A 263,168-nucleotide genomic window follows, 5' to 3' on the forward strand; every position below is an offset into this window, starting at 1 on the left:
CTTCTTCAGAAATTAAGTGACCTATGTGTTTGACAGAAGGATGGGACAGTTGTAGTTTTTCTTTAGAAATTTTTTTATCCTCTGGCATCTAAATGTTTTAACAAGATTACATTATCTTGCCAACTTTTTTGGTTAGTGGCTGAACCCTTAACCACTGTGCCACCAGGGCTCCATCTTTCAGGAAGACTGCTAGGATGCAGAGCATACTAGTAAATCAATTATATATTGTAGTAATGTGGACTTACTGTTAAATCATAAGGCCTGCAAATCTTCATTCAAAATCCGAAAAGAATACGTTGGCGATTCAGTGAACCCCTGGCACATTACAGTCTAGGCAAATTGTTGGTTCTTCCAGGTAAAGGCAAATGAATATTGACTTTCAGGATGCACAGGAATGCTAAAGAAAGAACTACAAAGATCCAGGACCATAAAATCAGTTGCATCGGAGGAGACACTGGAAAGAAACAAACGAGGATTAGGAACTACAAGGAATTTAGGAACAATGCAGTTGACTGACCACAAATCTTGAACAAATCTCCAGATTCTATAAATAAGTTTCTTAACTGGGAGGACAGGGGTGTTGCAAGGACTGGTGCAAGGAACAATGAGGTTTTTAGAAAGAAAATCTTCTATTATTGGAGTAAGCCCTCCCTTAGCTTCTCATTTGATAGGATCCTGGGTGAATTGTCAGTAGTTTTAGAGAAATCTATTTGGATTTTAATTGGTTCTGCAGATAAGACTCAACTTACATCAGTAGAGGTAAGTGACCCACAAAGTCTCAGGAACTGAGGAAAAGGCCTCTGGGGAAAAGGTCTGGGCTGGGCTGAGCATTGAAGAGGCAGAACAAGTATACGCATCTAACAAATGAGTTCCTCTTTTTCTTCAAAGTAATCTAATTCAGGGACTGTTTCTTATAAATGTCAGGCAGGCTCATTGAAATTTCCTTTTTTGATTGAATTACAAATGGAAATTCCATTTAGATAAAAGATGTCTTCTTAACAGATTAACTAGAATATCAGGGCTAAGCAAAAAAGGTAGGTTCTAAATAAGATCTAAGGATATAGAAATGGGCTGAGAATAAGTCAGAATTTTTGCTTGGTTTATAAACCCTACTGTCTTAGAGGTTTTTGTACTCCAGGGCAGGGACTTTTGTAAACAAGTGGGGTTAATTGCTGACAGGGTAACTCCAGAATCAATTAAAAATTTGCAAGTTTCCCATTAACATATTCCCCTTAAGTTAAAGCCTAACATAGGAAAAGTACCCGTTGCTTCCTTTGCTTTCATTACATATCAAGTTGAGGGGCATTCATCTTTAACTGGAAAATCTTTCTCTTATTCCTTAACTTGTAACATTCATTTCTCCGGTGAATAGGTGTTTTACAATAGTGACATATGCCTGGTTTTGTGCCATTGAAGGTTGTAGTAAATTTCTTCTGGCTAGGATATTGTAAATGCTGTAACTGAATAGCCATCAGAATATTAGCTTTTCCAGTTTGTTTGGTTTCTAAGGTCTGAGAGAGCTCATGAGCTAGATTAGTCAGCTCAGCTCAGTTGACTAATAGGGCCTGTTTCCAAATGTAATCAGTGCCTTTTAACTAAAACAGAAATTTCTAGATCAAGTCCAGAAAGAATAATGAGTTAAAGGCTCCAGAAGCACTTGTTCTAACAAAACAAGCCTGGAATGTTCAGAGAACCTTCAGAATAAACAAATTTGATAATCATAAATGCTCTCATCTTTGTTTTGTATACAATCACGAATTTTTGTTCAATCTATTATTGGGGGAAATATTTTTCCTATTATCTGAGTTTCTTCAGACAGTGTGGTGGTTGTTTTATCCATGTTTAAAGCTAAAGTACTTTCAAGATCTTTCCAATCAATATTTTCTAGCCATAATCGGGCTTCTCTGGGTCCTGTTATAATATGGACTAACTGGTATAGGTCTTGAATCCCAGGTTGGTAAGATTCAATAAGAATTTTAAATTCCTTGGCAAATTTGTAGAGATTCTCACATAATTTTTGGAAATTTTTTTACAATATCATGTAGTTCCATGCAAGTCCAAGAGACAAAAATCATAAGGAAACTCCATAGCATCCCTGGGCTGATTTTTTATTATTATTATCATTTTTAATATACTTTAGATGAAGGTTTACAGAGCAAACTAGCTTGTCATTAAACAATTAATACACATATTGTTTTGTGACATTGGTTGCCAGCCCCACAACGTGTCAACAGTCTCCCCTTCTCAACCTCAGTTTCCCCATTACCAGCTTTCCTGTCTCCTCCTGCCTTCTGACCCTTGCCTCTGGGCTGCTGTGCCCATTTAGTCTCGTTTTGTTTTATGCGTCTGTCTAATCTTTGGCTGAAGGGTGAAGTTCAGGAGTGTCTTCATTACTGAGCTAAAAGTGTGTCTGGGAACCACATTCTTGGGGTTTCTCCAGTCTCTGTCAGACCAGTAAATCTGATCTTTTTGTGTGTGTGAGTAAGAATTTTGTTCTACATTTTTCTACAGCTCTGTCCAGGACTCTCTATTGTGATCCCTGTCAGTCAGTGGTAGTAGCTGGGCACCATCTAGTTGTGGTGAACTCAGTCTGGTGGAGGCTGTGGTAGTTGTGGTCCATTAGCCCTTTCGACTAATCCTTCCCTTGTGTCTGGTTTTCTTCCTGGGCCAATTTTTTTTTTTTTCCCAACAAAGAGAAATTAATTTTCTCACAGTCGTGATAGGCTAGAAGTCCGAATTCAGGCGTCAGCTCCAAGGGAAGGCTTTTCTCTCTGTCGGCTCTTGAGGATGGTCCTTGTCATCAATCTTCCCCTGGTCTAGAAGCTTCTCTGCACAGGAATCTTGAATCCAAAGACCTCTCTGCTCCCGGCACTACTTTCTTGGTGGTATGAAGTCCCCAACTCTGCTTGCTTCCCTTTCCTTTTACCTCTTGTAAGATAAAAGGATGAAAACTCTGGTGGCATAGTGGTTAAGTGCTATGGCTGCCAACCAAAAGGTCGGCAGTTCAGATCCACCAGGCGCTCCTTGGAAACTCTGTGGAGCAGTTCTATTCTGTCCTATAGGGTCCCTATGAGTCGGAATTGACTCGATGGCAGTGGGTTTGGTTTTCTTAGTTTAAGATAAAAAGTGGTGCAGGCCACACCCCAGGGAAACTTCCTTTACATTGGATTAGGGAAGTGACCTTAGTAAGGGTGTTAGACCCCACCCTAATCCTCTTTAAAATAATCTAACCTTACCTTATTAACCACAGGCAGAGATTAGGATTTACAACACATAATGAAAATTACAATCACAAAATGGAGGACAACCACACAATACTGGAATCATGGGGTAACCAAGTTGACATATATTTTGGGGGACACAGTTCAATCCATGACAACTTTTTAGGATATGTCTAGCTAATAGCTAATATCAGAGTTGATTTTAGTTATAATCCAGGCCATTTGTGAAGTCTTTGTGACTTCTGTTTCTTTTCAGATGCGTATTTACAAAATCTTTTTTAAATTGGGTAATTTTTTACTGTATGTTTGATTATATTCTAAAAATATGGCAATTCAAGAGGAAGTGGAACGTGGGCTGCCATGGATTTCAGCAACTTTGTATATTTAAAACATTAATAATGCCTAAAACCCTATTATACCATAACCACAATCTGTAAATCAGGTTGTTGTTAAATGGCCTCTCACTTTGAAATTCGTAAATTCCAGTTTTAGGTGTGTTCTTTTAGATTTTCTTTGAAATTTGACAAATGTTCTCCAGGATTGTGTTTTTCTTCAAACAAAGCAAGAGTAAGACTTGAAAACAAATCATTCTCTTACGTCAGCAGTGTGCTAGGTCATGTTGCAAGAAAAGAAGACTGCAGATTCAGAATTTTAAAATAAAGCTTTTGCTATTATAAGACCTGCATTGCAGGAAGGAAGGAGGGGTGTACTCACTAGTTAGAGAGTGAGTTTACCAATGAAGTTCCTTAATATGTCACGATTTTTAGCTTTGTTTTTTATAGGAGGTGGTCTTTGTGGAGAGAGGAGGGATTCTCATGATCCCAAGGTAGAGAAGAATGGACACCAGGTAGTGCAGACAGACCTTACGGTACTCAGCCTTGGAGAAGGGGTGGAGATGGAGTCAGTAATCTTAGGTTGGCAAACTTCAAAAAGGCTGTTTGTCAGGCTTGCTGATAACAAACATTTAAAAGAGATCGTTGTGTTTGGTAAAACATGACTGTTTTTATCATGTGATTATTCTTTCTCATCACTGAAATATAGTGTTGTCTTTTAATGGAGGCCCTGATTTCTTCATATAAATCAGGGAACCTTGAAGTTTGTCCCACAGAATATCTGTCCTTCAAGATACTTTTTTTTTTTTATTTCTATTTTTTAAAAATAATTTTTATTGTGCTTTAAGTGAAAGTTTACAGGTCAAGTCAGTCTGTCCCATATAAGCTTATATACACCTTACTCCATACTCCCACTTACTCTCCCCCTAATGAGTAAGCCCACTCCCTCCTTCCAGTCTCTCCTTTCATGACGGCTTTGCCAGTTTCTAACCCTCTCTACCCTCCCATCTCCACTCCAGAGAGGAGATGCCAACACAGTCTCAAGTGTCCACCTGATACAAGTAGCTCACTCTTCATCAGCATCTCTCTCCAATCCATTGTCCAGTCCCTTCCATGTCTTATGACTTATCTTCGGGAATGGTTCCTGTCCTGGGCCAACAGAAGGTTTGGGGACCATGACCACTGGAATTCCTCTAGTCTCAGTTAGACCATTAAGTCTGGTCTTATTATGAGAATTTGGGGTCTACATCCCACTGATCTCCTGCTCCCTCAGGGGTTCTCTGTTGTGCTCCCTGTCAGGGTAGTCATCAGTTGTGGCGGGGCACCATCTAGTTCTTCTGGTCTCAGGATGATGTAAGTCTCTGGTTCATGTGGCCCTTTCTGTCTCTTGGGCTCATAGTTATCGTGTGACCTTGGTGTTCTTCATTTTCCTTTGATCCAGGTGGGTTGAGACCGATTGAAGCATCTTAGATGGCTGCGCCAAATTTTTAAAGGCATTTCAGTAATAGCTTGCCAGCTGCATGAGTTAGATAGAAAGGAAGTCCAGCTAGAGTATTTTTGGAAGAATAAGAAAGCAAAGATTGATATGGGGTTGGCTGAGTAACCAATTTTTTGAGATACCTACATATACATTCTTCCTGGGGCATGCTGCACAAGCAGTCTCTGAGACTATCCTGATAGACATTTCTTGACAAACATTTGCTGAGGGTAGTTAAAGTTTTACAAGAAGTTACATGTCACTAGACTCTGAATCACAGGCTCTTAGGAAGGCAGAAAGAAGGGCTTACAACAAGCTAAAATTTAATTCAAAATGGAGTTGGGACCAAAGTAGCCATCAGTCATCTTTGTCAGGTTAAGAACCTCAGTTTAAAATTTTGAGTACTCCTCAATAATAATACCTTCTTTTTTTATTTCTCTTCCTTCCTGTTTTCCCTTTTTTTTTTCCTTCAACGCTTCCTTATGTAAAAAAAAAAAAAAAAAAAAATCCCATTATGAAATAAAATAGATCATGTTATGGATTGAATTGTGTCTTCTCAAAATATGTGTTGGAATCCTCATCTCTATACTTGTGAATGTAATTCCACTTGGGGGTAAGGAATTTTTTGTTATGTTAAGTATGCCATGAAAGCATAAGCCCTGTCCTAAAGCTAATCATATGCGAGTTATAAAAAGAGCAGATTAGACACAGCACAAAGCACAAATGGGGGAAGACAGATGCCACAGAAAGAAACGAGGAACATTGGTGCTACAGAAGCTGAAAGAGACCAGGCTCTCCCCCCAGAGCTGACAGAGAGAGCCTTCCCTTATAATCCATGCCCTCAATTCAGACTTCTAGCCAACTGAACTGTGAAAAAATAAATTTCTGTTCTTTAAAGCCACCCACTAGTGGTACTTTTGTTACAGCAACACTAGGAAACTGAGAAAGATAATCATCAAAGAAAGTTTGGAAAACACAGAAATGTAGAAAGATAAATAATACAAATTTTTCTACTACTTACAAATAACTACAGGTATACTTTGGAGATATTGTGGGTTTGGTTCCAGACCACCACAATAAAGCAAATATTACAGTAAAGCAAGTCATATGAGTTTTTTTGGTTTCTCAGTGCATATAAAAGCTATGTTAAAACTATTCTGTAGTCTATTAACTGTCCAATAGCATTATGTCTTAAAAAATGTACATATCTTAATTTAGAAATACTTTATTGCTAAAAAATGCTGACCATCATCTGAGCCTTCAGTGAGTTGTAATCTTTTTGCTTGTGGAGGGTCCTGCCTTGACATTGATGGCTGCTGACTGATCACGGTGGTGGGTGCTGAAGGTTGGAGTGGCTGTGGCAATTTCTTAAAATAAGGCAACAATGAAGTTTGTCACATGGATTGGCTCTTTCTTTCATGAAAGATTTCTCTGTACCATGTGATTGCTGTTTGATAGCATTTTACTCACAGTAAAACTTCTTTCAAAATTGGAGTCAATCCTCTCAAACCCTGCTGCTACTTTATCAACTAAGTTTATGTATTATTCTAAATCCTTGATTGTCATTTCAACAATGTTCCCAGCCTCTTCCCCAGGAGTAGATCCTATCTCAAGAAACTACTTTGTTTTCTCATCCATAAAAAGCAACTCCTCATCCATTAAAGTTTTATCATGATATTGCAGCAATTCAGTCACATCTTCAAGTTCCACTTCTAATTCTAGTTTTCTTGCTATTTCCACAACATATGCAGTTACTTCCTCCACTGAAGTCTTGAACCTCTCTAAGTCATCCATGAGTGTTGGAATCAACTTCTTCCAATCTCCTGTAAATATTGATATTTTGACCTCCTCCATGAATCACAAGTGTTCCCAACGGCATCTAGAATAATGAATCATTTCCAGAAGTTTTTCAATTTTCTTTGCCCAGATCCATCAGAGGAGTCACTGTCAATGGCACCTATAAAAAAAAAAAAAAAAAAATAGCCTTACAAAATGTACTTCTTAAATAATAAGACCTTAAAGTTGAAATTACTCCTTGATCCATGGGCTACAGAATGGATATTGTGTTAGCAGGCATGAAAACAACATTAATCTACTTATACTTCTCCATCAGAGCTCTTGAGTGACCAGGTCAATGGGCAGTAATATTTTGAAAGGATTTTTTTTGAGCAGTAGGTCTCAATATTGGGCTTAGAATATTCAGTAAACCATGTTGTGAACAGATGTGCTGTCATCCAGGCTTTGTTGTTCCATTTATAGAGCACAAGCAGAGTAGGTTCAGCATAACTCTTAAGGGCCCTGGGATTTTCAGACTGGTAAATGAGCATTGGCTTCAACTTAAACTTATCAGCTGCATTAGCCCCTAACAAGAGAGTCAGCCTGTCCTTTGAAGCTTTGAAGCCAGGCATTGACTTCTCTTCTGTACCTATGAAAGTCATAATGGCATCTTCTTCCAATATAAGGCTGTTTTCATCTACATTGAAAATCTGTTGTCTAGTATAGCCACCTTCACCACTTACCTGAGCTAGACCTTCTGGACACCTTGCTGCAGCTTCTGCATCAGCACTTGCTGGTTCACCTTGCACTTTTATATTATGCAGATAGCTCCTTTGCTTAAACCTCATGAAACAACCTCTGCTAACTTCAAACTTGTCTTCTGCAGTTTCCTCACCTCTCTCAGCCTTCACAGAATTGAAGACAGTTAGGGCCTTACTATGGATTAGGCTTTGGCTTAAGGGGGTGTTGTGGCTGTTTTGATCTTCTATTCAGACCACTAAAACTTTCTCCATATCAGCAATAAGACTGTTTTGCTTTCTTATCACTGGTGTGTTCACTGAACGAGCACTTCTAATTTCCTTCAAGAACTTTTCCTTTGCATTCACAATTTGGGTAACTGTTTGGCGCAAGAGGCCTACCTTTCTGCCCCTCTCAGCTTCCGACATGACCTCTATTTCTAGCTCTTGATTTAAAGTGAGAGACATGCAACTCTTCCTTTCACTTGAACACTTAGAGGCCATTGTAGAGCTATTAGTTGGCCTAATTTCAATATTGTTGTGTCTCGGGGAATAAAGAGGCCTGAGGAGAGGGAGCGAGATAGGGGAATGGCTGGTTAGTGGAGCAGTCAGAACACATACAATATTTATTGGTTAAGTTCTTCACCGTATGTGGGCAGGGTTTGTGGTGCCCCAATACAATTACAATAGTAACATCAAAGATCACTGATTACAGGTCACCATAACAGATATAATAATAATGAAAAAGTCTGAAATATTGTGAGAATTACTAAAATACGACACAGAGACATGAAGTGAGCACATGCTGTTGGAAAAATGGCACCGATATACTTACTCGATGCAGGGTTGCCACAAATCTTCAATTTGTAAAAAACACATTATCTGTAAAGCACAATAAAGTGAAGTGCAATAAAACAAAGAATGCCTGTACTTTAATCATGCAATGTTTCTTGCCTTCATTTACTTTTTTTTATATACATACTGTCTTAGTCATCTAGTGCTGCTATAACAGAAATACCACAAGTGGATGGCTTTAAAAAAGAGAAATTTATTCTCTCACTGTCTAGTAGGCTACAAGCCCAAATTCAGGTTGTCAGCTCCAGGGGAAGGCTTTCTCTCTCTGTCAGCTCTGGAGGAAGGTCCTTGTCATCAATCTTCCCTTGGTCTGGAGCATCTCAGCACGGGAACCTCAAGTCCAAAGGATGAGCTTTGCTCCCAGTGCTGCTTTCTTGGTGGTGTGATGTCCCCATGTCTTTCTGCTTGCCTCTTTTATATCTCAAAAGAGATTGGCCTAAGATACTACCTAATTGTGATGGTTAAAATTGTGTGTCAGCTTGGCTGGGCCATGATTCTCAGTGTTTTGGCAGTTGTGTAATGTTGCGGTCACTTTCCTGTTGAAATGTGATATGTGGTCACCCCCATGATGGAATCTGCTGAGTGGTACCAGCGGGAGTGGGGCCTGTGGGGGCTCACCACCCCTTCAGCCTTCATCTCTCTGCCTTCTGCCACCTACTCCTTCCTGCTTGCCTTGCAAAGGTTGTTGGCTTGTTCTGGATCTAGAAGCTGTCTCTTATCAGACTTCTGGTTCTTGGGACATGAGCTAGCAGTCCATCTTGGGATTCACCAGTCTTCACAGCCTGCGAGCAATAGTCCTGCTCCCTGACCTGCCTATCTTGGGTTCGCCAGTCCCTGCAGCTAAGTGACTCAGGAGAAACCTTGCGGTTTTGCCTGCCGACCTTGGGGATTCGTTGACCGTCACAACCTGTGAGTAGGATCCCTGCTCTCCAACCTGGTCATTTTGGGTTCACCAGCTTCTGAGGCTCCGTGAATTTGGAAAGGACTCCATCCTGATCCAAGGACTTGGGACGTTCCAACCCCTACAATCGGGCATGAGCTATTTCCTTAATATAAATCTCTCTATATGTATTTATACACATTACTGGTTTTACTTCTCTAGAGAACCCAGCCTTAGACACTAATCTTGTAGACCTCATCAATATAACTGCCACAAATCCATCTTATTACATCATAGTGATAGGATTTACAACATATAGGAAAATCACATAGAATGGCAGATAATCACATAAAATGGTAGATAGTCACACAATACTGAAATCATGGCCCAGCTAAGTTGACAGATATTTTTGGGGGACACAATGCAATACATGACACATACATAACATAAACTTTGTTTGTTTTAAAGAAAAACATCATAGTAGAAACCTTTTGCAGATTTTTATCTATTTCACAGTCTCCTTTTCCTAAAAGAAGTGAGTTTAGAAAAGATGAGGAGGAGGCAGGTGAGATAACAGACAAGAGTGGTCAGGAGGTAATAGGATCCACACAAGAGCAAAGGGATGTGGACTCTAACCCAAAGGCCATGGGAGTGGATCAGAGTGGGGTAGTAACATGATTAGAATTCTAGGACAATACCTGACATATAGGAGAAGCTGAATAAATATTTACTCAATGAATAAATGAAAGAATAAACAGCAGCTATGTAGAAGTTGGAAGAAATAAATTCAGCTAGTAGCAGGAAGACCACTTAGGAAACTCTGGTTTCCTAAGTTACTCAGGGTATCATGAGATAACAAAGCTGCAATGAATTGTAGAGAAATTAACAAAGTTTTTGTCTCACCTGCTTTCCTCATTGCAAAACCGGTAGTAAACCTTTTTTTGGTATCCTCATACTACTACATATAAACCTCTACTACCCTGCTTCTCAGAATGAATTGAAACTTTTGGCTTTCTTGACTATTACACAAATTAGTGATTAAATTAATGCGCAGAGAGTATTGGTGGCTTTAAACACATAAATAAACCAAAAAGCAAACCCGTTGCTATCAAGTTGATTCTGACTCATGGCAACCCCATGTGCTACAGAGTAGAATTGTGTTCCATGAGATTTTCTTGGCTGTAATCTTTTTATGGAAGCAGATGGCCTGGGCTTTCTTCTGCAGTGGCTCTAGGTGGGTTTGAACTTTCAACCTTTAAGCTAGTAGTCAAGCACAAATTTTTACATCACTAGGAACCTTGAATACATATATAAGTAAGACAAATCTCTATCCTCTATTGCATTTAGTCTACTAAAATTCTTAGAGATCTGAGTTATCTGCCAGGTCTTTGCTTGAATGAGAAACACTCCTCAACAGTACAACTCTGAAATTCTAAGCAAGCAAAAACTTACACTTTGTGTACTACGAACTTTAAAACTGGTTTTTTAACATTTCAAACTGTAGGGTAATATCATGCTGTGTGTCTATTTTAAATCCAATTAATGAGAGAATTGTGAGTAACACCTAAAGGCATAAGCATAATGAAGGAGCAGCTTGCAATGCAGAATTCTCTATTTAGTGGTGCACACTCCCAGCGCCCCCCCCATAATTCTGTATTATTCCTAGTGTGTTTTAGACAAAATAATTATTCTAATAGGTATTGGATATGGCAAAGACTATGGATGAAGTACATAAAGATTCAGAAACAATCACTGTTCTCAAACGTGGGATATAGCATTGACCCTTCCCACATGTAGTAATTAATTCCAGTTAATTTTCTGTTAAGAGTCTAAGTTATTGTGTTATTTTTTTACTTCAGGCAATTGGAAGAGAGTACTGAGCCCTGAGGAGCCCTGATGGCACATTGGTTAAAGCACTCGGCTGCTAACGAACCCACCAGTTGCTCCACGGGAGAAAGATGTGCCAAGTTGCTTCCATAAAGATTTACAGCTTTGGAAACCCTATGGGGCAGTTCTACTCTGTCCTATTGGGTCACTGAGTTGGAATCGACTTGTCAGCAACAGGTTTTGTTTTGTTTTGTTTTGGTACTGAGCCCTGAGGAAAGAATAAAAGAATAAGCAGCTGATGGGGAGAGGGAATATAATGTAAGGAAGACTCTGTGGTGGAGGTAAAACCTGAAGTATAAGTATTCTGAATGAAGAAGTGGAGGAAATGCTTTTCAAAGAAGAGGTTTTACAGAGTTACTGAACATCCTCATACGTTAAGGAAAATGCATGTGTTTCCATATTATTAGAGTGTAAAGTTTGAGGAAAAAAGTTTAGGATGAGGGACAGAAACAGGCCACGGTCAGACCAGATATAGCAAGAAGGAATCCAAGAAGAAGGAAGCCAATTTCAGAGATGCAAAGTTCAGTTTGAATGTGCATTATCTAATTCAAAGTAGGAAATGTGGCTTTGTGTGTGTGTGTGTGTGTGTAATATCAGGGATATAAAATACTGAGACTGGTAGGTCCGTTTGTCATACTGTGATGGCTCGTGTGTTGCTGTGATGCTAGAAGCTATGTCGCCAGCATTTCAAATACCAGCAGGGTCACCAAGGGCAGACAGGTTTCAGCGGAGCTTCCAGACTAAGGCAGACTAGGAAGAAGGGCCTGGTGGCCTAATTCAGAAAAAATTATACAGTGAAAACCTTATGAATAGCAGCAGAACATTGCTTGATATAATGCCAGAAGATTAGCCCCTCAGGCTGGAAGCCACTCAAAATACGACTGAGGAAGAGCTGCCTTCTCAAAGTACAGCCGATCTTAATGACATGGACAGAGTAAAGCTCTTGGGACCTTCATTTGCTTATGTGGTGCCTTAGTCATCTAGCGCTGCTATAACAGAAATACTGCAAGTGGATGGCTTTAACAAAGAGAAATTTATTTCCTCATAGTAAAGTAGGCTAAAAGTCCAAATTAAGGTGTCAGCTCCAGGGGAAATCTTTCTCTCTCTGTCCGCCTTCTCATCAGTCGTCCCCCAGACTAGGAGCTTCTCTGCACAGGGACCCCTAGTCCAAAGGATATGTCCTGCTCCTGGCACTGCTTTTTTGGTAGTATGAGGTCCTCCCTCTCTGCTCACTTCCCTTTCATTTTTATCTCTTAAGAAATACATTGGATCAGGGACGTGACCTGGGTAAGGTGGTGTTACAATCCCACCCTAATCCCCTTTAACATAGAATTATACTCACAAAATGAGGGACAACCACACAATACATGGCCTAGCCAACTCCACACATATTTTGGGGGGACACAATTCAACCCATGTCGTGTGGCATGACTCAAAATGAGAAGAAACATCCATTAATAATTGGAATGTGGAAAGTGAGAAGTATGAATCTAGGAAAATTGGAAGTAGTCAAAAATGAAATGAACACATAATGATCAATATCCTAGGCATTAACAAGTTGAAATGGACTGGTATTGCTCCTTAGAAGCAAGGATGGCGAGACTTCTTCTCAGGTACCTCGGATATGTTATCAGGAGGGACCAGTCCCAAGAGAAGGACATCATCATGCCTGGTTAAGTAGAGGGTCAGTTAAAGAGTGGAAGGCCCTCAGTGAGATGATTGACAAAGTGGCTTTAACAATGGGCTCAAAAAAAGTAATGATTGTGAGGAGGGCATAGGACTGGGCAGTGTTTCATTCTGTCGTACATAAGGTCACTACAAGTCAGAACTGGCATGAAGGCAGCTAACAACAACAGGAGAGATATTGAGAATGGAAAAGGAAAACAAACAAATCAGAAAGGTTCTCAGACCCATAAGGAATTGTAAAGAGAAGTTGTGCTATTTCAAGGTTTTTAGATCCTTTTACATGAACTTCTCTCCAGTCTCTATTTTTCTTCAATATATAGTTTTATTTATTTTGTTGTTGTTGTGAAGAATATACACAGCAACAGTTTCCACACATACTATTTAGTAACATCTGTTATATCCTTCGAGTTGTGTAACCAATCTCATCTTCCTTTTCTGAGTTGTTCCTATCTTATTAACATCAGTTCACTTCCCCTGAGGTTCCTATCTAATATTTTGAGTTGCTGTTATCGGTTTGATCCCATATAGATAATTCTTAAAACAGCATAATGCTCCAGTCATTTGAATGCTCTTCTTTAAAAAAAAAATTTTAAAGTGATGTACCTACATATGGAAAACTACACATAAAACTTAAGAGAAAAAAAACTGAGAAAAAAACACATACCACCTGTGATCCTATTTCTCTAAAATACTCACTGTTACGGTGACAAAATGGCTTATTTTTTGCCTGTCTTGTTTTTATATCCTTTGCTAGAAGGATTAAAGGTGAGAGAAAGGAGTCTTCCATAATCCACCATTATGGACAATTTTCTCTCTTGGTTCTTAAAAAATTAAAAGAGAGAAAGAGATTGCCCAGAGGAACCACAAGAAATCTGTGGCATCAATCACTCATATCTCTGTTCTTCTACTCTCTGGTTCAGTGCAAGATCCCCTCAAGGCCCTGGTATGACTCCACGGGATGGATATGCCTGGTAGTGGGTGTAATGTTAGAAATAATTCTTGGTCAATGACCGCACCATTACAGAACTCCCTTCTTCACTTAATGTTCTTAAAGGAGAAGCTCAAGGGCCATGTTTCAATGCAGGGTGTTTACTGCAGTAGTCCTGCCTCTGATCTCCCACCTTGTCACCACAGAGATAGGAATGGCCCTCTCCTCTCAAGCCTGTGAGCCCCAGGTAGGGACATTAGAAACTGAGGCTTTCTTCTCACTGACTTCATTACTCCTCATCAGATGCCACTAACCAGAAGCAGGGACAAATGCCTGACCTTTCTAGGTGAGACAAAGCTTAGTAACACTGAGAACTTTAGCTTTCTTTTAAATGTAAGTATATCTGGGAGGAACGAGACAGCATAGAAGTAGCTACCATGTTTTTGAACACTGCTGTGTATATACCAGAGGCTGTGCCAGGCACCTGACACATCTTATTTTTAATATCACAGTTATGCCTACCTGTAGTATTATCTCCATTTCTTAGATGACTGTATATAATTGTGTTTTACTTGCCATATTGCCTTCTAGGACAGAGTAAACTGAAGGGCAGGAGAAGCTCTTAATGATAACTTACCGCACGCGGTTTTGTCCTGCAATTGTTTTATCTCCAAATCCTCATATCTCCTTGCCCTAGTGGCACCCTTTTACTCATGGGCAGTGGGCAGGAAACTTGCATCTGAGAAGCATCCAATTTCTTGTTGGGAAAGCTACAGACAGCCCTCTCCTCTAGTATTCCTAACTGTTTCCTATAGTTGAAGCCAACCTGAGATATAAGGTCCCTTTGGTCATCCAATAAGAGGAAACCTAGAAGCCTTTATTCTAATGTACACCATTGCAGGCACTGACATTGAAATGTACTTCCTCTAGTGAGAGTATGCATGATTTCAGAATAGAAGCTAATTAATGTTCTGGCAATACGCTCTCTCTCCATACAGTGGTTGATAAGGCATTTCTCCTATCTTATTTAGTTTACACACCTTTCCAGGAGGGGCGAGACCCAGAAGAAGGACATCATGCTTGGTAAAGAAGAGGGTCAGTGAAAAACAGGAAGACCCCCAATGAAACAGACTGACACAGTGGCTACAACAACGGGCTCAAACATAGCAATGATTGTGAGGATGGCACAGGACTGGGCAGTGTTTCGTTCTGTTGTACACAGGGTCTCTATGAGTCAGAACTGATGCGCAGCACCCAATAACAACGACACACCTTCCCATTTCACAACCTCGGTGGCAAAACAATTACTATGTCAAGTGAAAAGATCTAGGGCAACATAAATTCTAGGTGCTGATTTTGCGCGTCCTCGTTTAAGGAACCCTGGTGGCTCAACAGTTAAGCCTTGGCTGCTACCTGAAAGGTCAGCAGTTCAAACCTGCCAGTGGCTCTGCAGAGAAAGATGTGGCAGTCTGCTCCCATGAAGATTATAGCCTAGGAAACTCTACGGATCAGTTCTACTCTGTGCTGTAGTGTCACTATGAGTCAGAATTGACTTGATGGCAATGGGTTTGGTAATTCAGTGTGTGACCCAGGCCAGTGCCTTCCTTGGCTTGCCTTCAGATTTCTCCTTTGTAGAAATGAAGGGGTTCATTGATTTCCTTGGTCCTTTCCAGCGTTAGCATTCTATGGGCTGATGTGATTAATACTGGGCCCAAGACAACCACAGATTTTATGGGGTTTCACCTGGTGGCTTTGTCCCATATTGCAGCAAGTTCTACAGGATTTTCTTAGGCCTTCAGTGAGGTGCCCTGGATAGCTTCCTTTGTTTGTCCATCACATGGCACATTTATAATAAACAGAATAGGGGAGGGTGGTGAGGGGTAGCGATACAAAAGTCGGAAAGACAACCATTTGTTTTGAGTTATATTTAGTAAAAGCCTCAAAATTATATCAGATTTAGATGTTGATGTTATGTCATTGAGGTAATAAAGACAACTTTTAGGTCTGTGGACGTGCGTGCACGTGTGTGTGTTAGCATTAACTTCTTAATTGCAAACATTTAAAATGTACTTCAATTTTAATATCCACCGTTAACATTTCTTTATTCGAAAATTTATAGTTGGAGCCTTAAGTGATGAAAGTAGTTCAGGTTTCTCTTCCTTCTGAGAAATTCCATATGTAAAGAACATTTAGTGAACGCCAATCAAAGTGCTGGGTGCTGTGGTAAATTCTTTAAGAGAAAAGTTCTTAGGAGAGGTGAGAAAAGCATGCAAAAATAATTCAGCCATATAAAGTGATGATAATACATTCACTGGGTACCTCCTTTGATATTAACTTGAGCACTGGGGATAGAAAGATGCAGGAGACATGGTTCCTATTATCCTCAAGAGATTTGCAATTCAGTAGGAGAGGCAGATGTTTATAAACATATTCACAACGCTGTATGTAAATATATGAGCAATAATAGAGATTTTTATAGCTACGATACAACAGAGAATCTATTTTGTTGGGAGAGTTAAGGAATCCATCACAGAACAGAAGATGCAGGCTGGTACTTAAGGAATAATTCAGTTTCCTAATAGGATGAAGAGGGGCTCTTCAGAAAAAATTGAACAGCGTATAAAAGCACGTGTTAAGTAGAAAATTATTCAAATATTTTTGGTAACAAATGCATGAGTGTTTAGAGACTGAAAAAATGACATTTCTTTTTTTTCTACTCCATTTTTTTTTTTTTTTTCTTGAACAAAGCCTCTTCCGATATATGAATTTTTTCCTGAAAGGGCTACATTCAGGATAGCCATGAATACGTTGTATGTTTGAAGCTAGTACAACATATTGGGAAAATATGGGCTTTGAGGCTAATGGCTCGAGTTTGAGTCCTGGCTCTGTGCTTACTAACTAAATATCCTTAGGCAGTATCTTAGTCCTTTGAGCTTCATTTCCTCTTCTGTAAAAGTGGGAAAAGAGTACCTACTACATAGGGTTGTTCATGGAAAACACTTAGAATATTATAAGAATTCCATATGTAGTAGATATTATTTTACACTTTGGGAAGTTGGAACAGGGAATATACTCTTTGGTGACATATGTTAGTATGGAATAGACATCTATTTAAGGAATAATTTAGAATGTAAGCCAATGTAAAACTGTGGTCCATCAAGTTCAGCATTCTGATTCTAAAGGACCATGCTATTACCACTTTTCATTGTTAGGCAAACTGAAAAGTTTTAAGGATGAGCTATCCTTTGGACTTACTCAATATCTCTTTAATCCTTCCTTATCATTTTATTTTCTATGAATTTGCCCAAATTGTTATCAAATCGGGTGATATTACCGTCTATTAAAAGGGGTTAGTTTTGGGGATTTCACTTCTGGATAGAGCAAACTAACTAGTTTCAGACAAGCCCTTCCACTGAGAAAAAACTATATATATAATCTGTTTGAAGCATGCAAGAATTTGAGTGGCCAGGTTCTCTGAGAGAAGGGAAATGCAGAATGGTGGGTCTGAGCCTGGACATTTCATTTTCCCTGAAGATACTTACTTGATGATTTGAAAGTACTAAATGACAGAGGGACAACCTAAGCAGAGCTTTTAGCACTGCCATGCAGCTATAGGGACAAAAATTGAAGTTCAAAATCTGCTCATGATGAGAGGAACAGGTAAACACCCTAGGCTTTCAGCTGGGATCTCCAAAGGGATAGGAATTAATATGAACCAAAAAATAGATACATCCTCACAAAGACTAAGTCTAGCTTTGAATCAACACAGACTCTAATTGAATTAAGGTGATCTCCCATAGCCTCATTATCTACCGGAAGCAAATCAGCACTGGAGGCAGATAATGTAATCCAAAGCCTAATATCTGCACTTTTTCATGCACAAGTGTGTAAAAAGAGAAAAGGTTATTAAAAAAAAAAAAAACACACAAGAGAGAAAAGCAGATAACAGAAACAAACTCACAGGAAGTCCATATGTTGGAGTCATGCGGCAGAAACTTTCAAATAACTGTAATCAGTACAATATAAAAGATGAGCAATTTCAGCAAAGAAATAAAACCTTTAAAAAAATAATCAAAAGAAAATTCTACAATGTACTTCCATATAAGCCACTGATAAAAAAAATTCACAAATGTTTTGAACCAAATAATGATGAAAATATAATCTAGTAAAACTTATTAGTTGCAGCTAATGTCATTTGTACAAGGAAATTTATATAGTTGAATGCATATATTAGAAAAGAAGAAAGGCTGAAAAGCAATTCGAGAACTGAGAAAATGAAAGGCAAAAGAAAATAAAAGAAAGGAACAAAGATAGGAGAGAAAATAAAATTCAGGAACAACCGAGAAGATCAGCAAAGCCAAAAAAATTGTATTTAGTATTGCTTAACACTCATTCCTATTATAAACGCTTAGCATGGTAGACCTAGAAATTATTTGAATCTGACAAACAGTATCTACAAAACCCTTACTGTACACGTCATAATTAAGGGCAAAATCTCAGAAGTTTACACCGTAATGTCAGGAACCAGATTAGGAAGCTAGCTATCACTTCAGGGAAAAAAAAAAAAATGGGAAGAGCATTGGAAAGGAAGAAGTAACTGTCATTATTTGTAGATAAAATGATTATGTATGTGGAAAATCCAAAAGATTCTCCAGACAAACTACAAAAATTAGCGAATTTAGTAAATTCAGCATGCAAAAATCAATTTGCATTTCATATACCAGAAAAAGCTAATTAGAAAAAAATTAACAAGTAAGTATCTATAATGGCATAAAAAATCACATATTAAAGAAAAATCTAATGAGGGATGTACAAGATCGATCTCCCTCTGTACAGAACACTATGAAACATTATTTAGAGCTTTTAAACGTATCCAGATAAAACCCAGATCAAAAGCAAAACTGTTTAGGGATACTCATAAAAACGTTAGCACTAATTGCATGCAAGCTTCAATAAGGAGACGGCCTATAAACTGCTCATCACAAGACAGCTGTCTGAAAACTTGTATTAAAAACTTCCATTGACTTCAAAGCTTTGATTGCATGTGGCAGCAAAGGTTGTGGTATGTCTTATGAATGCCTGGAACATCAGAGGAGCTATGAAGATAGTGTTAATAGTGGTCTTCCAATTACAGATGAGGGAGGGTCAGGAAAAGAGGAAGGATTAGTGGAAAAACTTAATTTATAGGTATAGAACCACCAAAGGCACTCAGCAGGTCATCTGACTTGGTTTTTCAGCTGTAACAAGGCATTGCATTGTAAGTAATTTCTGATTTTAATTTCAACAACCAGGCATACCCAAATTAGCTTTTTGTATACTGAAAGTCATTTATAGTCAGTCCTCAGCCTAAGTGGTTTAACTAATTGTGAAACCAAGGTCATATGGGGAGAAACCTCAGAGCAATGTTATTCAACAGCGCACGATACTGTCGCTGTTGTTAACTGCCCTAGAGTCGGCTTCTGACTCATGACCACCCCCTGAGCATTGGAACAAAAGGCTGCCAAGTCTTATGCCATCCTCCTGATCGGTTGTGTAGCAGACTGTTGTGATCCATAGGGTTTTCATTGCAAGAAGCTTGCCAGGTTTTTCTTCCTAGTCTTAGTCTAGAAGCTCCACTGAAACCTGTTAAGAATCAGAGCAACACACAAGCTTCCACTGACAGACAGGTGGTGGCAACACATGACGTTCAGTGGCCAGGAATTAAACTAATCTCCCACACTGTCATCATTAAAAAAAAAAAAAAAAGGTGCCATTAAGTCAGTTCTGACTCATAGCAATTCTATGTACAACAGAACAAAACACTGCCCAGTCCTGCATCATCCTCACAATCATTGTGCTTGAGCCCATTGTTGCAGCCAGTGTCAATCCATCTTCTTGAAGCTCTTCCTATTTTTCACTGACCTTCTACTTTACCAAGTATGTTGGTCCTTTTCCAGAAACTGGTACCTCCTGATAATATATGTCCAAAGTATATGAGACGTTTTGTCATCCTTGCTTCTAAGGAGCATTGTGGCTGTACTTCTTCCAAGACAGATTTGTTCATTCTTCTGGCAGTCCATGATATATTCAGTATTCTTCACCAGCATCCTAATGCATTTCTTAGTTCTTCCTTATTCATTGCTCACCTTTCACATGCATATGAGGCGACCGAAAATATCATGGCTTTGGTCAGGTGCACCTTAGTCCTTAAAGTGACATGTTTGCTTTTTAACATTTTAGAGAAGTCTTTGGGAGCAGATTTGCCCAATGCAATACATCGTTCGATTTATTGACTGCTGTTTCCATGGGTGTTGATTATAGATCGAAATAAAATGATATTCTTGACAACTTCAACATTTTCTTCATTTATCATGATGTTGCTTATTGGTCCAGTTGTGCGGTGTTTTGATTTCCTTATGTTGAGGTAGAATACATACTGAAGGCTACAGTCTTTGATTTTCATCAATAAGTGCTAAAAGTCCTCTACACTTTCAGCAAGCAAGGATGTGTCATCTGCATATCCCAGATTGTTAATGAGTCTTCCTCCAATACTGATGCTCTGCTCTCCTTCATATAGTCCACCTTCTAGGATTATTAGTTTAGCATACAGATTGAATAAGTATGGTGAAATGATACAACCCTGACACATAGCTTTCCTGACTTTAAACCCCTTATTCTGTTCAAACAGCTGCCTCTTGGTCTACGTACAGGTTCCTCATGAGCATAATTAAGTGTTCTGGAATTCCCATTCTTCTCAATGTTATCCATAAATTGTCATGATTCACACAGTCGAATGCCTTTGCATAGTCAATAAAACACAGGTAAACATTTTTCTGATATTCTCTGCTTTCAGTCAAGATCCATCAGACATCAGCAATGATATCCTGCATTCCAGGTCCTCTTCTGAATCTGGCTTGAATTTCTGGCAGTTCCCTGTTGATGTACTGCTGCAACTGCTTTTAGATGATCTTTAGCAAAATTATATTTAAGTACAACATTAATGAAATTGTTAGATGATTTCCGTAATTCTGTTGGATCACCTTTCTTTGGAATGGGCACAATATGGATCTCTTTCAGTTGGTTGGCCAGGTAACTGTCTTCCAAAATTCTCGACATAGACAAGTGAGCACCTCCAGTGCTGCACCCATTTGTTGAAATATCTTGATTGGTATTCCATCAATTCCTGGAGCCTTGTTTTTCCCCCATTTCCTTTTACTTCATCATTTCATCTTCTATTTGCTTTAGCTACTTGATGTTGAAGAGCAAGTTTCAGAGTCTCTTCTGACAACCATTTTGGTCTTTTCTTTCTTTCCTGTCCTTTAAATGACCTTGTGCTTTCTTCATGTATGATGTCCTTGATGGCATTCCACAACTTGTCTGGTCTTCAGACATTCAAGTTCAGTGTGCCAAATCTATTCTTGAGACAGTTTCTAAATTCAGGTGGGATATACTCAAAGTCATATTTTGACTCTCGTGGACTTGCTGTAATTTTCTTCAGCTTCAACTTATCTTAGATATGAGCAATTGAAGGCCTGTTCCACAGCTGGTCCCTGACCTTATCCTGATTGATGACATTGAGCTTCTCCATCGTCTCTTTTCACACATGTAGTTGATATGACTCCTGCATATTCCATCTGGTGAAGTCTACGTGTATAGTTGTCATTTATGTTGTTGAAAAAAGTATTTGCAATGAAAAAATTGTTAGTCTTGCAAAATTCTATCATAAGACCTCCAGTGTCATTTCTATCACTGAGGCCATGTTTTCCAACTACTGATCCTTCTTTGTTTCCAACTTTCAGCATTCCAATCACTGGTAATTATCAATGCATCTTGATTGCCTGTTTGATCAATTTCAGACTGCAGAAGTTGGTAAAAATCTTCAATTTCCTCATCTTTGGCATTACTGATTGATGTGTAAATTTGAATAATAGTCAAATTAACTGGTCTTCCTTGTAGGTATATGGATATTATCCTATCACTTGCAGCATTGTACTTCAGCATAGATCTTGAAATGTCCTTTTTGACAATGGATGCCACAACATTCCTCTTAAATTTCTCATTCCCAGCATAGTGGACCATATGATTGTCTGATTCAAAATGGCCAATACCAGTCCATTTCAACTCACTAATACCTAGGATATTGATCTTTATGGTGTCCATTTCATTTCTGACGAGTTCCAATTTTCCTAGATTCATACTTCATACATTCCATGTTCTGATTATTAATGAATGTTTGCAGCTATTTCTTTTCACTTTCAGTCCTGTCACATCAGCAAATGAAGCTTCTAAAATCTTTACTCCATCCGCTTCATCAAGGTCGACTCTACTTTGAGGAGGCAGCTCTTTCCCAGTCGTATGTTGATTGCCTTCCAATCTGAGGGGCTCGTCTTCTGGCACCATACCAGACAATGTTCCACAGCTATTCATAAAGTTTTCACTGGCCATTTTTTTCAGAAGTAGACCACCAGGTCCTTCTTCTGCTGAAATCAGTCCACCATGGGTGACCCTGCCGGAATATGAAATGCCAGTGGCATTGCTTCTAGCATCACAGCTATATGCAAGCCACCACAGTAGGACAAACTGACAGACATACAGGGTCTCCCAAATGGTAGGCGAGAATTCTACTACTGAACTATCATTGCCCTCAAGGATACTATTTTGCTCATGAATTTGAGGACCTGCTATGTGTCATGTGCTGCAGATGAGGCTTTACATACGTTGTTTCATTTATTCTATTAGATATTATTATCCATAACTTAAAGACAAGTGAAAGAGACTCAGGCTATGTAACTTATTCAAGATACCCAGATAGTTAAGAATCAAGTTTTGAACTCTAACCTGTCTGACTCTAAGACATATGCTTTTTCATTCAACCATGATGACTGTAAACCTGAGGTATGTGATAAATGGTTCATCTCAGTATCTGATACATTATTAGTATTCAGTAAATATCAAATATTATTATCATTATCTAAATAAGTCTCATGAGAAGGTCCTTTTTTTTTTTTTAATGAAGTAGAACCAGAATCTCTTGCCCCATAGAGAATTGCTGTTTCTTGACAACATATATTATGAACAATTGTTGTTGTTACTGTTAGTTGCTGTAGAGTTAATAACCAACTCGTGGCAGCCCCATGTGTCACAGAGTAGAACTGATCCATAGTGTTGTCAAATATGTGACCTTTCAGAAGCAGATTGCCAGGGCTGTCTCTGAGTGGCACTTCAGGGTGGGTTGGAACCACAAACCTTTTGGTTAGTTGTTGTGTACTGTTGAGTTGACTCTCACAGCAACTCTACAGGAGAGAGTAGAACTGCTCCACAGGGTTTCTTAGGCTGTAATCTTTATGCAAGCAGATCACGAGGTCTTTTCTCCTGTGAGCTGCTGATGGGTTCGGACCAACGAAAAGTTAGCAGCTGAGCACTTAACCACTGTGCCACCAGGGCTCCATTTTTGGTGCAATGGTTAACCAGTCACCTGCTAACCAAAAGGATGAAGGTTCAAATCCACCAGCGGCTACACAGGAGAAAAGACCTGGTGATTTGCTCCCATAAATACTACAGCCTAGGAAAACCTATGGCATATTTCTACAATATCATAGGGTCGCTCTGAGTCAGAATCAACATTACAGCATACAATGACAACAGTCAAGAACTTAATCATTCATGCCACCCAGGGATGCCTATGAAAAATTATAGATGATTTATACGAGAAATGAAAGTACAGAAAATGGCAGAGAGAGATATCTCTAATTTTTTTTTTTTCTCAAGAAGTAGCAATTATGTTAGTAAGCTGATATGCCACAAAGGAACTTCAATTAGGATTTAGCAAATTCTGAACACTGGACTATTTTTCTTCCACTATAGTCCCTTGGTAACAAACCCTAGAAAAATCCATGACATTCTTTAAAGAGAAGGAATTTTTGCTGTAAAACTCTGAGGACTGGCTTATCCCTGCAGTGTATTCATCATGGGATAAAACCTTAATTTATTTAACGGGTAGTAACCATTGTTACAAATCCTGAAGGCACCATAAATAAACTGCTAGCAACTAAATTAGTCCTTCCATTTTGACTGGGTTGGATTCATGTGGTCAATGGATTTGCACTAAAGGGATTTTTTCCTGCACTGAGTAGGTGACAGATTAATTGGATCAAAGATAATTTCCTTTCCATTTTTGCATAAACACCTGAGTAGGTATAGTTCAAACAGTAGGATGCTTATGAAAAACTTACAGCTAGTTATTTTAAAAGTTTTCTATAATCTAGAGTATTCAATAAGGTTAAATAAAAACATGTTTTACTGTTATTCAAAATAAAGAGGATAAATATAAGCCCTTTGATATTTGTTAATGTAATACATCAATATTTTACATTAGTTTTGTACAAATAAGAAAAATAAAATTCTAAATTTTAATTATTCATAATTACTTAGTTTGTCAGAGAAACATTCCTTCTCCCTCACTTCTCATTCCTATTTGTCTAGATCCTACATATCTTCACTATTCAACTCAGTGTCCTTAGTCCCGCTGAAGAATTTTCGTATGGCATGAATAATAATCATTGTTTTGTGGTGATTTGTACACATTGTTTCTGTATAAATATCTTTATTCTTCACTGGAATATAAGACCCTTAAAGAATTTGATTACTTTACAATTTATATTTATAATCCCTAACACAGTGCCTTCCATCTAGTAGGTACTCAGCAAATGTTTGTTTTTCAATAAATATGAACAGTAACTTCACTTTGAGAAGAAAATTGCAATAGAAATTAGAAATTGAAAAGACAAGGTAGTCTTAAACTCTCTGTGGAAAAGGACTATTATTCTTTTCGCTATTCTAAGAAAGAGAGTTCAGTGAAAATGGAAAAAAGCCATTTAGGATATATACTTGATAACAAGTAGAAATGAATAACAATATTTCTAACTTATCAGTTATTTTCAGAGAAAGAAGGCAACTGCTTACTGAAAAATATGATTAAAACAATAGCATTCGCATGTGAATCCACAGTGTGGATTGTCTGTGATAAATATTTAATATTTAGTAATCTTTTTTTAATCTTTTTTCCCTAACACTAGATATTCCAGATAATAAGCATATATACGTATATATATATATGTTTGTGTGTGGAAAAAAACCAACTCAGTATATACATATGTATGTATACATATTACATACATATGGGTGTATATATACATATATATATATTCCATCTTAGTCATCTAGTGCTGCTATAACAGAAATACCACAAGTGGATGGCTTTAACAAAGAGGAATTTATGTTCTCACAGTCTAGTAGCCTGCAAGTCCAAATCCAGGGCATTAGCTCCAGGGGAAGGCTTTCTCTGTTTGTCAGCTCTGGAAGAAGGTCCTTGTCCTCAAACTTCCCCTGGTTGAGAAGCTTCTCAGGAGAAGGGATCCTGTGTCCAAAGGACACGCTCCGCTCCTGGTACTGCTTTCTTGGTGGTATGAGGTCCCCAAACCTCTGCTTGCTTCCCTTTTCTTTTGTCTCTTGAGAGATAAAAGATGGTGCAGGCCCCACCCCAGGGAAACTCCCTTTACACTCAGGGAGGTGACCTGAGTTAGGGTGGTGTTACAATCCCACCATAATCCTCTTTAGCATAAACTTACAATCACAAAATGGAGGACAACCACACAATACTGGGAATCATGGCCTAACCAAGTTGACACATTTTTGGGGGGGACATAATTCAACCCATGACATACACATATGTATATATAAATTCAAATATATATATATATGGACAGAGAGAGAGATTTATCTCAAGAAAATGGCTCATGTGGTTGTAGAGGCTGGCAAGTGTCAAATTTGTGGGTCAGGCACCAGGCTGATGGCTTCTCCTGACTCATGTAGCTGCAGGGGCTGATGAATCCAAGATTGGCAGGTAAGATGGTAGGTTGCTGGCTCATAAGCTGTGGAGGCTGATGAATCCCAAGACTGGTAAGCAATATGACAGGCTGCTGGCTCACATCCCATGAACTGGAGGTAAGATGATCATGAGTTGGATGCAGAATTCAGAGCAACCAAAAGCCAGTGAGCTTTGCCAGAACATCCATATATGTTGATGCATGCCACACCCCCAAGGAAACTCCCCATACAACTGATTGACTGATCACATCAGATGACATCATGACAGTGATTATGTTATATCACAAAATGGAGGATAACTACATCATTAAATAACTGCCAAATTATATTATTATATAACTGCCAAGCCACCAAGAATCATGGCCTAGCCAAGTTGACACAACTTTAACCATCACAGTCCATCCCTTGTCAACTTGACACCTCTATTCATCTCCTTAAACCATACACAATCTCTAAATAAAGACAATGACAAAGTCCTACTTAAACCTAACATGATAAAACTAACATGCATACAGCTGAAAATGCACTAGCCCTGTTTACATCTTATATTGCATAAGTAAAGAAAACAAAAATATTTGATGCACACATACAAGGAAGGAATGTTCATAATTACAGTCCTCATTTCTGTAACTGTTCACATGGCCATAATTGGTATTTAAAACTACCTTCATCCACCACCCATTCCATATTACCTTTGCCCTCAGCAAGCACCTTAGCTGGTTCTTTGCCTAGTGGGGTGACCAAAACCTTCATTCCTGAAGGGTCTGGGGATTAGTAGTTATGTCAGAATTGGGTTACTATAGTTTTCCATTGACTTTAATCACAGGGTGTGGTAATACTAAGAGACATCCCAAGGAATTGCCTATATTCCAGATATACTTTTCTTTACCTCCATTATGTAATAAGAATCTGATTTTCATTTGGTAACCAGGATCAATCAGACCAGCCAATATAGTAACTCTCTCCTTTGCCTGTCGATACAGATGCATAAGGAGCCCAAAGTGGCCGGGTAGCATTCTTAACTTCCAATTCAATGGAATCAATGTCATGTCTCCTGGTGAGAGAATTCCTCCCTTCGGAACTAAGACCTCTAGACCCACAGAGCAAAGGGTCGCAGGGACAGGAAGCAAAAATTTTGAGAGCGGACCAGTAGGGGTAATAGTGAGTGGTGCCACTCTCATTTCCACCCCTTGATTCCTAGACCCGTGAATCCTGGCTATGAGAGAAACAGCATCATATACCGGATGCTGGTTTAGACATATACAGCCTCCTGGAGAATACTGACCCAATTCTGCAAGGTATTGCCACCTAGCTGGTGCCATAATCATTCTATCAAGCCAGCTGCTTCAGGGTAAGACCTGTGAATTCTATGAGCATGGGCCCATTGTCACACTTCATTTTCTGTGAATTGAGCCTCTTGATCTGAGGCGATGCTGTGGATAAGGCATTCTATAAGTCCACGGATGGTAGTTTTAGCAGAAGCATTGCGTGTAGGGAAGACAGATTCTTACCCAGGGTACGTGTCTATTCCAGTAAGAACAAAACACTGCCCACTCCATGATGGAAGTGGCACAACGTAATCAACCTGCCACCAAGTTGCTGGCTGATCACTGAGACGGATGATGCCCTATTGGGGACTCAGTGTTGGTCTCTGCTGCTGGCCGATTGGGCACTCAGCAGTAGCTGTGGTCAGATTGGCCTCAGTGAGTGGAAGTCAATGTTGCTGAGCAATGCATAACCTCCACCCCTGCTACCATAGCCACTTTGTTTATGAGCCCATTGGGCAATGATGGGAGTGGCTGGGGAAAGAGGGTGACTGGTTTCCACAGAATGCATCATTCTATCCACTTGATTATTAAAATCCTCCTCTGCTAAGCTCACCCTTTGGTGACCATTTACATGAGACACAGATATCTTTACTTTTTTGGCCCATTCAGAGAGGTCTATCCATATACCTTTTCCCCATACCTCCTTGTTTCCAATTTTCCAATCGTGTTCCTTCCAAGTCCCTGACCATCCAACTAAACCATTTGCCACAGCCCATGAATCAGTATATAATCACACATCTGGTCATTTCCCCTTCCAATAAAAGTGAAAAACTAGGTGCACTGCTCAAAGTTTGGCCCATTTGGAGGATTTCCCTTCAACACTTCCTTCTAGGGTGGTCCCAAGAAGGGGCAGTAATGCTGCTGCTGTCCACTTTTGAGTGGTGCCTGCATATCATGCAGAACCATCTGTAAATCAGGTACGAGTTTTTTCTTCCTCAGTCAACTGTTCATAAGGAACTCCCCATGATGCCATAGGTACAGACTGGGAGATGGAAGGTAATGTGACAGGAGTGGAAACCACGGGCATTTAGGCCACTTCCTCATGAAACTGATTTGTGCCTTCAGGTCCTGCTGGAGCCCAATCTCGTCTATACCACTTCCATTTAATGATGGAATGTTGCTGTGCATGTGCAGCTTTATGGCTCTGGGGGTCAGACAACACCCAGTTCATGATGGGCAGCTCAGGCTGCATGGTTACTTGGTGGCCCATGGTTAAGTGTTCAGTCTCCACTAAGGCCCAATAACAAGCCAAAAGCTGTTTCTCAAAAGGAGAAGAGTTATCTGCAGATGATAGCAGGGCTTTGCTCAAAATTTCAAGGGTCTGCACTGGGATTCACCAATAGAAGCTGCCAAAGGTTCCAAACAGCATCTTTTCTGCCCCTGACAATTCAAGCACCATTGGATCAATGGCCCAAGTGGCAGAGCAGCTTACCCAGCAGCCTGAATTTGTTGCAGAGCCTTCTCTTGGTCTGGGCCTCACTCAAAACTAGCAGCTTTTCAAGTTACTTGATAAATAAGCCAGAGTAGCACAACCAAGTGAGGGATATGTTGCCTCCAAAACCCAAAGAGGCACACCAGGCTTTGTACCTCCTTTTTTGTTGTAAGAGAGGCCAGAAGCAATAATTTATCCTTCACTTTAGAAGGAGTATATAGACATGACCCACACCACTGAACCCCTAGAAATTTCACTGAGGTGAAGGTGCCTGAATTTTTGTCAGATAAATTTCCCACCTTCTAGCTTTCAAATATCTTACTGATAAGTCTAGAGTCATTAACACTTCTTCCTTACTAGGTCCAGTCAGCAAAATATCATCAATGTAATGCGCTAGTGTGATGATCTTATAGAAGGGAAAGGTGATCAAAGTCTCCACAGAATAAATTATGAAGTAGGGCTAGGGAGTTGATAAAACTGTGAGGTAGAACAGTGAAGGTGATTTGCTGGCCTTGCCAGCTGAAGGCAAATTGCTTCTGGTGGTCCTACAAAACCAGAATTAAGAAAAAGGTGTTAGCCAGATCAATAGCTGCATACCAGGTACCAGGAGATGTATTCATTTGCTCAAGCAATGAAACCACATCTGGAACTACAACTCCAATTGGAGTCACAACCTAGTTAAGTTTACTATAATTGATTGTCATTCTCTACAATCCTTCATTTTTTGTATAGGCCAAGTGGGTGAGTTGAATGTGAATGTGGTGAGAATCACCAACCTCTGCACCTTCAAGTCCTTAGTGGTGGCAGTAATTTCTGCAATCCCTCCAGGAATGTAGTATTGCTTTGGGTTTACCATTTTCCTAGGTAGGGGCAGTTTCTAATGATTTCTGCAGGGTTTTCCTACTCCAGTAGCCCTTATTCCACTTGTTAGGGATCCAACGTGGGGGTCCTATGAGTTACTGAGTATATCTATTCCAGTTATGCATTCTGGCACTGGGGAAATCACTACAGGATGAGTTCAGGGTCAGGGAGCCACTGGCCCCACTATGAGATGAACCTGAGCTAAAAAAAAAAAATTTTTTTTTTTTTTGCTAAGACTCCATTAATAACCTGACCTTCATATGCCCCCACTCTAACTAGTGGGCTACTGTGATGTTTTGGGTCTCCTAAAATTTGTCAGTTTAGAGTTAGTACCTAGTAATCCCAGAATTGTCTTCTTTTCTTTTCTTTTCCCCTGTGAGCAGTCACTCTCGTGAAAGGCAGTGTACTGAGGTCCTTTCTCAAGGGAACCTGGCTGCCCCTTCATTCAAGGGGTCGTGGGTCTGTAAATTGGCTGGAGTCTGAGAATTGACTGAGGAGCCATGACTCTACCCCAGTAATTCAAGTTAGATGGCCATTCACTTGACCTAGAACTCTTCCTTGTACAGGTCAAGTAAATATTTAGTAGATTTCCTACCTATTTCACTCCTAGGGACACCATGACTAAGTAGTCAGTGCCGTAAGTCCGTATGAGTCAGTCTATTCTGATTGCTGCTTTCACTTCACTGTCCATTACAGTAATTACACCCACACGGTCTTTGCTGTTTGAGTGCCACCACTTAGTCCTACTACCATGGGGTCCAATCAACCCCGTTGTGATTAGGTGTATTAATTTAGCTACGGCAGTTCCCACTGTCGAATCTGATTTACAGAAAATAGCAATCACAGCAGTCTTCAAGGATGCTGGAACTCCCTTCACAAATTTGTTCCTCATTGTTGTGGTAAAAGGTGTGTCCTCTGGACACTCCATGTGTACATTTGTGGGTCTAACCTGATAAATCGACTCTAACATGCCAATTTAATAATCCTTTGGACACGTTCTTCTACAGAATACCAAGGCAGGCCTGGTATTTCAACTTGATTTAGTGGAGGCCACTGCGTAATCCATGTTTTAGTGAGCCAACCAAATAAACTATTAGATTCTTTCCTAATCTCTCAAGCTGAAACATTGGGTGAAAAATTTGTGCTTAATGGATGCATTTCAATAAACTCAGACTGATCCAACTTTATGTTCCTTGGACCATTATCCCACACACTTAATAGCCATTCCCAAACATAGTCCCCAGGTTTTGATTTGTACATATTAGAGAAGTCAAGTAGTTCTTTTGGAGCGTAGCATACCTTCTCCTGGGTCACACTTTGTACTTCACCTTTTGGAGTTCACTGGGACTTAAGTCTAGTTGTAAGCCTACAAGCAAAAATGTGCGCAGGGATGTGTTCTGAGAACATTCAGCAATGTCTTGTAATGCAACTGCCTCAGGCAATGCCCCGGGCAATGACTCAGATGCCTCCCCAGGCAATGACTCAGATGTTGCCACAGGTGATATCTCAGACAAAGGCTCTTCAAACACAGCTGATTAATATCATCAGATGGGGGTGGAAGGGCTGATTTTACTGGGGAGGGTGACTTAGCAGACAAAGATGGAGTAATCTCTTCAGATGGGCATGAGAGGGTTGTTTCCGTTGGCAGGAGTGATTCAATGGAATTTAAGGGCTCGGTGTCACCAGATTCTTGATTATCTGCCCATATTTGCCCATCCCAAGTTTCAGGATCCCATTTCTTCTCAATCAGTGCCCTCACGTTAACATCAGAGACCATTCGAGGTTGAGAATTCAATTGGCATTGTAATTCTCCCACTCTTATGGTAAGACTCTGGGCTTGGTTTTTGGCACTATCAGCTCTGCTATGGCAAGAAATAAGGCTTTGTTCAGGGCACAAGTGGCAACTAAGAGGTCTTTTATGCAGTGCTTGAGCTGTGACTCAGAAGCCCTGAACTCATCTCTTTCTTTCACCACTTTTTCTAGCAAAAGTAGGACCAACTAATAGCTTCCTTATACTTCTCATTCTGACAAAATCGTAGAAAAGTATTAACATGTGATCACCCAGAGCCTTGCCTCTCACCAATATCTGAGCTATTGGTGGTGATATTTTGCGCATTTCTATTGGCAACTCAGGCCATGGATTAGCAGTGCTTTCTTTACTACTGGAAGCAGAGTCAGCAACATCTTGAAGACTAACCAGACTTGAGAACCAGTTTAGAAAACTCACCTTTACAATTTTCTTTCTCTAGGACCACTCTCGGTGCCAAATGTCTTAGTCTGGGTTCTCTAGAGAAGCAAAACCAGTGAAGCATGTATATATATGTTTATGTTTATGTATGTGAATATACATAAATAGAGATTTAGCTCAAGGAAATGGCTCACACAGTTGTAGAGGCTGGCAGGTCTCAAGTCCATGGGTCACCCATCAGGCTGGAGGCTTTTCCTGACTCACATAACTGCAGGGGCTGATGAACCCAAGATCCGCAGGTCAGACTGCATGCTGCTAGCTTACGGGCTGTGTAGGCTAATGAATCCAAGATCAGCAGATAAAATAGCAGGCTGCTGGCTCACATGCTGCAGAGGCCAATGAATCCCAATATCAGGGTATCTTTTGAAACAATCTCCAGGCTGTTTCCCTACTACACAATTCATATTGGGTCCTTAAGTAATATGCATCTTCCTTTTGTCATCAGTAGAGACTGAGCTGGCTCCCAATGTAGACACTTTCCTTTACTCTGGCCCCAGGACAATAGTCACGCCCTTTCTCTTTTAGATTTCTCTGGCATTAGTTGAAAGCAGTTTACTGTGTAGTCTCCAAATCCCAAGGTATGCATATCAAATTATCTAAGTTGTCTTTTCGAAACCATTCTCAATAGACCTGAAGCAAAAAGCACCTTGAAAGTGGTGGGAGAAAAATACCACAATATCGTCAAATACATTCCTTCAAAAAATTCTCTCTGGCCATACAATCTCAACACTTGGAGTGGCTTTTTAGTTATATTATTTGAAAACTCTGCATTGGTGGTCTAGCACCTTACTTTGGAAATGTTGGGTAGAGGGTGTTGCCACATATTGCACTGTTTCAGCTATGGGTCTCTTCTCAACTAATACTATATCTGGTCATCACACATGTTCATGTTGGATATTTGGTACGTAATGTGAAAACTTTTTGGCCAAGTAAAAAAATGAAAGTGTCCTACCATACTGTCAAAATATAAGAGAAAGGGATTGAAAGGGAGATGCTTACTTTTCTACTTTCTTACATAAAGCTAATCAAAAGAGCTGGTGTGACGATATTAATCAGATGAAGTAAACTTCAGAACATGGAATATTACCATGGATAAAGAGGGTCATCATACAATAATAACAATGAGAACAATTCACCAAAAACACATAACAATCCTTAAAATTTATGTACCTGAAAGCTTCAAAATATACAAGACAAAATTGATAGAACTAAAAGGAGAAAAAATCAACAATTATGGTTGGAGGTTTCAAACTCTTTTTTAGTAATCGATAAAATAAGTAAACATGAAATCAAGAAGAGTATAGAATACATGAACAATATTATCAAAGAACTTGACTTAGCTAGCATTTATAAAATATTTCACCAAAAACCATAGAATACACATTTTTTAAAAAAATTTTATTGCGCTTTAAGTGGAAGTTTACGAATTAAGTCAGTCTCTCACACAAAAACTTATATATACCTTGCTACATACTCCCAATTGCCCTCTCCCTAATAAGACAGCCTCCCTCCACTCTCTCTTTTCGTGTCTACTTTGCAGAATACACATTCTTTTCAAGTACACACAAACATTGGCAAAGATAGACCATATTTTGGGGCATAAATTAAAAAAAAAATTTAAGGCTTAAAATTATACAAAGTATGTTCTTTGACCAAAACAATGAAATTAGAAATCAATGACAAAAATATATCTGGAAAGTTCCTGAATATTTGGAAATTCAACAGTGTATCTCCAAGTAACTCATGGGAATTGAAAAGGGAAATTAGAAAATGCTTTGAATTTAATGAAAATCAAAACACAGCATATTAAAATTTTGAGATATAGCAAAAGTACAGCTTAAGAGGAAGTTTAGAGTAGTAAATGCTTATATTAGAATAGAGGAAAGGTCTCCAATCATGAGCTAAGCTTTCACTTTAAGAAACTAGAAATAAAGAAATAAGAAAGGCAAATTCAATTCAGATAAAGAATAGGGAGGTGTATAATAAAGATAAGAACAGAAATCAATGCAATTAAAAAGAGGAAATAAAACCAAAAGCTGGTTCTTTGAAAAGATCAACAAAATAGAAGAGAATAAGAATCCAGAAACAGACTCACATATACAGGGTCAATTGATTTTACAAGGGTGCAAAGGCATTTCAATGAATACCAGACAGTCTTTTCAACAAATTATGCTGGCAATAGAACAGCGAAACACAATAAATAAACTTCAAACCATACCTCATTCCATGTATAAAAATTAACACAAAATGAATCATAGATCAAATGTTAAAAAAAAAAAAAAAACTACAAAATTTCAAGAAGAAAATATAGAAGAATTTCTTTCTGATCTTGGGTTAGGCAAAAATTCCTTAGATGACAACAAAAGTATAATCCATAAGAAAAAAATATATAGATAAAATTAAAAACATGTGCACTGTGAAGTTAAGATCAAGGTTAAGAAAAAAGAGAAAGAAGACAAGCAACAGGTTGGGAGAATATATTTGCGAAATACCATATAGGGATGGGATGTACTTTGCACTCTAGATAATCAGATCTTCTACCAGTCTGTTCTTTCCTACTAAGCAGACAGGATGAGACTGCTCACTTTAACTCAATCAGAGATTGATCTGGATTGTAGAAGGGTTGCAGCAAGACTCAGCCTACCTCTAGTTTGCCCCTATTCCTTAGGGCATCTCCATCCTGGGGCTTCAATTGAGTGATTGAGGGTTTTGTCTTTTCAGGACTGAAAAAATGGGAGATTCAACTCTGTCCTTCAGAGTTTCACAATATAATTTTCAGCCTCTGCCTCATACAAGATGCTTTCATCTAAATGATCTCATTGAATTTTCACAAGAGTCTCAAAGATATTACTTTTAAAAATAAGGCAATTCAGCCTTCAAATGATTAATAGTCTTGCACAAATTCACACACTTAGTAGGCTAAAGAGCCAGGATTCAAGTCTCTGTAGCTGCAAACCTAAGCTCCTTGAACCACTATACCAAAAAACCAAACCTGTTGCCCTTGAGTCAATTTCGACTCATAGCCACCCCACTGGAAACCCTGGTGGTGTAGTGGTTAAGAGCTACAGCTGCTAACCAAAAGGTGGCAGTTCGAAACTACCAGGCGCTCCTTGGAAACTCTATAGGGCAGTTCTCCTCTGTCCTAAAAGGTGGTTATGAGTCACTCTGAGATGAACCACTATAGGAAGGGCTTTTTCTTGATCACAGTCTTACTGGAGGAGAAATGAAGTTATAACTCAAGGAGTCTGTGTAGTCTGCCCTGTTACAGTTGTAGCATAAAGAGCCAAAAGAAATGGCAGGATAGTTTCCTATTGTAATTGCATGGCCACAAAAGCTCATTTTGCCTGGAGGTTAAAAGAAACCATTCTGGAAGTCTCCCTCTGAAATGACCTTTTCTCTCAACTAGTAGTAAGTTAGTGTTGGATTAGTTAATGCTGAAACCTTTAGGTTTAGATTAGCTACGAACATTTTGAAATAAGGACAAATCTATTTAAAAAGTATGCAGGTTCATGAAATGATGTGCCATTTTATAGAGTACTTGTACACAGACCGTGACATTTTTCATTAAAAATCATAAGCTTATTTACTGCAAATTCTGAAGAATTTTCTTTCACCAATTTTATAAACTCATGAACCCTTACAGGGCACCTCAGTTTGTGCATTTGGTATGCTTATAGAAATCTCTATGTAAACTGAGCTTTACAAATTGAATTTGTTCTTGTATGCTCAGGGGAGATAATTAAAGAAATATTTTGGAACTTTTATAAAAACAAATTGTCCTTGACAATATTTAGAGAAATTTAAATTAAGACTTTCATATATTTAACTTGATTAAGTAAAGAAATCCATATCAGAGACTTATAGGGTTCAAAAGGGCGTAACATTCCAATAAGTAGTTCACTGCTCTGAGTCTTTCTGCCTGTGAGGCAGCAGAAAGGGAATTCATTGCCTCAGGAAGAGGTGCAATAGCAGAATAGGAGCTAACCGTTAGCTTTTGAGGTTCAAAATAGAATTTTGAAAGCCATGGCTGAGAAAAGAGTTTGAGAGAAAAGGGCACTGAATTTTGGTAAGCCAAGCTTTTAAGGAATTGGAACGTAACATTAATACCATTAAAGATAGATTTGGAAGAACACATGATAATGGACTTTTATGCCCCTTTTGGGCTAGAAGGAAAAGAATGGAAAGTCATAGTCAAATTCAAGTGTGTGTCACCAAGAAGAGGCTTCACACCCCCGTATAATTTGGAGGGCCTGAGAGCAGAAGCGATATGTGCCTTATTTTTGGTGGGGCACCAAGTAGTGTCAGGAGCACGGAGCTCCGCTCTACCCCAAGATGGTGTGAAAGTGATGTAGCAGAAATACTTCCTGGGGTATCTATGCCACTGGGCCCAAGTCTGCTTCATTCAGATTTTGTATGGCTTACTATGGCCCAGGGCACCGTAAAGTGCTTTCCCACATCACCTATAGTTGCACAGCCCCAGTAATGAGAGTTAGCAATAAATGTGTTATTGGGACAAGCCTCCAATGTGTTATGGCACAGACAGTTGTTGGAGTAGGGACATTAGAGGAAATGAGATGTCTTGACATGTAGTGGTGTTCACAATGTGGAATGCCTGAAATTAAGTTTTATGGTGGCAAGGTTGTAGTTGAGCAATGACCAATAGATTGTCTAAGGTGGGGATGAAGATACGATTATTAGAGGAAAGGAGGTCAAGGAGGTGAGAAGCCAGGGTATTGGAAGGATCATCTTTGCGGATATTGAAATTACTAAGAATTTTGACAGGAGTAGTGTTAAGAGAGTGATAGTAAGCCAGCATCAAAAGTATTCAAGGAAAAAGAGTGGACTAGTAGATGACTGCAACAAGGAATGATAGCGAATGGTATTGCCTAATGACACAAACTGCAAAGCTGGAGAGTTTTAAGGAAGAGAGAAGAACGATGATCAGGAAGTAGCACTGAGACATGTGGCCCACCTCTACACTCAGTGGAAAGAGTTGTGTGTGGGAGAGAAAGCAGGCAGCATTTGAGAGAGCCATGGGGGAAGCAAGATCTTCAGGGATAGTCAGTTTCCAGAAGATGTAGACTGCCCGGAGACAACGTTAAGGAAGTAGAGGATTTTGCTGATGACAGGCTGAAGGGTTTCAAAATTTGAAAACTTGATGAGAGAAGGGATCAGATTAGAGGATGTAGAGTTACAAGCTGATGAGATTCCAGGAGAGGGAGAATGATCTGGAAGCCCTGAGCTTAGTGAGGTGAAGGATATGAACAGGAATAAAGGCACAATGGGAGTTGTTCTAACAGCTTCAAGGCAGAAGGTGGTAGCGGGACTGTGAATGTTGGGCAGAAGGATAAATGGGTGGTAGCAGAGAACTGGAATTAATTAAAAAACAGAGTGGGTCCCAGTGTGAGGGGTATTTAGTGATGCAACAAGGGGGAAAAATGATGAGTCATCAAAGAAGCCTGAATGGGCAGTGCCTCAATTCTTCAGCCAACTTTTCTTTTGACAATCTCAAGTTCATAAATTTGGTAAAATCGTAGAATTTTTAAGCTTCAGATTTCCAAATATTAGAGCTATAGAATATCACTGACTGTCATATAATTAATAAAATATAGTACTTCTGAGGCATTATTTTTTTAATTGGCCTACTTTTTCTTTGCTAGATGTCTGTTAAAATGCATTCAATCTGTTTCAATGCAGCCAATTTAAAACTTTGCTCACTAATGTCAAAGGCACTAAATCAAGGATTCAATTATTGGAAAGTTAGCTCAACTATCTTCATTAATAGTGTGTTTTAAGGTTTTAAGATCCATATCTCTGGCATTATTTGCAGTGAGCCTATTTTATCACTCTAACTTATTGCAAGACATAAAAATAAATATGAACAAAGTATGTACCAATGAGTAAATGACAAAGTACAAGAACTTAATTTGAATGGCCACAGCTCACATGAGAAAGTTCTGTAATACATTTCTCCCTTTTTTTGGTTTCAGTAAGAAGCAGAATTGAGCTAAATAAGTTGAATGCATTGGACTAAAAAAAACCCAGTGCCATTAAAAAAAAAATTTTTTTTTTTTTTAATTCAAATATGGTACTTAGTCCTAGTGAACATATTATTTTTACAGGTAGTTTAATCTGTCACAAAATTTAGAACCCAGCCCAGTTAATTTTTTTCTTGTTCTCCTGTCCCTTATTTTCCTAGAGAACATGTACTATTCCTTCTGCCTAGAATGATATCCCTACCCCATACAGTTAGGAAAGCCATTTCAGTATTTAAAACTGAACCTGATCATCTCCTCTGTAAAAGTTTCCTTGGACTTTCGAACTGTGATACCTCCAAATCCTTTGAACAATTTCTGTGTGTGTGGGTATTTGTACCCATATGTGTGTGTGGGTATGTATGTATGTATATATATATATAAAAACACATATGCAAAAACAAAAACCAAATCTGTTGTAGTGTAGTCAATTCTGACTCATAGCAACACTACATATAACAGAAAGAAACCCTTCCCGGTCCTGTGTCATCCTCACAATCATTGTTACGTTTGAGCCCATTGCTGCAGCCACTGTGTCAACCTATCTCATCGTGGGTCTTCCTCGTTTTCACTGACTCTCTACCAAGCATGATGTCCTTCTCCAGGGACTGGTCCCTTCTGATAACATATCCAAGGTACCTGAGATGATGTCTCGCCATCCTTACTTCTAAGGAGCATTCTGGCTATAATCTTTCTAAAACAGATTTGTTCGTTCTTCTGGCAGTCCATGGTATATTCAGTATTCTTCTCCAACACCATAATTCAAAGGTGTCAATTCTTCTTCCGTCTTCCTTATTCATTGTCCAGCTTTTGTATTCATATGAGACAATTGAAAATACCATGGCTAGGGTCAGGCTTACCTTAGTCCTGAAAGTGACATCTTTGCCTTTTAACACTTAAAGTGTTAAAGAGGCCTTTTGCAGCAGATTTGCCCAATGCAATACATCATTTAATTTCTTGACTGCTGTTTCCATATACGTGTGTGTGTGTACAGTTTATTTTACCATGGTGTTTTACAATTTAGTTACATGTTGGTCCTTCTTGGTAGATTATTTGATCATTCATTGGGATATATGATATGATTTTCATGTGTATATTCATAGCAGCTAGCATAGTAACTTTTCTCAATATATAGTTAATCAGTTTTACTGAATTAAAATATATGTAGCTTATGGACTGTAAAAACATCTTCAGGGCAAGTGTCTGACTTCCTCCAACCCCACAAGGGGGAAAGACAACCAAGATCAAATCAAGCACAAGGCTGACTCCCATAAGATGGGGGCCAGACAAGGCTCCTCTCTCCACCATCTTAATAATTCTGACACCAACCGCCCCTTGCACAGCATTCTCTGCTTTTCTGCTGGGTTCAATAATTCATTGCAATGGCCACACAGAACTCATAAACCATACTCACAGTTATGGGGTTTATCAGGGAGGTAACAGTTACAATTCAGGCTCAGGAACGTTCAGGATACAATTGTTCCATCAGGACAGCCTTTTTCCAACCTTGCTCCCAGGCCCACCTCTTCCTGGCCCTAGTCTTCTCTCCAAAGGTACTCTGCTTTCTCTCTCCATGGGCCAGAAAGCCCACAGAACCAACTCCTGCTGCTTGGATTCTGCCGCTGGTCTCTTTTTCCTTGGTGGTGATGGGCTCTTCTCTCTGCTCTGGAATTGACTCTCTTTTAAGGCAAAACTGACCAATCTCCTTGGTGGGTCACAATTACCCTATCACATGTTGTTGTTAGGTGCTGTCGAGTCAGTCCCAACTCATAGCGACCCTATGCACTACAGAACGAAACACTGCCTGGTCCACCGCCATCCTTATAATCATTATGCTTGAGCTAACTGTTGCAGCCACTGTGTCAATCCACCTCGTTGAGGGTCTTCCTCTTTTCCGCTGACCCTGTACTTTGCCAAGCATGATGTCCTTCTCCAGGGACTGATCTCTCCTGACAACATGTCCAAAGTATGTAAGATGCAGTCTCGCCATCCTTGCTTCTAAGGAGCATTCTGGTTGTACTTCTTCTAAGACAGATTTGTTCATTCTTTTGGCAGTCCATGGTATATTCAATATTCTTTGCCAATACCACAATTCAAAGGCGTCAATTCTTCTTTGATCTTCTTTATTCATTGTCCAGCTTTCACATGCATATGATGGGACTGAAAATACCATGGCTTGGGTCAGGCCTGCCTTAGTCTTCAAGGTGACATCTTTGTTCTTCAACACTTTAAAGACGTCCTTTGGAGCAGATTTACCCAATGCAATGCGTCTTTTGATTTCTTGACTGCTGCTTCCATGGCTGTTGATAGTGGATCCAAGTAAAATGAAATCCTTGACAACCAATGATGTTGCTCATTGGTCCAGTTGTGAGGATTTCTGTTTTCTTTATGTTGAGGCGCAATCCATACGGAAGGCTGTGGTCTTTGATCTTCATCAGTAAGTGCTTCAAGTCCTTTTCACTTTCAGCAAGCAAGGTTGTGTCATCTGCATAACGCAGGTTGTTAATGAGTTTTCCTTCAATCCTGATGCCCTGTTCTTCTTCATATAATCCAGCTTCTTGGATTATTTGCTAAGCATACAAATCGAATAGGTATGGTGAAAGAATACAACCCTGACACACACTTTTCCTGACTTTAAACCATGAGGTACCCCCTTGTTCTGTCCAAACAACTGCCTTTTATGTAAAGGTTCCTCATGAGCACAATTAAGTGTTCCGGAATTCCCATTCTTCTCAATGTTATCCATAATTTGTTATGACCCACAGAGTCGAAAGCCTTTGCATAGTCAATAAAACACAGGCAAACATCCTTCTGGTATCCTCTGCTTTCAGCCAGGATCCATCTGACATCAGCAGTGATATCCCTGGTTCCACGTCCTCTTCTGAAACTGGCCTGAATTTATGGCAGTTCCCCATCGATATACTGCTGCGGCCATTTTTGAATGATCTTCAGCAAAATTTTGCTTGCATGTGGTATTAATCATATCACATAGTCCAACCCTATAACTATCATAGTCCCACCCAAAAACCTGGGTGGGAGTTACAAAGCCATGGCTAGAAAGGTCACATGCAAAAGTAATTAATTGCATGGACTAATTTTCCACTTCCTTATTTTTGACCAACTTTAAAATTACATTGATAAATAAGGTAGAGGGCATGATATTGATGAAACAGATATGAATCTTTTCTTAAGAAACTTAGACCCTAGAACAGAAGAAAAGGCACATGCCACATCTGAGGCATCCCCGTCCATCAAGGATTTTTCATTCATTCCTCAAGGTGTGAGGTATTTCTGGGTAGTGTATTTCCCTCCCTCTACGAAAAAATTTTTTTTTTTTACCCTTTTCTACCTCTCTCTCCTGGATCCCATTTCTTCCATACTTTTCCCAACAGGCTTGGGAATTTCAGAAACGTTAAGCAAGCCCTCTTACTCTAAATTTAATTAAGAAACTGTTCTATATAACATTGTTTCTTAAACTTGAATAAAATATAGACTTCTCTTAAAATGAGAGTTTTGTGGATTTCTAGTGTTGACTTTATTTTTAATACAATGTTACTAAAATATGCAAAAGGTAAGACTGAATATAAACTTGTTAGCTCTTTTAGAACTAAAAAGCACAAAACACACTTGTAGATTAAGTGCATAAATATAAAACTTATTTAGTTAAAATTAAAATATTAAATTAATATGATTTTTACTGTTGTTGTTAGGTGCCATCAAGTCACCTCTGACTCATAGTGACCCTATGTACAACAGAATGAAACCCTGCCCAGTCCTGTGCCCTCCTCACAATCGTTGCTATGTCTGAGCCCACTGTGGCAGCCACTGTGTCAATACATCTCATTGACGGTCTTCCTCTTTTTCACTGACACTCTACCAAGCATCATGTCCTTCCCCAAAGACTGCTATTACTATTTGAAATTTAAATGCAAATATTGAATTGAATAGTACAGATATACATTTATTTGTTTTATGTTTTACTTTTTATATCCTTAATTTTGTTGTTTTCAATTGCTTGGGTTATCCTTTGAGTATTTTTCATTATCACTGTCATTTTTATGTTATTTTTACTAGAAACATTTTTGTTAACTACTAAAACATTGTTTTAGTGGCTCAGTTAATTTAACGGTGCATTATAAAATATAATACTGAAAAATTTTAAGTATCATTTAATAAAAATCCCTTCATTTTATATTTATTACTATACATGCTGCCAGTGAACTTTTGCAAACTTGTAGATACAAACAAATGCTCTATCCAATATCTTTGTTTGCAAGTCGAATTGATACTCCTGGCACAGGTTCTTGTGAGTTCAATTTACCTCTACTAAAATGGCGCTAATACAAATTTAGGCCATCACATAGCACAAAACTGATTATAAGCACGAACACAAACAGGGCCATAGAAATCAGTGGCAGAATTGGGTTTTAATTTATTTTTCCTGGTGACACGTTTACTGCTATGTTTGGTCGCCTACAGTGAATGAAATTTTATTACTGAGTCTTATAACCTTCTTGGGTACACCTCCTTCAAGACATCTTTTTCTTTTGGACATTGGTGGACATAACACGCTATATGTAAAAGATATCACTTCATTTCCTGTCTGAGGAAAGAATAGGTAGCACAGTGGCAGAAAAGAATGGGGTTACACTTCAGTCAATGGTCCATAACAATGGTGAAAACCCAGCCAGAGAGACCCTGTGAGGTCTGCTTGCCTGAACAATCTGGAAAAATACCTTGATGAGACTTTTATTTTGCTTTTCGAGGAGAACGTTTTCGTCTTCTCTTTTCTGAAGCATCTGACTACTCCCTCTGATGTATTTCTATTAATTACCCTTCATTGTCTTTCATAGTGACAACTGCTGACAGCTGAGTTAGTTTTGGGAAGTAGTCCTTTTCTGGGGCTGCACAAACTTCATAGCTCTCTTCTGCTCATGAACTTTGGGGACTACAGGTATTTTTTGTCAAATGCATTTATATATATATATATATGTATATGTATCACTTCATGGCTTCTTTCGCAATTCAATATCCTCAAAACTTTAGAGATTTATCTGCTTCCGGGTTTCATAGTTTCATCTGCCTATAAACACTAAAGTTCTTTTCTAAAGGCAATTCTAAAGGCTGATTCATTTTTATTTTTTCTTTCTCATTCACATATCCCTCATTCTCAACTTAATGATAATTACCTAGAAGCCATCTGAAGCAATCTCTAGGAAGGCCACACACTCGAGCTATTGTTGCCCAAAGCCTTTTTTCACCATATCTTTCACTGCCTAAGATCTGGAAATGGCCCATCTTTGCCTATTGTTCGATGCCCCAAATTCTGGGATCTTATCATTACCTTTTATTTCTGTTTGAAGACTGGCTAATTGATACATAAGCTGATACCTTCTTTGTAGTAACTTGTCAAAAACAAAACATAGTCGCAACGCATACTAGCATTCTGCCTCTTTTCAACCACTTTCCCCTGTGCTGTACGCTGAACCTATCTTCCAAATCACTGAAGCATTCAAATGTTTTTTCTTTTGCATGACATGGATCACCAGTATTCTAGCTCGAAACAACTAAACTAATGCTATATAATTTAAGTTGTTCTTGGGGCATAATTCACTTCTGATATCATTTTTTTTTAATTAGCTAAAGTAATGTAGTGGCTCAAATATTATAATTTATGTCTGTTGCACATAAAGTCCAAAGAGGTGTTCTTTATGGGCAGACGATTCTCCTTCAACTAATGATTCAAGAACCCAAGCTTGCCATCTTCTATATACGGCTTCTAAAATTGCTTTTTTCCATCAGCTTGTGGAAGGAGACAGCAGGGAGAATCATGCATAAGAGGGGCTTATGGGTTGGTCCTGGAAGTTGGCATTAATTCTGCCCACCTCTTCTTGTCAAGAACTCAGTAACATGGTAAAACCTAACTGTAAGGAAGGCTAGGAAATATAGTCAAGTTGTGTCATTGAGAAAACCAAAACCCACTGCTGTCAAGTCATCTGGTAAGTAGTAGCTGGTATGCACACAAAAGCCAATTCTGTGGAAGACAGTAACAACACTGAAAAAATGAGATCCTCCTTAACATCTTTGAGCTACTAAATCAAGTTTCCCATAACCTCACCATACCTCTAGACTTCTAAACTATGATAACATTCCTTTTACTGTTTAAGGTTGTTTTAATCAGGTTAGAGCTGAACAAAAGATTTCTAAGGGCAGCTTGAAAAGACAGAGTATTCTAATGACATGTGCAAAGACGTGGAGTTAGAAAACTAAAAGGGAAGAACATGCTTGGCATTTCTCAAGCTGAAAGTTGCAATACTGAAAGATTCTATGGGGGAAAATATTAGAAAACACAGGAAGTATCAAAAGACGATGGAAGGAATACACACAGAGACGCTACACCAAAAAGAACTGGTCGATGTTCAAACATTTCAGGAGGTAGCATATGATCAGGAACCGATGGTACTGAAGGAAGAGGTCCAAGCTGCGCTGAAGAGTTTGGCAAAAAACAAGGCTGCAGGAATTGATGGAATACCAAGTTAAATGTGTCAACAAATGGATGCAGCAAAGGAGGTGCTCCCTTATCTATGCCAAGAAATTTGGAAGACAGCTACCTAGCCAACAGACTGGAAGAGATCCATATTTGTACTTATTCCAAAGAAAGGTGATCCCACCAAATACAGAAATTATCACATGCAAGTAAAATTTTGCTGGTGATCATTCAAAAGTGGCTGCAGCAGTACATTGACAGGGAACTTCCAGAAATTCAAGATGGAGTCAGAAGAAGACATGGAATGAGGGATATTATTGCTGAAGTCAGATCAATCTTGGGCGAAAGCAGAGAATACAAGAAAGATGTTTACCTGTGTTTTACTGACTATGCAAAGGCATTCAACTGTGTGGATCATAACAGATTACGGATAACATTGTGAAGAATGGGAATTCCAGAACACTTAATTGTGCTCATGAGGAATCTGTACATGGATCAAGAGGCAGTTGCTCGGACAGAACAAGGGGATACTTTATGGTTTAAAGTCAGGAAAGGTGTGCGTCTGGGTTGTATCCTTTCACCACACCTATTCAATCTGTATGCTGAGCTGGAATATGTGAAGAAGAATGGGGCATTAGGATTGGTGGAAGACTCTATAACAATCTGCAATGACACAACCTTGATTGCTGAAAGTGAAGAGGACTTGAAGCACTTAACTGATGAAGATCTAAGACTATAGCTTTCAGTATAGATTACGTCTCAACATAAAGAAAACAAAAATCTTCACAACTGGACCAATAAGCAACACCATGATAAACGGAGAAAAGTTTGAAGTTGTCAAGGATTTCATTTTACTTGAATCCACAGCCAACACTAATGGAAGCAACAGTCAAGAAATCAAAGGACATACTGCATTGGGCAAATCTGCTGCAAAAGACATTTTTAAAGTGTTAAGCAGCAAAGGTATCACCTTAAAGACTAAGGTGCTCCTTACGCAAGCCACGGTATTTTCAATTGTCGCATATGCATGCAAAAGCTGGACAATGAATAAAGAAGACCAAAGAAGAATTGATGCCTTTTAATTATGGTGTTGGTGAAGAATATTGAATACACCATGCACTGCCAAAAGAATGAACAAATTTGTCTTGGAAGAAGTACAGCTAGAATGCTCCTTAGAAGCAAGGATGGTGATACTTCATCTCACATACTTTGGACATGTTATCAGGAGGGATCAGTCCCTGGAGAAGGACATTATGCTTGGTGAAATAGAGGGTCAGCGAAAAAGAGGAAGACCCTCAACGAGGTGGATAGACACAGTAGCTGCAACAATGGGCTTAAGCATAACCATGTGAGGATAACACAATGTTTTGTTCTATTGTGCACAGTGTTGTTACGAGTCAGAACCGACTTGATGGCATCTAACAACAACATGTAAAACATGGTAATTAATACCACCGCGAGATGGATCTTCCATTAACATCAGCTAAGTAACTGAACACCCCCTGCTGCCTTCCTGTTAGCTGTTGTTTAAAGCATGGTCTTAATGTTTAGCACTTGTGTTTCCAATAAAGACTCTGATGTATCAGGCCTGCATCCTGAGAGATTCAGCTCAGTTCAAAGGATGAACTTCAAAATGCGTAAGACAGGAATTTGTGAGCAAGTTAATTCCCATTTGAATACAGGGCTGAAAGAACCCTTGGAATTCATGCTCATGTTTATTGGAGAGCTAATAATATTAAAAAAAAAAAAATTTTTTTTTTTTAATATTATAATAGGAATGTAGTCTGTTACAGGCCACAAAGCCATCAGAACCTATGGCCACATCTTTGAGTTTTCTCAGAGCAAAAGAAAATCTATATATCAGTCCCTGGTTCAAATTTGACTCCTGTTTGTTTTTTATGTTATTTTATTTTTTGCTTGTTTAGCCCACCAAGGCTAGAGACCATCTGAACCCCATGATTCTTGATAATACCCAATCTGAACTCATGTCTTTAAATTAACCAACTTGGCCTTCTAACACAGTAGCCCAAAATAGTGCTGACCATAGTTCTCACCTTCTGGTGTCTACCTCTGTTTGTTTTTTTACAAGAATAGAAGCTTCTTTCTCCATTTCTTTCTTCTGCTTTTGGAATGGTTTATTCATTGCTTCAGTCAACAAGTGTTTCTTGAATGCTTACTATATGTCAGATGCTCTGCAATGTACTAGAAAACAACCAGATTGAGCTACTGTTATAATTGAGGTAGAAGGAATATTCATAGAGCCTTTAGCCAATTTCAGGAACAGTAGTGTAATATGGGTAAAAAATATGGGCTTTGAAGGCAGATTCATCTCAGTTTAAACCTCAGTTTGATTATTTATAAACTATGCTACCTTGTAAAACTAAATTTCACCTCTCCAATCTTCAATTTTTTTATCTGTAAAACGGAGATAATACCTATATTTCAAGATTAAGGTAATAGCTAAATTACACAATGCCTGGCGCAGAGTAGGAGTGAAAGGAAGGCTCTCTTTTCCCTATCCTTTCTTTATTCCATCTCTTTCATCTTTCCTCTTCTTTCTTTCACTTTCCCTTTCCTCCCCTCTATCTTTACCTGTTTTCCCTCCTTCTTTTCCAATTTTTTAACTTCTTTTTCCAGGTAGGCATGCTATTGGCTGAATTTTGTTCAATACTAAATTGAAATCACAACAGATTCTCCTTAGCACAAATTATATAACCTTTGAATAATCTAACCAAGAATATAAATAGAGTGTTCACTTTGGCAGCACATATACTAAAGTTGGAACAATGCAGAGATTAGCATAGCTCCTTCGCAAGGATGACATGCAAATTCATGGAGCATTCTATATTTTTTTTCTTTCCCATATCTGTCTTAGCTCCACACATCACAACCTCCAGCTCCTTCTTGTCTACCTGCACCATGCACTGAATATAGCCCCCTGAGCAGCACAGGCACAGCCTACCAGAACCTGCCCTGCACTGACTCCCAGCCTGCACTGTGGCCCTAGTACATGCCACAAACAACCCACCCCAGTCCCCTTCCCTTCAGCTGGACCAGTCCTGCTGTACCATAGCTGAGCTACTGGCCCTGCCCATTGGACAAGGAGGTGAAAAGTATCATGCCCACAGATGAGCAAACAACAAAGAATGCACAGCCTGCCTGCTCAGACATAACCAAATAAAACAAAAAAAAGGAGGATGAAACAAACATATCTATAATCAATAAATGAAGAAAATAACTACTGAAAGTCCTGAAGACAGCAGACAATATCAAAACATACAAAAAAGAAAAGAAAAAAAGGACACGATGCTTCCTATAAGCATCCAAAATAAAACACCAGATGACTTTCCAGTAGAAGAAGAGGCACTAGAACCACTATAGGGAATTCAAATATTCAGATTTATCCAAGAGTTGAAGCAAAAAGCAGACAATATGAGGAAAACAAACAAATTCATGGAAAAAGAAGAAAAATTCATGGAAAATACAGACCAAAAAAATGGAATAATTCAGGAAAATAATACAGGAACAAAATACCAAGATAAATGCACAACTAGAAAGCAAAAACAATTAAAAATCCAAAAGATAAACAACAAGATGTCAAAAATGGACAGTGTCATAGAGTGGCTGAGGAGCAGGTTTGAAATGATGGGATCAGCGAAACTGAAGACAAACACTTGGATACAACTCTGAGGAAAAATCAGACAAAAGAATGAAGAAAAATGAAGAAACACTGAGAATTATGTCAGATACAAAAGAAATAAAAAATTTGCAAGTGATTGGAGTTCCAGAACAGGGAGAGAAAATGGAAAACACAGAGAATCGTTGAAGAATTATTGACAGAAAACTTCCCTAATATCATGAAAGATGAAAAACCGACCCTCCAAGCTCAACAAACCCCATATAGGATAGAACCCAAAAGAAAATCACCAAGGCATATTGTAATCACACTCGGTAAAACCAAAGACAAAGAAAGAACTTTGAGAGCAGCTAGTGAAAAATGAAAAGTCATATACAGGGGAGAAAAAATAAGACTAAGCTCTGATTATGTAGCAGAAACCATGCAGGTAAGAAGGCAATGGGATGACATATATGAAACCTTGAAAGAAATAAATCGCCAACCAAGAATAACATATCCTGAAAAACTTGTTCAAATATGATGATGAAATTAGTACACTTCCAGATAAACGGAAATTAAGGAAATATGGAAAAACCAAACCAAAGTTATGAAAATTATTAAAGGAAGTCCTTCAGTCTTAGAACAAACATCAGACCACAGCCTGAATCTAGGACACAAGATTGTACTACTCAGATACCAACCTAGGAAAGGAATTCTCAAGGACTATCCAAAAACAGAAGATTTACAACAGGGAACCACAGAGGTTAATCTGTAAATGACAACAACGTCAGAAAAATAAAAGAGGGAATAAACGGTGTAGGTATAGAACTTTCTAATGGAGAGAAAGGCAAGGCAATAACAAGTAATAATAGACTGGTTCAAACATAGGAAGATATGGGTAAATTTCAAGGTAACCACAAAAAAAAGTTAACAAACTTACTCATCAAAATAAAGAAGAAAGACATAAAATCTCAGTAATCACAAAAACAAAAGAAATGAAAAAAAAAAAAATTCCACAGACAACAGGAATTCAGCACAGGTGACTAAGAAGAACAAAGAAAACGTCAGCATCACAAAAAAAGCACTGCAAAATGATAGCAATAAACTCATGCCTATCAATAATTATGCTGAATGTAAATGGCCTAAATGCACCCACAAAGAGACACAGAGTGAGTGACAGAATGGATAAAAAACAGGACCCATCAATATGCTGTCTAAAAAAGAAACATCTAAGAAAAAAAAGATGTAAATTTACTAAAAATCAAAGGATGGAAAAAAATATATCAAGCAAACAGCTACCTAAAAAGCAGAGGGGTGGCAATACTAATCTCATAACATAGAATTTAAAATAAAATCCACCATAAAAGACAGAAAGGCACTATATAATGATTAAAAGGATGATCCATCATGAAGACATAATCATAATAAACATCTACGCACCCAAAGACATGGCTCCAAAATACATAAAACAAACTCTAAGAGCACTGAAAACAGAAATTGACAGCTCCACAATAATAGTAGGAGACTTCAACACACCACTCTTGGTAAAGGACAGAACATCCAGAAAGAAATTCAACAAAGATACAGAAGAGCTAAAGGGCACAATCAGCCAACCTGAGCTCATAGACATATAAAGAACACTCCACCCAACAGCTGCAAAGTACACATTCTTTCCCAGTGCACATGGAATGTTCTCCACATCTTAGGCCACAGAGCAACCCTCAACACCACCAAAGTAGAAATTAAAATCAGGAAGAGCAAGGAAAAAAAAATGGATTACATGGAAACTGAATAACACTCTGCTTAAAAACTACTGGGTAATAGAAGGAATCAGAGATAGAATTTAAAAATTCCTAGAATCAAATGAGAATGAAAACACATCATACCAAAACCTTTGGGACACAGCAAAGGCAGTCACCAGAGGCCAATTTATACCAAGAGAGGCACACATCAAAAGAGAAGAAAGTAACTAAATCAAAACATTAGCTGCACAACTCGAACAAATAGAAAACAGCAAAAAACAAAAAACAAAAAGAACCCACAGACACAAAAAGAAAGGAAATAATAAAGATCGGAGCAGAAATAAATGAAATAAAGAATAGAAAAACAATAGAAAGAATCAACAAAACCAAAAGTTTATTTTTGAAAGGATCAACAAACCACTGGCCAAACTGACAAAAGAAAAACGGGAAAGAAAGCAAATAACCCAAATAAGAAATGAAATGGGGGACGTTACAAGAGAACCAAATGAAATAAAAAGGATCATAACAGAGTATTATGAAAAACTATACTCCAACAAATTTGAAAACCTAGAGGAAATGGACAAATTTCTAGAGACGCACTACCTACCTAAACAAACACAAAATGGTGTTGAAAATCTGAACAGACCCACAACAAGAAAAGAGATTGAAAAGATAATAAAAAAAAAACTTCCCCCCCAAAAAAGCCCTGGCCTAGATGGCTTCACTGGAGAATTCTACCAAACATTCAGAGAAGAGCTTACACCAACACTGCTCAAATTATATCAAAACACAAAAAAGGAAGTGACACTTCCGAATTCATTCTATAAGCCAGCATAGCCCTGATACGAAAACCAGGCAAAGACACCACAAAAAAAGAAAATTACAGATCAATATCTCTCATGAATATAGATGCAAAAATTCTCAACAAAATTCTAGCCAATAGAATGCAGCATCATATCAAAAAAAAATAATACACCACGATCAAGTAGGATTCATATCAGGTATGCAAGGATGGTTCAACATTAGAAAATCAATCGACATAATCCACCACATAATATAAAGCACAGAAGAGAGTCATATCATCATCTCAGTTGATGCAGGAAAGGCATTTGACAGTCTAACACCTATTCCTGATTAAAAAAAAACTCTCAATAAAATAGATGTAGAAGGAAAATTTCTCAACATAATAAAGTGCACATATGCAAAACCAACAGCCAACATCTTTCTTAATGAGACAGGCTGAAAATATTCCCCCTGAGAACAGGAAAAAGACAAGGATGCCCTTTATCATCACTCATATTTAACAGTGTGTTGGAAGTCCTAGCTAAAGCAATAAGGCAAGAAACAGAAATAAAGAGTATCCAAACTGGTAATGAAGATGTTAAACTGTCCCTATTTGCTGATGATATGATACGATACATAGAAAACCCAAAAGACTCCACAAGAAAACTACTGGAACTAATAGAAAGATTCAGCAGATTAGCAGGATACAAGATAAACATACAAAAATTAGTTGGATTCCTATAAACCAATAAAGAGAATGATGAAAAGGAAATCAGGAAAACAATACCATTTATAATAGCCCCTAAAAAAATACAATACTTGGGGATAAATCTAACCAGGGATGTAAAAGACCTATACAAAGAAAACTACAAAATACTACTGCAAGAAACCAAAAGAGATCTACATAAATAGAAAAATATACCATGCTTATGGATAGGTAGACTCAACATTATGAAAATGACAATTCAACCCAAAGCGATTTACAAATAAAATGCAATCCTGATCCAAATACCAACAACATTCTTTAAAGAGATGGAAAAACTTATCATTAACTTTATATGGAAAGGGAAGAAGCCCCAGATAATTAAACCACTATTGAAGACGAATAAAATAGGAGGACTCACACTACCTGACCTCAGAACCTACTATACAGCTATGGTACTCAAAATAGTCTGGTACTAGTACAACAACAGATACATTGACCAATGGAACAGAATTGAGAACCCAGATGTAAATCCATCCACCTATAAAAAATGGTCACATGATATTCAACAAGGGTCCCAAAGTCTATCAAATAAGGGTAAAGACAGTCTCTTCAACAAATGGTGCTGGCAAAACTGGATGTTCACCTTCAAAAAAAATGAAACAGGACCCATACCTCACACCATACACAAAAAGTAACTCAAAATGGATCAAAGACCTAAATATAAACCCCAAAACCATGAAGTTCATAGAAGAAAAAATAGGATCGATGCTAGAGGACCAAGTTCACAGCATTAACAGGTTACAGAGGATAAGCTAGATAACTGGGATCTTCTAAAAATTAAACACTTATGCTCATCAAAAGACTTCACCAAAAGAGTAAAAAGAGAACCTACAGACTGGGAACAAATTTTTGGCCACTACAAATCAGACAAAGGTCTAATCTCTAAAATCTACAAGAAAATTCAACACCTCTACGACAAAAAAAAAACACAAATAATCCAATTTAAAAAATGGGCAAAGGAACTATTATAAGAACCTAGATGAAGTTTAAGCACAGAAGAAAACATTCTTTGATGATTACAAGGGTGGGGAGGGAGGGAGAGGGATATTCACTATACTATCTAGTGTTTTTTTTTTTTAAAAACACTAGATAGTAGACATAAATTTTTTAGGTAAAGGGAAGGGCAACACATAACACAGGGATAGTCAGTACAACTGGATAAACCAAAAGCAAAGAAGTTCCCTGAATACAACCAAACACTTTGAAGGCCAGAGTAGCAGGGACAGGGGTCTGGGGACCATGGTTCCAGGGGACATCTAGGTTAACTGGCATAACAAAATGTATTAAGACAACAATCTGCATCCCACTTTGGTGAGAGGCGTCTGGGGTCTTAAACACTAGCAAGCGGCCATCTAAGATGCAAAAATTGGTCTCGCCCTACCTGGAGCAAAGGAAAATGAAGACTACCAAAGACATATGGTAAAGATGTGCCCAAGAGACAGGAAAGTCCACATAAACCAGAGACTCCATCAGCCTGAGACCAGAAGAACTAAATGGTGCCCGGCTACCACCTATCACTGCCCTGACAGGGAACACAACAGAGAATCCCTGATGGAGCAGGAGAATAGTAGGATGCAGATCTCAAATTCTCATTAAAAGACCAGGCTTAATGGTCTGACTGAGACCAGGGGGACCCTGATGGTCATGGTCCCCAGATCCTTTGATAATCCAAGATTGGAACCATTCCCCAAAACCAACTCTACAGACAGGGATTGGCCTTGACTATAAGATAGACAATGATGCTGGTGAGGAGTGAGCTTCCTGGCTCAAGTAGACACTTGAGAATATGTGGGCAACTCCTGCCCAGTGGCGAGATGAGAAGGAAGAAGGGGACAGGAGGTGGTTGAATGGGCATAGGGAATACAGGGTGGAAAGGAGGAATGTGTTGTCTCATTAAGAGGAGAGCAGCTAGAGGTACACAGCAAGGTGTGTATAACTTTTTGTATGAGAGACTGACTTGATTTGTAAACTTTCACCTAAAGCGCAAAAAATAAATTTATAAACAAATAAAAAATGGGCAAAGGAAATGAACAGAAACTTCACTGAAGAAGACATTCAAGCGGCCAACAGACACATGAGGAAACGCTCACCATCACTAGCCATTAAAGAAATGCAAAACAAAACCATGATGAGGTACCATCTCACCCCGGCATTACTGGCACGAATCAATAAAAGAGGAAATAACAAATGTTGAAGAGGCTGTGGGCAGAGCAGAACTCTTATGCACTGCTGGTGGGAATGTAAAATGATACGACCATTTTGGGAAATGATATGGTTCTTCCTTAGAAAGCTAGAAGTGGAAATACCATATGATTTAGCAATCCCACTCCTAGTAGTATATCCTAGAGAAACTAAAGCTGTCACACGAATAGACTTATGCACATCCATGTTCACTGCAGCATTGTTCACAACAGCAAAAAGAGGGAAACAACCTAGGTGTCCATCAACAGACGAATGGATAAACAAACTGTGATACATGCACACAATGGAGTATTATGCAACAACAAAGGACAATGATGAATCTGTGAAGCATCTCATAACATGGATGAATCTGGAGGGCATTATGCTGAGTGAAATAAGTCAATCGCAAAAGGACAAATATTGTATGAGACCACTACTGTAAAAACTCATGAAAAGGTTTACATACAAAAAGAAACAATCTTTTATGGATATGAAGGAGGGGTGGGGTGGAGATGGAAAAATACTTAACAGACAAGAGATACGTGCAAACGTTGGTGAAGGGTAAGAGTACACAATACTAGGAAGCCAGCACAACCTGTACAAGGCAAGGTCATGATAGCGCCATAAAAAAAGCCATAGACACATCCAAACTCCCTGAGGGACTGAATTGCTGGGCTGAGGGCTTGTGGGGACCATGGTCTCAGGGAACATCTATGTCAATTGGCATATCATAGTTTATAAATACTATGTTCTACATTATACTTTGGTGAGTAGCATCTGGAGTCTTAAAAGCCTGTGAGCGGCCATCTAGGATACTCCACTGGTCTCACCCCTTTGGGAACAAGGAAGAATGAAGAAAACTAAAGATACAAAGGAAAGATTAGTCCAAAGGACTAATGGACCACATCTACCATAGCCTCTAACAGACTGAGTCCAGTACAACTAAATGGTGCCTGGCTACCACCACTGACTACTCTGACAGGGATCACAATAGTGTCTTGGACAGACTAGAGAAAATTTAGAACAAAATCCTAACTCAAAAAGGAAGACCAGACTTGCTGGCCTGACAGAGACTGGTGAAACCCTGAGAGTATGGCCCCGAGACACACTTTCAGCTCAGTAATGAGTTCGCTCCTGAGGTTGACCCTTCAGCCAAAGATTGAACAGGCCCATGGTACAAAACAAGACTAAAGGGGCACACCAGCCCTGGCTCAGGGACTGGAAGGCAGGAGGGAACAGGAAAGCTGGTAATAGGGAACCCAGGGTAGAGAAGGGAAAGTGTTGACATGTCGTGGGGCTGTTAACAATGGGTATACTAACTGATGAGAAACTAGTTTGTTCTGTAAACCTTCATCCAAAGTACAATTAAAAAAAAAAAAAAAGAAAAGCTCATGAAAAGGTTTGAACACAAGAAGAAACAATCTTTGATGGTTATGAGGGAGGGGAGGGGAGGGTTGGGGGTGGAAAAACACTAAATAGACAGTGGATAACTGTTAACTTTGGTGAAGGGTAAGACGGTACACAGTGCTGGGGATGCCAGCACAACTTGTACAAGACAAGGTCATGAAAGCTCCACAGACACATCCAAACTCCCTGAGGGACTGAATTGCTGGGCTGAGAGCTGTGGTGACCATGGTCTCAGGGAACATCTAGCTCAATTGGCATAACATAGCTTATTAAAAAAAAAAAAGTTCTACATTCTATTTTGGTGAGTAGTGTCTGGGGTCTTAAAGGCTGTGAACGGCCATCTAAGATACTCCACTGATCTCACTCCTTCGTGAGCAAGGAACAATGAAGAAAACCAAAGATACAAGGGGAAGATTAGTTCAAAGGACTAACGGACCACATCTACCATGGCCTCCACCAGACTGTCCCATAAAACTAGATGATGCAGGGCTCTGACAGGGATCACAATAGCATCCCAGACAGAGCTGGAGTAAAATGTAGAACAAAATTTGAACTCACAAAAAAAGACCAGACTTACTGGCCTGACAGACACTGCAGGAACCCCGAGAGTATGCCCCCTGGACACCCTTTTAGCTCAGTAATGAAGTCACTTCCGAGATTTACTCTTCAGCCAAAGATTAGACATGTACATGAAACAAAATGAGACCAAGGGGGCTCAACAGCCGAGGGGCAAGGACTAGAAGGCAGGTGGGGACAGGAAAGCTGGTAATAGAGATCCCAAGGTCAAGAAGGGAGAGTGTTGCTATGTTGTGGGTTTGTTAACCAATGTCAGCAAATAATATGTGTACTAAATGTTTAATGAGAGATTAGTTTGTTCTGTAAACCTTTATCTAAGTACAATTTTAAAAATATGTATATAAATAGAAATATTCTCTGTGAGATCTGTATTTTCTTCCTCTCCTAGGCTACTGCACTCTTAGACTCCAGACTCTAAAATTAGCATAAAATTTGTTACCATGGAGTCAATTTCAATTCACAGATAAGAAAATTAACATAGCAACATCCAGTTGGGATGTCCATTCCCACTTCCCAGGCATACCCTAGAGGTGTTACTGAGAATAAGAAATAGGTATTCAAATGCTGACAGAAGGATGAAAACTAAAAAAAAAAAAGGGGGCAAGGGGAAATACTTTAAATGGAAGGAAGAAGAACACAAGGATTTAGTAAAATCCTTAAAGCTACTTATCCAATTGACCACACTCAAAAAAAATTTATCATTTGGATATATTTCACTTTAACACGTAATTATGACAGATAAAAAATGGAAATAGATGTATCTCTTTGGTTCCATTTGATGTATATTCATTTAGAAATAGACTATTCATTTTAGAGCCTTAGAATCGAGTCCGTAGCAATATATGTTACATCTTTAAATTTTTTTTTTGGTTGAATTTCTTTGTCGAATATTACCCCAAATTAATTCTTTTATTAAAAAAACTTCAAACCTTATTATGATGTGTGAAATGCTTTGATACACGCCAGATAAAAGTGCTAAGTGCTAGGCATAATTAGATGTAGAAAATATGCATGTGCTAAAAATTATGTTCAAAGACCATGTTGATTTTTTGTGAACATTAGCATTTTGGAGGAACTTCCAAAATATATGAAAGATAATTTCTATGGCTAAAGAAGACTATTTTTATTACTTCCTATTTCAGTCTGGGGGGAAAAAAAACAGATGCTTTCATTATCGTTTGAAAAAGAAAATGATATTTTCTTAAAATGCCATTTCCTGTGATGTATCACTTCCCATGCAATGTGTTAAAAAAAGGAAAAAAAATTTTTGAGACTCTAGTGATGTTATACTTAAAAGGTTCAATTTAGGTTCAAAAGTGTTAATTTGCTGAGTTTTATTGTAAATATGCTTTTAAGGGACAATGGACTGTGACCTTCAGAAAATATATCTCATAATGTTTGAAACCAAAGAAATCCCCCCAAAAACAACCAAACTCATTGCCATCGAGTTGATTCTGACTCATAGCAACCCTATAGGACAGAGTGGAACTGCCCCACAGAGTTTCCGAGGAGTGCCTGGCGGATTCGAACTGCCAACCTTTAGGTTAGCAGCCGTAGCATGTAACCACTATGCCACCAGGGTTATAGCCGTGGAACTTTGTCCGATATAGTGCTGGAAGATGAGCCCCTCAATTTGAACCAAAAACCAAACCCACTGGCATTAAGTCGATTTTGATTCATAGCAACCCTATAGGACAGAGTAGAACTGCCCCATAGAGTTTCCAAGGAGTGCCTGGCGGATTCCAACTGCCAACTTCTTGGTTAGCAGCCGTAGCATTTAACCGCTACGCCACCTCAATTTGGAAGGCACTCAAAATATGACTGGAGGAAGAGCTGCGTCCTCAAAAAAGAGTTGATCTTAATGATGTGAATGAAGTCAAGCTTTTGGGACCTTCATTTGCTGATGTGACACAACTCAAAATGAGAAGAAACAGCTGCAAACATCCATTAAAATCAGAATATGGAACATACGAAGTAAGAATCTAGGAAAATTGGAAGCTGTCAAAATGAAATGCAACACTTGAAAATACGCATCCTAGGCATTAGTGAGATGAAATGGACTGGTATTGGCCATTCTGAATCAGACAATTACGTGGCCTACTATGCCAGGAATAAAAAATTGAACAGGAACGGTGTCACAATCATTGTCAAAAAGAACATTTCAAGATCTATTTTGAAGTACAACTCTGTCAGTGATAGGATAATATACATACACCTACAAGGAAGACCAGTTAATACAACTATTATTTTGAATTTATGCACCAACCACTAATACCAAAAATGAAGATTTTTACCAACTTCTGCAGTCTGAAATTGATCAAACATGCAATCAAGATACATTGATAATTGCTGCTGATTGGAATGTGAAAGTAGGAAACAGAGAAGGGTCCAAAAAAAAAAAAAAAAAAACCAAACCCATTGCCGTCAAGTTGATTCCGACTCATTGCAACCCTATTGGACAGAGCAGAACTGCCCCATAGTTTCCAAGGAGTGCCTGGTGGATTCGAACTGTCAACCTTCTTTTGGTTAGCACCTGTAGCTCTTAACCACTACACCACCAGGGCTTCCGAAGAAGGATCAGTAGTTGGAAAATATGGCCACAGTGGTAGAAATGACTTCGGAGACCACACAATAGAATTTTGCAAGACAAACAACTTCTTCATTGAAATAACTTTTTTCAACAATATAAATGGCTGTTATACATGTGGAGCTCTCCAGATGGAATACATAGGAATAAAATGGACTACATCTATGGAGACAATGGAGAAGCTCAAAATCATCAGTCAGAATAAGGCCAGGGGCCAAGTGCAGAACAGAGCATCAATTACTCATACGCAAATTCAAGTCGAAGCTGAAGAAAATTTTTAAAAGTCCGTGAGAGCCAAATTACAATCTTGAATATATCCCACCTGAATTTAGAGACCATCTCAAGAATTGATTTGACACATTGAATGACCAAAAGCCAGACAAGTTGTGAGATGACGTAGAGAACATCATACATGAAAAAACCAAAAGGTCATTAAAAAGAAAGAAAAGACCGAAATGGATGTCAGGAGAGATTCTAAAACTTGCTCTTGAACACAGAGTAGCTAAAGCAAATGGAAGAAATGATGAACTAAAAGAACTGATCAGAAGATTTCAAAGGGTGGCTTGACAAGACAAAGTATTATAATGAAATGTGAAAAGACCTTAAGTTAGAAAACCAAAAGGGAAGAATACATTTGGCAGTTCTAAAGTTGAAAGAACTGTAGAAAAAAATTAAGTCTCGAGTTGCTATACTGAAGTGTTCTTTGGGCAAAATATTGAATGATGCAGGAAGCATCAAAAGAAAATGGAAGGAATACACAGATTCACTGTACCAAAAAGAATTAGTTGACATTCAACCATTTCAGGAGGTAGCATATGATCAAGAATCAGTGGTATTGAAGGAAAAAGTCCAAGGTGTAGTGAAGGTATTGGTGAAAAAAATCTTCAGGAATTGACAGAATACCAATTGAGATGTTTCAACAAACAGACGCAAAGCTGGAAGCACTCAGGTGTCTATGCCAAGAAATTTGGAAGAGAGCTACCTGGCCAGCCGACTGGAAGAGATTTATTTGTACCCATTCCAAAGGAAGGTGATCCAACCAAATGTGGAACCAAATCAAACAATATCATTAATCTCACATTTGAGTAAAATTTTACTGAAGATCATTCAAAAGTGTTTGCAGCAGCACATCAACAGAGAACTGCTAGAAATTCAAGCTGGATTCAGAAGAGGACATGGAACAAGGGATATCATTGCTGATGTCAGATGAATGTTGGGTGAAAGCAGAGAATACCAGAGATGTTTCTCTGTGTTTTATTGACTATGCAAAAGCATTCGACTGTGTGGACCATAACAAATTATGGATAATATTGCAAAAAATGGGAATTCCAAAACACTTAATTGTGCTCATGAGGAACCCAGGCATAGATCAAGGGGCAGTCATTCAAACAAAACAAGGGGATACTGAGTGGTTTAAAAATCCAAAAAAGTGCATGTCAACATTGTATCTTTTCATCATACTTATTCAGTCTGTATACTGAGCAAATAATCTGAGAAGCTGGACTATATGAAGACAAATGTGGCATTAGGATTGGAGGAAGGCTCATTAACAACCTGCAATATGCAGATGATACAACCTTGCTTGCTGAAAGTGAAGAGGACTTGAAGTACTCACTGATGAACATCAAAGATTACACCTCAAGATAAAGAAAACAAAAATTCTTGCAACTGGACCAATAACCAACTTAATGATAAATGGAGAAAAGACTGATGTTATCAAGGATTTCATCTTACTTGGATCCATAATCATTGTCCATGGATGCAGTCAAGAAATCAAACAAGGTATTGCATTGAACAAATCTGCTACAAAAGACCTCTTTAAAGTGTTAAAAAGCGAAGATGTCACTTTGAAGACTAAGGGGGGCCTGACCCAGGGTATGGTATTTTCAATCACCTTATTTGCATGTGAAAGCTGGACAGTGAATAAGGAAGATGGAAGAAGAATTGAAGCCTTAGAATTGTGGTGTTGGCAAAGAATATTGAATTTTCCATTGCCTCCAGAAGAAAGAACAAATCTGTCTTGGAAGAAGTATAGCCAGAATGCTCCTTAGAAGTGACGAAGGTGAAGCTTTTGTCTCCCATGCCTTGGATGTGTTATCAGGTGGAACGAGTCCTGAATGAGATGGAATGACACGGTGGCTGCAACAACGGGCTCAAATATAGCAAGATTTGGATGGTGCAGGAGTGGGCAGTGTTTTCTTCTCTTGTTCATAGGGTCACTATGAGTGGGAACTGACTCAGTGGCACCTAAGAACAACAACAATGTAAACGTGGAATTTAAAAAATCAAGCTAAATATACAGTATAGTTATAACTGTATTTAAATATCTATGTACACATATACACTCCAAAGAAATAAATACAGAAATAATGAAATAAAATGCAATAAGATGCTGGGAGTGATTATACTGGATGATGAAATTATAACATTTATTTTTTCTACTTTCCATATTTGCTAAACCTCTTAAAAATAAGCCTGTATAAATGTATAATAATAAAAAAAAATTGCTCCCATCCTGTCTCAGAATGCTAAATGAAAATTCAGCATTTAATAATATGTATTAAAAATTTTTTTTTTTTTTTAAGTTGGTGTAAGCATTTATGAATCTTTTTTTTAGGAGCTTAGTCACACAATGGGTAAGTGCTCAGCTGCTAACTGAAAGGTTAGCATTTCTAACTCACTAGGGGCTCCATGGGAGAAAAGACTTGGCCACCTGTTCCTGTAAAGTTTACAGCTCAGGAAACATTACCGGGCAGTTCTACTCTGTCATATACTTTTGCTATGAGTTGGAAGTGACTTAACAGCACTCAACAATAACAGGTAACTAAAAATAAATTACTTTCTCTTCAGTGACTATATTTTGTTTCTTCATAACATGGACAGCAATATACTTACATATTGTTGAAGTGAAGTTCAGGAAATAATTTTATCATATTTATCAGTACAAAATCTAAGTACTTTATATGCATTAATTCAATCCTCAGAATAACCCTATGGGGTAGCATGATTTTATTTCCATTACACAAAGGAAGAAATTGAGGCACAGAGAGGTTATGTATCTTGCTCAGGGTCACACAGCTAGTAAATAAGAGAGATAGAATGTACCCAGGCAATTTAGCTCCAGAGCCCACTCTTAACCAGCACATGATGTTTACACATCCTAAATATCTATTATGTGCTATGCACTTTTGATTATGCATCACAACTTAATAGGAAGAATTAAGGCTTCAGATATAGATGTTTCCGGGTATAAATCTCAGTTCAAGTTATTTACATGAAGTGTGTTTTTGGAAAAGGAGCCTAACCTCTTGGCCTGATTGTCTTCATAAATAAGTAAGAATAATGGTACTATAACCATAAAAAAAAGGTGAAGGGCTTGCACTACAAATGATTACAGACATGAAAAAACCTCCAAGACACATTGTTCAATGACTTCTCCAAGATCAGATAATGAGTGGTAGTACCAAAATTCAAACTCAGGTCTGCTTGATACAAAACTAGTAGGTATTACTGAAATCCAGAGGGGCTAGGGAAGTTTTCTTCTAGTTGACAGTGTTCAGTAATGCTTCCCTAAAGGAGGTTGAACTTCAGTCCTTCTAGGATGGGCAATAGAAGTTGTGAGAAATCACAGCTTACATTTGTATAGTGATCTCCAATTTCCAAAACAATAGTAAAGTCACTTATTTCATTTGATTTTGACCAGCAGGGAGGGTAGATAATATTAATCACTAATTTTACTGTTAGTGAAACTAAGGGTCAGAGAGGTCCAATGAGTGCCCAAGGTCACATTGCAAGTGAGTTGTAGAGCTGGGACTGGATGTAATGATTTGTCTAGCTCACTGGAATTTGAAGAACCATGAATGCAAAGTTAAGCATTATTGTTGGCCTCCCAGCTTAGCGGGTACTAGGGATCTGCTATAAGTATTTCCTTCTCCCAGCCATAATGACCACCACCTCCCTTGCTGGAACCCATAATTAAGCCTGCTCAGGAATGCTTGTTAGCTCAGTGTTCCAAATCTTGTTTTTCCTAGTTCTGCTAACTTCTGTTTATAATAAATGCCAGGCAGCATCTAGCTAATTAGCAACCAGCAGACAATGCACGTTGATACATAACTCTTACTCTTCCAAGGCCCCTATTTACTGCTAGTGACTTGTGACCTCACTGTGAACCCACGTGGCAATAAAGCTACCACTGTGATTAGAGTTAGAATACATGTAATCTTCTTAGCCTTCCTTGAAACTGTGAAAATCCCTTTCATCTTCAATTATTATTTATTTGGCCCATTTCTCTGGAGGGCAAGGGCTATCTAATCCCCCAGGCTGAGCTTCAGGAGTCTGTACCAGCAGGAAAAAAATGCCAGCCTTGCATACCAAGAGCTGGGAGACTGTGCCGTAAGCCTGAGAGGCCACGACCCTGATGAGTATGGAGTCGGGGAAGTTTTAGGACCTTGCTTGTCTGATGGTTATTCTTTAAGGAAATTGTTATAAAAATGGCTCAAGAAAGTTCCATGCATTGTGAAATTTTTCCTAAGTGGAGGAGATAACACACTTTAAAATCCTTTATATACATACATATTAAAAAAAAAAAAAAACCATTGCTATTGAGCCGATTCTCATAGCGACCCTGTAAGACAGAGTAGAACTGTCCCATAGAGTTTCCAAGGAGTGTCTGGTGGATTTGAACTGCCAGCCTTTTGGTTAGCAGCCGTAGCTCTTAACCACTATGTCACTAGGGTTTTCATTTATATACATGTACATACCTTTTTTTTTTTTTTACATACATATATATAATCACATAATATAGAGTAAACTGAGGTGCTACAGAGTGACTCCCAAGTGACCAAACCAAAATCATTCCCCTGAAGATGGTTCCGGCTCATGGTGACCCCATGTGTTACAGAGTCAAATTGCTCCATAGGGTTTTCTTGGCCATAATCTTAACAGAAGTGGATCACCAGGTTTTTCTTCCGCGGTACCACTGGGTGCATTCAAACTGCCAACGTTTAGGTTAGTAGTTGAGAACAAACCATTTGTGCCACCTGGGACCTCCGGGAATGACCCAGTTGATTGAATTATTGCACTCTCAAAGGCTCTCACATCGGCAGAGCCAAAGTGTGCTCATCAAAGATGCACAAACTTTATTTCAGAACAGCCGAGAGTGTTGGAAGATGTGTTCTGCAAGGTCATGCACCCAGATTAGATTGCCTTAGAGGTACTCCACCTTGATGAGTCAGTAATAAAGCTTTGGCTGAAGAACTATTGTGCCAAACGGAGAAGGCAGCAGCAAAAAACTGAGCAATTGTTGTCACCAGGAGAACCAGACCAGACTGTTTCAGTGCAGGAGAAGAAGGCCTCTGATTACTTCTTCAGGAATGATTCTTGAAAAAGTAACAACTGATTAAAAGGCCCTTGCTACTTGTTGAATAATTACTTATGTTTATATTTAAGACTCAAAGTGTAAGGCCAGGCTATTTTTGAAAATGGAAACCCTGGTAGCATAGTGGTTAAGAGTTTGGCTGCTAGCCAAAAGGTCAGCAGTTCGAATCCACCAGGCGCTCCTTAGAAACCCCATGGGGCAGTTCTACTCTGTCCTACAGGGTTTCTATAAGTTGGAGTTGACTTAACGACAGTGGGTTTTTTTTGGCTATTGAAAGGGTGATGGGAGAAGTGGAAGGTGAAGGGACGAGGCTAACTTGGAAGTTAGTGGCAGAGCCAGAGAAGGAAGTCAGCCCTTATAATTTCCAGTCTGTGGGCTTCCACCTTCCCATTGCTTTCTGTGGATGCCAGCAGCAAAGGTCAAGTTCCTTGTGATGGAAAAAAACAAAACAAAATAGGCACCTTACTCCATCCAGGGTTCAGAGTGATTGGTAGTAATCAAAGACATGGTTTCACATGGTTCACATATTTAACTGTCATTAAAGATATTTACCGAGTGTCTGTGCAAGTCAGGGCACCAAATGCAGCCAGGCCTGAACCTGGCCCAAACAAGAGCGGAACATGTCTTGAGCATACAGGTATGACATGGCAGGTACTGTGCCAGGTGGTAGTAGGGCATATAACTCAGATTGGGCTTCTGGTCTAATAAAAACCAAAAAAACCAAACCCGTTGCTGTCAAGTCGAATCCGACTCATAGCGACCCTACAGGACAGAGTAGAACTGCCCCACAGAGTTTCCAAGGAGCACCTGGTGGATCTGAACTGCCGACCTTTTGGTTAGCAGCTGTACCACTTAACCACTGTGCCGCCAGGGTTTCCTCTGGTCTAACAGGCAGAGTCAAAAAGGAGCGAGAGGAAATCTACAGAAAGAATGCCGGTAGGAGATGGAACAGTGAAGTGCATGCATATAAACATAAACATATAGGAGTGCTAGAGAGTGAAATGATGTCTTCCTGTTGGACTCAAGAAAGGTTTGTCATTTAGGATTTGGTTGACTGCATACAACAGAAAACCCAACTCAATGATGGGTTAAATAAGATTAGAATTTATTTCTCTCAAACATCAAATAAATTCAGAGGTGGTCAGTAGAGAAGTGCCCTGTTGGGGTAATTTATTTTTGATGAAGACTGATCTGCGGGTCGTGACAGATAAGTCAAAGCAGGGGAAACAGAATCAAGATCTCCTTGGGAAGGTGCTCCTTGGAGAGGTATCAAGAGGAACTGAAATGAAAAGGATGGGATGAATGTGAAAGTCAAACAAAGTGGTCAGAGTGAAAAAATAAGGCACAAGCAGGAAGGAGTCAAAGATGATATCAAGACTTGAATATGGGGCACCCTGGTGGGAACTTGGCTGCTAACCTAAAGGTCAGCAGTTCGAATCCACCACCTTGGAAATCCTATGGGGCAGTTCTACTTCGTCCTATAGGATTGCCCTGAGTCAGTATCAACTCCATGGCAACCAACGGGTTTGGCTTGTTTGTTTTTTGGTGGGAATTTTGATCTAAAGAGGAGGCTCTTTGAGGAAAGGCAGTCAGTTTCCTTTCAGGCACATGGTGCTTGTGGTGACAGCTCCAGTCAGTGCCTCATGAGCTCAGCCTGGGCTGCTGTGGCAGAGTCACTCCAGGGCAGTGTGGGGACCTTGTCTGACTGGTTTGGAGTGTCAGACTAATTATGCCACCCATTAAATAGTGTGTTGTTTCCCTTGGGAGGGCAAGCTTTTCAGCACTGTTAAGGTCCATGGGATCAGGATGAGAAAGGTTGGCTGGAAAAGTACTGAAACCTGAAATATTGATACTGAGCACCCGGTGGAGAGGCCTAGGAAAAGTGATTACAGGATGCACGCTGAGGCCTGGAACTGGAAGGGCTAGGAATCTTCACCCACTACCCATTCAGTGAATATTTATTTAAAAATCAAAACAACAATAGAAGCAAAGCTTTGTTTTCTTCTTTTGAAATCAATAATGTTCACTGTAGAAAAATTAGAAAATATAGACTATCAGAAAAAATAAAATAAATTAATGAAAAAATAATAGTAATATCACCATCCAGTGATAATCTGATAACATTGGTATATAATATTTTATATAAAAAATATATATGTATACACCAAAAACTAAACCTGTTGCCAGTGAGTCAACTTCAATTCACGGTGACCCTATAGAACACAGTAGAATTGCCCTGTAGGGTTTCTAAGGAGTGGCTGGAGGATTTGAACTGCAGGCCTTTTGCTTAGTAGCCGAACTCTTAGCCACTGTGCCACCAGGGCTCCATACATATGTATAAAACCATAAAAAAAACCGAAAAACTCATTGCCATCCAATTGATTCTGACTCATATATATGGTATAAAATATATACATATGTGTATGCATTTAAATGTATGCATGTATATATATTTCATACAAAATTTGCTATTACAATTTTTTGTTTTTTATTTTTATCTTCCAGTTTTAAAATATTGTGAACATCTCCCCAGGGCATTCAATATTTTTCTTTAACATAATTTTTAAAGGTAAAATGTGATGTACCATCACATAGTTATATCATTATATTATTTGTTGTTATTGTTGAGTGCCCTGGAGTCAATTCCGACTCATGGTGACCCTGTATGATACAGCAGAACTGCCTCAGAGTTTTCTGGGCCATGGAAGCACCAGTCAAGAAATCAGACGGTGCATTGCATTGGGTAAATCTGCTGCAAAAGACCTCTTTAAAGTGTTCAAAAGCAAAGATGTCACTTTAAGAACTCAGGTGCACCTGACCCAAGCCAGAGTTTTTTCAATCGCCTCACATGCATTCGGAATCGACAATGAATAAGGAAGACCAAAGAAGAGTTGATGCATTTGAACTATGGTGTTGGTGAAGAATATTGAATATGCCATGGACTTCAGAAAAAAAAAAAACATGGTGTTGGTGAAGAATATTGAATATGCCATGGACTTCAGAAGAACGAACAAATCTGTCTTGGAAAAAGTACAGCCAGAATGCTCCCTTAGAAGCCAGGATGACAAAACTATGTCTCACATGCTTTGGACATGTTACCAGGTGGGACCAGTTCCTGGAGAAGGACATCATGCTTGGTAAACTAGAAGGTGACTGACAAAGAGGAAAACCCTCAAGGAGATGGACTGACACAGTGACTGCAAAAGTGGGCTCAAGCATAACAACGATCATGAGGATGGCGCAGGACCAGGCAGTGTTTCATTCTGTTGTATATAGGGTTGCTATGAGTCGGAACTGATTAGAGGGCACCTAACAACAATCTTTACAGAACCAGTTTTCCAGGTGTTTCTCCATTAGCACAGCTGGTTGCTTATACCATTGCACTACCAGGGCTTCTTTATATTATTTAACTTGATATATATTTAGGAAGTTCCAATTGTTTTGCTATTTTAAGCAGCACTGCAATTCGCATCTTTGAAGCTAAAAATTTACATACATCTTTAATGATTTCTTTATCATAAATTTCTTCAAATGGAATTATTGGGTCAGAGTACATATATTTTTAAGGTTTTTGGTACATATATCCAAATTTTCCTCTAACAAGTTTTAAATAAGTTATAGTCTCACCAGGATCACATAATAATATCCACTACTTTTCATCCTCATGAATATTGGTCATTTTTACTTTAAAATTATCTTTGCTAATTTGAAAAGAAAAAAAGACATAATTATTTAATTTTCATATTTTTCTTACTAAAGTTAGCTAAGTATTTCTTCATGTTATTATTGGCCTTTTGTTATTCTCGTGTTGTCAATTGTTCATATTCTTTCCCTCTACCTATCTGAGTGTTCTAAAATAATTTATAGAGCGTTTTATAGGTAAAATATATTGTCTTTTTGCCCATTTAAAAGGTTGCAAAATCCTCCCCCCCATTTTGCTTTTATTGGTATTTCATATATAGACTTTAAATTTTTTTTTTCCCTTTTACTTATCTATGGTCTGCCTTTGGCATAATGCTTAAAAACTCCTTCTGCACAATAATATAGAATAGATATTCACCTCTATGTTCTAACAGCATTTTTATGGAGTAGAGTAAAGGCATTCTGGAATTTGTCTGAGATAAAATCAGAGGCTCTGGCTGATCAGACATGTCAGGTAATAAGGAGGGAGGAGACAGTGTGACTGAGTTTTCAAGACGAGTAGACTGTGGAGAGGGTGGAACTACTGACCCAAAACCAGGAGTACAGGAAAAGGAACAAGTCTGTTAAGGAAGATAATGAGGTCGGTTTTGCATATGTTGTATTTGAAATGGCTGCCAAAAAGCCTAGCAGAAATGCCCAATAGGCAGCTGGAACAAGGATATGAACTGCAGGAGTAAGGTAAGAGTTTAAAATACAGACAGAGAAATTATCAGCAGACTTTTGATACTTTGACCATGCTTTTTTTTTTTTTTTTTTCAGTGCATATCCTGTGCCAAGCACTGTGGAAAGCCCTTTAATGAATTATTTCATTTAGTCTTCCCAACAACTTTATGAGGTAGAAAGTATTATCCTCATTTTAGAGATGAGGGAGTAAGCTAACAAAAGTTAAATTACTTTACTAAGGTCTTACAACTCTTAGTGGTGGAACTTGTATGTGAAATCAGAAAAACCTGCCCAATTCCAGAGTTTTAATCACTAGCCCAGTTTGTTATTCTGTCACAGGAGTGGATAAGCTCAAGAAGGGGAAGTCAGAAGCCCAAAGATAGAGAATAGCAAACTTAAGTGATGGGCTGAAATGGAAGGAAAGAGCCAGCGAAGGGGTGTGAGAAGGAGGTCAATGAGGTAGGCAGAGAGCCATGTGTGTTCATGCTTTTGAACCAGTATGGAAGCATTTTATGTTAGGGGCTTATACCTTAGACACTTTTTTAGATAAATGTTAAGACTGCTTCTCTGCCCCCTGCCCCTCAAAAGATTCTCTCACAGTACTTTGCACAAAAATATTTCTTGATTGATGTTTTGATGGTCCGTCAATAATTTCTTCCTTCCTTCCTCCCTTGCTCTTTCCCTCCCTCCCTCCTACCTTTCCTTCCTTCCTTCTTCCCTTCCTCCTTTCCTTCCTTCCTTCCTTCTTCCCTCACTCCTTTCCTTCCTTCCTTCCTTCTTCCCTTCCTTTCTTTTTTTTTGATCAATAATAATCTTGAGTTATCCTTTTGAGCTGGATCATATCAGTCCCTGTGGCCTCACCTGTTATGGACTAGGGGCTGTTACACTGGAGATCCTCAATATTATTAAACTATTACCTCCTCTGAAAGTAATACAGACAGACCCCTTGGTTCTCCACATATGCTGGGTAAGATCACTCCTACAAAGGTGTAGTATGTATTTTTTGCTTGTGTTACCTATTTTGCAGAAACCCTGGTGGCATAGTGGTTAAGTGCTAGGGCTTATAACCAAAGGGTCGGCAGTTCGAATCCACCAGGCGTTCCTTGGAAACTCTATGGGGCAGTTCTACTCTGTCCTATAGGGTCACTATGAGCCGGGATCAACTCGACAGCACTGGGTTTTGGTTTTTGGTACCTATTTTGCCTCAGTTGTTGCATGAGAGTGGGATATATCCTTTTACTTTGGAATCATAGATTTCTCTTTTTATTGAGTATTTTCCTAGATACTTAGGATTCTGTAGGATGATAAAAGAAATAATCCCTTTTCTTTGCAGCCTAAATGTCTAAATAGCATAGCAGAAACAAAGCTTGGGTAGAAGCCTAGACTTGGGTTTTATCAACATGCTGAAGGCATGTGGATGGTAGAAAAAGCATGAGTTTAGAAACTGGAAGTTAGAAGTCTCATTCAGTCACTTCCCATCTGTGATCCTGGGCAAATTGTTTAAACTATTTGAGCCCAATTCCCTTCACATAAAGTGGTTGTGAGGATTAAATAAACTAAGGTAAAGCGTTTGGCCCACTGTAGGTGCCCAGTACAAAGAAGCTGAAACTCTGAGCTCCTATAGAATTATCTTGCTCCATGTTCTCCTCAGAAGCTTGCCTTTTGGCCAGTCCATCGCTGTGAGGGAAACAAGCCCAACTCTGCCATGTGAGCCTAATACATGCAGCTATGACACACAGTTTTAGTAGGTAATAAATTTACTGCTAAAATGGTTTAGGGTATAATCTGGTTTTCTTAGCCCATACTAATGTTGAGTTCAACAACTCACCTCTCATCAGTTTCTGATGATAATCACAGAATTTCCTATTACAGTCTTTTTTTTCTGGAGAAAAAGTTCAACATTAGAATCCTCATAGGTTGAAATTTATTCATCTAAAGTGCTTTCTAAACAGAAACCATTTTGCCTTCTCTCCAAATTATCTAAAAGTTGTTGCCCACTTCCAGCAAACTGCTGCAATACTAGATGTAACTTCTATTGCAAGTTAGCACAGGCTGCAGACAAGCCTGGTAGATAAAAGGGGAGCTTTTGAAGACAACAGAGAAATGAGCTGCAGACTTAACTTGGCAGAACTATTTATTGAAATAGTGACTTAGGAGATTTTTCAAATGCCACTGTTATTTGTAGATCCCATTTGAGAACTCAAGCAATCTGTTTCAGGAATGAACATTCTTTAGGACAGCCCTGGCTTGTGTCTGTTATTTGGTGTAATTATTAATTGTAGCCCTTTCACTCTCAGGGGTCCCAGTTTGGATGACAAATTGTATGACATCTCTTGTGTTCTGCAGAGTAAAGCCCATTTCTTTTTAGACATAGTCATTTATTTATCTAAGGGAAATTAGCTCATCTTTCCTATAACAATTCCTTTGGCACTGTCTCTTGCAGTCACTTAAGTATTTCTTTGGAGTAATAATTAAGAGCTCGTATAAGCTAATGAATAACTCCCTATGGCTCTCTTATTGGCAAAAGCAGATAAGGTGACTACACAGGGACTCACCTAATATAGCAGCCCTAGGAGAGAAGCGTGAGGGTTTGTCCTTTCAAGTTTATGTTTTCAAAGCAATTTTCAATCATTTTAATTACTTTTTCAATTTAATAAGTGCAAGCAAGTATACCAACACTGGACAGCAAGGGAATGGAGCAAAGAAATCTGACTCCGTGCCTTCTGAAATTGCATCCTAGGCTTGAACCCTGAGCACTCTATATCTTTACAGACTTGAGTCACCTGCCTTCCTGTTCTTTAGGAGAGGGTGTGCTGTGGTTTAGCAATTTGAGGGTAGGAAGATTGTCAAAACATCACCAGAAATGCTTTGAGAGTTTCTGTGGAAAACAGGTTTCCATGGTGCTGAGACGAGGGGCCACATGATACAACCCCAGCTATTCTCTCGGGAGGGAGGGAGAGCCAGCTCCTTTGGGGGTCCTGTCGGGATGAAGCTGAGCATGCTATCCTGATGGGCAGTCCAGAGGCATCTGGGATAGATGGGTTGTCAGATTGGGGCAGATGGATTCTTATGAAGCATCATATTTGGGGCAGGAGATGGGGAATAGTCTACCTGCTTCCTAATGCCTTCTCCATCTGTGATTTTTTCATCTTAAGGCTCTCTGGACTGAATCTAGTTTATAGCCTGTCCCCAGCTATATAGCTTCCTGTCTACAGCCAAGTTCTGAGAGAAGGAAATAAGTTCAAAGCAAGGCAGGGGAGCACATAAAGTTTTGCCCTCCAAAATGATGTGCTTGGAAAGCCCTTATCTTGAAAGAAAATGTGTAGCAGTTGAGGAAAGAACAGAGTCGTGAAACTAGAATTACAGCATAATGTTTGTTTTGAAATGACCCTTCCACACCCTTTCTCCCACATCTCTCTGTCCTCATCAGTAACATTTCTAAAGAGAGGACAACTGGGATGCAGTACAGCAGACTCCATGTCTTGGGTAATAGTGTCACTGTGGGGTGACTAGAATCAACTGAGGTGTCACTCCAACCAGAGGATGTCTAGAAAACCCAGAATTCTGATATTTTACAATCAAAATGACTCTCCAGAAATCTGGCAACCAGCTCCCTCATTTTACACAGGGAACTTTCAGGTTTAGAGACCTAGAGTGATTTTTATAAAGATATTACTGAACTGCTAGCCTGGACTGTTCCACCAAGCAACTTTAGTAGAAGAGACTTAAAAATTCAAACCACAAATAATTTCTTCCCACTGTGAAGAACTGTCATGAGACCTAAATGAATGCCTCTGGAAATAAACTGCACATACTTCCTGCCTTGTCAGGGAGCTTACTCACCATGGTTGGCCACTGTCCCTGACAAAAGAATCTCCTGCCCCTATGGGTAAATTAGCTGAGAGCCAATGAAGCTGAAGCTTCAGGACCCCTTCCAAGACCCTGGACCTAATTTTGTATCCTTTTGCTTAAAGAGGGCCCTTCAAATATCACGTGCTTCATATCCCAGAAAACTCAGATCTTGCCCTATTTATTCCTTATAAATCCTGTCATCTGATGTTCCAGTATGCTCCTGATCAGAAGGGGGGACCAGGTGAAAGTGAGGGTGACTCAGCTGGATCTGGGTAGGAAAACAAGCTGTGGCCTGTGAAGAAGGTGGTTCAGATATAATACTGAGCACCGGCCCACATTATGTCACAAATGTCTACTCCCCCTCCTCCCTCTTCTTCTTTCTACCACCATCATCTCTTTGCCCAGACCAAACTTGTCTTTCAGATATACATAAATGGCATTTTAGATCTGGCAAGAGTCTTATTTGGTCATCATGCCTAATTTTGTAGGCACTACAAATGGCTTAAGAACCCCAGGTTCCTAAACTCCACTCCCTGTAAAGTGAAGTCACAGTGTTGGCCAACAATTTAAACAGGCAGATGGCTTGTCTCGCTTGTTAGATATAATCTGCCTGGTATGTTCCTATGTGGGACGAAACCAATGAATGAGGCCTATTTATCTGAGAACGTCAATAAAACTCAAATCAATGCAATTCTACACACCTTCACTTAATGACCATTATGAAGAAAGTGCCTGAGTTCCCCTCTGAGGGAAGATGGAGCCTAATAAGACATAATGCCTATCAATAGTGTTTCCATCAAAGAATGTGGCGTGGAGAGCTTATGCTTGGTTTCATTCCATATTAATACCAACACTAAACCAAACCCATTGCTCTGGAGTCAATTCCAACTCTTGGTGACTCCATGTGTTTAATATCTACAACGGGCTCAGAGTTTTCTTATACACAATAACTATCATCTTCTCAACAACTCCGTAAAATAAATATTATTCTCATTTTGCTGAGAGGTCATGTGAGTTGTACAGGTCACACATCTGGGGAATCCTTCTGCTTGTTAGGAGCTGGTGGAGGCTGAAGAATAATATTTGTAATGTAGGAGGAGGAAGGCAGAAAGACAGTGGACATCCCAAACATTGCATTCTGTTTTACACAGCCCTGTATTTAAATCCCAGTTCTAACACTTACTAACTGTACAGCCTTGGGAACGCCACTGTCAACCTTGACTTTCTCATCTAAAAATTGAACAAAATACCCCACTCATAAGGCAACAGGAATGAAAAAATGAGATTGTGTGCATGGAACTCCATTCCCAGCAAACCCAAGCAAAAAATAACTCATTTTCGTAAGGAGTGCTCATCCCCTAGATTTCTGCATGCTCACCTTCTCACCTCCTTCAGTGTGGTGTTGGGGAGTGGGGGAGGTGTGGGTGGCCCCAAAAGCCTGTCTTCAGCTATGCCTGTCCATGACTGACATAGCCTGTGAATCACTTAACTTTTGACACTCAGTTTTCTCACACGCTGAACATGGAAAATAAAATCAACACCTCACAGCTCTGTGGCCAGGATCACAGGCGAGGAAAGTCCTTTGGAAGGAAACTGTAAAGGGTCGTGCAAATAAGTGTTGCACCAGGCATTAACACAGGAGCCCCCTAGTTTCCAGTTCTGAGAGTTGCTCCTGTCTCGACCCCTCTCCAAGACCGTGCGGCACAGGGCAGGAAGGAGGATTAACTCCCGGGCGCCTCTCTGGGCGTCTCTTCGGGCATTCTGGGAGGAGTTCCGTCCCTGGGAGCCCGCCCCGCCGCCTCCTTTCCCTCGCGCCTCAGTAGCGCTCTCTGAACCGGGTCTTTCCCCCGAGCCTCGGCTGCGCTTCCCCCGCCCGGCAAGGCACAGCGGGCCGGCCGCCAGGATGCAGGCCCCGAACAAGGAGCACCTGTACAAGCTTCTGGTGATCGGAGACCTGGGCGTGGGCAAGACCAGCATCATCAAGCGCTACGTGCATCAGAACTTCTCCTCGCACTACCGGGCCACCATCGGCGTGGACTTCGCGCTCAAGGTGCTCCACTGGGACCCGGAGACCGTGGTGCGCCTGCAGCTCTGGGACATCGCAGGTGAGCGCCCGGGGAGGGGTGCGGGAGTGGCTTGTCTCCCTTCTCCAGTCCGGAGACTGGGTTGCAGCCAGGCGTGCGACCCAGATCTCCGGGACGCTGTGTCTTAAGAGACTTTTCCTGGTGCGTTGGAAACTTAAATTCAAAGTAAAGAAAAAGTTTCTCCCTCTAGCTGAAACTTCTTCAGGCGCATTCCCTGGCGCTTTGGGGGTATTGCTTTAGCAACCTCCGGCATCCTACCCTGCGTTCTGTCTGCCCGGAGTCGGCCTCCCTAGGGGCCCAGAGGGAGCGGGTCTGCAGTTGCATTCGTTCTTGGGCTCCTCGTTTTCTAAGCGGCAATCCTGCAGTGACACCACGCAGAGTGTCAGGCCCGCCCTTCTGTGCACTGGCCAGTAGAGGGGAAGCCCCTATCCGGGTTAACAGCTGGAACGGGGGTAGTCGTGGCTACAGTTTGCCAATTCCTGTTTTCAGTAGCACTTTTTTCCCCCGTCCCCATTTGCCAACCTTCATTTCTGCCTTGAGTCAAGCGAGTTTTGAGTTCTCTGCTGTGAGGAAGCCAAGGACTTGCCTGTGTCTATATTATGGGCAAAGTATTATTTCTCTTTCGGTCTCTCTGGCTTTCTGTAGCCTATCAGAAGTAGGTTGTTTATGTATCTTAAGGCCACTTTTTCTTGATTTGTCTTTGAAGTTTACATTGCACGATCTGGAAAACGAGAAGCTTCTTGACATTCACTGAACTCAGAAGTGGATTCCAGGGGTTTGTACCAGAAATGTTGAGTGTAAAGTGTGTGGTCTAAACTTAGAACTGCTGTTTGAAACCTGGCGTATTCAAGCCCTCATGACAGATCCTGACTCAGTGGTCAGTAACCTGCTCAGCGGCTGAGAACAAGTCCCTTCAGCTCAGTTTCCTCCCTGTAAATGGAAGCAGGTTGGATGATGACGATCCAACAACCTTCCTGTTTAGAAGTTTTAGGGTCATCTGGGATTCTTCATGGGACAATTCAAACAGTTCAACTTTGCCTCTATTTTATGGTCTGTCGCACCAGAAATCTTTGTAAATGCTGAGCCCAAACTAGCTTCTATGTCTCTTAGAAAATAGGTTCATTTGAGCTGGTGCATTTGACTGGAAACACTCAGTCATGGCTTGAAGCAAGACAAATGTGGAAATTTTTGAAAGGGCGTTCTGGTTCTGGGGACTCCGGTGCCTCTTGAATCCTGAGCTGCCAGGTCTTATGATAAAGCTTTTGGCTTGTGGACAGATTCATACAGCTGGCATCATCTTCAGCAGTTCCAGTAGCACGGGGGTTGTCAGAGACTGGAAGAAGTGATAAGGCACTATCTGATTGCGGTTTTCATCTAGCTAATCCACCTTGAGTCTGGGTGCTTTGTTGCTCCATATTTTAGTGTATAAAACTATGCTTACTGGCTGCCTAAAAATCTCCAGGACTCTGGTTTAGAATTAGCTTACTGTTGAAAAGTGGATGTAGCTATGATGTGAATTTCTGTGTCAAATCTAAGTGACAATGTGACCTCAAGCATTTTACATAATGTCTTATGTCTTGGTTTTCTCACCTAACAGAGGAGATAGAAGGGTGTAGTGATTAGGAACCTAAGTTCCAGAGTTGAACTGCCACCATCTAAGTCCCCGTTCTACCCCATAGGAACTGGGCAAGTTCCCTAACTTCCTCGTCTCAGTTTTCTTATCTATAAACCAAGGTGATGCTTTCTCCCAGCAAATGAGAGGGCTAGCTAAAGGTCATGGTACCTATGGTACCTACTGCTTTGGAGAGCTGCAAGGATTACTACTGCACTAGCTACTATTTCTTTTTTTTTTCAGTGAATGTAATACTAGGCAAGAAGGGCTTGATACACATATTCCAATTAAATCCTAATAAATGATGATCCCAATATTACATTTATTTTCTATCCCAAACAACCAGCACCATTTTTAAGCCTTACTCATAATATAATGTAGAGTTATGAACAGTTTAACTCCCAAGCTTAGAAATGCCTCCTGAGCCATGGTTCTGGGCCGAGGTTTCTGCTCCCTGCTCATAGGGGCTGTAGTCACAAAAGTTTATGTAAATAAGAAATCTGAGCAGGCTTGGGAGTCAGTTCTATAGACACAGTGGTGTGCAGAAATCCTAATCAGGGAGCTGCTTTTTTCCACAGTTCTGATGCTAGTGGTTACTTGTCTTTAACAGCCTTAAGCCCAAAGGCCCTGCGGCCTGGGTGAGAGATTGGGCAGCAGGCAAAGCTGATTGGGGGGAAGCAGGGCCATTGTGGGAAAGAATGGCTGGAACACAGCACTGGCATGTTTCAAACTGCATAGGTGGTATTGTGGGGAGTGAGTTCATATGAAACTCAACCCGAACTGCTCACCTAAACTCCAGTGAGCTAAGTGTACCTTAGAACACCTTCAAACCACAGCCTGTCCGCCCAAGGATAAGAATACAGCTCTCCCTCCTTTGTGCTCTGCTCTGGTGCATGCCTGGAAGAACACGCAGTGACGGCTAGTGAGCCTAGCTTTGAGAGGGCTGGTGTGGATGAGGTAGAGGGGATTTTTCAGTCACTTGCCCTGTCATGATAGGATATAACTATGCCTGCTATGGAGGGAATCTTTGCTCAGCTTGGCTTTTTCGTTTTTTACATTGTGGTAAATGTATATGTAACAAAATATTTGCCATTTTAACAGTCTTCACATGTACAGTTTGGTAACATCAATTGTGCTCATCATATTGTGCAACCATCACCATTAACCGTTTCTAAATTTTTCCATCTCCCTTAATAGAAGCTCAGTGTCCTCTAAGCAATGAATCGCCATTTTCCCCTTCCTCCTGCCCAATCCTGGTAATGACTGATAAACTTAGGTCTGTATAAACCAAAAAAAACAAACTCGTTGCCGTTGAGTCAATTCTGATTCATAGCGACCCTATAGGACAGAGTAGAACTGCCCCATAGGATTTCCAAAGAGCTGCTGGTGGATTTAACCGCGGACCTTTTGGTTAGCAGCTGAGCTCTTTAGCGCTTCGCCACCAGGGCTCCTGGGTCTGTATACACTTGCCTATTCTAGATATTTCAGACAAGTAGAGTCCTTTTATGTCTGACTTATTTCACTCAGCATAATGTTTTCAAGGTTCATCTATGTCAAAGCATGCATCAGAACTTCATTTCTCTTTATGGCTAAGAAATATTCCACTGGATGCATGTACCACATTTTGTTTACTCATTCACGTCTTGATGGGCATTACGTTGTTTCTATCTTTTGTGTGTTGTAAATAGTACTGCAATAAACTCTAGACATTCATTTGGTTCAATACCAAGTTGGGTCTTACTTTTCCAATGAATTCCCATAATATATCTCTTGTAGCTACTCAGGTTGGCCAGTCTGATCCTGAAATACTCCAAAAAGTACCTTTTAGAGGCCTGTGGAGCAGGTGGTGAATCTCACAAATTCCATAGGGGACAGCAGTTGCCTTCGATCCCAAGAATGCCACCATTAAGGAGTAGCTGAGTCAGCTCTGTATTCAGAAGCCCTTGATAGAGTCAGAGATATTAAGCAATTTTGCTCAAGGCCACCTAGTTCATAAGAAGAAGAGCTGGATTTGACCCAGTTCTGTCTGACTTGAAATCAAGCCCTGCTCTTTACAACCACAGGCCTGTGGGTACATTGCACACAGTCAGCCCACAGGTCTATACCCTCTTAACTTTTAAAGGTGTTGCTTCTTTAATAAGTGGGGTATTCTTTTCCTTCCTATTTCTAACTGGGTTTTGGATGTTAGACAGTACCACTGTGCAGAGACAGTGGAAGGAAGTGGCATGAAAATCTATTTCTGAAAATTTTGTTCTAGGGAATATGAATATATAATTTTTTTTTGTCTTCATAGATTTATCAGGAAAAAGTAACCAGTAAGTTTATACTTGAGACTCTTCTTCCCTCATACCCTCCAAAGTAATACAATTACTTTGTTAGCATTTTCAAAGAGAATTATACAAGTTTGAGCCTCTGGATTCTGCTGCAAGAGTAGGGATAGTCATAGTAATAGTAGCTTCCATTTCTTGAGCATTTATTCTTACAATTGTCCAGCACATTTAATCTTTAATTTCCAAGTAAAATAGTTAAGTGGAAGTGCTGGAATTTAAAAATTGGAATCTATTGCCCAGGTTGCTAGAGCCCAGGAGGCTCTCCTGCCTCCTTTAATTTAAAAATGGAATACTTCAGGTGCTGATTGACATTGGACAAGCCTGGAGACTTTGCTGGGCCTCATTTGTTCCATCTGTAAAATGGTGATTATTTTATTTTTTTCTGATGTCACACATTTGGACTGTGTTGTAGCTATCAGCTCTAATATCTGTTGTTCTCACAGTGTTTTTGGTGTTGCTAGTACGTGACGTTTATCCCAACTTTTTTGCTTAGTAGCTTTGTGACTGGCACAAATTACTTAACTTCTATGCCTTACTTTCCTGTCTGTAAAGTGGAGAATGAAAACAGAACCTGCATCTTAGAGTTGTTACAAGAATTAAATGAGTTAATTCATATAAAATTATACATAATAAAGTTGCATATAATTAATGCCGAATAAATGTTAGCTATTACTTTTTTGTGGTAATTGTGATTATTATAAACTATTTGCTTGACCTTCTTGGCATTGCTGAAGGTGTAGACAGAGCAGATGGTGTTACACCCATTTTATATTAGAGAAAATGGAGAATTAGTGAGGCAAAGAATTTGCCCAAGGCCACAAAAGCTAGCAAGTGGCAGAGAAGAACAGGAGCAGCAGGTCTGTTTAACTCCAGCTTTTATGTGTGTGTACTATTTATGTATGCATATGTGTGTATATGTATGTGTGTGCATGTGTATTTGAGGTACATGGGAAAGAGATGATCGAGTCTGTTGGTCACCAGAAAATCCAACTCTAGGTTTAATGAGTAGAATAGAAAAAAAATCAATTTGGCAGACACTTTACAGAGTGCTTCTTTACCATGTAAAAGATTCACTGCAGGGTTCTCCTAAATAACAAATGCATCTAAACATGTAAAACAAGATCCAGTTGACAAGAAAAACATTTCCATGCAGGGCACATCTATTTTACAAGGTAAGCCAAGTGACTACGATGCAGAAGAGTACATTAGCTATCCAACAGGCAAAGAAGGTGCAGGTATCCCCAGCTCAGTCAGGAGCCCTAAGATGGTGGACTCCTCCCATCACGAACTGCGAGACCTACCTGGGTCACACAGGTGTGGTGATTTTGAGTTTGTAGCAGTCCTAGTGGTGCAGTGGTTAAGAGCTTGGCTGCTAACCAAAAGGTTGGCAGTTTGCATCCACCAGCTGCTCCTTGGAAACTCTACGGGGCAGTTCTACTCTGTCCTATAGGGTGCCTATGAGTTGGAATCAACTGGACGGCAGTGGGTTTAGTTTTTGGGTTTAGAGTGCTTTTGCATCAGCTGTAAAATTCCACTGAATGAAGGGGTTGGACTCGACCATTTCCTTAGTACCTAACTATGGAAGACTGATACTCTGTGGAGTTTTATAAGAATCAGGGGTCTTAAATATTACGGCTAATAGATCCAGGAACGTAGAAAGCTAACTTAGCAACGAGTATGTCTCGACGGCACTGGGTTTTTTTATGTCGAGCAAAAAAAAAAGCATGTTACATCTAAGTCACTCTCTGCTTGGCAGTTTACTGCCTCATTTCTGGCCTGGCTAATTACAGATTTTCTAAACACCATGTGGAATAACATGCTGTGCTTACGGTAAATAATATGTACAATGAGCAAAAGTGGTGAACTTTCAAAGTCCGATGTGGGGTATGTGGGGAAAGCACCTCAGGGATTCTTGCGGAGCTATTGATGATGGAGTTTGCACCTGTCAAAGATAGGTGAGCAGTAGGTACGTAGGGCTTTATAGGACTGGTTCTGATAAGAAAGCAGGTAGCAGCTTGACTAAGGGAAGCCAAGTCGCTTGAGAGAACATGGGGGTGGGGAGGATCAGCTCTTTTACATGTTGTTGGTTTATTGAGCAAGTACATATTAAATGCTTTGTATGTGCCAGCCTGCCATTGTGCTAGCTGAGGGGAAAACAAAGAGGGATATAGAATTGAATAAGACTTGATCCTTGGTTTCAAGAAGGTCACAGTTTAGTATACATGATAATGTAAGCAAATCACTGTTTAATATTAGTGTGTACTGATTAGGTAATTTCAAAGAGCTCCTGTCCATACCACATTTTTCTACTCTCAAATTAAATCTGAGTAAGCAGGACAAAGCCTCTGAGCTAGCGTGATGTCTCGTGTGCTTTTACCTATTGTCGTGTGCCGTCGAGTTGATTCAGACTCATAGTGACCCTATAGGACAGAGTAGAACTGCCCTATAGATTTCCAAGGAGCAACTGGTGGATTCAAACTGCTGACCCTTTTGATTGGCAGTCTGAGCTCTTAACTGTTTTGCCACCAGTGCTCTTACCTAGCAGTCTACACTACACATCTTTCACCGTGCACTGGACTTCTTAGTTTGTGTTCACTACACTACCTTTCTCCCAGGCACATAGATTTATCATCTCTGCCATCTTTTCTTCTCCTTTGACCCTCATATGCCATCAATCTCCAAGTCTAATGGTAATTATGCCTCTCTTTGCCACTCCCCTAGACCAGGTATAGCACTATATTATTACCTGTTTTGCTGTCATAGCCACCTAGCTAAGCTCTAGTTTCTTTTCCCTCCAGTTCTCATTGTGTACCAAAGCCAGGTTTATCTTCCCAGAAAATCACTGCAGTGCCTCCCTATGGCCTGTGTAGTATATATGTCATGATGAAAACAATGAAATAGGTGGGGACAAGGTGATGGGAAGGCTGATAGGTAGAGAAAAGGCTAGACCAGATCCTAGAGCTATTGAAAGAGGAGCCTGTGGTGTCCGTGTGAGTAAGAAGTGACTGGAGTCCTTGAGGCCTGGCCAGGTTAAAGGGAAAGCCAAGATCTTATTGTAGCTTTATTATCAGAAACACAGCAACTCTCATTGGGGTCTGAAGTGATACTTGATTTTGTTTTGTTTTACTTGTTCAAAATGTAGTTCTGAAACTTGGGGGATTTGAGAGGTATACAATCTGCTTGGGAAAATGTGTTCATTCAGCTGACAGGCAGAGGGCTTTAGGGGTGAATAAGATGTGTTGTTGTTTGCTCTTATGGAATCTCCTGGTCTTGAGGGGTCATAAAGATATTTAAAAAATAATCATGAATATGATTATTTAATACTGTTTTGGTAAGTATTTTTGCAATATCATGTGATATTATTACTGCAGTATCATTTACTGAGTACTTTCTCTGTCAGGCATGGTGCTAAACATTTCTATGTGTTGTTTCGCTTACTGCTCACAGTGAGTTTATCTGGTAGGAGTTACTATTAGTCCCCTTATAGAGGTGAGAGACATGCTCAGGCAAAATAGAAAGCAGACAAGCAAACGAACACAGAGGAACTTTCCAAAAGTCACACAGATAGTAAGTAGTCATGGTGGCACATGATCCAAGGTTTGTCTAGCTATAAATCCCATTTTCTAACAACCCCATTCCACTGCCTTCTTTTGTTGTTGTTGCATGCTGTCGAGTCAATTTCAACTCCTCGTGACCCCATGTGACAAAGTAGAACTGCCCCATAGGTTTTCTAGGCTGTGATCTTTATGGGTACAGATCACCAGGTCTTCCTCCTGCTCAGCCGCTGAGCAGGTTTGAACTGCCAGTCTTTCAGTTAGCAGCCAAGCACTTAACCATTGAAATACTAGGGCATCTTTCACTACCTCCTAATGCATGTTAAACAGTGTGAGAGTTTTCACAGCTCATGGATTGTTTAAGTTGCATTTAAAGGATATACATTATATATTTTAAAGCAGTCAATTATTATTGTTTGAATCTTTACTCTTTAGCATAGTGCTAAGAATCAAATGAGCCAAAGTCTTTGTCCACATCATCGCTGAGACCATATAGTTGGTTTGGCTTATTAGCTCTTATCATCATAATTACTTTTAGCCAGGAAAGCTCCAGTGCCTTAGGGACACACATCTGAAGTTTGAGAATTAATGATATGAGAGGGAAAATTAAGTCCTATATGGTGATAGAAGTGCGCGTGTGTGTGTGCATGTGCATGTCTGTGTGTTAAACTTAAAGAAAACACTATTCTAGACTAGACTCTAAAGACTACAGCAGAGATTCCCAAACGCCCTCAGTTCACAGAATTTTTAGCACCAAAGTGATTTGTTCACAGTGTCACCAGGCCAAAAGAAATATCTAACAGTGTTTACTAAGTAGTCAGGACCAAACAGCTTAAAAAGTATTTATGTTCTAACAACTTAAGACTCATTAAAAAAAAAAAAAGAACACATAAATTGAAAGAAAAACATTTGTATTCTGGTTTTTAAAACTACAGTTACTTACTAATGCCATGTGTGTGCCTTTGGGGCACTGAGCATCTCAAACCTTTGAATCAGAGTGGACACCGCCACCCTCATTTCCCGTTTCATATTGATTTTCAGGTGATTATTTCTTTTTATCACAGAAACTGCCAAAACCCCAGTTTCACAAAGATATGATGACATCAAAAGGAAGGTAGTATGATCTAATGCTGCAACTGTGAGTTACCAAACTGTGGTTCCCACGAAGTCCAATTGATGCTGAGTAATGCTGGGTTTGCCCTGAAAAGGTCAAATATCCTGCTGTACCCCTATGAGTTCACTAGGTACCCCAGAGCACCCTGGCACACATTTAGGGACTGTAACTCTAGAGGAATCTGGAAATTCCTTAAAAGTGAAACCCTTGGAGTTCAGGATCTCTTTTGAGTCTTTCATAAAAATATTTTTAGAGGTTACTTAGAGGTGTTGTGTCAAATGTTAAATAATTCAAAGATAGCTTTTTACTGAATACATTTGAGCCTACACAGACTTTAATTCAGTGGGATATTTTTGGTTAGTTTGTTTAATTAAAAGCATGAGATGCTGGTCCTTCTATCTTGATTCATACCAGTCTCTTGCCTGTGACTTTGTTTCATTTATCCCTTCCACCCACCATTGAGTATTACATTGCATCATCTCCTTTTTCCATCCAAATGAGTTACTTCATTTAAGCTGAGTCTAAACGACTCAGTCTTAAAAAATCTGACAAAAACACATGCTGGGATACTGTACTACCATTCTTTTCGTACACATACCACCACCACCTCCGTCAATTGCCACATCGAGTTCAGCTCCAACTCATGGCAACCTCACGTGTGTCAGTGTAGAACAGTGCTCCGTAGGGTTTTCAATGATTGGTTTTGTTTTTTGGAAGTAAACTGTCAGGCCTTTCTTTCTTCAAGGCACCTCTGGGTAGACTAGGACTTCCAACTTTTCAGTTAGCAGCTAAGAATATTAACAGTTTGTACCAACCAAGGATTCCCATACACACACACACATACACACTGCTTTCAATTTAAATATAAATTCAAAGACTATCTTTTAAATTTGGAGTCCTTGAAGTGATGGCCAGCCATGAGATGAAATAAGAGGCATTGCTTATAGGGGAACTAAGAAAATTAGGCAAAGAGCTTGAGTGGTTCCGAATTGAGGATAATTTTTTTCGGAATGGATCATGCAAGACAGAAAAAGTGAGTTGGATAAGAGATCTTGCTTTATTCTGTCCACTCCTTTCCCTACTGGGATTCTCTCTTGCAAATAAGAAATCAATATTATTTGTTACTTCATTATGTAAAGAGCACTTATGTTACCAGTTCCATTATATTTCACAAGTCCATGGAGAGCACAGGCTAAGAGCTTCTCTCTCAGAGTACTGTGTGCTATGGAGACACAAGGGAACAGTGTATTCAAGGAGTTTACGGTGTAATGGGGGATATAGGCTTCAGAGGTTTGTAGCACGTAAAAAGTAGTACAAGGCAAGGTCTGATTAAATGGGTGAGTGATACAGTCAGTGACATGGGAACATAGAGGAGGCAAGAGATGACTGTGGGGCCAAGTATTCAGAAAAGGCTCCAAGATGGTGGGGTTTGGGAAGGACCTTGAACAATAGACAGGATTTCGTTAGGTAGAGAAGGGAGAGGATATGTTCCAGTAGGTGTGGGAGCACCTTGGAGTAAGAATAAGTGAAAGGAAGAAGCAGAACTTGGCATAGTGTTGGGAAGTGTTAGCACAGCCTAGCTTGGCATAGTGTTGGGAAGGAGCCTGAACTCAGTCTGAGGATTTGGCCTCTAACTTGTAGCCCAAGATGTGCAACCTCAAAAATCCCATTAGAGCCCAGAGGGTAAGACATATGATCTCTTTTCTCCATCTGCCAACACTTGGTCATCTTTCAAGATGGTCTCTAAATCCTTCAAGATGTTCCTAATTCTGGACATCCAAACTACTGCTCCATACTTTCCTAGGAAATGGGAACAAAGCTTATTCACAACTTGGACTCCCATTTTGTTTCACCACAAAGCTCCTTATAAACCTAGATGGATGTACTGAGACAAGCCAAAGTATTAACTGTTACTTTATTATGTAAAGATTGGAGAAAGGAATCATGAGATCCTAGGTAACCATTATCAAGATGATGAATAGCATTGACTTCTTTTAAAATGAAATTTTATAAGTTTCACTGATTTCTCAATTCTGGGTTAGATTTGTTCTTACAAAATTGATATCAGTATATAAGTTTTAATTTAAGACAGTTTGTAATACATGACAATGTGAAAGAAATACTACCTCAGCACTTTTTTTTAAGATAGGGAGTTTGATACTGGTCAGCTCAAATGAACTAACTCCTAGACAGTATTCCTAAAATGTGGACACAGGATTTATGACTGTTTGAGCTTTCAAGATATTCCAATATCTGTATATTTATAAGAAATATTCCAATTTATGACTGTTGAGAAATAGTTCAAATTGTTTTTTAAATCCTCTGGCAGCCACAAAACACGTTAGCAGACCAACTAAGGGCCTTAATTTTTGGTGTCTGCTACAGGCAGTAAGGAGTCCCTGGGTGGTGCAAATGGTTAACATGCTTGGCTGCTAACTGAAGGGTTGGAAGTTTGAGTTTACGCAGAGACTCCTTGGAAGGAAGGTTTGGTGATCTACTTCCAAAACATCAGCCATTGAAAACTCTATGGAGCACAGTTCTATTCTGACGCACATAGGGCCCCCCATGGGTTGAAATCGACTTGGCAGCAACAACTTTTTGGTTATAGGCAGTAGTGGACTTTCTGATGGTGTTTAATTAGTGAGGTAATAGGGTGAAACAGTGCTTTGAGAAGGTGAATCTGGCAGAGATGTGCAGAAATTAAGGTACAACTTGTATCTCCAGCCCTGACCTCCCCTTGGAACTCATGGAACGAACTGCTTACTCAACGTGTCTTCCTAACAGACATCTCAAACTTAAAATATTAGAACTCCCAATAACCCAACAAAAACTGAACCTCCCAAAGTTATCTCAATCTTAGCTAGCAGCAAATTCAGAATTAGGCTTTACAGACTAAAACCCTGCAGTCACATTTGAATAATTTCATCCTCTATGTCATGAACTGAAATGTGTCCCCCAAAAATGTGTGTCACTGTGGCTAGGCCATGGGTGTGTGATTGTCCACCATTTTGTCATCTGATTTGATTTTTCTATGTGTTGTAAATCCTACTTCTATGATGTTAATGAGGGAAGACTCAATCTATAAGATTAGGCTGTGTCTTAAGCCAGTGTCTTTTGAGATATAAAAGAAAGAAGTGAGCAGAGAGACACGGGGACCTCATACCACCAAGAAACAAGAGCCAGAAGAATAGAGCATCCTTTGGAACCGGAGTCCCTGCATGGAGAAGCTCCTAGACCAGGGGAAGATTGATGACAAGGACCTTCCTCCAGAGCTGACGGAGAGAGAAAGACTTCCCCTGGAGCTGGCACCCTGAATATGGACTTCTAGACTACTAGACTGTGAGAGAATAAACTCCTATTTGTTGAAGCCATCCACTTGTGGTATTTCTGTTATAGCAGCACTAGATAACTTAGATACTCTATATCCCATCTGTTAGCTCTACCCCCAAAATATATCCAGAAACCATCCAAACTTTGCCATTTTCATTACTACCACTCTGGTCCAAATCCTCATTTTTTCTGTATTATTGTACTGTGTTATTGCACTACCTCCTAAATGGTCTCCCTGATTCTGATCTTGACTCCCAGAAGTCATTTCTCATTGAAGCACCCATAATTATTCTTTTACTGCTGTCGATTTGTTTCTTATCCACTCAAAATCCTTCCGTGCTTTCCTCTCACAACCAAAATAAAAGACAACATTTACATACTGGCCCAAGACCAGGTGATCTTTCTGCTTCATCCTATATTATTCTCCCCTTGCTAGTCCTCTCCAGCAACCCCCCAGTCTCCTGGTTATTCTCCAAACATCTGCCAGACACATTTGTGTCTCAAGATCTTTTCACTTGCTGTGCCGTCTGTCTGAAGCCCTCTTCCCCTAAATATCCATATACCATACTGCTTTAAGTCTTTTTGGTCTTTGCTCAGATGGTACTTTCTCAATGAGGCCCTCACTATACCCTCTTTGTGTGTGTGTGTGTGTGTGTGGACATATGTTTCTTTCTTTTTTTTTTTTTAATTTGTATTGTGCTTTAAGTGAAAGTTTACAAATCAAGTCAGTCTCTCATACAAAAATTCATATACACTTTGCTATATACTTCTAGTTGCTCTCCCCCTAATGAGACAGAACGCTCCATCTCTCCACTCTCTATTTTTGTGACCATTCGGCTAGCCTCTGACCCCCTCTGCCCTCTCATGTCCCCTCCAGGCAGGAGCTGCCCACATAGTCTCCTTTGTCTACTTGATCCAAGAAGCTCACTCCTCACCAGTATCATTTTCTATTCCATAAGCCAGTCCAATCCCTGTCTGAAGAGTTGGCTTTGGGAATGGTTCCTGTCTTGGGCTAAAAAGGCCTGGGGACCATGACCTCCAGGATCCTTCCAGTCTCAGTCAGACCGTTAAGTCTGGTCTTTTTATGAGAATTTCAGGTCTGCATCCCACTGCCACTATACCCTCTTTAATTTTGCTCCCACCTCCAAAAAAAGAAAAAACCAAACCTGTTGCCATTGAGTTGATTCTGACGCATAGTGACCTATAGGACAGGGTAGAACTGCCCCATAGGATTTCCAGGGAGTGGCTGGCAGATTCAAACTGCTGACCTTTTAGTTAGTAGCCGAGCTCTTCACCACCACCACAGCCACCTCCAACATGTTCTGTTCCCCTTTCCTGCTTTATTTTTATCCATAGCACTTTCTAGCAGTTAATGTAGTACAACGTATATTTTTTAACTTATTTTATTATTTATCTCTCTCAACTAAAATATAAGCTTCATGAGGGCACAGATTTTTAATCATTAATTTTTTTCTTTCTTAGTGGCTAGAATAGTGCCTGAACAATAACCATTCAAAAAATTTTTTGTTGAATGAATGAGATGAGTTGCAAAAATTCTAACTAGAGTGATTTCAGTGGGAGTGGAAAAAAGGGATAAACGCAACAGACATGACAGAGGAAAAGTCTAAAGGATTTGGTAAGCCTGCATGGGTCTGCTGGGTTGTTGTTAGGTGCTGTTGAGTCAGTTCCAACTCATAGCAACCCTGTGTAAAAAAGAATGAAACATTGTCTCATACTGCTCTATCCTCACAATTGTGGCAATGCTCACAATTGGGGCTGTGTTTGAGCTCATCATTGCAGTCACTGTGTCAATCTTTCTCGTTGAGGGTCTTCCTCTTTTTCACTAACCCTCTACTTTACTGAGCATGATGTCCTTCTGGGACTGGTCTCTCCTGATAAGAAATCCAAAGTCTTGCCATCCTTACTTCTAAGGAGCATTCCGGCTGTACTTCTTCCAAGACAGATTTGATCATTCTTCTGGTAGTCCATGGTATATTCAGTATTGTTCGCCAACACCATTAATTTAAAGGCATCAATGTGTCTGTTCGTCTTCCTTATTCGTTGTCCAGCTTTTGCATGCACGTGAGGTGACTGAAAACACCATGGCTTGGGTCAGGTGTACCTTATTCCTCAGAGTGACACCTTTGCTTTTTAACAATTTTAAGAAGTCTTTTGCAGAAGATTTGCCCAATGCGATAGGTCGTTTGATTTCCTGACTGCTGCTTCCATGGCCGTCAATTGTAGATCCAAGGAAAATGAAATACTTGACAACTTCATTATTTCCTTTGTTTATCATGACGTTGCTTATTGGTCCAATTGTGAGGATTTTTGTTTTCTTTATGTTGAGGCGTGATTTATACTGAAGGCTGTAGTCTTTCATCTTCATCAGTAAGTGCTTGAAGTCTTCTTGTTTTAGCACACAAGGTTGTGTCATCTGCATGTTGCTGGTTGTTAATGAGTCTTCCTCCATCAGCAAACGAAGGTCCCAAAAGTTTTACTCTGTCCACATCATTAAGGTCAACCCCACTTTGAGGGGTTGTATTTTGAGTGTCTTTCCACCTGAGGGGCTATCTTCTGGCACTATATCAAGCTATGTTCCACTGCTATTCATAAGGTTTTCACTGGCCAGTTTTTTTTTTTTTTTTAAGAAATAGAAAGCCAGGTCCTTTTTCCTGGTCTGTCTTAGTCTGGAAGCTTCGCTGCAACCTGTCCAACATGGATGACCCTGCTGATATTTGAAATACTGGTGGCATAGCTTTTAGCATCACAGCAACATGCAAGCCACCTCAGTACAATACACAGACAAGTGGTGGTCTGCTGGGGGGAAGGGTAAGAAATTAGGGGTTATTCCTTCATCAGCAAGGAGACCTCACTGAACACTCACTGTGTACAGAGTGCAGTGCTTATCAATGGTTCTACAGAAATTTGGTTCTGGTCATAGGGCAGCTTGTAATTTTTTGGAGAAGACATAGAGATAGCTGACATTAAATCAACTCCTACTCATGGAAACCTTATGTAAAACAATGAAATATCCAGTCCTGTGTCAATGTTATAATTTCTGGCATGTTCAAGTCCATTGCTTTGGCTGCTGTGTCAGTCCATTTCACCAAAGGTCTCCCTTCCCTTCACAGGCCCTCTGCTTCACAAAGTATGATGTCCTCCTCTAGTGACTGCTTTCTCCTGATGATATGTCCAAAGAAAATGAGTCAGACAATATTCTGTTGTGATTTATGAAGTTTTCACGGGCTTATTTTTGGCAGTAGATTGTCAGGCCTTTCTTCCTAGCCTGTGTTAGTCTGGATATTCCACTGACACCTGTGTACCATGGGTGATCTTGCTGGTATTTGAAATACTGATGGCATAGTTTCCAGCATCACAGCAACATGCAAACCACCACAGTATGATAAACTGACAAACAGGTGGTGGCGGAGGAGATAAAATAAGGTTATTTCCAATACATAATTCTAGATGACTTGCAAATATGGTGATAAATTGATACCTTTTGTCACTGGTTTTGGGGGTGGGCAAAGTAGTGAAGAGAGAAGATGAAACAATTTCAGAACCACTGCCATAGAGTCACGAGAGCTCTAAAAACTGGAGGAAACCTTACTTGCCAGGATATTGTACTGCAGAAGAAGGAACCTTAATTTGAGTTTATTTCTGTCATAGTTTCTTGATCTCTTACTATGTTCAAAAGGTGGAGAGCTAGGCATTTACGATGCCGTGATGGAGACCAATGCATGAATACATAGCATGAGAAGTGTCAATGGTGTAGAATAAAGACAATGTGCAGGGTTGTGAAGAAGGGAGTCACAGATTCCAGCTGGAAGGCCGGGAAGGCTGTGTAAATGTGGCACAACTGAAGGATGCATAGGATTCACTGAACAGAATGGGAGGAGAGATGTGGACAGCATTCCAGATGAGGGAACAGAGATGTGAACGCGTGAGAAAATCCAAAGTACAGACATCATGTGTTGTTTTAATTAAGCTGCCTTTCTTTTTAAGCATGTAAGAGCCGTTGAAGTGCCAAAGCAGCAGAGTGTAATGCCAAGATTTACATTTTTAAAAGGGGACTCTGATAGGAATAGAAATTTCAGGACTAGGCTGTACATCCATTTCACCCAGCAGTGCTTAGAAATACATATTCCTGGACTCCACACACAACCAACAGAATCTGGATTTCCGAAGAGTGTGTCCCATGAAGGGGTATTTTACAAATTCCTCAGGTGACTTCTTATGCTGCCAGAATGACAACTGTCTGAAGTCCTGTGTTTTAAAACAATTTATATTAAGGGAGAATGGAATTGGCAAGAGCCTAGATGCTGAGAGTTCGGGAGCTGTCAGGGGTCCAGGTGTGGACCATTGGGGGCCTGAACTGGATGGAGGCAGGGACAGAGTCAATAGCCATTTCTGAAGTATAAGTGTTGGTAGGATGTTAGAGACCCCTGGATGTATGAGTGAGGAAGCAGTTAGAAGATCACTTGAAGGTGTCACACCGGGTGGCACTGTAGATGGTGACACTGTGAGTCAGGGTGGGGAATATAGGAGCAGGAGGTGGAAAATCAGATGCCTGCATATGGAGGGTGTGGGGTATGTGATTGATTAGAGGGGTTGCCCAAGGCACTAATGAATTTATTTTAGAGTATCTAATCCAATTTCCTTATTTTGCCAATGAGAAAAGTGAGGCTCAGAGTGGCAGAATGACTGCTCTGAGGTCACAGAGGTAGCTGTTAGGGACAGAATGGTAAAAGAGTGCACCCAGTTTAACAGAAAACTTGACACTGTCACTGTTTTTACACCTGACCAGAAGATTCACTGCTTTGCTAGGCCCACTGAGAGCATCTGTATAGTACAAATTACCAAGTGAAAATATCATTAAATGAACATTATGGCTGTATTGCCTGTGTGTATTTTTAGCTGGAAATCCATGGTACCAAGTGTACATTTCAGGCTGTTGGGACAAAGGGCCAAGTATTGATTTAATGGTGCTTTATAGAGCCAGTAGGGTGATATGATAGCGGGGAGACACCTTAGAGATCAGCCAGACCAACTGCATTTTACAGAGGAGAAAATTGAGTCTCAGGGAGAAAATCATATTTGTTTAAGGGTGCTCTGGGAACCATGGCTAAAGACTCATGTCTTTCAGCCCTTTAATTCAGTGCCTTCTGCCACGAGGTTGTTTGATCATTACTGAAGCCATCATGTTAATTTTTGCAGTTCAGTTGATTGCTTTGTCATTTAGCGCCCTTCAAAGGTAAATCATGAGCCACAATTACACGGCTGTGGAGTATAACTTTGGAGGCTAAGTGGAACCTACATTGTGAATTTGATCATTTTCAGTGCAGGCGTCCAATATGGTCCTTAGGTTAGAAGTTCCTCAAGGGTACAACAGAGCACAACACCTGGACCATATTAGTTACTCAGTAGATGTGTTAAAAGAATGATCTAAGCTGAAAGGCTGTTTTTGAATGTAGTCTTTTTTTTTTTTTTTTAAGTAAATCACATACAATAAATACTTCAACTCTCTGCTTCGCCTGTATGTAGACACACACTAAGAGTTACATGATTCACTTTTTTTTTTGTTTAATAAGACACAGCAGAGAAGGCTGTCAGCTGACAAAAGAAGGATAAAATGTGAGTACTGGCAATGCCTTGATCTGAGTGTGACCCTGGGCTGGAATGCCAAAAATACAAGCTTTCAAAGTCTGCTGGCCCAGTAACCTCAATATACAAAGGTGTTTTCTTTCTAGAAATAAGTTTTTTTCTCCTTGTTTCTGATTGGACACACATACACTCACAAGCTCAAACACATACACACACACACTTTACTTCGTGAACCCCTGTGAAGGTGTAAAGGAGCACTGGTGGCACAGTGGTTGAGAGCTCAGCTGCTAGCCAGAATGTCAGTGGTTCAAAGCTACCTGCAGCTCTGTGGGCGAAAGATGTAGCAGTCTGTTTGTGTAAAGGTTGAATCCTTGCAAACCCTATGGGACAGTTCTTCTGTGTCGTACAGGGTCGCGATGAGTCAGAATTGACTCAATGGCAATAGGTTCAGTTTTCTTGGTTATGAAGATGTATGCCTGTACATTGCTTTTTGAATAGTCTTAAAAATGATCCTATGCCATGTATTTGAAATGGAAAAATCTTTCTTCCCAAGGGCCACCTTACTCTACCACGAAACTTTCTGCACAGATTATTGAATAACCCATGACTTTGCCCTTTATCTGATTAGTCCCTGAAAGGGATCATGAGACATCCCTGAAAAGCCTAGAGGCCTTCAGAGTCCTGAATGATCACAAAGGCCTTTTTTTCCCCTATTTACCTGAGATGTCATGGCCACCCTGAGCATTATCAAAAGAGATCACTGTTTGCATCAAATATGAAAAAAAGGGCGGAGGGGGGGAGAAATTTAAAGCTCATTTAGGAAAAATGGAAGTTCATCTGTGGGTTTTATGTCATGTGAAGAGTATTTTGCAACTTTCTTTCATTGACTGGATGACTGGGGGGAAAAAATGCTTCTGTGATATGACCCATGTAAGGAATGTTTTTAGGATTGTCCCATGCTAGTCCTGACAAAATGCTCTTCTTTTCAGCGCACACCAGACACATGGGAGTACAGTGCTCATGTGAGCATCCAGGTTGTCAGTTCCCCAGGATGGGGAACCCTTGACCTCTACCTGTTTTCACTAAATGCTTAGGGATCATTCTCCCCTCACAACCTGCAGTGTCACTGTGTATAGAGCAACCTAGAAAATAATCTTGAGCTCAAAATTAAATGTAAAGTTCAAAGTGTTCTTTGAGGTATGTTGACCTGTATTTTCTTAAATACACCCTATTTTCAGCATTTTATTCCTTCCAAGAAAAGGTGACTTGTTAAATATGCACCTAACATTGTTTTAATTTATATAACTTTATAAGAATCTTAAATAAATTCCCAAATTAGAATAAAAATTCTTTCGCTGGTTACATATTTAAAGGGTTTTTGTCTAAAAAATTATGAACCCTGTCTTCATTAGCAACTGCTTTCAGCAGCCACTAGTAGACAGGGCTAAAAGTAATACAATTTTGTTCACTTTTTTTAGTCATCTGAAATACCTATAATTTTTCATCAAACTCTTTTCTGGGATTCTGATTTCAGAACACAGGTCATAATGTCTTCCATATTTTTGAACATGCTAGGGAAAGGGAAGAAAAAACTCAAGTACCAAATAGCTCTAAGGTACTGTGCTGAGTGCTTTACATGTGTTAATTCATTTCATCCTTATGACCACTCTGTGATGTACATATAATTATTGCCATTTTGCAGGTAAGGATGGCAAAGCTTAGAGTACTTAAGAAACCAAACCCAACCTATTGCTGTCGAGTTGATTCCTACGCATAGCGACCCTATAGGACAGAGTACAGCTGCCCCATAGGATTTCCAAAGCAGTAAATCTTTACAGAAGCAGACTGCCACATTTTTCTCCCACAGAGAGGCTGGTGGGGTTCAAACCGCTGATCTTTTTTTAGTAGCCGTGCGCTTAACCACTATACCACCAGGGCTCCTTGCGTTTAAGAAACTCCACCAATATTGTTAATATTCAATTAGAAAATTAAGCATCAGAGAAAAAATGATTTTAGCTGATTCCAACGGTTTCCAAAACTCTAAACTTTATCCTTTTTTCTTTTTTTATAACAGAGGGCCTTCATTGTCCAATAGATTATAGACTACTTAAGGGTAGAGGTTTAGTTCATTGTATTCCTGGCATCTAGATCAGTGACTGGCACTGATACAGCAGATGTCCAGTAAATATCTGTTGAAGTGAATGAGACACTCCTGGTATATAAGCCTGAAGGAGAGTGAGTATAAGTCTGGTTTAGTAGTTGAAAGCATGTAATGGTGGAAAATGGGCTTTGACTATGGATTCAGACAGGTCAAGTTTGAATCCCGGCTTCCAAAGTTTACCATCTGTATAATATGAACAAGTTACTTAGCCTCTCTAAGCCACAATTTTCTCCTTTGAAACATGGGGATAATAATTGTACCTTCCTGATCATTTATGTAAATCACATCTCCGATAGTAAATATACAATAGATGTTAATTATTATTGCCCTCTCTAGTTGGAGTAGATTGTGGATACTCTTTTAACATACTAAATAATTTAGTAATTTATTATATTTATTATTTATCATCTGTCTTCCCACTAACTAAAATGTGGGCTTCATGAGGGCAGAGTGTCACATGTTTTAATCACTATATTCCAAGTGTCTAGGACAACACTGTCAAATAGAACTTTCTGTGATGATGGAAATGTTTTATATTGGCACTGTCCAATACAGTAGCCAGTAGCCATGTATGGTTTTTGAGCATTTGAAATGTAATTAGCTAGTGTGCTGTGGAACTTAATTTGAAACTTTATTTACTTTTACTTAATTTAAAATTAAATTTAAATAACTGAATGTGGCTGAATGATGATATGTATTAGACAGCACAGATCTGGAATATTCTATGGTACCCAGAAGTTTCTCAATACATGTTTGTTGAATTAATAAATTCCCTCCTGCACACAAAAATTAAGAACTATGCTGCATGATGATGTGTTTAGCTCACTCTTTAAAGATTGCCAATAGAGCACTTTACTGACTGAGCTGTTCATCCTGGAGGCCTCATGAGGTTACAGTCTGTGATTCAGTTTACAGTTGTATTAAGTTGTTGATTTCTATTTCTTTTTGGTGATAGGTCAAGAAAGATTTGGAAACATGACAAGAGTCTATTACCGAGAAGCTATGGGTGCATTTATCGTCTTCGACGTCACCAGGCCAGCCACATTTGAAGCAGTGGCAAAGTGGAAAAGTGATTTGGACTCAAAGTTAACCCTCCCTAATGGCAAACCAGTTTCAGCAGTTCTGTTGGCCAACAAATGTGATCAGGGGAAGGACATGCTCGTGAACAATGGCCTTAAGATGGACCAGTTCTGCAAGGAGCATGGTTTCGTGGGATGGTTTGAAACATCAGCAAAGGTAATGTGACCTTAAAAGATAAACTTACTTTAGGTAAGAGTCACAAAGAAAATGGTGCATAATCATCATCATCATCATCATAATGATGTGTTTGTCTAGTGATTTATAGTTTTCAAACTGCTTGAAAATCTTACTATCTCAATCGTTCCTATGATCAAGCTGATGAAATAGACAGGGCAGGAATTATCATCCACAATTTAAGATGATTGTTGGCCCAGTGGTTAAGATCTTGGCTGCCATCCAAAAGGTCAACAGTTCAAACCCATCAGCCGCTCCACAGAAACCCTACAGGGCAGCCTACTCTATCCTATAGTGTCGCTATGAGTCAGAATCAACCCAACAGCAACGTGTTTTGGTTTGGTAACTAATGGAGTCAAGCAACTTATACATGGTCACACTGATAATAATAACTTATTTTGTTTATTGAGTGTTATGTGCCAGGCATGTTTTACATGTATTTTCTCTTTCAATCCTCATAATGGCTCTATGAGGTAAGTATGATTGTTGTTAGCTGCTTTCAAGTTGGCCCCCGACTCATGGCAACCCTGTGCACAACAGAACTAAACACTGCCTGGTCCTGTGCCATCCCCATGATCAGTTGCAGATCAAACTGTTCTGACCCATACAGTTTTCACTGACTGATTATCAGAAGTAGATATCCAGGCCTTTCTTCCTCCTCCATCTTAGTCTGGAAGCTGTGCTGAAGCCTGTTCATAAGCCTTTGCTGACAGACGGGTAGTGGCTGTGCGTCAGCTACATTGGCTGGTAATCAAATATGGATCTCCTGTAAGGAAGGCAGGAATTCTACCACTGAACCACCAATGTCCTCATAAGTATGATTAGTGTCTCCATTTTATAGTAAATGAAAGAGATGGGTCTCAAATTCAGTGATGTAAAATTGTTAATTTACTCCATCAACATTTAATAAGTGCCTCTCTGTGCCAGGAATTGTACTTTGCCCTAGAAGTGAAAAGACAGCAAGAACCCAGAACTACCACATAGGGAATACTGAGATGGTGGGGTGACAGAGAGTAGACAGCAAATACAAAAAGTGAGAACATAGCACAGCTTGGCACTGCTGCCTTTACTGGGTAGCAGGAGGTGGGGTAGAAGTTGGGGCAGAAGATGAAGGATCTGGGTACCATGAGGAAGATTTCGTACTTCCCATTTGGCCTCACACTACTGTCTGATTTGTCAGGTGTACAGTTTTTGCTTTACTCTCTTTTGTTTTGTTTATGTTTTTATTTCTCTGTATCTGGAAAAAATTCTTGTGGGGTACCTTGAAAATCTCACCAAAAAAAAGAAAAGACGGGTATAAAAGAAATAAAGACAACTTGAAATACTATAAACAGGGTAGGCATAAATGTTTTTATGTAATTTTCTGATATTTTGTCTATACATTATCGGACTGTGTTTTGCAGGCAGTTTTATATCACGATTTTTCCACCTTTTTTTTTATTTGTGGAGAACAAATATTAAATCTTTATGGAGCAGAGGCACTGTGGTATTTGTTTGGGATTTAGCCATGAATGAGATAGACATTATGGAACTTACATGCAGGCCTTATTGTGAACATCTGTGCACATCATTAGAGAATGATGTGAAAATAAAATGAGAATGGACAGCATTCAAGTAGGCAGGAGAGGTGCCTCTGAAAGGTTTTACACTGAAGAACAGAATGGTCCAATTTGCCTGGGAACTACAGGTTGATGAACCGGAGGGAGTGATTCCAGAAACAGAGTGAAATGATTAATGTGTTTCTGTGGGTGGTGTAGTGGTTAAGTGCTACGTCTGCTAACCAAAGGGTTGGCAGTTCGAATCCGCCAGGAGTTCCTTGGAAACTCTGTGGGGCAGTTCTACTCTGTTCTATAGGGTCTCTATGAGTCAGAATCAACTCGACAGTACTGGTTTGGGTGGGAAACATTGAGGACTTGAACTAGGGTAGTGGCTATGAGGATTGGAAAGAAAACATTGAACTTGAGAATATCTGTAAAGTACAAAATAGCAGAATTAAGCAACTGTTTGGCCTGAGAGGAGAGGGGGGTGATGCTGCTTTTTTGGTCACAGTTGGAATATTCATGTTTCAGCCATTCCACTGAGAGTCTCAATGCCTTCCTTTTCTCTCGCCTGTCACTTTGTGCACCTATGTTTGAAAAGGTGTTACTCTTCATTTCCAGGGTTCATGTCCTCCTTTGTGAGGCCCCAGTCACCCAGCATGCTTCATTTCCTTCTTTCCTTTTAAAATTCTTTATTTCCTCTATTTCTTAGGGTTCTTCCTTTGGTTCAGGATACAGTATCCATCATTTTCTACTTCTTAGCTTTTGTTGAACCATTTTGGTTTGTATGTTCGAAAGTTGCATAGGAAGGTAGATAGGTGGAACAAAATTCATAGTTGTGATTAAGTTACAGAAATTTAAGAAATATCACATGTTTTATAGTCTGGTTCTCTTTCTTGGATGTTAGACTTACTTTTTTTTTTTAATTTCAAAATGTGGGTGGATTCACTTATTCTCTTTTTTTATTAGCTCCACACTAATTTCATTCCACAGCTTTTGCATATTCCTTCAAATTCTTTCAAAAAGAGTCATTCTCTAACTCAGAGGCCTCTGGGGACAGAGGTAAAAGAGTAGGATTTTGGAGAGATCCTTGCCTCAATTGGTTACTTTATGTCTCAAGGGGAAACTAGACTAAATGACCCACATATATATGAGGAGTGGAGTCTTCCATAATTCATTCATTTATTCGTTCAACAATTTTTAAACAACTGTTATGTGCCAGGCAGGTGTCCTAGATATTGGAAATATATCAGTTTACAAAATGGACAGAATTCTACAACTACAATTCGGCAACTACAAAACATAAATGAAATACATAGTGTGTTGGATAGTGATAAGTGCTAAATTACAAAAAAAAATAAAATAAAAAAAAAGAGGCCTATGAATTTGTGGAGAGGATTGAAATTTTTTGTGGGTAAAAGCACCTTTTTGACATATTCTTTCACTTCACTTTGACTTTTCCTTCATCAACTCTTGCAGGACCAGCTCAAGTCTGCTTAAGTGCATGTCATTCGACTCACAGTGACCCCATTGACAGGGTAGAACTGCCCTATAGGGGTTGCTAAGCTGTGATCTTTTCAAGAGCAGATTACTAAATCTTTCTCCCATGGAGCCATTGGCTGCCTTACACCACCAGGGTTCCTTGCTTAAGGGCATAATGTTCATTAATGTAAGGCCTGACAAATCCAAGGTTGATATGAGTTGGAATCAATACAATGGCGATGGATTTTTGGTTTTTAATCCATGGTACTTGGATACTGAATTTCCGGTCCTCCAAATCCCTGCAAGTATAAACTTTGAGGAGAAGCTTTGTACAGGGGTGAGACATTTCACAAGCCTGAAGTGCACTGAAATTCTAATGTAATCAAGAGGGTACAAGGTTTCATTATGATAAGTAAAATCCACATTCAGCATTTCTCTTGCCTCCAAATATACTACTATTGAGGTTGTCCTTCTAAATTTCTTAATAATAAAAATGGCTTCATTGTTCCAGGTTAGTATTCAAAGTCAGCATCTAGAAGTTCAGAGTCAATAATACAGCACTGACAAGCTGGAGTGTCAAACTGTTTAGAAAGTCTTCTTAAAGATCTCTGGCAAAGCTTTGCTTACTTTCCACGTATAGTATTACAACATTTACAAAACTGAATCCCAGATCAAACTGTCTGCCTAAAGCTAACATGGCAGCATTTGGGGCCAGCTTCCAGTTTACTCTTTGACTACTTTGGGGATCAGGGAACAAGTCCCATAGAGACCTTTCTCCTGGATGTGAATCTACTAACAATTAGAGTCCTCTTGAGCTACGTCATAACCAGTCTGGTGATAAACATCTGATTTCCTTTTTTTACGTCTCTGAAATTTCTGGTAAGTCAAAGGCTATGACCTCTGCATTTGTTTTTATGGCCACATCCTGCAGAAATCCAGCGGGTATCACCATCGTCTTAGCCATCTCTGAAGCTGAAACTGGCAGGATTTAGAAAAGTCTGTCACTGAGACTAGCTCCCCTTTTGCCGCTGACCCCACTGCAAAGGGAAGTATCCCTTCTTGCTCTTCAGTCTCTTGTGTAGCTTTCCATGAGACTTTTGGCATGAAAACTCTCATGGAAAGTGCTGCTGCTAGGACAGTCCTGGTAGCCCCTGGCTGACTAGTGAATTAAAAGTTAAAAAATTAAAAATGAAATGTATGCTGGAATCTCTGATTTTTCATACCATCTCTTCCAATATTAAAAGCAAAAAAAGCAGTCTTTCCTGAGTCAGGTCTTCTTTGGTTCTCCACCTTTTCATTCTTCTCCTTTCTGAGTTGTGTTTACTTAAATTCTTTTTCTTCTTGTTGCTGTTACTTGTTGAGCTGATTCTGACTCATGGCCAGGCAATATATAGTTAGAGTGGTCATAGGTCCCATTTTGTCCAGAATTTTCCAGGCTTATACCTGCTTTCCCAGCATAATTATTGATAACACCCCCTTTTCTTGTTTGGAATTTAAATTTACATTGGTTGCCCTGAAAATCAGGAGCTTGAGTCCATCTTTCTATTTCATAACTTAACTCTAATAATAGCTGTTTTATGTATTCCTGTGCTTAAGCCCAATATGAATTTGTACACTTGTCCCTTTAGCATGAAGGCCCTACCCTGCTCTTGTTAGTGTAACCCCAAAGTTTGGACTTCTATCTTCCGGGCACATTTCAGTGGTGAGGCCTTGCTCCTTGCTTAAACCAGTGTACCTGCTGCATTCTTGGTGCCCACTGCCTCAATCTCCACGTGGCACTGCTTTGGGGGTTCACTTTCTAGGTATTTTGACCACACCTACTACTTCCCAAGATTGTTGTGACCATTAAGTGAGATAATGTATGTGGGTTCCCCAGATGCATTACGTCTTCTGATCCCATCACACACACACACACACACACACACACACACAATGCACACATCCCATCCTTATTATCTGTTTCCACGCCCCACAGCGTTCGTCTGGGTTTTGATGCTATACACAGTTACTCTCCCATGGAAGGGCCTGTTTGTATATCTCAGCCCTTCCTAGGCTGCTCCATCCTGCCCTGATAGCACAATGGTTCAGGTATGGCTGTTCAGAAATAGGGTGCCTGGAAAACAGTAGGTGGGAAATAATGGAGGAAATTGTCCCTATTCCACAGTGGTGACAAGAATCAAATTCACACAAAGAGCTTGCGATGCTCCTTGCTCTCACTCCCTTCCGCCTCATGTTGTACACCTGGCAAATTTTCTAGTATGTTTTTATTCTACATGTAGTGATTTTTTTCTGGGGAGCATGGTCTGCCTTTTCCCCGATAGGAACCCTGGTGGTGCAATAGCTGTGTTCTTCCGCTAACCTAAAGTTTGGTGATTTGAACCCACCAACTGCTGGGGGGAAAGATGTGTCAGTCTGCTTCCTTGCAGCCTGCTTCTATAAGCCTTGGAAACCCTATGGGGCAGTTCTACTCTGTCATATAGGGTCACTATGAGTCGGGATCTACTTGATGTCAACAGGTTTGGTTTTGGTATTTTTTTTCTCACCTATAACATTACAAAATCAATGAGTGCCACCAGGAAGAAGCTTTCTTGTGTTAACTTCTACTCAATTTTGGTCTCTCCCCTGAAGGTAAAAAGAAAATGATGTGTGTCCTTATGTTAGGAAAAGGACTATACCCTATTGGGTTCTCTTTAAGAAATTATTGGCTATTTAGTCAGAAGAGTGGATGTTTCACAGTATAGTGGACACTTTTCATGTTTTATGGTTGTTCAGCAACTATTAAACACATTTACTATCTTTGGGAAAGTTCCAGAGATGGGAGCCTTACTTTCCTGGGAAGAACCTTAAAACTTTCTTACTTTACTGCCTTTGCAGCTAGGGATAGGCATACGGCCTAGATTCCATCAATCAGACAGTTGTGGGAGCGAGCAACTTGAGAAAGAAGGCACAGTGCAGAATCCATTTTTTTCTGAGGAGGGTGGGGCAGAGCAGCCCCAGGTTTGGGAGACAGCAAAGTTTGCGGAGTCCTCTACACAGAAGCAGCATCAGTGCTTTTTCCAGGTACAGCTGCATTCAAGTTGAGCTCCTAGGAGCTTCACAGATTGTGGGGCAGAGCAGCTCCAGCTTTGGGAGACAGCAAGGTTTGCAGAGTCCTTGATACGGACGCAGCATCAGTGCTCGTTCTAGGTACAGCTGCATTCAAGTTGAGATCTTGGGAGCTTCACAGATTATAGGACCTAGTTCTCAGTGGTGGGAGACAGCAGTTTTATCATTGAGCCTTTTCTTTCTGGAAGCTTAGGCTCAAGCCTGATTCTCTAGCTTCCTAATACTTCTGCAAACTACCTAATATTCCTTGAACAAATTTTTCATCATATTTAACCAGGCAGCATCAGCTTCTTTACCTTGCAACTGAGCATGCACATTGATCTACACAGTCCCATCCATTTGAGAAAACTGAGTTAAACAACTGCTTTCCTTTCTGCAGGACTTCTCAGGACCTTTGCTATTCTAATATGCATTTTGACTCTCCAGACATAATAATGGCTATGTTTCTTGCTGCTTGCTGTGTGTTAGCTTTGTGCTAAAATTTTTATGTGCATAACTCATTCAGTCCTTAGCATGACCCTATAGGGTAGGTATAATAATAATAATTATTATTATTATATTAAAGAAGAAAAGATTGAGGTTTAGATGACTCTCCCAAAGCTATATAGCTATTACTTAAATTCTTTGATTCTAAAATGCATTTTATTATTGTTTTATTGGGATAAAAATATACATAGCAAAACATTTGCCAATTCAACCTTTTTATCGTTCATATGTTAGCATTTCAGAATCGTGATATGACCTATCGTATTTTCTAAACTGATGGTGTGTTTTTCAAATAATGGCTTTTTTATTGCCTTTTCCAAAAGGAGACTACAGTATGCAGCAGTTCCTAAATGTGCTTGGCCATGTTGAACACATAACAAAATAGTGAAGCACATTTAGGAAATGCTGGCCTAAAATTCTCTTATAAGGGGAAAGTTTTTTGTGTCTTATTGGGTTTAGTGAGCTCTTTTTATTTTATTATGTTCGGTTGTTCTGCAGGCAGAAATATACAGCAGTTAAGCGGCTGGTTTTCTGGAGGCTGTTTGAGGAGTAGTAACACACATCATTCCTTTTTATAGGCTTCTAGAAAAAATTCAGTTAAAAATTATAATGTATTTATACAAACTGGGAATACATAGTTAATTGCATTGGGTATGTGTAGATAGTTATTCTAATTCATTTTTTAATGGATTGAGTATAGGACATCATTAAAAAAAAAAAAAAAAAAACCTTTTTAAATTAGGGAGTAGGCCATCTCTGATTATTTCTATTTTTCAAATGTCAAATCATGAAAACATGCTTCACAGTCACTCGTGCACTCATTCATAGACATGATTTGTATCAAGTGATTATTGTTTCTAGCCCCACACTGTGAGTGGTATGCGTTAAGTGCTTTCTGTGTTCAGAGCATGCTAGTTGATGCTTATTATTCTTAAAATGTCAAGATTCACTCTGGAAAACAAATACTCTAGTTTTTAGGCACACGTCTCCAAAGAATTTAGATGGGGTTGTAGGATGTGTCTCCATGGATTTAATTGGCCACAGCATATTTAGTGTTGGGTGGCTAGACTTATCGGCAATGGGTTTTTTTTTTTTTTTAATTAGAGTTGGTTTTAGTTAGGGACATGGAAGGAAGGGCCCAATCTGAAATCTGAAATAAGAGCAAAGTTAGAAGGCATCACTTAAAGAAAATGATGGCTGTGATTAATAGTCACGATCATTTCACAGAATGACCACCAGTCTGTAGTTCAACAATTTGAATCACCACTTCTGAAAGATTCTTAATGCCATCTTTGAAAAATGGAAACCATTTCCTGAAATTAAAACCAAAAACCAAACCCAGTGCCATCAAGTTGATTCCAATTGTTGAAGATTCTTTGGCAGAAAACTTCCCTGATATCATGAAAGATGAGAAGATATCTATCTAAGTTGCTCATCGAACTCCACATAAGGTAACTGTTAAAAGAAAGTCACCAAGACATATCATAATCAAACTTGCCAAAACCAAAGATAGAGAATTTTAACGGCAGCTAGGGATAAATGAAAAGTTACCTACAAAGGAGAGTCAATAAGAATAAGCTTGGACTATTCGGCAGAAGCCACACAGGCAAGAAAGCAGTGGGATGACTTATATAAAAAAAATTAAAGGAAAAAAATTGCCAGCCAAGAATCTTATATCCAGCAAAACTGTTCCTCAGATATGAAGGTGAAATTAGGACATTTCCAGATAAACAGAAGTTTAGGGAATTCGTAAAAACCAAACCAGAACTATAAGAAATACTAAAGGGAGTTCTTTGGTTAGAAAATCAATAATATCAGGCATCAACCCAAGACTAGAACACTGGGCAGAGCAATTAGAAGTCAACCCAGACAGGGAAATCACAAAGATAAATCAAGGTGGAAAAAAAAAAAAAAAAACTTAAAACACGGAAACAACTATGATATTATGTAGAAGAAGACAACATTAAAATAATAGAGAGGGACTAAGAAATATAGTCATAGACCTTCCATATGGAGAAGAAGATACAGCGATACAAAGAAATAAAATTTAGGTTTAAATTTAGAAAAATAGGGGTAAATAATAAGGTAACCACAAAGGAGACAAACTATCCTACACATCAAAATAAAAGAAAAGAAAAAAAATAGAGACTCAGCAGAAACAAAATTAACAATGAATATGAGGAAAGGACAATATATAATCTGCTCAGCACATAAATTTAAGTGGGAAAAAGAAACTGTCAACAACACACAAAAAAAGACATCAAAACGATAGCACTAAATTCATGCCTATCCATAATTTTGCTGAATGTAAATAGACTAAATGCACCAATAAGGAGACAGAGAGTGGCAGAATGGATTAAAAAACACAGTCCATCTATATGCTGCCTACAAGAGACACACCTCAGACTTAGAGACAAAAACAAGCGAAAACTCAAAGGATGGAAAAAAATATATCAAGCAAACAACAATCAAAAAAGAGGAGTAGTAGCAATATTAATTTCTGACAAAACAGATTTTAAAGTTAAATCCGTCATAAAGGATAAGGAAGGACACTATATAATGATTAAAGGGACAATATACCAAGAAGATGTAACCATACTAAATATTTATGCACCCAATGACAGGGCTGCAAGATACATAAAACAAATGCTACCACCATTGAAAAGTGAGACAGACAGCTCCACAATAATAGTAGGGGACTTCAACATACGACTTTCGGTGAAGGACAGGACATCCAGAAAGAAGCTCAATAAAGACATGGAAGATCTAAATGCCACAATCAACCAACTTGACCTCATAGACATATACAGAACAGTCCACCTAACAGCAGCCAAGTATACTTTCTTTTCTATTACACATGGAACATTCTCTAGAATAGACCACATATTAGGTCATAAAGCAAGCCTTAGCAGAATCCAAAACATTGAAATATTATAAAGCATCTTCTCTGACCGTAAGGCCATAAAAGTGGAAATCAATAACAGAAAAAGCAGGGAAAAAATATCAAACACTTAGAAACTGAACAATACCCTGCTCAAAAAAGACTGGATTGTAGGAGACATTAAGAATGGAATAAAGAAATTCATAGAATCCAATAAGAATGAAAATGCTTCCTATTAGAACCTATGGGACACAGTGAAAGCAGTCAGTGCTCAGAGGTCAATTTATATCAATAAATGCACACATACAAAAAGAAATTATCTCTACAGATATCTCAAAGAATTATCTCTACAGCTTGAACAAATAGAGAGCAACAAACCCTCAGGCACCAGAAGAAAACAAATAAGAAAAATTAGAGCTGAACTAAATGAAATAAAAAACAGAAAAACCATTGAAAGAATTAATAGGACCAAAAGCTGGTTCTTTGAAAAAAAATCAACAAAATTGATAAACCATTGGCCAGTTGACAAAAGAAAAACAGGAGAGGAAGCAAATAACCCGAATAAGAAATGAGAGGGGCGATATTACAGCAGACCCAACTGGAATTAAAAGAATCATATCAGATTACTATGAAAAATGGTATTCTAACAAATTTGAAAACCTAGAAGAAATGGATGAATTCCTAGAAACACACTACCTGCCTAAACTAACACAAACAGAGGTAGAACAACTAAATAGACCCATAAAAAAAGAAGAGGTTGAAAAGGTAATGAAAAAACTCTTAACCAAAAAAAGCCCTGACCTGGACAGCTTCACTGCAGAGCTCTACCAAATTTTCAGAGAAGAGTTAACACCACTACTACTGAAGGTATTTTAGAGCATAGAAAAGGCTGGAATACTCCCAAACTCATTCTATAAAGCCAGCATATCTCTGATACCAAAACCAGGTAAAGACACCGGAAAAAAAGAAAATTACAGACCTATATCCCTCATAAAGTTAGATGCAAAAATCCACAACAAAATTCTAGCCAGTGGAATTCAACAACATATCAAAAGAATAATTCACCAAGACCAACTGAGATTCATACTTGGTATACAGGGATGGTTCAACATTAGAAAAACAATTAATGTAATCCATCATATAAATAAAACAAAAGACAAGAATCACATGATTTTATCAATTGATGCAGAAAAGGCATTTGACAAAGTTCAATACCCACTCATGTCAAAAACTCTCAGCAGAATAGGAATAGAAGGAAAATTCTTCCACATAATAAACGGCATTTATACAAAGCCAATAGCCAACATCATCCTAAATGGAGAGAGCTGAAAAGCATCCCCCTTGAGGTCACGAACCAGAAAAGGACACCCTTTATTACCAGTCTTATTCAACATTGTGCTGGAGGTCCTAGCCAGAGCAATTAGACTAGATAAAGAAATAAAGGGCACCCAGATTGGTAACAAAGAAGTAAAAGTATCTCTATTTGCAGATGATATGATCTTATACATAGAAAACCCTAAGGAATCCTCAAGAAAACTACTGAAACTAATAGAAGAGTTTATCAGAGTATCGGAATACAAGATAAACATACAAAAATCAGCTGTACTCCTCTATACCAACAAAAAGAACATCGAAGAGGAAACCACCAAATTAATACCATTTACAGCAGCCCCCAAGAAGATAAAATACTTAGGAATAAATCTTAGCAGAGATGTAAAAGACTTATACAAAGAAATCTACAAAACACTTCTGCAAGAAACCAAAGGAGACTTACAAAAGTTGAAAAACATACCTTGCTCATGAAGACTTAACATTATAAAAATGTCTATTCTACCAAAAGCAATCTATACATTTAATGCAATTTCGATCCAAATTCCAACGACTGTTTTTAATGAGATGGAGAAACAAGTCACCAACTTCATATGGAAGGGAAAGAAGCCCCGGATAAGTAAAGCATTACTGAAAAAGAAGAGCAAAGTGAGATACCTTACTCTATCAGATTTTAGAACCTATTATACTGCCACAGTAGTCGGAACAGCCTGGTATTGGTACAACAACAGATACATAAACCAATGGAACAGAATTGAGAATCCAGACATACATCCATCCACACAGGAGCAGTTGATATTCGACAAAGGCCCCAGAACAGTTAAATGGGGAAATGACAATGTTTTTAACAAATGGTGCTGGCATAACTGGATATCCATCTGCAAAAAAATGAATGAAGACCCATACCTCACTCCTGCACGAAAACGAGCTCAAAATGGATCAAAGACCTAAATATAAAATCTAAAATGATAAAGATCATGGAATAAAAAATAAGGACAATGTTAGGAGCCCTACTACATGGCATAAACAGTATACAAAACATTACTAACAATGCAGAAGAAAAACTAGATAACTGGGAGCTCCTAAAAATCAAACACCTACGCTCATCCAAAGACTTCACCAAAAGAGCAAAAAGATTACCTATAGACTGGGAAAAAGTGTTTAGCTATGACATATCTGATCAATGCCTGATCTCTAAAATCTACATGATACTGCAAAAACTCAACTACAAAAAGACTAATATCCCAATTAAAACATGGGCAAAAGATATGACCAGACACTTCACTAAAGAAGACATTCAGGTAGCTAACAGATACATGAGGAAATGCTCATGATCAGTAGCCATTAGAGAAATGCAAATCAGAACTACAATGAGATTCCATCTCACTCCAACAAGGCTGGCATTAATTCAAAAAACACAAAATAATAAATGTTGGAGAGGCTAGGGAGAGACTGGAACATTTATACACTGCTGGTGGGAGTGTAAAATGATACAACCACTTTGGAAATCAATTTGGCGCTTCCTTAAAAAGCTAGAAATAGAACTACCATATGATCCAGAAATCCTACTCCTTGGAATATATCCTAGAGAAATAAGAGCCTTTACACGAACAGATATATGCATACCCATGTTTACTGCAGCACTGTTTACAATAGGAAAAAGATGGAAGCAACCAAGGGGTCCATCAACGGATGAATGGGTAAATAAATTATGGTATATTCACACAATGGAATACTACGAATTGATAAAGAACAGTGATGAATCTGTGAAACATTTCATAACATGGAGGAATCTGGAAGGCATCATGCTGAGTGAAATTAGTCAGTTGCAAAAGGACAAATATTGTATAAGACCACTATTATAAGAACTCAAGAAATAGTTTAAGCAGAGAAGAAAATATTCTTTGATGGTTACTAGACGAGGGATGGAGGAATGGTGGGAAAGGGGTATTCACTAATTAGATAGTAGGTAAGAACTACTTTAGGTGCCAGGAAAGACAACACGCAATACAGGGGAGGTCAGCACAACTGGACTAAACCAAAAGCAAAGAAGATCCTGAATAAACTGAATCCTTCGAGGCCAGCCTAGCAGGGGCAGGGGTTTGGCGACCATGGTTTCAGGGGACATCTAAGTCAATTGGCTTAATAAAATCTATTAAGAATACACTTTGCATCCCACTTTGGAGAGTGGCATTTGGGGTCTCAAACGCTAGCATGCAGCCATCTAAGATGCATCAATTGTTCTCAACCCACCTGGACCAAAGGAGAATGAAGAACACAAAGGACACAAAGTAATTACGAGCCCAAGAGACAGAAAGGACCACATAAACCAGAGACTACATCAGCCTGAGACGAGAAGAACTAGATGGTACCAGGCTACAGCCGATAATTACCCTGACAGGGAACACAACAGAGAACCCCTGAGGTAGCAGGAGAGCAGTGGGATGCAGACCCCAAATTCTTGTAAAAAGACCAGACTTAATGGCCTGACTAAGAGTAGAAGGACCCTCGTGGTCATGGCCCCCAGACCTTCTGTTGGCCCAGGACAGGAACCATTCCCGAAGCCAACTCTTCAGACATGGATTGGACTGGACAGTGTGATGGAGAGGGATGCTGGTGAGGAGTGAGCTTCTTGGATCAGGTGGACACTTGAGACTACGTTGGCATCTCCTCCCTGGAGGGGAGATGAGAGAGTACAGGGAGTTAGATGCTGGCGAAATAGACACAAAAAGAGAGAGTGGAGGGAGGGAGCGGACTGTCTCATTAGGGGGAGAGCAATTGGGAGTATGTAGCAAGGTGTATTTAAGTTTTTGTGTGAGAGACTGACTTGATGTGTAAACTTTCACTTAAGCACAATAAAAATTTTTTTAAAAAGTACTCTCAGAGGACATAACCCTTAGCTTGGTGTACAGGAAGCAAGATATCATATGTGTCATTCTATCCGTCATGATTCCCATTGTCACTACTTAGAGCTCAGGACCTTACTGTTTCATGCTTGGACAACTGTAATATCGCATCTCTAGACTCATCTTGTGGTGGTCTAAACTGCAGGCTACTACTAAAAACTCAGCCACCCAAGAGAACCATTTGATTTTGTCACCACCTAGTTCAAGAAACTTCTGTATGTTCCACTTCTTACTGATTTGGTGCAAAGGAATTCAACAAAAATTGAGGCATCTGATATTTTCTGAAATGACCAGATTGAGGATTGGGTGCAACTCTCTGTTTGTGGTTCCATTTTCACCCTTGTGGCCCCCATCTTCCATACTAAGAGAGGAATGTCGGGTGATTGTGAAGTAACTAGCTGTGAGCCCTTCCTGTCACATATCCGTGAAATTTCCATACTATAACCAATCTAAGAAAAACAGTATACCCTTCTAAGCCAATCGCCTTACAGAGCTTGGCACAGGAAGCCCTCCTTACAAGTTCCAATACGGAAGTTCTTGCGTCATGGGTTCCTCCCACCAAAACCGTTGTTTTAACATATTCCCTCCACAGGAAGCCCTGCCCTAAAATGATCTAGTACCAATTGAGTAATCCCATTTGATAATCTAAGTTTGTAAGTACCAATCAAGTAATGTGTTTCCGATCCATTGTTCTCCTATAAAACGTCACAGCTGAGTTACCATTTTGAACTTTCTGGATTCCACCACATGGAGTTGTTTATTCCCAGTTGAAACTTTTTTTCCAGGAAATCAGTTTTACACTAATCAGAGTATGGATGGTTACTCTATGACAATTCAAATCCAAATGACGTATAACAGGGCTTGGTAAACTACAGCCCACAAGCTAAATATGGCCTGCCGCTTGTCTTGTAATTAACGTTTTATCACAACACACCCACGCTCATTGGTTTATGTATTGTCTATGACTGCTTTTCTGCTGTAACTGCAGAGTTAAGTGGTTGCGACAGAGACCTTAGAGCTTTCAAGGGCTGTGATTTACCATCTGGTTACTTTGAGTCAGAATCAACTGGACAGCAAAGGGGTTTTTAATGAACCCCTTACAGAAAAAGTTTGCTGACCTCTGCCTTACAGTAACAATAGCTTCTATTTAGCCAGGCATTTTGCTAATGACTTTACCTTCATTCCCAGCCGCCCAGTGGGCTGGTTTAGCTCATCCTTAAAACAAGCTTGTAGGGTAGTTAGTATTTTTATTCCTGTTTTGCAGATGAGGGTATTAAAGTTTAGACTAGAGAGATTAAGTGACTAGCTGAGGATTTCATAGTTGGTTGGAGCCCTGGTGGGGCAGTGGTTAAGAGCTCAGCTGCTAACCAGAAGGTCGGCTGCTACCAGCTGCTCCTTGGAAACCCTATGGGGCAGTTCTACTCTGTCCTATAGGGTCACTATGAGTGAAATCGACTCAAAGGCAATGGGTTTTGTTTTCTTTTTCTTTAATGCTGTAGAGTTGAGATATTAAGCCACATGTGCTAATAGCACAGTTTAGCTCCCCACCCACCACATTCTTCTACCTTATATAGCCTTTTCCAATTTGACTCCATTATATTTTGATATAGTAACTGTTTATTGAGTGGCTGATATAAAGTATGGACTGGGTAAGATGTAGCCCCTATACCCTAAAAGCTTCAAGTCTAATGCACAGACATATAAATAGATCTAGGATATGTGACAAAGTGGAGTGATTCACCTGGAAATGTTGAGAGGACTGGTGAGGAGGGGTCCTTTCTCACATGTGCTTTCCCTCAAGCTATTGCCATCCTTTCTCCCCTCTCCCCTTCTCCTCCTCTGTTGCCCATGGAGGTTCCTCTGTATGAATGCATGTTCTTTCTTTGCATTCTATTTTATACAAGGAAGTCTAGCTCTGAGTGTAAGAGGGAAAAAAGTAAAAAAGCCCCTGGCTTTAGGTGTAGGGAGTCTTTAGAAATCAAATGTCAATAGGCTCAAAGATAAACTACCTCACTTTCCAGATGTTTCTTGTCTTCCGGAAACCCATGAAAAAATGCCTACAAGGATTCTTTGTTCTCAGAGAGGATCAAGACAGACCTCAGACCCTATCAAACGAAGCCGGGCCCAACAACACACAAGACATATTTTTTTATGCTTCTTTTCAGTATCATTTAAATATGTCCTCTCCTTCCCCAGGGGACATTTGGAAATGTCTGGAGAAATCTTTGTTGTCACAATTGAGGGTAGAGTGTGAGGGGTGCTACTGACTGTTCGTGGGTAGAGACCAGGGATGCTGACAAACACCCAACAATTAACGGCACACACCTTACCCCCTCGGCTTCCAACAAAGAATTATTTGGCCCAAAATGTCAGTAACGCAAGGTTGAGAAACCCTGGACATCATGTTTTATATTAGAGTTTTCCAAATTTAAGGAAAAGGCACTAATTCTGTAAAAGTTGCTGTTATTTAAGTAACATTTTTCCTTTAAGAAAAATTAAGTAGGGATATGAGATGTCCTTTGATTTCTGTATGATTACCAAAAAAAAATGTTGAGTCTTTGGGTTCAGGCTTCTATTGCCTATTAAGGATTCTGTCCCTGAAAAGTTCATCCTAAAGGCTATGCATTGACCCATGGAAGAGCTTTTCCCTCTCTGCTCCCCATTGAACTTGTACTTCAGCCTCACTCAAGCATTTCCAGGACTCCCTGTTCTTTCTCACCTCCACAGTTATAGGCATGCTTTTGCCTAGAATGCCTTTCCCCTCCCATCTTTTCCTCTGGAAATTCTCCAGACTTTCCGAGCCCTGTTCTATTCCTACCCAACACCATATGACATCCACAGACTCTTTAAAGGGGCTTCATCCATCCCTCTCATGTACCTGTCACCAGCTAGGAGGTATATATATGGCCAGCCAGCCCACATGGTGCAGCTCAGCCCTTACTTTTAATGGATGGTCAGTGCCTGGACAGATGAGGCCAAACTGTGGTACCTCTGAGGGACCATGTTCTTCCATGCCCAGGAAAACAACCTTTTCCTAAGCTGAACCTGGGCTCTGTTATCACCATGCACTTGTGAACCTGAGAAAGGGCAGTAGAAGCACATAGAGGCAGAGATGCACTTTGGCAGTGTATAGAGAGAGGGGGTTTTGATGCCAGACAGATCTGGGTATGGACCTTCCTTTGACACAGGTTATGTGGCTTTGAGCAAGCTCCTTAATCATTCTGAGCCTCCTTTTCTCATATGAAAAATGGGGATAGTACTTACTTCAGAGAGTTGTTGTGAGAATCAGTGAGGATAAGCATGAAATGCCTGGAACATTGTTAGTATGCAACAAGTGGTTGCTATCTCTAAAAAAACACGCATGCACACAAAATTGCACACATGATTTCAGGACATTTCTCCCCACTGAAGAATTGACCTTGGTCAATAGCCAGCCCACCATACCTTGAAGCAGTCTTCCTCTTGGAACTCTATCTCTAGCCGTGGCTTCTCTCCTGAACTTCAAACTTCCCTATCCCTCTGGATCTCAGCCTGGATATCACACAGATGACTCCTCAAAGCCAATATGGCTGAAACTGTATTCAGTAGCTTTTCTACCAAAATAATACTCTGGATGTTTCTCGTCTGATTTGGAGACCTCGCATCCACTAACACACCCAAGCTTTACACATATGACCATGATCCTCGTCCTTCAGAAACCCTGTTACACGTGAAGTGTAAGTTTCTGACCATAGAAAAGCCCCATAATGAGGCTTTCTCTGCCTCTCCAGACCTATTTCTGGCCACTCTGTCCCTCCTTTTATCCTCTAGCGATGCTAAACTCTGTCAAGTCCCCTTTTAGCACCTTGGTGTTCCTCCTGAGTGGAACACACTTCCTACCTTGATTTAACTGTCTCTCACTCTTCCTTCAGAACTCAGCTCGTGCGTCATCTGTTGCTGACTTTCATGTAGCCTCTCCTATCCTGCACCACATTATGTTGAAATTATGTCTATATGGGCCTGACCCCTGCACTGCTCCGTGAAGCCCTCCTGGTTATCAACCAGTACAGTGACTTGCACCCAGAGGGTGATCCTTCGGTTTGTTTATCAGATGGAACAGAATTGTTTACTGCACTGTCTTCCAAAGACTCTTTCAGATCCTTTTACTGTATTACTCTTCTTCCTGGCCTTTGTGTGTGTTTCTGTCCTTAGAGAACCATGCAGAAGCAGAGAAAATTAATTTACTTCTGTATTTCCCAGAAGGACTCCACATTATGTAACTCCTTTCATCCAGAAAGCTCTCTAGACACTTTTCACAGCAGAGAGATTATAGCGCCCCACTCTGTAGATGGGGAAATAGAAAAGAAAAAGGAAGATAAGAGAAGCAGCCCCCATGAATGCCTTGGACCCAAACCTGACTGGAAGCTGTGGTGTCCTTCATTTGTAATGCCACCTAGCATCCTGCAAGGATCTAACATGAGCCTATGGATGTGATTATCCAGCTCATCCCTTCTTCACACCCCATGGCCAGAATACAGCAGTTTTTCCCTCATTGAATTTCTCGTAATCTTGTTTTACATGTATCTCTCCTTGTTTCAGCTGCTGTCATTTGAGCCACAAACGGTAAGTATGATATTTGTCTTTTGTGCTAATAAAGAAATGGGGTTCCAGAGAAGCCTTTTTTTTTTTTAATTGTGCTTTAAGTCAAAGTTTACAGCTTAATTTCTCATTCAAAAATTTATATAGATTTTTTTGTGACATTGGTTGCAATCCCCACAATGCAACAGCACACTCCTCCTTTCCACCCCAGGTTCACTGTGTCCATTCATCCAGTTCCGGTCCCTTTCTGCCTTCTCATCTTTGTTTTGGGCAGGAGTTGCCCATTTGATCTCGTATATTTGATTGAACTAAGAAGCATGTTCCTCACACGGTTATTTTTTGTTTTATAGGCCTAATTGTTGTCTGAAAAGTGGGCATCAGGAATGGTTTCATGTCCGAGTTAGCAGAGTTTTCGGGGGCCATAGTCTTGGAGGTTCCTTCAATCTCTGTCACACCAGTAGATCTGGTCTTTTTTCGTGAATTTGAATTCTGTACTACATTTTTCTCCCATTCTGTCCCAGACTCTCTTGTAATCCCTGTCAGAACAGTCAGTGGTGGTAGCTGGGCACCATCTAATTCTTCTGGTTCATGTGGTCTTTTAGTCCTTTGGTCTAATATTTTCCTTGTGTCTTCAGTTTTTTTCATTCTCCTTTGCTCTGGACAGAATGGGACCAATATATGTATCTGAGATGGCTGCGTACAAGCTTTTAAGGCTCCAGATACTACTTACCAAAGCAGGATGCAGAACATTTTCTCTATGAACTATGTTATGCCAATCGACCTAGATATCTCCCAAGACTATGGTCCCCAGAGCCCAGCCCCAGCTACCCAGTCCCTCAAAGTGTTTGGAGGTGTCTAGGAAACTTCTGTGCTTTTGCTTTTGTCCAGTTGTGCTGATGATTGAAGAATCCAGGCCTAGACTTCAGATTTCCTCACTTTTAGTCTAGTGCTCTATCTAATGACAAGGATTCCTAAACAGGACTGTGCATCAGGATCTCCTGAGAAGCTTGATAAAATTGCAGATGTCTCTGCCCTACTCTGAGAGAGGCCTGGAGGGGGGCTTAGAATGTGTGTTTTTGGAAAACACTTCTAAGGTAACTTTGACGTGCAACCTGGTTAAGGTGCATTGTGTTAGATTCTGTTTGTTCATTCATTGACTTATTAATTCATGAAATTTTCATTACATACAACAAATACGCATACTCAAATACGCATACACCTACTGCGTATTTGGGTAGGTATTTTGGTAGGTGCTGCAGCACTGAATTCCCAATCTCCTGGAAGAAAACTGATCAAAATAAATAATTACAGCACAGTATGAAGTTCTATAAAAATCAGTGGCTTCTACAGACAGCTGTGAGAGTACTTGAAGGCAAAACTGCCATCTCTACCTGGGAGTGAGGCAGATTTCTTGACATTTGAGCTGGATCACCAAGGATAAAATGGTTCCCAAAGAAAGACTCAAAAATCAGGAACTTCTTTTTAAAGAATGTTGCTCAGAGAGCCCTGGTTGTGCAATGGTTAAAGCACTAGGTTGCTAACCAGAAGGTTGGCAGTTTGAACCCAACAGCCGCTTCACAGGGAAAAGAGGTGGCAGTCTGCTTCCATAAAGATTACAGCCTTGGAAACCTCATGGGGCAGTTGTACTCTGTTCTATATGGTCACTCGGAGTTGGAATCAACTTAATGGCAATGAGTTTTTGTCCAGAGGGACATTGAGAACTCAATTTTGGGAGCCCTTCAGTACTTTAAAAAGCAAAAACAAGCCTCTCAACTTTTTAATAAGGTATGTAAGAGCATGTCACTGTAACAGAGTTAGCTAGTTTTATCAGTCATCAGAAAATTGTCAGTATAAGACCACAGAGAACCTTGATAATAAGAGCAATAGTATCTGTGAAACATTTCATAACATGGAGGAATCTGGAGGGCATTATGTTGAGTGAAATTACTCAGTCGCAAAAGGACAAATATTGTGTAAGACCACTATTACAAGAACGCAAGGAATAGTTTAAACAGAGGAGAAAATATTCTTTGATGGCTATGAGATGGGGGAGGGAGGGAGGGTGGGAGAGAGGTATTCACTAATTAGATAGTAGATAAGAACTACTTGAGGTGATGGGAAAGACAACACATAATACAGGCGAGGTCAGCACAACTGGACTAAACCAAAAGCAAAGAAGTTTCCTGAATTAACTGAATGCTTCGAAGGCCAGCGTAGCAGGGGTGGGGGTTTGGGGACCATGGTTTCAGGGACATCTAAGTCAACTGGCATAATAAAATCTATTAAGAAAACATTCTGTATCCCACTTTGGAGAGTGGCATCTGGGGTCTTAAATGCTAGCAAGCAGCTATCTAAGATGCGTCAGTTGGTCTCAACCCACCTGGATCAAAGGAGAATGAAGAACACCAAAGACACAGGGTAATTACAAGCCCAAGAAACAGAAAGGGCCACATAAACCATAGACTACATCAGCCTGAGACCAGAAGAACTAGATGGTGCCTGGCTACAACCGATGACAGCCCTGACAGGCAACACAACAGAGAACCCCTGAGGGAGCAGGAGAGTAGTGGGATGCAGACCCCAAATTCTCATAAAAAGACAAGACTTAATGGTCTGACTGAGACTAGAAGGACCCCGGTGGTCACGGCCCCCAGACCTTCTGTTGGCCCAGGACAGGAACCATTCCCAAAGCCAACTCTTCAGACAGGGATTGGACTGGACAGTGTGATGGAGAGGGATGCTGGTGAGGAGTGAGCTTCTTGGATCAGGTGGACACTTGAGACCATGTTGGCATCTCCTCCCTGGAGGGGAGATGAGAAGATAGAGGTTGTTAGAAGCTGGCGAAATGGACGCGAAAAGAGAGAGTGGAGGGAGGGAGCGGACTGTCTCATTAGGGGGAGAGCAATTGGGAGTATGTAGCAAGGTGTATTTAAGTTTTTGTGTGAGAGACTGACTTCATTTGTAAACTTTCACTTAAAGCAAAAAAAAATAAAAAAAAAGAATAATAGTAAAACTTGTATCTGTTGAATACTTATTCTCTACCAGGCCTTGCCCTAAGTGCTTTAATTATTTTATTTACTTCTCATAAACCCTTATGAAGTAGGTGGTATTATTATTTCCACTTTCCATATTAAGAAACTGAGTCTTAGAGACGTTAAATGATTTACTCAAGATCACATGGGTAGAAAGTGGCAGAGCTAGAATTAGGACTCAGATCTCTGTACTCAAATCCTTTGTTCTCTAATTTTTTTTAACCTCTATGTATCTAAATAATAATCTTATGTTGCTGTTTCTTGATTTAGTAGGTTTAGATGTACCCACTGATATCTGCTATGCTAGATTAGAATTTAACATTACCAGACTACCGCTCCTCCATCCTCCTAGTAGAGTTTTATCACTGATTTCAGTTATAACAAAAACCATGATTTATACCATTAACTATGAAAACCTCGTTCACTCACATAATTTGCTGTCTCTGATTCTCCAATGTTTTGAAAGCGCCCCTCCAGGCCTCTCTGAGAGTAGGTCTGAGACATCTGCAATTTTAATAAGCTCCTCAGGTGACCTCAATGCACCAACCTGTTTGACCTTTAATATTTTGAAAACCCCCCCACGTGTCTGTCAGTTCGTCGTACTGTGGAGGCTTGTGTGTTGCTCTGATGCTGGAAGCTATGCCACCGGTATTCAGATACCAGCAGGGTCACCCATCGAGGACAGGTTTCAGCTGAGCTTCCAGACTAAGACAGACAAGGAAGAAGGACCTGACAGTCTACTTCTGAAAAGCATTAGGCAGTGAAAACCGTATGAATAGCAGCAGAACATTGTCTGATATAGTGCGAGAAGATGAGCCCCCCAGGTTGGAAGGCACTCAAAAGATGACTACGGAAGAGCTGCCTCCTCAAAGTAGAGTCGACCTTAATGATGTGGATGGAGTCAAGCTTTCGGGATCTTCATTTGCTGATGTGGCACGACTCAAAGTGAGAAGAAACAGCTGCAAACATCCATTAATAATCAGAACCTGGAATGTACGAAGTATGAATCTAGGAATATTGGAAATTGTCAAAAGTGAAATGGAACACATAAACATTGATATCGTAGGCATTAGTGGGCTAAAATGGCCTGGTATTGGCCATTTTGAATCAGACAATCATGTAGTCTACTATGCTGGGAATGACAACTCGAACAGGAATGGTGTTGCATTCATCGTCAAAAAAAAATTTCAAGATCTCTCCTGAAATACAACGCTGTCAGTGATAGGATAATATCCATATGCCTACAAGGAAGACCAGTTAATATGACTATTATTCAAATTTACCCACCAACTGCTAGGGCCAAAGATGAAGAAATAGAAGATTTTTATCAGGTGCTGCAGTCTGAAATTGATCAAACATGCAATGAAGATGCATTGATAATTACTGGCGATTGGAATGCAAAAGTTGGAAACAAAGAAGAAGGATCAGTAGTTGGAAAATCTGGTCTTGGTGATAGAAACAATGCCGGAGATCAAATGATAGAATTTTGCAAGACCGACAACTTCTTCATTGCAAATACATTCTTTCACCAACATAAACGGCGACTATACACATGACCGTTGCCAGATGAAACACACAGAAATCAAATTGACTACATCTGTGGAAAGAGACAATGGAAAAGCTCAATATCATCAGTCAGAACAAGGCCAGGGGCCGACTGTGGGACAGACCATCAATTGCTCATATGCAAGTTCAAGCTGAAACTGAAGAATATCAGAGGAAGTCCATGAGAGCCAAAATATGACCTTGAGTATATCCCACCTGAATTTAGAGACCATGTGAAGAATAGATTTGACGCACTGAAGACTAGTGAGTGAAGACCAGACGAGTTGTGGAATGACATCAAGGACATCATCCGTGAAAAAAGCAAGAGGTCACTAAAAAGACAGAAAAGAAAGAAAAGACCAAGACAGATGTCAGAGGAGACTCTGAAACTTGCTCTTGAGCGTCGAGCAGCTAAAGCAAAAGGAAGAATTGATGAAGTAAAAGAACTGAACAGAAGATTTCAAAGGGCCTCTTGAGAAGACAAAGTAAAGTATTATAATGACATGTGCAAAGAGCTGGAGATGGAAAACCAAAAGGGAAGAACACAGTTGGCATTTCTCAAGCTGAAAGAACTGAAGAAAAAATTGAAGGCTCGAGTTGCAATAGTGAAGGATTCCATGGGGAAAATATTAAACAACACAGGAAGCATCAAAAGAAGATGGAAGGAACACACAGAGTCATTATACCAAAAAGAATTCGTCGATATTCAACCATTTCAAGAGGTGGCATGTGATCAGGAACTGATGGTACTGAAGGAAGAAGTCCAAGCTGCTCTGAAGGCATTGGTGAAAAACAAGGCTCCAGGAACTGATGAAATATCAATTGAGATGTTTCAACAAACAGATGCAGCGCTGGAGGTGCTCACTCGTCTATGCCAAGAAATATGGGAGACAGGTTCCTGGCCAAGTGACTGGAAGAGATCCATATTTATGCCTATTCCCAAGAAAGGTGATCCAACTGAATGTGGAAATTATAGAACAATATCATTAATATCACTTACAAGCAAAATTTTGCTGAAGATCATTCAAAAACTGTGGCAGCAGTATATCGACAGGGAACTGCCAGAAATTCAGGCTGGATTCAGAAGAGGACATAGAACCAGAGATGTCATTGCTGATGTCTGATGTATCCTGGCTGAAAGCAGAGAATACCAGAAGGATGTTTACCTGTGTTTTATTGACTATACAAAGGTATTCGACCGTGTGGATCATAACAAACTATGGATAACACTACGAAGAATGGGAATTCCAGAACACTTAATTGTGCTCATGAGGAACCTTTACATAGATCAAGAGGCAGTTGTTCGGACAGAACTAGGGGATACTGATTGGTTGAAAGTCAGGAAAGGTGTGCATCAGGGTTGTGTTCTTTCACCATAACTATTTAATCTGTATGCAGAGCAAATAAAACGAGAAACTGGACTATATGAAGAAGAATGGGGCATCAGGCTTGGAGGAAGACTCATTAACAACCTGCGTTATGCAGATGACACAACCTTGCTTGCTGAAAGTGAAGAGGACTTGAAGCTCTTACTAATGAAGATCAAAAACTACAGCCTTCAGTTTAGATTACACCTGAACATAAAGAAAACAAAAATGCTCACAACTGGACCAATGAGCAACATCATGATTAACGGAGAAAAGATTGAAGTTGTCAAGGATTTCATTTTACTTGGATCCACAATCAACAGCCATGGAAGCAGCAGTCAAGAAATCAAAAGACACATTGCATTGGGCAAATCTGCTGCAAAGGACCTCTTCAAAGTGTTGAAGAGCAAAGATGTCACCCTGAAGACTAAGGTGCACCTGTCCCAAGCCATGGTATTTTCAATCACATCATATGCATGTGAAAGGTGTACAATGAATAAGGAAGACCGAAGAAGAGTTCACGCCTTTGAATTGTGATGTTGGCAAAGAATATTAAGAACGAACAAATCTGTCTTGGAAGAAGTGCGGCCAGAATGCTCCTTAGAGGCAAGGATGGTAAGACTGTGTCTTACATACTTTGGACATGTTGTCAGGAGGGATCAGTCCCTGGAGAAGGACATCACGTTTGGCAGAATACAGGGTCAGCGGAAAAGACGAAGACCCTCAACGAGGTGGATTGACACAGTGGCTGCAACAATGAGCTCAAGCATAACAATGATTGTAAGGATGGCGCAGGACCGGGCAGTGTTTCGTTCTGTTGTGCATCTTGTCTCTATGATTCAGAACCGACTCGAAGCAACTTAGCAACAACAACAACAACATTTTGAAAAATTTTCTACCATGTCATTTATTCTACTGAGATTCCCAGAGTCCTCTATTGCCTTCACCAATTTGTTTTGACTGCCCTGTAGACCCATCCAAAAAAAAAAAACAAAAAAAACCCCACAAATCCATTGTGGTCCAGTTGATCCCAACTCAGAGTGACCCTACAGGACAGAGTAGAAGTTCCCCATAGGGTTTCCAAGGCTGTAAGTCTTTATGGAACTAGACTGCCACATCTTTTTCCCACAGAGCTGCTGGTCGGTTTAAACTGCTGGTCGGTTTGAACTGCTGACTTTTCAGTTAACCACTGTGTCAAAAAGGCTCCTTGTAGGCCATCACACAGGGTCTACAAGGGTCTTCCCTTCACCATTCTTCTGTGTGGGGTTCCTTGTTGCCTGGATCCCAGGTATCTGTTCTTGTTTTTCTGAAACACAGTCTCCTGTAACTTCTTTGGAAAAGCTACATGGACAAGTATGAGTCTTTGTTATCTTAAAATATATGTGTTCTACCCTCACACATCCTTAATTGTCTAGATGGATCTAGAATTCTAGGTTGAAATTTTTTACCCTTATAACTAGAAGACATTGCTCCATTGTATTCCAGCATTTAACATTGCTGTTTAGAAATCTTATGCCATTCTGATTCTTAAATGGTTTGGGTATAAGCTGTTTTCCTCTGACTTTTGGGGGGATTATCTCTTAAATCCTGATAATCTGAAATTCCACAGCCTTGTGCTCTACATGAACCTTGGTTTATTTATTGTGGCCTTCGTGAGCCTTTTCAATCTGGGAACTTGTGTTCTGAGAAATATTCTTATTTATTCGGTATTTTTTCCTCCTTCATTTTCTTTGTTTTCTCTTATGGAACTCCTATAGGTTTAGTGTAACCTCCTGAACTAAGTATGTAAGCCTACTGTGCTTTTTTATCATGTTTTCCGCACTTTGTGATTTTTATTGTATTCTGCAAGCAGATTTCTTTAATTTAACTTTCCATTCTTTTGTTGTAATTTTTAACCTCGAGTCATATTTTTAATTTTGAAGAGCTCTTTTCTATTCTCTGATTGCTGTTTTTCATAGCATCCTGTTCTTAGATAAGAATGTAATTGTTTCTTCTGTCAGTGAGGATATTAACTTTATAATTTTTTTTTTCTGTTTCTCACATTGGCTGTTTCATTAGAGTTATTTTATTCAGTCCATTTTTGGTCTTCTCTTTTATGATTTATCTTAAACATCTGCCGATCCTTGGTAGAACACTTATATTTTGTAGTGAGATATTAAAAGCTTATACTAAGCTCTGTGTGTGTAGGCAGGCTTGTTGATTAGTGGTTTTGTCGATTATTGATTAGTGGGTTTCATTTTGGGTTGATCCAAAGCAAACCATAACCCACTGCCATCGAGTCAATTCTTACTCATAGCGACCCTATAGGACAGACTAGAACTGCCCCATATAGAGTTTCTAAGGAGCACCTGGTGGATTCTAACTGCCAACCTTTTGGTTAGCAGCTGTAATTCTTAACCACTATGTCACCAGGGTTTCCTTAGGTTGGTAGACATTTAAAAAAAAAACCTCATTGCCGTTCAGTCGATTCCAACTCATAGCAACCCTATAGGACAGAATAGAACTATCCGCTGTGGTTTCCAAGGAACAGCTGGATTCGAACTGCCAGCCTCTGAGTTAGCAGACAAGCTCTTAACCACTAGACCACCAGGGCTCCTGAAAGACATTGAGTACTACCAAATGTCAATTGTTCAACTCCAAAATGTCAGTTGTTGGAGTGTTTCCTCTAAAGAAGAACTCTCTTCTCTCATGCTAGGGGCTAAGATGACTGAGTTCCACGTGTGGGGAAAGAGGAGCTCAGCTGCTGTATTTGCAGTCTTTTAGTTGACTCCTTTTTTCAGCCCCCACTACCTAATATATACATACTAGTTATTGTCTCTTGAGTCTCAAGTCTCTTTTCTTTAGTATATTTGGAGAATAAACCAGTATTTTAATTGACATATACGTGACTAGCTGCTGGTATTCTATGTGGAGGAATGGGGAAGGAATGGGGTTGATGTTCCCCATTATGACTTTCAACCAGCCCCCCTGATCTCAGCCACTCTCAACATGTGAGTCCTGAGACTCTTTGGGATCTGTGGAAATGAACTGGCTCCCTTATGGTCCATACCTCCCTCTACAAATAACCATTTAGGCTGTGGCTGTCTCTAGTAAATCTGTTACTACTCCTCCATTTAACTTCAGAATTCTAAAAACTTGTTGAAACCTCTTTAATGTTGGTGCATGCTTACTGACTCTCCTAATTCTTGAGATTCTATTTGAAATATTTTGTTTATTTTAAATTGCTTTTGCAGAGTCTTGATTGGGAAAGGATATAAACACATTCCATTAGTCTGCCATTTTTAATTGAAAGATGCCCATGCTTTTGAGCCATTGTTGATTGTCTACCTTATCAATCACTCATTCCCATTTATGATATAATTTAATTCATCACAGCTCCTTCTTAAATTATATATTACTGTGCCTTCATTTTATAACATGGAGAGTGAAGTGCAGCAGCATTTAAGTAACTTGGTCAAAATCCCAAAGCTAGTGAATATCAGAGGTAGGATTCAAACTCAGGTTTGATTGATTCTGGATTCACCGTGGTGCTTCCCATCCCAACATTTTACTTTCAACAGCAAAGCAATAGGCAAAGGCCTTGTCTCCTCTGTCAGAACTAATGTCTACTTCCCTTCACTCCTGGGACAGGTTGCTTCCTTTTTTCAGGAGGGGTTTCATTACTAAGACATGTTTGCCTTCTGCCTCCCTGTATTTCTTCATTTCTTTTTCTTTCAGTATTGATTTTACTTGCTCCTGTTTTGTGGTTCTCTGCTTTCCTTGATGTGTCTTGTTTGCCAGCTTTGAAGCACTCTTAGATGTGTGGTCACAGCCCTGCCCTCCGATGGCCTTCCTTTTCATCTCTGTCTGCTTCACTGCCTAGTGAGGTATTGATTTCTTGGGAGAGCCTGCTGGGATTGGAGGAGAAATCAATATCCCATTAGACATAACTGAGGAGCAGTGGCAACAGCTACTCAGCAGCCTGTCCACTGACGGAGCATACCCGGACACTGTTCAAAGACTGAGTTAGCCTGCCATGTCCAGGGATACGCTGAAGTAATTAGACTGTCCTAAAAATAATGTCCAAAAGCCAATGACAGAAAAGTCAGAGCTATAAATCCTTTCTTTGAACTACATGAAATGGAGTCATCCTTTGAGAATAATTTTGCCTGTCAAAGATTATTCCAGGAGACAGGAACTCCAGTGAAAACTTTTGTAATTCTTGACCACTTTGAATTTTCGTTTGTAGGCACAGTCTCTGGTGAAACATAAGGCAAGTCGTTTCTCTTTCATGTTCCCTGGAGTTCCCAAAGTGAAAGGGGGGGTGTCAGCTTTGGGGTGCCTGGCATTGCTCATACACTATGTTTCAGAAACATCATGTTTAAATACCATTTTTGAACAGTCCCCCAAAAGGCTTATTATGACAGCTCCCCCTGATTAAGTCCCTTTGAAAAGTAAGACTTCCTTTGGAAAGACAATTCTCACCTTCTGGTTCATCAGGTTATAAGTTTAGTTTCCATGTTTCTGTTTGGAAAAAGGGTCAGACTTGAGCAGTAAAATCAAATTATCAAAGTCTAAAAGGGTCCAGAATTACCATAGTAATAGAAACCTACCCTTAACCCTAAATTGTTAAGTCATTATGTCTTTCTCTTCCATTTTCATGGAAACATAGACTCTTAGAATTGGGAGAGTACTTGTAATCGAACTCCTTTTTTTAAAGATTCATTCAGTCAGTCAGTCATTCTTCAAATAATTATTGAGCACCTCTATGTGACAAGAAATTTTAGGCACTAAGGTTATAGCAGTGGGAAAAAAACAGGTAAAAACCTCTGTCCTCTTGCAGCTGTATTTTAGTGTGTGGAGATGCGTAACAGCTAGATGGTAGTAGGAAAGGGTAAAAGCAGGAGATCAGTTAGGAGGCTTCTACAAGTATCCAAGAAAGAGAAGTGGTGAAAAGCAGTCAAATTTTGCATCTGTTTTTAAAGGTAAAGCAGACAGGATTTCCTGACAATTTGGATGAAGGCAGTGAGACATTCATGGATTCAGGGATGGCTCCACAGTTTTGACCAAGGAACTAGAAGAATTTAGTTGCCGTTTCCTAAGATGGAGAGTTCTGTTGAGGGATCAGTGGGAGGAGAGATCAAGACTCAGTTTTGTGTATGTGAAAATTTAGAAGACTGCTAGACATCTAAGAATGATTGTCAGGAAGGTAGTCAAGTGGTGCAAATGATTAATGCACTTGGCTGCTAACCGAGATGTTGAAAGTTCACGCCCACCCAGAGGTACATCGGAATAAAGGCCTGGTGATCTATGTCTGAAAAATCAGCCGTTGAAAATTCTATGGAATGCAGTTCTACCCTGACAAACCTGGGGTCACCATGAGTAGGAGTCAGCTTGATGGTAACTGGCTTTAACTCTCTCTCTCAATGCTGTCAACATTTCTTTTAAATCACTAGAGTTCTAACACCTGTCAGAGGTGTCTAAGGTGTGATGGAAAGAAGACTTTGACCAGGGTATATTATGGTTGAAGACATTTAAATCAACTCTAAGAGCATATTATGCAATGTTAAATTTCAGGTCTACAAAATGGCCAAAATATTTAAAAACTTTGTAAATAAGTTTCTATTACATAGCTTGAAAACTTTTGTTATTTGCCCAGAACATTGAAAATAATAATAATATATAACATTTTCATAGTACTTTCAAGTCTAGAAAGTTTCTAATATCTATTGTTTGGCATTTACATTCCCCGCATAGAATGATTCTTTGCCCTTCTGTAAAAACTCTATTAAGAATACCTGCCTGTTGTTCACATGACATGGCTTTAAGAACTCTCACCATTCAGGTAGCCTTATTAGATGTTCTGTAATCTGTCCATGTGCCATTGTAAGGGTAGTGTCCAGATCTGTTGACAATATACCAGGTATAAACTGAACAGATTTTAATCTACCTCACCTGGCTCACGGTATTTCTACTTTATGTAGTATTGTACTATATTAATTTCTTTTTAGCAGTTGGATCAAACTTTTGCCATATACTATACTTCTGTTCAGAAACCCTGGAGGCATAGTGGTTAAGTGCTACGGCTGCTAACCAAAGGGTCAGCAGTTTGAATCCACCAGGCTCTCCTTGGAAACTCTATGGGGCAGCTCTACTCTGTCCTGTAGGGTCGCTATGAGTCGGAATCAACTCGACAGCACAGGGTTTGGTTTTTTTTTTAATACTTATGTTCAGCTAAAAGCCTCATTATTTTTTTCTTGCAAATAATATACTGTAAAATAGGTTTTTATGCATTTAAGCTACTGATATTTTGAACCCAAGTAAAGTATTTCATATTAATCTCTATTGAATGTTAACTCTGATGTTTTAATCTATTATTCCAGTTTTATTTTTAATCTATTATTTCTGCTTATAAAGTAAAAGCTGTCAACTTCAGTTAGGATTGTGTTCATCTATATTTGAAAGACCTCAAAATAGCGACCTAACCAAATTGGAGTTAACATGGACCAAGTCCAGAGGCATACAGGGCTAGGGCATCAACTCAAGGGCATCATGAAGGGCCCATCAGCCTCCTACCATCCTGCTTCACCAACGTAAGCATATGGGTTTACTCCTCATGGTTACAAGATTCCTGCTTATGTTAGTTTTCTGTTGCTTTGTAACGAGTTTCTACAAATGTAATCATGAATTAGTTATCTCACAGTTTTCGTGGGAGGAGTCCAGGCATTGGTTAGCTGAGTCCTCTGTCCAGGGTCTTGCCAAGTTGAAATTGAAGTGTCAGCTGGGGCTGCAGTTCTCATCTGAGGCATGGGGTCCTTCTTCAAGCTCATTCAGGTTGTTGGCAGAGTTCCATTCCCTGCAGTTGTAGGACTGAGGTCCCAGTTTTCTTGCTGGCTGTTGGCTAGGGAGTGAGGTGGAGTGGGCAGGTAGGGGTTGCTCTCAGCTCCTAGAGACTCCCCTCAAGTCCTAGCCACTTCCCCTTCTCACAGTATGGCAGCTTATCTCTTCAATTTCAGAAGAGAATCTCTCCTTAGTCTGTTACAATGGAGTCTTACATAAGTAAGCTAATCAAGGGAATGACTATCCCACATCCCACCCATGCTCTGCCGGAGGGCATTATACAAAGCTTGTACCCAGGGGTGGGAAACTTGGGAACATCTTAGAATTCTGCCTGCCATACTGTTCCAGTTCCGATCCTCATAACACATTCTGGGCAGGAAGAAGTATTCTGGAAAGGGAAAAAGGCATGTAACAACCAAATCTGCCCTCCCTCTCATTTTTAAAGTTCAGGAAACGATAGTTTTACTAGAAGCCTCACCCAGTAAACTTTTGCTTACATATCCTTAATCAGAACTACCCTTAGTTCACCACAGGATTGGGTGGTGTTTCATTCTCTTGTACATAGGGTCGCTATTTGTCAGAATCAGCTCAACGGCACCTAACAACAACAGCTACCCTTAGAAAAGGGGAGGCAGGGGAGTCAAATTTTTGCTACCCATATAGAATCAGGATTCTGTTGGAAAGGAAGAGGAGACATTGCCTGTTGAGTAGATAACCAGGGCAAGAACAGAAATGCCAATGTGGAGAAAATAAATCTTTTCTAGTTTAGGCAAATGGAAATTGATAATGAAAATATAATCACATATAATTTTCTACCCAGGATTAATCACTGCTAAGCTTGCCATGTTTCTTAATCACTTCATATTATATGTAATTAAAAATGTGTCATAAATATTTTTCACGGTGAACTCTTTGTAAATAAAATTGTTAATAAATGGATAATATTCTGTCATAAATATACACATAATTTTCCTTATCATTAGCCCTCCTTTTCTTATTGCACATTTAGGTGGATTTCCATTTGCACTATTATAATATCATGATGGGTATGATTTGTACATAAATTAGAAAGATAAGATGCTCAAGGCGTCCTGATTGCTCTGTCTGAAATCTTTATTGTGAAAGAAAAGGAAGTCAGCCTGTTGTGTTTAGACTGACCTTCCCTGTGTCATTTGTAAACCCTGCACTATCTTGTCTTCTTCAAGCACTGGTTTATCCCTTGACTGATTATACCTTCGCTCTGAATAAACCCAATACTGTCTTTTTCTGCCATTAGCATTTCCTCCAGGCTTGTCCTTGAACTTGGTTTGAGTCTCCTGGCCCTACTTGGATGGGTTCAAACCACCCTTAAATCTGTTCTAATTTTACTTCCCTTCTCCTATATTTTGCACATGTTCTTTGTAACAGCCGATCTTTCCTGATAGGTCCCTCAGTAGCCGCACTAGTTTCTTTTAAATCTCTTTCCTCTTTTTTCTTCATTGGATTACTCATGATTGTATAGTTAGAATTTCTGCTTCTCAGCTTCCTGACCTTATTATTCTCCTGACTCAATCTAATGGAATATTTTTCATCTGTGAAAAAAACCTAGATATTTTTTCCATTCATTCTTATATATTCCTGTTTTCCAGCTCATGAAATATTTATAAATGGGCTGCTTTCTTCCTCTTATGTAGACTTCAGGGGTAAAATAAAGGTGTTAGGACACTATTTCCTACACTATCCTTGGTTCAAAACTAATTGCTCTTTTTTTCTTTTTTCACAACCTTTGAATCCTAGTATTAAACTAGTATATTTTCCTTATAGAGAAAATAACTTGAATTATAATATAAAAGATTAAAATAATCTCTAATCTAGCCACCAATTGATTTCTATTAGTATTTTGGTCTATTTCCATCTAATCAGAAATATGTTTATATCCCTTTTGGCTATACATATGCTGTTTTTTAAATATATAAACATATATATGTATATATTTATATATACATTTATACATATATATATTTGATGTTGCTCAACTTAATGCAAAAGATTTTTTTTACTTCTTTTTTGAATCATACATTGCTTAGGTCTGTCTAAGCTACAGATATGTACATCAGCATTGGTGTAGATGAGGCAAATGCCCATAAAGCTGTTATAGTAAATACAACCTGGAAGGTTCTCAGTTCTCAACTACTTCCCCATGGCCAGGTTTGTGGCACTCCCCCATTATCCACCGTATGTGTATATACATCTCTTGGTAAAAACTATTTCTTCTCTTCCTCTCCCCTGCACGGGTTTTCCAAACGGGGGGATGACATCTCCTGCATACTCCTTCTCTCAAGTCACAGTAATTGGTCGAGAGTATCCACATAACCTCAATGTGGCCACTCATGACATCACTTTCTCCTGGGCCCCAAGTTGTTCTAGTCTTGACTGTGAACACATGATTGAAACAAAATTCATCAGAGTTCTTCCTCCCAACTTTCCCATCTGAGGTTGGGAACAGGATCTCTATTTGCTTATGTAGCAAAGCAACCAGGATATGAGCCCAGAGGCTACTGGCAGCCATGATCCTGCTGGGCAGATAGAGAAAATGAAGCTGACCTGTCAGTGTTTGAGTCTAATTTTATTTCTTAAGGTTTCCTGAGTAGCCTGAGTCACTCAGCGGTTCTGTCATCATTCCTGGGAGCTACCCTCCAGATGGCTTAGGCAATTCAATGGGTTTTTTAACTTTTGCAACCAAAAACTTATGGCTAATCATGTTGATAAAGTGCACTTGCTCTGGTAAATGACTGCTTAAACAAATGCTTTATACTTAAACTCCCAAATTGAGAAATCTTTCCCATTAAGTGAGCATTATTCTCAGGCCTCCCGCAAGTTTCACTATATCGGTCAAGGGCTAGAGATAGTCTCAAGGGTCACCTTCAGTCCTGTTTAGAAAAAGGTACACTATAAATTCTCTCCTTTCACATTTGATGAAACTGATGCCAGAGAGAGAACTTAATCTACCCATAGTGACCAATTTAGTTTGCAGCAACATCGGGGACAGAACCCAGGTCTCCTAATCCCTTAACCTAAGCTGTCCTGAGGTCCTGTATAATTAATATATATCAACATAGAGAAGTCCACAATATCTTTGTGATTATTAATTGGTATTAGTCCATTTTCCTTTTCTCTTCACAGGACCATTCATTCATAAATTACCTGTTGAGTACGTATGTGCCAATAAGCCCTATGTTAATGGCTAGTAACACTCCCATACATAGTGCCATTTCTGCCCCAAATAAGCTTACGATCTAGTGGAATAGTAAATTTCTAAAAGTAATTGCAATTGTGGGTGATAATAGCTACTTTAGGGGACAACTGTGAAAGCCCCTGGAAGAGGGACCCAACCTGCCCTTGCTAGGGGTGGCGGACATTGATCAAATAAGGCTCACCAGAGTGGATAATATTAGAACCACGTTGTAACCAGCCAGGCCCAGTGTTACAAACTTTGCTACTAGCATTATCTCACCCTACTCTGTTAAAGTCATATTTAAAAAATATATATGTACTTCATTTTGAACCAGGCTTAAAAAAATGGAGAAAGGTAAAAATGAGAGTTGCACTACCTAGGTAAGGGTAAGAAACCACAAGGGTAATACAAAATCAGTTAGTAAATTCTCTATCCACTCATCCCCCATCCACGACCACTCCCCTCCCATTCGGGGTCAAGAGTTCTCAAATTGTGCCAAGAGGAACACTAGCCCCGTGAGATACTGCATGACATAAGCATTTTCTGATTAGATAAGTTTTTGAATACTGCACACTCATTTCCTATTTGGAGATTCACAATGACTATTCACATTTTAAATGTATTGAGGGGAAGAAAGGGAACTTCTTGCTTCTTCCTGACCCTGGTACCCCAAACTCAACTGGCCCGTTCTCAATTTATACCTGATTGTTGCGAATCTTTCCCCTCTGCTCCTACTCCTGCCATGTTGCTTGGGTTCCCCTCATGTCCTCCGACCCAAGATGCTAAACCTATTTCTGTTTAATGCAAGAAGGTTAGTCACATATGCTAACTGCTGTGAGCTTCTAAGGCTCTGAGTAATCTTGTGATAAATAAATCTTTTTGAATTATCTTTAACATAACATTTCCCAAACTTATTTAACCATGTTTCTGTTGTTGTTCGTTGCCATTGAATCTATTCCGACTCTCAGGGACCCCATGTGTGCAGAGTAGAACTGCTCCATAGGGTTTTCAGGGCTATGACCTTTCAGAAGCAGATCATGAGGCCTGTCTTCTGAGGTACTTGTGGGTGGGTTTGAATCTCCAACCTTTGTAGTCAAGCACTTATGCATTTGTGCCACCCAGGGACCTTATTTAACCATAAGATGCCTTTTTTCTTTTGTGCCATCCTATAAAACTTTAGAACCCACTTTGGGAAATTTTATCCTAGCAAAGAGAAAGTTTGTCCCTCCTAGATTTCTCATACACAGCTTAACGTATTTATATAATGTATCATTTCCTAAGTATTTTATTTAGTACACATTTTATTTCCAGGGCCGGTTGTATGTCGACAGTCTTACAGAGTTCTTTCACATACCTCGTAATAATTTTATATACATCCTCAACAACCTTGTGAAATGGGTACTATCACAGACTGTAGATAAAGATACAGACTTTAGGGAGAGGTTATGGTGACTTCCCTGAAGTTACACAGCTGGCCGTTGGCAGAGTGGGATAGTTTTGAGTCTTCCTACTATACCTTTCCCCTTAAATAAATAAATTAACACACAAATAGTGAAAACTCAGTAGGACCAGAGGGATCCTGAAGCTGGGAAGTGTACTTGGATTTTATCCCAAAATTCAAGGGAGGATAAAACGAAATCCTGGTAAATCAGTTAGATATGTCAGCAGCTAAATACTTCCAAATGAGATATGTTTGTACTGGATGGGCAGTGGATCTATAAATAGAGATGAGTGTTAAGAATAACCCAAGCAAAGGCTTGTAGTGGAGAGAAAATGCAGGGCACATCTAGGGAATGGCCTATGGTCTAGTTCAAGGAGAACCTAGCTACGTAAGGGGAGTCAGGGGAAATGAGACAGTGAGACAGGAGAGTTAAGTGGCAGCCCTGTTGGCTGGTAGGGAGGGACAGACTTAAGTTCTAGGGTTGAGACCAGAGTGCTGGTAGTTAGTTAATATCATTAATGCTCCATATACCAAAAAAAAAAAAAAGTTTAAAAGATGAATTTCTTTTGATTTATCAATACATCAAGTTTTACACAGAGTTCTTGTTCTAATATATTTTTACCCAAGCTAAAATTATTCTAACAAGAGTGGCAAAAGTAGTTTGATTTATGCTATCTGGAAAAGCAAGAACTTCAGACTCTCTCCTAAAGAGTTAGCTGAGGACTGGACAAAACTAGGAGTCTGAAAGGAAATTGTTAAGCTAGAATTGGCCGTTCAGTCAATTCCATACATTCTTAATATTATATTAAAATAATCATATATGATATATAATCATAAAATAATATATAATGTTAACAACTTTGACTTTGTCCTAAATATTTCTAATCCCCCTAATTCTGCCAAATGGGTACTATTATCTCTGTCTTATAGGTGAGACCCCCCAAAATTTAAGTACCTTGCCTAAGTACAAATAGCTATTACAAAACAGAAGTCACCTGAAATAGTTTCTGGAACAACAGGTTGTAAACAATTTTTTTAAGAGCAAAATTAGATCTCCAACTTAGGTCTGCTTGACTGCAAAGCCTTTAGTAATTCAGTTCAGTTTTTATAAATAGGTTTGGTCAGACTTCCTTTCACTTCACCTAGAAAGAATGGTGTCAAATAGTAACTGGAGAACAAGATAAGAGCAGGCAGCTTCGCCTGTGAAGTAAATTCTGTTGTAAACATGTTTCCCTTTTCACTCTTCACAGAAATCACTCACATCGAAAAGTGTTTTCAAGCTGAAGCCTGAACTTGTCACTCTTCTGCAGACTTTGTTCATTTGTTTATCCATTCATTCACTGAACAAATATCTTCTGAGCACCTACTGTCTGCCAGACACTGTGGTGGATACAAGTATAGAGCAGTGAAGCTCCCAGGAATCCCCAGTCTAGTGGAGGATACAGACAAACAGGCCATTACATATTGACAAGTGATAGGTACCAATAGAGTAATGTCTGCTCCAACTTGGAGGAGTCAGAAGTAACTTCCTATGAGAGGTGATCATTAAACAATGACCTGAAGGGAGAAGATGAAGAGAAGAAAACACTAGAAAGAAGCATGTTTTCACTTGAGGATCTGCTATGCAATGTCTAGGTGTTCTGTCTGTGTGTACCATTTAATCCTAACAAGAACTCTTTGAAGTGTAGGTACCGTTGGCCTTGTTTTACAAATTAAACAATGGAGTCTTAGGCTTTGGACTTGTCATTGATCCCACAGTAAGTGGCAGAACCAGGTTTTAAGCTTGACTCCAAAGCCTATTCTCATTCCATTACACTCTGCAGTGGTACAATGATCTTCCACTCTGAATTCTTAGACTTGGCACATAGAGGTGTCAAAATAAAAACATTTAATAGTGACAGAAATAAGTTGTAAAACAGACTGTTTTTGCCCATAGTTGGCATTCAATAAACATCCTTTTAAATTGAATTCAGTGCATGCAGAAAACATCATGGCTAAATAGCTTATCCTGTATTTGTTTTGGTCTCCTGATCTATAGTACAGGGTTAATAGCATATCTATTTCCTAGGGTGTGCAAAGGATTACATGAAATAGTATACATGATGTACATGGCAGAGTGCCTGAGTAAATATTCAGTAGTAAGTGTTCAATAAATGTTAGCAATTATTACTGTATCAATATTATGAATTTAGTGGGGCATTTTTGTTCTCAAGCTCATGGATGAGAAAGTATTTTAACTGAAGGCTGCTATATCTTCACTAATGGGCTTTATTAAGTCTAGCTAAATGCTAATTTTTTTGTTTGTGTTTATTTTTTTTCTTCTCTTTCAAGACCAATTATTGGATGCTGTAGCACAGTTTCAATATAAGACTCACAGTGAGGGCAAAGAAAATAACAGTAAATTGAGAAAAAAAGATGTTAATAGAGGCAAAATCTTTAAGTGTTTGCATTTTTTAATGATCATTAGTGGTAAGTCATACATTACATATTGGGTTTGGCAAATGTATCTAAGGAATGATAGACTTTAAAAAAGATCTTGGGAAGTGTGTCTGCCCATATTGCAGTTGCAGGCTATGGTTTAGGAGAAAAGGCAGGGATAATGAACTCAAATTCTTCCAGGGGCCAGGAACTTAACAGACATGAGTAAGTTGGTGGCAAATTAGGGAGTATGTATCCACAATTTAAAGGTATTTAAAATTAAAATAAGTAAATAAGTAACTTTGTGGTCCAAACATAACATACTGTGGAGCGCTTGCTCATAGTTTTGAGATTTAGAAAAAAAGCGCTGGCCAAAAAGTTAGGAGACTTGACTCTTTATTCTTCCAGCCAACATTCATAGAGAAGAGTAGAGACAATAGCTAAGAGTGGGAGTTCTGGGAATGAGCCAGGCTCTGCCATTTGATGATGTTGTAACTTTCAGAGACAGTATCGGTAGAGGCTGAGAGCATGGGTGGGAAAACCAGGTGGAGAAAATTTGACTTATTGGCTATGTGACCCTGAGCAAGTTATTTAACCTGTCTATACTTCAGTTTCCTCTCTGGGTTTTTATGATGATTACCTTAGTTAATATAAGTAATGGACTTAAATGGTCTACCACCTGTCTGTCAATGGTCTTACTATAGTAGCTTATATGTTCCTATGGTGCTGGAAGCTATGCCAGCAGGGTTACCCATGGTGGACAGTTTTCAGTGGAGCTTTCAGACTAAGACAGACTAGGAAGAAAACCCAGGCAATCTACTTCAGAAAATTAGTCAATGAAAATCCTATGGATCACAACAGAATATCGTCCCATACAGAGCAGAAAGATGAGTCCCATAGGTCGGAAGGTGCTATACAATGGCTGCAGCAAAAACCTCAAGCATACTAACAATCGTGGGGATAGTGCCAGACTGAGCGATGTTTTCTTGTGATTTACATGGGGTTGCCATGAATCTGAGCTGACTCGGAGGCAACGAACAACAATAAATATTAGCTAATTTTGGTTACTTACTGATGAAGATCAAAGACTACAGCCTTCAGTATGGATTACACCTGAACAAAAGGAAAACAAAAATCCTCACAACTGGACCAATCAGCAACATCATGGCAAATGGAGATAAGATTGAAGTTGTCAAGGATTTCATTTTACTTGGATTCAAAATCAACACCTGTGGAAGCAGCAGTCAAAAAATCAAACAACATTTTGCACTGGGCAAATCTGCTGCAAAAGACCTCTTTACAGTGTTAAAAAGCAAAGGTGTCACTTTGAGGACTAAGGTGTGCCTGACCCAAGCCATGGTATTTTCAGTCGCCTCATATGCATGTGAAAGCTGGATAATGAATAAGGAAGACCAAAGAAGAGTTGATGCCTTTGAATTACGGTGTTGCCAAAGAATATTGAATATACCACGGACTTCCAGAAGAACAACAAGTCTGTCTTGGAAGAAATACAGCCAGAATGCTCCTTAGAAGCAAGGATGGTGAGACTTCATCTCGTGTACTTTGGACATGTTATCTGGAGGGACCAGTCCCTGGAGAAGGGCCTCATGCTTGGTAATGCAGAGAGCGAAATGAGAGGAACTGACACAGTGGCTACAACAATGGGCTCAAACATAGTAACAACTGTGAGGATGGCACAGGACCAGGCAGTGTTTCATTCTCTTGTACATAGGGTTGCTATGAGTCAGAACTGACTCGATGGCACCTAACAACAACAATTTTGGTTACGTTATTGTTTCGACGGCACTGGGTACTGGGTTATTGTTTAGAGACCTCTTATGCACTAGGCACTGTGCTGGGAGCCAGGAACACAAATATAATCATATATAATTCCTGTCTTCAAGGAGACAGATAAGAGGCAGTAATGATACAGTGGTTAAGTGCCAATGGGGATCAAGTGCTGGGAGCTTTGAAGACAGGTTTCACAGCGCTGAGAGAAGAGCATATTTCCAGAAACAAGGGGGTGTGCAGGCAGCAGAGCTAAGTGCATTTGAGGACAAAGGAGGTGAGAAGCATGCTAGCATGTTCCCTGTGAGGTTCAGTAGCCTGTATGATGCCAGGCAAGTCACTTCCCCTCTCTGCCTTAATTTCCTGATGTGCCAAAGAGAGCCAGTTGAATTAGCAATGTCTAATTTCCCTCTAAGGAGTCCTAGTGGGGATGGGGGACACAAAGATTGTCGGGGGGACACAAAGATTGTCAGAGGGACACAATCTTTGGGGCTCACTTTATTTTTGAAGCTATTCCAAACCTCCAGTCAGACAACATGATTATGACCTGTGTTGATATCAATGACAATGCGACTTTTCTTGCACCTCCCAGTGCCTGTGAGACTAAAGTCTGATAACTTTCAGACAATAGGGCATCATTCAGACCTTGTTTCTCTGCCACCACAGCCTCCACTTATGTCTTTGCTTCATGGAGAAAATGTGTAAAAGTGAAAAACCATGGACTTTGAGTTCAAGTAGACCTTGAATTGGGCACTAACTCTTAGTCATAGGCCCTAAGAAGGCAGCAAGGTGAAGAAAAAGAGAAAATGTAGGAGCTTAAAGAATAGGAGTTTAGAAGCATGTTCTGACCCTTACTATCATTGAGACATTGCATATGCCATTTAGCTTCTATAAACTTCACTTTCCTCATCTGTACAATGAAGGTACTAACTCTCACCTCAGTGTTAACTGTGAATATTAAGTGGAATGCAGAGTTTGGGGAACAGTGTCTGAGACAAAGGACACAGTACTGGGGAGCCCTAATAGAAGCTCATGCTTGCAAAGAGAAGGGAGGAGGTGGTGTAGGGAAGAGTAAGGGCAGAAATACTAAGCAGACCATAATACAAGTGGCCACTGTGCTAGCTCCCATGTTAGGTATTAGCTAAGGTGAATGAAAGCTAGTAAAATGTTTGACACTTATGCGCTCAATGAACGAGTACTGAATCTTCATAGAGAAAGAATTTGAAAATCCCTGTTCTGTGTAAGACTTCTTAGTGTGATGTTATTATCCAGTGAGCCATCTGCTCTAATTAAAATTTCACAGGGCTGAGGAATTTCGTGCCCTAACCTCAGAGGCTCGGGTCCACTTGGTGTTTTGTTTGAGGTTCATGTATTTGGAAAGATTACGGAGGATGAATTCTTTGCCAGCTTCTGACCAGGCAGATGTAAAGGTTTTCTGCTAGGATTTTTTGCCCTCTGGCACTGGGGGTTAGAGATTAAATAATTTGCCACCGGACAGATGTTCTGAAGAGCTAATTAAAGAACTGCCAAGTACCCAGGACCTCAGATCATTAGACTTATATGTCTTCCTCTATACGAAGATCAGAGTCAGCTTGAACTGCAGTATTAAATGATATTTCCAGAAAGCCTGCAATTGAAATAAAGGCACTGATTTTAAAGACATTCTTAATTTATAAGAATGTGTCTCAAACCTCGCTGCATATTTGAAGGAAGTGGAGATCCTTTAAAAAATACCCACGCTGGGCCCCACCACAGACCAATTAGATCAATGTTTGAGAGTAGACCTCTGGTAACAGATTTTTTTTTTTTTTTAACTCTTCAAATGATCTGAATATGCAGCTAGGATTGACAGCTACTGATTTAGAATTAAATCTGTTTTAACTTGGAGAGACCAAAATGTAATGTATCGGAGCAGGATGGGAACTGGAATTAGGCCAGTCTTGGCTAGAATGACAGATTGGCCAAGGTCTTGTTCTGCTCTGGGTAAGTTTCCTAACTGTGTTGTCTCTCAGCTTCATTATCTTTAAAATATCAATAATAGCTCCTTAATAATTATTGTGGAAACCCTGGTGGTATAGTGGTTAATTGCTATGGCTGCTAACCAGAAGGTTGGCAGTTTGAATCGACCAGGTGCTCCTTGGAAAGTCTATGGGGCAGTTCTACTCCATCCAATAGGATTGCTATGAGTAGGAATTGACTCGACAGCAACAGGTTTGGTTTTTGGTTTTTAATAATTATTGTGAGGATTGAATGTGAAGATGATTTCATAAAGTACATGCTATATGCCCAGCATTTAGTAGGCCCTCAAAAATAACTTTAGTAGTTACTACCATTTGGTTTTTGGTAAAATGCTTTCTTAGGAATTGTAAGACTGTTAATCACGCTTGCTTGTTGATATAAATGGAAAGATTCTGAGCATAGTCACAAAGATTAGCATGCATCAACCTAAAGTAGTCAGCACAATAGACCATCTTATCATATTGCAAATATGTAAATAGATTGCAGCTATATTCAGTTCAAGGGTATATGTGTTGGAAGTTACAGAATATTTAAATTTCCTTTAGAGCAAAAAATGCTACTGGGGATGTTGTCACTACTCCCTAAAACAGATGCAAACAAAACTTCTCAGGTAGTATTTTACACTTGAGCCAGCAGATCCGTTGCTACACAATCACCTAGAAAATGCGGGCTGCGCTGCGTCTCCATGGATGCCAAGGAGTGCATTCAATTATATTGCAATCTATTTGGCTAAAGGTCTGAACCTGCAATTCTATCAGCCAGAGTTTGATTAGCAAGGGTGGCCTTGGACAGAAGGCAGAGGGAAATTTGCTCTGTGTTTTTATCCTTTCTTCTCATTTGGCCCTTTGGCTGTGACTCCAGTGGTGTTTAAAAAGAGAAAAGGAAAGAAAAAAAAAAAAGAGAGAAATCTGCCAACATCACAAACCAGTCTTTCTTTGAGACTCTGGTTTATGTTCCTACTCTTTGTATCCCCCATGTGTCTGTCAGTTTGTTATACTGTGGGCTTGCATGTTGCTTTTTTTTTTTTTTATAGTCAGGAAAGATGTGCGTCAGGATTGTATCCTTTCACCATACCTATTCAATCTGTATGCTGAGCAAATAATCTGAGAAGCTAGACTATATGAAGAAAAACGGGGCATCAGGATTGGAGGAAGACTCATTAACGACCTGTGATATGCAGATGACACAACCTTGCTTACTGAAAGCGAAGAGGAGTTGAAACATTTACTGATGAAGATCAAAGACCACAGCCTTCAGTATGGACTGCACCTCAACATAAAGAAGACAAAAATCCTCACAATGGACCAGTAAGCAACATCATGTTAAATGGAGAAAAGATTGAAGTTGTCAAGGATTTCATTTTACTTGGATCCACAGTCGACATCCATGGAAGCAGCAGTCAAGAAATCAAAAGACACTGCATTGGGCAAATCTGCTGCAAAGGAGTTCTTTAAAGTGTTGAAAAGTAAAGACGTCACCTTGAAGACTAAGGTGCGCCTGACCCAAGCCATGGTGTTTTCAATCGTATCATATGCATGCAAAAGGTGGACAGTGAATAAGGGAGATGGAAGAATTGGCTCCTTTGAATTGTGGTGCTGGCGAAGAATATTGAATGTGTCATGGACTGCCAAAAGAATGAACAAATCTGTCTTAGATAAAATACAACCATAATGCTCCTTAGAAACAAGGGTGGTAAGACTATGTCTTACATACTTTGGACATGTTGTCAGGAGGGATCAGTCCCTGGAGAAGGACATCATGTTTGGTAAAGTATAGGGTCAGTGGAAAAGAGGAAGACCCTCAATGAGATGGACTGACACAGCGGCTGCAACAATGGGCCCAAGCGTAACAACGATTGTGAGGATGGCGCAGGTCTGGGTAGTGTTTCGTTCTGTGGTACATAGGGTCGCTATGAGCCGGAGCCAACTTGATGGCACCTAGCAACAACATTAACAACTCTTTTCATGCTGGCCAACTGTCTGCCCATTCTGTTTCTTTCTTTATTTTGGAAAATAATATATGCAGTGGAAAGAGAACAGGCTATGGGATCATTCAGCTCTGGGCTTACACCTGGCCCATCACTTACTAGTGTATGACTTAGGACCAGCCCCTTAACCTTTCTCAATCTGCACTCTCCTCAGCTGCAAAATGAAGGAACTGAATATACAGATTGTTGTGTTCTTCTGATAATTAAATGATGTATTATATGATAACATTTATTGAATGTGTATTTTATGCCCCACCTCGTCCTAAGTATTTCACATGTTCAAAATATTAACATATATTAATTTACAATCACTTGTGAGGTAGTGTTTTTTTAATCCTACTTTACCACTCAGTTAAATGCTTGGCATAGTGTGTAGTGGATTAATTACTCTTGTGTGTGGCCCTTCTAGCCATGGTCTTATAACTCCCACCCAGGTGACTAGGTGGGACTGTGTGATAGCGTAATTGTGGCCTACCAAGGAGATTGATCAGTTTTCCCTTAAATGAGAATTCCAGACCAGAGAGGAGGATCCTACCACCACCAAGGAAGAACAGCTGGGAGCATAAGGTGTGTCCTTTGGACCTGGGATCCTTGTACTGAGGAGCTCCTGGAAGCAGGAGAGAGAGAAAGCAAGCTGTAACCCTGAAGACAGTGAGAAGCAGTGGCAGGAGAGACCCAGCAGCAGAGACCTGGCAGCAGGAGACTTCACAGTGGGCTTCCTGGCCCATGGAGAAAGAAAGCTGAGTGCTTTTGGGCAGAGTCTGAGGGCCAGGGAGGGGCATGTCTGTGAACATGGCTTGGAAAAGGCTGTCTTGATGGAAGAACTGTATCCTGAGTGTCTCTGAGCCTGAATTGTAACTGTCGCTTCCCTAATAAACCCCAAAATTGTGAGTATGGTCTGTAAGTTCTGTGTGGCCATTGCAATAAATTATCCAACCCAATAGAGAGTGCTGTGAGAGGGACAGCTGATACCAGAATCGGTAAAGATGGCAGAGAAAGGAGGCTTGTCTGGCCTCTGCCTCATGGGATTCAGCCTTGTGCTATTGATCTTGGTTCTCCTTCCCCGCCGTGGGGATGGAGGAGGTCAGACACAGCCCCCAAGCCGTTTTCACAGAGTGGTAGAGTATCCCAAGGCCACACAACCAGAAAGTGTAGGAGCTGTGATATGGGTTTGGCTTCAAGTCAGTGCTCTAACCACTGCATACCTTGCCTTTTTGTAGTAAGATTGTGTTACATATTGTGGCAAATACAGGTGTTTTCTCTTCTCCTTGGCTTCCTCTTAAAATTTCTAATCTGAAATATGTATGCCATGATGACCAGCACCATGCATTATAGGTAGTCACTAAATCCTTACAACAGATTAATTGATAAAACAGACTAAGGGGTCTGTATAATCCTGTCTAGTAACAGATTCGTATAGTGTTGGATTTATTCAGATTTCCGTGCAAAAAACCTCTGTGATTCTACCTGGCCAACTGAGCATTAGAGGCTCTATAGTGATCCAGCCCCAGATGCTCTTTCCAGCCTTATCATTTACAAAAGCTCTTCTAGTATATAAGCGTAGTTAGGGATGGGCCTTATTCTATCATGTCTATTTTTGTACTTCTGGTAGTTAGTGGGGACTGAAATAATATTGATTGAATAAATGAATGTGGCCCAATCACAATGAAGTGATACTTTCTTCATATATGCAGTCTAAAAGCAGGTACTGGTACCACCATTCTTTTGTTTTGCCCATTTCCTTGGTCTAGAATCCTTTTCCTCATCGCTAGCCAAATGGTTGGCCGTTCAAATCCACCCAGAGGTGCCTCCAAAGACTGACTTGGCAATCTGCTCCCAAAAGATCAGAGCCATGAAAACCTTATGGATTAATTCTGCTCTGCACATATTGGATCTCTATGAGTCAGAATGGACTTGATGGCAAGTAACAAATGTTCCTTTGTTCTGCCCATTTCCGTGGTCTAGAATCTCTTCCCCCATGGTCTCATATCCTAGCACTTACACCAGTTAGGTGTAAAATTTTGTTTAATGTGTTAAACTTCACAAGTAATCTTTCACCAGCATCATATTATGTTTTACCAAAATAATGCTATTAGGCTGACACCAGTTGGGCTTAAGTTTTAGTTGTTTGTCACATCATGATGACGGATTTTCATTGATTTGTCTGCACTAGCATTTAAGTCTCCTTACTAGTAGATTTTGCCAATTTGCACATTATTAAAAGAAAATCCTTCTTAACTTGAACATTAGCATATGAGTGGAGGTTTAAAAATACTGTTGGCAAATCTAAGTTACACTGGGTGTGAAGAAGGGAACTTTTAAATGTTTAGAACTTACTTTGCCTGTCATATAAGCATATTTTTATTATAATATGTGAAAAATAAAGGAACTAAGAAGGGGCCCTGGTGGTACAGTGATTAAGCACTCGGATGCTAAACATAAGGTCAGCACTTCAAACCCACCAGCCACTCCGTGGGAGGAAGATGTGGCAGCCTACTCCTGTGAAGATTTTGTTGTTCTCATGTACCTTTGAGTCGGCTCTGACTCATAATGACCCTATGTACAACAGAACGAAAGATTACAGTCTTGGAAACCCTGTGGGGCAGGTCTGCTCTGTCCTACAAGGTCGCTATGAATTGGAATCAGCTAGGCAGTGGGATTTGGAAAGGAACTAAGATTTATTTAGTACCTACTGGGCCTGCATTGTTGTGTGCCATCAGGTTGGTTCTGACTCATAGTGGCCCTACAGGACAGAGTAGAACTGCCTCCTAGGGCAAATTGCCAGGTCTTTTCTCCCACAGAGTGACTGGTGAGTTCGAACCACCGATCTTTTGCCTAGCAGTTGAGTATTTAACCGTTGCACTAACAGGGCTAAAAACTTTTACGTGTTATTGTACTTGGTCTTTAAAACAGTCTTGAAAATGAATATAGTTTAGTAAGCCCGGCTTTGGAATCAAAAAAACCTGCATGTGAGATCTGGCCCTCCAACTCACCCACCATGTGATCCTGCGGAAATTTCTTAATCTTTCTAAACCTGCATTTTCAAATCTGTAAATAGATATGATAATATCCCATGTTTGTTATTTGAAGTACAATTTTGTTGCTTCTTCTCCAGTGAAAAAGCAATAGCCAAATGGGTATCAAAGTATTGGTTTATTAATGGCTGGGCAATTTTCTTAAAACTACCCAAATGCAGGGCTTCTTTAGTGAAATGTGCTAGTTCATGAGGCCAAGGTCTGGAAGGCTAAGTGAGGCTACCCATCCTTACTTTCCCTGAATCTGAAAGAGTACCCTTGCCCTTTGCCATCAAGTCGATTCTGACTCATAGCAACCCTATAGGACAGAGTAGAACTGCCCCATAGAGTTTCCAAGGAGCACCTGGTGGATTCTAACTGCCGACCTTTTGGTTAGCAGCCATAGCACTTAACCACTACGCCATCAGGGTTTCCTGAGAGAGCACAGCCCTATGGATTAGGCTTCTAGTCAGTCATATAAACAAGAGGTTGGACTCAAGAGTTAAACTGAGCTGGGTCTGTCCCAAAGATCCAGGCCCTGTCTAGTTCAGATTACTGCCTGGGACCTGGTAGCTCAAGTGTGGCCCCTGAGCATGATGCCAGGAAGAGGAAGAGTGGGGGAAGGCATACCAATCTGAGTAATGACTTTAAGGTACAATAACCCTGCCCAGCAGGGGAGAGGGCCAGAAGCACTGCTGTTCTCTATGAACTGGCTTCCGTGGACTGAGGCAGACACTTGAGCGGAAAGTAGAAATGCCATCCTCCTCCCCCAGCAACTACAACAAAAATTGGTAAGAATTAAAAACTAACCTTACCTTAGTTTAGATTAAGTAAGATTATGTATACGACTGGACGGCACTGGGTTTTTGGGTATAAAGTACCTAGCCCTCGCACTTTTACATTGTGAGGGCACCAAAGACTGCTACACCATATAAAGAGAATCAATTTTTTATTAGGAAAGTACAGTGAAACCTGTGAGAGCTGGAACTGGATGGGGCTGCCTTATTTTTTCAGGTCTTGCAAGTTTTCCACCTTTGGCAGGGTGCAGCTTTGCCACTTTTCTATTGCCCCCTATTAATGGAAAATATTAGAGTTTTCCTTCTCTGACAGGTTTCTGCCTTACGCAGGTTCCAGCTTTCACAGCTTTATCTTAACACCATTTTATAGATGAGGAAAGGGAGGCTCAGAGACATGGAGTCTTCTGGTATAAAAACCAGTAACAACAGCGTAACAAAAAAGCAAGCAAGTGAAGGAACAACTTCAGAACTTCAATTCATGTTTTAGGTTTAGAAATTCTAAAAAGCATTTTTATTAAGGCTGTATACCACTACCTAAGGAACCATGGTGGCTCGGTGGTTAAAGTGCTTGGCTGTTAACTGAAGGGTTGGAGATTCAAATCTACCAGCCCCTCCTCAGGAGAGCGGCCTGGCAGTCTGCTTCTGTTAAAGATTACAGCCTTGGAAACCCTTTGGGGCAGTTCTACTCTGTCCTGTATGGCCGCTATGAGTCAGAATCGTCTCAAAGGCAGGTTTACACCACCGCCACCACCAGCGTGTCACAATAGAACTGTGCTCCATAGGGTTTTCAGTGACTGATTTTTTGGAAGTAGATTGCCAGGCGAAGCTCTAGAGAGGGGAGATAAATACGTGGGCTTGTTGTCTGGAACTCCAAGAGTTATCTTAAGCCTTCTTAGTAGGCAAACTCAGGGTGGGGTGTGAATGGTGAGGAACATGCTAATGAATATTTACACCTGATGTCATTAGGCAGAGATGCCACTCGGAAGCCATTCCGACCTCTTTGCCTTGTGATATGACTTCATGATCTCAAAATATGTCAACAACCTTGACATAACATACAAAAACCAGCGATGGGTAGTTACACTTGAGTTTGGAAAACAAGATTTTATAGTTAAACAGTTTAACAAGTTGGTCTTTTTTCTCTTTATATTAATTATGAGGAAACATTAGAAAGGTTCTGCAAATTGTGATAAAAACAGTCAAGTCTAACTTGACTGGTCATCTTCTCTTTATAGTAAATATTCTGTATTTTTCAGCTTTCTGACTAGCAGAAAAAACAAATTAAATCTGTAGTAACTGAATAAACAATATGTTTTAGGTCCGAAAGCTTGCTCTATATTTTCCCCAAATTAAAGCTTATTTTTTTTCTTGAAACTAGGTTCATATTTATGATTTTATACTTCCCTCCTTAAAAAGAATCCATCTGGATTATCTAGGTTCTGCCACAGTAGTAAACAATGCCCAAATCTCAGTGACTTAAAACAACAAAGGCTTAATTCTCACTCAAGCTGCCGGTTTATCACATGCTTACTGGGGTACTTGGCTCTACTTGATCCTGACTTATGGACCCAGGCCAAGGGAAGTTCCAGCTCCATGACTGCAGAATCAGGGAGAAAAGAAAGTTGTGAATCGAGCACTGGCTCATTGCTTTTATATGAACATGACACACATTACTTCTCACATTTTATTGGCCAATGAAAGTCACATGTCCAAAGAGGTCAAACAGTGCACTCCTACCATTTGACTGTAAGAGAGTGGGAAATATATATGAAAGCACCTTATTTGTATTTCATACCAAATAATATATGGCAAAGGGTAATTATATACTAAAAAAAACCAGTGCCCTCTAGTCGATTCCGACTCATAGCGATCCTAAGTTATAGTTACTATGCAATATTATACTATAGTGTAAGAGTAGGTAAAAATAAGCAAATTGATGTCTAACTTAAATTGACCCTGCTGAGTGAATCCAAAGGAGCCCTGGTGATGCAATGGCTAAGCGCTCAGCTACTAACTCAAAGGTTGGCAATTTGAGTGCACCCAGTGGCTCTTCACCTCATCTATAGAGTCGCTATGAGTTGGAATCGGCTCGACGGCACTGGGTAGTGGCTCTTCGGGAGAAATACCTGGTGATCTGCTCCTGTAAAGCTTGCAGCCTAGAAAATCCTATGGGGATATTCCACTCTGTCATATAGGTTCACTATGAGTTGAAATTGACTTGACGGCCCCAGACAACAAGAAGTGAGTCCAGCAAACACTATTCTTCCTATATGATAAAACAAGATTAATCTTTTTACATTTGTGAAGGCCTAAAAGGTAGAGTTCTTTGAAAGGAATAAGTAAGAGTGCAGGAGATAGAAAATGCGTGTTCAGGGTATAAAAAACAAGCAAACAAACTCGTTGCTGTTGAGTTGATTCTGACTCAGTGACCCTATAGGACAGAGTAGAACTGCCCCATAGTGTTCCCAAGGAGAGGCTGGTGGATCTGAACTACAGACCTTTTGGTTAGCAGCAAAGCTCTTAACCAGCGTGCCACTAGGGCTCCATTTGGGTATGTTGTTGTTGTTGTTAGGTGCCGTTGAGTCAGTTGCGACTCATAGCGACCCTGTGTACAACAGAAGAAAACACTGCCCGGTCCTGAGCCATCCTTACAATTGTTGTTATGCTTGAGCTCACTGTTGCAGCCACTGTGTCAGTCCACCTCGTTGAGGGTCTTCCTCTTTTCCGCTGACCCTGTACCCTGCCAAGCATGATGTCCTTCTCCAGGGACTGATCCCTCCTGACAACATGCCCAAACTATGTAAGATGCAGTCTCGTCATCCTTGCTTCTAAGGACCATTCTGGTTGTACTTCTAAGATAGATTTGTTCGTTCTTTGGGTAGTCTGTGGTATATTCAATATTCTTCGCCAATACCACAATTCAAAGGTGTCAATTCTTCTTTGTCTTCCTTATTCATTGTCCAGCTTTTTTTTTTTTTTTTTTAATACTATTTGGGTATAGCAAAGGATATTTAAATGAATTGTCAAAAATACTGTCCTTCCTTTACACATAGGACTCTGCTCCAGAGTTATTTTAGAATATTGAATAAGAAAAGCTTTTTTCCCCCCTTAGGAAAATATAAACATTGATGAAGCCTCCAGATGCCTGGTGAAACACATACTGGCAAACGAGTGTGACCTCATGGAGTCTATTGAACCGGACATCGTGAAGCCCCATCTCACCTCATCCAGGGTTGTCAACTGCTCCAGCTGTGCCAGATCCTAGTGGCCTCCTTTCTTGGTAAATGATGGAAGTAACTGCATCACCCCATCCACTGTGCCTTGATTTTTACCACTTCAGGTAAATGTCAGGAGAGGGATATAAGTGGCATGCCAGAGATCTGTGCCTGTATCTCTCCTATAAGAGAGAAAAAGCAACTGTTTTTGATGTTTTCCCCCACCATCAGCACAGTGTTTACAAGCTTTTGAAATATTTAATCTGTTACAATTATCTGTCTTGTAGCTGACCAAAATTCTGCAGGGCCAGAACCAGTCTTGTTATTCGTTTCTTTAAATCAGTAAAGACCTCAGACCTCAAAGAGAAGTGGGGAGAACAGACTAGCTGTCAGGTTAAACACTGGCTTTCACTGTGCCCATGGTACCTTCTTCCAGATGGTCTGACAGTGAAAACGGCATTTGCTCCAGAGATGACCTGTATTCTCAACAGCCCTAAGAGTCATCTCTGACTTAGCTCTTCAGTGTCATGTACACAGGCTCCCTGTGCTTTTGTTGCTTTCTTTGTCACTTGTGTGCCCTGAATGTTCGCTTAACTGAAAGCTGTGTGGAAATGCCTGCCCCCCCATATGCCCTTCTGTCAGCTTCCTCTGACTCAAGCTGTGGGGCTCTTCTGTACTTGTAATATATATTTTATATATTTTCACAAGTAAAAAATAAAACATTACAAGATGCTGTTTCCCTATTTCTGAAAGTGCTTGAAGTTTTTTAGCATTGTGGACTTCTTTTTGACTGTGTAACCAAGCTTCTCAGAATGCATTTCTAAAATGTTATTTCAAAGAGGAGATAAGGAATATGCACTTCAAAGAACTGCTGGACACTATTAAAGCTGAGATGTGTCTCTTCCATCTGTACCTACTGTTCATACCAACTTTGAGATCAAGAAAGTAAGTGAAATTTTTACTATTTTTGGTTGCTCAGAGGAATATGTCTTCATACATTCAGATCAAGGAAGGCACCAGACCAATCAACATACAAAGAAACAACTAAAGTACTGCATTTTTACGCAAATAATGCACGCCTTCTGTGTTTACCAATCACTCCCTCCCCACTCTCTCAAGGTGTTTTCATAAGCATGCTATATTTTTTTTTTTTTTAGTGCAACATGTAAAAAAATTTGCATAGCAGTGCTTATGAAAATACCTCATGGTGGGCAGAGGGGAGCAGTTGGCAAACAAAAGTAGAAGGCACTTGTTATTTGTGTAAAATATGATATATATGGTGATAACTTGGTTTATACAGTGGCTGTGGTGCTGATATCCTGCAGGTAGCTACTGTTTTTAAATGGCATTATTTTTCCATCTGAGGCATGCTCAATGTAATCTTTCAGAGGTCCTCAGAGGAATTAAGCCCCAGATTCCCATAGGGATGACCTTCTCATTTAATTTGCCTTTTACTGGCTTCCTTTTCTCACTTCCTGTCTTAGTTTTCTAGTGCTGCTGTAACAGAAATACCTAATGGGTGGTTTTAAAGAAGAAAAATTTCTTTTCTCACCATCGAGGGGGCTAGAAGTCTAAATTCAAGACAGTGGCCATAGGGGAAGGCCTTGGGGAAAGATCCTTGTCTCGGCTCCTGTAGGCCCAGTGTTCGTCAGTTCCTTGGTGCTCTTCATGTGGTGTCTATCTTCACCCTGTCTGTGTTTCCTTGTCTCGTGACCATGATGCTTCTTGTACAGCTATAACCAAAGATTAGATGTAGGAGTGAACCCTCTCATATCACTTTTAATGATCCACTAAAAAAAAGAGCTGCTTTTTGCTACAACTTCAGGTTCAACAGGGTTGGTGGCATTGATTTCCAAAGTGGGGAGGGAAAAATACTTCTACCAGGGGACAAAATAAAGGTCTCACTAACCCTAAAGCTTCCTTTGCTGCCCGGTCATCTCTGGCATCTCATGCTTATGGGCTAGCAGTCGGAAAAGGTAGTAACTATACTAAAAAAAACCTAAAACCCCACTGCTGCCGAGTCCATTCATAGCAATACCATAGGGTTTCGAAGGCTGTAAATTTTTAGGGAGCGGAGCAGCTGGTGAGTTCAAATTGCTGACCTTTTGGTTAGCAGCCAGGCGCTTTAACCACTGCACTACCAGGGCTCCCCATCTTATAGTCCACATCTTATCGCTCTGCATCTTATAAAAACCAAAAACCAAACCTGTTACCATAGAGTCCATTCTGACTCATAGGGACCATATAGGACAGAGTAGAACTGCCCCACAGAGTTTCCAAGGAACTGCTGATAGATTTGAACTGCTGACCTCTTGGTTACCAGCCAAGCTGTTAACCACTAAACCTCCAGGGCTGTCAGGAATAATTCATCCTGATCCTCCTGATGAGATAGAATTGTTGCTACATAATGGAGCAGGGAGGAGTGTGTCTGGAACTCATGGAATTCATTTGGGTGCCTCTTGAAGCTTCCATGCCCAGTAATAACCCAGAGAACAATTGCAGCAGCAACAACCTGACAAGGAAAAGTAACCAGGGCTCAGACCTTCAAGGATAAAAGTCTGGATCATTGCACCAGGCAATGAGCCTAGCCTAGAAGCAGTTTGGCCAAGGGAGAGGCAAATTTGGAGTGTGCGATAGAGGAGGGAAATTATGAATATCAATTATGGCCTCAAGAATACAGTCAAGAGATTATAGTTTGTTCCACCAACCTTTCTGTTGTAAGTTCTTCTCCCTTCCCCTAGTTTCTCTTTCATTTCCCTTAGAGTTTCAGGATATGTTGTTGCACTGAAAGGGCAGAGTGAACTTAACACGTAGCATTCATGAATCTGAGTAATACAAGGTGTGAACTATAGCAGGCCATATCAGAGGAGATTTCATATCACTTCAGCATTTGCAACCCATACATGCTGAACCAATGGCCTGTTGCAACCTCCTGCAATATATCCTGAAACCTTTCCCAGGATGCATGGAGCATATTTGTCTTGCTTACTGGTGTGAGTTGGTAGATGAATAGTCCAGCTTCCTGGCCCCTCTGGTGGAATAAATCTGAAGCTTGCTCTCTGAACTCACTCAGAGGTTCCCAGTGGGACTGAGGCTGTTTCACACAGTGGTAACCTCATCATCACGACCTTTATGGTTTTCTTACCTTCCATGTTTCACTTCTCTACTCCCCTACCAGTGCTCCAACAATCACTTCCCCCCATGTAAACTACTTTTACTCAAATCCTCATCTCAGGGTTTACTTTTATGGGAACCCAATTACGGACTTTTCAAATTTGACTAAGATGTAACTTCTAAGTCGCTCTTAAAACATTGGATCATCCAGGCAATCACTTCCACTACCGTGGAGTCTCTAATGCACTGTTTTTTTTTTTTCCTAAAGATCCACTGAAATGTGGTATCTGAGATATTACGGTAAGATCAGAACTGAGTATCTTCTATCCCCTTACACAGCAGAAAATGGTTATATGGGGTATATAGTCTTCAAAATGAATATTCATTCATTCAGTTACCCTCTCATCTACCCAATAAATATTTATTGAGTACTTACTATATTCCCAACACTTAGCTAGGCACTGATGTGGGGACATAAGTGACTAAGTCATGGTCCCAGACCTCAAGGTAATTATGGTCAGGTAGAAGACTCAAACATAAACAAATCACCATAGTTTAAGAAAAAAAAAAAAAAAAAAAGAGCAATGCCAAATGTCCAAATCAAGATATGTATTCCGAAATGCAATTTTGTTTCTAAACACAGGGACTGCAGCTCTAACTGTGTTTAGGGAAAGAGAATATATATCTCCTCCCATTCTTTAGGGAATGATTCTAACCATTATGATAAACTGTTTCCTTTTAGGTTTTGGAGGGGACATTATTCTGCATGCAAAGCACAGTTCGCAGCCCAGAAAATGACAATAGACCTTACCATATGCCAGCTGCTGCTAAGTACCTCGCTTTACTGTCACAGGTGGTAGTGTCATGAGATAACACATGTAAAGCACTTAACACAATGTCTGAAACATAGCAAGTAATCTATAGGTGTGTTTACTATAATACTACTCTGTCTGCTTAAATAGTTAATTATTAAATTGAATTAGAGCAAACAAAGTTATCAGATAAAAAATGGCAGTTGTTTTTGGAGGTCTTAAAAATGGAGTCACAGGGCAAATCTATAGAGACAGAAAGTAGACTAGTAATTCCCTAGGGCTGCGGTGTATGTGGACGGATTTAGAGATGATGGCTAAAGGATATGGGGTTTCCTTCTGGGGTTGATGAAATCGTTTTAGAATTGATTGTGATGGTGGTTGCACAGCCTTGTGAAAATACTAAAAACCACTGAACTGCACACTTTAAGTTAATGGGTTGTATGGTATGTGAATTATATCTCAGTAAAGCTGTTACAGGAGCCCTGGTGGCACAGTGGTTAAGTGCTCAGCTGCTAACCAAAAGTTCAGTGGTTCAAACCCACAAACCACTCCACAGGAGAAAGATATGGTAGTCTGCTTCCGTAAAGATTTACAGCCTTGGAAACCCTATGAGACAGTTCTACTCTGTCCTATAGGATCACTATGAGTTGGAATGGACTTGATGGCAATGGGTACAGCTGTTACATGTTAAAAGAAAAAATGGAGCCACAAAAGAAAGCAGTAGGAGATGATCATTTCCCCCGATGAATCAATTTAGCTCCCTATGAATTATAAACCAAAAAAAAAAACAAACCCAGGGCTGTCGAGTCGATTCCGACCCATAGCGACCCTGTGTAGTCCTGGTGTTATTCCTTAGGCAGGAATCTTAGGTGCCTTTTTACCACTACATCATCTGCTTAGGGTTGTCTGGTTAAAAGCTTAGTCATCACTTCTGCATTCAGAATTTCTCTCAGATGTTTGGAACTAGCATTATGCATGGGTTTAAATTCAATTTCATCTTAGCTATTCTGTCTGAAAACATCCTTGGCTTTCTGGGCTCCCTAGACTCTAGGCAATTCCCCAGTACTAAAAGAGAAAAGAGTATGAAAGGACCCCTCCCCCCCAAAAATCTCAGAAATACTATTGGCCTAAATCCAAGTATTTCTCAAAGATGAGGGTAAATTGTCCACCAAAAGTGTGTATACAACTATTTCACGGCATCAGTGAGTCTGAAATTTTCCAGTTCAACAAATCAACTTATTTTGTTCAATCTGCTTGATTTTCAGACTGTTAATTCCCAAGCAAAGGCAGTAATTTCTAAATGCAATATACCCTTTTCGTGACTCAAGGGCAGCGGCTTAAGTGTAATGGTAGCTATAAAACTCTGGAATTTAAAATTCCAGATGGCTCAGATTGTGCTTCCTAGTAGAACAATTGTTTTTTTTTTTTTCCAAAAGAGTTTAAAGAAACCTTATAAAGTGTGTTTTTAAATGTGAAATATCAAAGAGTTGCTATTACTTACTATAATACAATACAATCCTTCTGTTTTGCCTTGAACCGAGCTTTTAAGAAGTTATGCTATACCAGATGTGTAACATCAGCCAATCTGTATTTGTTAAACTCCTTAATCAAATAGCTATCAAGTGGCTGCTCTAAGTTGCTATGTTGGTGCTTTAAATAGATCACATGCAAAATGCAGGTCTCTAGCAAAATGAAAATTGTTTCATATATGTTAAAAAGAAAAAAAAACCTGTTGCTGTTGAGTCGATTCCAACTCATAGCGACCCTGTAGGACAGAGTAGAACTGCCCCATAGAGTTTCCAGGGAGCACCTGGTGGATTTGAACTGCCAACCTTTTGGTTAACAGTCATAGCACTTAACCACTAGGCCACCAGCGTTTCCTCATGTATGTTAGTGATAGTTGTCATGGAAACATGAGAAATAAGTCATGGGTCCCTGCTCTTTACCTTTGCAATTTCCTTGGTGGTGGTGAAGATGGGGGTTGGAGGTTTGTTAACAAGACAAGAGAAAAAATACAATTACAGATCAAGACAGGGAGATTGGTTCTGTTTCCACTACATAACATTCTTCATTATTTTTATCATTATTAAAAAATGTTAATAGCTATCACTTATTTCTCCAGTCCAATATAATGTTCTTCGCAAACATAATATCATTTAACCTTTGTTAACACCCTGTTGAGGAGAGGTGATTCCATATTTTGTAGATAAGAAAACTCAGGCTGATAAAAAAAAAAAGGTCAACAACTGTCATGTGATTCTGGCAAGATTTCTAGCCAGTGTATCTGCCCCTCTGGCCACAGCAGGCTAGCCAGAATTTCTTACTTTCTCCTGACTAAAGTGATAGGCCGGGGGATGTGCTTATGATCCAAGCTGACCCAATCAGAGTCCTCTCCTATGATTTTTTTTTTTTTTTTTTTGGAAGTTTAGGAAACGGCAGCTGTAAGAAATGGGCATCATTTTCTCACCCCTGAGAGAAAGCCCATCAGAAGTTAGGTGAGCACATAGCCAATACAGAAAGAGATGAAGAACTGAGAAGTAATGAGAGAAGGGGTAGAGAGGGATGAAAACCCCATCTAAGTCCCTTGGAATACCTGTGACTAAATTCTGATCGAACCTTTACTTTCCCAGTTATAAGAGAAAATAAATTCCTCTTTGTTCAGGACAGATTGAGTTCATTTTCTGCTACTTGTCACTCAAAGGTCCCCGACTAATACAGTCACACAGCCATAAAAAGGGAGTTAGATGTACCCAGTTTAACTGCCCACAAAGGCCCATGTTCTTGACCATAACATTTATTTACAACATTATCTCCCATTTAAATCAGAAATTTTATAGATGTTAGAGGTTTTGGGTTTTTTAGAGGCTTTACTTCAAATTATTCTACTAGTAGGGAAATATGTAAAGATATGGTTGATGGAAGCACTTTAGAGCAGAAAAAATAGGTCCTTTATACTAATAAAAATCAAACAATCACTATCCCTCAAATCCACCACCCATCTATTTGTTGTGATGGCTTGTGTGTTGTTGTGATATTGGAAGATATACCACCCGTATTTTAACTACCATAGGGTCACCCATGGTAAACAGGTTTCAGCTGAGCTTCTAGACTAAGATAGACTAGGAAGAATGGCCTGGCAATCTACTTCTTAAATTTAGCCAGTGGAAATCTTATGGATCACACAGAACATTGATTTGCTTGCTTTGGACACTTTATCAGGAGGGATCAATCCCTGGAGGATGACATCATGTTTGGTGAAGTAGGGGGCCAACAAGGACAAGGGAGACCTTTGGTGAGATGGATTGGCACAATAACTGCAAGGATGGACTTGACCATGCTGTGATGGTGAGGACAACACGGGACCAGGCAATGTTTCCTTCTGTTGTACACAGGGTCACCATGAGTTGAAGCTGACTTGATGGCAGCTATTACCTATCTATCTATCCAAGAAATAAATAGGTAAATAGTGACACACGGCTTATAGGATAAATACAAAGAACGCAAATCTTTTTTTCAGATTCTGACATTGTAAAATTGACATGGTATGACAGTGTAAAATGACTGTATAGGAAGGTCTAATAGACATATAATATCACATGTTTTAAATAAATTGATATTTTAAAGTTAATAGAAATGCTTTAACTAGAGTATATTTGCATACAAGAGTCAGGAAGTAGTTATTCTTAAAAGTTCAGAAAACAAGGTCTAGGGGTCTTTGTTTTAAAGAGAGAGAACAGGGAGAAGCATCAAAGAAAGGTGGAAAAAATAGAAATTTCGTGAAAGTGCAAAATAATGTGGGGTCATAGAATCTCCCAAAAGAAGGATCAGAAAGAATTTGATATATGTGTTAAATACTGGATACTTTTAAGAAAAGTTATATTCAGCTATTTTCTTCAGCAAAGGAAACAAAATGAAAGGATAAAGGATGAGTTACATTAAGACACACTTTGTTTAGAGGTAAGTACACACAGGACTACAGTGGGCATAACTGGGGAACACAATCACTTGAATATGACAAGTAAATGAAGTAATAATCACAGATGCTGAAAATTCATTACAGTGAATTATTATTTATAATCTTTAGTACCAACTTTTTGCCAACCACTTTGCATATAACTACTTAATCTTCATGAAAATGTCACATGATAATAATTAAAACCAAAAACCAAACCCATTGCCACTGAGTCAATTCTGACTCATAGTGACCCTATAGGACAAAGTAAAACCACCCCATAAGGTTTCCAAGGCTGTAATGTTTATGAAAGCAGACTGCCATGTCTTTCTTTCACGGAGCAGCTGATAGGTTTGAACCGCCAACCTTTAGGTTAGCAGCCAAGCACGTAACCACTGTACCACCAGGGCTCCTTTAGGAAACTAAAGGTAAGAGATACTTAGAAACACTCCCAATATCATATAGCTAGAAGGTTAAAGTGCAAACACTCAAACTCAAATTTGGGTGGCTCGAATGATCATGTTTTCCTAATTAAATATGCCTCCAAATGACTATGTTTTTGTATCACCATAGTTTGGATGATACTAATTTTTAAGGTTACATATTTATTCGTGTGTATGTATCAGTCAAGGTTCAATCAGGAGACAGACATCTCAGTAAATTGAAAAGGAAAAATTTAGTATAAGGAATTATTAACTAAAAAGAGATTAACTATGAAGAGAAGTAAAGAGAACTCTAAAGAATACAGGAATAGGAGCTATAGAGAGCAGTCACCACTTCTCAGGCTGAGGGAGAGCATTCAAAGAAGAAGAAAATCGGAAGAACCTCACCATTACCACCACTCCTCACCCAAGGCTGAGATTCATACTTTGTAGGAAAAGAATGAGGACTTTCACTTAGGTGTCCTACGCCAAAGAAAATGATCAGAAAACCACTTGATGGGAATTCACTCGCCTGAGTGCAGCTGAAACTCACTGGAGGATACATATCACTGGATCTTGTGCCCATCACTGGCAAAGAAGCTTTCTGCAAGAAAGATCTCTGCAGTCCAGAAAGCTATCAGCCATGCAGTAGAAGCAAAACGAAAAGCACTGGAGCCAGAGACTCTCCTTCCTCCTGTAGTACCTCTACAGCGCCCTCTATTGACAAGGCTGACATTGGGCTTGCTGGCGAAGGAGAAGTGTTCACAGGGTTCAGCTCCAGTATCAAAAATCAGGGACAAGAAAGGTGCATTGGGTGTAACATATAGGAGAGGATAGATAGCGTGTTGGAAGGAGCAACATATCAGAATCTGGTGTGTGTTTTTGTGAGTAAAGATAGGGAAAGAGAAGAGAATGATAATGTCATATTTATTAAAAGGGGCATGGGCTAAGGAAAGTTGAGAACCATTGCCATAAATGCTGGTTAGGCATCTGCATGAGGTATGTGCCTGCCTGTATCACCATGCCTATTTGACTTAACCTTTGAGAGAAAGTTTAATAGCATGGAGTTTGAGGACATTGGTACTGAAATGGCAATGCCTACAATTCAGCTACCACCTTCACTACTTGGTATTCATGGGATCTTGAGCAATACACTTAATATCTCTGTGGTAGAGACTGCTGGTTGTCATTTAATAACTTTCTTCTTACACGAGCATTGAAGCTAAAGACAAAATTTCCTAGCCTCCCTTGTAGTATTGCCATGTGATTAAATTTTATACACATCCGTGATTAATTTGTTCGAATAAACTCTCATAGGTAAAACTGCTGAATCAAAGTTGATACAAACTTACTTTCCAGTAAGCTTGTACTAAATTTCATTCTCATCAGTGATGTTTGAAAATTCCTAAAGAAACCAACTCTGTACGATCATCTCTGCTACTCATCCTCGTAAGGCCTGCAGAAGGCCTTACAGTGTGTGTGTTGGGAAGGAGGGAAACTGTATAAGGAGAAAAGAAAGCTTTACAGACAACAAAAATGTGTTATCAGATTGCAGCAATGTCACTTTCAACTGGGGAACTGACTAAATGCAGATTGTAGTCTCTTCCCTCCTCCTTGCTTGTAGTACCATTGGGAAGGATCAATGTACTACTCTCTAGTAGCTGGGGGAAAGGGCTATGGCAGGAAAAATAAATCTAATCAAAAGCAGGATTTCCTAAGAACTATTTTGTCTACTTGAAAGATGACCCTGCAGGCTCCTGCAAAACCTGGTTGCCCATAATATTACTCAAATTAATAAGGCAAGTCTTTGTGTTTTATGGTTAGTATTACAATAGCATTTATTTCACCAAACACGTGATTACAATTTTGAATTACTAATAGAATTATCATGGTTTGTTTTACATCCATGGCCATAAAATTTACTTTCCGAAATAGTACTGACATTTTTTTACACCCTTAACTCTGTATAAATTAGAATTGTAATCAATGAATACAGATATAACTTTTTTCTCCTAAATATTTAGCCTTCTATTTTAATCATAGATGAAAAAGATTAATATATTGGATTGATAGACTATAAAATATGAACTATCAAGGACTATTGAACTATGGCTTCTTATGTTAACATGACATTATAAAGTACTTTCTCATACTATCTTCTTATTTTTTTGAGGCTACAGATCTTATGACAAGTCATCTCACCCACCCTTTCTCCTTTCTTTTGCCCAGAACCCATAAAAGGGGAATTCCATAAATGCATCCCAATTTTCCTTGCCTGGCCTTGTATCAGAATTTATGATATCTGTCAATATTGCACAATCCCCATTCTTGGGAATTTGGGCTAGGGGTCAGGTAGATTTTTTTATTTATTTTTTATTGTTTTTATGAAAAGATATCAGAAGTTGCCCCTGATTGTATACTTTTGGATAAAGCTCTAAGGATGAAGTGCCAAATATGTAGATTTCTTACTATGATGAGTACAACACAATCAGACTAATTAGTAAAATAATCATGTGCATGTTTAATTCTCACTAATTAGCCCTCCCTAAAGAATATTAATGACATACCACCAATCAGTTGCTGTACAGTTGTGTACAGAAGTAGATCTCTAAGCCTTTCTTCTGAAGCTCCTTTGGGTGGCCTTGAACCTCCAACCTTTCAGTTAACAGCCAAGTGTGTCAACAGTCTGCACCACCCTGGAACTCCATTAATGGCATAAAGATGGTTAAACTATAGCATTGCTCTTCTCCACAAATTTCTATTAAAATGTCTGTCTTCAGCCTTATTTTAAAGAATTCAAAACAGGCGTTGACACACTGACGGTCTATAAATACACCTTGGCTTGTGTGGTGCGCAAGGGTACATAATGGTTAAGGCTGCACGTTCTGGAGGCAGATGACCTGGATTCTCTCGTGGCCCCACCATCACTAGCTAGACTAACTTGGGAAAATTAGATTCTTTCTCCCTCAGTTTCATCACTTGTAAAATTAAGACAAAAAGAGTTCCTAATCATTCAGTTGTTGAATGCATTAGATGAGATAATCTCTGCGAAGTATTGTGAAGAGTCCCTGGCATATAGCACTGAGAAAATATTAACTATATTATTCTTACATAATCGAAATGATCACAAGGCAAAAGGTACACCTTGATTTTATGGGCCACCAAGAGTCTGCTGTGTAGCAGCCATACATTTGGTTTTAAAAGAGAGATTAGACCCCAAACTCTTGTCCTAAGAGAACATCAAGCACTACCAGTGTTGGAAGAGACCCATCTGGCACATCTTAACATATGATCCATTCTTAGATGTGCACGCGTGTGTGTCACATGCACCTGCACATGGGCACACACGCACATGCACACTCCTGTGTTTAATTCAGCTGTACTTACACTACGAATTAATTTAATCTCCTTAGGAGATTCTAATAGATAACAATGGAATGTTAATGTGACATAAACAGAATTTCCACCTGTAACCATTTGAGGTACATTTCTCCTCCCACCTCCACTCTTTTTGAATTTTGGCACAAAGAATACCTGAGAGACACCAGAAGAGATAGAAGGACACTGTCAAAATTCAGAAACAAAATAACATAACAGAAATTTCCTTAAGACCCAGAGCAAAAAAGTCACTGAATATCTAATAAAAAGCCAGGCTTTGATTTTAATCCCAGAGTTTATTTTTCATCAGTCCGTTGCCTTTTTACGTACTATACATAATCAGTTCGCATAACACAAAATTGCTTAGGCAAATTTCTCATTCTATTTATATTTTGTATGGTGATTTTTCACATCAAATCTAATTCCATTGGGTTTTGAATGATTATTAAAAATAAACAGAAATAATTATAAACCTTTATTTGAAACAAACAACAGCAAAAAGAGAAGCATTTCCATTTCCATTTTTACTCTATGCTCAATTAAAAACTCAGAAAAACTTAAGATAGAATTAGCCTTTCCAAAAAGAGTCTTTTTTCTTACCAAAAACAAAACAGAAAAAAACATTTTCAGTATCCTGCTTGTTAAGAAGACACAAAATGAAGATGGACTCTCTTTAAACAATTTAAGATTTTGTTCTATTCTTAAGGATATTATGGAGAAGCCCGGAGTAAATACAGTATATAGAAGCTTGTTTCAGTCAAAGTTCCACAAGAAAAAGAGAACCAGCAGTAGACATTGATAGATATAGACAGACAGACTTATTGAAAGGAATTGGCCTGTGCAAATGTGGAACTGGGCAAGTCCAAAATCCATAGGCAGGCAGGAATGCTGCTGTACATGTCTAAACTTTATGGCTTGGTGGGTCAGATAACATTCAGTTCATGATAGGAAGCTCAGGTTGCAAAGTAATTTGGCGGTACATGGTGAAGTCTTCAGTCTCTACTAAGGCCCAGTAGCAAGCTAAATGCTGTTTCTTAAGGGCTGTGCTCCAAAATGCTATGGACCTACACTGTGATTCACCATAGGAGCCTTACAAAAGATCCAAACAACATCTGTATCTGACACTAACACTTCAAACACCATCAGAGCTGCTGAATTGTATGTCCCTTGTGTCAGAGCAGTTGAATGACAGCCTGGATCTGTTTCAGAGCCTTCTCTGTTCTGGGACCTACTCAAACATCTTTTTTGATTACTCAGTAAATAGGCCTGAGTAGGACCTTCAAATGAGGAATATACTGCCTCTAAAATCTAAAAGGCCAACGAGGCATTGTGTCTGTCACTTGGTTGTAGGAAGGGCAGATGTAAACAATTTATCCTTCCCCTTAGTAAAGATATTGCAACATGCCCCAGACCACTAGACCCCTAGAAATTTCACCAAGGTGAAAGGCCCTTGAACTTTTGTTTGATTTATTTCCCTCCCTTTGACACACAAATATATTACCAATATGTCTAGACTAGTTGCTATTTCTTGCTCACTAGGTCCACGGCACGGGGTTTTTTTAGATCCAATTAGCATAATATCATCAATGTAATGGACCAGTGTGATGCCTTGTGGAAGGAAAAGGCCATCAAATTACTGTGGACTAAATTATGACACAAGGCTGGAGAGTTGATATAATCTTGAGGTAGGACAGCAAAGGTGTATTTCTGGCCTTGCCAGCAGAAAGCAAATTGCTTCTGATGAAATTTACTGTTATGTATCAAGAAAAAAAATAATTGCCAGATTAATATGTGCACACCAGGTACCAGAAGAATAGAATATTGATAAAGTGGTATTATTTTGTGATGTAGTTTTATATGTACTATGGCGTTCAGTCATCATAGCCACCTATTGTTAAGGTACTTTTTCAAGACCTCAGTTATCCAGAAACACAATGAGAACTCATTCACCTTCTTCAGAAGCCCTATCCTGTCCTCTTCTTATTTTCCAGGTATTCTGCTTGGGTAGGATTTTCTTAAAATTTGAAGGTGATAGAGGTTGGGTATAAAAATGATGAGGTAAATAGAGGGAATTAAGAAACGAAGGAACTCCAGTCCTTTTTTGGAGTAGTTAATGGATTCGGATCTGGTACTCATTATATCTCCACCACATCTCCTTTGTGAGTCAAAGCTGAGATCACACCACATGGTACTCTGAGGAGGATCAGAGCATCCCTGAGGCATCCTGGCTATGCCCTGGGCAAGATTCCACACTTTATTCTGGGTTACTCTTTATGTTCCTGTAGAACTAGGTATATGTATTATGCTCAAAGATTGTTCTACATTCCAAATGCAGACTCAGTGTTTTCTCAAAAGTTTATAAACTCTTGGCACAAATACAGTGCTGTACTTCTTCTGTACTTAGCTCACAATCAAGTAGGTGCTAAATGCATGCTGTTTCTCTGATTGAGTTTGTCCAAGCTGTGTAGCTGGAATTAGACCTGGAACACTTTCCATTCCCTACAAAGTGATAGGCACTTCATGCCGTATCCTGGAAAGCCATAAGAAATGGTAATGAAAAGGGAAGACTCTTCTTTATGTGTAAAGTCATGTCAATTTTAATCTAGAAAGTCTAGCATTTCAGCTTTCTATGTAGAAACAGAATTAAAAAAATATATGGGCGTATAGATCTCTTTGTATTTTCTTATGAAGAATTTTTTTCTATTTAAAATTCTATACACATAGAAATTCTGTTTCTTCCCTCCAAAAATAGCAGATAGACAAAAAAAATTCACCATAAACACACTACTGAAAGATGTACTTTGTTGATCTTTTGGTATAGGCATATCTAGATTATTTGACATGTACACATTTTTTATTTTAACAATAGGACTGTCTTCTCTGTTGACATTGTTTTTCTTTTACCAGTGGTTTCTTCCTTTATTTCTTTCCTTTTTTATTTTTGTTGTAATAGAATTCTTTCCTCAAGTGTAATTCACTTATTCAACACATTATTAGCATTGTTAAAGTTGTTGGGGATTAAGCAATGAATAAAGCAAAGTTCTTGCTCTCATGGAAGTTATATTCTAATGGATTTGGATGGCCAATAGACAAATATATGATACATTAGGTGTTTGTGAATTTCATGGAGAAAAATAAAGATGTATAAAGACTCTGGAGCAAAAGTGAAATAAGGAAACCAAAGTCTCAAAGAAGAAACTAGTAGTCTACAGGATTAATAGTCTACATGAACCACAGCCTCATCTATCCTGAGACGAGAAGAACTTGATGGTTCCTGGCCACCACTACTGACCATTCTGATCAAGGCCATGATAGATGGACCCTGATAGAATAGGAAACTGTGTGGTGTAGTGGTTAAGTACTACAGCTTCTAACCAAAAGATGAACAGTTCAAACCCACCAGGCATACCTTGGAAACTCTATGGGGCATTTCTACTCTGTCCTATAGGGTAGCTATGAGTCGGAATCAACTCAATGGCAATGGGTTTGGTTTTTGGTTTTCTGATAGAATAGGATAAAAATGTGGAACAGAATCTGAAATTCCTTAAAAATCAAACAAAACCAGTTTTACTAGACCAATTGACACTGGAGCTTACCCCAAGAATATTGCTCTGAGATACTCTTTAAAACTTGAACCAAAACTAGCCCCTGAGGTCACCTTTTAGATAAATAACAGATCAGCTCACAAAATGAAGAATATCATGAATGAGTATTGTGTTCCTTTAAAAAATTATCTATCTGAGCCTAAACGGTCAACATTTACTTTAAGACAAAGATGAGAATGTAAAGGGGCAGGGAAACTAGATTAATAGAAACTGAACAACTATATATATATGTGTATATATATATATATATACACATATATATATATTTATTTGTGTTTTCAGTGAAAGTTTACATAGTAGATTAGCTTCCTATTCCACAATTTCTACACAAATTGTTCAATGACATTGGTTACATTCTTCACAATTTGTGAACATTCTTAATACTTCCGTTCTAGTTGTTTGACGCATTGAACACTAGTGACCAAAGACCAGACGAGTTGTAGGATGACATCAAGGACATCATCCATTAAGAAAGCAAGAGGTCATTGAAAAGACAGGAAAGAAAGAAAAGACCAAGATGGATGTCAGAGGAGACTCTGAAACTTGCTCTCGAATGTCAAGCAGCTAAAGCAAAAGGAGGAATTGATGAAGTAAAAGAACTGAACAGAAGGTTTCAATGGGCGGCTCAAGAAGACAAAATAAATATTATAATGACATGTGCAAAGAGCTGGAGATGGAAAACCAAAAGGGAAGAACACAGTTGGCATTTCTCAAGGTGAAAGAACTGAAGAAAAAATTCAAGGCTCGAGTTGCAATAGTGAAGGATTCCATGGGGAAAATATTAAACGACACAGGAAGCATCAAAAGAAGATGGAAGGAATACACAGGGTCATTATACCAAAAAGAATCAGTCGATCTTCAGCCATTTCAAGAGGTGGCATATGACCAGGAACCAATGGTACTGAAGGAAGAAGTCCAAGCTGCTCTGAAGGCATTGGCGAAAAACAAGGCTCCAGGAATTGATGGACTATCAGTTGAGATGTTTCAACAAACAGATGCAGTGCTGGAGGTGCTCACTCATCTATGCCAAGAAATATGGAAGACAGCTTCCTAGCCAACTGACTGGAAAAGACTCATATTTATGCCTATTCCCAAGGAAGGTGATCCAACCGAATGTGGAAATTATAGAACAATATCATTAATATCACACACAAACAAAATTTTACTGAAGATCATTCAAAAACGGCTGCAGCAGTATATTGACAGGGAACTGTCAGAAATTGAGGCTGGTTTCAGAAGAGGATGTGGAACCAGGGATATCATTGCTGATGTCAGATGGATCCTGGCTGAAAGTAGAGAATACCAGAAGGATGTTTACCTGTGTTTTACTGACTATGCAAAGGCATTTGACTGTGTGGATCATAACAAATTACAGATACCATTGCAAAGAATGAGAATTCCAGAACACTTAACTGTGCTCATGAGGAACCTTTACATAGATCAAGAGGCAGTTGTTGGGACAGAACAAGGGGATACTTCATGGTTTAAAGTCAGGAAAGGTGTGCGTCAGGGTTGTATTCTTTCACCATACCTATTCAATCTGTATGCTGAGCAAATAATACTAGAAGCTGGACTACATGAAGAACAGGGCATCAGGATTGGAGGAAGGCTCATTAATAACCTGAGGTGTGCAGATGATACAGCCTTGCTTGCTGAAAGTGAAGAGGACTTAAAGCACTTATTGAAGAAGATCAAAGACCGCAGCCTTCAGTATGGATTGCACCTCAACATAAAGAAAACAAAAGTCCTCACAACTGGACCAATGAGCAACATCATGATAAACGGAGAAAAGATTGAAGTTTTCAAGGATTTCATTTTACTCGGATCCACAATCAACAGCCCTGGAAACAGCAGTCAAGAAATGAAAAGACACATTGCATTGGGTAAATCTGCTGCAAAGGACCTCTTCCAAGTGTTGAAGAGCAAAGATGTCACCCTGAAGACTAAGGTGCACCTGACCCAAGCCATGGTATTTTCAATTGCATCATATGCATGTGAAAGCTGGACAATGAATAAGGAAGACCGAAGAATTGACACCTTTGAATTGTGGTGTTGGCGAAGATTATTGAGTATACCATGGACTGCCAAAAGACCAAACAAATATGCCTTAGAAGTACAGCCAGAATGCTCCTTAGAGGCCAGGATGGTGAGACTGTGTCTTACATACTTTGGACATGTTGTCAGGAGGGATCGGTCCCTGGAGAAGGACTTCATGCTTGGCAGAGTACAGGGTCAGCAAAAAAGAGGAAGACCCCCAACGAAGTGTGCTGACACAGTGGCTGCAACAATGAGCTCAAGTATAACAACAATTGTAAGGATGGCTCAGGACCAGGCAGTGTTTTGTACTGTTGTGGATGGGGTTGCTATGAATCAGAACCGACTTGACAGCACCTAACAACAACAACAAATCTTTATGGAAGCAGACTGCCACATCTTTCTCCCATGGAGCAGCTGGTGGGTTTGAACCACTGACCTTTTGGTTAGGAGTAGACTGCTTTAACTACTACGCCACCAGGTCTCTGTATATAGATTAGCCAAATAAATCTTCTATGATGAGGTGAGGTTTGAGCATAGATCTGAGGGAATAAGAAACTAAGTTATGGAGATATCTAGACAGAAAGATTAAAAAAAAAATTTTAAGGTGGGGATATGATTGGACTCTCAAGGAAATCCATAGAGGACAGTGTGGCTTAAAGAAACTTAGCAAGGGAGAATTGTAGTGAAAGAGATCATGAAAGTATTGATAATCATGATGTAAGACTTTTCACCTTGACTTTTAATTTGAATAAAATAGGAAACCATTAGAGAATACTGTGAAGAGGAGTGACATGATCTATTGAACGTTTTAAAAAGGTCACTGTGCATGCTGTGAGGAGATGAGTATATAGGCAGAGAGACCAGGTAAGATAATATTGTAGTAACCCAAGGAAGTATTGATACTGGCTTGAATTAGAGTGGCAGTGGAGGGGGTGATGAAAGTCATTGGGTCCTGATTTGAAGGTAGAACGAAAGAAATTTCCTGATAGGTGGGACATGAGGTGTCAATGAAGAAAATCTTGTCCTCTGTTAGGAGTGAAAGAAAAAGAGTTTTATTGAGGAATAACAACAGCTATAGCTGGACAGCACTAGGTAGAAATACAAAGTACTCCACAGTTAAAGATGACAGAGAGGTCTATATACATAGCGAACAAAGGAAAGGTAGGGGTTAATGATTCATTGGAAATAAGATCAGCTTCACCTTGAAGTTCTTTGAAATGTGAAAGTGGATCACTTGGTTAGGAAGGAGTGAGTCACATTTAGGTAAGAGGTTGCTGCTGGTTTTGTTCTATGTGACTGTAGAATTGCGGTTGGTTGTTCGTTTTTTTCCAGGAGCAAATTGTTTACATCTTACATCTTGACAATTCTTCCCAAATGTTTTACATTGTGACAGGTTCAGTTAGTTATGAAAACATTCTTCCCAAGAACAATCGGTTACATCTTGACACAATTGTTTGAATTCTGACCTTTTTTTTTCCTGACATGAGTGCCTCTAGTTTGAAACTTTTCCATTTACAGAGGTCTTAGAGAAATAAAAAACATCTGAGGTTTTTGACTTTGTTACTGAAAGGATGGAGTTGACATCTGCTGAAATAGCAAAACCTGTTGGTAGAGCATGATTTGGGGGATAGTAGAGAATATCAGGAGTCAAATTTGGGCTAGTTAAATTTGAGATACCAACTAGAGATAGGCAATTGGTCATATGTTATTAGAATCAGAAGCAATGTCTTAGGGGAGTTAAAACATTGAGAGTCATCGGCTTATAGGCAAGACTGAGAAAGAGGAGAGAGGAGGTTGAGATGTCTGCTTTTGTTGGTCATACGCCCAGATGTTGTTTCTAGATGCCGTAGAGTCAATTTAGACTCATAGAATCAACGGAACAAAACCCTGCCCAGTCCTATGCCATCCTCACAATCGTTGCTATGTTTGAGCCAATCGTCGCTGACCCCTTACTTTACCAATCATTATGTCCTTCTCTAGGGATTGGTCCCTCCTGATAACATGTCCAAAGTACATGAGACAAAGTCTCACTGTCTTTGCTTCTCAGAAGCATTCTGGCTGTACTTTTTCCAAGACAGATTTGTTCATTCATCTGGCAGTCCATGGTATATTCAATATTCTTCACCAACACCATTGTTCAAAGGCATCAATTCTTATTTGGTCTTCCTTATTCATGGACCCAGCTGTTAGGATTCACTAATTGCGTGCTTATTACTCTATTTTTTTTTTTTGGACAATGTCGTGGGGCATAAATCACTCTTTAAGAGTTTCATCAAATTGAATTCAGGCCCCCTTTCAGAGTTTGTTTTTGAGGTCACCACAATCTCCATTGTTTTCTAGACCTCCCTTAGGCTTGAAATTCTTCATACTCTTTTCTAAATAAAGCCAGTTCCCTTGGGGAGAGTTTTAGAGTTGACTTCCCTTATGGACTACCTCTCCTCTTGGCCAAAACCTCTGCATCACAGCTTCAGGGCTGAGCGTGTGGATAGTGGCCTGTATCTCTCAGAGTGATACCATTAGTGGTGTGCTAGGTGAGGGCAGTAGTCTCTGGTCTTCTTGGCTTCCCTCTCCTGACACAGACCTCTGCCCCCTTTGAGTGAGTTGGTTAGAAGACAATCCGGGCCACGGTATTCTTGGCCTGCTGCAGGCTTTGAATAGAGCTTCTGCCATAGAGTTGGGGACTAGGTGGAGGGAAGGAGTCCCTCACCTCTTGGCCACACCTGCCTGAAATTTATGTATTGCAACACAGCTGGAAGGAGGAATAAGAAATGCTAGCAAGCTGCCCCTTCTTAGGAGCTAGCACAGCCCTTGACTGGGAGCTGGGAGGAGAAGGAGCCCCTTCTCCTTGGCCACACTTGCCAGGGAGCTTCTGTTATGCTGTGTTGGGGGAAGAGGATGGCTCCAGTACCACAGGCACTTGCTATTCTTGCCAATATTTAGTATATTTCCCTAAGTAAATGTTTATGTGCTGTATCCTCTTAATTTTCAGAGATTTTCAATGGATGCATTTTCATAATTTCTATCAGTTTTGCTTGTTTTATTGGAGAAAGGTTCTATAGAGCACCTCACACTGCCATTCCAGCAGCATCAGGTATTTTGGAAGTATAATTATCAATTACTTGTAACCTGGTAGAGTAGTAATAGTATATGTAGTGTGGGTGGTTTGGTGGTAGAATGAGGCAGAAAAGTAAAGTCTACTAGCCCTTTCAGGTTTCTAGCTTGATCTGGTGATTTGATAAACCATGATGTAAGCCAATACACAGTGGGTTTGAGGATATGCATGTGAAAGCATGTTTAGGAGATCAGGCAGAGGATAAGAAATAAAACACAAGGCACCTCTTTTAAAAGATTTTGACAGAGTAGTTTGGCACAAAGCCAGAACAGATGGAATTTAAATTACTTAATAACAGGTTGAAGCCAGACGGTAATCCTCTGGGACACTGAGAACATCAATGGAATCCATAGCTGTAGATGGAAGACAACACTTTCCTGAGTAAATTCCTGTTTCTTTGTTAACTCTTATTAAAATAGTTAAGGTTTTGTGGACATTCTCAGTAATATTTACAGGAAGTAGGAATACACAGTGAGTCATATTTTCCCAGTATCAGTTTTCATAAAACTTTAAAATTATGATCTTCAGTACCAAATAGCACTAGTTAGAAACCCAACTTTTCCACATAATATTGTGAATACTGTACAACTTTGAGTAAGGTATTCACCCTGACTCAGTTTCCTGATCAATAAAATGGGCATAATAATAGGTATTTTACAGAGTTCTTATAAGAATTAACTGAGATAATTAATTAAAGTCCTTAATACAGTGTCCACAACATAGTAAGTTCTCAGTGCACTTGAACATTTAGCAATAGAATCTACACAAAATGAAACACAGGGAGGAAAAAAACAAAACAAATGCCAAAAAAGTGAAGAGAGCCTCAGTGATCTTGCCTAACATACATTTAATTGTCATCCCAGAAAGAGAGAAAGGAGGGAGGGACAGAAAAGAAATAGTTGAAGAAATCATGGCAATTAACTTTTCATGCATGCAAATGAAAAGGAAGGTATCTTGCCAATTCTGTTTTTAAAATTTCAATTTAATGTGATCAACTTAATTTCAGATATTATATACGCCAATTCTAGAATTTTCATTTGATTGACTTTTATGGAATTGATTTTTTTAGTTAAATGTTCAATTTTTTAATTCTTCCTTTTCTGTTGCCTACTTTTTTTTTTCCTTTTTGATCATATAGTCTCATAATTTTTTTTTTAATTTGATTGCCTATTAAAAATATAGAGATTCAAGATGATGTTTTGTCCATCCTTTTCTTTATAGGCACATAGAGTGGGAACTGATCATCTTAATTCAGTCATGGGCAATTCTGAATCAAGGCTGAGTTGCAGCCCTAATAAGCTTTATTGTACCTCTATTTCTCCCTAACCCCTTAGGTTTTTCAACTGGGAACCCAATCTGATCTATTTTTCATACCTCCCCCTTAGTGAGTACTGAATTCCTGGGTGGTACAAATGGTTAATGGGCTTGGCTGCTAACTGAAAGGTTGGAGGTTGAAGTCCACCCAGAGGTACCTGGGAAGAAAGGCCTGGCATTGAAAATCCTATGGATAGAGTGAGAATGGTGACACAATGTGAAGTATGTAACCAGTGTCATTGAATTGTACATGTAGAAATTGTGAGTGGATATATGTTTGGTTGTGAATATTGCCACCAAACAAAACTCTGTGGTGCACAGTTCTACTGTGATGTACATGGGGGTCACCATAAGTTGGAATTGACTCTACAGCAACGGGGCCAGTTTCTTAGTGAGTACAGAAATCTAATCTTTGTTTCATGAGACTCCTGAAAATCCACACTCTGCTCTTTAGAGGCTTTCCATTTGGATTTTTAGCTTTCTGCCCCAAGTAGCTCTAGTACTTAGCACAATTCCTGAGGGGAAATCTGGAAGTGTGTTTAAAGTTCCTCAAGCCTCCTCCAAATGCTCTCTAGCAGTACACTACCACAGACTGAAAGCCTGAACTCTCACCCTCCTGTCCACCATCAGGACCAACAAACGTCACCAGGGTAAAGGCAGTACCAAAAGGCCAGCCCACGTGTCTGAGAGTTACAGCTCCTTTTAGTTCTAATTGCCTCTGTTGCTCACTGGTATTTTCAAACAGATATTTTCTGTATTTTATCAGGTTTTTCTAGTTGTTCTAGTCAGGAGCACTGTCCTGCCCTCAGCTAATTTGTGTTGTTTTCGTGAGGTGCCATCAAGTACCTGTCAAGTACATAATGACACTATGTACGCGAGAACGAAACACTGCCTGGTCCTGTACTATCCTCACAATCGTTGTGCTTTAGACCATTGTTGAGGCCCTTGGGTCAATCCATCTCATCCCAGGTCTTCCTCTTTTTTGCTAACCCTCTACTTCACCAAGCACGATGTCCTTCTCCAGGGACTGGTCACTCCTGATAATATGTCCAAAGTACGTGAGATGAAGTCTCACCATCCTTGTCTCTAATGAGTTTTCTGGCTATACTTCTTCCAAGACAGACTTGTTCATTCTTCTGGCAGTCCACGGTGTATTCAGTGGTCTTCGCCAGCTTGTTCATGGTGCCCCTGAAATGGAAGACAGGGACCTAAATTAACTAAACCTGCTGATCACTGAAACTAGAATTCGGGATTTAAAAGCTAAATCTAGTGACTTTTTTTCCTTTTTCATAAATCAATCTTTAGTTGCCATCTCTATTAATAATCATTTTTACCATTTCTATTAATGTTCATTGTATGGCAGGCAATGTTCCAAGAACTTTATATCCATAATCTCTCTTAATCCTCTCAATAATACCATGATGTAGGTCAACTGTTCCCATTTTGCAAATGAGGTCACTGAGACACAGAGTGTTCACACAGCTAGTAACAGAGAAAGCAGAGATTTGAAGCTGCATCTCTGTGACTTCAAAGCATTTTCTCTGAAACACTAAGCCGAATTACCTCACATGAGACACTTTTACAATGTGATTTACAGTTAGTCTGCCAATGATGTACTGAACTTCTAGAGCTCATTCATAAGTTGTAATATAAAATCAACTCTTGATTCAAAAAAAAAGAAAGGGAAAAAGTTCTAGCAGTTATAGTCCTCAGGGCCTTTGTGTTTATTGGCCACATTGGCTAAAATTTCCATTATGAAGCTCAACACTCAGGCCTCTACTGACGAGATGTTGATCACATTTTCCTGGAATTCACTCATCAAAGACAGGCAGTTCCTGGAAGAAGGGCCCTGCACATTGATTTCCTGATGGATGGTTCTAGTCACAGGGCCCCTATGCTTCAATAACATAGTATTTCAGGTGGACTGTGTTCAGAGGGCCATTTGTAGAGCAAGTTCTCACAGAATGTGTCCCCCCGCCCCCCCTACAAAAGAAAGAAATCCTCTCGAGAGCTTCAGCCAGGTGCTTAGAGGGTTCTGAGCTCTTTTGTAAGGAAAGCAAAAAAGAGAAAAGATTATTTATGTACTATTATCAAGGATAGGAAACCCTGGTGGCGTAGTGGTTAAGAGCTATGGTTGCTAACCAAAAGGATGGCAGTTCAAATCCACCAGGCGCTCCTTGGAAACCCTATGGGGCAGTTCTACTCTGTCCTATAGGGTCGCTAAGAGTAGGAATCAACTCGACGGCAATGGGTTTGGGTTTATCAAGGATGTATAATACTTCTTACTGATGATTTAGAATGGATTAGGTATTGTACTGTTTGCCAAGTAGTTTTTCAAGCAACCCACTGTCCCACGCCACATAAACAAAGCAAGGCAGAATTCCTCATTTGCAATGAGAAGATTGAGTCTCAGAGACAATAATTCATCTGACTATAATTCCAGTTATTACAATATGGTAACCTTCTCCTTTATAACCTTCAGATGCTCTCTAAATATATCCCCATCCTTCACACTTCAGAATATCTGTGCAGTCACCAAGAATCAGTATGAGACCACATAGCAATTATTCCCTACTGATTTGATTTACTACCAAGGTTCAGACATTAACCCCATGACTAAATAAGGTAGGTCATGGTGTACATGAGGCAAAACTCTGTGTGGAGAAGACAGAGAGGTTTATTACCCATCACAAAGTGGCTATGGAAATGCTAGCATTCTTGTTCTTTTTCATATTTTGTAGCCACGATTTAGAGCATGTCAACCCAGAGTATCTTTGATTATCAAAAGCCTTGCCCTATAAAAGGCCTATTCCTTTTTTGTTCTCATTTACTATTATCTAGCACAACATAAAAATTTTCTTTTCACTCTTCATCTACCTATCCAATGCATAACAAGGTGGAGTTGCTTTTTAGAGGAAAATTCATTGCTTCTTTCTGCAAGAATATCTGAGTGCAGATGAAATGAAACCGTAAATGTACGTAATTGGTAGATGGTGCCATTCATATTATCTGGTTAATAAATATTTTTTCATCATTGTGTGTCAGAAATTGTGTTAAATGCAGAAAATCCATCATTTGAGTTGTACTTCTTCTTAGGATGTAGAAAGTCTCAAGCAAATGCTGCTTCCATCCTAATAATGATAACAAGCTGGATAATCTATAAAATCGTAAAATTTTTTGAGCTCATTAGAGAATTGAAGGTAAATGGCAGCCACTTTGATAAGACGAAGAATTCACTTTTAGAAGAGCAGTAAGAGGAGGAGGAAGCTGCTATAGTCATCTATAAGAAGAAGGTAGATGGGGTTTTAATTAATTTTTAAAGCTTGAGGCACAAAGATCCCCACATCAACTCATCAGCTCTTTTTCGTTGGGCCTTCACTGAGATCTCACAAAAACTACTAGGAGCAGAGCAGTGGAATGAGACTTTCTCTGTGTGCCTATGTGCATGGCTACCTAAGTCTGACGGTGGAGCAAGAGAACCAAGAGAAAACTCTGCATTCCAGTCACTGAGTACTAGGAGATGGCATTGTACCACTGGAGGGAAGGCAGGAGTGCCCTTAGAGGTTCCTGCAACCCAAGACACAGGTGCACAGGCCCTGTCTAATTCTGGAGGACAATTACAGGAAACCATCCAGCACTGCAGGCTTCACACTAATTATGAGAGCAGCACTTTACCACTGGGGAAGTTTGAAGACTGGTGCACAGAATGTAACTAAAATAATAATAAAGCCCAGATCTAGTTCAACTACAGACGACATTGACCTAAATGCTCACACCAATAGCCTACCAGGGGAGTAGGTATGTACTTTTTTGAGCATAAATAGTATTTGCCTCAGTTTTGTCAGTCTCTATTGTTCAATTACAACAGTGTCTGGCACTCAATTAAAAATTATAAGGAAAAATTATTTGTAGCTAATAAACAAGACACTTGATGGAACCTGCATCAGATATTACCTGCATATTAGAATTTATCAGATACAGACTTCAGAATAACTATTATAAATATGTCAAAGCATCTCATGGCAAAGTGGGATAACTGATGTGAACAGATGGAGAATTTCAGAAAAGAGATTAAAACTATTGCAAAGAGCCAAATGGAAATTCTAGATGTGCAAAACATGATGTTAGACATGAAGAATTATTTTTATGGGCATATTTAGTAGCGTATACACAGCAGAGAAAAAAATCATTGACCTTGAAGACAAGTCAATAGAAATTATCCAAAATGAAATACAAAGAAGAAAAAAGAATGAGTCAAAAAAGAATTGACTGTACATAAGAGTATCAGCTGAGGCTATTTACGTACAACCAAAAACCTCATAGGATTTGGTTCCTTGGTTTGGAGGTTTAGGATCATGGTTTCATGGGACATCCCAGCTAATTGGCCTAATAATGTGTTTAGTGCTTCTGTTCTACCTACGAGTTGGTTGTGTGGTGCCTGAGATCTGAAAAGATAACAAGTGGCCATTTAAAGCACAACAACTGGTCTCTATTAGCCTGGAGCAACAAATGAAGGAGAATCAGGAATAAGAGGAGGATATGAAACGTGTAGCTAATTTCCTCAGTGAACAACTGCCTCCTTTGCCATGAGAACAGAATAACTGGATGGTGCCATTACAAAACATTTTGATCAAAGATTCTATAGAAGAATCCTGATCAAAAGGGGGAAATGCAGAACAGAATTTCAAATTCTCATGGACTCCAGTCTTTCTGGAGCCATGGTGGCTGGGCGAATCCCTAAAACTATTGCCCTGAGTTTAATCTTTAAACCTTAAACCAAAAATATCCCCTGAAGTCTTCTTAAAATCAAACGATACTTTGGCTTAAGTTGTAAAGAATGATTGCCTAAAGCATTGTGCTCTCTTTAAGATCTATTTATATGGGATCAAGGTGACATTAGAAACTTGAAGATTAGGCAGGAAACTTAGGGGGCAGTGAGTTTGTTAACGGGGAGGAACAACTCAGAAAAGGAGGGTGAGAATGGTTGCACAACTTGAAAAATGTAATCCATGTCACTTAATTGTACATATAGAAACTATTTTGGTATAGGTTTTGCTGTGTATGTTCTCAAAACAGCAACAAAATAAATAATCAAAAAAAGGAACAGATACTCCAGCATCTGTGACAACATCAAACAGTATAACATATGTGCAATAGAGTTCCAGAAAGAAAATAGAGGAGTCAGAATAAAAATATGAAGAGATAATCTCTGAGAAATTTCTAAAATAATGAAAGACAACAACAATATGAATACAAGAAGTTCAGAAAACCCCAAACAGGATAAATAAAAAAAGAAAAACATGTCACAATCAAACTGCTGAAAGCCACACATAAAATCTTGAAAGCAGACAGCAAATAAGAAACTTTTCATACAGGGTTATAATATGATTCTTATCACAGTTAACTTCTCATCAGGAACAATGGAGGACAGTAGGCAATGGAATGGCATGTTTAAAGTGCTGAAAGGAAAATGCTATCTCCAGCAAAAATATCCTTGAAAATAGAGATGAAATAAAGGTATTTTGGTCATACAAAAACTTAAAGAATTTATCTTCAGCAGATTTGCACTACAGAAACACTATAAGGAGTTCTATAGGCTAAAGGATAATGATATCGGATAGAAGCCTGGCTTTGCAAAAAGGAATAAAGAACTCCAGAATGAAAACTGGTCAGTAAACGTAAGAGAGTTTTGTTGAACAATATTCTACTTTTATATATACCAGTACCAGTTGCCATCATGTTAATTCCAATTCATGGTGACCCCATGTGTGCCAGAGTAGAGCTGTGCTCCATACGGATTTCAATGCCTAATTTTTTGGAAGTTGGTCACCAGGCCTTTATTCCAAGGCACAGTTGGTAGGCTTGAACTGCCAACCTTTCGGTTAACAGTCAAGCACATTAGCCATTTGCACTGCCAAAGGAACTCAGGTATCCACAGAGTGGTAGTTATCACATTCGTCCAACGCATGGAAGGTCCCCAATTCAAAACTGGACAATAACAAGAGACTTTTCATACACACATACCCTTAAATTGTTTTATAGACTATTGGCTATTTAAAGCAAAAATATTTACAAAGGCATGTGTGGTTTATATGTATGTAATGTAATGTAAGTAAAATATATGTTAATAAAAGTACAAAAATGGAAGATAGTAACTAAAACTATAAAAAAAAAAAAAAAAAACTATACCATGGTAAAATTCTTAGATTGTACATGAAGTACAAGGATATTTTTAACATAGACTGTGATAAGCCAAGTATACATTTATAATCTCTAAAAAAAAGCAACCTCTAAAAAATAACACAAAAACGAATTACTAAAAAGGCAAAATAGGTGATAAAACAGAATACTAAAAAATATTCAATTCACTCAAATCAGTCAGGAAAAAAGGAACAGAGGGATAAAGAGCAGATGGAACAAACAGAAATTAAGATGGAAGACTTATATCAACCATTTCAATATCTGCATTAAGTATAATTGGATTTAACCCCTAATAAAGTGCAGAGATTGTCAGGATGGATTTAAAAAGTGACACAACTTTATACTGTTTACAAGAAATACATAAAAACACAACTTGAATGAAAAAAGGTAAAATATGAAAACACTAAGCACAAGAAAATGGGTGTGACTTGTGATTCGAAAAGTTGCCCACCTGATAACACCTTACTGTAGAAACCCATCAGCCTTATCCTTTTTGACTTACATGTATCCCTGAATATAAACCTCCATTTCTCTCTTCATGGCATGCTTTATTTGCCCTCACTTTTATTTTTTACTCGAAAGCATTACTGTATTTTTTCTGACTGTTTATTATGAACCTAAAGCTATAAAAAATTTAAGTTACCATCTTCATCAAAATTTAGATTCTCTTTGGGGAAGCATGATACTGAACACATAGTAAGCGTTAAGTCATTTGTAAGGGCATTTCATTCTACAGAAATTCAGAAAAAAAGTCTGACAAGGATAGAGGTAAGATTAAACAGTGCTCTGAAGATATCAGGAGCCTCCTAACTGATCTCACTATTTCCAGTCTTGTCCTTCCTCTCAACCTTCCCTTAACAATAGATAATATTACCAGGTAATGATCTGATTATTTCCTTGCACATAACCCAATTCCCCACTGACCCCCACCCAGCAGGTGGCTCTATTTATGATTGTTAAAATTCAGTGTACGTGGGCTGAAGCCCAGGCCCAAAACTACAATATTTCTTTCTCCCCAGAAATTTGAACACTCTCAGTTTGTACACCAGTTCCACAGAGCCCTGGCCCATTTTTCAGAGTCTAGATGCCATGCTTACCTATGGCTTTGTTGAGTCCTGACACACTACCTACTTATTTCACCCAGGCACTAAATAACTGGGAATCATTTACCAAAGCTCTGAACTATGTTCCTGCCTCCTTTTGTTCCCTAGAGATTCCTACCACCATGTTCCATCAACCCTAGAAGATGCTCCTGAAGTATCAATGCTGCCTGGATCACATCATCATGTTTCACTGGAATCTATATATTGGACAGCTGCTTCCCTTTATTTCACACCAGCATAGCTCCAAGGTCCTAGATATTTCACAAGCATAGGTTTATAACCCTGTGTTCCATTCAACTCTTCCCCCGCCAACCTCTAATCTCCCTATCCAAGGAAAAGAATGGTAGGAAGCAATATCCACAAGACTGAAATAAGCCAGAATGATTAACAAATGGAAAGATAGTGAGGTAATTTGTTTGGCTTTCAACATCAAGAAGTCAAGATATGCTACTTCTTTGTCTCATAACAAAGACCCCATTTGGAACTCCAAAAGCTCTATCTGATAAGGGGCTGTGGGTTTGAGGATGGTGAATTTACAGAAGCAAGGAATCTTAGTCAATGTAACTTTTCTATTAAAAAAAAAAAGGAAACATGGGCAATCCTAATTTATGGTACCATCAGGTCACATTTACTTATGAGCATGTTTGTAGACAACTAAGCCCACACCTATTTAATAATAGATGAGTCATGCATAGGATAATTACCTAAAAAGTAGTGTAAAAGTGCTAATGTTATCCAAACCTGTTGCTGTCGAGTCAATTCCAACTCGTAGTGACCCTACAGGACAGAGTAGAGCTGCCCAGAGGGTTTCCAAGCAGCAACTGGTAGATTCAAACTGCTGACCTTTTGGCTAGCAGCCCTGCTCTTGACCACTGCACCACCAGGGCTCCACTAAAGAAGGCACAAATAATTCTCCAGGTCATTACTGGCCAAAAATGTTGTATAATTTGCTGTCATGTACAGCTGAAGGAAGAATTATTCACTCAGTGCCTACTGCATTGCATTTCAGAAAACGGACATTGAAAATAATGTGGCATAACGGAGAGAAGGCAAAAAAATTAAGTCCAAAGCTGTGACTTCAAGTACTAGTTCTTGCAGGGCTTTTGGTCTCATTGAACCTATTTTCACATCTGTAATACATAAACAGCTAATACCTATCTTACTGTCGTAGGCTGTTTTGAGAAAGACTCTAAACAATATACCAAAAGCCTATTCCTGTCAAGATGATTCTGATTCATAGCAACCCTATAAAACTAAACCAAACCCACTGCCTTTGAGTCGATTTCGACTCATAGCCACCCTCTAGGACAGAGTAGAACTGCCCCATAGAGTATCCAAGGAGTGCCTGGTGGATTCAAACTGCTGGTTAGCAGCTGTAGCACTGAACCACTACACAACTAGGGTTTCCAGCAACCCTATAGGAAAGAGTAAAACTGCCCCATAGGGTTTCCAAAGCTCTGATTTTTAAGCAAGCAGATTGCCACATCTTTCTCCCATGGAGTGTTAGCGGGTTCAAACCTCCAACCTTTTGGTTAGCAACCAAGCACTGTTAACTATTGATTGTACCACCAGGGCTCCTATAAATAATATACTAACTTTCAAAAGCTAGTTATTTTGTCATTTAATATGACAATTGGCACATGAACAGTACCTCATAAACTGGATAATGCCTTATTTTTTGTTATCTAAATGGTCCTTAACGTATTTTAAATCTTTCCTTAACGCAGGAGATTTGATGATCAGCATTTGAGGCCAGAGTTTTGGGCAGAGACCAAGAGAATTCAGCTGCCAGCTACAAAAGTACTACATACAGCAAGTGCCAAAAAAACCCTACTCATTTTTGAATGAGAAAACATCTCTGTCAAACCAATTCTCAAGTTTTTAAAGTTCCTTCCCACATGTTCCTATGAAAAGGTCATTCTTCATGTTTCATTTTAAATGGGGCTGTCAAATTGACAAGTGTCAACTGTTTTCCAGGCCTGGGAAATTGATCCAGATAAACTGAATTTGAGGATGAGGAGTAATTTTAGGGAATTGAATGGCTTGTGTCTTGAAGGCACAGACAGCACAGAGTGAAATAAGGGTAATTTATAGACTGGAAGCACAGCCAACTCTGCAATGGTATAGGCAGCTCCCAGGCAAGCATTGCAGAATTGGAATCAATATCTTCTGGGGACCAAAACTTGAAATATTTAACAAGCAGTCATGTTACAACAGATTAGGAAATGCCATTTTTACTCTTACTGCCCTTTACCCTATAGCCGAATTTTAAAAAGTAGGGGTAAATTTTGTCCCATTGTGCATTGCACATAGGGTTGCCATGAGTCAGGGTCCAGCTCAATGGCAGCTAACAACAGTGTTTAGTCATAGCAGATCACACCATTTCTACCTCTGAGTAGATACGGTCTAGGGAGTAATTAAAGCTTTGAACTGAATATGTTCAGGTCCCTGCTCTGCAGGAGGAAGAGATATTATTTTCCATTATCACATCAGTATCCTGTGGGACCTAAGAGATTGAAATGTTAGAGAAAATAGGTCTGAGTTTCTTAGAACTGAAATTAAATTTTAATAAATGAAAATGTCTAGAAAGTTACACAATAGGACTGAGATTTACCTAAGGAATTTACCCTTCCAAATAGATACTGTTTTAAAGAACAATTGGTAGCAATTTCTGGAAGCAAATCCTGTTTTGAGTTTACACTCCCCAAATCTGAGACCCCATGATAAACTTACATTCTATTAAGGTGTTTGGATGTTTACTATCCAGAGAAATATACCCTACACAATATTAGCCACTCAATTTCTGTGTACTCCTACCAGCCAAGAAGATTTCACTGTGCTTAAATTTCTATAGCTTGCATTATGAAAATCACAGATTTATTGAGCGTACATTTTCAGAAACTAGCCATATCAACCTTGAAAATTCCCTGAGTTATAAGGAACCAATTACTGATTTTATGCAGGGATGCAACATTGTCACCATTGCTGTGGTGAGGAGGAGGGCAGGGCTGGGAGTAGGAGACATGTCAGAAGGCTATACCAGTGAGACTTAAGACAGACATGTGAAAAGACATTTAATAGGTATTCAGAAATTAGAATTAGTAGGAGGTCATGACTAATTGAATGTGAGGGGTAAAGAAGAGGCATGTCAATGATGATATCCAGGTTTCTGATTTGGAAAATGTGGTGATGAGGGTGTTATAAACTAAACTAACAAACATTACGGGATGGAAATGATCTTGCTTTGGGAGCAAGAAAAAGATATGTTCATATTTATATATGTTGCCTTTGATAACAGGACACCCAAATGGATATGTGCAAGTGGGAAGTGAGATATATACATGGTTTAGAAGTTGTAGTAGGCAGCATCCATGATGACCCCCAATGACCCTCACCTCCTTTTATTCATGGCCTTAAGTAATCCCCTCACCTTAGATAACTTGCTTCTGACCAAGAGAATATGGGAACATTGAAGAGATGTCACTTCCATAATTAGGTCACAAAAGATTGTGAATTCCATCTTGCTAGAAGACTCTATTGCTTTCACAGATTGCACACTTTGATGAAGCGATCTGTCTTGTTGGAGAGCTCCACATGGCAAGGCACTGAGGGTGGCCTCTAGCCAATTGCAAACGAGGAACTGAGGCTTTGGGTCCAAGAATACACAAGGAACTAAATGCTGTCAACAACCTCTAAATGATCCTTTCCCAAATGAGCCTTCAGATGAGACTGCAGACCCTTGGCTGACATCTCAACTGCACATTTGTGAGAAACCATGAAACAGAGAATTCAGTGAAATCATGTCTGGATTCCTGACCCACAGAAACTGTGAAATATAAACTGCATGTGTGTTGGTTTAAGCCGATAAGTTTTGAGATGCCACAATAAATAATTGATACAGGAGCTCTAGAGAGAGAGTTTAGATTTGGGATGTATCAGTATATAGCTAGTATATACTGAGTGTGAACAAGCTCACAGAGTGAGAATGTGTAGTGATGGGGAAAAAAAGAGCAGTGGGATAGAACTTAGAGGAATACTAAAATTTAAGGAATGGGTGGAGGACCAAGAGCCTGGAAAGGCACTGAGAAGTAGTCAGCGCTCTGAAAGCAAGGTTGAGGAAGGAGTGACCACATATCAAATGCTGAAATAAGGACTGCAAGCAGACCCTTGATTTTAGCAACAAGGAGAATTTTGCTTACCTTCATGGGAACAATTTCAAAGAAGTGACCTGGGTGGAAGGCAGGTTTCAATAGAGTGAGGAAAAAATATAAAATGAAAAAATGTAAGAAGCTACTGTGACAATTCTCTGAAGAAGCTTAGTAGCTGTTGAGAGAAGGGAAGAGTAACATGATATATGCAGTAGAATGACAAGTTAGTAGCTTTTTTATGCTGGGAGAGAGACGAGCATATTTATAGGATGAGGCCTTCTTGGTCACGCACATTTTTATTACATTTTCCTCTGAGCTGTTATTTACAACACATGCAACTTTAAAGGAAATAATTTGTATAATCACTCATAATCCTTCTAATCTTTCGAAGGGGCTGACATGTTCATTTCCATTTTACGTAACTTAAAACATAGTTATCATTCTTTTCACTTACTATAACATAAACATTTCTTAATGTTGCCATATTGGTGACATAGTTCTTTTTAATCTGTATAATATATTGTCAAGCATGTATACTATAAATGATTTATTTACTTTTTTGTTGGACATTTAGGTTGTTTCCAACTTTTTATAACTGTAAGTGATTCTGTGATTAATTGCTCAAAGTTTCTCCAAAACAAAAACAGAGAGACCCCCCATAAGGGATGTCTTCTGGAAGCTTGCCAAAGCCAGCGATCTTCATGCTAAAGGGCTCTGAGCAGAGTTCAGTACAAATTCGTGCAAAAATTGACGGGGCATCTTCTCTTTTAGTTTCCCAAACTTCTGAAACCCAGCAGGTGGGTAGTTCAAATATACAGAAAAAAAGATTACTGAGGGCCCGGGTTTTCTTCAAATGTTCTGTGGACCAACTCTGGGTTGATGTCTTTCTACTAACATGCATGAAATACAGCAGGGAGGACCTCCATCATCTTTCTTTTATTTATTTGTTAGACTGGAAGGAATGTTGCTGCTCTTAATAACCTCCCTTGCTATTGCTCTCCGAGTAACATAATCTACTCTTCCTGGAGGGCTGAGTGCACTGCCAGAAAGTGTCTTCCATTTGAGTTTACAGCCACTGTTGTTTGCCAAATTCTTCCTAAGAATTGCTGTCACATTTCTGTGATAGCTTTGACTGCTTTTGCAATGGTCAGGTGAAATTCAACAAGTTTTAGACAGAGCACGTTATCTTTCTCATCCTCCCCTCCTGACTTAACCCTCCTCCATGAGACCACCCTTCTTGGGCTTACCCTGACTTAAGATGCTGAATGCATCTTATGTCTTGGGGCTTATTCAAGTATTATAGTTGCCTACAAAAGCACAAGGAAGAACAAAAGGGACCAGAACCTGAAAAATCAACACACCATGGGAGAAGGCACTTGGCAGGACATCATAAGGGAGGAAGTATATAGTAGGTATTAAAAGCTGTGGTTCTAGAGACAAAGAGATCTGAGTTCAAATTCCAAGCAAATGGGTAAGCTCTGTGATATAAGTCAAGTTACTTAACTGCTCTGATTCCTCACCTGTAACGCAGGAACTTTGTATGGAATTAAGTGAGATACTGTATGTAAAGGGCTTACCACACCACCTGGCACAAAGTAAGACCTTGATAAATGGCAGTCATTATCATTACCAATAAAGACATAACTAATTGGGTGTAAAAATCAGGTATAGTTTTGCAGGAAGAGGTATCCACTGGGTGAAGCTGCTGCAGTGGCAGTCAAGGTAAGCACGCAGCAGCAGCATTCAAGGAGCAACAGAGTAACACAGTGGTGCTCTGTGGATGGCAAGAGTACAGCGATGGTGAATCGGGGGTGCACAGAATTAAGAATCCCTGAAGCCAGGCCGTGGGCATCAGGAGAATCTCTCCATTTGTAGAAGGGCCTTAGTTACCAGGTGAGGTGGGTGGTGCAAACGGTAATGTGCTTACCTGCTAATGAAAAGGTTGTAGGTTCCAGTCCAACCCAGAAACACCTCAGAAGAAAGGCCTGGTTGGTGATACACTTCCAAGAAATCAGCCGTTCAATAACCTATGGAACAGTTCTACTCTGACACCTGTGAGGCTGCCATGAGTTGGAGCTGACTCCATGACAACAGGTTTGTTTTTTCTAGTCTCTAGAAATGGTGATGGCAGAAGTACAGCTGGGTTCCAACCCCAGAGGAACTGATACAAAAACCTGGGAACTGTGAGAGCGCTAAGGCTCAGGGAACAAATGGGAAGCTCAGTTTCTGTACAAGATCTTGAGGTTAAGGAGAGACTACAGGTTGGATTGCAACTCTAAGCTGAGTTATATAACTGGTACACGTTCCCTGAGTCTCATTTGTAAAGCATTTTCAATGTTTCCTCCCATCCTATAACTGCAAAAAAACAGTGAAAACACCTGCACTTTGTGGGATAGCTGCTGGCGGAGAGAAAAACTATACACACAAAAATCCACTTGACTAAGCTTGGGCTTAAAAGTCTCCATGAGCCTCCTGCAATTTTATGCAAAATTTACGTTGACTATGTGTATTTTTCCTTCCATCTTCATAAGGTTTTCACTGGCTAATGCTTTGCAGAAGTAGACTGCAGGGTCTTTCTTCCTAGTCTGTCTTAATCTGGAAGCTCAGCTGAAACCTGTCCTCCATGGGTGACCCTGCTGGTATCTGAATACCGGTAGCATAGCTTCCAGCATCACAGCAATATGCAAGCCCCTACAGTACGGCAAACTGATAGGAATACACGGAGTCATTGCACCAAAAAGAATTAGTCGATATTCAACCATTTCAAGAGATGGCATATGATCAGGAACCGATGGTACTCAAGGAACAAGTCCAAGCTGCTCTGAAGGCATTGGTGAAAAACAAGGCTCCAGGAACTGATGAAATATCAATTGAGATGTTTCAACAAACAGATGCAGCACTGGAGGTGCTCACTCGTCTATGCCAAGAAATATGGAAGACAGCTTCCTGGCCAACTGACTGGAAGAGATCCATATTTATGCCTATTCCCAAGAAAGGTGATCCAACCGAATATGGAAATTATAGAACAATATCATTAATATCACGCGCAAGCAAAATTTTGCTGAAGATCATTCAAAAATGGCTGCAGCAGTATATCAACAGGGAACTGCGAGAAATTCAGGCCAGTTTCAGAAGAGGACATGGAACCAGGGATATCATTGCTGATGTCAGATGGATCCTGGCTGAAAGCAGAGAATACCAGAAGGATGTTTACCTGTGTTTTATTGACTATGCGAAGGCATTCGACTGTGTAGATCATAACAAATTATGGATAACATTGCAAAGAATGGGAATTCCAGAACACTTAATTGTGCCCATGAGGAACGTTTACATAGATCAAGAGGCAGTTGTTAGGGCAGAACAAGGGGATACTGATTGGTCTAAAGTCAGGAAAGATGTGCATCAGAGTTGTATTCTTTCACCATACTTATTCAATCTGTATGCTGAGCAAATAATACAAGAAGCTGGACTATATGAAGAAGAACAGGGCATCAGGATTGGAGGAAGATTCATTAACAACCTGCGTTATGCAGATGACAGAACCTTGCTTGCGGAAAGTGAAGAGGACTTGAAGCACTTACTAATGAAGATCAAAGACCACAGCCTTCAGTATGGATTGCACCTCAACATAAAGAAAACAAAAATCTCATAACTGGACCAATGACCAACGTCATGATAAACTGAGAAAGATTGAAGTTGTCAAGGATTTCATTTTACTTGGATCCACAATCAACAGCCCTGGAAGCAGCAGTCAAGAAATCAAAGGATGCATTGCATTGGGTAAATCTGCTGCAAAGGACCTCTTTAAAGTGTTGAAGAGCAAAGATGTCACCTTGAAGACCAAGGTGCACCTGACCCAAGCCATGGTATTTTCAATCGCATCATATGCATGTGAAAGCTGGACAATGAATAAGGAAGACCGAAGAATTGACGCCTTTGAATTGTGGTGTTGGCGAAGAATATTGACTATACTATGAACTGCCAAAAGACCGAACAAATCTGTCTTAGAAGTACAGCCAGAATGCTCCTTAGAGGCAAGGATAGTGAGACTGCGTCTTACATACTTTGGACATGTTATCAGGAGGGATCAGTCCCTGGAGAAGGACATCATGCTTGGCAGAATACAGGGTCAGTGGAAAAGAGGAAGACCCTCAAAGAGGTGGATTGACACAGTGGCTGCAACAATGAGCTCAAGCATAACAATTGTAAGGATGGCTCAGGACTGGGCATTGTTTCGCTCTGTTGTGCATAGGGTCACTATGAGTCGGAACCGACTGGACAGCACCTAACGACAATAACAACATGCGTATTTTTCTGGGAAAAATTCACAGTTTTCTTCAGTCTCAAAAGGATCCATGACCTAGCATTGATGAAGGACTAATGCTTTAAACAATTATCTTTTTATACCAAGGTATCTACAGTCTCTATCTTTATCAAATGTTTGGTGAGTTGAGATGTATTCATCTTCTATCTTCTCTGACAAAATATTCCCCACACATGGGCCTCCAATTATCACTATACCATCTCTTTTTTTTGCCACCCTCCACCCCTTTTTTAAAGGATTGTCACAATTCCGGGTCTGCATATAAGCCCCCATTCTTACTATCAAGTATGGCTATGTATGTAATAAGTTTTATGTATTTTGAAAAATCATGTCAGCGGGTTCCTATTGGGTGGAGGCCACTGCAGAATAGGCTCAATCTGCCATCTTTAAACCTAGAGGGAAATGTCCTTATTTTCACTTGTTACTTCTATCTTCCCACACTCACTTGGCCTTACATACTTTTCGCAATCCTCTTGATTCCTCAGAGCTCAGCTCAAGTTCAATATCCTCTCTGAAACCTGTATAACCTTAGTCCTCAGGTCCCTCTCCCTCCTACAAAGTCTATAACATTAATTTGGCACTGGGAAAAAGAGTGTAAGGGAGTTAGCATGTTGTAGATGAGGCTCTCTCAAACTCGTCATTATTGAAATTTTGGGTCGGGTTATGTTTTGCTGTGGGAGACTGTCACGTGTATTATAGAATGTTTAGTTTTATCTCTGGCCTTGAACAACTAGACGCCAGTAGCAGTTCCCTACCTTCTCCCAGTGTGACAAACCAAAATGTTTCTAGACATTGGCAGATGTCCCCTGGGGGCAAAACAAGCCCCAGTTGAGAACCATTGTTGTGGTCATTCCTATGTATTAGGTACTGTGCTAGACTCTGTAAAGACTTGATTTCATGGTCAGACCCTACTTTATCTTCCTTTTGCTTTGGTTCCTTCATTTATTTTAAATTTGTTGCATACTGTATCTTTATCTTTATAAATCACTTTAAGCTCTTTTTAAAAATAAGACATTACATATACTCATTTTCCCTTTTAAACCTTGCCACAGCCTTTGAAAATAGGTATTAAGATTGCCTTTTAACAGATAAAGACACTGAAGACTAGAGATCTCTGTTCAGTAACAAGCCTAAGGTCCACTTAACAATGATGGAGCAAAGATTCAAAACCAAACCTGTCTGATTCCAAAGTCTACATTCTCATTGCACTATGTTTGTTTTGTTGACTTTCTTTCCCTAGACTCATCCTGCTTATTAACCGTATTTTAGCTTGCAGAGCTGTGATCGTGTCTAATACCTCTTGGGAATTGTGTCTGTTTCTTACGATGGCATGTTGTTGTTGCTGTGTGCCATTGAGTCAGTTCTGACTCATAGCGACCCTACAGGACAGAGTAGAACTGCTCCACAGGGCTTCTAAGGAGTGGCTCATGGATTCGAACTGCAGATCTTTTGGTTAGCAGCCTGAGCTCCTAACCACTTTGCCACCAGGGCTCCTATGATGGCATAGAAATAGTTAATCTAATGGAAAAATATGCTTGTATTTTAGTTCTCCAGGAACCCCACAAAAGAGAGTGGGGTTATAAAAATCTGATACTAAAAGCATTCATTTTCTATCATTTATCTTAAACTACACTGAAACTATTTAATACTTTTGAAGGTTCAGAAAATACATTACAGGAAAAAAAAATAAATCACCTCAATGATTAATGCACAGTCTTAGCTTCGTGGCGCTTCCCTCATTTCCTCAGGGAAGGTTACTTTTCCAGCTTATTTCTTTTCAATTGATTGTTAGGATTTCAATCTTTTTAGACCTTTTGCATTAGAGGAAGGTACAAGTCAGCTATTTTTTTTCTCAATTTGGGGAGTTTGGAGTTTATCACACCCTTTCCCCATTTAACTACCTCTAGAATTGAATTTCAAAAAAACAAATTGCCTTTTGGGACAGAAAGTTCAAGATCAAAGTATTGCATCAGCATCACACCCCCCAGGTCAAAAAAGGAGAGGTTACATTTCTCCTTCCTTCTGGTAACTCTAAAAAGCCTTCAAAGAAAGAGGGTCTTAGTAAATGGATTTCTGAAAGGAAAAGAAAGACACCAACAAAAACATGTGTTACATATCCTGTCAGATCGTCAAAGCCAAGGGTGACTTTATCTCCTGCAATTCTGGTTTGCTGTCAGCATGAGGACATAGTGTGGCATAGCCAGAAGGTCTGCTGAAATTTCGATTATTTTACAGGCCAAGCAATTCCAAGCAAATTTACACTTTGAATCAGAAGTACAATTCAATGAGGCCAATAATTTACAGCTAATGAAACTAATGCACAGGGTGGCTAAATGACCCACCACCAATATACTAATTTTGAGTCCAGGCACTTCCCATCAGAATCAAAGATTCTGATATATCTAAAACTCTGAAATCCTGGCCAGGAAGTTTCTACTTATTTTTAGATCAAAAAGAAAATTTTATTAGCGTTATGAAAGATAAATATTAACATCTTTATATTTAAAAGCAAACTGTTAAAACTTCTAAATCACCACACATGTACTGGAGATAAGAGCACTTACCTCCAAGAGACAATAGGATTTTTGAGTGCTGGAAAGGACTTTACAGAAAAAATAAGGTGGGCTTCCTTTGTTTTTCTTAATTGGGAAGGCAGCGGATACATTAGAAAGTTCTAGAAACACCCTAGGGTCTCTTGTTAGGTGTTGTTGAGTTGGCTCTAGCTGATAGAGACCCTATCTATGTACAACAGAACAGCCCAGGGTTTAGTTTGAGATTTACTGTTTTAGCTGTGACCTAAGGCTTTTCACTCCACCTCTGTACCCCATTTTTTTTTTTAATGACAGAGGTGACTAAATGACCTTCCAGCTTCATTTCCAGTACGAATTTCATTTGAATCTGGTACACTCACTTTATCCTAAGGCTGAGTTTAGACTCAGAATAGGAAAATCAAATTGTTAGAACTCTCATCTTAGATTAACCTTGGTCTTTTTTGCCGAGTATCACAGACCTCAAAGTTTCCGTGACCTTTCCCTTGGCTGAGACCTGTTACTCATCTCTGCTATGGCCTTCTGGGGTTGATCAAATTTCACACATGTTCTTTCTCCACAGGCAGAAGCAGAAACAGAAGCAATGGTGTGTGTGGGGCTGGCGGGCGGAGGGGGGAGACCAAAAAAACCCATTGCCACTGAGTAGATTCCAACTCACAGAGACCTTATAGGACAGGGTAGAACTGCCCCAGAGTTTCCAAGGGGCAGCTGGTGGATTCAACCTTCTGATTAGCAGCTATAGCTCACCATAGCTATTAACCACTTTGCCATCTGGGGGAGGGGATATAAAACTCTCTATACCAAAAAATCAAAATCAAAATCATCTCCCTAATTCAATTTAACTTAGTTTTTAAAGGTTTTTCTTTGTGGGTTTATGTCAGTATCCCTCTGTGGGTTCTCTTTTTAAAAAAAAAAAAAAAAACTCGATCATCCATTAGGTGAAACTTCACAGAGAAAATTAGTTTCCCATTTGATAGTTTGTACATAAAATGTTCATGACACTGTTTTTCATTCCCCAGAATACGTCAGTCAGCACTCTCCCCATTTCCATCCCAGCTTCCCAGTGTCCTTTTGTCCTGATTTTCTACCCCTCCCTGCCTTTTTATCTTTGCTTTTGGTCAAATGTTGCCCTTTCGATCTCATATAAATGATTGTTCTAAGAAGCATGTTCCTCTCAAGTGTTACTGTTTAATTTATGGGCCTGTCTATGGTTTGGCTGAAAGGTAGTCTCCAGGAATGGCTTCAGTTTGTTTGGGGTTTTTTTTTTTTTTTCAGGGCCATAGTCTCAGGGGTTCCTCTAGTCTCTGTCAGACCAGTAAGTCTGGTCTTTTTGTGAATTAGATTTTTTGTTCTACAAGCTTTTCTCCTGCTCTGTCCAGGACTCTCTGTTGTGACCCCAGTCAGAACCATCCACAGTGGTAGCTGGACACCAACTAGTTTTGGTCTCAGCATCCTGTAGGCTGTGGTTCATGTGATCTACTAGTCCTTTGCACTAAATGCTCACTTCAGCCTTTGTCTCTCCTTTTTATTTTTGAAAAAAGAAATCTCCCAAGCTTTCTCTCTCTCTAGAGGGTAGAGCTTGTTTATTAATAGAATATGTCTTAGCTGCATCCTCTTAGCAAAAGCTTATGTTACAACTTGAATTAATAATATTTATATAGTCCTTACGATGTGCCAAGCACTGTTGCAAGTACTTTGCACATATGAATGTAATTACTCCTCTAACAACTTTATGAAGTAGATACACATCTTACTACGCAAATCTATTCAGTGCTTGAATTCAGTGGGTATAGGTTAAAAGAATTCAGTGAGTAAGTTTGGATGGCCCGGGAAAATACAGTTTATCTGAATCTCACTTGGAACTGTAAATAGCCTGAGTTAAAAGAGCAAGAGACATCTTAAAAAACGCAAATCCATTTGGGTCCTTTGTTGAGACGGCAAGAGTTTGGAGAGGAAGATTTCAGTCAGTGAAATATATCTATTCCATTTTCTCCATCTTACAGACAACAAAACTGAAGCACAAGTAGATTAGATAAACTGTATGAGGTTTCATAGGAAATTAGGTGGCAGAGCCAGAAACCTTATTTGGGCAGTATGGCTTTAGAGTCAACATTAAGACTGTGCTAGGCTGCCTAACTAAACTTTATTTTCCTCACCCTTGTGGTTTGGGCATATCCTCACTATGGTCTATCTGGCAATGTCTTGGGGAGTGTCATGGATTGACTTGTGTCCCCGAAGAATGTATGTCGACTTGACTAGGCCATGATTCCCAGTATTGTATGGCTGTCTACCATTTTTTGATTTTCCCATGTATTGTAAATCCTACCTCTATGATGTTAATGAGGCAGGACTCAATCTACGAGATTAGGTTACATCTTGAGTCAATCTCTTTTGCGATATAAAAGAGAAGCGAGCAGAGAGACATGGGGACCTCCTACCACCAAGAAAGCAGAGTCAGAATCAGAGCGTATCCTATGGACCCAGGGTCCCTGTGCTGAAAAGCTCCTAGACCAGGGGAAGACTGATGGCAAGGAACTTCCCTCAGAACTGACAGAGAAAGAAAGCCTTCCCCTGATGCTGGCACCCTAAATTTGTACTTTTAGCCTCTTAGACCATGAGAAAATAAATTTCTGTTTGTTAAAGCCATCCGCTGGTGGTATTTCTTTTATAGCAGCATGAGATAACTAAGACAGGGAGGTAAGCCAGAGTTTCCATACCATTTCTTCAAGAGCTCAACTTGTCAACACACTTTGATGGTATGTTCTATTAGCACCAATATAAACAAATTTTAGGTAATGGAACTTGCTGCTTTTTGTACAGTTTAACAGTCTAATCACATGGTTTGTGGAACCACAATACTCCATTTAGTCACTGTCTTTAAAGACTTCTGCTACCATGGATGAAACAAGTGATTCTTCCCTCTTATAGAAATAAGAAAACTAGACTTCCACAGGAAATAAATCCAGGTTGAAATACGGTATGACTTGAGCTCTTGCTCTAAGCAATCCCACTGGCAACCTCTGAAAACCTGGGGACTCTTCAAACAACTGCTTGCCCTCATCAAGTCATACTTGTGGGGTCTAGCTTCCCACAGTCAGTGAGATGCACGTCATACTTAGTCTTTCAATATTTCCCAAGTATTTAATGGATGCCGCCGGTAGTGACTTTCTGTAAGAGCTCAGGCAGGGCCTTTCAAACAATTGTGCAAGAGTGTGGGCACACTGCATGTTGTTTTCATATGTGCATCCTGATTGCATGCCAAGTAGAGAACCAGAGGATAAACTCAAGTTTGCAGGTCAAGCAAAATCTTGTTTGCTAAGGTGACAGGTACTATCTTTATAAATGTTGAGTAAAAAAAATCAATTTATGTTTGATATAAAGTATTCACTAAGGCTAAGGTATAAATAAGACCAAAATTACGTTTAATCTGTAACAAAGAAAATACACTTCTTTGGAGGCCTTTGAAATGTTAAGGGCCCTGACTATGCCTGCCATTAAGAGCGTCTGCTTCCATGTCACCATGGGGTGAAAAGGTCCAGGTATGTAGCAGTGTGCCAGGAGGCCCAGGAAGCCACACTTAAACATGGCACATACTCCCGGAGTGCCACTTCAGTTCAAGGAGAATAAAAATGTCATTGCTGTGAATTACAATGCAAAAGGTACATGAGGTTCAAGACAAAATACTGGCACGTCAAATGGCAGGGTGAAATTTCCCAGCATGCAGCTAGTTTCTCTAGTGATGATGAATACTCCGGTAGAGGCATCTGAGAGTCAGTGCTCTGAAGTGTTGAGGACAGTTGAATTTAGAAGCTGAATCATGGTTCCATCACTTAGCAGCTTTGTTACCTTGGATGAGTCACTTCCCCTCTCAAGGCCTGTCTCCGTCTATGCAAAATTGGATTGGATGACCTCTATGGTCCCAGTGTTCCAGTTCCAAATTTCCCGAAGTTCCAAAAGGCTTGTGATTCTAACATGTTGCCATTTTGGAGCTCAGACTGCCTACCTACCCAACTTCCACATCGCTTCTAATACATGCCATCTGTTTACAAGTATAGAGGTTTCATGCTACTGTTGTTGTTGGGTGTCACTGAATCAATTCCAACTCATAGTGACCCCAGGTGACAGAGCAGAACTGCCTCACAGGGTTTTCTAGGTTGTAATCTTTATGGGAGCAGATTATTAGGTCTTTCTTCTTCAGAGCCCCTGGGTGAGTTCAAATAGCCAAGCTTTTGGTTAGTAGCCGAGTGATTAATGGTTGCACAACCAGGGCTCCCAGAGGTTTCACACCACTGTAAAATATCCCTTGAAGATAATAAAAGACCTGTCCAAATCTAAATAGCTAACAATATTCCACTAATTAAGCTACTGAGCAACAGTGAAAGCTATCCAATACTTCCAAGTGCAAGAAACACACCATATATATTAGTTTTATCAGAACTCCTACTTCTTTACTTTATGGCTTCTGGCTTATCAAATATTCAGGGATGACTTTAGGGGTATGCCACCTGTCATAAAGGTCCCATAGTTTTGTTTTGTTTTAAACTGAAGCACCCTCAAACACTTTTTCTTCTTAAAGAAGTGCTTACGTAAGTGACAAAAGTAAATCTAAATGAAAAACTTAGTGGTGAAATTCTCTTATGCACGCATGTAAGTTATACAGCACATGATCACTTGGACGTTTACGAAGAATTTAAAAGAAATCAATGAGCATTGCTTCATTTCCTGGTGATCTGCACGATGTAAAAATATTCCAGAGCCTTCACATAGATTTTTTTTTTTTTTAATATTGCATTTGGTAGATCACAAACCATTAGCAACATCCATTTCTTTATAGCCCTGTTAAAATCTCATTTAAATGAGTTCTTAGAAAAAAGTAGGTCAGTGGTTGATGAGAAGGTATACTGTCATCAGGGAAGGTTTTGATTTTAAAGGCAAACATCTTCATAGGAATCTATTTGTAATCTTCAGAAAATACTGCTATAAAAGTTTCAAGTCTATTAGTCAATCAAGTCTCTTTCTGACTGATGGTTGTCATTGTTATGAAATACTGAGAGATATACTCTACAGCTTAGGAATTGGTGTGGCTGTCAATGCTATGCTCTCAATTCCACACTCGTCAGTTCCTCTGCGGATCCTGAAGTAGCCATCCTCACCCCAAGTGGCGCTCCAGCTGTTTTTAACAATCCAGTAATCCAGCCCAGAGGCTGAGTCAGTGCCATAGCCGACCAGCAGAACTGCATGATTAGTCAGCTCAAAGGGGTTGAAAGGATCTCTCAGACCAGTGTGGTGATAGATTCCCTTGTGATAGTGGATGAAGTCATCGTATACTTCGAAGGAAACTACCACGGGCCCATGATTGACCAGCTCGAGCTTCATCAGAGCTTCATTGCAGCCCCCATAAAAACCTCCCACATAGTGGTACTCAGAGGAATAGTAACGAAAACAGTCCTTCTTCACTTTGCACGGAGAGTCAGTGGCTGTGTAGGGGAAGCAGGCCTCTTCTACCAGCCCAAAATCCTGGGCATACTTTCCTGCGATGAGATACGGGAAGCCACCTTCACAGCCTGAGGATGAAGAACACACACAGTTATAATTCCTCTCTCTGAAAGGGGTACAGGAGAAATCGTCCATTTCCTATACTTTCTTTTCTGTTGAAGTTAATTCTTTAAGTTACCTGTGAAAGTTGATGTAGCTTCGATGTTACATCATCGATTCATCCATTTAGACATCTAGCTAACCATCCTATCACCATCAGCCATTTACCCAAAACCCAGTGCCGCCTAACAGACAGTTATTCAGCACCTAACGTGGGAGGAAGCTATAACACAGTGGTTAAGCAGGCAGGCTCTGAAGGGTAACCACACAGGTTCAAAACCAAAGCTGTGTGAACTTCTTTTCTTTGTACCATCATTTAATTATTTGCAAAATATAGAGTGTAATAGTACCTCTCTTGTAGGATTTAACTAGTTACTCTACGTAAAGATATAAAATAAGCATTCAATCATGTTAGCTATTATTATTAGTATATAGCCAGACACTGTGCCGAGGCTCTTTCTGAAAACAGTTCTCCCTGACTACCTACTGCAGAAAATCTAAATCAGGCCCTCACCTCCTTCCGCTGGTCCTGGCCCTATTACACACACCCATAACACTATGCTTTCTTTTCACTATTCTTCTCACCAGTATAATGTTATTAGTACTGATGTAATCATCTATTTAATGTCGACTATACTCACTGTGAGCTTCAGGAGGGTTAGGGACTTTCATGACACATTATAGTCTCCAGGGTTTAACAATCACAGTATTGATTTTTTAATAAGTATTTCAGAAAGAAAGGCTCACTGACAATAACCATTCACCACACCTGGAAAGGCAATTTCAATGGTGAGCTAAACAGCTTTACTGTGGCCATAGATGGGAAACCCTGGTAGTATAGTGGTTAAGAGCAACAGCTGCTAACCAAAAGGCCAGCATTTTGAATCCACCAGGCACTCCTTAGAAACTCTATGGGGCAGTTCTAGTCTGTCCTATAAGGTCGCTATGAGTTGGAATCAACTCGACGGCAACAGATTTTTTTTTTTGGTATATCGTTAGTATATAGCCAGGCACCATGCCCAGGCTCATTCTCAAAAAAGCCTTCCCTGACTACCTACTGCAGTAAAGTCTAAATTAGGTCCTCATATCCTTCCACTAGTCTATAGCAGAAAACATTAAAATTGGAATGTTTCTCCCTGAACTAATTCCAGCTGGGCCTTAAATATACATTACATATGACCAGTTCTAAATGCCTAAGCTAGAATTTAAAAATTCTCCTAGAGATAAATCAGTGTCAGTATGGATTTAATAGGAATGAGGTTATGGACTGAGACCTCAGAAGTGAAACTCCAGTGGTTAGCCATGTGACCTTCAGAATGTTATAGAATTTCTTTGTGCTTGTTCCCTGTCTGCAAACAATAAATACCTTCTACTTCTCAGGGTTTTGAGCATTGTTAGAGAATGAATGTACGAGGCTTCTAGGATTCAGACAGAGCCTGGTGAGGGCTGTGAGTTAGGTTTTTCTGTACTGGGGAGTCAGGGAGAACTTCCATGAGAAAAGAGCCTAGGCATGGTGTCTGGCTATTTAGCTGGGATGGTATGGTGAGTTCCATGAGAACCATTCACTAATAAGTGATGGACCAGAACCTGCACCCAGGTTTTCTGACTACAGACACTGTGTTCTCTCCATTACACCATCCTTTGTCTTTGCCAACATCGGCCAACTACACACAGGTAAAGGTCATGGAACAGCACTTTTAATACAGCATTTACCTTGAGCATACTGGCTGCAAGACACAACCTCCTGAGGACTCAAGACTGGGGTCTGAGAATTGTTGGTTAGTATACGTAGTCTTGCTTCCAGCATACCCATAGAAGCAAATGAGTAGCAGCTCCCGCAAGATGCTGGCGAGAGAAAAGAAAAAGACACATAACCAAAGAAGCCTTTGAAGAACTCACAACGAATCACAGATAAACCTGAGTGGATGAGGTACATTAATATATTTCGATTGACTACTGCTATTGTTGTTCCTAAGGATGTGCACAATGTAGAAGATTCAATCAAAGATCATGATTGCACATATACGCAAACTTACAGGGATTTTCCTTGAGAATATTTAAGCAACTTAAAAAAATACTAATTTCTGAGAATCATTTAACAGTATTCTTGGTAATGAAGAACTGATTTATATGTGCAACAGCCCGAGGCATCTGGTTGAGAGAAACTGTGGAGAGATACATTAGTGTTGAGCTCTTAAATAGCTCTAGAGCAGCATTTTGCAGAGTGCTAGGTGGAACTAACGCCAAGAATGGCTCACATGTGGATGTGTTGTCAAGTTGTATTTTACTGAGGTTAAGGTGGCAAAATACAACAAAGCTATAGAAAGACAAGAGAGGGATTATAATGATGGATATGGGATTTAAGAAGGGCAATGAGGAAGTGAGAACATAAGGCAGATGAGGGGTAGTGAAATGAGCAGACAGGTTTGAACGTCTGCTGTAAGAAGCCCTGGTTAAACACTTGGCTGCTGACTAAATAGGTCAGCGGTTTGAACCCATCAGCTGCTCCGCAGGAGAAAGATTTAACAATCTGCTTCCATAAAGATTACAGTGTTGGAAATCCTACGGGACAGTTTTACTCTGTCCTTAGGCTCACTGTGTCAGAATCGACTAACGGATTTGGTTTTTGGTCATGTCCTCTGGATAGCTATGATCCCCTTAAAATTCCTCCCAAGAGGATATAGAAATAGGAGAAGTAGTTGGGTGGTGGTGAGTGAAAGAGAAGAAAGCAGCTTTATTTCACACCTGGATGCTCTGGCAAAGATAAAATATATTTACCTAAGAAGTATCTGCTAGGGATATAGTTGCTATCTCAAAAAAGAAATACTGTATTAGAAGGTAAATTATATTAAAAATATTTTTCTATATGTTTCTTAAAAAAATATGTGTAGACAAAATAATGAAATATACCTTAGAAAACATTATATATATGTAATTCAGAGACTTTCACTTATTCTAATTCTAGAAAGAAAATAATATAATTTTAATATCTCTATTTTTTGGGGTTATTATTATATAGCCTCTTTCTTCTCTGCTATATAAATTCTACATCAGGATATGCTTTACCAAGCCTAAGATGTTGGTATTAAATCCAGTTAATTATTCATTATTCATGTTACCAATATATTAGTTACCAAAGTATTTAAATAGAGAATACTCCTTTATGCATGTAAAATAAGATTTCTGAACAGATACACAATTAAAAACTCCTTCTACATAAAGAGAAGTCTTTGTTCTCTTCAGTAAATCGGAATTTAGTAACTTCCTTCATTAGAGAAAAGCACATTCAAAGAAACCTCATGCATTCAAAAATATTAACAGGGGGCACTGTTTTTCAGGGAACATGTCCCTCCCTGAGTAAAAAGAAAAGCCAGGACACTCCATGCTCAGCCTCCAACAGAACTCTATTTGATTTACTTAACATTACTTTTCACAAACTAAACTGTGAACTTCCTTAGTGTTCACAGAAAATGTGTTTTCTACATCTTGGTACCTGACACAGTAAATAAACTCCATGTATGTTTATAGAAAGAACCAAGGAATGAGCAAAGTGGATAAATATTTACTTACAGGAAACACAGTGAATTAAATAGAAATACTGAGCTTTCACTTGTTCCTAACCTCTAGAGAGGGCAGGAGCCCTAGGTCCCAATGTGAAACTCTTCTAAGTTGTTCAACAATACCACAAGATCTTGGACCTAGAATCTGCTAGAGCCCTAATTCTCCCTAACTGCTTATATTCTGATGTTTCCCAAAATTCTGCTTCTAAGAATCTCAGGTTTACCAATATCATGTATAGCTTTTGCTGCTGAGAATCACTTGGAAGGGGTCTTGGAATTCATCTAGTGTCCAATCTACCGATTTGACAATGAGTACACTGAGATTCAGAAAGGAGCTGTGGCCTGTCCCAGGTCCTACAGTTAGAGGCAGCAGGGGCTACTGCCTATGTGTCTTCTAACACAGGCCTAGGGTCCTTTTCAGTTTATAGGTCTTTCTCTACTTTAACATTTCAGTTTCTTTTAACTTACACTTTTTGTTTTTAGAAACCATCTGTCTCGGTTATCTGGTGCTGCTATAACAGAAATACCACAAGTGGATGGCTTTAACAAAGAGGAATTTATTCTCTCACAGTCTTACCTGTTGCCATCAAGTTGATACCAACTCGTAACGATGCGATAGGTCAGAGTAGAATTGCCCCTAAGAATTTCTAAGGAGTGCCTGGTAGATTTGTACTGCCGACCTTTTGGTTAGCAGCCATAGCACTTAACAACTACTCCACCAGGGTTTCCTCTCTCACGGTCTAGTAGGCTACAAGTTCAAATTCAGGGTGTCAGTTCCAAGGGAAGGCTTTCTCTGTCAGCTCTGGTGTAAGGTCCTTGTCATCAATCTTCCCCTGGTCGAGGTGCTTCTCAGTGCAGGGATCCTAGGTCCAAAGAACGAGCTATTCTCCCAGTTCTTATTTCTTGGTGATATGAGATCTCAAAAAGAGATTGACTCAAGACACAATCCAATCTTGTAGACTGAGTCCTGCCTCATTAACATGACTGCCACTAATCCCATATCATCAACATCATAGAGATAGGATTTACAACACATAGGAAAATCACATTAGATGACAAGATGGTGGACAATCACACAATACTGGGAATCATGGCCTAGCCAAATTGATATACATATTTTTGGGGAATACAATTCAATCCATACACCATCCAAATAATACTACCATTAAGATCCCTGTGTGAAATAACGAAATGTCAAAAAACTGCTCGAGAGACAGTAAACAGTCAAAGCCAGTGTTACTTTAATAGGACATCAACGCCTTAAAGGAAAGAACACATATCACGAGAGTATGGAAACTATCCCATTTTGGCCATCCAGCTTTCATGGCCCGCAAAACTATGTAAAAATCCCTCTGGAAATTAATTATTGTTGTTGTTATAGTTAGATGCCATTGAGTTGGTTCTGATTCACAGTGACCCTATGTACAACAGAATGAAACACTGCCCAGTCATGTGCCATCCTCACAATTGTTGTTATGTTTCAGCCAATTGTTGCAGCCACTGTCTCAATCCATCTCACGTAGGGTCTTCCTCTTTTTCACTGATCCTCTGCTTTACCAAGCGTGATGTCTTTCTCCATGTCCAAAGTACCTGAGACGAAGTTTCTCCACCCTTGCCTACTAGGAACATTCTGGCTGTATTTCTTCCAAAACAGGTTTGTTTGTTCTTCTGGCAGTCCATGGTATATTCAATATTCTTCCCCAACACCATAATTTAAAAGCATCAATTCCTCTTCAGTCTTCCTTATTCACTGTCCAGCTTTCACGTGCGTACGTGGCAATTGAAAATACCGTGTCTTGGGTCAGGTGTACCTTAGTCCTTAGAATGACATCTTCGCTTTTTAACACTTTAAAGAGGTCTTTTGCAGCAGATTTGCCCAGTGCAATGCATCGCCTGATTTCTTGACTACTGCTTTCATAGGCGTTGATTGTGGGTCCAAGTAAAATGAAATCCTTGACAACTTCAATATTTTCTCTATTTATCATGATGATGCTTATTAGTCCAGTTGTGAGGACTTTTGTTTTATGTTGAAGTGTAATCCATGCTGAAGGCTGTAGCCTTTCATCTTTATTATTAAGTGCTTCAGCATGCAAGGTTGTGTCATCTGCATACTGCACATTGTTAAGGAGTCTTCCTCCAATTCTGATGCTGTTTTCTTCTTCATATAGTCTAGCTTCTCAGATTATATGCTCAGTATAACCCAAATTCACTGCCACTGAGTATATTCTAACTCGTAGCAACCGTACAGGTCAGAGTATAACTGTCTCGTAGAGTATCCAAGGCTGAAATCTTTACAGAAGCAGACTACCACATCTTTCTCCCATGGAGCAGTTGGTGCGTTCAAACCGCTGACTTTTTGGTTAGCTCAGTGTACAGACTGAATAAGTATGGTGAAAGGACACAACCCTGATGCACACCTTTCCTGATTTTAAGCCATGCAGTATCCCTCTGTTTTGTCTGAAAGATTGCCTCTCGGTCTATGTACAGGTTCTGCATGAGCATGATTAAATGTTCTGGAATTCCCATTCTTTGCAATGTTATCCATAATTTGTTATGATCCACACAATCACGCCTTTGCATACTCAATAGAACACAGGTAAACATTTTTCCGGTATTCTCTGCTTTCAGCCAAGATCCACCTGACATCAACAATGATATCCCTGATTCCATGTCCTCTTCTGAATCCAGCTTGAATTTCTGGCAGGTCCCTGTCAATGTACTAATGCGACCATTTTTTAATTATCTTTTAGCAAAATTTTACATGCGTGTGATGTAAAGATACTATTCGATAATTTCCACATTTGACTGGATCTCCTTTCTTTGGAATAGGCACAAATATGGATCTCTTCCAGTCAGTTGGCCAGGTAGTGTCTCCCAAATTTCTTGGCATAGATGAGAGGGTGCTTCCAGTGTTTCATCCGTTTGCTGAAACATCTCAGTTGGTATTCAGTCAATTCCTGGAGCCTTGTTTTTGCCAATGCCTTCAGTGCATCTTGGACTGCTTCCTTCAATACCACTGGTTTTTGGTCATACTCTACCTCCTCAAAGGGCTGAATGTCTGCTAATTCCTTTTGGTACAGTGGCTCCGTATATTCCTTCCATATTCTTTCAATGCTTCCTGTGTCATTCAATATTTGATGTCTGTCAGTTTGTTGTTCCTGTGGTGGCTTGTATGTTGCTGTGATGTTGAAAGCTATATTGCCAGTATTTGAAATGCCAGCGGGGTCACTCATGGTGGAGAGGTATCAGTGGAACTTCAAGACTAAGACAGACTAGGAAGAAGGACCTGGCGATCTACATCTAAAAAAAACTGGCCAGTGAAAACCTTGTGAAAAGCAGCAGAACATTATCTGATATGCTGCTGGAAGATGAGCCCCGCAGGTTAGAAGGTACTCAAAATACAACTGAGGAAAAACCGTCTCCTCAAGTAGAGTTGATCTTAATAACATGGGTGGACTAAAGCTTTCAGGACCTATACTTGCTGATGTGGAATGACTCAAAATGAGAAGAAATCGCTGTAATGTATTAGAGAAATAATAATCAGAACATGGACAGGGTGAAGTAGGAATCAAGAAAAACAGGAAGTCATCAAAAATGAGATGGAACACATAGAGATCAACATCTTAGGCATTACTGACCTAAAAAGGGCTGGTATTGGTCATTTTTAATTGGACGATCATATGGTCTACTAGCCAGGATTGACAAATTAAAGAGGAATGATGTCGCATTCATCATCAAAAAAAACATTTCCAGATCTATCCTGAAGAACAACACTGTCAGTGATAGGATAATGTCCATACACCAACAAGGAAGACCAGTTAATATGACTATTATTCAAAATTACGCACCAACCACTAATGACAAAGATGAATAAATTGAAGATTTTTACCACCCTCTGCAGTCTGAAATTGATCGAACATGAAATCAAGGTGCATTAATAATACTGGTGATTGGAATGCAAAAGTTGGAAACAAAGAGGAAGGATAGGTATTTGGAAAATATGGCCTTGGTCACAGAAATGACATCAGAGATCACGTGATAGAATTTTCAAAGAGCAACGACTTATTCATTGCAAATACCTTTTTTCAACAACATATATGGCAACTAGACACGTGGACCTCGCCAGATGGAATACACAGGAATCTAACTGACTGTATCTGTGGGAAGAGACTATGGAGAAGCTCAATATCATCAGTCAGAACAAAGCCAGATGCTGACCACGGAACAGACCATCAATTGTTCATATGCAGGTCTAAGTAGAAGTTGAAGAAAATTAAAATAAGTCTACGAGAGCCAAAGTATGACCTTAAGTATATCCCACCTGAATTTACAGACCACGTCAAGAATAAATTTGATGCATTGACACTAATGACCGAAGACCAGATGAGTTATAGCATGACATCAAGGACATCATACGTGAAGAAAGCAAAACGTAATTAAAAAGACATGGAAGAAAGAAAAGACAAAATGATGTCAGAACAGACTGTGAAACTTGCTCTTGATCACAGAGTAACTAAAGAGAAAGGAAGAAATGATCACGTAAAAGAGCTGAACAGAAGATTTCAAAGGGCAGGGAGGAGACAAAGTAAAATATTATAATGAAATGTGCAAAGACCTGGAGTTAGAAAGGCAAAAACAAAGAACACACTGGGCATTTCTCAAGCTGAAGGGAAAAATTCAAGCCTTGAATTGCAATACTGAAGGATTCTATTTGAAGGCAAAATATTGAAAGATGCAGGAAGCATCAAAATAAGATGGGAGGAATACAGAGTCACTGTACCAAAAAGCGTTGGTTGACATTCTATTGTCCATTCAACCCCCATTATCTGAGCACCCAGCACTGTGGAAAGGCCAAGCCTCAGTGTATTCAGGGGCTCAGAAAGTGTTCTGTTAACAGAGAAATCACAGGAATGAGGAAAGAAGGTAACTTTCCTCAAGCCCTGAGTTTCCCAGAAGAATGAGTCAGCTGTCAAGGTAAGTAATGCCTCTTTTCAAAAGACAGGGTCAGAGTCTAGATTCTAAAAGAACCATTATCTCTTAAGAAGACTAGAATGCAATAAAGAAAAATAAGTGGATCTGGCCCAGCTGGAGTTCTGCAGTAATCTGATTTCCACAACCTCAGATAGACAATTTGATTTTTATCTAGCTTAACTATCTGGAGCTGCTGCACCTTCCAACAGTGGCGAGCACACTAAGGAGGGTTGAGGGCTGCAATAAGGAACCAGGATTCTATGTGAGCCAGGGTAAGTCACTTGACGTTTTGGGCCTTTCTTTCTTCCTGTGTATAAAATGAGTAGAGTGGAGTAGAAAGTTAAAGGTCACTGCCTTCCAGCTCTAATAATATAAATAGTACCAAGACTTTTAAATGAAATAGATTTTAAACATAAGGAAAACACCCTGTACTTCTTAATTAATGTGACCTATAAAAGACACTACGCTTATCTCTTAAAGATACAACAAATAAATAAGGCAGGACAGCTGGGAGAAAAACAAAGAAAAGTCCATTTCTTCCAATTTCTCAGCTTCTTTTCCTTCATACTTCGAGTGTCCTTAGCTATAAGCCTAGTGCATAAAGCTGCTTTCGAATGTAAAGGTAAAACATCATTTGCCCTCCTAATATTCTTGTTTTCTTTAACATTGATTTGCTCTCTGAAAATAGAAAAGTTGTGAATTCCCTTAACTGAGGTTAATTTTGAATTCTGAGCTACATACCACACTGGCATTCCTAAAGTTAGTGGAAATTTCCAAACAGCCCTGTTAACAGGAAGAGAAAATGATTAGTTGTTTCCCACCTAAAGTACAGAAAACCAAAAGGAAGTCAAAAGAGGAACCTTTAACTGCATTATTTTCTCAACTATCTGACAAGATACTAAAGATGAAGGGTCAATTTAAAAGCAATTAATCCATCAATGCTCTCTGCTTTTAAACTGTCTACACCTGTACAAACCTTACTTAATAACACTCCAAGAATAGAGAACATTGCAGACAACAACAGCTTTTACCCAGGCTACCAGAAACCAATGCTAAAGAATAGCTTTAGTAGTTCTAATTTCCTTTTCTTCAATTATTGTCTCATATATTACTAGTTAATCATATCTTTCAAGAAGTGAGTGCAGCTAAACTTTTCTATTTTCTCCCATGCTCCCTAAAAACACTTTATTAAATCAGTTATCATACTGTTCTTTAGTTTTTTGCTTGCATACCTTATTAAACTATAAATATCTAGGACAAGTTCTTAATAGTCTCTGTAATTAAAAAAAAAAAAAAATTTCCACACATTAGGTATTCTATAATAACAACTAAAGCAACAATAAAATAGTATAGCTCACATTATTGAGGGCGAACCATTTGCTAGACCCTGTGCTCAACATTTGAAATGCATTATTTACTTAATCCTCACAAATAGGCAGAGAATGTCTGATGACTGAGTAAATTTTAATCCTCTCTTCACAAAAGAGAAGGAAGGCAAGGATCTTAGGTTTCGCACTTCTCAAAGCTGCAGATTTCACAACTACCGATGCCATGACTAGAGCTGAGACCCCTGGTGTCAGAAGACTGATACAAAGCTTGCTGACATCTTGCTTTGTCAAAGTGCTGCGCATTCAGAACGCTCTATAAGAATTCAATGTTGAGAAGTGGGAGAGGCTGGTTATTACTGAATTTTTAGGAAAACAAGGAGAACAAATTTATCTCTGGATGTTATTAACCTATAGCCCTCTAAGGAGACACTAATCAGAATGTTTCCAGGTAGCAATTACTACACCTATTTTATAGTAACAAATCAGTCAAGCGTACTATAATTATTTTCAAAACGAGCTTAGACGTTATAAACTATAGTATTGCATAAATGATTTTCCAAGTCATTGTTGGCTAAAACTTAGCTTAAGAGCATAATTTGCTGTCAAGAGCAATTAGAGGAAGACTTAATAAATCAACTCATACGGTTTTCAAATTTCTGAAAATAACTGATAAAATGCAATTAAGATGGACCTTTTGACAAACCTGGATTCCACCCCCAGGATTCTAATCAGAAGCTAGGTTAATATTTAGCATCAAATACCATACTCTGGCATAAACTGAAAGGTTCTCACACAGTTAAAAACTGTAAGAAAAAAATTTAAGGACCTATTTTCTGGACTTATGCAGTAGTTAGAGACTAAATAATGGAGATAGGGACACAGAGTAGACAGAAAGGAAGACTGCAGAAACCACTTGCAGAAGTAAGATCAATTTTATAATTCAAGTCATGGGAGTTATTCCTAGCTAAAATCTCCTTAGATTCATATTTAAAATAGTATACAGCACTTATATTTATTATAGCACTAATCACTGGATGAGATTCTTGGTTTTCACATGAGTCACTCCTACTAGAAGGGAAAAACTAGTTTGTCTTACATGTCCACTCTGCTTATTGACTCTAGTTAACTGGATCATATACTGAGAAGGATTCTTAGGAAATGCTGAGCTCAATTATCAAGATTATCTATTACCAAAGTCTGCCACGGATACAACAGGAAGAAGTGGTGATTCATGGCCATATTATATTTTCCATTCCTCTACTAAAGTGGATCATGCCCATTTCATCTCTTTATCCCAAGAATCCATCCAGGAGCCTGATACATAAAAAAAGCTCAATAAATATTTCAGAATGAATTAACAAAAAAGGAAAAAAGAAATTTTTACCTTGGTTTCGAACCGGGCTAACAAAGTTGATACCATGAACATTTCTCCAGTCCCAAGATGCTGGCAAATGTAAAATCTCTTGTTGTATCTCAGCAGTCAGTGGTGCCGGTTTGGGCCTAGGATGGAAGTATAGGTTTGACATCAATGCACAGTCTTTCCTTTGAGGATGATTTCTTAACCTCTAATTCCATGATTTTAACCACTGGCTAGAATCTAGATTCAGACCTAAAGAGCACTTATCTCAGGAGTGTTTCAATGTGTCTTTAGCTAAGTTGTCTGAACTGCTTTTATTACCCACTTCCTTTTCAGGAAATAGTCCTTTTCCCCTATGTAATGTCACTGGTTTTGTACATCACTATGCTATTTGGGCATAGCTGCACTCACATACTCACTTTTGATATATTCTGACCAAGAAAGGAGACATGGGAAGTTGAGAGTGGCATACAAAGGTTACCCAGAAATGGAGGAATTGCCAATGTTTGACTCATAGCTGATTGTTGTTGGCAGCAGTGGAATGGTTGGAAAAGAAGTCAAGTAGGCACAGAAATAAAAGATCTAAGTAAGAAGTCAGCAAACTAGCTCCACAAACAATAGATAAAACCGTTTCATCATTACAGAACTACACTTCATATGATGTGATCAGAAAATAAGGTACACAGAGGAAAGTTGGCTGGGCCTATGAATGGCTAGACATTTTCTGGAAATAAGAAAATTTGTATTCTATAAGCTTCCCTATATTAGAGATTAAACAAAAGAAAATTTGAAACACTTTGGCTCTATACTCATTAAACTTCTTGGAGTTTCCCAGAGCCCATCAAATGCTGTGTTCCAAATTTTTGTGCTAATGCTCCTTAGAGTCTTCCCATTAGAGTACTTCCCTAACTTCTAATTTTACAGACTGCTCACATATCAGGGCCCATCTCCTAACCCCCAATAAAAACTCACTTCCTCTCTCTATGGTCCCTCAATACTTTTGTTAGGGTAAAAAATTTATTTTTCTGCCACTGTGAATTACTTGCATTTCTTATGCAACTTCTCATCATCATACCACACTTTTTAGTGGTTACTCAGTTGGTTTTTACCAAGTTCCAATTTACAGTTGGTTTTTTACCATGTTCCAATTTAGTCACTGGCAAAGATTCTTTCTGGACTTCTTCATCCCCTCTGAGACTATTCCCAAGTAGACTATTCTCTCATACACTTCTCTGAAAGATGACACAAGCTAATGCTATGACAAAATGCAAGTGAATAAAACAAAGAGAGGAAAATTGACTCACTCGACAGTACACTTGAGAAGTGTGCTTCTTAGTTCAATCAGATACATGAGACCATATGGGCAGCTCCTGTACTGAGGCAGGATGAGAAGGCAAGGAACCCGGAGTGGAAAGGGGAGGGGTGTGCTGTCACATCGCAGGGATTGCAACTAATGTCACAAAATAATATGTGTGTAGATTTTTGTATGAGAAATTAACTTGAGCTGTAAACTTTCACCTAAAGCACAATTAAAAAGAAAGAAAGAAACACTGTTTGGAAAACCAGAAAAAAAAGAATAGAGCAGCAAGAGTGCATTTAATAAAACGTGGAGCAAAAGAATCAAATACAGAAAGTGTAGATAAGTTTTCCTGGTAGTAGCTCTATAATAAAGTGAGCTAAGAAATTTTGTGATAACTGGTGGAAAGTAGGTTCGAGAAAGGTATCTTTACTGAGAGAAATAATAGCACATTTTATATTGATGTTAATAATCTCATAGGGAAGAAAAAATTAATGAAAAATAAAAAAGAGTAGCAATCACAACACTGACAACTATAAAGAATAGACAGCACATTCCTATAGAAATATCAATTAATTTTTCCCTAAAACATAGGAAAAAAACATACAGTCTCACAGTTAAACATCGTAGGATTCGGATTATTAGTCAGCAGATGAAAAAGCGTTAGGGATACATTTTAGCTAGTTAAATAATTGACTGGTGATCTTTTCAAGCAACAAAATTTGAACTTAGGATTCTACAGATACAGGAGAATTAATCATGGTATTCTCTGAAAATGTTTCAATGTACTAAGGGAAAATAACCTACTTACACAATTTATGGGCTCTCAGTAGCTCCCTATTGGCTCTTAGTTCCCTAGTCTTCAGTCATATTATCAGTTTCTTCTCCAGCAAGGTATGACATCACAGGAATATCCCTGTCCAGTTACTTGACGACATACTCTTTGCTAGATCCACTTATACTTTTGAGGGAATTAAAAAACCTACCAAATTTCAGACTACACAAACTCAAAATATGATGACATAATTTCCCAAAGTAAGAAACAGCATGGAGTGTGTAAGTTAAAGATGGAAAACACCTCTTCTGGCTGAGGGTATTAGAGGTAGATTGGGGAAAAAAAAATTTTTTTTTTTTTTTTTTTTTTTGCTGGACCTTAAAGAATAGAGGGTATTTGGGGATATTTACAGGTGGCAACTTTGACATTTACTGTGGGGAAGGTGATGAGTATTCAAGGCAAATAAGTAGCACAAAGTAGTGACCAAAATTAAAATGAAAGAAAAGTGTTAGGTAATATGTGTCATATTGTTTGAAAATAAATCAAGCTCAAGATAGTAAATACATTTACAGTCAAACTTAGGTAAGTTTAGATATAGACATAGGAAGTAACATAGGAAGATGAAATTGGCAGTAGCGCACTGAATGGATAAGGTGGGGAAGACGCCAGAGAGGACCGAAGACATAGGAGGCAGGAGACCAATCCACAATCCAGGATAGATGAGAAAGCCCTATGCCAGACTGTAGAAAATGGGAAGGCAGTAACGGAAGTGACAGATACTGTGAAAGGAAAACCCATACGTAGGGTTTGGAGAGCAATAGACAAAGTATGAGTAGGAAAATGAGAAGGTGGGTTAAATAAGATAACATAAAAAGTTTTAAGTGGGACAACCAATAAAATGGAAGGCAACACAGAGAAGGCTGCTGGGAGGGAAGACAGGGTTTAACAGGAATATTTTTATTAGTGATAAAGAGATGTTCTTTATTACCTTGGGATTCTCTGGCTGTGGCCACCAGCTCTCCTAATCATGTCTCTCAGGCTAAGAGTCTCATATTCCATGTATGTGGTTGCAGTCCAGGATTTTTGAATGGAATTGATAGCTTTCACAAAGTTGAGGTCATATTTGTAAAGCCTATTAGAATACCTGTCAACAAAAGTAAGATACTTGCAGATATATTCCTACTGATGTAAACAGACCCCATTAAAACAGGCACTCTTACACTCAGTGCCTAATCTGGAAGTGGTATAATCTTTTAAGAAGACAACATAGTAGCCTATATTAAGAAAAACTTAAAATTTGTCTCCTATGAAAAGTTCAAGTATAAGGTCATTCCATCCATGAAGCACTTTTTATACTAGTGGTAGATTATAATCTCAATAATGTTTAAAAATAAGGGACTGATTTGTAACTAATAGTACTTTAGATTGTAATCTATTCAATAAAATGTCTAGAAGAGTATTTAGCAATGTGGAAGAGAGTTCATACTATATTAAATAAAAAGCAGGAAATAAAAAATGTTTATAAAGAATTAACAAATTTTTAGAAAAATATATATTTACATTATGAATACATTTTAAAAATTCTAACCATGGTTTATCACTGAGTGGTGACATGGGACCACTATTTTTTCCCCCCTAAAGGTTCTACAATGTACCTTTATAACTTTTGTAATAAGAAAAAATAAAAAAGGACAGCATAAACTGTATACAATTTATATATAACATAAACTAAAACCAAACCAAGCCCATTGCCGTCGAGTTGACTGCAACTCATAGCCACTAGAACTGCTCCATAGAGTTTCCAAGGAGCACCTGGTGGATTCAAACCGCTGACTTTCTGGTTAGCGGCCATAGCATTTAACCACTACACCACCAGGGCTTCCATAACATAACATAACATATATAACATAACATATATAACATAGCAAGCATTGTAACTAAAAGATGCAAAAAAAAAAAAATTTCCATGTAGATGTTTGGTTTATATTCTAGTTACTCAAATTTTGGTTCCTGGATGAGTAACATCTATGAGTAACATAGAAATGCAGGTTCTAAGTACCCAGCACTGACCACCTTAATTGGTATCTGCCTTTTAACAAGATCCCCAGGTGATTTACGTCATCGGTTAAAAGTCTGAGAACCACTGGTTTACCTGATACCAAATGCTCAAATACAGATGTAAATAAATAAAACATACAAAGAGCATGTTTACAAAGCAAAAAATTGAGTGAGCTGGTTATTCACTTAGTTGAAATATGTACAGCACCTACATGTTTGAGGGAGTTGATTAATTCGCCTAATTCAAACACGTATCACACCTATGTGCCAGGTGCTAGGAACTCACCGTATTCCAATTATAAAAGATTCTGTAGTTTGTTTTCACTTTGTCTCATTATCCAAGAGTTCCAATAAGTTATGCAAAGCATAACATACCTAATCTGAGTAACACTGCAGTATATATTGTGTTCTTTCTCTTTTTTTACTTCAGATGTTTGTAAAGAGAGTATTTTGATATGTCAAAGAACCTGGGAGCACTGAAAATAAGAAAAATAGGCAACCGCGTTGATACTGTTTTTTATCAAAGTTCTTTCCCACTTGCTGAAAAATGTGAAACCAGAGAGGTACCTTTATTAAATAGACTATAAAACCATCTAATTATACTTGTAACTACACTAACGCAACAAAAACGAGAGCAAATTTTATATCATGTTTATCTTGCAATATTTTCCACTGATGAGAATCACTATTTTATTGACTGAATTTGAGAAGCATCTGTAACTAGCCCTAATTGCTTTATTGTAACATCTGGAAAACATCACATGCTTTACAATAATGACAAATACCAGCATAGGTCTTTAACACTATTATTTTTAACAGATCCAAGGGGATTCAAAATAAGATACTTTACTATGGAACAACAGTTTATTAAGGGCTGAAAAAGATCTTGAAGATAATTTAATCTTAAATGCTCATTTTATAGATGAGGCAGCATACTCTGAGCACTTCAGTTAGTAGCTTCTAAATGAAAAAATGTGTGAAATATCAAATACAGTACGATAGTATAGTATACATAGTATATATCCTAAACGATGGGGTGAAAAGTGAACGACTAGGTAGGAAATGTGTTGCTCAAGGGTCAAGCCAAAGAAAGTAATTTTTAAACGAAATTAAAAATGGAGGGGAAGGATTATTTTAGATCTTGGTCAGTCTTTTCCCAGATAATTACCATTCATCCTCTTTGACCTCATCTCCCCTACCTCTCTGCTGCCCAGTCTATCATGCCAATGCTGTCTGGTTTGGGATGACTGACTCACGTACACTTTTAGTGGATTTCAAGCTAACTAAAACAGGAAGGTTACTACCCACTACCAAAATTATTTTTTTTATCTTTTCCTTCCAAGACGAACAAAACCTGAAATCTTGTTTGTGTGGTTCAAAGTTAAAGTAGAGCTAACTTAACAACAACAAAAAGAAAAACCAAAAATTTTAACTAAGAATTTTAATTTGTACTTATTGCCTTGTTGAAAATTTATGTTCAATTAGTATTGCCTATGCTTGTTGCAACATGGAGCTCTGGTGGCGCAGTGGTTAAAGCACTTGGCTGGTAATGGACAAGTTAGAGGTTTGAACCCACCAGCTGCTCCTCGGGAGAAAGATGTGGTCCTCTGCTTCCTTAAAGACTCACAGCCTAGGAAACTCTATGGGGCAGTTCTACTCCGTCCTACAGCATCACTGTGTGTTGGCATCAACTCTAAGGCAGGGGGTTGCAATATCTACTTGTATCTACAAGTGTTATGCAAGATGTTATTACGTGGAAACTGATGATTTTTCTTCATTAGTCACTGCAATTCTGTGATTCTTTATACACATTTTTTGAAAAAACCATCATTGCTCTGTTATTCTTAAATTGCTTTGGATTAAAAAAGTGTTCTCTCAATTTTATCAGTCAACATACTTTTTCCAGTTAAGTTTTGCATGTTTTGAAGCAAAACACATATCATAATCAAAATAAAAATCTCTAAGACTTAACACACATACACAGTAAAACAAAACTTTCGCTTGTGACAACTCACATTTCTTGAAGATTCTCAAGGTGTGCGGCATTTACACTCATATACTCAGAGGTAGCTCCCACCTTCCTTCCGGTGAAACAAGCCCAGTTCCGGCCCAGCACATCATGCACCCACCCTGGCATCGTCTCGTGGCAATAGCTGGTAACCCTGCTGCCCTCTTGTTTGTACTGCAATCAAATAAAGGAAGGAAAGGCCAAATAAAATCATCGTCCAACTCTCAGGTCCACCTTCCTGGCTTTTACTCAAGGTAAAAACGCCCCCTTATAGTTTTCCCTTAGCGACCTGCCTCTGCCAGTCCAAACAAACACTTCACTCTGGGAGGCTACATTTTGATAATTATTCTAGAAAGGGAAGAGGAATGTACATGGCAAAACAATTCTGGGAATAAAAGGCAAGGAAGGAAACTAGTACTTTCAGAGCATTTGCCGCATTACCGACATTTTATACATTATCTTATTTAACCCTCACAATAAGCCTATGAAGAGGCAGGCATCACTAAATACATTTACAAATGAGGAAGCAGGGCTTAGCTGAGAGAGGATAGGTAGTTTCTACCAAAGGTAGCAACTCCTGTCGACCCATGTATGTCACTGTAGAACTGTGCTGCATAGGGTTTTCAATGGCTGATTTTTTTAAAACTAGATTGCTAGGCCTTTCTTCCTAGGCAGCTTAGGATGGACTCAAACTTCCAACCTTTCAGGTAGCAGCCAAGCACATTAACCATTTGCACCATGAGCTGCAGTCAACTGGATACAACTGGACAAGACTTTTGTCTTTTTTTAAACTCAGGTAGCAGAGCTATTAGTTCAAACTCAGTCTATCAGACTCGATTTCGCCATTCACAGAAAATCCCCATCAGTAAGACACAAGAGCAAATTATGCGAATGTTCCATATAACTAAACAAAACACTTACTTCTGATTATGAGGGGGGCTCACATAGCCCGATTACCAAATATTCTCTCCACTTTCTTTCACTAATATGGGACTTTGTCTTATTTCAACATTAATATGGAAACATAACTATAAAGTGACAGAGCTGAGACTTGAACCCAGAGGCTTTGGCTCCAGAGCCTAACAGCACTCATGTTACACCATTTCCTCATGGAGGAGAGTCACATAACCCAGACAGAGTGTGGGAGGCAGAGAGGAAAAAGGTCACTGATTTAATTCTGTGGAACAAACTATTTGTGGGACTTTGGGCACGACTTTAATAGGCCTCAGTTTTCTCATCTGTAAAATAAGGAGAGTGGCAACATGCCCTCCAAGGTTTCAACACTCTGAGATTCTATAAAATAATGCTGGGGTCAGCAAACTTTTTCTGTAAAGGATCAGAGAGTAAATATTTTAGGGTTTGCAGGCCACATGGTCTCTGTCTCACTCCCACAAACTCAACTCCCACAAACTCAACTCTGCCTTTGTAGCACAAAAGCAGACAAAGGCAATACACAGACAAATGAGCAAGGCTGTTAGCTGCTGCAGTGAAACTTTCATTTACAAAACTTCAATTAATAGGCAGCAGGTTAGTTGTGGCAGGTGGGCTATGATTAGCTGACCTCTTAGCTAATCTGTTGTTGTTAGGTAACCTGGAGTCCACTTTGACTCTTAGCAACCCCAGGTGGCAATGGATTTACTGCTGTCATCTTTACAGAGGACGACTGCCAGGTCTTTCTCCTGCAGAGCCACTAAAAAAATGGGTTCAAACTGCCCCCCTTTGGGTTAGCAGCCTAGTGCTTAACCATTTGTGCCAGCAGGGCTGCTTTATCTAATCTAATTGATACTAAATTCTGTTTGTAAAAGTTCAGAACCTTCTTTTTAAAGGGTCAGATATATTCTAGGCTTGCAGGCTATAAGGCTTCTATCACTGTAACGCAAAAGCAGCCACAGGGAATTCATAAATGAATGGGCAAGAAAGTGTGCCAACAAAACTGTACTTACAAAAACAGGCCTGTAAGTTTGCTAACCCGTAGGTTAAAAGAATATGTGGGTTAAATGACACTTAAATGTATAATTACCTTATTGAAGCTGACTTACTCTGAATTAAACTCACATTTGGGGGGACAGTTAAAAACGGATACCCTTAGAAACCAAAAGAGCTGAATTTGAATGCTGAGATTCACCACTCACTAAGTGATATGGCCTGGGGTAAGTTACTGTAGGCTGCTCATTTGTACATCTTGCTTGTTTTTGATGTTTCAAGACGTTTTGAAGCCCATCTACCCACCTCTGGGTAAGAATACACCCACCAGAGGGAATTCGGTTCATCGTTCCTCAAGTCTCTGCTAAAAGCCCCAACTCAGGACTAGGAACACTGAAATAAAGGCCTATGACATTGAGCTATAATGTCAAGGTATGCTGGGTGAAAATGTTCATGAAAATTATTTCTATTATGTTGAACCATGTAAAATTACATTTTTGTTGATCAAAACAGTCAAATATCGGTAACCTCATATGGTTGGTTCCAAACTAAATATCTTAGAGTTGAAGTGTTTCTCATTGGCACTGGATCTTCACTTCTCCCATCACATGCTGCTAAGACCTCTCTCCTGCTTATTTAGAAAGCAGTCTGACAGTGTTTTTAGAGTTCTTAAAACCTACCTCATATAAATCATCACATATATATATAAAAAAAAAATAAACCCCCAAAAATGCTATATATGGGAAGATGTTCACTACAGAAAAACAGAAAAGTTAAAAAACAAGAACAAAGAATATCCTAAATGTCCAAAGACAGGATTGAATAAATAAATTACATTAATATGACGGAATATTATATAACATTTTAAATGATAAATATGAGTTTCAAAGAAGAGAGGTTGGCAAATCGAGTCTGAGCAAGGCACCCCATTTTGTTAATACAGTTTTACTGCAGCACAGCTACGCCCATGTTTACATACTTCTAGGGCTGCTTTCACACTACAAGGGAAGAGGTAAGTAGTTGTGATAGAAGAGTAAGAACCACAAAGCCTAAAATATTTCCTATCCAGCCCTTTAAGAAAAAGTTTTCTCACCCAGGCTACAGCACAATAAAAGGAAAAAACCTGTAACAGGGTTACAAGGAAAACTACAAAATACTACTTACTTTGTATGCAAATTTATAACATTTTTATGAAATACAATTTTTTTTTAATGAAAATAAAAAATGAAATGGAAATCTGGATGGATTTTTTGGGGGGGTTACTTATAAAATAAGGATTGTTATTTAACTTCATGACATTAACTTTTTAAATAAACTTATTTGCTAAGAATGAGACTTACACTCTACAGAGTCCTATAAGAGGGACTGATCTATAAGGGACAGTGCAGGTGCTGCTAGAGTCTGTTAATTTTGGTCACTCTGGGATCATGATAACTACCTCCTTAAAAATCATTATTTAAATAACATGTTTTGTATTTTGCAAAGCTCTTTCATTTATTTGTCAAATATATTCTAATCACATAGTAGTTCCCATGCATTGTGCAAGGCGCTAGCCATGCAGGCACACAAGTGTTAATGTGGCCACAGCCTTTAAAAAATTAGAATTCAATGAAATAAATGTGTAAATAACTCATTGCAACGTGGTTCAGCAAGCTAGCCATACTTGGAGAAGCCAAGAAAACTTCCCCATCGAAGCAGAAATCTGTATCACAGCTGAACTGACTTTCCCAACGAGTTAGGGGCATTCTAGTTAGAAAAAAATGGGCCCCATGTTTCTCCTCAGCATGGTTTTGCTTACTCAGTCGGCACAACTTAGTCATAGTTACAAGCATGATGCCTAACTCTAAGTGAACTTCCCCTCTAAGGGGGTGGATGACCTGTTATTTTCAGTGGACAAGGAAAAATATCACTGGAACATAACTGATTTCCCCACAGTTCTTTGTCATGCATATTTGTTCACGGATTCTCTATTCACTGTCGATATGATAGAATCAGGACCTTCCACTTACCTATCACTCTAAACTTAAAAACATTTACGAGTTAACCATAAATTAAGCTTAGAGGTTCAAAAGAACATAGAGGTAATACGTCCTGAGGGGAGGGAAAGAAAAAGAAGCCTAAAGGAGGCAGTGATGGTTGTTGATCGCACTGAAGTGACCCTATATGACAGAGAGGAACTGCCCCACAGGGTTTCCTGGGTTAAAATCTTTATGGGAGCAGATCACAAGGTCTTTTCTCTCAAGGGGCAGCTGGTAGGTTCAAATCACCAATCTTTTGGTTAACAGCCAAGTGCTTAACCACCATCAGGGCTCCGTAAAGGAGGTAGCAGTACTTGAATTTATAAACAGAGACTCCTAGAACCAAGCATTCTTTCCAATACCGCACACCACTTCCTAATATACTCTGCCTTCCTCACAAAGAACTAGAAAGGTAAACATATAGGTCAATTGCTCAACAGTGTACTTAGGGGAGATACCCAAAAACTATGCAGGAAATGCTTAAACACCAATTTGCAAAGGGCTTCCACATATATTATTTGAGCCTCAAAATAACCCTTGGGGTAATAGGAATTATTCTTCCCATAAAGAAATGATGGCACTGCAAACTTAAATGGAAGAGAGAGGATTCAAATATGGGTTTATAGGTTACAAACGTCATTGCTTATCCACTGTATCCTTTACAAGAAGCCCTGGTGGTGCCATTGGTTAATTGCTTGGCTGCTAACTAAAAGGTTGGTGGTTCCACCCACCCGGTGACTCCAAGTGAGAAAGACCTGATGATCAATCTGCTGCCATAAAGATTACAGCCCAGAAAACCCTACGGGGCAGTTCTACTCCATCGCAAGGGGTGGATATAGTCGAAATCAACTCGATGGCACCACACAACAAATCCGGTAAAAAGATAAATTCAAGAAGATTAACTGACACTCATGAGTTGGTTCCAAATTGTCACCCAAGCCCTTTAAGGGCTGTCTAAAGTTTCTAGCAGCCCTAACAGCCATTATCCCACTGGTTAGAAACCTACCTTACCTTGGCTGTTTGAGTCTTTCCACCACTCTTGATAAGGGTGTTTTGTGTGTGTGTTTTCAGTGAACATTTACAATTCAAGTCAGTTTCTCATACAAAATCTTACACACACATTATTATGTGACCCTAGTTGATCTCCCTACCATGTGAGAGCACACTTCCTCTCCCTACCCTGTATTTCCTGTGTCCATTCAACCAGCTCTTATCCCCCTCTGCCTTCTCATTTCACTTCCATACAGGAGCTGCCCATGTAGTCTGTGTCTACTTGTTGCTAAGGGTTTTTGATGTAAAGTAAAAAGTAAAGAACATAGTCCCGAACTTGGAGTGCCTAGACTGAATCCCAACTCTACCATTTGCTGGCTGTGTGATCCTTAGCAAGTTATTTATCCTCTCTGTACTTTCAGTTTTCTCATCTACAAAATAGGAATGATGATTACAGTGCTTACCTCATAGGCTGTTTTACATATATCAACCCATTTAATTTTACAACAACCTATCAGGCTGTTCTTTCAGCAAGAAAATAAGCATCATGAGAAGAGGAATTTTTGTCTACTCAGTGCCTAGGAAAGTGTCTGGCACTAGGAAGGAATCCATTATTGAATGAGTGAATAAAATGAATGAATAATAATTAACACAGGAGGCCATAATCCCCTATAAGAGAGAAAGAACTACAAATGCCAAGTCCTGTTCCACTGATAAAAGAAATTGAGAAAACATAAAAACTTTATACTCAGTACAAGTGTGGTGCCACCAAGACATTGTTATTCATGTTAGGTATTGTTCAGTTGATTCTGACTCATATAAACCCCACGGGACAGAGTAGAGGTTTTCTAGGTTGTAATCTTTACAGACGCAGACCACCAGGTCTTTCATGGAGCCAAGACATTACAGAAACCCAAATTCTCTCCTGAATCATATATTACTTCAGAAATGTCAATTTTCCTATCCAAATGTCATTTTCCCTATCTGTAAATTTCTCTATAAGTTCCAAAAGTTCTCTTCAAGCTTCTTAGTTCTATATTTCCTTACATCTGTGCTTTTCTTACTTAATATCTATAAAGCCAAATGAAAAAGTCTTAATTCAGACACACTCCTTATTTATACACTTAGGATAATCTTAAAAATCTACAATCTTGTTTTAGCTCAAGCCCTATAAATGTACCAAGGAAGCTATCAATTTATCATTTCTGACACATGAAATTATTTTCTGTTTCAAAAATTTATTTTGAATTATTCTATAGTTTTCACCATTTTAAATAATTTGGTTTTACGTAGAACCTGAAATTATCTTATAAGAGGTAGGGCAGGGCTATAATACCATTGTGCAAGACAGCTATAACTTCATAAAAAAGAGGCGTTTACCAGTCCAGAAGCCAAGTACTCGCTACATTGACTTGAGAGGATCATACACTGTGTCTCACTTACTCTTCTGGTTTAAATATCCTCAGAGTATCTGCCTTTATTCTTGCTACCGTGAGAAACATTTGCTATGTGATTTGGACATTATCACCAAGTAGGCTGAAGTTTTGGCTATACTAAGTTCAGCTGCTAACCAAAAGGTTAGCAGTTTGAATCCACCGGACACTCCTTGGAAATTCTATGGAGCAGTTCTACTCTCTCCTATAGGATCCCTATGAGTAGGAATCAACTCAATGGCAACAGGCTATCCAGTTTAAAATGTAGTCAAAAAAATTATTCCAAGAGTTTTCATTTATGTAAACACCAGTCTCTAAAGACTGTCTTGCACAGATGGTATAATTTAAGTTTCCATTCAGGTATGCCAATTTTTATTGCAACAAATAGATAATTTCATAAAATTGGAGGAACTGACAAAGCCTAGTACTTAAGTTTAGAAAACTACTGGGATTAAATTACTACTGGCATGCTATTTCAAAGTTACCATAAGTTGCCAGACATTCTCAAAATTCCCATTCTTCAATTTCTGATTCATTTTATCAACTATTTAATTATACCTACCTAGTTTTTTAGTACCAGTTACAAAAGAGAATTGGTTGGGATAACCTCTTAAGTTATTTTTCCTGGATCTCTCTCTTTTTGCTCTGAGGGGAGATAAAATCAATTAAACCTTGTGTGGTAGTCTCTCCGATTAATAAAATATTTAGCGCATATTTGAATATCAGTTCCATTTAACACACTGGCTAAGATAGATGCAGTTTAATAAAAACGACTTTGGCCTTTAAAATCCCAGTTCTGCCACTTATTTATGTACTCTTGAGCAAGTCATTAACTAATGAGTCTCAATTTCTCCCCTGAAAATAGGAATGATACCTGCTTCACTGGATTGCTATGAAGGATAAAGATGATACTGAAGTTTGCAGAGTTTTTAAGTTACAAAACCTTAAACAAGTAAATGATATAGACATTACCATCAGTTACCATAGGGGATACAAAGCTATTTGAGACTTCATCCACATCTTCAAAGAACTTACACTCTAACACTCAACCGTGCTAAACTCAACTGTGCAGGTGACACTGAGCCCTATTCTGCCAACTAGTGCTCCCCAAAACGGTATGAAAAGATGATTCATTGGAACATTGGAAAGAAAATAGTATAATTTCTATTTCTATTTGCAATAGAAAATCAACTTCCATTATTAATACAGAAATCATTGCTCATGTCCCCACTCAGTTCAAATGTCAGCTAGTCTCTTGTTGTGTACAGTGGGCTAAGAAGCTGAGATGGTGAAACCCCATTACAGCTTATTCCCTTTTCCATGTGCCTGTTTAAACTAATGCATTTAATCTGAATTAAGCTAACTCTCACTGAATGAAAATGTGGCTTAAAATAATCCCTGCAAAAAAGCCAGGACTTGGCAGATAATGATGATGCAAACATACGGAAATGACAAAGTTTACACTTTCCCTATTCCTAGCCTGAGCTCAGTCAGCTATGCTAAGAAGTAAAGTTTTTTAAAACATGTTTTGCAATATCTCCATCACTGTGATACTCATTTTTCAAACTTACTCACCAATAAGGCAAAAGTTTTGGTTAAAACTTGTCTATGCAATTGTCCCTTCCCTGATGCTAGTTATTTTTCTAAATTCTTGTAAAGCTGTGGCACTTTCACACTTTCAACAAAATGGGCCAAAACCTACTGAAATTCTTTATTTAAAAGATTTTAAAACATGTTAGAAAATCCTATTTTCAACGTTGAAAATTTACAAGGGTGAAAATCACATATTGGTAACAGACTGTTACACTGCTTTTAACAACAAAATCATGTGATAATGAAGTATTTTTATTTTGTTTTCAAATGATACCATGAAATAAATTTTGATAAGACATGTTTTTGTACCATTAATAAATGCATTATTATTCATTGACTCATTTAATTTTACTTCACATGTTTTATAATGAGCACATTAGTATAATAGGGCATGTATATAATTTTAAAAATGTACATATATATTGTGGCATACAGAATGAAAAAATTTGTAAAACTAAATTCTAATTCATCAAGATGATTTCAACATTACAAGAAAAAGTACCTTGCATAAAGCTGAATAGCCAAGGATGAACTATATATCTGGAGACATTATACTACAGCAATATAGAAAAACAAAAAATGTTTATTAAATTTTTTGCCTTTTTTTTTTTTTTTTTACTATAGATAACTACATAAAGTACATATTAACCACCTCCATTTGTTGTCAGATCTGGAGTGTAAGTAAAAGTGCTTATATGGCAACAAAATATAACAGTGCAAATTTTACTAAACTGATATTTTGCCAAACCCTCCCCAGAGAATCACCTATTTCCTTAGAGAGATAAACCTACCTATGTCAGTTCCAAGGATTAGTTCTAGTCTTCTGCCTACTAACTAAACTGAAGCTTTTCTTTAAGAAGTTGAATTTTAATGAATTGCAAAACTGCCAGGAACCTGTTACAGCGGTTGCAATGAAATAGCTTTCAGCATTTATTGAAAGAATTTGTAGCTAGATTTACAAATGAAAATGCAGGGGCAAAAATTTACTTATTCCCAGTGCTTAAAAGGAATTTAAACCAAAACATACATTCTAATGTTAGTTAGGAAAACAGAAATTTATCACTCAGCAAAGTGGTCCAAGTCCCTTAGCTCGTTCCGTATTTACTTACTCATTACCTACTCTTAAGTTGTGGGATTTGAAGAAATCTTAGGGTTTATCTACAGTAAACTTTAGCTTTTGAGTTCCTAACTGTACTTAAAAGAGATGGGGCATAACCTTCCTCATTCCAGGCTAGTTCAAATCATTGGTTCTCCAGGCTTTGGGGAACCCCTGCAGTCGTGAAATACTACTTCCCTTGATGGACAGCTAATTCAGTTTTCAGTAGTTTTAAAAGTTACACCAGTACTTTTTTTTTGAACTTTGAGCCCGATCTTGGGCCTCTATAGACTCACACAAAAATTAAAACATAAATAAATAAACAGAATAAATTTTAAAAGTCTAATTTGTTTTCTACTGTCACTCAACAAATATACCTGAGGACGGACTATAGGCTCTAAGGACACAAAGATCAAGGCCGTGATTTACTTACTGAAACAGATCAGTAAAACAACAATGACAGCACAATGACGTATTATTCCATTCTCTTTCATTTACAAATATTTATTGAGGTCCATTATTTGTCAGGTATTGTGCTATACATACAGCATCGAATGGTCAATACAAATATGACCTCAACCCTCATGGAGTTTAACAAAATAACTTCAATAGAGGGAATTTCAGTTACGTGTTAAAAATATTCTCATACACACTTGTTGCTTTGATAGTATTTTACCTCTTGAAAATATACAACTCTTTTAGAACTCTGGAGGCAGGTGACTAGATAATATTTTTAGGGCAGAGAACCAAAAATGTAAGTATAGCAGCATTCCTGATTTGTGCTCACAGAACCCTATAAAATTAATTTTCTGTAACCTGGCATATCTGTGAAAAGACAAGAGAAGTGTGGTTCTTTTTGCAAGGACTTATGATGTTCTATATGCACTAGGTGCTGAAAGTATACAGGGAGAGGCACGGACTTTGAGTCCAAAGGATGAAGACATGCTATTAAATAATCTCACAACAACAGAATAAGTAAAGATGTCCGCAAATTTTAATGAGAACCAAGATAATGGCATTTCCTCCTCTAACATAGAGTGCTGGGGAGGGCTTCACATAGGAGGTGGGGTCAAGGTAGGTCCTGAGTGATGAATTTACTGATTCCAGAGGTGGGTGTGGCTGTACTATTACATTTATCTTTGCGAGCTACAATACGTCCAGAATAGCATACCACAACTTCTCAGATGGTGTAACAAGTCTCCTGAACCCATAAAGCAACAACTGCAGACTGCTCTCTAGCAAAGGAAACCCTAGAGGCGTAGCGGTTAAATGCTATGACTGCGAACCAAAAGGCTGGCATCTCGAATCCACCAGGCGCTCCTTGGAAACCCTGTGGGGCAGTTCTACTCTGTCCTTTAGGGTTGCTATGAGTCAGAATTGACTCGATAGCAACGGGTCTGATTTGGTTTTTGGGTCTCCAGCAAAAGATTCCTCCACTCGAGCCTGGATGCAGGAGAAAAGTCCACCCAGATAATACAGGCTGGGTGTAGCCTCACATTTTTGGCTTACCAAAACTGGTATTGTTATTAGTTCCTTAAGAGTTGATTCCAACTCATGGAGACCCCATGGGAGCACAGCAGAAGTGGTGTTAGGAGGAAATCAACCCACTGTTTAGCAGACAGCTAAAAGACAGCAATCAATTTGAATAATAGTGTAATTAAGAGAGGTCAATTTGCCCAGGGTGCTTAATTCAAAGTTTACAAAGCTTTCAATTTTTGGAACTATCAAGGAAAGGAAAAGGTAAATTTTCTCTTGAATGAAAGACTTTGGCTTAGAAAATAAAGTGCCTTGGAAGGCTTAGGTAAGGGAACCGAAGTTTCACGCCAGTAATTCTCTTAAGATGTCAGCAGCAGCCAATGCAGTACATATTCTATCTAGTCCATTAAACTAACATTCATGACACATACAGACTGGAAATCACCAGAAAGATCTACTCAGATGTGACCCTAAATGCCACGAATTCTTTGTGAAATGAATTTTCTTTTCCTCTTTAGTTCCAAGGAAGACCTTAAGCTTGAAGGGCTAACCCTAGTTTTTTTTTTTTTTTTTCAGTTAGAAGCCCTGCAAATTTTAGCAGAACGCCTCATCTGTCTGAGACTTATTTTCCCTATCTGTAAAATGGAATTAGCAATATGTATAGGATTTTAGTAAAACAAAGTACATCAAGTTCTTAGCACAAAGCTTGGCACCTACTCAAAAAGAAAAAGAAAAGTAGCCATTCCTTCTTTATGGCCAGGGGTATTGTAGGCCTGTTACCTTCAGAAGAATAATACCCTTCGGCAATCAGGCTCATATCAGAGAGTCTTTGAACGTGTCTTCCATAAGACCATCCTTCCACCAATAACTTACATTTGTGCATCTCAAGCTATTTTCTCCCTACCATACATTCTGGGGTTCCTCTAGGTAATAAGAGAAAGAGAAGGCACTCAGGAAGGGACAGTTTATCTTACACTATAAATACAACAAAACACAAAAAACTCAAATGCTAACTAATTCTGAAAAATCATTTCAGTGCAAGAGTATTCAAAAGAGAAAACATTTAACATGTTGCATATTGTTCCTTTTAGCCACTTAAGACTTCATTTCTTCCAGATATACATATTTTTTTTTCTTTTTCCTGCGTAGTCTCTGTTTGTTCACATCCAAAATGGTGATTACTGCTTTTCAAGGAAATGTTCAGAAGGGCAGCTACCTTGGAGGTAGGTCACAGGGCTCCTGTGCAGTTTACCTGTAAATAAAGACTGCAGAAGAGACTGTAGCAGCTACAGGCCTCCACTAGCTGCTAGAGGTTGGTTGGTTGCTGCATGTTGCTGGGCCTCTTAGCCACAAAGTCTGTTCTTGGCTGTAGTTTTAAAAGAGTCCCTCAATAGATGCTCTATTTAACAACTACAAGACAATAAAAATTAGGGTTACAAGCCAGTAAGGATCATATTGTCTCTTAATCAGTAACGTTCAATCGTATTAAATTCTTGTCAGCAAAAAAAAAGCCAGCATTGATTTGAGAAGCTGGTATTTTTTTAACGCTATTTAAGACATTCATAAAAAGCTGCCATTCTCAAGCTGAATGCTTAAGCAACATGTATTACACACGCAGCCAACATGCTTACAAAGCACATGCAGATGTCCTGGAAATTAACTTCTACTGTATAAACCTAAAATTATTTTGAAATGCATTCAATAACCAGGCTAAACTCCAGTAACCTGAATACATTACCATGTGCATCTCACAAATTCCAAATGTCGGCTTAGTGCTCCTTAGATCCCTATTTTCCGGAACTAGGCTATTTATCCCATATATAGAACAAGTACTAGGGTTTATCTTTTCTACTGGCTGGGGTATCTCCCTAATTACGATGAAGAGTGAAGAGGTTTAGGACAAAATTTCATAAACTACATTCTGAGATTACCTTTACTTTTTTGTAGGAAAAAATGAACTTACTTCGGGAAAAAGTTTCCTATCACACCTCCCTCCCAAGATATTCATCACAAAACACAATATAGATTCTGAGAAGTCCTGAAATAAAGAAAACTATTTAACATGACTTATTCAACCAGTGGAGCCCTGGTGGCACAGTGGTTAAGAGCTTGGTTGCCAACCAAAAGCAGACAGCCACATCTTTCTCCCCTCAAAGCAACTGGTGGTTTCAAACCGCTGACCTTCTGGTTAGCAGTCGAGCCCTTAACCACTATACCACATAAAGCAATCTGTAAATGATGTTTTGAGTTGTTTATTTTTGATACTTGGAACAATCTCTAAAATTTAACAAAGTCACACAACTGATAAGCAATTCCTACCTGGAAGTTGTGTGGACCACTACTGGTCCTTTAAACAATTTAGAAAATGCTGATACAGGATGAGACTATGTTGCTTTCACTTGTCCCCAGTTCCCTTTTTTCATATCTCACTCCTAATGTTTAAGAGATAAGTGAAGGATAAAGGAAAGGGGGAAGAGCGCTATGTAAAAATGCAAGGGAGGGTAAGTATCTACCAACTAAGCTATCATTTTTCCGTCATACTTTAGGTATCTACTTTTATGGATTCAAACAGAGCAATGATCTAAACTTCTTTCTATTCCAAAAGTCTGAGGAGAATTTTAAGAGTGAAAAAGATCCTCTTCTTCCCAGTCAACGTTCTATGCTCTGAATAGGGGACAATTTTAAAAAGACGGGTGATGTCGCACAGGGATGAGTGACACGTATGTCCATTTCTCTATAACAGTCATCTTCTCTACTGGAAGTCAGATCTAAAATGTTAGCATCTCACATGACTCTCTCTCAAGGGAGTCTTCTTAAAAAAAGAGTAAGCAACCTGTGGCAGCACAGTTACTTCAAGGGTGTGAACTGAATTTGAGCCAATCATCGCTTAACCAGGTCTTTACCTCTTTGGGTGCAGGTCTATTTATAGTGCAACTATCACACTTGAAGAGCTAATTTGATGTGTACAGAGCATACTAAAGTGAAAAATTATTCACATAAAATAGTACAGGCAGGTAATAAGTAGCAGATAAGCAGGCTCAAGCAAGAAACTTACACAAAAGGTATTTAAAAAAAATCTCTTTAGTCCCCCTCTTTTTGCTGCATAACTAAACATTAATTTGCACAAGCCACCAGGAAAAAAAAAAAAAAAAGCCTTGCTTATAGAAGGAAGGTTAAAAATATTTCAATGGAGCTCACCCAGTTTGTTCCTCAGATGTGGCAAATCATAAATCCCCACAGTTCCCAGCTGCATGAACAACTGACTGATAAAATCAGTGACATCCTAAGAAAAGTTCACAATGGTAAACTGAGTCCTTATGTTGACATAAGCATCACCATGAAAACAACATACAACAGCCATGCATTAAATGTCCAACTTCTGATAAAACAAAAAAAAAAAAAACCCACTGCCATCCAGTCGATTCCGACTCATAGCGACCCTAGTCTGATACTTCCCTTCAGCTGAAGCACTCCTAAAAGTAAAGCCCAAGATATTAAAGACAAAATCCTGATTTTGATGTACGGAATCTTTACATATATAAAAAAGGAAACCTATCCCAGTCACAAGTCTTCTAAAAGCCAAACTGTTACACCTTAAAAATGAACCCAGAAGGCACAGTAGAAAAACGACACAAGATTCTTAAATTCTTTGTCGTGGGAACATATGATTGACATTTCTGGCTGCTGTGACAAGCTGGAAATTTCCAAGTTATTAACACACAGAGCGAGTTGATAAATAGCCTGGAATGGATTTCCCAACACACTGTTCTTGTTTTGAGAAGCAATCTGCTTTAAAAACACCCATGGCAGTGTTTTTTAGTCACACTGATACTGATGGACCCCAAATAAAAGCTCAGAAGTCAATGAGGTCTGGCTGAGTGTCGCCAAATAAAATCTCACACGGAAACAAGTCCAGTTTCCCTGCTATGCATCTTTTTCTAGCCCTTGCACAGAATCTTCAAAATTAAATTTGAGTCGTTTCTTTTATGCTCCCTTTTCCAATAGGTTTCCTTTACTCCCTCAAAGAAAATAAAATGAGAAACAGCAAAAGGTTAGAAATTCTATTCAATTTGAAGGCATTATCTGGAGCTTTGTTTTACACGACTTTCTTCCTCTGGGCAATTTCATAAAAAAAAAAAAAAAAACATAGAGTGTATTAAATGCTCAATTACTGTCTGAAAAGTTGGCAGTTCTTACCCACCCAGAGGCACCTCAGAAGAAAGGCCTGGCAATCTGCTTCTGAAAGGTCCTGGTCCCTGTACTTGTGAATGTGAGCTTGTCTGGGGAACTTTTTTTTCCTTGCAGTTATTACCAGTTAGGTTATTGAGCTCATGTTGCATCAGTGTGTCCTAATCCCTTCTGAATGATTTCTCAGAAAAGCAGAGAACTGATGAGGAGACAGGGTTCACACACAGCGGGAGACAGCATCTGTGGATCCATCAAAAAGTCAAGAAATTACTGAGGCTACCACAAGCCCAAGCGGGGAGGATCTTCCCACAGAATCCACAGAAAACAGGGCCCTGCCTAGGCCCTGAATTTGGCCTTCTAGCCTCCGGATTGTGAGAAAATAAATTTCTATTCTTTAAGCCACCCACTCTGTGGAATTTTGTCATGGCAACCCTAGGAAACTAAGACAAATCCAAATCATGAAAAATGTTTGTCTTTTTAAGTGAGCCTGAATAAAGAAAGCAAGTTCTCAGCGATAGGAACGTTCTCACAATTGGGTCAGAGGGAGAACGATGAGGAAGCTATGTCTGCCTTGTTGAACAGCATGATGTTCAAGTGCATCAGGAGGTAGCAGAGGACTGTGATGGAACGCCCCTGCACATGTCAGCTGCTCAAGGAACTCCAGCAGAGCAGTGAGAAACAATTCCGTGAAAGCGTATCTGAAGAGGGCAAAAGGAAGCAAGCCGGTAGCATCTGGTATGAGTCAATGGAGAGATTCAGAAATCCAGCTGATTTGCAGAATAACAAAGTAGAGGTGGTACGCGTACATGACAAAAACTTGCCAGATGAGCCTGTTAAGTAGACTATGTTGTCATTTAGAGAAGACATTTAAAACTGAATAGCAAACACTGCTTAAGTTTTGATGATTCCTTATTTTCAAAAATAAAACCCTTTAAAAGATACATTCTAACTCTGTAGGATATATCCTCTGTGTGCTTTACTCAAAATTCTCTCATTGAACAGGTTTGCGTTTTTCTTGAGATAAACACCCTACCCAGCATGATTTTCCCAAAACATTTGAGGAAATACCCTGATGCTTGTGGTAAAATTCAGCAAACTTTTTTGTTAACAAGCGTCACCAAAAGTGTTTGACTCTTCTATGATCTAAAGCCAACTCCATGCTACCATTTTCCTTTTTAAAAAAAAACAAAAAACTGCACTCCATCATTCTTTCAGTTGAACTTGCTAAAAGAACAAGATATTTTATCACTGCAAAGTATGTTTATCGGGAAGTACTTTAATATCATAAAAGAAGTTTCAAAACCAATTATCTTCTATATATTCTACTTTACTTACTGAAATTATGATCCTTATCACAAGGCCTAACTACTCACCAGTCAGACTGGTTGCCTGCTTGGTCTTTCAGCAGGAAAACAAAACATAGCTCTGATAATGGTTCTTTAAAGGATATGGATAAATGGACACTTTAAAGAATATACTGAAATCAGTGCTGTTAATCCTCACACACAAAAAAAAAAAACACACAAGAAGACCATTATAGTCAATGCTGTCTAGAAGTTTATGACTAGGTAAGGTTCCACACTACAAAAGCTGTATATATTGACTTCCCACTTATAGTTGAGAATACTTATACCCCTATTCCTGTAAAAAGTGGTTTTCTATTGATCGAATCTGAGGCTGGAAACTCTGGTGGCATAGTGGTTAAGTGCTACGGCTGCTAACCAAAAGATCTGCAGTTTGAATCCACCAAGCACTCATTGGAAACTCTATGGGGCAGTTCTGCTCTGTCCTACAGGGTCCTATAAGGTCACTCAATGGCAATGGGTTTGGTTTTTGGTTTCTTAAATATGAGGCTATGGCAAAATAACAAAGCTGCTTACGCTATGATTAAAAAAAAATAGAAGTGTTCTGATTCTTCATTCAGTTCCCAGCCCTTCCCTCTGTCCACACTAGCTCCAGACTCCTATTTAAACTGAGAACACAGACTTACGGGAAACATTAATGGAGTGCAACTGTCCTCGTCTACTTCTAATTATTACATCCCTAGTGATTAAACAGTGATTCTAGAAGTTACCCCACCAGTTTCCTCAATTCTAATCCAAATGAGTAAAACTATTTACTCATCTATTTATGTTCTACTCCTCATCTCCCACTTCATTTATTCATCTTCCTTTCTCTCCAACTGAATTTTACTTCATCGATTCTTTTTTTTTTAAGTAATATTTGACTAAGTGCCCATATGTGTCAAAACACTGTCCTGGACACTGGAGAGATAAGCATGACAGACCTGGTTTTGGTCATCCCTGATCACCCCATCTATAGTTATCTTCCTTTATGGCCTTTAGTAGCACTTTCTGCTTCTAACACTTACTCGTGATTTAGGAAATAATATTGGAATCATCACTCCCTGTCCCTGAGCATAGAGAATGTGACCCAGCAGGAGTTGGGCTCACAAGAGCTCACAAGGACACATCAATTGGGCCCTGAGATAAAGAGAATAATCTTGGAAAATATCTTCTAGGGAACCTTTCACATAAGCCAGAACACAAAAGACTTTCCGCTCTTATCTTTCTCTATTCACATATAGTAAATAGAAATTTTCTGGACCGATGAAGACCGTCCTGACTGTCCTTACTGGAACTTGTACCAATGATCCTTAAGAAAGACAATTCAAAATGCAGGATCACAGTTTCTAGCCAATCTGTGAAAAGGTGAAGCCTTCAATGGTTTTGCCCATTTTGTAGTGTTAATATATACTGATGACTCTGTAACTTTGTTTGGACTCAGGCGGACATGGCCGTGGCAGCATGCTTGTCCGTTTTCCTACTTCTATCTATTCTGTAATATTCTCTGGACTCGGGCAGACATGGCTGTGGCAGAATGCTTGTCCGTTTTCCCACTCTTGTAAATTCTGTAACGTTCCTTGAACTCCTGGGATGACATGGCTATGAAACGTGCTTGTCCGTTTTCTCATTCTTGCTTACTCTGTAATATTTCCTTGGACTTAGGTAGACATTAGCTCTGGCGGCATGCTTGTCCACTTCTCAACTTTTGTCTTCTGTCTTTTGGAATATATGCCGAATAAAACTTTCTTTTTGCCTAAACTTTGTGATTTTTTTCCCCTACGACACTTGTTACCTGTTACCTCACAGACAGTAATATGATACTTAGGATAAAACAAACCAAACCCACCACCACTGAGTTGATTCCAACTCAGTGACCCTACAGGACAAAGAACTGCCCTATAGTTTCCAAGGAGCGGCTGGATTTAACTGTTGATCTTTTGGTTAGCAGTCGATCTCTTAACAACTGGGCCATCAGGGCTACACCTATATTATAGAAGGAAACTAAAGGCCAGCCTCCCAGAAGTACAAAGACATTTTTTTCTATAGGTCCCCTGAAAGCCTGGGCCCAGCTCTGCTTGAGAACCTTTGGTGACTGGAAGTCTTTACCACTATTGGTCAGGTCCCACCCCCTTTTCCATGTGGCATAAGGAGGGCAACCACCTTCTCTTTTTTTGTCTATTCCCTTAGCGAAATTTCTTTGGACCCTTTAAAGTTTCCTCCTGAGCTGGGTTCCAGACTCCTTTCCATACCATTCAGGTCACCCTCACTAGGGTGGCAGCTGCTCACCCATGCCTGTTATTTCCTTCCTTGTGGAGGATGCTTCACTAACATGCTTGGTTTCTCTTACTCTCTCTTACACACTTTACCCTGTGAGGAGCAGGATATCGTTTGATTGGTGAGTATGGGAGAGAAAATATTTTGAAGAGTTGGGCTGCCAGAAGAAAGCATGCATTCTGCTTTTCTCCGTGTTTTACAGGAATAGACTCTCTATAGACAGAGGCCTGAGGTGGCCACCACTGTCTGAGATTAGGTACTAAAGCCCAACTATTTCTGGGGTTTAGTATTAAGAAGTTCATTATTCTCCCCAAAACTTTTTCAAAGATCAGATGTGTTAATAATGACGATGATATTTAGTTCTCTATTTTTTGGTCTATTTCTTACTTAGAGCAGAGAGAAGGTGTTATTTTGTAGGACTCCCCCCCACCCCCCGCCATGCACAATGCCTAACAACTCTCATTTGCATTTTTTAGAGTGTATCAATGTTTTTCTTAAAATGGAACATGAGCTATATCCATATATATATATATATATATAATTTCATGGACATTCACTTATTTTATGCCTTATATTTGTTTTAAAACAAACAGTATTAAGAGTTAAAAAAAAAAATGAACAGTATTGTGACAATTTGCTAGTGCCTAGTGCCTACTTACTGATTTTAAGGGAAAAAGAGAAGAAAAAGAAAATATAATGATGACAACAGGAATGGTGCACTAGGTCCATAGTAACAATTGTCTTGAATGTCTTTCCTTATGCACCAATTCTATAAGCAAGTAGTTCTCAGCCTGAAGGCAAAGAACCTTTGAAGGGCTCTGAAAGAGTAACTATAAAAGGTCTTCAAAGCAGACCAAGACTGACTACATCTACCACACATACACAATTTAAAAAATTCAGAGATACTACTCTGATTTTCAAAACATACACAGTATCTGAGGATGATATTAAAAATATTAAAAAACAGGCCTAGCATAGGCTTCAACTAAACAAACAAGTTGCTGGCATGGCATAAAGAATTTAGCTTTACCAAAACAAAGGTGGCCTTTGGCCTTGGTTCCTGAGAAATAACCCTTGGCGTAACTGGACTGCCTTGGTCTGGACTTCCAGGCCACACTTGAGGATTTGTGCTGGCGAGTGGGAGCTGGCCAGACCAGAAAAGACTCACCTTGGAGGCCGATATTAACTAGCCTCAGGAAGCAAGATTTAGTTTATCATGTGCAGGGCTGGACAATAAAAGGCTGGAACATGAAGGCTCTGGGAGCTTCCTGGTCAGCAAAGGGAGGGAGATGTGTCCTCTTTAAGGCACCGAAGTTTCAGCTGGAAACCCTCCTAGATCTCACTCAGGTGTCTCTTTTGTATGACTATCCTGATTTGTATCCTTTTGTTATAATAAATATATAATCATTAGTACCCTCCATGAGTTCTGTGAGTCGTTCTAGTGAGTTATGGAACCCAAATGAAAAGGGGGAGCCAATAAGTGAAAGTGAGGACTCCTAACCTTGTGGCTGGCATCTGCCTATTCGGCAAGCTAAAGCACAGTAGCCTTTTAACCTGTGAGATCTGCACTACCCCCAGGTGGCAAAGGTCAGAATGTGTGCCCTGTGGGTAGTTAGTGTCAGAATGATTGAGAAAAGGGAAAGTGGGGACTGGATCAGTTTCCCCATATCTTGGGGGTTGGATTCACACTGATTGTTACCCACGAAGTTATCCACAAAACTGACCATCAACAGCTGGCATGGACAAACTTATATCTACCAGCTGAATATCAGACCAGCCAATCCAGGTGAGGAGAGACAGCTTTTTTCTATCTCTTTTTGTGTGTATGTCATATTAAAGAGAAGTCCTCATGTTAAAAAAAAAAAAAAAATTGTTGAGGGCTATCCTAAGATACATGACTGGCATACACTAACACCATATCCTGTTAACAGATCACAACAAATTTACAAGCTGGGCCTTCACTAGTGCTTTGCCTTTCGTGGTCTTTAGCAGACTCATTCCCTCCACTTTCCCACAAATCCCTATAACTGGCCAACTACTACCAGATGCTGCAAAGCTTGTAAATACTATTCCATGAAGTGGTCTCTTTGTTTATTCTCTACTTTATGTTTAATGAGAAACAGCTACTCTCAGCCTTGTGGATTCAATTTATTTGAACCACTTAATACTTGTAGGAAATGTTCCAACTATTATATCCCAGTGCGTCTGCAACTGGAAGCAGAATATAACATTGGAGTTCAATAGTTTTGTCCTAGTAAAAGAAGAAAACAAGCTGGACTGGCTTGGCTACACTAGTAATCAGCCCAAAGAATAACTCCTATACTCTATCTCTTTGTCTTACTTTGTTCAAGTAAGTTATTCACATTTACATATTTACTACATTATACTACTTCAGTGAGTGAGTAACTTAGGCCAATTGCTCACAGCCAACAGGCAATGATAAACAGGACAGCATAATAACTCCAAGAAAACAAAAACCATATTCTCCATATCATTCCTACAGATTCAATAAAAGCCAAGTAGTTAAGGAAACATTTAGAAATAAGGGTTTATTTCATTGTAATAAATAAATTAAGAGTTTAGTCATACTTACCAAAATGTAATTTTAAGTACAAATGGACTGTACATATTCAAATACAGATAAAATTGCTTTTTTTAACCTAATGTCTACAAAATATGTGAAATCAAAAATTTAAATAAGGCGGTAAAAATACACCACCTAACTTCTCTTGGGAAAAATGGTGTAATTCTGGTTATGTTCTTAATCTGAAATTAAAATTCAGAGGGCCTCCTAATCAGAAGAGGCCTCAGACATGACATCACTGAAAACGTAAACGTATTTTCCACAAAACTGACCTTAAAAAAGGCAAACCACTTGTAGTCATTCAACACAATTTCAAAGCCTTGATTGTAAATGATGGTAAAATGGCCGGAATTGCCAAGGTCATCAAATGCTGTATCCAATTTCTGAAGGTGCACCACTACTTTTTTTTCTGGTGGTCCTAAGAAAAGAAAATGAGCAACAAAGGAAAATTAGGTACTTGGATTTCAAAGGGGGTGAAAAAGCTCAATAACTTCCATTATTTGATTAAGCTGCTTTCCTTTCATGAAACTCAATTTAGGAGCCACAGACGTGAAGAAATCAGTCTCCATCTCATTGCCTTCATCTGTATAGTCTGAGAGGGGTCTCAAGCAAGCCTGTAAAGTTAGGGCTCTGAAAGGCGATGCCATGTAGCCCAAGAGGCAGTGAGATCCCCAAAAGTATAGCCCTCACCTTCCCAGAATATCCAAACACTGAAGGAAATGTTCTATATTCACAGAAAGAGGAGAAAACGGAGATGTTATAAGTCATTAGCAGATATGCAGAAGGGAGGGAGACAAAATGATGGCAAAAAAAGTGAAAATTTTGAAAATGATGGGTATGACAAAGAGATTAAAAAGACTAGCAATCAGATCATAAGGCAAACAAAATGTTTGGCCCAGGAAAAGACAGGAAATGATCTCTTCTGAGAAGAAATGGGGTACCTTTCTCCTTAATGGAGCCCTGCTGGCACAGTAGATAAGCATTCAGCTGCTAACCAAAAGGCTGGCAGTTCAAATCCACCAGCTGCTTCTTGGAAACCCAGCGGGGGCAGTTCTACTCTGTCCTATAGGGTCTGTATGAGTCAGAATCCACTTGATGGCAACAGGTTTGGGTTCTCTTGTTGTTGTTCTCCTTAATAGCTCTACAGTTCAGAATCTCCATCCTTCCAAAGTATGTAGCAGACTCGAGATTTCCATCCTATAAAACTAATTGGTGTGGATAGGAATTAAACTTTCAAGGTCCAGAAGATGGGGGCTCAGACCTGTGGGGGCTATTAATTGCTGTATTAAGGTCAAAGGAATGGTTCATAAACTAAAGCCTTGCCTGAGAGGGGTTCTGCTGTGTCCCTCTGGAGGTTTCCATGCTTAAACAGTTTTTCTGCTTTTCAGATGAATGTTCTGAAATGAGGACTGAAACTGACAGGACCCTGCAAATCCTGATCTCCCTTCTGTCCCCCACCTACAGGCTCCACTTTATGGTTAAAATTCCCAGGATTACGAAATGACATATAGTCATCCAGGGTTAGACAGCTGAATAGGTCTATGTTAATAACAAATGAGTTGACAATCTTCATTCTGCTGACAAGGAAATTGTGGCTGAGAGCTTCTTTCATTTTGCGCAAGCCACTGGCCAGTTAAAGATGTGGGCAGGACAAGAAGGTGTCTCTTAGGCAGCTTGGTTATGTGCTTTTTTTCTCCCGCATTCACTAGATTCCTTGTCCTTGGTGTAACCCTGGGATCTGAGGGCATACGAAATATCCCAGTGTGTTCACACACCAGATTTTTATTGAGAGCCTTCCATGAGCCGGCATTGTACTTGGCCCTAGGCATTTCCAAATATAACTAATGAGTAAAGAGTTGCTTTAAAAAAAAAAAAAAGCCTTTCTATACCTCCCTGCAATGCAGGAAACAGTGCAGACTGCTACCACAAGCTTTTCTGGACTGGTAGCATCAACACACAACTAAACTAAAATCAGTGGGCATAAACCACAACCTAACAAAAGAAGTAAACTTTTCTTGCTCTATCGGCTGGTGTCTCTGAGCTCATTTCTTTTCACCAGCACAATTAAAAAAAAAAAAAAAAAAAAACCTGATTGCACGTCTTAACTCTCTTCCAAAGCAAAAACATAAAATAATAATAATTCTTGAGAAAAGAGTCGGGGCACCTGGCTAACCAAGAAAATGTGAAGTGAGAAGTTCTCAGCAGCTCAACTTTTACTTCGCGGCCCTGGCAGTGGAGAGGGCACCCTAAGGGGCCCCGAGCCCAGCCAAGATGTTCCAGCTTCTCCGCAGTGTCGGTCTCGAGCGGGGGCTCAGAGTGAGCGCTGCGGGGAGATGGGCTCAGGGGCGGAAAAGGGTTCCCAGAGGGGACCGCGCGGGACAGGCTAGTGGACGGCGGCGCTTACCCACAACCGAGCAGTTGATGTCGCGGTTGGAACTGACCGGGCCCACTTCCAAGACCCAGGTGCCCAGCAGGTCAGGGTAGGTGCAGTTGGCAGGTGTGTCGCAGAGCACCGTGGCCACGCTGGCGAGGTGCAGCAGAAGGGCGGCCAGCAGCGAGCGGGGCCAGGAACCCATGTTCGCGGCGGCCGGGACAGCTGCAGGACACCCGGCAGGACCCAGAGAGCTGAGGGCACAAAGTGAGGAGGTCCGGGCCGCGCGCGCCTTAAAATAGCCGGAGGGGCCGGAAACCCCGTGGGCCGGCGGGCGGGGTCTCTTGCGGCGGCGTGGGTGGGAGCCCCTGCGCCGCCCGCCTCCCAGGTGGAGGTTCAGAAAGGACGGCCGTCACCTAGCGGCTGCCTGACCCTAAACCTTGGGAGAAGTCAGGAACAGTTGGTACCGGCAAGGGGCGTCTTAAATTTTTTTCACGGTCAGGGCGTGACAACTTAAGAGCCACAAGCGGTCAGCACCCAGACTTTGCTTCTTGGCAAGTAACGCACAGAAGACCAGGAGGAAAAGAGGAAGAAAAATAGAGGGGGGTGGGGAAGGGAAGATGGGGAGACCTAACACGTGGGGACCTTTTACTTGCCTTTCTTCTCCCTCTTCCTCCTCCTCTTCTCAGGTCCAGTTGCCTCATTGCAGAGTCTGTTGATTTTTTTTTTTCTCTCCTGAGAAATTGCACGTGGTATCCCCAGCCACCCTAGCTGTTTGAGAACTGCTCTTCGTCCGTTTTCCGAAACTTTCACTGCCTTTGTTTTGTTTCCGGTTAATACTTGCGCACTGCACAGAGGAGGATTCCGTTGTGTAAATTTGCAGTTTTCGTATATTACTTGGGTTTCTTTTTTCCCCTGCAAAATTTATAGGCTTTAGTTACACAAGAAAAAAAAAATTACAAAGCTCTCAGAGAGATTATGTTGCTCAACACCTTCTCATTTTACAGGTGAAACGCAGGGGGCTCAGAGAGGGGAGGTAACTTGCATGGGTGAAAGGGCACTGATAGGAGAACGCTGGTCTTGAGATCCAGTTCCAGTGTACTAGTCTGATTGCCAGCAGTTATTAGGTAGCACCGTTTCCAGGTGCCTCCTAGTTCGGTTTCAGTATCACCTTTTCTGTGAAAGCTTCTCTGACTTTGGCTGTTGTTGGTAATCGGGGCTCCTTAGGGCGGCTATGAGTCGGAATCCACTCAACAGCAACGGATTTGTTTTGGTTTTCTCCCACAGCACTTCCTAAGTGCTAGGCCCTATGCAGGATCAAGGAGGCAGTGATGGACAAGATAGCCTCCCAGTGTTGTATACCTGGCCTCTTGGGAACATGCATTTTGCAGTCATCACACTAGTTACAAATAAGTATTTGTATGTCCACTGTTTCCAACAGGTTGCAAGCTTTGAAAGGGAGCAAGCACACATTACTCGCTTTTGCCTTCCTTGATTCTGTGTCTTAACAACCCTCAGGAAGTGTGCTTGAGTGTTAAAATAAGTGCACTTAGTGTCCTTATCTAGGTTTCTGAGCCTGAAAGCCAATTTTGATTTGGCAAGGAGAGTTGCCATTGAAAGCACAGAATGGAAAATGTTCTTTAATGGAAGCACACAAACTGCAAAGGCAAGGGTGGGGCCAACACCCTACTTCCAGGTTTAATAGCCCTTCTTTATTTAGATTAAAAGCTGACATCATATAATTAAAATAACATACTGTTTAAAGAGACACACTGATGGAGTAACGTTGCTGTCCTGAGTCTCTGGAATAGTGTCATCAGTTGTTAAAACATTGAAACATTTACTAGAACATCAACATTGAAAAGTTGAACAGCCAGGTTGGAAATGTCTTTAATGGGCATAAGCAAAATAACACCCTTAACTGTGAAGAAAGTTTAAAACTATATCCAATAAATGATAACTAGAAGAGGATCTTGGAGACCTTTTTGTCTAACAGGTTTATTTTAATATTGGAAAATAAGGATCCATAGAGATGAGTGACTTGCTGTATGTCACATTGCCAGTTAGATTCAGGAAAAAACCTCAGGCACCTTGGTTTTCTGTTTAGTTTATTTCCACTCATTCACTAATTTTCAAACTATTCTTCAAAATAGAATAACATCCCTTTCTCCGTTAACCCACTGCCGTCGAGTAGATTCCGACTCCATTAGCAGGGGGAAAAAGCTGTTTTTGTATGGGCTAATGATTCTCAAACGGATCAGACCCGAGGTTTTATTTCTATAATAAATATTCTATAGAAACCTTTTACTATTCTGAAATGAAATTCATATATAACATAAGCTACTTACACACTTAATAAGAAATAAAATATATTGCCAAATGGAAGATAAAGGAAAAAAGAAATTTTCGATAAATTTCTGTTGCATTAACATCTACTCTGTTGGTGTAAGATGCTCAGGTCTGAATGCACTAGAAAACATAAGCAGGCGTTCAGAAGCTTATTCTTCACAACTCTAGGTAAAATTGTAGGATTCCTGTGAATGGGATGAGTACAAATGCAGACTGATTTCAGGTGAGTCATAACTAAAATACCTTACCAAATGGTTACCCAAACACCATAACAAGTTTGTTGACGGAAAATAACTCTTGTTAAGTTCCTAGCAGAACAAAGTACAATTTTTGGTTGGTTTACAAGGAAATTGCATTCCTGGAAATTAGATATGTGTTTAAATGATACGAAGTTAAAGACTTTGAGTTTCTATGCAAGAGTTTGGAGCTAGACTCAGATAATTATAAACAGGATTACAAGGAGACATGGCTTAGCAGTGTTCTCCAAGTGTATTGCAGGACCAGCAGCGTTAGCGTTATCTTAAAATTTATTAAAAATACAAATTCCTGAGTCCCACCTCAAAGCTACTGAATCAGAGTTTTGTCTGGCTAGGCTCCAGCAATCTGTGTTTTAACAGTCCCTTTCAGGGTATCCTGATCAAGCTTAAATCTGAGTATCATAGGGTTAGAGATTAACAGCGTTTACTTGAATCAGACTTCCCCATTTTGAAGCCTGGCCCTTCCACTCACCAGCTGCTTTATCTTGAGCCCGTTAAGTCACTTCTTTTCATACCTTGGTTTTCTCATCTATAAAATGTATATAATTATATCCTCTATGACTACCTCATATGGTTTTGAGAAGGCTAAATAAATTAATACAGATTTCTGTGGAGGTCTGACTGTGTTTATTACTATGTATATTTCTGTTAGAAAACTTTTCATTATTAATTAGGTTCCAAGAAGAAGGGTTTATGTCTATCCTGATCTCCATTGTAAACCTAGCACCTTGAATAATTCCAGGCACTTAATAGGTACTCAAATATTTGTTGAATGAATAAATAATATCCTTTCAATACCTTTCAAGGTATTTGGCAAAGAGCATCATGATTTCCATGTTCTCTGCCTCCTGAATGAGTTTGAAAACCACTGTATTGCAATGCATACCAAAACAAAGAAAAGATCATAGAAATAGAGAAAGAACTTGACATTATCAAGGTTGTATAATGCTATTTGGTATTGTATACACCTGTGGCCCGCCACCCATCTGTCCGTTTGCCATATTCTGGTGGCTTGCGTGTTGCTATGATGCTGGAAGCCATGCCAGGAGTATTTCAGATATTACCAGGGTCACCCGTGGTAGACAAGTATCAGTGGAGTTTTCTGACTAAAACAGACTAGGAAGAAAGGCCTGGTGATCTACCTATGAAAATTAGCCTATGAAAACCCTGTGGATCACAACAAAATATTGTTTGATATAGTCCTAGAATATAAGCCCCCTAAGTTGGCAGGTACTGCACAATGGCTGTAAAGATGGACTCAGACATACCAAGGATCATGAAGATGGTAGAGGACTGAGAAACATTTCTCTTTATTGTACGTAAGGTCTCCATGAGTCAGAGCTGAGTTGGCGGCAACTGACAACATACTTTTGACATTGATACTAACAGTAATAACTATAATAATTTTGTTTATTTAAGATTTTACATTTTACCAGTAGAATTCACATATATTATCTAGTTATTAGGATGCCAGAAAACTTTTGTTTATATGAAGTGTATTGGGCCATATTTAACCTATTAGAAGTAAAAGTGAAATATTTATAAGACACGTAATTACCACAATTGTATGAGGAAGATGTTACCTAATTTCTGTTTTATTCCTGACAAAACTGAGGCTCAGAGAATTTATTAGGGGAAAATACCTATGAAAGAGAAAGGGAAAGGGGAACAGGGATAGAAAGGGGCCATGCAGGTCAGACCCCTATGAAAGTAAGAAAGAGGATTGAAGAGAAAGAGACTCAGATGGTGGTACATCTCTAAGAAAGTGTGGTATCAAATTTGCCTGTGGTGGAGCTTGGCTTGGGCACAAATGACCTGGCCCTGTTGTGCTTAGTCATTGACCTCGGCTGGAAAATGAGGCGGACCCTGAAGTAACGGCAGCTGGGGGCTGTTGGCAAACTTCACTCCTAGGCAGGTTGTCTTAGAGATGGCCGCAGTGCACCTCCATGGCAGCCACCATGGGGAAACATCTGTTAGAAATTAGAGCATGATCTTTTGAGAGAATATAAAATAGGAAGATTTTAGCACAACCTGTTTTTTCTCTCTGCTTACCTTTGACTTTATTACAATTGCAGAGCTACGGACAAAAATGTAGGGGCTTACTACTCAAAAAAAACTCTTAGACTTCGTCTAATACAGCTATTCATTTTCAAAGTAGACTCTAAGTTGGGGTCTATATGGACTTTTCAGGATTTCAGTAACCAGTGATTAGGTTGCTGCAACGTATTACTCAAGAGCAGTTCTTTTTGCTTAAGCTCATCGTAGAAAAATTTGAAAATCAGCTAAACCTAAAATCCTGTTTTAGCTGAATTTGAGGAAGAATTTGTTAGATAGATGGTCACAACGTACTTTTCAACGGATGTGTTGGTGGATCACAGGCAGGCCTTAGTGGTGGGTGACCTCTGGTTTGTTTTACTGGGCTCCCCTAGGAGTTGCTGCCTTTCCTTTGGGAAAAGCGTTGGCTACTAGAAAAAAAAAAAGAATTAAAAAAGAAATTAGAGGTTGATTTACAAGCATAGAAAGAAAACTAAATAAGTTGTTCTGGTCTTGTGATACCCCAAGTGCTGTACATCTATTTCTGGTCTCCTAGGCAGAGGTCACAACTTTCTGTCATGTGGCCTGGTGGCCCAGTGTTCACAATTCATCATAGTTATTTTTTTGACTGCCTTTTCCACAGCCCCCATGCTCCTTGAAGCAGGATTGTGAGTTATTTTTGTACCTCAAGGTTTAACACAGACTGACTAATCGTTGCTCACTCATCCTTGCAATAATATTTATGAAAGAAAGGCTAGAAGGAGTAAATAATGAGCTTTCTATGCATCAAAACTCAATTGATGAGAGTTTACCATTGTTGACATTATTAGTTGCCATTGAGTTGATCTCAACTCATGGCAACGCCACATGTTACAGAGCAGAACACCTCCGAAGAGTTTTCTTGGCTGTAATCTCAATAGAAGTTGATCGACAGGCCTATCTTCTGTGATACTGCTGGGTGGATTGAACTTCGAGCAATTGAGTGTGAATGTTTGTACCAGCTAGGGCATTATGGTAGACAGAATCACAAGATCATCTGATTAGTAATGAAGCCTAGATTGGCTGATTACATGATACCAAAATTTCTTGACCTTTTTGATCTCAGGACTCCTTTACATTCTTAAAAGTTACAAGGATATCAGGATGGAAAAACACTAAATAGACAATAGATAAGTGGTAACTTTGGTGAAGGGCAATACAGTACACAGTACTGGGGAAGCCAGTACAGCTTGTACAAAGCAAGGTCATGGAAGCTCCATAGACACATCCAAACTCCCTGAGGGACCAAATTGCTGGGCTGAGGGCTGCAGGGACCATGGTCTTGGGGAACATCTAGCTTAATTGGCTTAACATAGTTTGTAAAGAAAATGTTCTACATTCTACTTTGGTGAGTAGCATCTGGGGTCTTAAAAGCCTTTGAGCAGCCACCTAAGATACTCCACTGGTCTCACCCCTTCAGGAGTAAGGGAAAATGAAGAAAACAAAAGATAGAAGGGAAAGATTAGTCCAAAGGACTGATGGGCCACAACTACCACGGCCTCCATCATACTGAGTCCACTACAATTAGGTGGTGCCCAGCTACCACCACTAACTGCTCTGACAAGATTACAGTAGAGAGCCCAGTACAGAGCTGGAGAAAAATGTAGAACAAAATTCTAACTCACAAAAAAAAGACTGGACTTACTGGCCAAACTGGAAATACCTAGAGAGTATGGCCCCAGACACCCTTTAAACTCAGTAATGAAGTCACTCCTGAGGTTTACCTCTCATCCAAAGATTAGACAGGCCCATAAAACAAAATGAGACTAAAGGGGCATACTAGCCCAGGGGCAAGGACTAGGAGGCAGGAGGGGACAGGAAAGCTGGTAATAGGGAACCCAAGGTCGGGAAGGGAGAGTGTTGACGTGTCATGGGGTTGTTAACTAATGTCATAAAACACTGGTTTTCTTAACATTCTGCACCCCACTTTGAAGAGTGGCGTCTGGGGTCTTATAGGGTCGCTGTGAGTCGGAATCGACTTGACAGCAGGGTTTTAGGGTCTGGGGTCTTAAACGCTAGCAAGCAGCCATCTAGGATGCATCAATTGGTCTCAACCCACCTGGATCAAAGGAGAATGAAGAACACCAAGGACACAAGGCGATTACAAGCCCAAGAGACAGAAAGGGCCACATGAACCAGAGACTACATCATCCTGAGACCAGAAGAACTAGATGGTGCCCAGCTACAACCGATGGCTGCCCTGACAGGGAACACAACAGAGAACCACTGAGGGAGCAGGAGAGCAGTGGGACGCAGACCCCAAATTCTCTTAAGACCAGACTTAATGGTCTGGCTGAGACTAGAAGGACTCCAGTGATCACGGCCCCCAGAACTTCTGTTGGCCCAGGGCAGGAACCGTGCCCAAAGCCAATTCTTCAGACATGGATTGGACTGGACAATGGGTTGGAGAGGGGTAAGGAGTGAGCTTCTTGGATCAGGTGGACACTTGAGACTATGTTGGCATCTCCTGCCTGGAGGGGAGATGAGAGGGTGGAGGGGGTTAGAAGCTAATGAAATGGATAGGAAAAGAGAGAGTGGAGGGAGAGAGCGGGCTGTCTTGTTACGGGGAGAGTAATTGGGAGGGTGTAGCACGGTGTATATGGGTTTTTGTGTGAGAGACTGACTTGATTTGTAAACTTTCACTTAAAGCACAATAAAAATTACATTAAAAAAAAACACTGGTTTTCTTTACATTCTTCAATAAGAAGCTAGTTTGTTCTGTAAACCTTCATAGAAAATACAATTTTTTAAAAAAAGTTATGACATTGCCAGTAAACTTTTGTTTATATGGATTTTAACTGGCCATGTTTACCTAAAAACACCTAACAATAACAACAAAAAAATTGTTGTGTTTTAAGAAAAAAATGTTATGAGAAAGAGCAATGTTGTTTTACAGTGTTGCAAACCTTTAAAGTCTGACTGAATAGAAGACTACTATATTAGCTTCGAAACCCTGGTGGTGTAGTGGTTAAGTGCTGGCTGTTAACCAAAAGGTCCGTGGTTCAAATCTACCAGGCGCTCCTTGGAAACTCTATGGGTCAGTTCTACTCTGTTCTGCAGAGTCGCTATGAGTCAGAATTGACTCGACAGCAACAGGTTTGGTTTTGGTTTTATAATAGCTTATCTGTTCCCTCTATCCATCTGTTGCAATATGTTGTTTAGGTTGAAGAATATAAAGAAACCCCAGTATTATGCATATATATATTATACATATTTATTGAATAGATTCTGATTAATAGTGACCCCATGTGACAGAGTAACCCCAGATATTACTCCCAAATTAGAGATAAGAAAACTGAGGTTCATAAAGGATAAGTGGCATTCCCATGGTCACATTTCTAGTGAGTGTAGAAATGATAATGGAGGACAGACTCCTGGTTTTAAATTAGACTGTTAGACTGGGATCAAAGTGAAGCTTTGCCTAATTGACGCAATCAAATAAAAAACTAAGAGAATACGTTTTTACAAGTGAACTGCACAGAAGATGCTTGTTGGATGTATGAATTACTGAAATAATCTCTACTATTTGATCCCATCCTCACCTCACTACCTTCCCCCCTGTAAAATAAACCAAGTGTTTTTTTGTTTTTGTTTTTAATTTTGAAGAACATTACTTTTTCACTGCTAGGACACGATTATCCCATAGGTCACACAGGGTAAGAAGCTGACACCCCAAGCAATCCTGATGCGTCAACAAACTTCATGAACATATCCACTTGGCTCCTTTTCCACCAACATCACTCTGGTCCAATACATTATCATTTCTTGCTGGACTACAGCAATTAATTTCTAATTTCATCCACTTTTTCTTGAATTCAAAACAAAAGCCAGGAACCTAAGTATCACCCTGGACTTTCTTTTCTTCCCTTTTCCTCACCATGCGCTGCCCCTTCTGCATCCCATACCTAATCAGTCAATGTGTCTTACAAGGTCTACCCTCACCAATGTGATTTTTTTGCCTTAAATATAAATCAGATCAAGTTACTTCTTTGTTTGATTATCTTCAATAAGTTACCTTTTTATCATCTTTCAATAAAATCCTAAAGGCCCTGCATGATTTGCCCCATTTATCCTGTCATTCCCCTAATTGCTTTTTGTTCCAGAAACTCTTGCCTCCTAGTTAATCTTCAAACCCTCTAGACTCCTCCCATCTTCATGACCTTTGCACCTTGCTATTCCCTCTGCCTGGAATAATTCACCCAACTTTTCACGTAATGGCACATTCTCACCGTTTATGACTTTCTCATTGATAAATATTTTACTTCCTTAGAAGGGCCTTTCCTAACCATGTTATTTAAAGTGACCTTCTCTAGCTGTCCAAGGAGACCGGGTGGTGCAGTGGTTATAGCACTCACCTTCTAACCACAAAAGTCAGCGGTTCAAACCCACCAGCCACGGGAGAAAGATGTGGCAGTCTGCTGCCGTAAAGATTTACGGCCTTGGAAACCCTATGGGCAGTTCTACTCTGTCTATAGGGTCGTTATTGTTACAGGGCAAGGCTTCCCAGCTAAGGACTAAGCCTTGCCTAGGTTCTTGCCTTCTACTGCCCAAGAATGACCAGGAGAGCCTCAGGTTCCACGCGAACAAAGGTTTATTAGCGGCAGAAAGAAAATGAAGGCTTACGATCAGGGAACAGAGAGGGACCAGGCAATGCTAGCCTCTCTTCCTGCAAACAGAGGTTTTTCTGGGGCTTATTTGTGTTTGGTGAGGATAATAGGGTAATGAGTATTCAGTAGGTTTCTTTTAAGGGGCGGGTGCTTCTCAGAATGGCAGCACATACTAAATTAGGCTGCTCACTTATCTGGAAACTAAGATGGAACCCGTAGTAAAGGCTCCTGGGACTGGGTGGTAGGACTTACTATGGGGTATCACGCCTGTGCAGACCCCTTACCGCGCTGGTTCGACTCCTGTGGTGGGTACTTGCATCAGGCAGAGATCACCTCGCTCCAGGGACCAGATCCTCTCGGTCTTTCTGAAAAACATCTTACAAGGGGGAGTACATTTTTTGTTCTTCCCTTATGGCACGTTCCAGGATGGGGGTTTTATGTCATTAGCCAAGCACCTAGTATTGTCAGTGAGTTGCAAGTTGCAGGTGTTGCAGGGCTCCTTGCCTAGGGGCTCAGTCCCTGTTTCTCCCCTATCTCACTATGAGTCGGAATTGACTGACAGCAGTGGGTTTGGTTTTTTGATTTCTCAGGCTATCCAGTTTTATCACCCCGTTTATTTCTATACAGTGCTTAACACCACTGTAATTTTTGCATTTTTTACTTACTGTGTATCGGATCCATTGGAACATAAGCCTCCTGAGGCATCGACCTTGTATGTCTTGTTCACTGCTATATCCCCAGCACATAATAAGTGCTCAGTAAATATTTATTAAACATTTTTTGAAATGACTTACTTTCCAGCTTAAAGAGTCAGATTTATTGTAAGGAAATTCTTGCTGGGCAAAACTTGTATTCCTAGATAATAAATTTTACATTTCTTACCTCATACTGTTCAATTTTAGAGATAATTCAACTAATATAAGGGACCAACCTGTGAGTCCAAGGTAGATCTTGGATTTTAAGTTAATATACTTGCATGGTTTAGTTTGGAAGATCTGGTAGTCAACCCCAGAGTGCTTCATAAACATTTAACTTGCTGTCCTGAAGTCAAGTTACAAACACATGGTGGGCAACAGGAAGGCTAAACCATGCCTCAGCATTTTATTTTCAAAGCCTTGCAGTTTAAGTTGACTTCCCTTATGTTATTGCTGGGAGGAAAGCGTGCAGCCAGACAAGGTGATTTCTGAAACAATAAAACTGTAGAGGGCCTTGTCATGAAGATAGCAAAGCTAAGGGTGACTAGTTTAAAGATCAAGACAGTCAGTTTCTCCAAGTTGAGAATGTTCATTCCTTCCCAGGAATCGGATAACTTAACCAAGTAGTGATATGGAACATTTAAAATATTTCATTTGTATAAATAACTTGAAAAGATGAAATTTACTTATGCATCCTTCTGTACTTTAAATAACACTTCAGTGCCCTCAGACGTTAAGTAAGTAAAGTCAGCAAGTATAGATACAATAAGGAAATAGAAATCCAAGGAAAGAAGTCCTCAGTTCATACCAGTATTTTCTTTTGTGCCTGCCCCCTTCTTATTCTTGTACCTTCTACTTAAACATATTTATATTTTAATTGTGTGATGAGATATAATATTCTATAAATTTTACCTAACATTATACCAAGGATATTTGCCATTGTGCTACATTTTTTTTTTTTCACTAGTTCCTCATTCACCTTTTCCTTTCCCATCCAAATGGAGATAGTAAAGTGTCTTTGGAAGAAAGTAAAGTCACCTGGAGCATGTGTTTAAAGCACCTGTGGGAGACCAAAGTGAAGATGTCTAATAATCTGCCGGAAGTATTAGTATTAGTTTAGGTCATTTGGTCATTCAACAGATATTGGGCACCTACTATGTTTGAGCATATGAAAACACCTGCGAGGTGTCCAGGTTTCCTTAGTTATTGGCTGAATACAGCTATTATTTCTCATTGCCAAATAAGTAAGAGTTGAAATCATGGGAGTAGAGAAGATTACCCAAAGCAGGTGCATAGGATTCAGGGAAAATAGGGGAGAGGGGGAGCTTAACAAGGATCAAAATTTAAGGGACAAGAAAAGGAGTTCATGAAGAAAAAGTTAAGAGTATCAGAACAAGAGCCAAGAAAGAGACAGTAATATTGATGAGAGCAAGGAAGAGGGAATTTTGAGTCTAAAATTGAATTAACTGAATTTTTGCTTTTATCTTCCCCAATAGCGGCCAACTCTGGCTTCCAATTGCAAGACCACCTGCCAAATTGGTGTCGCATTTCTTGGGCTCAGAACAAAGACTCTCAGCAGCCTGAGAAAATGATCAGAAAGCCTGAAGCTGACAGCCACGGAAGCCTCCAGAGAGCTGAGGGCGGCCTGAAACTGCAGGACGGTTACTGCAGGAAGACTGCTCAGTGTGTATACCATCATACCACAATGTGGTGCATCCTAAGAGGCACTTTAAAAAATAAATTTCTGATATCAACTTTTTAACATTTGCCTCTCATAAAAAGGTATAGGAACACTGTCACAATTTGAACATCCAAGTTGCCTACAGCCTGAATAAATAGGATTTTATTGTGCTAAGTTCTGACTCTCTTTACTGATTTTTTTCTTGAAAAAAAACTTATGAAAATTGTAGGCAAAAGACCTGCTGGAAGTAATTGCAAAAATTAATGAAAAAATTATCTGCACATGGTTTACATGAAATGTCACAAAATCAAAACAAAAAGTATGATTTCAATTTGTATCTATTGCATGAATGTGATATTAATGATACTGTTTGATAATTTCCACACATTATAGGATTGCCCTCCTTTGGAATAGACAGGAACATGAATCTCTTCCAGTTGGTTGACCAGGTAGCTGTCTTCCAAATTTCTAAACATAGATGAGTAAGTACTTCCATTTGCTGTATCCATTTGCTGAAGCATCTCAGTTGGTATTCCATTAATTCCTAGCACCTTGTTTTTCACCAGTGCCTTCAATGTAACTTGAACACTACAAGTGGTTCTCAATCATATGTTACCTCTTGAAATGGTTGAATGTCAGCCGGTTCTTTTTGGTACCATGACTCTGTGTTTTCCTTCTAACTTCTTTTAATGCTTTCTGATAAATGGAGAAAAAATCAAAGTAGTCAATGATTTCATCCTACTTGGGTTAACACCAATCAAGAAATCAAACAACGTATTGCATTGGGCAAATCTGCTTCAATAGACCTCTTTAAAGTTTTGAAAAGCAAAGATGTCACTTTGGTGACTAAGGTGCACCTAACCCAAGCCATGTTCTTTTCAGTCGTTGGCATGTGTGTGCAAAACCTAGACAATGAAAGACAGAAGAAAAATTGATGCATTCAAATTATGGTGTTGTTGAAGAGTATTGAATATTCCATGGACTTCCAGAAGAGTAGACAAATGTAGTTTTGGAGGATGTACAGCCAGAATGCTCCTTAGAAGCAAGGATGAGGAGACTTCGGCTTGCTTACTCGAGACACATCATCAGGAAAGACCATTCGCTGGAAAAGGATGTTATGGTTGTAGAGGGTCAGCGAAAACAAGGGAAACTCTCAATGAGATGGACTGACACAATAACCACAACAATGGACTTAAGCACACCAATGATCATGAAGGTGGCACAGAATTGGGCAGTGTTTTGTTCTGCTGTACCTAAAGTTGCCATGTGTGAGATCTGACTTGATGGAAACCAACAATAACAACAACTGGGACACTAACCCCACCTCTCCTACTGAGAGAAAAATTATCTTTATTATCCTCCAGGAAAAAGAACATCTCTATTTTTACTATCCAGGTCAGGAAACATATCTGTCCTCTGGCCCTTACATACCTACTACTTCCAAGTTGCCACTGAATCCATTTGAACTCATGGTAATAACCCCACGTGTGTCAGAGTAGAACTGTGCACCATGGAGTTTTCATTGGCTGATTTTTTTGGAAGTAGATCACTAGGCCTTTCTTCTGAGGTGCCTCTGGGTAGACTCAAATTTCCAGCCTTTTAGTTAGCACCATTTACACCATCCAGGAATTCACCTCTGACCCTTAAAAGCCAAACCAAACCTGTTGCTGTCCAGTGGATTCCAACTTTTAGCAACCTCTGGCCCTTAGGGATACACTGTATCTGCTTCCAAGATTTTTGCTATACAAACATCCATGGAAAGATAGTCCAGCACAAGATGTGTAGACATGCCGTGGAGAGTTGTCTCCCTAGAACTTTTTATTTTTGTTACTAATAATTCTGGATATTTTTGTAAAGGTTTCTATAAGAAGAGTATGAAATTCATAGCTGTGTGAGAAATGAAAAGGTGGCTACATAATGACTCAGACTTTTCCCCCCACAGAATTGTTAGCCAGTAACCTGGGTTCTACAGAGATTTCTTGTACTAATTAGATGGAACAGTTTCTCTAGACTCCAGTTTCTGTTAAATGGCAGCTCAAGACTAGACACTGTTTAAGCTCTGTTCTGCTTTAAATTTAATTATTCCGTACACAGGGGTAAAAAAACAAAAACAAATTCAAATTATTTGAAGAAACTTGTCCAGTTAAAATATTAACCACATATGATCAAGTTACGTAAGACATTAAAATGATCCAGTACATTGTTTGTATTCAGAAAGACATAAGTATATTCCAGTGTAAAGTTCAAGGAGTTTAACGCTATGCACAGAATATCTCTGGAACAGAAACAGAGCTGGGGTTTTGGAGAAAGGTATTAACAAGATGTGATCAATAAAGGTTACCGGAAACTTAAACATATTAGAAGAGAAAGGAAACTAGAAAGTTTAAGTAACTTAATTTCTCCATTTGGACACAGGATGATGATATCAATGTAGTAAGGTATTTATATTAAAAATATGGCCTCACAGTTACATTGTGGAATGAAATTAGTGTGAGAAGACCTAGCTTTGAAAGTCACTTACTAAGCCTATAATCTTGGGGAATTTCTCTGAGGTTTAAATATTCTCATATAGAAAACAAAGACAATTCTCACCTCAAAGAGCTGCTGTTAGGATCACATTTGATGATATAGGTAAAAGTGCCTCTTAAACTGTAAAATCTGTAATAAAAATGTAAATGCTAATTACTACTAATCTGGGTGGTAATGACTTTAATAAGAAAAATAATACGATAGACTCCGTGAGTTATAAATACGGTGGGAAGAGAGCCTGAAAGAGGAAACCACTAATTCTCATAAAGGTAAGGAAGGGATCTGAATCAGAGGTGGTGAGGTGTGATCTGGTCCTTGATGGACATATGGAAGCTCACAGGTTTTATTTGAGTGAGAGTGTGTGTGTCTTACATAGGCTGCTATACCAAAAAACAAAAAAACCTTGTCATAGAGTTGACTCTGACGCGTAGCAACCCTACAGGACAGAGTAGAACTGCCCCACAGCGTTTCCAAGGAGCAGCTAATAGATGTGAACTGCATAGCTCTTAATGGCTACGCTACCAGGGCTCCAGGGCGCCAGGGCGCCACAGGTGAGGAAAACATTGGGCGAAAATGCATGAAATTTCCAATTTTGTTTGTAAAAATTCCATCCTGACAAGAAAACAAAGTTTAGCTTGGTGATGGCAGTTTCCCTAACATTTTATCAGTGGTGTCAGAAATTTCAGTTTTATAATTTATTCCTTTGGATCACTAAGAAAGTCTATTATACCAACTAGGCTTAATCATTCCTTCTGTAACTGCTTTACAATGTATCTACTTCCACCACTATACTGGTGGCATGATTCATTTAATTCATTTGTCTATGTGAGCATGCTTCTAATGAGTGGGCATGGCGTGTGTGTTTGTGTGCACACATACACACGCACACACACGCAGCACGCATGCACTCTGCTAGTATTACGTGAGTTTGAAATAGGCTTCAATAAATGTTTATTGAATTGCCCCCGTCTAAAACACCTCTGAGAACCATAACAAAATAAGCCTTAGTCATGACCTCACCAATAAAATTTTGAAAACGACTCCTAATTTCACAGTTGAATAAGCATACTTTTTCCACACATCCCATTAGCTAAACTAGGAAGAGGGTGGGAAAGGGATTCTGATTTGAATAAAGCCCCAAGAGAACATCACAGTAGGAAGGCCCTGGGACCTCAACTGTGGGAGGTTTCGAAACCACAGAGAAAGAAAGAAGGGGAAATGGAGTAGTATAAACAGCCTCGATCTTCTTCATTTTTTTCCCCAAGAATCTGACCCCTTTGCCTTCAAGAAACTCACAGTTCTTTTGAGAAGAAAAGAGTGACATGCAAAAATGGAAAACAATGAAGAACTGTATATTCAGGGTTTCCAAATATGTACCATGTGAAGCTATTTTCTGGGATGTAAGGAGCAAAATGCATCCAAAATACATGAGTAGATAATATGTCTTGTATTCATATTTATGATCCTTTTTCATATGTATATTAATTGATACTGTTGCGATTAATAAAATACCAATTTATATAACACCGTACAGAAATATTTGGTCAAAATGCATGTCCTTTAGCAATTAACACTTAAAGTAGTGATAGTACTACAGGGGGAAATTGGAGGTTGTCAATGGTAGTTTTTTGTCATTTAAAATGAGTATTTTAGTTAGAAAAGGTGGGGGTGACTGCTGCACACTATTGGCAGCTTTTGGAATGGAGGCTACCCTTACCCAGGAGTCAGGAAAACTGTATTTTAGGCCAAACTCAACCACTAACTAGCTGATGATCTTGGGCAAGTCTCTTTGCCTCATTGGGTCTGCCTTGACTTAATTTCTCTTTGTTAATCAAATGTGGCTTAGAATAATCGGGAAGGAGTGTTTTGCAATCATGAAAGTCTTAGAATTAGCCTCAGGAATGATAATTCTATTGTATAAAAACTTACCAAAATTCTAACCATTTAAAATTTGGATTATTTGGATTGCAGTAGATAAAGAACGGGAAAATGCCTTTATTGAGTGTCTAGTATTTCAGATATTGTATGTGATGGTTAACGTTATGTGTCAAGTTGGCTAGGCTATGATTCTCAGTGGTTTTGGCAGATACTGGGCTAAGTGCTCTTTCATAATGTAATATAATGTATTGCTTTCCATGATGTGATGTTACATGACCAGCCAGTCAGTTGAAAGGGGCGTTTCCTTGGGGGTGTGGCTTGCCTCCAGTATGTAAATGGATGTTCTGACAAAGCTTATTCTCTCTTGACCCTGCACTCTTCTCATCTGACCTCTGGTTCTTGGGACATGGGCCTGCAGAGGTCACCAGACTGCTGTCTGACCTGCAGATTTTGGATTTGCCAGGTCCTCAACCCCTGAGTTGGCAGAGGTCCTCCAGCCTGCCGCCTGACCCATGAATTTGAGACTTGCCAGCCCTTACAATAGTATGAGCCATTCCTTTAAAGTAGATCTCTTTATATGTATTTATACAGCTAGTCCCCAACTTAAGACATATTCGAGTTACAATGAACCACACTTAACAACCACCCATGTTTTGTTTTTGTTTGGTACATTTTATCATTAGTGATATGTACTAAAATACAACGTTGCAGCACATAATTTACTGATGTTATCATTCCCTGTGCTTATTTACAGATGTTTATATGTAATATTGGAAACCTTGGTGGCCTAGTGGTTAGGTGTTATGGCTGCTAACCAAAGTGTTGGCAGTTTGAATCTGCCAGGTGCTCCTTGGAAACTCTATAGGGCATTTCTACTTTGTCCTATAGGGTCGCTATGAGTCGGAATCGACTCGACGGCACTGAGTTTGGTTTTATACGTAATGTTTACAACTCCCAAAGACAAAGATGGGATTTATAAAGATACTGATAATAAAAGACAATAATAATGAAAGCTTTCAAATAAAAAAAAAAAAGGAGGTATTCTACATACATCAGAACCAACTTACAATGGAGTCATCAGAACGGAACCCTGTTGTAAGTTGGGGAACTACCTGTGTATACGTTTCTTGCTACTCTAGAGAACCTAGACTAAGACACTGTATGTCGTATTTTAAAAATGAAATCCTCACAAAAGCCTGAGGATGAAAGCAATCTGTGAATTTCCCATCTTGTGTGTGGTGATGTCAACATTCAAACCCAGGTCAGTGTCCAAGTCCCACGCTCTTTGATTCTGCCACATGCCTTAGATACCATGCCTTAGACATTGTATAAAAAATGAAAGATTCCTAGCCTCAAAGACAATCATTATCATATGTCTGCTTCCCTCTAAAAATTACCCTTGAGAAACTGTAACAGCTCAAGAAACTTTTTTTTTTAATTTTTTTTATTAAAGACATATGTCTTTCTTTAGAGAAAGCTTCAAAGTCGAGGTAAACAGAGTCTGTCAGAGTTCACAAAACCACAAGACTAGATCTCTCACCTTTGGGCTATCAGAGTAAAAGTTGTCATCCTTTGTTTCGAAACAAGAGCAACTATGGCACAAATGGATCTCGTAAGCTCAAAGGGGTGTACTTCGGGCCGCGAAAGGGCTGAGAGGCTCCCAGAACTGCAGTAATGATTCACGAGAATGGTAAACTGACACTGAAATGGCCTTGCGAAAGGCAGAAATGGTTTCTCTAAAAAAAAGCTGCTGATAAAGCTCTCAGGTGCCCTGTCAGGATACACATGCTACCTAAACCCAGTAGTAATTTCCCTTTTATTTATTCTTCCCCCCTGCATCTTTTCTTGCGTCAAAGGGTTGAAAGAAAGCAGAGTCTTCTTAAATGGGAGCGAATTTTATATCCTTTCAGTTTTGCTTTCTTCGTCTCTAAAAGGGGAGAGTTGAGCTAAGTTCATTCTTTAACTTTTAATACCCTGAAGCCACAGTTTTAAACTTAGAATTTATTTTAGGTGGGGATCCATAAAAACATTGTACATTTAGGGGACAGGCAGCAATAGGCTTATTTCTTCAAATATGGAGAACACAAAGCATTTATTGCTCTTTTTTAACAAGTCAATACAGTTAAACAGAATACTGCTACTACAAGAATTACGTACTTGTATGCAAGTTCAGCATCTCTATGATGGCGTGTGAACAGCAACAGAGGTTTAACCCGAAGATGGTTTAACTAGATTAAAGAAAACAATGTAGGAACCATTTCCAGTTGTTATCATTGTGAAATAATTAACATCAAAAAAATAACCAGGTAAAAGAATAATAATTTAGAGACTGTTTTTGCCATTGTTAGGTTTGCTAAATAATAATCCAAACACATGTTCACTGTTCACTAGCCCTGCATCTTCAGTCTCTCCCCATTCTGACAAGTTCCCCCAAATTTACCAATATGCATCTTAATCCCTGTTTATCTTTGCACCTCACTCTCCCACGTGCTCTTATCTCCTAACCTCTACTGAAGAAAAGAAAAAAATGAGCAGAAGAGTTAAGAATTGTTTTTTTCTCCCCAGCAGCACTGTTTTGTCCTGCTCTATGCCCATAACTAGCAATTACCTGTTGAATGAATGACCTGACCTCTTCAAGCCAGAGTATCTAGAGCATTGCTGGAAGCTTCCTACCCCTAAGATGCCTGTTTTTATGAAGAGAGGGTTTTCTCTGCTTATGGAGAAGGAATAAGGGCAAAACCAGCCCTAGCTGTAATTGCCAAGTTTGAATTCTCACTCTTCCTCTTCCAGCTGTAAATGATTTATTTCTTCTAGTGAAAATGCTTAAATTTAACAGGGCTTTTGGGTTTCTTTTGAACAAATAGATGTTCTGCATTAGTAATGAAAGAAAGTCCAATAGAAGTATGAACTGCAGATGTGAATTATCAATTTAAGTAAACTTATAAAAATATTTTAATTCCTACCAATGATCTAAAATGCACATTAAAATGAGATATCAATTTTTGCCGATGTAAGAAGTTGATAATATCCAGCTTAGGCAAAAAACCAAACCTGTTGCCGTTGGAGTCAGTTTTGACTTAGTGACCCTACAGCATGTCATAGAACTGCCCCATAGGGTTTCCAAGGAGAGGTTGGTGAATTCCAACTGCCAACCTTTTAGTTAGCAGCCGAGTTCTTAACAACTGTGCCACCAGGGCTCCAGTTTAGGTAAAGAAGAAAGGAAATAGTCACTTTTTAGAGAATTTTTAACAATGGCTACTTTGGGGTAGGAAGAAAGGGAAGGCTGAGATGTGTAGCTTCAGTGTTCCATATAAGGACTCTCTCCATTGCTGTAGGAGGCTGTGATTTTTATCACCTAAATTTTATATATAGTAAACCCAATGGAGAAAAAATTTACAGCAAAATTTCGATCTTATTTCCATTTAAAGCAAATGTTTTTGTTTTTCTATGTTCCCCTTTATTCCTGCATATATTATTTACTCAGTGCTTTGCTGTGCCATGTACTTTGCTGGATAACTACAGTGACTATGGAGGCATGTATGTATACCACATGCAGGAGCACGTGCACATACGTGGGCACACACTCTCTCTCGTGTTCCTGCTCTTGTGAAACAGATTTCATCTGAGTGCATACATGTTTTTATATCACTCTAGCATAGAACTCATGTTTACTATTCTTTTGCTTAACCTTATGTTTTACTACGTAAATTTAATAATTATTTTGAATATGTCATCAAAGAGAAGCCCCCAAATATACATAATTACTCTCCTATAGTTGGGCATTTAGGATATGTATGCCTTTTCATAGTTCATAAATCTTTGATTTAATGATCTGTTAATATCTACACATAAATCACTGTGTGCACTACAGGCAGAATTTGTGATAGGGTGAAAGAAATGTTTCAAAGGGTTCCACACTCTATATAAGCAGACTCCAGAGGCGAATCAGCTATTTTTAATAGCCCTTGTTGTGTACCTGGTATATAAGCACAGGCCTTTGTAGCAAGTTTTCCTTCAGTATGGCCACCACAGTACAGGACACCTTTAATTTTCCTCAAGTAAAATCAGGTTCTTTCTTATGTTTGTTAGGCTTCCTTTTCCATTTTGACTGAGCCAGAGGGATTAAAACAAAACACAAGGCCAGGGACTACCAAGCTACTTGATATAAGGGGAGCAAAGGCAAAGAAGGGGCAACGTGAGGTGGTGGAGAGGCTGAGAACAAACTTACCTTTGACGAAGCAAGGTGAAAAGATCACCTCTCAATAGAAACTTCTATTCCTTACACAAAGTCCCACATTGCCTCCGAAAATCTTCTTAAATGAGTAAGAACTGGGTTTTGTCCCAGAGGCATGTCTTTCTCCTTCTCTTCTGCAGAACCCGTGTTTTTCAGTTCACCAAAGAGAATTCAAAACTTCCCCACAGTGTTGGAATTTTAGAGTTCAAACTGTACACATTCATTTATTAAAGGACATTCTTGCAACTCATTTCAGTTGTGCCTAAGGATATGGACAGATCCTCAGGCTATTTCACTCTCCTAGAGGCAGGACAGTAGGGTTATGAGCACAGAATTTCAAGTTAAAGATTTGGATTTGAATCATGCATGGATCGGCTTGTGATTAGATTTTGGACAGTTTGTATCACCTCTCTGAATTAGTTCTTGTAAAATGAGAATATTAGTATTTTCTTTTTCATAAAATTGTTGTGAAGATTGTGTGGATACCTAGCATAGGTAACTATGATCGTCATCATTATAATTGCTATTATTTTATAGGTCTAAAAAACTCTATACTTCCTGGATCCCATGTAGGCTCACACTGTCCATTCTTTCTTATTTCTGGGTTAAGACTTGAGTCTCAATCCTTGACACAGTTCTCTTCTCTCCAGATTTTCTTGGGATGTGTCCCAGTTCTCCTGATCTTTTCCTAGCCTTCAGACCGCATTGCTTTCTCAGAGGCCCCTTGACATCCTGGATGACAATGCCTCTGTCATACATCTTCAGACCAATCTGAACAAGCCTTTTCTTGACATGTTGGTCAGGAGAAGATTCTGAGGAAGCCTTTTCTACCTTCTGAAACCTAAAAATCCAATCTTCCTGCTTTGCATTTTCAAGCTTTCCCCAAAATTTTATTGCTGTCTTTAATTTATTCTTTACCTGGGAGTGATTTATTTTTTTATCTATTTTGGGGGGGGGGGATTATAGAGCGCTACAGAAATGTTGGAGCCCTGGTGGCACAGTGGTTAAGAGCCTGGCTGCTAACTAAAAGGTTGGCATTTTGAATCTTCCAGCTGCTCCTTGGAAGCCCTATGGGGCAGTTCTACTCTGTACTTTAGTGTCACTATGAGTTGGAATCAACTCGACGGCAATGGGTTTGTTTTGTTTTGTTTTTTATAGAAATGTTAAAAATTGTTATTTTTTTCTGCCTTCCAGGCAGCTGTTGGTATTTCTTAGCACAAAAAATTCTAATCATTAAAATAAAGCATTAAAGCCTTCATTTACATTTTGGTTTATACTTTTACTTCTACATAAGAGGTAACTTATTTATATATTGAGGGATAGGGTTTTACATCATATTTATTGTATAGTCCTTTTTCAGACATTCAAAAACCTATGCAGTCTATCTCAATTCAGTAAAGCCTCCCTAGGCAAGAAATTGGAAAACCTGGTGTCATAGAGGTTAAGAGTTTGGCTGCTAACCAAAAGGTTGGCAGTTCAAATCCACCAGGTGCTCTTTGGAAACCCTATGGTGCAGTTCTACTATGTCCTATGGGGTTAGAATGAGTCGGAACTGAATTGATGGATGGGTTTGGTTTTCTATTTTCTTTTTTTTTTCAGGTAAGGAATGAGAGGTGCCCCTGTGGAAAAGTGGTTAAACTCTCAGCGGCCAACCAAAGGTTAGCGATTCGAACCCACCAGCTGCTCCACAGGAGAAAAATCTGGCAGTCTGCTTCCATAAAGATTTACAGCCTTGGAAACCCTACAGGGCAGTACTGCTCTGTCCTATCAGATTACTGTGAGTGAGGATCAATTTGGGGTTTGGTTTTTGTTTGGAGGTAAGGAAAACTGGAAGTCAACTTGGGCTTAGTTAAGATGAGCCTGATATATTTAATTCTTTATCAAGAAAAAGAGTTTCATTTGTTTCAGTCCATAATCATAATTTTATTTAAGAGTTGACAATTTGAGATCTCTAGGAAATTATTTTGAAGACTAGATACATATTTTTAATTTATGAATGGATACATATTTGTAATTTATTATGAAGGAGACCTGTGCAAGCAACTACTTGTTACCAGCTTAAAACTATTTTCATGGGTCAAATAATGTCACCATAATATTGTTTAAATTATATTTTGCTCTGATAGCTCAGAAATATATTATGTTATCCAATAAACATTTACCTTGGATATTAGTAATAAGAGAAAATCAATCCTATAGAAAAATTAGGAAAGGATATGAACAGCTACTTAACATTAGAAGAAATGTTAAGTGATCAATACACACTTGAAAAATGCTTAGAATTTGAATAAAAACATAAAAATTAAAATGAAGTCTTGTTTAATTTATCATATTGCTAATACTATGAAAGATCCACAACATCCATTGTTGGCCATAATTTGATGTAGCACTGTTCAATAGAGCTTTCTGCCATAATGGAGATGGTCTATATATATGGTGTACAAAATGGTAGTCACTAACCATATGTGTTTACTGATCAATTGAAATCTGGCCAGTGTGACTGAGAACTGAATTTTTTACTTAATTTAATTTAAATATAAATGGCTACGTGTCACTAGTGGCTATTATGTTGGACACCATAGATATAGAACAGGTGAAAGAAAACAATCCATTAAATCTTTTGTGGTAGTATGAATTGACATGACCTTTTTGGAGAATAAGCTGGAAAAATTATAATTTAAAAAGCATATATATTTTGACTTAGCAATGCTGATATTGATAACCCATACTACAAAAATACATGCAAGGGTGCAAAAAAAAAAGTAAAACCATATTTATTTCAGCATAATTTATAAGATTCAATAATTAGGAACCACTAGTGATGGGCACTGGGTAATGTCCGTTAGGAAACCCTGGTGGCGTAGTGGTTAAGTGCAGTTCAAATCCACCAGGTGCTCCTTGAAACTCTGTGGGGCAGTTCTACTCTGTCCTATAGGTTTCATATGAGTTGGAATCAACTCAACAGCAAGGGGTTAATATCCATTAAGACGATAGAGGTTAGATAAATTGTGATATGTTCATACTATGAAACTTTATACAGTTATTTTTTATAAGTGTATGGTAGATTTGAAGATACTGACTTGAAAGGCTATCCATGATAGTTTCTAAAATAAAAAAAAAAATTATGTAGCAAAAAATATACATAGAATGGCAAACTCATTTTTCAAAGAAGAAAATATACGTGTGGATGTTTGTCTGTGCTTAGAAAAACATGATACTTTATAGAAAGAAAGTGCCATTGGTGGTTTTCACTGAAGGGTGGGCTTTATATACTGATGTGCAGTCTGGATATCCTAAAAGCATGTTTTCTTTTTGAAATTAAAAAAAATTACATAGAAGAAAAATTAATTTTTAGTGTATTTCAATAGACATTGGCTAGGATTCATACCATGCAAAACTTGTATCCTACCTTGTAAGATTTTGCAATTCTGTAGGGAAGATAGACGTAAAAAATCCATGTGTAAACAGCTGTGAAAATTGGGGTGTTGATCATACCAACATAAGAAAGCAAGAGGATAAAATTTTGCCGGTGGAGTTGCTGAAGGTGTTTGCAATCTTTATGAAGAAATGTGAGTGCAAGGTCAGTGGGGAACCAACCACGTCTCAATACCAAGGTCACGCGACATCCCTCTTACTGATTGGGATCTCCTCTTTTAAGCTTTCTGTTGTCAGAAGGTCTTTGATCAAATGGAATGATCTTTCTAAAATATAAACTTAATCTCTCTCAAACGTTAGAAGTTTCCACACAGTTCACAGAGTACTGTCAAGTTCAAATACCTTAGCATTAGATGCCAAGACCTTAAAAATCTGGCCCCAATCTGTTTTCACAGATTTGTCTTTCACTATTTCCTTTTCTCTTCCTTCTTGCAACAGACTCTTCATCCTGAAGTATTTCAGGCACTCTCAAACCTGTATGACTTTTTCATGTTGTTGTCTCAATAATATCCTTAATTACACTCCACTGTCTACCTACCTACAGAACTTAAGGCCTAACTTAAATGTCGCCTCTTTGAATCCCACTTTGATGCCCCTAAGTAGAACTAATGCCTCCCATCCCTTCTGTTTTCTGTAAGTCTCTATAATTACTTCTATCCTAAATTAGAGATAATGTTTACACATTAAGTTAGAGGTAATTATTTGCATTACTCATTTTCATTTTCCTCACTCAATAATGAGTTCCTCAGGCTGGTATTACATCTTATTCATCTCTATATGAGGTAATGCATATAGGACCCAGCAAGCAGTAAGCTCTCCATATGTAGAGCTTTTATTTTGTTATTTATATTCTTGGTGCATCCTCAAATATGTTACAAGGTTGCTGCTTAACTGATATTGCTTGAATTAGTGAATTCTTGTAGCACATACTTTAAATACTTGTCAATCAGCTAAACTCTGGGTGAACGCAGGACTGTCATATTGTACATCTACGCTTTTGTGAATCCTGAAACTTTTTATCTTCCTTGCTCTTAGCTTATCATGTTGCTTATTATCCTTATAGCCTCACTTAATTTATTTATTCCAGAAATAGTTATTGAGTACCTCGTATGAACTGGGGAGTCCCTGGGTGGTAAAAAAAGGTTAACATGCTTGGCTGCTAACTGAAAGGTTAGATAGAGGTACACATCCACCCAGAGGCACTTTAGACAGAAGGCTTGGAGATCTACTTCCAAAAAATTAGCCGTTGAAAACCTCACAGAGCACAATCTACGTTAATACTCGTGGGGTTGCCATGAGTCAGAATCAACTGAGTGGCAACTGGTTTTGTGTTGTTGTTGTTTTATGAACCAGACAATTTACTAGGCACTGGGAATCAGAAATAAAAAACATGGAAACCATTCCTCCCTCATGAAGCTTAGAGAACGTAAATATTAAACAAGGGATTATTAAAGTTTGATATGTGCTATGCAGGAAAACCACAGGGTGCTATGAATACTTATAAGAAGAAGGGGCCCTAACTTCATCAGATAGGTTAAGGAACACGTTCTCAAAGAAGCAACATTTAGGCTGACATCTAAAGAATGGATAAAAATTAGATAAAAGTAGTGAGGGTTAATAGGAGAGAGGTAGGAGTATGGGAAAATGGGGGACAATTTCAGGCATAGAGAATTAAACTTAGAAAAATAGGCCTTCAGTGAGGAGAAAAGGAGCTCTATAAAACTATAGAGCAGAGTTCTGTAATGAGTACATCTCTAGTGCTTGTTGGTGGTTAAATTCTAGGCCTTTGTTCATTGTTCATTGTTCATGGATGCGTTCTTCCTTTCAAAATCTAAATCTTAACATCGCCCTTCAAATATATGTCTCAGCCCTGAGGACCTTTACTCATGTTCTCCTCTCTGCTGTAAACGTCCAAATGTTAAAATCCTACCTATCCTTCAAGAGCCAGCCCCAATCCAGGGCTTCACCATTAGCCAGCTCTGTATACATTTGTAGCACTGCAACATCCAAGAGTATATGTATTTTTTCCTTTCCAGAATGCTAACTAATTTGTGCCTATATATGCCTTTTTGCCTTGGTTGGTTATTCATGTTCCCTCCCCACCCCCCAGAGAATATAATTTGTATCTGATTTTTCTCTTTATCTCCTTCCCCAAAAGAAATTTAGTGTAATGCCTTGTATAAGGTTCATATTTCATATATTTTTCTTTAAAAAATGACTTTTAATGGGTCTGTATGTCATTAATGAAATAACTAGAAAGGGCAACAGTGGTCCAGAGAGTTAAAATCAACCTTATTTAGTAAAACTTTCATTTAGTTGCGAGTTGGGTACTGCATTGATTATGTCTATCATGTTTGGTTGCAACATCCCCAACAAAGGAATCGCTAGATAATCAGTACATTTCCTACATCCATTCTTAGAGATTAAAAGAATTGATCTTACATTCTAGTTCTTAAGTGTTTCCCTAGTGCCATGCACACAAACATCCTGACAATGACATTTATTTCCATTTGTTTATTTCTTAAAAAGTTATCCCCTACTTGGTGTCTTCAGAAATCTGTTTCCCTTAATACTAACAACTCTTTTCTTTTCTTGTACAAGATTCAAGTAACTCTGAAGAACAAGTTTGGTCTTCTTCCTTTAGCTCTGAGGCAGAGGGAGGCATGTATGTATAATCCCACTCTGGGATAAACAAACGCGAAAGAGCCCACCCCTTTCACTTGTATTGACTTGAAGTGTTGAGGGAGCTACTTCAATCATGTTCTTCTCCTTAAAGGGCCAGTACCCTCCCTTTGACATGAAACTTTATTTTCCTTTGGGTAAAATGAAGGACCACATCTCTCTTCGAACTCCTTCCTTCAACACTTGAATCTTTTAAAACAATTGTTTCAAACCTATGGGAATAAGATAACTATATAGTCCAAGAGTCGGGGATAAGTAGTATGATCTTGGTGTGTAAGGACTTGGCATTTCAAGGTTTAATACCTGCATAACAGGTTTCATTGCTAGGCATAGAGAAAAACACTATTTTGGTCATAGAATGAACTGCTAACCTTGGCTGGCCCCTTTATATATGTGCGCCTTTGGCCTAAGAGTACAAAATGGGAATACTATTGATAGGGAATCAGTAGTCTCATCTCCATGTGGGAAGGATGCAGAATGCTTAAAGCAGGAGAAGAGGTCCCCCTCTCCCCAGCTGCCAAGTAGGAAATTATGTGCCACAATATTTCCATTTGTCTTTGAGTGTAGTGTGATCAACAAATTTGGAAAGAAAAGTGTGGTTGAGGCAAGGAATGATTAAAATAATTCTGTTGGACTATTCAATTTAAGCAGATAATCACTACTTAAAGAACCCAACTGATTAACTTAGCCTGCTGAGTCATAGAATTGTCTAAAAAAGGATGATACATCTACTAGGGAAAATATCTGAACTTGATCACGAGAACACAAAATGTGTTGGCCTTGGATTCAGATTGTATCTACATGGTTTATTTTGTCATCTAAACTGACTCTGAAACAGCTTGTTTTTTTGCTGTTTCCTATCTCCTCCTCTGCAGGATTAGGCATGTTTGTCTTTCTGGTTCTGCAGCTTTTTTGTGAATCAGACCCAGGGATAATCTTAGTACCAAACGTAGGAGATATAATTTCTTTGTCATCTTCCAAGAATTTTATGCAAATTTTCAACTGTAACTGATAGATGAGACTTGCTCATGTTTTACTGGTATTTGTCTAGAGATGGAAACTTGGAGGAAGATGGGCCTGGGATCATAGCTCCCTGAACTTCCCCTGGCAGAGCACTATCAGTTTCTAAGAGAGCACCTGTTCATTTGTCTGTCTTCTGTCCAGCCTGTTTGCTCCTCCAGAGTAGGGAGAGCTACATAGCTAGTCACACTTGTTACTATATCCCCAGTGCTTTCTCAGCCCCTGGCATAAGAGTGAATGTCTCTAGAATGAATAAATTTTGCAGAACGGGAAGAAGAGTTGAAAGAATAAAGATGTTAGACAGGATAAAGAAGGGCTTAAAGGGGACTTGAGTTTCACATAGGAACTGTATAGGACAGAGGAGTAGAACTGCCCGATAGGGTTTCCAAGGAGTGGCTGCTGAATTTGAAGTGTTGACCTTCTGATTAGCTGCTAAGCAGACAGGTGGAGGCAAAATAAATCTGTGTTACTGTAGACACTGGAATCCAGAGTCAGAAACAACAAGGAAATTCTTCATGGAAAAAATATTTCTGCTCCAAGGGTCTAATGCTTTGTAAAAACTTTCAACAAGACTCATTTGTATCAGCTATGTCCACTAATGTGAGGAAACTATTTTGAGGAGATTGAGAAGAAGTCAGCATTAAAATAGGTATCATTCATCTTTTAATCAGAGAGCTTGTGTGTGCATGTCATAACACTTCATACTCTTCTGCCCTGTGAATCCTTCTCCAACCCACACCCCAGCTAAGGACAACTAATTCCTCTGTGTTAAGATAGGATTTGTATACCTAGTATCATAGCACTGCCATGCTTAGACATGTTTCACTTGCACTCAACTGAGAGAGAGTCTTGCTGGAAGGCGGGAAGGAAAGGAAACTAAGGGTTAATTGAATTATTACTATGTCAGACATAATACTAGATTTGTTTTTCTTATTCTGTACTTTCATTTAATTGTTTTAGTAGTCTAATGACGTAGGTATTGTTTCCTCCATTTGCATATCAAATACTAAAGAGAGGTTACAGAACATTTCCAGTACTACTGACAGTGTCCGCAAGTAAGCAGTGTTCCCAAGAGTAGAACCTAGATCTGACTGACAAACACAAGCCCCTTTCTCATTAACGTGCATACATACATAGAAACAATATAACACAGTAGCATTGGCTCTAGAACTGCACTGTCTGAGTTTGTATCTCAACCCTGCCTCTCACAAGCTATGTAACTTTTAGGAATGTCTGTGCCAGTTTCCTGAGCTGTAAATTAAAAAAAAATAATAATGATACAGACCTCATAGGATTAAACAAAGTAATACTTGTCAAGCATTTAGAAGAATGCCTGGGACATGGTATGTGCAGAGTAAAGGTTAACAGTTTACAAGGATACGTAGTAGATCTTTTCCTTTTGTATCAACACAGCTTAGCTTGGTGCCTATTTCCATGCCTGGCACTTAGTAAACTCTCAAAAAATGATAACAGAATTTAATTCTATACCAATAAAGTGACACAATTAAGACAAATCATTGGAATTTCCTGACAGTTAATTCCCTGGTATTCTCTCAAATGAAAATTATTATTTTTTTTCGTCATCAACAACAACAACAAAAATACCAGACTCATTGCCATGAAGCCAATTCCAACTCATTTTCTTTCATAGTTCACACTATTTCAGAAAACACGGTTGTAGGGTGCCCTCCTTATTACCATATGACACTCCAAAGCCTTTTTCCCAAAACACAAACTCTAGAATGTCAGTTAAAAAATGTGGAAGGAATGATGAAATTAGGTAGCTTTTTTGGCTATGATGGTAATATGTTTCAGGCAGGAATCATCCAATGATGCTAAAACTAGTGGATGTCTGAGACCAGAAGAACTAGATGGTGCCTGGCCACAACCAATGACTGCCCTGACAGGGAACACAACAAAGAATTCCTGAGGGAGCAGAACAGTGGGATGCAGACCCCAAATTCTCATAAAAAGACCAGACTTAATGGTCTGACTGAGACTAGAAGAATCCCAGCAGTCACGGTCCCCAAACCTTCTGTTGGCACAGGACAGGAACCATTCCCGAAGACTACTCATCAGACATAGAAGGGACTGGACAATGGGCTGGAGAGAGATGCTGATGAAGAGTGAGCTACTTGTATCAGGTGGACACATGAGACTGTGTTGGCATCTCCTGTCTGGAGGGGAGATGGGAGGGTAGAGAGGGTTAGAAACTGGCAAAACGGTCACGAAATGAGAGACTGGAAGAAGGGAGAGGGCTGACTCATTGGGGGAGAGTAAATGGGAGTATGTAGTAAGGTGTATATAAGCTTATATGTGACAGACTGACTTGATTTGTAAACTTTCACTTAAAGCACAATAAAAATTATTTTTAAAAAAAGCAAAAATAAAAGAGAAAAAGGGGGGGGAACAGTGGATGAGATTTTCCACTTTCACTTAGGATGTAAAAAGTGGCAAGTTAGTGTCATTCCCATCCTAACACAGAGAAAAACTTAAATAGTCTACAAAATCATAAATTTTCTTTGACATTGTCAGAGAGCCAGAGTTTAAGGCAACCTCAACTGAATTGTAACAAATGGCATGCCCCTCTGAGAAGGCACGGGACAAAAGAACTATTTCACCTTCTGCAGAATGTAAGAGGGAAATGTGATTGTCATAAAATCAAATAAGAGGAAATTAACTAAAACTTTGCCAAATTTTTCAAATCAAAGTGTAAGATAGCTTTTTAGTTTAAAATAACTGCTAGAACTTAAACACAAGGATAGTTTACTCTCACAAGTTCTTTTCCACAAGCCCCCAGAGATGCTTCTGAGTAAGACTTGGTTTAGAGCTGGAAACTACAGAGAAACCCCTTAGTGGTACTGGTATTCAAGTGGATAAGTAGTGATAGATTACCAGTGGGGCAAAGTTGTACATTGCTGTGCAGTTCCCTGGATCCATCTGTCATGAACTACACCAAAAACCAAACCAGTTGCCATCAAATCAATTCCAACTCATGGCAACCCCATGTGTCCAATATCACATCTTCTTTGATGTCTTTCCTTACCACTGTAGGCAAAACTGATTTACCCCTTTACTCTGGGAAATAAAGGTGCTTATCACATTGCAGCATAGTGACATTTATTTTGCACAGCTAAGGCTGATCCCAATGCCTAGTGTTTTGTAATATTCAAATGCCATCTCACTACAAACACAGTGTTCCCGTTATTTCTTGTAGAAGTCCTACCCCATTGAACTTATTTAGATTCATACAAAAATTAGGAAATAGAGACAAAAGGGGTCTCATAAAATAACCAGGGCTCACCCTTACATCTGGTGTTCATTATTCTATCTAAACTGAAATAGCGTTACTTTGTCCAAATGAACAGTAAGTCAACAACTTACAATGTAGGGATATACAGTATATGTTTTCTACTGGTTTGATATTGATATCCCTACTCATGCTGACTTTAGTCTGACAACAAGGTACTCAGGAACACAAAGTCTAAACAAATTGCTTAGCAGACTTGGAACAAGGGCAAAGGATTTTGGCTCAGATTGCTAGGTATTTTATTTAGAGTTTCATAAACTCTGTGTATCTCAAGCTGCTAATAGATTTCCCCTGAAATGCATAATTAGTGTCCTGGTCAAGTGCGTTGGTGAAATGCTGCACAGTGTGCTTTACAACACAAATTAATCATTTAAAGTTCCTGAGAAGTCCCACTAAAAATAAATCCTTCATACTTAAATACCTACTTAAACGTCTCTTTGATCACTAATATTTTCAAATCATTCTGGGAAATTTTGACTTATACTATTTTCCCAACCATTCTAGGCACGTTTTCCCTTTTGGTAACCAGTTATGTCAGGTAGGATTTGATTTCATGATAAGAAACCCAGGGTAGCTAATTCAAACAGAAAGAAATTTGCTAAAGTACATTCAATGGCTTGCAGAATTTTTGAGAAAACATGAAGTAACAGAGTTTAGGCTGGATTTCCAGGAATGACCCCCCGAAACCACAACACAGAACTGAGTCTTTAAAGGTGCTGCTACTTTCGTCATGATCAGGAATCTGTCTGCTTAATCGAAAAGCTTCTGCTCGGGCTGCCAGTTTCACAACCTCTCTGCTCTATTATGATCCACAC

The 263,168-nt window shown here is 39.3% G+C and overlaps 2 protein-coding genes and 1 non-coding gene across 6 annotated transcripts; 2 read left to right on the plus strand and 1 right to left on the minus strand.

Moving 5' to 3' along the window:
* The first annotated feature begins 46,783 nt into the window (after positions 1–46,783).
* LOC111752980 (U6 spliceosomal RNA) lies at positions 46,784–46,887 on the plus strand. Its single transcript, XR_002787832.2, has one exon. It is a non-coding gene; the product is annotated as a U6 spliceosomal RNA (small nuclear RNA).
* A 26,202-nt stretch (positions 46,888–73,089) lies between these two features.
* RAB38 (RAB38, member RAS oncogene family) lies at positions 73,090–243,529 on the plus strand. Of its 3 annotated transcripts, none has more exons than XM_064288811.1 (4): positions 73,090–73,392; positions 94,032–94,312; positions 145,189–145,356; positions 174,450–183,995. In XM_064288811.1, exons 1-3 carry the CDS (start codon positions 73,191–73,193, stop codon positions 145,339–145,341), a joined length of 636 nt encoding a protein of 211 aa, XP_064144881.1. In that variant the 5' UTR covers positions 73,090–73,190; the 3' UTR covers positions 145,342–145,356; positions 174,450–183,995. The 3 variants fall into 3 exon arrangements, 2 of the variants coding, with proteins under 2 accessions (XP_064144881.1, XP_003418601.1); XR_002787826.2 differs by lacking the exon at positions 174,450–183,995 and adding an exon at positions 243,081–243,529 and having other exon boundaries at positions 73,092–73,392; positions 145,189–145,416; XM_003418553.4 differs by lacking the exon at positions 174,450–183,995 and having other exon boundaries at positions 73,092–73,392; positions 145,189–145,563.
* CTSC (cathepsin C) lies at positions 186,592–232,069 on the minus strand. Of its 2 annotated transcripts, XM_003418554.4 has the most exons (7): positions 231,637–232,042; positions 229,505–229,650; positions 208,319–208,485; positions 205,234–205,389; positions 202,201–202,316; positions 192,671–192,802; positions 186,592–190,926 (listed from the first exon to the last, which is right to left on the minus strand). In XM_003418554.4, the coding sequence occupies exons 1-7, from the start codon at positions 231,806–231,808 to the stop codon at positions 190,424–190,426; spliced, it is 1,392 nt and encodes a 463-aa protein (XP_003418602.1). In that variant the 5' UTR covers positions 231,809–232,042; the 3' UTR covers positions 186,592–190,423. The 2 variants fall into 2 exon arrangements, with proteins under 2 accessions (XP_003418602.1, XP_010596520.1); XM_010598218.3 differs by lacking the exons at positions 186,592–190,926; positions 192,671–192,802; positions 202,201–202,316; positions 205,234–205,389; positions 208,319–208,485 and adding exons at positions 216,860–220,250; positions 222,039–222,123 and having other exon boundaries at positions 231,637–232,069.
* Positions 243,530–263,168: the final 19,639 nt, after the last annotated feature.

The sequence above is a fragment of the Loxodonta africana genome, chromosome 7 (genome assembly GCF_030014295.1).
Source record: "Loxodonta africana isolate mLoxAfr1 chromosome 7, mLoxAfr1.hap2, whole genome shotgun sequence".
Lineage (NCBI taxonomy): Eukaryota > Metazoa > Chordata > Mammalia > Proboscidea > Elephantidae > Loxodonta > Loxodonta africana.

What these genes read in the sequence shown, in the direction of transcription:
- RAB38 (XM_064288811.1), top strand. Translation starts at nt 73,191, where the DNA reads ATGCAGGCCCCGAACAAGGAGCACCTGTACAAGCTTCTGGTGATCGGA. An exon ending in GCAGCTCTGGGACATCGCAG is followed by an intron (nt 73,393 to 94,031) that starts GTGAGCGCCCGG and finishes TTTTGGTGATAG; the next exon opens with GTCAAGAAAGATTTGGAAAC. An exon ending in GGTTTGAAACATCAGCAAAG is followed by an intron (nt 94,313 to 145,188) that starts GTAATGTGACCT and finishes TTCCCCCCTTAG; the next exon opens with GAAAATATAAACATTGATGA.
- CTSC (XM_003418554.4), bottom strand. Translation starts at nt 231,808, where the DNA reads ATGGGTTCCTGGCCCCGCTCGCTGCTGGCCGCCCTTCTGCTGCACCTC. An exon ending in CATCAACTGCTCGGTTGTGG is followed by an intron (nt 229,651 to 231,636) that starts GTAAGCGCCGCC and finishes TTCTTTTCTTAG; the next exon opens with GACCACCAGAAAAAAAAGTA. An exon ending in CTTGAGAATCTTCAAGAAAT is followed by an intron (nt 205,390 to 208,318) that starts GTGAGTTGTCAC and finishes TTTTGTTGACAG; the next exon opens with GTATTCTAATAGGCTTTACA.